Source organism: Culicoides brevitarsis, chromosome 3, assembly GCF_036172545.1.
Source record: "Culicoides brevitarsis isolate CSIRO-B50_1 chromosome 3, AGI_CSIRO_Cbre_v1, whole genome shotgun sequence".
Taxonomy (NCBI): domain Eukaryota; kingdom Metazoa; phylum Arthropoda; class Insecta; order Diptera; family Ceratopogonidae; genus Culicoides; species Culicoides brevitarsis.
The window spans coordinates 33,890,413-34,165,825 of NC_087087.1; the positions used below are offsets into that span (position 1 = coordinate 33,890,413).

General features: G+C 26.4%; 29 protein-coding genes, 1 long non-coding RNA gene and 2 other non-coding genes across 47 annotated transcripts; 18 read left to right on the forward strand and 14 right to left on the reverse strand.

The window, feature by feature from the left end:
* Positions 1-1,213: 1,213 nt before the first annotated feature.
* LOC134835538 (uncharacterized) lies at positions 1,214-4,554 on the reverse strand. Its single transcript, XM_063850417.1, has 5 exons — positions 4,429-4,554; positions 2,834-2,923; positions 2,368-2,712; positions 1,438-1,683; positions 1,214-1,333 (listed from the first exon to the last, which is right to left on the reverse strand). Exons 1-5 carry the CDS (start codon positions 4,552-4,554, stop codon positions 1,214-1,216), a joined length of 927 nt encoding a protein of 308 aa, XP_063706487.1.
* Positions 4,555-9,866: 5,312 nt separating this feature from the next.
* Positions 9,867-12,997, reverse strand: LOC134835539 (uncharacterized). The gene is made up of 11 exons (XM_063850419.1): positions 12,875-12,997; positions 11,674-12,315; positions 11,260-11,352; positions 11,061-11,202; positions 10,969-11,003; positions 10,813-10,879; positions 10,734-10,753; positions 10,619-10,660; positions 10,471-10,560; positions 10,309-10,416; positions 9,867-10,100 (listed from the first exon to the last, which is right to left on the reverse strand). Exons 1-11 carry the CDS (start codon positions 12,995-12,997, stop codon positions 9,867-9,869), a joined length of 1,596 nt encoding a protein of 531 aa, XP_063706489.1.
* A 2,741-nt stretch (positions 12,998-15,738) lies between these two features.
* LOC134835540 (uncharacterized) lies at positions 15,739-28,107 on the forward strand. Its single transcript, XM_063850420.1, has 10 exons — positions 15,739-15,998; positions 16,492-16,661; positions 20,034-20,132; positions 23,458-23,509; positions 23,586-23,926; positions 25,121-25,377; positions 26,115-26,190; positions 26,506-26,661; positions 27,731-27,913; positions 27,974-28,107. The coding sequence occupies exons 2-10, from the start codon at positions 16,542-16,544 to the stop codon at positions 28,037-28,039; spliced, it is 1,350 nt and encodes a 449-aa protein (XP_063706490.1). The 5' UTR covers positions 15,739-15,998; positions 16,492-16,541; the 3' UTR covers positions 28,040-28,107.
* Positions 28,108-29,657: 1,550 nt separating this feature from the next.
* Positions 29,658-32,058, reverse strand: LOC134834631 (vesicle-associated membrane protein 7). Its single transcript, XM_063849367.1, has 5 exons — positions 31,941-32,058; positions 30,784-30,988; positions 30,309-30,424; positions 30,105-30,247; positions 29,658-30,039 (listed from the first exon to the last, which is right to left on the reverse strand). Exons 2-5 carry the CDS (start codon positions 30,985-30,987, stop codon positions 29,840-29,842), a joined length of 663 nt encoding a protein of 220 aa, XP_063705437.1. The 5' UTR covers position 30,988; positions 31,941-32,058; the 3' UTR covers positions 29,658-29,839.
* Positions 32,059-32,973: 915 nt separating this feature from the next.
* Positions 32,974-34,578, forward strand: LOC134834322 (glutamyl-tRNA(Gln) amidotransferase subunit B, mitochondrial). Its single transcript, XM_063848945.1, has one exon. The coding sequence runs from the start codon at positions 33,022-33,024 to the stop codon at positions 34,549-34,551; it is 1,530 nt and encodes a 509-aa protein (XP_063705015.1). The 5' UTR covers positions 32,974-33,021; the 3' UTR covers positions 34,552-34,578.
* Positions 34,579-36,125: 1,547 nt separating this feature from the next.
* Positions 36,126-40,279, forward strand: LOC134835541 (proton channel OtopLc). Its single transcript, XM_063850421.1, has 7 exons — positions 36,126-36,349; positions 36,790-36,924; positions 37,387-37,614; positions 37,675-37,792; positions 37,850-37,949; positions 38,010-38,207; positions 38,686-40,279. Exons 1-7 carry the CDS (start codon positions 36,126-36,128, stop codon positions 39,993-39,995), a joined length of 2,313 nt encoding a protein of 770 aa, XP_063706491.1. The 3' UTR covers positions 39,996-40,279.
* Positions 40,280-42,484: 2,205 nt separating this feature from the next.
* LOC134834080 (proton channel OtopLc) lies at positions 42,485-54,722 on the forward strand. Of its 2 annotated transcripts, XM_063848615.1 has the most exons (10): positions 42,485-42,627; positions 43,324-43,478; positions 44,463-44,602; positions 46,126-46,310; positions 46,376-46,509; positions 48,033-48,135; positions 48,342-49,377; positions 52,183-52,710; positions 54,078-54,177; positions 54,341-54,722. In XM_063848615.1, the coding sequence occupies exons 2-10, from the start codon at positions 43,353-43,355 to the stop codon at positions 54,479-54,481; spliced, it is 2,493 nt and encodes an 830-aa protein (XP_063704685.1). In that variant the 5' UTR covers positions 42,485-42,627; positions 43,324-43,352; the 3' UTR covers positions 54,482-54,722. The 2 variants fall into 2 exon arrangements, with proteins under 2 accessions (XP_063704685.1, XP_063704686.1); XM_063848616.1 differs by lacking the exons at positions 42,485-42,627; positions 43,324-43,478; positions 44,463-44,602 and adding an exon at positions 45,544-45,960.
* Positions 54,723-58,009: 3,287 nt separating this feature from the next.
* Positions 58,010-60,827, reverse strand: LOC134835542 (protein yellow-like). Its single transcript, XM_063850422.1, has 6 exons — positions 60,798-60,827; positions 60,360-60,606; positions 59,256-59,423; positions 59,031-59,198; positions 58,876-58,963; positions 58,010-58,811 (listed from the first exon to the last, which is right to left on the reverse strand). Exons 1-6 carry the CDS (start codon positions 60,825-60,827, stop codon positions 58,010-58,012), a joined length of 1,503 nt encoding a protein of 500 aa, XP_063706492.1.
* A 14,814-nt stretch (positions 60,828-75,641) lies between these two features.
* Positions 75,642-76,490, forward strand: LOC134835543 (achaete-scute complex protein T5-like). The gene has a single exon (XM_063850423.1). It carries the CDS (start codon positions 75,642-75,644, stop codon positions 76,488-76,490), a length of 849 nt encoding a protein of 282 aa, XP_063706493.1.
* A 4,321-nt stretch (positions 76,491-80,811) lies between these two features.
* LOC134835544 (achaete-scute complex protein T8-like) lies at positions 80,812-81,674 on the forward strand. Its single transcript, XM_063850424.1, has one exon. The coding sequence runs from the start codon at positions 80,812-80,814 to the stop codon at positions 81,655-81,657; it is 846 nt and encodes a 281-aa protein (XP_063706494.1). The 3' UTR covers positions 81,658-81,674.
* A 2,268-nt stretch (positions 81,675-83,942) lies between these two features.
* LOC134836045 (cytochrome P450 4g15-like) lies at positions 83,943-86,615 on the forward strand. The gene is given in 5 exon segments (XM_063851171.1): positions 83,943-84,138; positions 84,203-84,257; positions 84,326-84,432; positions 85,295-86,290; positions 86,292-86,615. Coding segments are annotated over 5 exon segments (1,620 nt in total). The 5' UTR covers positions 83,943-84,000.
* Positions 86,616-87,042: 427 nt separating this feature from the next.
* Positions 87,043-94,635, reverse strand: LOC134836044 (uncharacterized). 2 transcript variants are annotated; one of them, XM_063851168.1, is made up of 8 exons: positions 94,542-94,635; positions 92,685-92,901; positions 90,874-91,150; positions 89,348-90,006; positions 88,805-89,282; positions 87,462-87,497; positions 87,242-87,397; positions 87,043-87,183 (listed from the first exon to the last, which is right to left on the reverse strand). In XM_063851168.1, exons 2-8 carry the CDS (start codon positions 92,763-92,765, stop codon positions 87,056-87,058), a joined length of 1,815 nt encoding a protein of 604 aa, XP_063707238.1. In that variant the 5' UTR covers positions 92,766-92,901; positions 94,542-94,635; the 3' UTR covers positions 87,043-87,055. The 2 variants fall into 2 exon arrangements, with proteins under 2 accessions (XP_063707238.1, XP_063707239.1); XM_063851169.1 differs by lacking the exon at positions 94,542-94,635 and adding an exon at positions 93,117-93,132.
* Positions 94,636-95,968: 1,333 nt separating this feature from the next.
* LOC134835545 (mucin-2-like) lies at positions 95,969-100,193 on the reverse strand. Its single transcript, XM_063850425.1, has 3 exons — positions 100,185-100,193; positions 97,970-98,311; positions 95,969-97,915 (listed from the first exon to the last, which is right to left on the reverse strand). The coding sequence occupies exons 1-3, from the start codon at positions 100,191-100,193 to the stop codon at positions 95,969-95,971; spliced, it is 2,298 nt and encodes a 765-aa protein (XP_063706495.1).
* A 3,923-nt stretch (positions 100,194-104,116) lies between these two features.
* On the forward strand, positions 104,117-104,797 carry LOC134833984 (density-regulated protein homolog). Its single transcript, XM_063848493.1, has one exon. It carries the CDS (start codon positions 104,174-104,176, stop codon positions 104,738-104,740), a length of 567 nt encoding a protein of 188 aa, XP_063704563.1. The 5' UTR covers positions 104,117-104,173; the 3' UTR covers positions 104,741-104,797.
* A 34-nt stretch (positions 104,798-104,831) lies between these two features.
* Positions 104,832-106,297, forward strand: LOC134833983 (transmembrane protein 41 homolog). Its single transcript, XM_063848492.1, has 5 exons — positions 104,832-104,984; positions 105,045-105,150; positions 105,273-105,629; positions 105,692-105,801; positions 106,009-106,297. The coding sequence occupies exons 1-5, from the start codon at positions 104,957-104,959 to the stop codon at positions 106,176-106,178; spliced, it is 771 nt and encodes a 256-aa protein (XP_063704562.1). The 5' UTR covers positions 104,832-104,956; the 3' UTR covers positions 106,179-106,297.
* LOC134833982 (uncharacterized) lies at positions 106,241-108,282 on the reverse strand. Its single transcript, XM_063848491.1, has 5 exons — positions 108,103-108,282; positions 107,600-108,044; positions 107,404-107,546; positions 106,924-107,189; positions 106,241-106,450 (listed from the first exon to the last, which is right to left on the reverse strand). Exons 1-5 carry the CDS (start codon positions 108,216-108,218, stop codon positions 106,362-106,364), a joined length of 1,059 nt encoding a protein of 352 aa, XP_063704561.1. The 5' UTR covers positions 108,219-108,282; the 3' UTR covers positions 106,241-106,361.
* A 68-nt stretch (positions 108,283-108,350) lies between these two features.
* On the forward strand, positions 108,351-109,791 carry LOC134833887 (probable RNA 3'-terminal phosphate cyclase-like protein). The gene is made up of 2 exons (XM_063848371.1): positions 108,351-108,566; positions 108,626-109,791. Exons 1-2 carry the CDS (start codon positions 108,429-108,431, stop codon positions 109,634-109,636), a joined length of 1,149 nt encoding a protein of 382 aa, XP_063704441.1. The 5' UTR covers positions 108,351-108,428; the 3' UTR covers positions 109,637-109,791.
* Positions 109,792-110,321: 530 nt separating this feature from the next.
* On the reverse strand, positions 110,322-112,441 carry LOC134836016 (septin-4). Its single transcript, XM_063851127.1, has 5 exons — positions 112,309-112,441; positions 111,922-112,232; positions 111,440-111,870; positions 110,939-111,037; positions 110,322-110,873 (listed from the first exon to the last, which is right to left on the reverse strand). The coding sequence occupies exons 1-5, from the start codon at positions 112,313-112,315 to the stop codon at positions 110,621-110,623; spliced, it is 1,101 nt and encodes a 366-aa protein (XP_063707197.1). The 5' UTR covers positions 112,316-112,441; the 3' UTR covers positions 110,322-110,620.
* A 359-nt stretch (positions 112,442-112,800) lies between these two features.
* On the forward strand, positions 112,801-118,381 carry LOC134834105 (carboxypeptidase M). Of its 2 annotated transcripts, XM_063848651.1 has the most exons (9): positions 112,801-112,891; positions 115,227-115,393; positions 115,473-115,668; positions 115,727-115,801; positions 116,331-116,580; positions 116,655-116,684; positions 116,772-117,213; positions 117,276-117,399; positions 118,166-118,381. In XM_063848651.1, exons 2-9 carry the CDS (start codon positions 115,236-115,238, stop codon positions 118,304-118,306), a joined length of 1,416 nt encoding a protein of 471 aa, XP_063704721.1. In that variant the 5' UTR covers positions 112,801-112,891; positions 115,227-115,235; the 3' UTR covers positions 118,307-118,381. The 2 variants fall into 2 exon arrangements, with proteins under 2 accessions (XP_063704721.1, XP_063704722.1); XM_063848652.1 differs by lacking the exon at positions 116,655-116,684.
* Positions 118,382-120,853: 2,472 nt separating this feature from the next.
* On the reverse strand, positions 120,854-123,818 carry LOC134836018 (transforming growth factor beta-1-induced transcript 1 protein-like). 2 transcript variants are annotated; one of them, XM_063851129.1, is made up of 4 exons: positions 123,702-123,818; positions 123,118-123,324; positions 123,032-123,043; positions 120,854-121,373 (listed from the first exon to the last, which is right to left on the reverse strand). In XM_063851129.1, the coding sequence occupies exons 1-4, from the start codon at positions 123,702-123,704 to the stop codon at positions 121,053-121,055; spliced, it is 543 nt and encodes a 180-aa protein (XP_063707199.1). In that variant the 5' UTR covers positions 123,705-123,818; the 3' UTR covers positions 120,854-121,052. The 2 variants fall into 2 exon arrangements, with proteins under 2 accessions (XP_063707199.1, XP_063707198.1); XM_063851128.1 differs by lacking the exon at positions 123,032-123,043 and having other exon boundaries at positions 123,106-123,324.
* A 1,194-nt stretch (positions 123,819-125,012) lies between these two features.
* Positions 125,013-139,056, forward strand: LOC134835547 (protein xmas). Its single transcript, XM_063850426.1, has 6 exons — positions 125,013-125,117; positions 125,179-125,595; positions 126,344-127,827; positions 133,061-135,242; positions 137,223-137,925; positions 137,989-139,056. The coding sequence occupies exons 1-6, from the start codon at positions 125,071-125,073 to the stop codon at positions 138,994-138,996; spliced, it is 5,841 nt and encodes a 1,946-aa protein (XP_063706496.1). The 5' UTR covers positions 125,013-125,070; the 3' UTR covers positions 138,997-139,056.
* An 861-nt stretch (positions 139,057-139,917) lies between these two features.
* On the reverse strand, positions 139,918-140,991 carry LOC134833974 (coiled-coil-helix-coiled-coil-helix domain-containing protein 10, mitochondrial). The gene is made up of 2 exons (XM_063848484.1): positions 140,799-140,991; positions 139,918-140,413 (listed from the first exon to the last, which is right to left on the reverse strand). Exons 1-2 carry the CDS (start codon positions 140,843-140,845, stop codon positions 140,023-140,025), a joined length of 438 nt encoding a protein of 145 aa, XP_063704554.1. The 5' UTR covers positions 140,846-140,991; the 3' UTR covers positions 139,918-140,022.
* Positions 140,992-148,867: 7,876 nt separating this feature from the next.
* On the forward strand, positions 148,868-150,295 carry LOC134833037 (probable isoaspartyl peptidase/L-asparaginase GA20639). The gene is made up of 3 exons (XM_063847192.1): positions 148,868-148,940; positions 149,002-149,070; positions 149,137-150,295. Exons 1-3 carry the CDS (start codon positions 148,913-148,915, stop codon positions 150,054-150,056), a joined length of 1,017 nt encoding a protein of 338 aa, XP_063703262.1. The 5' UTR covers positions 148,868-148,912; the 3' UTR covers positions 150,057-150,295.
* A 1,270-nt stretch (positions 150,296-151,565) lies between these two features.
* LOC134833036 (breast carcinoma-amplified sequence 3 homolog) lies at positions 151,566-159,862 on the reverse strand. The gene is made up of 7 exons (XM_063847191.1): positions 159,436-159,862; positions 157,151-157,953; positions 155,663-156,622; positions 154,787-155,064; positions 154,561-154,714; positions 154,096-154,254; positions 151,566-153,480 (listed from the first exon to the last, which is right to left on the reverse strand). The coding sequence occupies exons 2-7, from the start codon at positions 157,944-157,946 to the stop codon at positions 152,072-152,074; spliced, it is 3,756 nt and encodes a 1,251-aa protein (XP_063703261.1). The 5' UTR covers positions 157,947-157,953; positions 159,436-159,862; the 3' UTR covers positions 151,566-152,071.
* A 911-nt stretch (positions 159,863-160,773) lies between these two features.
* On the forward strand, positions 160,774-169,684 carry LOC134834065 (rho GTPase-activating protein 190). Of its 3 annotated transcripts, none has more exons than XM_063848594.1 (11): positions 160,774-160,962; positions 161,369-162,659; positions 163,811-164,487; positions 165,108-165,908; positions 165,972-166,400; positions 166,466-166,510; positions 166,597-166,766; positions 167,458-168,006; positions 168,076-168,394; positions 168,898-169,171; positions 169,230-169,684. In XM_063848594.1, the coding sequence occupies exons 2-11, from the start codon at positions 161,383-161,385 to the stop codon at positions 169,426-169,428; spliced, it is 4,740 nt and encodes a 1,579-aa protein (XP_063704664.1). In that variant the 5' UTR covers positions 160,774-160,962; positions 161,369-161,382; the 3' UTR covers positions 169,429-169,684. The 3 variants fall into 3 exon arrangements, with proteins under 3 accessions (XP_063704664.1, XP_063704665.1, XP_063704666.1); XM_063848595.1 differs by having other exon boundaries at positions 161,372-162,659; XM_063848596.1 differs by lacking the exon at positions 166,466-166,510.
* Positions 169,685-194,551: 24,867 nt separating this feature from the next.
* Positions 194,552-194,623, forward strand: Trnam-cau (transfer RNA methionine (anticodon CAU)). Its single transcript has one exon. It is a non-coding gene; the product is annotated as a tRNA-Met (tRNA).
* A 2,496-nt stretch (positions 194,624-197,119) lies between these two features.
* On the reverse strand, positions 197,120-197,246 carry Trnal-caa (transfer RNA leucine (anticodon CAA)). Its single transcript has 2 exons — positions 197,209-197,246; positions 197,120-197,165 (listed from the first exon to the last, which is right to left on the reverse strand). It is a non-coding gene; the product is annotated as a tRNA-Leu (tRNA).
* Positions 197,247-228,416: 31,170 nt separating this feature from the next.
* Positions 228,417-235,649, forward strand: LOC134834378 (zinc finger protein ztf-11). Of its 2 annotated transcripts, XM_063849018.1 has the most exons (8): positions 228,417-229,332; positions 230,074-230,228; positions 230,311-230,539; positions 232,665-232,859; positions 233,544-233,606; positions 233,671-233,900; positions 235,013-235,182; positions 235,365-235,649. In XM_063849018.1, the coding sequence occupies exons 1-8, from the start codon at positions 228,593-228,595 to the stop codon at positions 235,626-235,628; spliced, it is 2,046 nt and encodes a 681-aa protein (XP_063705088.1). In that variant the 5' UTR covers positions 228,417-228,592; the 3' UTR covers positions 235,629-235,649. The 2 variants fall into 2 exon arrangements, with proteins under 2 accessions (XP_063705088.1, XP_063705089.1); XM_063849019.1 differs by lacking the exon at positions 235,013-235,182 and having other exon boundaries at positions 235,365-235,507.
* Positions 235,650-238,377: 2,728 nt separating this feature from the next.
* On the forward strand, positions 238,378-255,855 carry LOC134836091 (disintegrin and metalloproteinase domain-containing protein 11). 6 transcript variants are annotated; one of them, XM_063851281.1, is made up of 19 exons: positions 238,378-238,739; positions 244,195-244,407; positions 244,616-244,666; positions 245,032-245,402; positions 245,460-245,606; positions 245,722-246,024; positions 246,922-247,094; positions 247,157-247,326; positions 247,381-248,029; positions 248,090-248,209; positions 248,927-249,107; positions 249,169-249,319; positions 250,264-250,399; positions 251,935-252,093; positions 252,764-252,828; positions 252,887-252,973; positions 253,028-253,460; positions 254,398-254,709; positions 254,854-255,855. In XM_063851281.1, exons 2-19 carry the CDS (start codon positions 244,338-244,340, stop codon positions 255,212-255,214), a joined length of 3,939 nt encoding a protein of 1,312 aa, XP_063707351.1. In that variant the 5' UTR covers positions 238,378-238,739; positions 244,195-244,337; the 3' UTR covers positions 255,215-255,855. The 6 variants fall into 6 exon arrangements, with proteins under 6 accessions (XP_063707351.1, XP_063707350.1, XP_063707352.1 ...); XM_063851280.1 differs by lacking the exon at positions 238,378-238,739 and adding an exon at positions 242,051-242,516; XM_063851282.1 differs by lacking the exon at positions 238,378-238,739 and adding an exon at positions 242,051-242,516 and having other exon boundaries at positions 244,619-244,666.
* A 2,511-nt stretch (positions 255,856-258,366) lies between these two features.
* Positions 258,367-260,352, reverse strand: LOC134834101 (zinc finger CCCH domain-containing protein 11B-like). Its single transcript, XM_063848647.1, has 2 exons — positions 260,267-260,352; positions 258,367-259,857 (listed from the first exon to the last, which is right to left on the reverse strand). The coding sequence occupies exon 2, from the start codon at positions 259,796-259,798 to the stop codon at positions 259,394-259,396; it is 405 nt and encodes a 134-aa protein (XP_063704717.1). The 5' UTR covers positions 259,799-259,857; positions 260,267-260,352; the 3' UTR covers positions 258,367-259,393.
* A 65-nt stretch (positions 260,353-260,417) lies between these two features.
* On the forward strand, positions 260,418-261,845 carry LOC134835020 (uncharacterized). Its single transcript, XR_010162191.1, has 4 exons — positions 260,418-260,563; positions 260,782-261,069; positions 261,392-261,676; positions 261,740-261,845. It is a non-coding gene; the product is annotated as an uncharacterized LOC134835020 (long non-coding RNA).
* Positions 261,846-262,639: 794 nt separating this feature from the next.
* On the reverse strand, positions 262,640-274,485 carry LOC134836112 (plexin-B). Of its 4 annotated transcripts, none has more exons than XR_010162255.1 (8): positions 274,103-274,485; positions 272,534-273,704; positions 266,500-270,707; positions 265,846-266,026; positions 265,604-265,786; positions 265,034-265,118; positions 264,378-264,467; positions 262,640-262,673 (listed from the first exon to the last, which is right to left on the reverse strand). XR_010162255.1 is itself a non-coding variant. In XM_063851319.1 (8 exons), exons 2-7 carry the CDS (start codon positions 273,689-273,691, stop codon positions 264,588-264,590), a joined length of 5,874 nt encoding a protein of 1,957 aa, XP_063707389.1. In that variant the 5' UTR covers positions 273,692-273,704; positions 274,103-274,485; the 3' UTR covers positions 263,765-264,467; positions 264,561-264,587. The 4 variants fall into 4 exon arrangements, 3 of the variants coding, with proteins under 3 accessions (XP_063707389.1, XP_063707390.1, XP_063707388.1); XM_063851319.1 differs by lacking the exon at positions 262,640-262,673 and adding an exon at positions 264,561-264,646 and having other exon boundaries at positions 263,765-264,467; XM_063851320.1 differs by lacking the exon at positions 262,640-262,673 and having other exon boundaries at positions 263,765-264,467.
* Positions 274,486-275,413: the final 928 nt, after the last annotated feature.

Sequence of the window (275,413 nt, forward strand, 5' to 3'; positions counted from 1 at the left end):
AAAAGCAGTGACCCAAAAGTTTAGTAACCCAAATAATATTCAAATATTTAAAACAAAAAAATATTTATTTTATAAATTTAGTACCTACTGCGTATTAATTAATACCTAATGTACAGAAATGACAGAAATTGCGCTCAAATGTAGTTTCAATTTATTTAAAATTACTTTCATTGACACCCGATATGGGTCGAGCCTTTTTTCGTATGACATAAGCGAGAGATGTAACATTAATAAAATATAAATAAATAACTTAACGATTTAATATATTGACAAAAAATAACGAGATTCGCAGCGTGTCAATGACCGGGAATTATTTTGCATTTTAAACGAGAGGAAAGAAATGTTACAAAAATTCATCAAAGCGTTAATAAGAAAGAAATTCCGAGAAAAAGTTCATTTTTTAATAAAAAATTAAATTGAACTTGAATTAATTTTTTTTTTTAATTTAATGACTTAGAAGTTTACTTTGATATTTTTGATAAAATTTTAATTTTTTTTAAATTTTGACTTATAAAAAAAAAATTAAAAAGAAATTTATGAAAATTAATTATTTTTTTATAAAATTTTTAATTTTTTTTTTTAATTTTTAAAAAGTTTTTAATGTTTTAAAAATTTTTTTAATTTTTTTATAAAATTTTGAATTTTTTTTTATAAAATTTTATAATTTTTTTTTAGAAAAAATTTTTTTTTTTTATTAAAATTTTTCAAATTTTTCAAGAATTTAACAAAAAATATTTTAAAAATTTTATTAAAAAAAAAATTTAATCAAAAAAGAATAATTTTTCTTTTAATTTTCACAAAAAATATTAAATTTTTTTAAAAATTTTATCAAAAAAAAAAAAATTAAAATTTAAAAAAAAACATTAAAATTTTTTAAAAATTTTATAAAAAAAATAATAATAAAACTTTATCAAAAAAAAAATTAAATTAAAATATTTTAAAAATTTTATCAAAAAAATTAAATTTTTGAAGAATTTTTCGCTTTTAATGAATTTTCCGTACATTTCTCATCCTCAAACGCATTTTTTTCATCTTCCTCAATCACATTTTAAACACCTGCGACATTAAACAACTTAAAATCTACATTCTTCTAAAAAAAAAATATAACAGAAAAAATCCTTAAACTTGTTTCTACGACTAGTTTTGTAAATAACCAACAAAAAAAGCATCCGCTACATTTCCGATCCATTTACATCAACCTTGAAAGACTTCTTTAGATATCGTTCGACGATTCTGTGGTTGTCGTTGTTGGCGGCGGATTTTCAATGGTAAGCGATTTCTTGAGTATCGGCTGCAACACAACAAAGAAATCAGCGGTCCGTCGCGCGGAATTCTAAAAAAACAAACAAAAAAATTAAATTTCGTCATAAAATTTGTTCCAATTCATCGAGTTTGCGAGATTAAAAAAGTATCTCAAGGCGGCAAATAATTACTTACCATGATAAAATCTCCCATTAATTTCGAAACGTTTGTTACGAGAGTGAAGGAATTGCCAAAAAGTTCATCAGGAACGACCAACGAGACTTTATTGCGATCAAAATCGGGCGTATCATCAGTTGTTGTCTTGTAAGGTTGTCTCGTAGGACCTCCGCTACTTCCAGAAAAGATGGCTTTTGCTCCGCTGTAAGCGCTACTTGCACCGCTGGCTGCAGCTGCGACCTTCACTGCGTTCGATTTACTTGCCTGAGTGATAATAAATCGAAGTTTAGTTAAAAAAATTAATCATTGAAGCATTCTAGAGCAAAATTTACATAAAAAAAGATAGAAAAGCAAATGAATTTATGTGTGCTGTGCATGAAAAGAGAGAAAAAAAAATTCGAAAAAATCAACCGCGAAAGACAAAGACCCAGAAAAAGCAGTGAAGAAATCTAATTTTTAATTCAGTGATTTTTATTTATTTCAGGTTTTGATGAAAAAAAATGTCAAGGCTCTTTTTTACCTTTTTTTCCGTGTATTTTTTTTTTCGAACACAAAATCTGCGGTCTGATGAATTTTTTCATGTCTCATAAATTTATTTCTCAAGCGATGCGATGATGACGACGATGCAAAATGGAAAAAAAAATTTTTTTTACCAAATCCTATTTTTTTTTTCTTTTATTATATTTTAACATATTCCTTAAATTCTATTAGAAACATCGAATTTATTTACATTATTTCGTATAAATTATTTACAAAAGCTGAGGGGTCCAAAAAATAATAAAAAAAATAATTGAAGAGCATTTTCACAGCCAATTTCAAATAAATATTTAGTTTGAGTGAAAAAAAGGCAGTAGTTGTTGTTGTTGTTTTTTGTGTATAGTACAAAAAATGAGCAAAAAAGGTAAGAAAGTCTTAAAAGTCATCTTCGTCGCTTCCCAACGAATTCGCATCAGCGCCTGCACTTGCGCCTCCTCCGCTCGAGCCCCCGCTTCCGCCTGCCAACAAAGGTCCGCTAAGTCGCAACAAGCTGCTTACGATATTGCCCAAACCGCCGCCGCTTCCGCTTCCATCGCTCGAACCGCCGCCTGAACTTCCGCCCAAAAAGCCGCCACTCAAACTCCCGATTTTGCCCGTAATTGCGGTAATTTTCGGCGTAATTACGCCCGAAATGAGGTCTTGGAAGTTGTTGATCGGCTTGGGACTCTCGATGTTGTGCTGCTTGTTTTTCGCAATGTTTTGCTTGTCCAGCGTATCAATGAATTTCGTTTTCGAGTCAATGAGCGAATTGATTTTCTGAGAGAATTTTCGTGTTTACAAAATGAGTTTTTGTGGGGATGTGATGGAGATGGAACAATGCAAGCACACAAAAATATTGAAATAAAAACACAAAAAATATGAGGGAAAAATATCTTACCCCGAAGACGAATCCGAGAACGGCGTTTTTGCTTTGAAGTACAGGCTCGACTAATTTTCGCTTTTCTCTGTTTAAACCTTCAGCGGTGTCCTTTAAAGAAAAATTTAATTAAAATAAATTAGGAAATAATTTTTTTTTAATTTTTGCTGCAATTTAATTTTTTTATATAATAAAAAAAAATATTTTAATTTTAAAATTACGTAAAAAAATTTAAAAAAAAAATAAAATTAAAATTAATTAATTAAAAATATAGAATTTACAAAAAAAAATTATTTTTTAATATTTTGTCGCAATTTTAATTTTTTAAACATATTTTTTTTAATTTTAAAAAAAAAATTAAAATTTTTTTGTTGCAAAAAATTAAAAAAAAAATTTAATAAAAATGATAATAAAATAAAAAAATTAAAAAAAATAATAAAAAAATTAAAAAAAAAATAATTATTTTGAAATTTTTTCTTATAAAAATCATTTCATCAAATAATAGAAAAATGTATAAAAAATTAAATTTTTTAAAGATTTAAAAAAAATCGTAGATGTCAATTCAAAATTTGACAGTTGAAAATTTGAAACTTGCCTTTTTCTAATTCAAAACTAATTTTATGACATTTTTTTTACAAATTTTAAGAAATTTTCTTTTAAAAAAAATACTTTAATATTTTTTTATAATTTGTCATAAGATTCGAAAAAAATAAAAATTAATGAAATTTGAAATTCGCTTTTTTCTAATTCAAAAACTATTTGTAAACAAATTGTCAAAATTTTTTGAAGTAATTTTGAGCTTTTTAATAAAAATTAGTTAAAGTATTTCATTTTTTACATAGCTTGTGAATTTTATGCATAATTTAATAAAAAATTCAAAAAAAAAAATTAAAAATTTATGAAATTTGTAAATCGCTTTTTTCTAATTCAAAAATAATTTTATGACAAATTTTCACAAATTATGAAGAAATTTTAATTTTTTTAAGAAAAAATTAGTTAAAATACTTCAAATTTTTATATAATTTGTGAATTTTATGCATAATTTGTCAAAAAATTCGAAAAAATTAGAAAAATTTATGAAATTTGTAAATCGCCTCATAGCTAATTCAAGCAAAAATTTAAAACGTAAAATTATTAACCAATTATTTTTATCTTCTTTTCAGATTTTTGCAACAAAACATTGAAAAACATAAACTTAATGGCCTTATTACGAGTTCATGTGAGGAGCAATCAGTCATTCACAGCGCAAAGGTCTAACCTCTAAGCAACAATGCATTTTTCTGCATTGGCACGATCACTGAGTTGTTGCATAAATAATGATCATGGATGAGCATCATAATGAAGACGCGCGCGATTACACAAAAAATTAATATTTTCATAAGTAATTTAACGTAAATTTGTATTCAAGTACAAAATGTGACTTAAAAACTTTTTTTTTTCGACATCCAAGCAGTTAGTGTCGAAAGAAGGCCAACAAGTTTTACATTGTTGTTGTTGTTATTTTATTTTATTATGTCAGTCGTTAATATAAAATTAACAAAAATATTTTTCAAATGTGTGATATTTTTGTCGAATATTCGAAAAAGTGCAGCAAAAAAAATTTTCCATTCACTTACCTCGTTGTTGTTAACGGGACTAATTTCTGCTTCGGCGTCGCTAGTATCGCGTGGCGTTCTGTGCGGGGCTCCGTGGATGATTGTCACACACAAAAGTGCAACAATAAAAATTAAATTTCCTCTCATTTTTTGAATTTTTTGTGAATTTTCCGTTCTGATGATTTTTTTTAAGACAAAAAAGGCGAAAAATAAATAAATATTACTACTAAGTCGAGTACGAAAAATCAACTGTGATGCTCCTCCACTCGACAACACACCAAACTGAGAAATATTTCGCTTTACTTAAAGTTTGCTCGTTACAACATGCGCGCACTCGAGACTCAAAATCAATTTAATGCTATAATATCTCCTGCAAAAACCAAACTATTGCTGATACTTGAAACGCTTTAAAGCCTATATGCGTACGAGAGCGGGCTTCGCGTCGCGTCGTACAGTCATCGGAAAACGAGAGTGGGATTGCATACCCGAAAAAAAGCCAAACACAAAAAAAAAACTAAAAACTGAGAGTGGTTTCGCTTGTATTAGTGCAACATGCAGTTTTTACGTGTGTAAGTGAGAAAAACATGTTTGAGAAAAAAAAACTGGATTTTATTTCGGTTAATAGTATGAAGTCTCATTGTGCCGAATATAATTGTAGCGTACAATTAAATATTATTTAATATAATAATAAAAATATGTAATTGGGAGATGGATGACTTTTTGTTTCATTTTTTTTTATCTTAGAGGCGAATTAAAGAAATTATAACAAGCTTTCACGAGAGCAAAAAATAAAATTGACCTCAAAAGAAACCTCGTTATTGAACGCGATGCTGTAATACAAAGAGACATCGGTTTTAATAATAATGTACCTACTGCAATAAATGCAGTTATTCTTGACCTTTTTAATTATTTAAACATGATATTTATGAAGAAAATGAGATTAGATCACAGAATATATTGAATAGATAAAAAAAGCATAATAATAATGTATTGAAAAAAAATTAAGAGTTATTATTAACATATATAAAAAAAATCTTTTAAGTTAATGCTAATGATCTTTGGCATGTTATTATTCAATCATATTGTTCAAAATATATAATGACGAAAATAATAATAAAAAAATAATTAAAAGATTTAATTAATTAAGATATAATATAAAGATTAGATTAAATCAAATTAATTAATTCGATAAAAAAATATATTAAAAAAATAATTATAAATTAATTATTATTTAAAAAAAATAAAATAAATTAATTTAATATTTTTTATTACAAGATAATTATTTTTCTACAATATTAAAAATATTGTTTCAAAAGCCAAAGATAAAAAATTTATTTTTTTATAAATTTCTTTAATGATAATTTTTATTATTAATATTTAATTTAGGTAAATAATATTTTTTAAAATAAATTCAGAATTTTTCATCCAAGGGTAAAAATATTCAATTTTACTTTTAATTAATTAATTTTACTTAATTTTTACAATTTATTCTATGTAATTTTGAGATGAGTAAATAAATTAAATAATAAAATAGATCAGAAAATAATAAAATTTATTGAATTTAATTAATTTTTTTTTAAATATGACTGAAAGTATATTTGTATTAATTTATTTTTTTTTGTAATTAAATATTTTATAAAAATTTTTAAATAAAATAAAAATTAATTTCATATATTTTTCTTTATTTCAAAATAATTATTTTTTTAACTTTAAAATCCAAAGATTAAAAATTTATTTTTTAATAAATTTTAATTTTTGATCCCCTAATTCAGATTGAAAATTAAAATAATAATTATTTCTTTGATGATTATTTTTATTATTATTTAATTTAACATTTTTTAAAATAAATTCAGAATTTTTCATCCAAAGGCATTATTAATTCAATTAATTAATTTTATCCATTTTAAAATTTTTTATTTAAGATTAATTATTTTTTTTTTAAATTTTCATTATTTTTAAAAAGACAAATAAATAAATTAAATAAGCAAAAAAATACATCATAAAAAAATAAAATTATTAATTAATTAGGTAAAGAATTTTTTTGAAAAATTTTAATTTAAAAAATAATTTTTATATTTATTTATTGTTTTTTATTTTATTTATTTATTAATTTTTTTAAATTAAATATTTCACAATAAATTTTAAAAAAATTTAAAGAAGCTAAAATTTTTTTTTTCAAATCATTCATTCAAAAAAATGAAGAAAATCTTTTGAGAATTTGTCAATTTTCTATCTTTTTAACATAAAATCGTTAAAAAACATAAAAAATATCAAAATTTTAACTAAATATTCAATCCACGAAATTTCCCATTAAAACTTTAAAATAATATGAGACAAAATTTCAAAACAAACGAAGCACTTCAGACGAAAATTTACAATTCAAACCTTTTAATATCTTTAAAACCTTTTAATTATTGGTAAAAAATCACTCAACGAAAGAAAATTGAAATCAACTTATGATCATCAAACATTAATTTAAAGTTTTTATTATTACAGGTGAACATAATTAAACCTAAAATTGCCATAAAATCACCTTTTAAACAATTATGTCTCACTTTTCGTGAGTCATGTGTGCAATAATTACTCTTTTAACCGCAATTGACTCATTAACTCAATTTTTTTACTTTATTTTGTCATAAACGTAGCATTTTTGAACGTCAACTGTGATCTCGATTTGAGGTCAGGGCTTCAAACAGTTACTTTTGAGAAACACACGAAAAAAACTCACAAATTGGCCTCCAATTTTTTTTTTCAGGATGTTAAATTTTTTTTGCTACTTTTGGGCAATAATCGGAGTTCAACTAATATTTAAGGTTAAAATATTTATGCTGAATTAGATAATAATTCATGGATAATGGTAACGATTAAAATATGATTATTATTGAGTTATTCGGGTTGCGACGTGAGTTGATTGCTTTTTTTTCGAACGCAAAGGTTAAATTGTTTCGTGACCTTTATCGAAGAGAAATATTTTGTTTTAATGCGTGCCGACCAAAAAAAAGTAGCCTAGAAAGAGTTTAATTAATATTTTTACTTGCATTGTTATCTCGCGGCGGCGTCGAAATGAAAGTAGCTTGAACTCGTAAACCTTGTTCTAGATACGAGATTTTTGAACTGCGGGAAATTCGTGCAACGCCTAACACTCACTCACAGCTGTTTTTTCGCAATTTTTTTATTCGCACAAGATAACTTTGTAATCACATGTTGAGTTAAAAAAAAAACTTGAAATACCTCTCGTTAAAATTTATTATTAGTCATTCACTTTTTTTTGTGCAATTTCGCTTTTTTCGAGAACAAATTATGTCACTTTTACAAGAAAAAACTTTTTTTTTTCACAAAAACTTCGAAAAAACGTCCGAATTGATATTAGAGTTAATATTCACTGAAATGTTATGTTTTGATATCGCCTTTAGTCAGACTATTATTACATTATACAGATAGTGCACAAACGCACATGCCGTAAAACTTTCGTAGCATTCGTACAAAAAATAAAACGAAACAAAAATTTCTCTCGGAATTAAAACAACAAAAATATTTCAAAAAAAGTATCAACAAAGAAGAGTGAAGGTGTTTACATTTTTTCGAAAAATTCCAATTTCTTGATGACGCGCAATAAAGACGTCAATTGCAAGTAAAGTACTTCCTGATTTTTTTTTCTTGAGCCATATGTTCCAGACCATTCGAGACACCTTTCAGATTTGGACCAGTTTGTAATCTGTTGTTCTGACGCGTTATCCTGTTGCCTTTCTTGTTTCTTGCCAGCAATTGAAGGTTGACAAGTGTTTGAACGCAAAAAGCTGCTTACTTGACTTGACTTAGGGAAGACAAAAAAAAGCATTAAAAACAATTTACTTTGTATTCCGTGTGTAAATATGGTACAGAGTGTTTTTTTTATTTTTTTTTTTAATTTTTAAGCAATAAATTTTGTTTGAATTTTTATAAAAATTTAATTTAATTTTATCTTTTTTTAAATTTTTACTTTTTTTAAATTTTAAATAATTTAATAAATTAAAAATAATTTTTTATAATTTTAATTCTATTGAATTTTCAAGCAAAAAAAATATTTTATTTTTTTTAATGAATTAAAAAATTTTATTCAAATTAAATTTTAATTAACTTTAAAAAAATTAGAAATATATTTTTTTAAATTCTTAAAATTTATTTTTTTAAAAATTAATTAATATTAATTAAAATTTAATTTAATTTTATTTATTTACTTAATTATTTTTTTGAAAAAAATTAAAATAAAATATTTAAAGGTTAAATAATTAAAAATTATTTTTAATAGATTTAAATTAATTCATAAATAAATAAGACTATTTTTTTTTCAAAGTCTTTCAAATTTCCGAATTGAAAAAAAAAAATAATTTATTTTAATTTATTAAATATAATTTCAAATTAATTTAACCATTTAATATTTTTATTTATTTTATTTATTAATTTTGTTCAATTTTTATTTTTATTAAATTTTTAAATTAATTAATTTTATTTAATTTTTAATTCAGATAAAATAATATTTATTAATTATTTTATTTAATTTTCAAATAAAAAATTAATTTAAATTTTAATGAAGATAAATTATTTATTTATTTCGAAAATTTTTTTTTAAATAAAACAAAAATTTTTAATTAATTTATAAATTTTGATTCAATTTAATAATTTTTTTAATTAATTTTTAATTAATTTAATTTTTTAATTAATTTTTTTTCATCAAATTTGTTTTTTTTTAAACAGAAAAAAAATTATTTATTTATTAAAAATTTTAAAAATAATTTTTTATCGTTTTTTTATAAAATAAAAATTTATTTAATTTTTTATTCATTATTGTTAATTATTTTTTTTCACAAAAATTTTTAATTTGTATTTTTTTTTTAATTCTTTAAAGTTGATATAAAAATTTCAAAAATAAAACAAAAACACTCTGTAGGCATGTTGAAAAAAAATAACATTCATTCATGTATATTTTGACGAAGAGAAGAAAAAAAATTGGCATAACGAAAATATATTGCCTTGACTTTCACTTTTCTGTTGCTCTCTGTGGCTTGTCGCTGTGACGACGACGACGTCGACAACGACTGTGGCGTGTCTGCACACTTCAGACAATGCATTTTTGCTATTATACAATAGTTTGTACGGCACACGCAAATGCAGGTCAAAACGTAAGCATAGGCAGCAAAAGCAGTCATTTGAATGTAAAATTAGATACGATGAATAAGGAAATGTACTTTTTTCGATGTCTTCGGACAAACCCTTTGAAATGTTGTCTCATGCCAAATTATTGCGACTTGTGAAATTTTATGCGGATCGTTATGAGAAATTTTTGACATAATTTTTTTATTTACAAAATTTTTAAAATATTACATAAAATATATTTTTTTGAGCAATTCTTAATTTTTTTTTTTAAATTTTAAAATTAATTCCTTTGGTTTAAATTTTATTTTTTTTTTAGATTTTTAGGCTTAATAATAACTGTTAGCTCCTTCAGCAGGCGGTTTCCATCCCGGATCGTGATGATGATGATTAGAAGAGCTCGAACTTCCTTTCGAAATGTCCGATGAAGTGCCCGATAAACCAGCTGAACCTTCACTTGAGCCTCCAATTGATCCAAGAATTGCTTGAACAACGAGATTTACGACGCCAGCAACTGCTGATGAGATTACTTTGCCGATGAAGGAGAAGGAATCAGATCCGTGCTACAAATAAAAAATATTTTTTACCAAAAATTTGACTTAAAAAGGCTAAAAAATTAAGAAAATTCAACTAAAAATTAAAAATTCAGGTAATTTTTAAAGAAAATTTTGCTTCAAATCGAAAATTTTCTCATTGATTTAAAAAAATTTAGTTGAAAAGTCAGAATTTTAAAAATGACATAAATTGTAATTTTTAATCACAAAAACTCACAGAATGATGACTATCGGACCCATCTCGATCATCTCCTGCCTTTCCCAATCCCTCATTCAACCCTTTCGCAAAGTTACTGAAAAAAATATCCGGTCTAATAGGAGCTTCCTGTCAAAAAAAATTAAATTTTTCATCAAAATCCGCGAAAAAAATCAATTTTACTTCATCTTCCGGATCCGCACTCAATTTCGCCAACGTTCCTCCCAAGAAATTTCCGATAAACAGTCCATTATTATCCGCACCGCCGCCTCCCTACAAAAAAATAACTTTTAAAACAAACAAAAAACTCGTCAAAATCGAAACCACTCACGCTAAAACCTTCTAATGCGGCTCCGAGATAATTCGAAAAGACCTTGAATTGAAGAAACATCAAATTTACATCAAATTTTTTAAATTTTTTTTTAACTTTAACACAATTCACTGACCTTTCCAACATTTTCTTCGCCTGTCAATGAAAAAAAAAAATTTTTTTAAGGCATATCGCGTGATTAATGATTGACTTACCTCCCAACAAGCCGCCGATCAATCCTGTTCCTGTGCTAATTAACGATTCGATATCTAGGCCATCGGGCTAAAAAAATTAAAAAGTTTTGAAAAATGAGTCAAGTAACGTTTTGAATGTCACTTTCACATTTATTGTCATTTTTATTGTTTACTTACGCCAAAAATGTTCGTTACAACGCCAGAGACTGCACCTACACGTAAAAATTTAAATTTAATGCTTTTTAATTATTTTTTTGTTGGATTTTTACCTAAAAGAGCGCCAACATCGCTTCCCATATCGCCGCCGCTTAAACTGGCAATGAGTCCGGCAAGACCTCCGGGAGCAGATTCTTCAGAGGACTCTTCGGATTCGTCTTCTTGGCTCTCGACTGTGACTTGGGACTCTTTTTCCTGCGGTTTTTGGCTTTAAATATAATTTTTTTTAATATTTTTTTAATAATTTTTTACCTTTGAAGTTGATTCTTTGGAGTCATTTTCTTCATCTGAAAGTTCATTTCCTTTGAGATCTTGACGTCTTTTGTTGTCTTCCGCTAATTTAAGCTAAAAAAATTTAAAAAAATTATTTTATTTTTTTTTCAATTTTATTTTTTATTTTGTAAAAAAAATAAATAAAATTATTTTTAAAAAAAAATTTTTAAATTAAATTTTTTTTAAAAAAAAAATATTTAAAAAAAAAAAATTAAAAAAATTTTTCACTTTTTTTTTTATTTTTTTTCAAATTTTTTTTTTAATTTTTTTTTATTTTTAAAAAAAATTATTTTTTTTTTTATTTTTTTTTTTAAATTTATATATTAAAAAAAATTAAAAAATTATATTTTTTATTTTTTTTAAATTAAAAATTTCACTTTAAAAAAAACTTACATTAGCTGCAATGAAAGGCCAATTATTGTACGGATTGTACATCAGAGGATACATTGCTGGATTCATGAAAAATGTGCTCGTGTCAATTTGATTCGTTGCCAATATCGATGGTTTTTGATCAATTTTCGTATCTTTATTCGACTTTTTTAAAGTTTTATCCTCGATTTTCTCATCTTTTTTCTTCTCTTCATCCCGTTTTATGACATTTTCAAAGAATTTCATCACAAAATCGCTCATTTTCTCCGTGCTTTGCTTCATTTGGTCCAAATGTGTTTTTACATTTTTCTCTAAATCACTTAAATATTCTCTCAATTCGAAGGAATCTTGCACGTCATATAAATTTGTGCCGTTATTGGTCTTAATTGAAGTATTTTCCGCAGTTACAGTGATATTTGTGTCGTTTTTCGTGATTCCCGTCATGATTACTTTGTACAAAATTTCGAATGCTTTGCGATCTCGGTTCATGGTGTACTCGATTTTTTTAATTTTTTGCTTGTTTTCACTCAAAGGAGTTGTATCCAAATTTGTTTTTACGTCGCTCATCATTTTTTCCAAATTTTCTTTGAGCTTTTGGCCTGTTGAGATGGTGCCCATGAGCATGGCTACTGTTGTTACATTTCGTACGTCGCGGCGATGGATTTTCTGTAAAAAGAAAAATAAAAAAAAAAATAATTTTTAAAAAAAAATTATTAAAAAAAATTTTAAAAAAATAAATTAATAAAAAAATTAAATATTTAAAAAATATTCAAAAATAAAAATCTAAAATTGAATAAAATAATTTGAAAAAAATTAAAAATGTATTTATATTATTTTTTTGATCAATAAAATTATGAAATAAATATTTTAATATTTTTTTTTATTTTTTAATAAATAAAATAAATTTTTAAATGAATTTTTTAATATTAAAAAATTTTAATTTAATTTTTTCAGATTTTTTATAATTTTTTATAAATGAATAAATTTTTTTTTAAATTTTAAATAAAATTAATTAAAAAAAATAAATTTTTAGACAAAATATTAAATTTAAAAAAATAAATGTTTAAACAAAAAATTAAATTTTTTTTTTTCGTTTTTTTTTTTAAATAAAATAAATTTAAATATTATTATTATTTTTCATTATTATAAATTTTTTTTTTTAATTAAAATTCTTTTAAAATTCTTTAATAATTTCTGATATTTTTAGCACTTTTGCAACACTAACACTGTACAAATCCTTGATATTTTCCGCTGGTTTCTTCGACAATTGCTTCCCCTTTCGCAGTTTCGATTGATTTGTTTGCGTGCACAACACAACTAGCAGAAAAAGTGCAAATTTAAATTTCATTTTTGCAGAATTCTAATTGAAAGGCATTAGAAACGAATAAATTTTTGCTGAAGAAGATGCACGAACCGATACGAATAGATGGAAATCGACGATAAAACTGAGGCTAAAATGGGATCCGAGCGTTTTTTTATAACAATTGTGCCCAAGTGAGCATATCATTCGATGATGGACATAATAACAGACTTTTAGATATGTCACAAGTATATCAGTTATGTGATTGATAAGTTATTGTATAACAGGCAGTAGCAAGTAAAGTAGGTAAGTTATTGACATGAAATTTGATTAAAAAGTAAAAAATTAATTTTTCTTCAAAAAAAGTTTTTTTTTAGTGAAAAGTGAAAAAAAAATAAAAAACACGAGAAAAAAAGCGAAATGATTGCTTAAAGACGCATAAAGAATGTCTGCGGTGAGTAATAATTAGTTCGCTGCAACAAGTTGTAATTTCAGACAGATGCATGCAAGCATAACCAATGAAGTGACTCACAATGTTGACGGGTAAAATGCAAGAAAATGTCGCAATCGTAAGTTATTCACGCAGACGACAGTCGTTCTTTCAATTTTTTTTTTCAACATCTCTCAAATGAAATAATTTGTGCGTGTCATTGCAGAGAATAGTTTAGTGAATAGTAACTCAATTAGGTAGACGTCAGAGTAATTATTATTCTTATGATGCCGCAATTGAAAGAACACGAAGATCGTGCCAAGCATCGCGTTTAAATTTTATTCAAGTGACGACGGAATCACATTTCATCGGATGCACGTTGCTTTGAATAATTTTTATTTTTGAGTTGTAGAAGATCGATTGTTGTTCAAAGTATGAAAATTACAATTTTTATTGATTTCTTGAAGGTAAATTATTATTTTATATTTTTTTAGGTTCAAAGTTACAAGGAACTTAAAGCAGAAGTTGAAGTTAAATTTTAACAATTTAAGTAAAAATAATTGATCGGAGTTAAAATATGCGATATTTTTGATGAAAAAAAAAAATTAAAGAGATGAAAATTATTCAAAAACCAAAATCATAATAATTTTACCGAAATTTTTTCGATTTTTTTATTTTATTTTTTTCTATTTTTTTTAATTTATTTTTTTTATTTTATTTTTAATTTATTTTTTTTAACTTTATTTTTTTAATCTATTTTTTTATTAAATTTTTTAAAAATTTTTTTATTTTATTTTATTTTTAAATTTTTTTTATTTATTTTTAGAAATTTCCTCTGAAAAAAAATAAAGAAATGGAATTCAAAATCTTATCAAAATTGATAAAAATTGTCAAAAAAATATAAATTAAATTTTAAATTAAAATAAAAATTGACTTTTGAAAAAAAAAATTAATTCTTAATGCACTTCTGCCCAATTTAAAAAAAAATAACATTTTTATAAAACTTACTTCAAAATTTCTTTTTCTTGCTTTTTCAAATTTTTAATAAAATTTAATTTTTAATTTTATTTTAATTTTTAATTTTATTTTAATTTTTAATTAAAATTTTAATTTAATTTTTTAATTTAAATAATGAATATGTTTTAGACTTTAATTTAAAAATATAAAAAATTATTTTTTCATATAAATTTTTAAAAAATTTCGTTAATTTTGAAGAATATTAACTTATTCATTTAAAAAAAAATATTTTAATTTACTATTTATTTTGATTAATATTGAGTCGAAAAAAATAAAATTTAATTTAAATTACATTTCTTTTAATTAATTTTAATACACAATTTTTTTATATCTTTTCAGACACAATAAAATTTAAATGAAATTTTTTTCTGAACGAAAAAAAATAATTAACTTGCCTTCGATATAAAAAAAATAAATAAAATTAAAATTAATTATTTATTATTATTTCATTAATTAATTATTTTATAATTATTATTATATTTATTAATTAATTATTTAAAACTAATTTTAACTTTAAAAATATTATTTTATTTAAAACATAAAAAAAATATTTATTATTATTTTTTTTATTAGAATAATTTTTACAAAGTTTAGGTCTAAAAATTTAAAAAGTTCACCCAAAAAAATTTTAAAAAACAACATGCTGATATCTAATCAATTACAAAATATCAAATGCCAAAAAATCAAAAAGTGTTACAAAATGTTTATTATTTAACGTTGTAACTCAAACAAAATGAAAGTTTGCCCAAAAAAAAAATCACAAGAATGCCGCCGCGCTCGCGCTATGCTTCAATCAATCAACCACAATTCCGTATAAAAATTTGCCAATACACATCTATTTACCCAAAAACACAAAAAACCAAACATAACATGACACACGAAGCGCATCCTGTATCCTATATGGCTCGATTACAGTAATCACTTTTATTTATTTTTACAACTTTTTTCGAAACAAAAACTTCGTTGCGTGCCATTTGTGTGAATATAAGGCGTACCAACACACAAAAATTAAATTTAATAGTGTGTTGCAGAAAAAACAATTTTTGCCTATGAATTTCGTACGAGAGACACAGATACATTCACAAAAAAAAACATCTCACACAAGTTTTCTTCCCCACTCAGGAAAAACGAACTCACCACAATTCGTGTGTACGAACGCGATTTGCTTCCTCCAAAAAATTCCGAACGAATTTTTCACACCAACACGACGACGACGACGCGACGAATGCTGCTGCAAACAACTCGCTGCTCGAGCTTTACCTACTTCAGTCTTATTTAATCATTCAAAACAGTAAAGTCGACGTCGCTGCACCCAAAAACGCAAACTTGTTTTACAAAAGAAACGATCGCTCTCTTCGGAAGGTCTTCTCGAGCAGAAAAAATAATCATAATAAACATTGTGCATATCATTGTGTGTTAATTAGCTATTCGAAGCATGTCAATGTGAAAAAATAAAAAAATCTAAAAAAAAAATTAAATGACAATTTTAGCAAAATAAATCAAGAATTTTAATGGAATTCAGCTAAAAAAGTGCTAAAGTGCTACGAAAACAGAAAAAATTGATCCCATTCGTTATTTATTTTATATTAACATAGATAGACGGTAAGTGAAGGTCACACTCAAGATTAAATTAAATTTAAATTAGTAAATATTACATCATTTAATTTTTTTTTTGTAATTCGAAAAATCATAAAAAAAATATTATGAAAAAAAAGTTTGTTCAAGACAATTAACTTAATTTTAATTTTTTTTTCAACAATTGTACTTATAAAATATGTGAATTGTGAAAGAAAAAAAAGAAAAAATTAAAATCTTTCTGCTTCAGTGATAAAATATGCAAACTTGAGCAATTTTTTCCTCAAACAAACAAAAAATTATTCGGAAATGGATCAACAAGGTTCCATAAATAATTAATTTAAATCAAAAAAAAAATCGTGTGCATATGTCTTGTGACTCGTTTTGTCACACAAGGCAGTCAAGCGACTTTTTTGTGTCCTTTGAAATTGGGTTGCTACGAACCAAACTTGTTATGTTAAATTTTTCTTTAATTTTTTTGAAAATTCTAATTTTTTTAATTTTTTTTTTGTCTTTTCAGAGGTTCCTCACTAAAACACTTAATTTAAATTATTAACACAAAAAAAAAAAATGAATAGCAAATTATTTGTATTACTATGCGTGCTGTGCGCTGTGGCAGCTGTTCCCGTGCCAGCAGATGAGCAACTTAAATCGATAGAACTGCTAAAAATTCCGCTCAAAGGAGATAAGGTAAGGTTTCGCGCTTGATTTTTTTAGTTGAAATCTTTTGAATTTGTATGAAGTCAAAGGCATGGTTGAGCGGCTTTTTAATAAATTTTAAGAATAGTAGATGCAATTTGTTTGAACCAGTTGAAAAAACGAGTTATATGAAGGGGTTTTTGCAGTAAAACTACTTTCGGAAAGTTAGTTTGCGTTTTAAATCATTTATTTTGTGTGTCAAAATGTTGCAAAGTAATTTTTTTGGTAAAGAACGTTAATGATATATGAAAATTTGAAGGATTTATGTTTAAAACATTTTTTTTTTAATTTTAAAATATATAAAAAATTTAAAAATTATTTTAAAAGTTAAAATTTTAAATTATTCTTTAAATTTATTTGAAATACTTTCAATATTTTCTTTAATTGAAGTCAAAAAACTTAAAATTATAATTTTATAAGAAAATTATTTTTTAATCAAAGAAAATATATTGACAAATAATTATTTTAAAATTAATTAAATTAAATTTTAAAATTTAATTTTAATTAAAAAATTAAATCTAAAAAAAATAATAAAATTGAAAAAAAAAAATTTTTTAAATTATTAAATATTATTATTAAAAATAAGAATTATTAATAAAATTCGCCAAATTTATTATTTTTTTTATTAATTAATTAATTTTAATTTTACAAAAATAAATAAAATAAAATTAATTTGTTAATAAAAAAAATATTTTTTAAATAATAATTTTTAATAAATAAAATAATTAAAATTAAAATATTTTTTAAATAATATTTTTTGTTATAAAAAAAATTAATTAAAATTTATTAAAAAATTTACACTTTAGAGAAATTTTTTTTAAAATTATTTTTAATTTTTTTATGATTTATTATTATTTTCGACAAATTTAATATTTTCCTTCAATAAACTTCAAATTAAAAATTAAAAAAAAAAAAAAAATGAAATAAAAAAAAAATTAAATTCATATATTTCTCAAATTAAGATCAATTTTGTCATTTAAGTATATTTTAACAACAATAAAATTACTTAAATTTTTTTTTAAAAAATATTTTTATGAATAAACTGAAAAAAATCATCGAAAATTTAAATTTTTGACCATTTTCTTGAATAAAAATAAAAATATTGATAAAAATTCCCATAACAATAGGAAAAAACGCCCATAAAACCGATAAAATGTTGTTCAATAAAAGATTAAGGCAATGACAATTTTGATCTTTGGTGACTTTTTTCAAATCAATCTCATTCAATGCCTCTAATAATGGTTTCACTTTTCAAACAAACAACTTCGCATTATTAACTGTTATTACACACGACGTTTTGTTATTGACAACACAATAACTTTTAAATGAGGAGCGACCCTTGTTAACCTTTAAGCTCGTTTTCTTGTGCAACCAAAACGACAATCTTCGCACGATGACTTGATAATTTTTTTTTTCGTATGAAATTTTATGTCAAACCAATTTTTTCGATCTTTTGTGATGTAATCCATTATAATTCGCATTAAAATTATTGTCTTAATGTCTCACTTTCATTTGAAGCCAATCACTTTCAAAACAGCTGAAAAAAACGTGCAATGTCATAATTTGTGCTTGATTACTTTTTTTCCACAATTCAATATTATTTAATCTAATAAACGTCTTAATTTGCGGCAATCAGTGATAATTTCGTCGAAGTGAAACAAATAAAAAAGCCGAAAAAGTGTATTGACATAATTTATGATTGCCCAATGATGTTGAGAGCGGCAAGTAGCCTTCCTTATGTGATGACGTGTGTGCAGATGTCACATGATAATTAATCAATTTTTGTAAGCAATTAACCTTCAAAAGTGTTGACAAAAGATATAAATTTGGTGTTTGTTTGGTTTTTTTATGAAGCGGCTTTGTTGAGACATATGCTTCGTTGGAATTTTTGTGCGGTGAGAAATGATGACATTTCAAGTTTAGTGCAGTTTGCACGTCATTTACGCCCTTGCATTTCTTCATGGGAATTAATGCGTGTGAAATTTTGCGAAAAAAAAATTTAAATAAAAAATTATCACTTTTCTTGATGAGTTGAGTCACGAATTTCTTTGTTTCTTAAAATTTTATTGTGTCTGAAAAGATAAAAAAAAATTATATATTAAAATTTATTTAAAAAAATATTGTTTTAGTTAAAATTTATTATTTTTTGGATCAATTTTTATCAAAATTTATTTAAAATTATTTTATATAATTTTTTTTAAATTAATTTTTTTTTAAATAATTTTTCGTTTTAATTTATTTTAATAAATTTATTAAATTAACGAAAAAATATAAAAATTAAATAAAATAATTTATTTATTAAAAAAAAATTTTAATTAAAAATTAAATATTTTATTTTTTTTATAATTTTTTATTAATATTTTTTTAAATTTTAATAAAATTTTTAAAATAATATGAAATTAAAATTTTTATTTTATTTAATTATTTTTTATAAATGAAACTATTTAATTAATTAAAAATTAATTTTTTTTTTAATTTTTGAAAATAAAATTTATTTTAATTTAATTTTTAAAATTTTTGAAAGAAAATTTAATAAAAATATGTTTTTTAAAAAATTTTTGATTTTTTTCTTAATAAATATTAAAATTAATAAAAATAATTACAATAAATTCGATAAAAATAATAAAAATTTTAAAATTGAAATTGACTTTTTTTAATAAATAAATTAATTTATTTAATTTTTATATTTTTTCGTTAATTTAAAAAAAATATTAAAATAAATAATTTTATTTTCATATTTTTTTTATTTTTTTTAAAAAATATTAAAATTGAAATTAAAATTTTTTTAAATTAATAAATTTAAATTAATTTTTAATTTATAAATAATAAATTAATTTAAAAAAAATTAAATTATTTAAATTAAATATTTTTTTAAATCATTTTTAATTAAATAAAATTAAATTTTATTTTCATATTTTTTTTATTTTATTAAAATTCATAAAAAAATAATAAAAAATTAAAAAAAAATAAAAATTAAACGTTTAATTGATAAAACAGTTAATTAAACGTCCTTCCAAAAAGTCATTAACTTTTTATTTTCGAAAAATCTAGTTCAAATAACTGCATTCACCAAATTTAGACAAACTAACGTCAATTATTTAATTACATTTCATCGATCTTTACTGCCTTCGAAAGGTGATCATGATCATAAAGTTACAATGACCCTAAAGCCATAAATTGCTCACACACAAATTTAGTAGCTACTCTACTAAAAATAAATCAATCAAACTAAGTCATGCATGCAAGTTGTCATTAAAGCGTGCGGGAGGCGAGCGACTTATTTTTCTTCGAGGAAATTTTTTTCTTTTTAATTTTTTGACACCTATCAATCAATTTTTTAAAATATTTCAATTTTTTTTTCAGGAATTAGATATCCTAACGTTAGGCGACGAAGGTACAATAAAAGAGAGAAATAAGCGAACGATCGGCGTCCTTCGTGAACTTTTCCCAGAACTGTCAAAGGTGAGTGAATCATACCCGACAATCACAAAAAAAAAATATTCAATAACTGCATAACTTTTTATACCTAGAAAAAAAATGCTGTTTTTTTTAAACAAATTTACAAATGACCTACTTTTCACCCACTTATTAACTTATTACGTCTCTTACAACGTTATTCCACTTTTTTTTTTGCTGCCTTATAACTTTTTTTTTTGTATATTTTTTTCCATTATGAACACTTTTTGTCTATGATGTGTGCGACATAAACAAGCGGTCATCTTTTTTGCTTGTTGTTGTTTATTATTACGGCGACACTTTTTCGATTCATTTGTTTGCGGTTTTTATTTTTTTGAATTTTTTATGCGTTATGACATTTTTTTCACACAGACAGATAATAATTCTTTGCAAGAAGAGTTTTTTTTGAAAAAAAAAAATAAATTTTATGAAAAAAATTCGTCATACTTGAATGCACAAAGAAAAAAAAAACTTGTACCGAACAAATGAAACTGAAAGTTGTTTTGTGTCCATTTTTAAGGCCAGCGATAATTATTTTAATAAATTTGTAGATAAATCTAGGCAGTTGGCAACCAGTCAACTTTTTGATGGAAACACTTGACTTTAGAATGTACAAATATAGAAAAAAAAATTTTTTCGTATGCAGTACAGAGTGATTTTTATTTTTTTTAATATTTTTTTACTTTTTAAAAGAAGTAAAAAAAAATTTTAAATTAATTTAATTAATTATTTTAAATTAATAAATAAATAAATAATTAATATAAATTATTTTTTTAATAAAATTTTATTTCATTTAAATAAATTAATTATTTTTTTATTTATTAAATTTTATTTATTTTATTAATTTTTTTTAAATTATTAAAATTTCTATTTTTTTAAATATTTTTTTCAAAAAATTTAAATTATTTTCTTTTAAAAAGATAATTTTTATTAATTTTTAAAAATTTAATATTTTATTTAAATAAATTAAATTAATTAATTAAAAATTATTTAAAAAATTTAAAATTTTTAATTTTTTTTAATAATTTTATAACTTAAAAAAATAAAATTATTAATTTTAAATAATTTGCCAAATTGAAATATTTATTTAAAAAAATTTTAAATATTTTTTCTTTTGAAAAAAATAAAAATTTTTAAATAATTAATTAAAAATTAAATTATTTTCTTTAAAAATAATTTTAAAAAAAAATTTTTTAATTATCAAAAAATTTTAAAAAATAAAAAATTCTAATTTTTTTAAAAACACTCTGTCGAAAAAAAATTTTTTTTTGCTCTCTGAGGTGAATTTATTCAATAAATTTGATTTCTTCCGTGTTATCGTAATACCGCGGACCGGTTTTCTCCAATCTTATTTTAGTTATACATACTTATAAATTATTTGAAATGATCTACTTTTTAAGCATTATTTTGTTTAATTGCCATGCAAATTGCATGAAATCCTTATTATTTAATACTCATAAGACTCATTTAAATACAAAAAAAGTAAATTTAATGCATTTTTACACGATTTATTAAAAAATAATTAATAATCAATAAATGACCTTTTTTCGTGACAACAAACATTATAAAATAAACTTCCATGTGCCAATAAAATTTGATTAAATTATAAAAAAAAATATTAACATTAATATGTTAAGCTCGCATATGATACATACGAAAAATATATGCCGTCCGTCAAAATATTATGCAATAAGTTAATCATTCCGGTTTTATTATCTACACATTTTGCGCTGTCTATACAAATACATCCCCCACACAAACACGAACACATGCCACACAATATGATGCGATGCGATAAACTACCGATATTTACACACATTGGAGAGTGCTTAAAAAAAAGAAGAAATAATTTTATTGCAAAACTAATTTTGCATTCACAATAATTACTTGAGCTTGCAGCTTATTGTTTTACAGCGATTTTTTGTAGTGAAAGTATTTTTTTTTTGTTTGTTATTGAATTATAATACAATACCTACATTTTGATGCCGTTTTATGGTAAACCAAAGAAAAAAAATTAAAACGTTTTCGACATGCATTTACTGCTAAATTTTATTGTTTTTATTTATTTTTCGTTGTAATAATTGGTTATTTAATTGTTGGGTTTGCTTTTTTCGGAGCACATGATTTTTACGTGTCCTAATGTCAAAGTCGGCAATTCACATGCATGATTTTCAGTTACACATGAAGTTTTTGAATAATTTGCGATTTACCGGAAAAATTATGCATGTGACATTTTTTCATAAAATTAAATTATTTTTTAAATAATTTTTTATTAATAAATATTTATTTTTAATTATTTAATAATATGAAATTTTAATTCATATAAAATTTGATTTTTTTTTCAATAAAATATTTTTTTTTAAATTAAATATTTTTAATCAATTTTTTATAAATATTTTTAATCAATTTTTTTAAAATTATTAGGTAACTTATTTTTTCTATTTTATTTCATTTATTTTTTGAATTTAATAATTTTTTTAAAATTATTTTTCATTTTTATAATTTATTTAATTTTTTTCCTTATTTTTTTATAAACATTAAAAAAATGAAATTATTATTTTTTCTTATTTTAAACAATTTTCTTATGAATTGTCAAATTCAAATATTTATTTAAAAAAAAAATAAATAAATTATTTTTTTTATTTTGAAAAAAAAATATTTAACTTTTTTATTAATTTGCCTAATTAATTAATTAATTTAATTATTTGTTTCAAATAAATTTTTAAAATTAACTAATTTTTTGATTTAAATTTAAAAAATTGACAATTTATTCATGTAAAAAAAAATTTGAATTCAAATTTTTTGTAAAATTAAAAAAAATAAGAAAAAAAAAACAATTAAATTATAAAAATAAAAAATTAGCAAAAAAATTTGATTAAATTTAATAAATAAATAAATAAAATAAAAAATATTATTAATAATTTAAAAAAAAAATAATTAAAAATTTTTAAAAATTTTATTATACATAAATAATTTTTAATAAAAAAAAATAATTAAAAATTTATTATTTTTTTTTTTAAATTTTATCCATAACCGACAAAAGGCTGAAATAGGACATAAATTTTATTTTTTATTAAATTTTTTGCTTAACATTAGGTCATAAGAAAGCTTTTTAGTATTAAGAATCCACAAAAAAGCCGTAAAAACCGGCAAATTTTCAAATTTTATCATAAATTGCTTAAAATAATTCGTCAAAAAATAACTTCTTACCCATTGTGACTCCAACTCTTAACCGCATTTCATCAAAATCCATCAAAACTCATAAAAAACTCACTCGAGAGGTTCAAAATTACACATAGTGACACATGATATATATAATTTTGTTAAACAGATGATTGAAAAAAAGATTCAGGGAATCGTTAGCGTCCTGTTCCGCACAATAGGTAAGCCCGTTTCTTCATTATCACATAATTTTCGGACACTAACAAACCAAAAAAATCGTTCAAATAAAAACTTAAGGCCCAATTTTGTTACGCGGCGGCGCCGGAGGAGGAGCTGCTGGTCCAACAACAACTTCCAGCTTGGATGACGACTTCAGCGACGAAGATGACGACGACACGAGCAGTTCAAGTTCCAGTTCAACAACGAGCGGCGGAAGGAAAGTAAATGTACAGTTGCCGACATTTGCGCCGTTTGATGATAGCGCCGAAGATGCGAGCGATGATTCGAAAGTAACAACGTCTTCGGATGCTCCGTCGAAAGTGAATTTGCTCGATGGCAGCAATGCAAGCGGCGGCGGATACAATTACGATGCGAAATCTGTGACGTCTGACGATGACTTCAATTTGGTCCGAAAGAGATAAATGACTCGCTTGACTCGCTGGATGGTGAATCAAGGAAAAAATGGGCAGAAAAAACTTTACGAGACAAGAAACGAACGAAAATACTAAAAAAAAAAATTTTTTTTTTAGAGGAAACTAAAGAACATTTATCTTAAGATTAATAAAAAAATAGAAATTAAGACAAAAAATCGGGAAAAATATTTTTTTTTTATTTTTAAACACTTAAAACAGTCCATTATTGTGCATGAAATGTAGAAGTTTTTTTTTCGGGTACTAATTTGGTATTTTTTTTTAATGCACTTTTTTTTCAAAAAAATTTTTTTTTAATTTGTACCCAAATGAAATCCCAGATTTCATAAAAAAAATGACTGAAATTAGTCACAATTCAGTGAAAAGCCATCGTAAAATGGAAAAATTCTTACTAATATTTATAAAAATAAGCTTTTAAGTTAAATGTGGTTTCAGGTTCATTTAAAAAATTATCTATTCTATCGTCTTTTATCTTAAAACTAGCATCTGTAAGGCTAAGCTCATGTTCTATCGAACAATTAATATTAATTTAAAAATGTCCTTCAAATGTCCTTCACACACTACACTCGACTTGTTCATCTTTTTACAATTTTTTTTATTATTTTTTTTTCTCAAGACAATAAGAAGTAAATAATTTCATCACATCCACACGTCAACTTTTAATTGTTATCGAAGCGCAAACATGCCTGCGTGCGTAATTTTATGCAAATTTCGTTACAAATAACTAACATTGTTAATGAAAAAAAAAAATTTTTTTTTTTTGAAATTGTATGTGAAGCAGTTCACACACGAACAAAACACACACACACACACGACACAACAAGCCACACACACGTAATGCTAATTTCATTAGATTTTAAGACTTTTTTTAACATTCAATGGATAAATTATTGCAAAAGAATACGTAAATGCGATGTTTATCATGTAACTTTATATCAAGTTCATGTGATTAAAAATGTTGTCTTTTCGACCTCACACGTTACCGAGTGTCGAAAATTCTTCAAAACTTCTTCTATCGGCGCAGCTTATTTTTCCATCTTCTTCTATCTGTCTGTGTTTGTGTCTTTTTTCTTCTTCTCCTCCTCTTAAATCTATTTCCTACACAAAAAATTTAAAAAATTGCACCTAAAAATTTTACTAACCCATTAACATGATGTTATCAACCACAAAAAAAAAACTTGTTTATTCGATATCCATAAAAAACAGGTGATAGCCAATGAAGGAAACGAAGAAGAGAGTCAAGGTGAAGCTGATGCTGCTGGCAGTCAAATTGATCTGATTCGGGTGGTTCGTGAAACCGCAGCGGCGGAAAATGCGATAGATTCGAAGCCAGAAGCAAGCGAAAATACGGATCAGAAGGCGTCGGAGTCAAAATCTCCCGCAATCGATGACTTGACGCTCGATAGTGCGGAAGATGAGGAGAAGAATCATGATAAGAGGTGAGTTTTTTGCGGTATGTACCGTATACCGTAAGTTAAAATTGTTGAGTTTTTGGTCTTTAAAATATTTGAAAAAGTTTGAAAGTTTGAAAGTGAATTTGATTTTAAAATAAATACCATACCATTAAGAAGAGTTTACGGTATACCATTTAAAGAATTTACGGTATACCTTTAAAATTTGTACCGTATACCATTCAAAAAAATTCTGTACGATAAAAACCTGCAAAATTTTGAAAAAGAAAAATCATAACAAAAAACATTTTTAAGAGAATTTACGGTATACCTTTAAAATTTGTACCGTAACCGTTTAAAAAGCTTCTATACAATAAAAAATTGCAAAATTTTGAAAAAAAATCATAAAATACATTTTGAAGCTCAGCATTTTTAAAATTTCAACTGAAAAAAAATTATTTAAAATTAATGTTTGTACCGCATACCGCTTTTTAGAATATGTACCGTATACCGTAGATTTAAAATTTGGAATTTTAGTATTAAAAATATCGTAGAAAGTTTAAAAATGTAAAAAATTTGAAGAAAATTTTGCTTTTAGAAATTAATACCGAATACCATTAAGAAGAATTTATGGTATACCTTTAAAATTTGTACCGTATACCGTTAAAAAGCTTTTTTACGATAAATAAAGGCAAAATTTTGAAAAAAAATTTCTAAATTTTAATTTAATTTTTGTAACTTTTAAAAAACCAACTTAATAAAAATTTAAATTCATTTTTCAATAGATTTTTGGACTTCAATGGCGGCGGTAGCTCCGGAGGAAGCGGCGGATCAGGCAACTTCTTATTCGACATCATCAGAGTGAGTAAAAGAAATTTTTTTAATTAATATTTTTGTGTGCCTACCCATCATTAGCAAAGTAAAAAACCAGAAAAAAATTAGATAGTTCCGTCTTTTTTTGTATAACAAAATAGCGACTAACACGAAACTAATAAAGATCCTTAACCGAAAAACGACTCCTCAAGACTTTATTAGCGAGCTAACCATCATTTTAACCCAAAACGATAAATTAATTTGTGAATAATTAACACGAGTAACAAGAGTTAATTATTAAGAAAAAAAAACGAAAAAAAAAAATTAAAATCTAGCTAATAAAAAAATAATAATGAAAAATAGAGGACTGCTGATCGAAGTGCACGATTTGCAGGGAGAGTCTATAGAGTAGTGGCAGGAACTGAAAGCCTAGATGACAATTTGCCATCATCTTCTGACCAATTAGATGACAAAACTGCTAGAACAGCTAGAACAAACAGCAATGCGGAATTATCTTTGGTAACACATTATTGACACATTGCTTGTTGATTTAATTAACAAATTTGTTTGAATTGTAATTTTTTTTGTGCGTTAACCAAATATATTAACAACAATGACTATTAACTACATTTGATTGACATTGATTTGAGTTTTTGACATACTTACATGCAAAAAAAAACTAAAATTAAGTAGTTGTAGAGGATTTAGTGACGAGTGCAATTGGATTTGCATAACTGACAAAAATTGCGGTTAAGTGAAAACAGGGTTCGGAAATTACTTCAGACAAAAAATTTTGACTGACTTAAAAATTTGACTTAAAGAATTTTTTAAAAGGATCAATTTAAATTTAATTTAATTTAAAATTATTAATAAATTTAAAAAAATTAATTTAATTTAAAAAAATAAAAATAAATTTAATTTAAAAAAAAAATTGTTAAAAATTAATTATATCTTAAAATTAATTTTTCTAATTTATTTAATTATTTTTTTATTTTTTTTTATTTTTTTATTTATTTATTTTTTTTTTTTTTAAAATTAAAAAAATAAATTGATTAAAATAAAAAAAAATTAATAAATAAAATTTATTAAACTATTGAATTTATTTAATTTAATTTTTTTATTCATTTTTATTTATTTTTTTTTATTTTATTTTTTTGTTAAAAATTAAATAATTTTTTTTTATTAAAATAATAAAAATTAAATTAATTAATTTTGTACTTTTATTTTAAATTATTAATAAAATTAATTTAATAAAAATTTTTAAAAAATTAAAAAAAAAATAATTCTGCACCCTGAGTTCATATGAACTAAAAAAGTTCTAATATCACAATGACAACTAACGATGGCTTTTAATTTTTAACTTTTTAAATATATTATTGGAAAATTATTTTAACTTTAATATAAACAAATATTTATTTTAATTAAATAATAATTTTAATTTACGCATTTTTCTAACAAGAACTATCTAATTGCTTTTTATTTATTATTATTTTGTATGGAGATTGATTTTTTTTATTTATTTTTATTTTATTTTTATTTTTTTTTTTATCGAATTTCTCTAAAAATATTTTTTCCTTCACAAATGCAGCTCGTTTCCGGAAGCAGTGGCACAGAAAAGACTGACGAAGAAGAAAATGCTCCCGATGACGATAGCGACAGTGAAACAGGAAAATCCGGAGATGGATATACCGAAGGAATTCCCGGCCCTGTCACGAGATTGTTCGTTTTGGCAAACAGAGGTCTCTCGAATTTGATCCAAGATTTGATTTTGGTAAGAAATTTTCAAATAAAATAAAAATTAATTTTTTTAATATTTTTTTTTTATTTTTAGCGCGTTGCTCAAACAAGTGAAAGACTCGTCAACTTCAAAGCTCGCCTTATCACGTCACTCATTTAAATTCGCATTTATGTTACCTTCAATATTATGGCTTTTCTCAAAAAAAAAAATCGATACAACAATGCTCAACATAACAAATAATAATAATTTAATTTCTCTAATTTTTTCCTCTATGTAGTTTTTCTATGTTTTCAAAGTTTTTAAAATCTTTTTGGTTTAATTATTTAATTTTTCCATTAACTTTTTTTTCTGGCTATGGTTTTCCATATGTCTTGTGACTAATTTATAGTAGACAAATAATTTTCAATTTCACGCACAAACCGACGACTCCGCTAATAAAGTTTGCCATTTTGTTAAAAAAAAAATAAAATTGAAGAAAAAATGAAGAATTTTCAAAAAAAATCACAAAATGCTCAAGACACTCTTTGTGCCTATCTAAGCTATTTTTACATCAATATTCCTGCTCAAACGATGACTGTGGTGTTATAAATAAACAAAAAAAAAATTGCAAATAAATATGTACAATATTATGTAATTATATTATTATATAAAAAAATATGTTAAAAAATAATTAAGGATGCTTTTCATATATATAGACATGGGTATAAACTTTTTTGTTTGGTAATAAAAAAAAATTATTTATATTTAAAGGTAAAGAAATGTCAAAATTGTTTTAGAAATGGAGTTAGAAATTTTTTTCGATTTAAATGATATGATGAGTTTAGCATGTTCTTTTATATAGATTAAAAAAAAAGAAACAAAAAATTATTATCTTCTTTGTAAATAAATTTTCAATAAAGTGGAAAATTTGTAGTTTTATTTTTTTTTCTTACCTTTGGCTGAAGTTTTAAAATTCTTCGATTTTTTTAATTTTTGGTGAGGTAAGTAAAAATATTTAAAAATTATATTTAAAATGAAAAAAAATAAATTTGACAGAAATTAAAAAAAAAATGAAAATTTAAATAAATAAATTATTTTAATTATAAAAAAATATTAATAGTTAAGTTTTAAAGAAAATTAAATTTTTCAAAGTATTAAGAAATCCAGAAAAAATAATTTTTCAACCTTAATTTGATAAATTTTATAGTTGGAAGTTCTTTCTTAAATAATTTTTGATAAAATTTGCTTCATAACGTTTTTTCGATTGAAAACTAAAAAGCGTTATGAGGCCTATAACGCTTTTTCTCATAAAAACTAAAAACCGTTATGAGGCCTATAACGCATTTTCTAATGAATAAAAATTAAAAGTAAAATTAAAAGATATTTATGAAAAAAATTTTAAGTAATTTTAAAAATTTATAATAATTGAAAAATTATTTTTTTTAAATTTAAAAAAAATAATAGTAAAAAAAATTAAATTTTTAAAATATATTTTAAAAAATTGAAAAAAAAATTAATTTTAATTTTAATAAATTTTATTAAAAAGTAATTTTTTTAATGAATTTCAGTAAGTTAACAAATTAACATGTTTCATTGAAAATATGTTTTTCTTATTAAAACTTTCTCCGCATGACATTTTAAGAAAACCTTGCCCTACAAAAATTGTAACTTTTATCTACAAGACATTTAATTTTTTTTTTAATTAAAATATAATAAATCATGACGAAAATCGATAAATAAATTACAGCAACGAGTTGTATTTTTTTTTTTTTTTTTTTTTTTGAAAAAAAGACAAAAATTGAGAATATATATCATTTATTCATACATGATAATAAAAAAAAAATTATAAGAAAAAAAAAATGAATGTGTTTTTTTTTAAAGAATGGAAATATTACAGATAATTGGTTTACACTTTTTTTTGTATTTTTTAATAATAATTCACTTTTGATCTTTGAAACATTTTCTTTTTACTCGAATTTCTTACTTGTGAACGCAATTAGGCCACAGTAACCCTCCGCAGGAGAACGAAACAATAATGTAAATCACTAAAATTAGAATGCATGCCATGATGAAATACATTTTTACGTTGCGCCAAAACATTGTTCGCGCAAGGGTTCGAGATGTTGTTCGGAATGACACCGCGTTACTTCGCAATTGGTCTGTTTTATTAACGAGGAGTTCTAAAAAAATTTTTTTTTTTATTTAAATTTTGTAAAAAAAATTGAATTAAAAGATGAAATTTTACCTAAATGCTCCCCTCGTGATGTCACAGACTCAATATTTTTCACCATAATGTCTTTCAATTCGTCGATTTGACCGTGAACTTTTGACAAAGCGTCGATATCTTTCGCCTCGGAGTATCGTTTCATCTCGGATGCCAAAACGCGACTACCCGGAAATGAAAAAAAATTAAAATTTCGAAATATTTTGAGATTTTTTGAATGTTTACCTGAACTCGGCGTTCATTCCGTACATGATAGCAGTAGCAACTGTCAATCCATATTCCGCCAAAAAGCGTCTTTTGATGTCGGATAAGAACAAAAATGCTCGTGAACGATCAAATTCCTAAAATTAAAAAAAAAAAATTATAAAAAATTTAAAAATATAAAAAATTAAAAAAAAAATAAAAAAAAAATTTAATAAAAAATTTAAAAAAAAATATTAAAAAAAATAAAAAAAAATTAATGAAAAAAAAAATATATAAAAAATTAAAAAAAAAAAAATTAATAAAAAAATTTAAAAAAAAATAATAAAAAATTTAAAAAAAATTAATAAAAAAATAAAAAAAAAAATTTAAAAAAATGATAAAAAATGAAAAAATTTGAATAAAAAATTAAAAAAAAAATTTAATAAAAAATTTTAATAAAAGATTCATAAAATTTTAATAAAAAATTGACGATAATAGAACAAAAAAAATCACTCACATCATCCGTAATTGCCATATAAATAATTCTGTCTTCACAAATGTAATGTATCAAGTAATTGCCATGTGAATATGTGAGTTTGTGATTTTCCAATTGAATTTTGGCGATGACCTGTTCAGTGACTTCAGCGAAATTTCCAACGCATTCCGCGTATTTTGCCAGAATTGTTGTCTGTCGTGAGATTACGGAGTAGAGGATAGGCATGCTGAAACGAAAAAAAGTAAAAAAAAGAGTTAATTAATGTATTTTTGATTAAAAAGATGATGACTCATGTTTATTCAAGAGTCTAGATTGTCAAGAACGAGGTACGAGATAAGAAATTTCGTCATTTTATTCAAATATTGAACGAAATACGGAGAGAATTTGTAAATTTTTAATATAAAATCGTCATCAAATTAATTTTTGTTTACTTTTTATTCGAGAATTTCAGTAAATTCTTATCAAATTTGATGTCGTTGCACCTTTAGTAAACATTTTGTTGACAAAATTATTCAGAACTCTTCTTTAGAATAATTAATTTTGATCAAAATTTAACTTTAATTTAAAATTTGAACTAAAAACATTACAAAATCCATCAAAATTAATTAAAATATACTTCCGATTTTTGAAAAAACTTCTTTGACTGACATTACAAGGTCAAAATTGTAGAAAGTTGATCCAAAATTGTCCCGTTTAATGCTTAAAATGACATTTATAAGTCATTGAACCTTCCAACTCCAATATTTGTTGATGAATTTCTTCACAAAACTTCAATTTTTCATCATTTTTGTTCTTAAAACGCCCCGAGAAAGACTCAATTCATACAAAAACAACTCGTTTCTGACTTTTCATGACCCGTATCACTCAAATTACGACTTCCATTGATATTTATCGTCGAGTCATCCGACAAAATTCTTCGCAGAACACTGAAACTTAAGCTTTTAATGGCTGCCTCGTGCGATTTCTCTTGGAATTTTCGATATTTGTGAAATTCGATGCCTCTAATTCCATTGCACGACGATTAGAACATTGATAATTAATTGTTACATTGCAATACGGGACAACACAATGAACGAATACGACCACAAAGAAACTTTTTGTTGACATATTTCGGAGTTTTTAGGCTTTCGTGGCTTTCGTTCTCGATGAAATTCGGAAAATATGGGACTTTGACTTACATTACATGTAGATATTTGAGACAAATATTCGCGATGAAAGACTTTTTGTTGTGAATTCAATATTTTTTTGAGAGTTTCTTTTTCACTGTTTCAATGTTATGACGTTTAATGCATTCTGTCAAGGGAACGAACAGGAATTAAATAACGAAAATTCACGAAAAATATTTTTTTTTCAAAATTTTTATAAAATTTAAAAATTTTTAAAAATTTTGTCAAAATATTTTAAGAATTTATTTAAATAAATTTTTTTAAAAAATTAAATTAATTAATAAAAATAATTAAACTTAAATTAAATTCTATTTTAAAATTAAATTTTTAAATTTAAATTTTTTAAAAATTAAATTAATTTTTATTTTAATTAAATTGAAAAAGTAAAATAAAAATTAGAAAATTATTATATTTAATAAAAAAAATATTTAAAATATTAATTAAATAATTATTAAAAATAAATAAAATTAAATAAATAAAAAAAAACATAATAAATATTTTGACAAAATTTATAAAAAAAAAAATATGAAATTAAATTAAAATATTTTCATGAAATTCAGTAAAAATAATTAAAAGCTTTAATAGAATAAATTCGGTATAAAACATTAAAATTAATTAATAAAATAAATAAATAAGATTTTCAAAAAATTAAAATTAAATTAAATTATATTTTAAAATTAAATTAAAAAAAAAATAAATAATTAATTTTTATTTTAATCAAAATAAAAAATTTAATCATAATTATTAAATTCAATAAAAATAATTATTTAAAATATAAATTCATCAATTTTTAAAAATTTTTGAAAATTAAATTAATGAAAATTTTAATAAAATTAAATTTAAATAAAATTAAGAATAAAACTAATTAAAAAAAAAATTAAAATTGAATTTAAAAAAATAATAAATATTCTTGACAAAACATTTAAAAAATTATAATTTTTTTTCGTTAAGAAATATTTGAACATTTCCTTAAAACTGACTTGAAAATGAAACAAATTCAAAGAATGGGAGCTACAAATTTTTGTTTTGATTGCCATATGTTCGTTCAAAAAAATCCAAAAAACTCAAATGAAAAATTAATTTTTAAGTTAAAATGTACAAAAGACTCTTTTCGACAAGTTCCTTAAAAAAATCCCTTGCCGCACACGATTACAAAGGCGTCGTTGGTCTCGAAGTTCATGCACAACTTGCGAGTAAATCGAAACTTTTCTCCGCAGCTCCGAACAAATTCAATGCGCCCGTCAACAGTTGCGTCGACGACTTTGATGCCGCAATTCCGGGAACGTTGCCCGTCCTCAATCGCTTTTGCGTCGAAGCTGCCGTGAAAATTGGACTCGTCATGAATTGCGTCATCAACAACAAATCGACGTTCGATCGAAAACATTATTTTTACGCTGATTTGCCGGCTGGCTACCAAATCACGCAGCAACACAATCCAATCGCCCGCAAAGGTTACATTGAATTTCCGATGGTGAATCGAAAGGAAGTCGTCAAAAAACGCGCGGCACTGCATCAAATTCAACTCGAACAGGACAGCGGGAAGTCGTTGCATGACGATGTCGAGAATAAAGTTTTGATTGACTTGAATCGAGCTGGAGCGCCATTAGTTGAGTTTGTTTTCTGTCCGGATTTGGAGAATGGCGAAGAAGCTGCCGCTTTGGTGAAAGAATTGATTCTTTTGTTGACGACAATCAAAGTTTGTTCGTGCAAAATGGAGGAGGGCGCTTTGAGAGTCGATGCCAATGTCTCGGTTCATCGCAAAGGCGAACCTTTGGGAACGCGTTCGGAAGTCAAAAACATCGGATCCATCTCGGGCATCCATCATGCGGTGAATTACGAGATAAAACGTCAAATTGAGGTCCTAAAAAGCGGCGGAAAAGTCATTAACGAGACACGAACATGGGACGCCGTCAAAAATCGCACGATCCCGATGCGAGACAAAGAAGTCGTTCTCGACTATCGTTTCATGCCTGAACCAAATTTGCTTCCAGTTCATCTCACAACCGAAGAAAAAGACGAAAAAGATGTCGTTTCCATTGCAAAAGTCGCCAAAACCATCCCTGAATTGCCCAGTCAAGCCCGAGAACGTCTCGTCACGGAACATAAATTACCTCCTCTCACCGCTTTACAACTCGTGGATGATCCAAGCTCCTTATCCGCTTTCGAATCAATTCTCCGTGAAAATCCCCGAAGAAATGCTCTTTTAGTCTCAAATGTTCTCGCAAATACCGTTCGAACAATTTGCAACCTGAAAAAGTGCGAAATGGAAGATTTGAATTTAACAAGTTCGCAAATTGGGCAAGTCGTCGATTTGTTAGAACAAAATGTTATTAATCAAAATTTCACGCAAAAAGTGCTGGAAGCCTTAGATGAGGCTGGAGAAATGGAAACAGCGGAGAATGTTGTCGATAAAAATGATTGGAAGCAAATTTTGGATGAAAAAGTCATTGAAAAAGTTTGTCGTGAAGTAGTTGAAAAAAATCCGAAACTCGTGAAAGATTACAAAAAAGGGAAGGAAAAGATGTTTTATGGGTTAGTTGGAATAGTTGCGAAAGAAATGAACGGAAGACTTAATATGGCAAAAGCTACGGATATTTTGAAATCTTTGTTGAAAAAAGATTGAAATTTTTTAATTATAAAAAAAATTAAATAGGAAAAAAATTTAAATAAAAATAGAAAAAAAATTATTAAAAAATAAATAAATAATTTTTTTTTATTAATTTTAATTTAATTTGGAAAAATGATTTTTTAATTAATTAATTTTAATTATTTTTATTTTTAATTAATTCAAAATAATTTTAATTAATTAAATTAATTTTTATTAACGGAAATTCCTTAATTTTTATTTTTTAAAAATTAAAAAAAAATTAAAATAAATATTTTGTTTTTAATTTTCCAAATTTAATTAAATTATTTTTTTTAATTTTTATTTTATTGAAATAAACTCACGAAAATTTAAAAAAATATAAAATAGAAATCAAAAAAAAAAAATTAAATAATTTTTTGATAAAAATTCTGATTTTCAAAAAAAAGAAAAGTTAAAAAATAATTTAAATTAAAAAAAATAATTTATTTAATTTTTGACAAATTTGTTTTTAAAATTCTTTAATTATTTTTTTTTTTATGTTGATTTAATTAACAGAAATTTTAAAATGTTCATTTTAAAAAAATAAAAAAAAATAATTTAATTACTTTTTTACTTAATTTAATTTAATTTTAAATTTTCTACATATTTAAATTAATTTTTTTATGTTAAAATATATTCACGGAAATTCTTAAATATTTATTTAAAAAAATTAAATATTTTTCTTATTAAAAAATTCGCAAAAATCTTCATTTTAATATGTTAAAAAATTTAAAAAAAATAAAAATATAAAAAATTAATTTAAAATAAAATTAAAAAAAATTAAATTAAAAAATAAAATTAAATTAATTAAAATAATTTAAAATAAATATTTAAAAAGTTAATTTTTATTAATTCATTTCTTTAAAAATAAAAATATTTAAATAATTTAAAATATTTTAAGATATTAAAAAAAATTATTTTAAAATTTCAAATTAAATATTTATTTAAAAAAATAAATTAATTTAATTATTTTGAATTAATTGAATAATTTTAACATAACTCAAAAAAAAAAGAAGTAAAAATTCACACGAACTCTACAATAAATTCCATTTCCCCCTTTATTTCATTCAACAATATTTTTCTTCAACATTCAACACTCGCTCTCACAACCTGCTTCAAAACTTGCATCAAACTTCGAACAAAAATTTCATTCAAGCCAAACATTGAGAGAGAAACGAAACTTTTCTTCTCTTTTCATGCTGTCTCTCACGATTCTAAACAACATACCAACATACAAGAAATTTTTTGTTGTTTAGTTTTCTGTGATAGACACCACGAACAAGCCACATACAGGAAAAAAAGAATTATTTTTTATTTTCTATATTTGTGTAGTGCTTTTAACTTCTGTATGAAACCGCAATTCACTTGAATTAAAATCGCTAATTTAGTGCTCCGACAACCATAAAAAGTGCAAAAAGTCAAAAGTTTGCGCTGGAAATGTCATAAAAGTCCCGAAAATAATTTTGCGTCTTACAGAACTGAGTCACGGTAATTCCCCCTTTTCATCTTTTTTGTGTGTTTGGGAAAAATTATACGCATTTCTTTTATTGTTATCTTTGTTTTGTTTGCAGATGGAAGACAGTTCTCCGGATTTGTCGTTGCGATTGCGACGCGGATCCAGCGGGTCTCGCGATAGTTATTACATTGAATTTGCGCAGGGAATCGACTCGGATATCGAGATTGAAGACACGAAGAAGAAATTGGAGCCAAAAGTCGAGGAAGAAGTCAAGTTGGATGAGTCGACGAGCGAAGCAGCGCCAACTTTGCCTCCCGTGCCATCGGATTTGGAAGAAAGGTTTGCATGGCTTCTCTTTCTTTGCGTCAATTTGTGTGCTTGCGACAAAAAGGAAGTGTATCAAGTGTCGAAACATTATTAAAATTCATAAATTCCGTGCACAGAAGTAGATTGAATGTGACATAAGTAGGCAGGCAGACGTTGAAACAATGTTACGGCGGTACGGACGACGAGCAATGATAAAAATGAGAGACGTTAGGGTGATATAATATGATGATAATAGAATAAACTGTAATAAAAATTGTTCATAATGTTAGGTTTGACCAATTTTTCGACATTTATGGAACTTACCCAAATGACGTGTGACGCAAAAGGTCATCCTACTATCCACTTTTAGAGGATTTTTGATTGAAACAGTTGAAATTTTGATTTAGTTCTCCGTCAGAGACCGAAACTCTCAAAACTTCCTTCTCTAAAATTCATTTTTTTTTCATCCGCAGCATGATTATGGAAGATTTGAAGCGAACAGTGCCATCGCCATCATCCAAAGACCCTCTTGCAACTGTAGAATCGTTGAGTCCTGAACGTCGCTCGAACACGTCGAACCTTCATGTGACGATATGTGATACGAAAGTGTAAGTTTTTCGCCTTGAGCAATATTTTTCATCAAAAAAAAAAAATTTTTTTTTTAAATTTGAAAAATTTTTAAATTTTTTTAATTTAAGAATTTTTGTAATTTGTTTTTAAATATTAAAAAAAAAATTTTTAAATTTTTTAGAATTTTTTGTGAATTTTTTTGACATAATTTTATTTAATGAAATATTTAAAAAAAAATTGAATTAAATTAAAATAAAAAAAAATATTTTTTTAATATTTTATTAATTAATTTTATGTCAAATAAATTCATGAAGAATTCAAAAAAATTAAAAAACAAATTTAAAAAAAATTATTTTTAATTTAATTTAATTTTTGATTTAAAAAATTTTTTTAATTTAAAAAAAAATACAAAAATTCTTAAATTTTCGTTTAAAAAAAAAATTCTCTCTATCAAACTCATAAAACTTCAATTTCAATGCTAAAAAATTATTTTTTTACAGAAATTTAGCCACAGACGATATCGAATCCTCATCCAAAGAAGAAGATTCGCCTCCGCCTCCCTTCCATCTACCATCCGGCACGTCAAATACGATGATTTCCGGCACGCAGAACAACAGCATCGTAGCTTTCACGCAACTTCATCCCTCGATTTTGTCGCCATCGAAGCGCCCAACTCGACTTTTGCCCGAAACAAAAAGCGATGACAGCGAAAAACAGCAAATTAGTGCGTGAGTGTCTCCAAAATTGATCGTTTGTGAACTTTTTTTTATGAAATTTGTCTTTTTTAGTGGATCTGCGTTGGCAACAACTATCAGCGCGTTGTACGGCAAACTCCTGGTCGTGCTTGGATTCACTTTTCCCGTTGCCGAGGTCATTTCTACGTACATTCCGCCGTCATTTTATGAAGTAAATTTTTTTTTTGCCAATTTTTTATGACTTTAATTAATAATTTGACGTTCACAGGTTTATTACTTGTATTTGTACATTGGAAGCATGATGTTTCTGTTTTTTATGTATCTCTCGTTGATGTGGGGAGGAGGATCAAAAGTTATTGCATCATCAGGTAATTTGTTGGTTTTTATTTAAAAAAAATAATAAAAATTACCTTTTTTTACGATTTTAGCCATGAATAGTCCGAAGCCGAAGAAACCGAAGCCCGCCAAAGTGAACAAGTCCTCCGATAGCGGAGAAGAATCCGATCACGAAAGTGACACGCCAATTCCGCCGCGAATTCAGATGATGGCACGAAGACCTTCGATAATTGCAGCTTCGCTTAGGACGCAACATTATGGCAGTTTTTACTTGAGAATGGGAGCTGTTGGTGAGTTTTTCATTATTTTTGATCAATTTCAAGCTTAAAAATTATCAAATGGGCTCTCAAAATGAAAATTACGTATTTTTTACGTATTTTTTATTTTTCAATTTTCAAGCTTAAGACCCATCAAAAAGGCATCCAAAGCACTTTTGTATGATTTTTGATCAATTTCAAGCTTAAAAATTATCAAATGGGCTCTCAAAATGAAAATTCCGTATTTTTTACGTATTTTTTATTTTTCAATTTTCAAGCTTGAAATCCATCAAAATATCAGTAATTTTTTAAATTTTATAAAATTTTTAAGAAAAAAAAATTTAAATTTAATGATTTTTTTTTATTTTAATTTTTCAAAAAAAAAAATAAAATAAATAAATTTATAAACAAAAATTAATTAAAAAAATTAAATTAAAAAAAATTAAATTAAAAAAAATTAATAAAAAATTCAAAAATAATTTAAATTAATTACCTTTTTCTGTCTTTTCAGCATTTGGCATTGGCAGCATGATTTACAGCGGCTTAGAATTCGGTCAATATTTCGAACTTGAACGTACGAGCAAGTGTTCCAACATCTTGGTAGCTGTCACGCCGCTCACCCGAATGTTGTTTATCTTCATCCAAATGTATTTCATCTTCTTGAACAATGAGCAAATCAACGTTTACTGCTACCGCGGATATCGTGTGATCGCCCGTTTTGGCTTGCAACACATGATCGGGACGAATCTCAGTGTTTGGTTCAGTGTTTTGGTGCAAGAAACCAAACACACGATTTTGACGTTTTACAATCCGGAGAATCAAACGTTGCGGATTTCGCATCGACTTGGCAACAAAGGCATCATGGTGCCAATTTTGCATGGCGCAACAGCAGCTCATTTGCGGTTTCCGCGAGGTTTGAAGGGACCTCATAACATTTTCGAGTGTCGTCGAACGAATATTATTGGGACTTTGGTACAAGATGCGTCGCCCTTTTTGTTCCCGTGTACGATCGAATATTCGTTAATTTGTGCTGCGATACTTTATGTCATGTGGCGAAATGTTTGTCGACCAATTCCCGCGCCTCGAGTGAAGATTGAAAGTTTGATGCAGAGCAAGAGATCGCCTCATCATTACTCTGTGGATTGCGCTCGAGCTCATAAAGGATTATTTTTAGGGATTCTGATGCTTGTGATGACGATTATCTCATTAATTCTCTTTTTTGTACTGATTTCGAGACCAGATTTTGTCTCATTAGCTGTCACAGAAGTCAATATTTGTGAATTAGTCCTTTATGTGCTCACAACCCTCGCAACTATCGTTGGAATGTGGCAAATTCGTCATTTAGAATACGATTTTTCCCGAAATTTCACTCTTGACGATATCTTGCTCGTGGGCGCCCAAAGCGGATCTTTCCTCTATAGCACATTTACCATCATTTCGGGTCATTTTACGTTGAAAAAGGAAACAATTCTCGTTTTAATCACCGCATTAGTCAGTTTAATCGAGACTGGATGTCAAACGATGTTTATTCTCAATGCGGGACGTCGAAGCGCTCGAACCCCCGAACATATAAGGAAAAAACCCGGGCGAGAAATTGTCACATTTTTACTCGTTTCAAATTTAGCAATGTGGGCTATAAATACTCTCGAAAAGACACGCGCCGAAAGTCACCCGATCCAACTGAATTTTTACGGATTGTGGGCTTGGAGCATTTTAACGCATGTCGCAATGCCATTAGCAATATTCTATCGCTTCCATTCGACCGTTTGCTTGTGCGAAATTTGGAAGCGAGCGTACAAGATTAAGCCAACGTACATGTAAGACATTTAAGTTTTCGAATTAAGTTTCATCCTGTGATCTGTAATCCCAAAATATATTAATCGATGGTTAAACTATAGAGATTTGTTTATAATTTTTTGCATTTGTTAAATTTTTCATTTTTATCTATTTTTGAGTCAAAGTACAAAACTAACGTAACTTTAGTAGTCGAAGTAATTTAAATTTTTCTATGTATAAAAAAATTATAATATTCAAAAAAAAATTTTACCTCAAGAATTAACGTAAAAAAAATATCATATAAGACTGCATATACTCCGAGACTCCTTTTATATATCAAATCATGCCAAAAAAAATTTTTCTAAAATTTGCAATAAAAATTTTTTACACTTTTTGATAAAAAAAAATATTTACATATACAAAAGTATTCCAACCTTTTTTACTAAAATATTTATACAACTCAATTCTTATAATCTACACACATCATACACAAGAATTAAATAATAAGAATACGATAAAATGAATGTAACTGTACTACTACTATTTATTTGGATACCAATAAAAATATAGAAACCATTAGGAATATCGATGTTTTCCTTAGCCGACAACATAATCCAAACATTGCATTGCATCATATTTTAATTATAAGTCTTTGCCACCGACCGCCGAACGAACTCTCTGTGTGAACGACGACGACGATGATGACGAATATATTCTATTAACAAAATATTATCCCTACATGATATGCACAACGCAGAATTCTACGGGACATAATATCATAAGTACACGCATTAAATAAAAGACTGCTTGAATAAATAAACATGAAAGAGAATTAAGTTGAATTAGCAATATGGGGCGAATTGTAATTTGGTATGTAGAAGGAATTATTTAAAAATTCTAAATTATTTCAAAAACTAATTTTTTTAAGAGATTGAAACGGTTTTCAGTATAAAAGGATCATTTAACTTATTATTGACATGGTTGAAAAATATTAAGATTTTTTATGTGATTTTTGCTTTTACTCTTTAATTGTCTTCAGCAAATATAATAAGCTCCCTTAAGTTAATAAGCAAAGTTAATTAGGTTTTTGTACTTGATATCTTTGATTCTGTAGGCTTTGGTTAACTCTTCATTTACAGAGAATGGCATAGTATAGCATAATTCTAAATAACTTTTAAAAGTTTGCGAAATCCATTAGCATTAGAGCTTCTCTTCTATAATATGACGTAGTCTTTTAAAAGAAAAGAACTTATTAAGAAGTCCTATTTTGCTTTTTGTGTTTGATATCATTCATTTGTCGAAGCTTGGTTAATTATTTGCTTATTTAAGTTTGGAATTGTAGGTATCATATATCTTAAAACTGAAATTGGAAGGTTGTTAAAATACTTTTCACAAAACCTCTATTTGTTTCGAGAATGGCGGAGTATAGCATAATTCTAAATAACTTTGAAAGTTTGCGAAATCCATCAAAATCAGAGCTTCTCTCATTTTTTCACGTTTTCTCTTCAAAGGTTTGATAATCTTCAATATCGAAGCAGTCCTTAGATGAGGCCTTAAACACTTAGGCAAAATATATGAAGTTTTTTTATTGTTCTTGACGATTTTAAGATATCATTCGAGTTCTCCCTGATTTTCTTCTCTCATAACTTGTCTCAAAGTATCGGCATCAAAATGGTATAAAGGTATGCCTGTGAGATTTCTTCATCATCACAGCTGAAGTAAAATATTTTGTTGTATAAGCTTAGATGCTTCCTTGTCAGATACCTAAAAAAGAAGACTTGATATAAAAGTTAAAAAAAAAGATAATAAAAATGAAGTTAAAAAAGCTACCTTATGGATTTTTTAAAACATAAAATTTCATCGTTTGTACTGAATTTTGAATTTTGTAAAAAACTTAATAATTAAAAAAAATAAATTAACTTTTATACTCACCCATATTCAATTCCATATCCATCATTCGCCGGCATTTCCATAGTTGATGCAAAACCAATGTTGTCTCCATCGCATAGCCATCGCTATATGAATGAAATTCTCCCTCTTCTTTTATTCAAAGCAAAAATTCGATATTTTACGCTCTTTCGTTTTGTGTACGGCGTCGCTTCTCTCTCTCTCGAATTTATCGTTCTCTTCCATTCTTGCGTTTTTCTCCGCTCAAGCAGTGTTATTTAACATCAACTGCGTAGGTCTGTGTAGTACAACTTCTCGAGTGTTGTGAACTAGATTGTTTACACATTTAGAAAAAGAACAATAATTTAATAATAAAACAAAGACTGAACGCTAAATACTATTTCTAAATTATCACTGAAAAGTAGTTCTTAAACATCCGACTTTCAAACTCGACTGATATACAACCGTAGTAGTCTTAACTGGAAAATAATAAATTTAAATAAATTCTATCAAAAAATATTTAATTGCGTCCATTTTATAAAAGAAAATAAATATTGTGCAGTGAATTTATGCGCATTTAAGAAGCTTGCTGAGGGAAATTCGTCAAATTCAACAGTTTGTGATTTATTGGAAATTTTTAACAAGTGTCTAACTTTAAAATTAAATTTTGTGAATTAACCAAATTATACTAAAGGGACCAAATTTGTATAAAAAATCAATTATTAACAATACATAATTTATATTCGGGGGAAATGGTGCTGAGTGGAAAACATTACAAAGTGATAATAATGTAAGCAACGTAAATAAACAACAAAACTTGTTTGTCTTGTAGTAGAGTAGCATGCACTATTGAAGAATTTTCTTTTGAATGCTTGTCCGTGTTTGGCTTTGGCAGCAAGCAGCAAGTGTACGATAGTTGTCTGCATTGATCTAAAAATCAATTTTGACCCCATTTCAAGTGTTGAAATTAATCGTCGTGTCCCTAAATAAGAAGCTAAAAAATACCTTCGCGAGTTGCTGTTAATTTCTTGTGAAAAAATTTCGAAAAGTTCATTGCAACCGACGAAGTCTTACAAGTTGAAAGCGACTGGATCGGTAAAAAAATAGTGCTGTGGTTTTTTTTGTCTTTATCAAATCAAGCGAAATGTGTTTGAAAGCGATGATGATGTTCAAAATGACCCTCAAACATCGCGATATATTTATTTAGAGAAAAATCTTCATATTGCAAACATGTGCTAATCATTATTTTTATTAGCATTTATTTATATCTTTTTGTCTAAATGCGCTACGGAGATTGAAAACCTTGAAAATAATCATGCGAGATTACTAAATCGGATATTTTCAGAGAAATCTAGTTTTTTTTTCTAATTTTTACTAACCTGCTTTTCCATGTTGTGTTTCGCTTTTTATGGCAATTGGAATTCCAAAAATTAATTAAGTTGTCCTTTAATTGAAGTTCAATGCGAAATTTTTCAATTTTTTTTAGGATGATCCATTATTGATTGTAAACGAGTGATGCAACGTTGCCCATACATAAGCGAGATGAAGGGTAGATTTTTAAACACGAGACAAGAAACTGTAACATTAGACACTTTAGAGCAAGCTAACTTATTGCCAGAAAGTAGACCAGAAAGCAATCAAGTAAGTATTTTTGTTTTCGTGTGATGATAAAAAAAGGAAGTAGCACTTAAAAGGAAGCTTCTAGATAAAAAAATAATTATTAAGTGACATACATTAAAATTGTGTTCGTGACATATATGAAAAAAAAGTAAAATTAAACAGGTGGTTTGACACGCAATTTTTTGATGTAGAAAGTGATGAGAGCAGATGATACAGAATTAAATCTGGACTTTATTTGAACGGGTGTTGAAAAAAAAACTTCTGTTTTCTATCACGAAACGTAAATCTGGCGCTTAAGAGATAAAAAATTTTTGTTTATACCTCAAGGAAATTTTTGGTTGAATTTTTTAAGTGAAAATGTTTTTTGCTTGGTTTGAATTAATTAGAAATAATTGAATTTTTAGAATTAAAAATTTAGCAAAAAATTTAAAAAAAAAATAAAAATTTTTAAAAATCAAAATTAAAATAATTTTAAATTAATTTTGAAATAATAAAATTTTAAAAAAGTAATATTTTTAAAAATTATAAAAAAAAATAAAATTAAAATAATTTGAAAATTTTTCTGAAATAGAAAATAAATTAATAAAAAAATATATTTAAATTAAAACAAATTGAAAACAATTCAAATTAAAAAAAATTATTTTAAAATTTTTAATAAAATTAAAAAATGAAATAAAAAAAAATAATTAAAATAAAAAATTCAAAAAAAAAAAACAAGTAATTCTAAAATTAAAAAAAATAATTAAAAAAATAAATATTTTTAATGAATAAAATAAAAGAAAAAAAAAATAAAAATTAAAATAATTAAATTTATAATAAATAAAATAAAAAAATTAAATTAAATTAAATTAAAAAATATTTTTAAATTAAAATTAATTAAATTTAAAAATTAATTTTTTTTAAAATAAAAAATTTAAAATTTTTGAAAAAAATAATAAATTAAAAAAATTTTTTTTTTTTAAATTAAATTTTAAATTTCTAAAAAATAAAATTTTACTTTTTCAGATGAGTTCTGAAGCATACGGATCACACATCAGTCCCGCGCACCAACGTACACCTTTGGTGCCTCCGGATCTTGGCGAGGACTTTAGTTTAAGTAACGACGAGATTATCGAAATTGATCCGAGAAAACCGAAAAATGCAAAGTAAGTAAATTTTTTCCAACATTAATTTCAGTTCAATGAGCCACAAAAACCTAAATAATTAATTGATTGTAAAAAAAGGACCGCATCTCCTAAAATAAAAATAACGAGATATTAATGAGCTAACATTTTGTCAACGCTCACCCTGGAAATTTTTTAAAAAATATTTTTGGCAAACTTTTCCTAAGCAACAACATGTTGTCCTGTCGTTCGTTGACTTTTTTTCGTACAGAAACGACACCCTTATGCACGTGCTGGTTTTTTCATTGAGGGTTGCAAAAAATCAAAATAAAATAGAATAATCGCAAATAATGGGAGTTTGTGTTGAAAATGCACCCATTTATTGACTTTTGAATTTTTTTTTGCTGTACAATGAAAAAATTGCATGCACGGACTCTCTTTAAAAATTATTCAGCGTGATCAAGAGTACCTATATGCAGTTGTAGAGGTAGGTTGTATGAACGATGATGCTACGTGAAGGAAAAACAGGATATGCGAGGGAGAGACTTGTAGCGCAAGTTAGTCTCAATTAAACGTTCCGTCTGAAAGTGCAAAATTTTTTGAAAAAAAATTATTTTAACATAGTAAGCGGTGTAAAATTTTCGCTGCTAAGCAATAAACAAACCATTTTTCAACGTAAACGAAGCCAAAGTAAAAATAAACAACGACGAATTTTATTGAAGTGAACGAATTTTTTCAATGAAAAAAATATTAAAGCAATTAATTGGAGGAATCTGTGTCGTGTCGACGTAAATATCATCATTAAAGAGGAAAATCTCGACGAAAAGTGTTATACGCGCCGGGTTGTTTGATACAAAAACACGGGACCCCACCCCATAAAAAACACTACCCTTTGCTATTATACGCGCGCTGCTGTCAAAAAGCAGTGAAAAATCGCACTGCGCAGCATCACAATCTTCATTAAGGACAAAACGGAGAAGAGAATGCACCTCCATTGTTCAAAAATAGTAAATATCTAAAAGAAAAAAATTAAAAAAGTGACAAAAAAGAAACATTTACCTCATTTTTGAGTGATTTTTATACAAAAACCCCCGAAAAGTCACAGTTGATGCATTTTTGCATCGCTTAATTTGGAGTCAGGAACCACAAAAGCAATCCAAAACGCACAGAAATCGGTCACGCACAAGCATTTCATCTGAAAAAATAAATCAAATAACATTCAACTTTCACCAGACTATGGTTGGAGAACCAAAATCGGTCTCCGCCGTGGAAAGTGGTGATAATATGGCAACATTACCCGTTTCGAAGGCACATACCAGCTCTGGCGACAGCATTGAGAAGAACAATGCAGCCAACAAGGAGATGGAGCTCAAGAATGTCATGCCGAATCCCTCGCAAAAGTAATTTTTTTCTAAAAATTTTGAATTTTTCCTCATGAAAACCTGAAAAAAAAAGAAAAAAAATCATCTGAGACGTGAAAAAATCTGCGACCTTGCGCACAATTGTCTAAATAATAATTAGAATTTATTGAAATGCTAAAAAATTCCATTACCCTTTTTTTCCAGAACTTCTCTTTTCATTGTCACCAGTTTGGTATACGCGATGATTTTAGTTGTTGTTTGCGTTTCCTATGTCATCAGCGACGTTACGACACATCGAATACCCGAAATTTATTACGAAGGGTTCTTCACGTATTTGTACGGTGCGAGTATACTCTTCTTGTTGTACGTCTTCTGTTTCCTCCTGCAAGGTAAATTTTTGTGATTTTTCTTTGTTAAGATGAATTTTTGAGGAATTTTTGTCGTTTTTGAGTAGAAAGTGCATGTTGCAGCGGCGGAAGTGCTCCAAAGAAACCGAAAGAAAAGAAACCAAAGAAGCAAAAGTCAAAGAAGGGAGATGAAGAAGGAAAGGCAGGAAAAGATGGAAAGGGAAAAGCGAGTCCGTATCAGGTAAGGAAAAATTTTTTCATCGAGGATTAATCTTTAAAATTTATTTTGGGAAGACAAAAAGTGTTTCTATTTTTCATTTTCATTAAAAATTATTTAAAATTTAATTTTGATGCTTCTTTCATGCAAATCATCTCATAACGTTCTCATGAAATTTAAAAAATCTTTTAAAAATTAAAAAAAAATTGAGAAAAAATTTTGAGCAAAATTTAAAACATGAAAAGTTGTCTAAATGTTGTACTAAATTAATTTTTTTATTTTTTAAAAAAATATTTTAAAATTATTTAAAAATTTTCTTTTTTAATTTTAAAAAAAAATGTTACAAAAATTTTTTGAGAAAAAAATTTGAGAAATATTTTTTGCTTAAAAAATTTTAAATTTGTCAGATTTTGAACTAAATTAGGTTAAATAACTTTTTTAAAATTTTTTTTCGTTTTTCTAAAAAATAAATTTTCTAAAAAAAAAAATAAAAAAAAATATTTCAAGATTAACATTCAAACATTTAAGGAGAAAAATTTAAACTGTTCAAAATAAGTTTATTAAAATAGTTTATTAAAAAAATTTAAAAAATATTTAATTTAAAAAAATTAAAAAAAAATATTTAAAAAAAAATTATGCTTGAAAAATGTTAAGTTTGTCAAATTAACTTTATTAAAGGTTCAAAAAAATTTTTTAATTTTTTTTATTTTTATAAAAAATAAATTTGGAAAAAAATTATTTAATGAAGAATATTAAAAAAAAAATTTTTTTTTTAAATTTTTATTTTTAAAATTATTTGAATTGAATAATATAATTAAAAAGTAAATTTAAAATTTACTTTGTGATTAATTATTATTTTAATTTGAAATTTTTTAATATTTCAATTTTTATATTAATATTTTTTTTATTCTAATTTAATTTTTTTTTAATATTAATTAATTAAAATATTTTAATAAATTTTTTTTTTTAATTTTCGATTTTTTAAAACTTTAATTAAAATTTTTTATCAAAAAAAAATTTTCATAAAAATTTAAAATTTCATCTTTAACAAAAAAAAAAAGATCATGAAAAGCTTCTTAATTGCTTCAATTTTTTTATAAATTCTAATTTTAATTTTTTTCATCTAATTTTCATTTTAACCCATTTTTTTTGCTATTTTTATGTGATTCTGTTGGTTCTATTCTTTCGTTGTTGTTGTCATTGTATTAAAAAAAATCATTAAAAAAATACTAAAAGGAGGTGTATCCAAAAAAGAAAAGAGACTTAGTACGTGAGCAGTCGGAACTGCTGCATGAGGTGAGATAATAAATGTCTCTTGACTCATTAAATGCGGTAATAACTAACAAACATCTACTTACTAACCAACATAGTTGAAGTTATGAGAGATAAAACGAGTTTTCTTACTAATTATACTAACGATCCCATTCACTTGTAGTAATTTATTTGACATTTATTTGTTTAGTTTATTATTTTTTAACAACTTTGTTGCTTGTTACGTGCATTGGAAATGTGTTTGACTGACTTTGTGATTTATTGGATCGTTGCAGGAAGACACCGCTGATGTTGAAGCAGCTGTCGTTTCGCCATCGAGACAACGGAAAACTACTCAAGATGCGCACGGAAGTTTCTTTTTGCGAATTGGAGCGATTGGTAAGAATTTTTTCTGAAATTTAAAAAAAAAAAAAAAAAAAAAAAATTTTTTTTTGAAAATTAAAAAAAAAAAAATTTAAAAAAAAAATTTTGAAAAAAAAATTTAAAAAAAAATTTAAAAAAAAAATTTTAAAAAATTATTTTAAAAAAAAAATTAAAAAAAAAATTATTTAAAAAAAAAATTTAAAAAAATTATTTTATTTTAGCATTTGGCGTTGGAACGATGATTTGGACAGGTTTGGAAATCGGAACATTTTTCGAAACGCCCTTGACGTCGCCTTGTCATCAAATCCTGAAAGGCGTAAATCCGTTATTGCAAATGATTTTCACGTTCTTGCAAATGTATTTCATCTTCATGAACTCTCGGGTCATTTTGAACATCCATCGTTTCAAGGTCGTTGCTCGTTTCGGATTGATGCATGTCGTTGCCACGAATCTTTGTGTCTGGATCCGTACTTTGGTCATGGAAACGCTCAAGGAAATCACGAATTACTATCATAATCGCACGAATCCCGAAGATAATGTCTTTTTGGAGCATTTGCGACAAAATATCAAGCAAAACGAGGGACTTATTTTGGGCGAAGAACAACGCACAGTCGCTCCGGACATGGAATGGGAGCCCGTTCAATCGCAACAAAGCTTCAATTTCCAAGATGTAGGCGAAAGTAACCTCTTGCAGAAGATTGTACAGACGACAGTTGGTGCTGTTGAGACTACAACTCGGGAATTTTTCACAAATCCAACAACAACAACAACTACGATGAAGACGACGACAACAACTGTTCCAAGTACGACAACCCGAGCAGCGATCAAGAATGTTTTTGAATTCCTCACGACGCCCTCGACGACTCCATCGACAACAACTACGACAACTACTACGGAGGCAACAACTGAAGCGACGACCATTGCTTCGACGATCGCATCGACTTTGAAGACGACAGCAGCGACTTCTACTGAATTTTTCCGCGAAATGATCGATGATGGCGAAAATTATTTGAATTATCGTAAGAATGCGACAAGTAATTTGGATTCGACTTTTGAGAGTTTGGATGCACTTTTCCCCGAGCCGTTGTTTGCGTTGCCCTCGAGTCATCCGAATGGAACTCACTGCGGAAAAATTAACATTATGGGAACAATTGTGAAGGATTCGTCGCCATATTTGTATCCGTTCATCATTGAATATTCCTTGATTGGCGCCGTCGTTCTCTATGTCATGTGGAAACATATTGGAAGATATCAAAAGTGAGTTGAAAATTTTCAATTAATTTTTTTTTTCTTGATATAATAAAATTATAGGCTTTAATTTATCATTTTTAATCATTTTATAACTCAAAACTGCCAAAAAATTGAAACTGAAAAAAATTTTTTCCTTTGACATAGTTTTGTTTTGAAAACTAAATCAAGAGCAAAAAAACTGTGTCAAAAACTGTGTCAAAGCTATTTTTGTCAAATCTTGCTCCAAATGGATTGAAATTTGTCAGAGGGCTCTAATTTATCATTTTTAATCATTTTATAACTCAAAACTGCCAAAAAATTGAAACTGAAAAAAAATTTTTTCTTTGACATAGTTTTGTTTTAAAAACTAAATCAAGAGCAAAAAAACTGTGTCAAAAACTGTGTCAAAGCAATTTTTGTCAAATCTTGCTCCAAATGGATTGAAATTTGTCAGAGGGCTCTAATTTATCATTTTTAATCATTTTATAACTCAAAACTGCCAAAAAATTGAAACTGAAAAAAAATTTTTTCTTTGACATAGTTTTGTTTTAAAAACTAAATCAAGAGCAAAAAAACTGTGTCAAAAACTGTGTCAAAGCAATTTTTGTCAAATCTTGCTCCAAATGGATTGAAATTTGTCAGAGGGCTCTAATTTATCATTTTTAATCATTTTATAACTCAAAACTGCCAAAAAATTGAAACTGAAAAAAAAATTTTTCTTTGACATAGTTTTGTTTTAAAAACTAAATCAAGAGCAAAAAAACTGTGTCAAAAACTGTGTCAAAGCAATTTTTGTCAAATTTTGCTCCAAATGGATTGAAATTTGTCAGAGGGCTCTAATTTATCATTTTTAATCATTTTATAACTCAAAACTGCCAAAAAATTGAAACTGAAAAAAAATTTTTTCTTTGACATAGTTTTGTTTTAAAAACTAAATCAAGAGCAAAAAAACTGTGTCAAAAACTGTGTCAAAGCAATTTTTGTCAAATTTTGCTCCAGAGGGCTCTAATTTATCATTTTTAATCATTTTATAACTCAAAACTGCCAAAAAATTGAAACTGAAAAAAAAATTTTTTCTTTGACATAGTTTTGTTTTAAAAACTAAATCAAGAGCAAAAAAACTGTGTCAAAAACTGTGTCAAAGCTATTTTTGTCAAATCTTGCTCCAAATGGATCAAATTTTTAATCATTTTATAACTCAAAACTGCCAAAAAATTGAAACTTGCTCAAAAAAACTGTGTCAAAGCAACTTTTGTCAAATCTTGCTCCAAATGGATTGAAATTTGTCAGAGGGCTCTAATTTATCATTTTTAATCATTTTATAACTCAAAACTGCCAAAAAATTGAAACTGAAAAAAAATTTTTCTTTGACATAGTTTTGTTTTAAAAACTAAATCAAGAGCAAAAAAACTGTGTCAAAAACTGTGTCAAAGCTATTTTTGTCAAATTTTGCTCCAAATGGATTGAAATTTGTCATCTAATTTATCATTTTTAATCATTTTATAACTTTTGAAAAAAAACTAAATCAAGAGCAAAAAACTGTGTCAAAAACTGTGTCAAAGCAATTTTTGTCAAATCTTGCTCCAAATGGATTGAAATTTGTCAGAGGGCTCTAATTTATCATTTTTAATCATTTTATAACTCAAAACTGCCATAGTTTTGTCGAAGATAAAAATTCAAAGCAATTTTTGTCAAATCTTGCTCCAAATGGATAAAAATTTGTCAGAAGGCTCTAATTTATCATTTTTAATCATTTTATAACTCAAAACTGAAAAAAAATTTTTTCTTTGACATAGTTTTGTTTTAAAAACTAAATCAAGAGCAAAAAAACTGTGTCAAAAACTGTGTCAAAGCAATTTTTGTCAAATCTTGCTCCAAATGGATTGAAATTTGTCAGAGGGCTCTAATTTATCATTTTTAATCATTTTATAACTCAAAACTGCCAAAAAATTGAAACTGAAAAAAAATTTTTTCTTTGACATAGTTTTGTTTTAAAAACTAAATCAAGAGCAAAAAAACTGTGTCAAAAACTGTGTCAAAGCAATTTTTGTCAAATTTTGCTCCAAATGGATTGAAATTTGTCAGAGGGCTCTAATTTATCATTTTTAATCATTTTATAACTCAAAACTGCCAAAAAATTGAAACTGAAAAAAAATTTTTTCTTTGACATAGTTTTGTCTTAAAAACTAAATCAAGAGCAAAAAAACTGTGTCAAAAACTGTGTCAAAGCAATTTTTGTCAAATTTTGCTCCAAATGGATTGAAATTTGTCAGAGGGCTCTAATTTATCATTTTTAATCATTTTATAACTCAAAACTGCCAAAAAATTGAAACTGAAAAAAAATTTTTTCTTTGACATAGTTTTGTTTTAAAAACTAAATCAAGAGCAAAAAAACTGTGTCAAAAACTGTGTCAAAGCAATTTTTGTCAAATTTTGCTCCAAATGGATTGAAATTTGTCAAAGGGCTCTAATTTATCATTTTTAATCATTTTATAACTCAAAACTGCCAAAAAATTGAAACTGAAAAAAAATTTTCATTTGACATAGTTTTGTTTTAAAAACTAAATCAAGAGCAAAAAAACTGTGTCAAAGCTATTTTTGTCAAATTTTGCTCCAAATGGATTGAAATTTGTCAGAGGGCTCTAATTTATCATTTTTAATCATTTTATAACTCAAAACTGCCAAAAAATTGAAACTGAAAAAAAAAAATTCCTTTGACATAAATAATTCAATCATTTTAAATAAAAAATGAATTTTAAAATAAAAATTTTTTAAAAAGAAAATTAACTCAAATCGATTTATTTACTCACAATTTTTTTTTTATTTTCACAGATCGACAACCGGCGAAGACCTCGAACGTCGTTTGGAAGTAATGCTCAGTCGTCGTGCCGTTGCTCTTGCTCAATCTCAAACTCGTGTCGACTGCGTTGGCGCCTCCAAAGGACTCTTCTTCGGACTTTTATTGCTCGTTGGCTCGCTCATCTGCTTGATCCTGTACTTCGTTCTCGTTCGTCATCCCCAATTGTCCGTTTTGGCAATTCGTTTAGCTGACGTCTCGCACACCGCATTGCTCATTCTCACGATCCTGGCAATTCTCATCGGCTTTTGCCGCGTCTCCTTGCTCAAATTCCGCATCGAAGATCAAAGCAACTTGAACGACATCCTGCTCCGTATCTCGGCATTCGGACTTTTCGTCTATGCCTCCTTCAGTATCATCGCGGGCGCTCTGAATGTGATGGAAAGCGAACCGAATTTGCTGGTTTTGGTCACGCATGGCACGAGCGTTTTGCAAGTTGTGTTGCAGCTGCTTTTCATTTCGGACGTTTCGCGACGACGTGTGCACTTGCCGGAACATGACAGGTAATTATTTCGCAAAATTTTAACTTCGAAAAAGGCACAAAGACTCAGAATTGAATTTCAATCGCGCTACTTTGTCGTTTTTTTTTATAACATTTCCTCTTGCCTATCATTTCGTCACGTACGTGTTCGTTATTTTATTGGCGCATTGCTTGTCGTCAAAAAAGGAGAAGAAACTTTTTTTTGCTGAAATGTGGAAATATTGCGGATATTTAAGTGTCTGTCCTGCATATGCTCATAAAAAGCAAATTTCCATTTTGAGACACTGCAAAAAAAGAAATATTTAGGTTTTTTTCATGAAGAGCTAATCCTCCGGGGGTTTGACGCGATTTGTATAATTAAGTAATTATACAGAGATTTTTTCATGTCATACCGATTTGCCTACTTACACATAAAATTAAATTAACATTGATGTTAATGATAAAAATAGAAAATGATCAACAAGTAGGAAAAAAGTGATAAGATAAAAAAATAATTAATTCATATTAACACCAACAATGTTGATAAATTAATCTTTTAAGTGATTTTATGAAAAAATTACTCATTTTTTTTTTTTTTAATTTTTTAAAAATTTATAATTATAAAAAATTTTTTTTCAAAAATTTTTCATTTTAAATTAATTAAAATTATTATTTTTTTTTTAATTTTAATTAAAATTTTTAAATATTTTATTAAATTTTAAATTTATTTTAAAATTATTTAATTATTTTATTTAATTTAAAAATTTTTGATAAATTTTTAATTAAGATAAAAACATTTTTTTTTAAATTTTAATAATTATTTTAATTTTTTTTTAAATTTTTGATAAAATTTTATTTTAAAAAAAATTAAAATTTTTAATTTTTTTTTCAAAAAATTTTAATTAAAATAAACTGATTTTAAATTATTTTAATTTTTTTTTTCAACAAATTTGAATTAAATTCAATTTAATTTTAAATTATTTTAATTTATTATTTTAATTAAAATTAAATTTATTTAATTTATTAATTTTTATTTTATTCATTAAAAAAATATTTTTATTAAATTTTTTATCAAATTATTCCAATTTTCTTTAAATAAAAATTTTTTTCAAACAAAAAATATAAAAATTTTCAAAATTAAGGAAAAAGACTTCTTAATTTCATAATAAAAAACTAATTTTCCGGCTTGCTAATTAAAAATTTTGATCATGATTTTCTCAAAATATTTCAAATGAAGCAAAATTCAAGTTTCTAAACCAAAAACTAAACATGGCGACTACATCTACAAGACATTTTTGTCACATATTACAAGCCAATTATGGAAAATTACCTCGATTATGGCTAAAGAACCTCCCCTTCAAGTCAAAACTTTGCAAAAATTCGCTCATTTCAAACATTTTTCATTTACAGATCCAAACCGGGCAGACAAATCGTAACATTCTTGTTGATCTGCAACATTTCAATGTTCGTCATTTACACATTGGAGCTGCAAAAGGTGTTTGCCAACCCTGTAAGTATCCGCCTCTCGTCTCGATAATTTTTAATTATTACATGAAAACGCCAATCAATTAAAAAAATGACAATGTTACAATTTTTTGTTTGTTTACATTTCGTATCGGATAATTATAACAATTTTTACTTACTTGTAAATATTTTTTAATTACACATAACAGGTCCAACTTGATTTTTATGGATACATTTGCTGGTGTCTGATTCAACGTGTAACACTTCCATTATGCATTTTTCATCGTTTCCATAGCGCCGTTACTCTAGCCGAGGTATGGAAAACCACATACAAAGCCAGATTAGAGTAAATTGAGAAACATGAGATAATTTCCTATACAACAAAAAAAAATCAACATAAAAAATTAATATTAATAAACGAATAACCAAAAAGTAATGCCAATTCCAAAAAGTAAAAAGTAACCTTATATAGAGATGTTTTAATAAGTAATATTTTTATCAGTAAAACGACCATAAAAAAATAAAATTTAAAAAAAATCCAAAATAGCGAAAAAAAAATCCTCCAAAGCAATTTTCTTCCCGCTATAATGACGGCTAATATACTCAAGATTAATGGAAATAAAAAAAAATGTGTGTTTTTCTCATTGTAGTACTTATCAACATAACAAAAAATATCCAATTGAGTCATAAATAATGTTTTAAGTGTACTATTTAACGTAAACAAAGTAAAATATTAATAATAAAAAAAAACATTAACAGACAAACACACTCACTCTCACGAAAAAATGATAAATATTTAAAATAAATGTCAAATTTTGGAAACCTTCTATAGGTAAGGTAGTGAAAAACTTTTTTACAACAAAAAAAAAACAAATTTCTTAGAAATATAAAAAAATAATAATAAAGAACAACTTTGATGCCACCGTTTTTTGGATACAAACAATAATAACTTAAACAACGGACCACGAATTGTGGCATTTTTCATACGGATTTCATACAAAAAAAGGTAATACGTAGAATTTCGTTTTTATAAAAAAAAAATAATAATAATATAAAACATTATTATTAACGATATCATAAAATTAAATTTTTACTCTTTTATTTGTGATGATTTTTGATGTCTGTTACAAAAAAATATTAATATTAAGATTTGTAATTAAATTAAATTTTAAAATTTTGGATAAAAATATCAAAAAAGTATTAAACTTAAATTATTAATAATTAACAAAAAAAAAATTTAGTCATTTTTTTTAATATATTAATATTTTTATTAATTAATTATTATTGAATTAACTCAAAAAAAAAAGTTATTTAATTTTTATTTATTTATTTTTTTTTTAATTCTATATGAAAATTTATTAATTTATAACCAAATAACACATTTATATATAATAAAATAAATAAAATATATTGAAGTCTCAAAAAAAAAATTAGATACTAAAAAAAATATTCTATCAATATAATAATAAACAAATTTTTGTGGAATGGTCGCGAGCCCAATAAAAATCCTAAAGTTACGCTCAATATATATAAAAACTCAATATGACGTAGAAAAAAAATTATTGATAAAAAAAATCGAAATTTTAAAATTTTTAATAATTTCTATTGTTTTTCACAAAAAAAACAAAAAAAAAATTATTTAATTAAATTATAATAAATATTTATGTAAAACAAAACACCACTGCCACACTTTTTATCAGAGAGAATCTAAAAGTACATATTTAATATTAATAATGATTAATAACGATGATTTAACACATAAAATACAAATCTTTTGCATATAATTAAATTATACAACAATTTCCATAATAATAACTACATTTATATAGTTTATTTATACCACAAAAAAAAAATAAAAAATTTTCAAGTATAATTCCGAAACGAGTTTCTTGTTAACGAAAAAAAAAATGTGGTAAGTATTGTGCTAATAACATGTTTTGCATGTTGTGCGGAAAATGGATAACGACGCGTCGTCATTCAGACGTAACAATCATCAGCTGATAACTAGTTGTTGAAGATCATGTAAAATATTCCACGCCATGCCGACTCTATTATCTTGACATGTTTATAACTCTACTCACCCAACATTTTATACCGAGAGTCGCGTGTCTCTGAAAATTTCTTTGAAATAGTTGTAACATTGCACTGTTATGACAGAAAACTAAGCATTGAAGGCGTTGAACATTAAAGTAAAAGAAAGATTTCAATTGAGAAAGATTTTTGATTTATTTTTCGTTTTAGCGTTGAACAAATATGTTGCGTGTGAATTTCCTACAAAAACCAAATCTGCTAATGGAGAACCTGTCGCGCGAATAAAGAAGACATGGAAAAGCTTTTCCGGTATTTTATTTATTTTTGCGTTATCAAATAAATCGATCTCTTGTTTCCCACATAATAAATGTTTTTTCATGTAACACACATAAAATTAATTAATCATTTATCTTGCAGACAACTTCGAACTAATGAAACTAGTTATTAAAAAAAAAATTATGTGATGCTGAGTGCAAAAAATTTGTTAAATCAAAGAATGTCATATTTTACGCCTTATTAATTTTTGATTTTCAATCATATTTTTTGCGATTCATGTTTGCATGCGACGCCAAAAAATGTGTTTTCCAATTAGTACTAAAGGAGGTTTGTGAAGTTTGTGAATTTTGCACCGGTTACAGGTAAAATTTTTGTAATATTTTTTTTATTTTTCATAAATTTTATTTTTTTTTTCATTTTTTTAGCAAATAAAGTTTATTAAGCTAATTATTTTTCATTAAAATGTTAAAAATAATTATAAAATTTAGGAAACTCAAACCTAAGGAAACATTTAAGAATCAATTGAAGTTGCTGTATGATGGAAATAACTTAAGCCGAATGATTATAATTGAAATATTGACATACAAAACTATTTAAACAATCAAAATTGGGAAAAGGACCAAATACCATTTAAGCAAATCTCAACAAGTTTTCATAAGTTCATAAAAACAAGACTATATAACTCATAACATTGAATGCCCAGACAAAGAATCGTTTTTAACTAACGCCTGTTACTTCAGATTTAATTATGGAATATGACAAAAAGACAAATTCTGCCTCAATTTAATTCAACGCAACATGAAGCTGATCCATATACAAGAAAAAGCAATATAAAGAAGTGAAGAAAATGTATACAAATAAATATTAAAATTGGTAATTTTCCACGAAGCAAAATGAGGTTGTAAAGAACCAGACTAATTACAATAAAATAACAAATCGTTAATTAGGCCTTCATGTCACAAAATACTCACATCGTGTTTCAACTAATTTTAACTAAATTTTATTTTGATAGCTATCACTTAAAAATTGAACATAATTCCAATTAATATGTCTATCACATTCAATTTGACTTTGTAGTATGACAAATACCATTAAGAAACAAGTTAAACGGCACAAGTTTCACAGTGCGTAATTGAAATCTGATATCTTTTTAATAAAGTGCAATTTTTTATCTTCGCAGTCGATTATCAGGAGCATATTCCAATACTTATTGCAATCGCTTAACCACAATTACTTCACTTTTTTTTTTTACAAAATTGAAAAACGAGTTCGGACATTAATTAAAACATATCAATTCGATAATATTTAACTTTTTTTTTCTTTATTGAAATCCCATATATATATAAAAATTTCATAGGTGATACATAAATAAATACGTTTCTAATATGTGACTTACATTTTGTAAAAATGAATGAGAGAAGATGAAAAAACGAAAATAACTCACTTGCGCGCGACAAACATATCAATGGAATGGTAATTAATAATGTGATAAAAAGTAAATTGAATGCAGGAAAAACATAAATTTCTACTAAATAAGAGATAATGATCTCGATGATTAATACTTTTCACGATTATTGTTGGTTACTTTTATACCAACTGGGCTTTGAGTAATCCCCGAGTCCATGGAATTGTTTGAACTCCTTCAAATATGACAATGCGGATGGAGTGTAATGATGATTTGCTTCAAAAGTGACGCCGTTATGCTCATTGAACGCATATGCTTTTGGAATTGTTTGTTTTTGTGCATTGAAAATATGAGACGAAGGACTAACTTTCGTGTAAATTGGGATAGTTGGAATATGTTTTCCCAAATATTTCGGAGTTGTGTCACAAACAGTGCCTTCAACCAACGACTGTAACGATCCCGAGAAAATACGGAAGTTAATGTCGGTATAATCGAGTTCAGCGATCAAGAAGACAGGCATACGATCTGACATAACCCAAACAGTACTTGTTTCGTCAATTTTCACGTCACTTGGGAAAACAAGAGTAACATCGTCTTTATCGATGATATCGTGATTTTCAGGAGCATACGGGAGACTTGAATGCCAACAACCAACCGCATTTTGATCTATCAAGTTGAAAAGTTGTAAACCTTCGTCGTTCATGACACGAGAAGTTGTGTGCCCATCTTCAGCTCTTTCGGGCAAATAGACAAAGTCATGATAACCATCTTCGACTTTCGTTTCGTTACGCAAAATACGAGTACTGACAGCAAATTCACGATGACTTGCCAATGGGCTAAAGTAAAGAACGCGGAATCCGTCTTTTAACATAGGGGACAAAGCCATGCCGAAAATACCTTCTTCACCCCATTGGAAGTTCAAACCGGCGATGTTGAAGTCTCCTCGTAATGGATCAGGGAAGAAGAAGCTGTCAAAGAATAAGAAGTTTTTTAGAAAAAAAAAATTTTTTTTTGAAGGAAAAAAATTTTTACCTATGTTCAAATCGCCAAGATTTATTCTGCTCCCAAGAATAGGCGATCAAACCATATCCAAGTTCATCGGAAAAGTAAGCGAACGTATCTAAACCATAAAAAGCAATCAACATTACCTACTATGTGACATTTACCAAAGCCCATAAAATACAAACCTTCGCAATTTGCACCAATATCAATTGCCGTATTTGCAATAAAAGTATTTGCATTTGTGTCTTCTGGTCGCAACTCGTAACGCCGAAGTCTCCGATTTGTTTGCAAATCAAATACATTAATCGCATACGGACAAACATTCTCCGTCGTATTTCCAATACCAATGGTGCCTTTTAAACAAAAATTTGTAAGTAACTTTTATTTATCTCGGTTTTAGTCTTTTTTACCTGTGTCAAGCACCCACAATCTACCACACTTGTCAGCTTTAATACGGTAGACAGTTGTCAGTCCATTGGCGCAATCGCCCGCAACGTTGTTCTGATACGGAATCAGGGGAATGTTATGTCCCGCCGGATTCTTATCCATGTCGATGTAGTTAAGAGTAGCTGGGATTCCTAAAAAAAATTCGATAATGAAAGGATTATTTGACGCGCACGTGTTCAAAAAAAAAAAAACGCCGCCGACATGAATCATAAACTCTATTCAAATCTCAAATCTGACATGAATTGAATTTTGTGTTCTAAAAAAGTACATTGAATGTCTTTTGTCTCATAGAACCCCCCTACTACATCAGACTTTGTCAATGACTTAGTTAAGCACTTATTATACAAGACAAAAAATTATTCATTATTCATGTTCAGACACGCATTTTTTAATATTAAATTACATTAGAAAGCAAGTTAGTAAGACCTTTATTTTATAATTGGCGATTATTATTATTATTGTTAAGTAGCTGTTGTTAAGTTGGTGTACACTATTATTATTATTTTATGATGACTACACTTCTTGCAGCTACTTATTTATTGGCAAGCGCGCGTTTGATGTAAAAAAAACCCAACGGATGCATTGAACCGCTAAATTTTATTAATGAAATATTTTAGATGTGCACCACGATGAAGGGCGTGATTATTATTTTTATTGTTTTTACAGCTTTTACAACAAAGTTGACGATGGAATTTTTTTTCAGGAAATCTTCAAAAACATAAAATAATTCAACAAGTGAAGGTCTGTCTGCGAATCATATCTAACTGGAACATACTAATGAGCGAAGGGCGCTGATTTAATCACCAAATGACACGATCAAGTCAAAAAAATCTACTTATTCTCAAATAAAATAATTAATCCAAACCAAGCAAAATATTTTAACAAAAATCGCGAAATAACAAAAAAAAAATAATTATGAGTAATTCACTGTTATTAGCACTAATAAGTTTTCGTGTTTCTTTAAATGTAACTTTTTTGCATTATTTTTGCATATTATTTCATTTGTCATACATAATTATTAGTTTATTAAGGCACTTTGCTAATTTTACACTTTCAAAAAATCTTACCATCGCGCCAACGAGGCACCGTCACGAAAAGTCGAGTATCTGAACGTTCGACGCCAACCGGCAATCCGTTACGTGGAATATATGTTCCGCTCGCGAGAGCCTGCATTTTCATCATTTCATTCGGGAACTGCCAATCTAACTCGGTCCATGTGTAACGTTCATCGAGTTTTGTCGTTGCCCCAATAACGGTAAGTGACACCGATAGAAGTGTTAGAGACAAAAATCCGCGCATTTTTTTAATCGCAAACTTGAATTTGTTTTTTTTTTATAAATTTAAATTAATTCAACAAAAAAAAATAAATATTAATACTGTGATTTTTTTTTTGTACTTTTTGCTCAATTTTAAAATAGATACTAACTAAAATCGACTTCATTCGGCGTGTTATATCAATGCAACCCCCTCCCTTCTTCGCTATGCGAGCCAACAAATGGACTTACTTTAGCAGCAACCAACCACAATATACACATGGATTTTAAAGTTACGAATTTTTGCGTATATGATGAATTTATGACATAGAGAGAGAGACTTGTTGCAATGTTTATTTTTGAAGTGCATAAAAGTGCATAAAAAGTGGTTTGGTAAAAAAAATTTTTATAAATACTTGGCGTGTTGTTGTTGTTGCTTTTTTGTCAATCTAGACTAGATTCGATCCTGATTATTCTATAGTGTGGTTTAGACACGCAGAAGTCTTGTTTGTCGTTGTGGTGTCGAACAAGTTACTATTGACTAATTATTAAAATTAAAATTGAGATCGATGATAGCTTGAGTTTCGTGATTTTTTGAAGACATAAATACTTTTGACGGGTGGGCATTGAAAAGGAGTTCTTGTGAAATTATTAACACCTGTTCGGTTCAACGATTTTGTGTCATTTTAAAGAATTAATTAGATTTATTTTATGTTTTTTGGAAAATTTTAAAAAATGTGAAAAATAATAAATTTTTTAAAAAATTATTTTTTTATTTAATTAAAAAAATTAAATTACATTTTTTAATTAAAGAAAAAAATTATTTTTTTTTTAAATTTTAAAAAATTATTTTTTTTTTAAATTTTAAAAATTTAAAAAAAAAAAATTTTATATTTTGAACATTTTTTAATTTTTAATAATTTTTTAAATATTAAACTTAAAATTTAATGTTAAGTTAAAATTAAATTTAGAATTTTAATTCAAAATTATTTAGTTTTTTTTCATTTTAATTTTTTTTAAATATTTTTATATTTAATTAAAATTAAATTAATTTTAATTATTCATTAAAATTAAATTTATTTTACTAATTTTTTTTCTTTAATTTTATAAATTAATGCTTAATAAAAAAAAATAATTTTTTAATAATTTAAAAATTAATTTGAAAATTTTTTACTTACAAAATTTGTTCAAAGTGTCATAAAATTTAATTTTTTGACGTTAAAATATTTTAAAAGCAACTTTGATCCATTTCACATTTAATTAACTATTATGCAACTAATTAAAAACAATTCTTCAACATTAACCGACAACTTCATTAAACTCAGATAAAATCATCTTACTTTTACACAAATAATTTCCTTGTTATCCGACACCCGACTTTCCTCATTTATTAAGACGTTCATTAATTAATTGAAGATTCGATGATAAATTTTTGCCATTCTAAACTCGTTTGTAACTTTTTTCTGAAAAAAAAATAATTTTTGTGTTAAGTATGAAAAATCAACTTTTTTTCTCAAAAATAATTTTTTCATGCAAAGTTGTTTATTATATGTTTAATTTCATGTTCTACGAGCTTCTAAATAAATTTGTCTGTAATTTGAATGCAGTTGATTGCACTTTTTTTAAATGAATGTTTCTAAGCCGTCATTAATTTTAAAATCCAAATTTATTTATTTATTTTTGCGTGAATGATTTATGATCATACTACATCGTTCAGAAAATGCTCAAGGGCTTACAAAATAATTTGTCTAAATTTTAACGAACTAATTTTACTCTTTAATGGTCCTTAACGCAAACTTCAATAATTATTTCAATTAAATAAGATACAATGTTGACTTTTCTCAACGAAATTTGATAAAATTAAAAAAAAAATAAATAAAATTATAATTAAAAAAAATGAATAATAAAAAAATTTAAAATTAAATAAAATAAATAAAAAAAAATAATTATTTATTTATTTTTAATTTTTTTTAATTTTAATTAATTATTTTTTTAATTTTTTTTATTAATTTTTAAAATTATTTTTTTTAATTTGAAATAATTAAAATTTTTAAAAATTAAAATAATTTAAATAAAAAAAAATTTAAAATTAAAAAAAAATAAATTTAAAATATAATAATTTTAAATAAAATTATTTTAAAAATAAATTATAATTAATTATTTTTGATTTATTTTTATTTATTTTAAATTAATTTTTAAATAATTAAAATAAAATATTACAAAAAAATAAATAAAAAATTCAACATAAATACAAAGTTGACACCTTTTCAAAATTAATACAAAAAAAAGTAAGAAAACTGCCCTACCCAGTTAACGTCGCGTCATCTTCCTAAAACACCTGAATGCCATTAATTAATTATGCACAATAAAATAATGCACGCACTAGTTAATGAGAAAAAAATAATTAATTAAATAAATTAATTACCACACAACACAACGACTGAACGCAGCAAGAGGCAAGCAGACAAGCAAGCAACAACGAAACAAGACTTTTTTTAAACATGCATAAGAGTATGGTTAAAATGGTCCACATTCTTTGTAATCATGTTTCTCGAAATGGTTATTTTTTCAATTCCGATAAAAATTCCAACAATAAAAAGAATATCGTTCCTCTATCTCTATTTGACTGACTCGAAATATGTCGCAAGTCGTCGTGTGTCTCCGCCTTTTTCATATTTTTTTTTTTTTTGGCTACTGTAATTTTTTTTTCAACTTCCTCCCTCTTATGATCGCAAACTCGTTCCTGAATATTCGCTCCAAAAAATGAAATTTTGTAATTGTAACATCTGCCAGTCACTTATCTCTCTCGTTTTTTGACTTGTTGCTAAGTAATAAGTAAATTTGTTACACATTTTTTGATAAAAAAAAATCAAATAAACTTTTATTCCCAAAATTATATAAAAATAAATAAAAAATAACGTAAATCACCTAAAATCGAATAAACTTCACATCGTTCGTTTTGTAACGAAAATTGTAATAAAACGTAAATTTCTTCAAAAAAAAAAAAAAAAGTAAAAAAATTTCATGATTTAATTATCCGCAAGACACGTGATCGGAATGCCAAAGCGGTATCAATTTCAAATGTCAATGACAAAGAAATGCATCACACCCAAGCAAAAGCAAGGCACCGCACAAGAAAAAAATGATTGAATTGTACTTTTTTTTATTGCTGCACTTTTAATGCCACATTTGCCGTAATTGGTTGTCGCTGAGTGACAAATTCTGCCTTATCTCTTTTTTTCTTCGACAATTATTACACTGTTATATCTCAATTATTGCATTTCTTGTGCTATATAAAAATTTATGAGGTACAAAAAACGTCTGTACGAGATTGCACTTTTCTATATTTTGATGCAAATTTTGATTAATTGAAAAAAATAAACAAACTTGATGTAAAAACATAATTTTCAGCATAGCTCACATTTTTTTTTTATTTGTGACGAACGGCAAAAAGTATGCAATGAATTTCACTTTTCAATTTTTTTTTATAAAAATTAAATTTCTTTTGTTTTTCAGAGAAAATAGAAAGAAAAGGATAAAAAAGGACAAAGATAAGAAAACGTCACTTAATAAAATTGAAAGATACATCAATTAATGGGCAAGCGATAGTCCTTTCAGGTAATTTGATATTCGGATATTTTTTTAATTTTTTTTTTTTTTTTTTTTTTTTGATAGAAACCCGGATGTTGGTCCTTTTTAATGATTGTAAGGATTTTTTTATGTGACACCTTTGGGTTCTTAATTGAGTTCTAATTGACGATAAGGACCTATTTAATTTTTTTTAAACTTTTTTTTTTAATTCAACAGGCAAAAAGTAACAACAAGGGGAAGTTACGATTTTATGCTTTAATTTGACTGACAGGAAGCTTTTTAGAGATATTAGGAGAGGTAAGTTGATAAAATAATCGAAAAAGTTTTGAATTTCTTTTTTTTATGAAATTTGTAATATAATAAATTTTGACGAAGAAATAAAATTTTAAATTAAAAATAAAATTTTAATTTTTTTTAATGTAAATTTTAACTATTTAAATTCTTTTATTATTTTTAATTTTTTTTCATTAGTTTATTTAATTTAAAAATATTTTTCAAGTTCAAGTTAAATAAATTTTTAAATTAAAATTAAATTAATTAATTTTTAAAAAAATAAAATAAATAAAAATTGACACAAATTCGTAAAAATAACTTATTCAGCTTAAATTTCTCATAACACTTAAAGACGAAAAAAAATAAAAAAATAATTATAAAAAATAAATAAAAAAATATTAATATTTAATCAATTAATTTAAAATAATTGTACTTTTATTTTAAATTAATTAATTATTAATATTTTTTTATTTAATTTTTAATTTTTATTAAATTTTTTTTTTAAATATTTTCACGTCTTTAAGTGTTCTGAAAAATTCACTTTTTTTAATTTTTTATTTCAATTTTAATTTTTCTTCAATAAATTTTAAATTTAATTAATTTATTAAATAAAATTAATTAATTATTAAATTTATTAATTTTTAATTATTTATTAATAAATTGAAAATTTTATTTTTTAAATTAATGTAAAATTAATAAAAAAAAAATAAGTTTGATTTTAAAGCTTAAAAAATTATTTTTATAATTTTTCTGAATTTATTCTAAAATAAAAGTTCTATTTTCAATTTCCAAATGACAATTTCATCATATATAATAATTTTTAAAAAATTATCAAGAAAAAAATTGTTGAACATCTGACACGCGCCTTTCCAGAAACAATCTTTACAACTTCTTAAAATATGTAAATTCAATTTTAAACGAAAGAAAGACTCAAATTACATGTCGTCATTTCAATTCTTACACTTATTCCGTTTTGGCGACAAATCTTCGTCATTTTATTTTTGAAATATTTTTTTAAGACTTAAAAATTGCTCAAACTCAATGATCTTGCAACAAACTGATAAGATAAAACTGTAAAAATCGAAAAAATCCTTTTCTCATTAAAATTTGATGTATCTTTTTGCGGCGCATCCAGACATTTATCGATCATAAAATCAAATCTACTTAACTTTTATTTTTTTTTTGGCTTTAACAAAGCAACTCATCCAAGACATCTGTAACAAATAAAAGTTATTATCACTTAAAGTCCATTTGCCAAAAAATTATTATCTGTCTCGTCTTGCCTCGTAATTTTCGTGTCTGTCGGTGAGTTTTGAGAAACCCTTCAAACCACGAACTATTTAAAGGTATTTCGAGACGTGACGTGGTTTAGTAGCAATTAAGATAAAATTTGAATCATAAACAATTCCTTAAAAATTTAAAGTGCTGAAGATAAAAATTTTTCGTTTTATGGTAATGTCCTGAAATTTATTTGAAAATTTGGCTAAAACCTAATATCGCTCAAACTGCTCGATCGTCATAAACACTCACAGTCGTCGGCAATTATAAGCGTGTTGCATGGCTCGTGTCGCCGTCCAATCAGAAGACTCGAAACGAAACACCTGCACAAAAGTCGAAGAAGAAAAAAAAATATATAAAATTTTTAATAATATGAATTCATCCATGATGAGAGAAGTTATCCCGTATTTTTTGGCTGTTTTAATATGTATCGCGCGCATAACACAAAAATGTTGATGTTTTTCGAAATAAATGCCTGTACGACGTTAAAACAAATGATGTAGTTAAGTCTCGTAATTATGAGTGCCCAGAAAACTGGAGTCGTCGCTCGACATCGAATGATTGATAGAGAGTTTGCTGTCTTTGTCTTAAACTTTTTTAAAACCAAAAAAAAAAAAATCGCCGGTTATCATCATTATCAATCGATCGACTTTCGTTCGTCGTCCTCTTCTTTCGTTTTTTTTTCGTCATAATTGCAAAAATAATACATCATCCACACTCACACTCGTGTAAAGGAATTTTTTGCACCGAAAAAAAAAGTTGAACTTCCTTTTTCTTCTTCGCGTTGAATGAGTGTGTAAAACAAAAGCGAGCAACATTTCGCGATATGTGCACACACAAAAAAAAACTACACTTCAGGTTTTTTTTCTTCGCTTCATCTCTTGGTAATGTTGTATAATGTTGTTGTTGAACACCGAAAAAAGTACCTTGAATTAGCAAGAAAAAATTTGTTTTAGTATATTTTTGATATTTATAATTTATTAAAAAAAAATTTAAAAAAAAAATATAAATTTTTAAAAATTATTATTTTAAAAATTATTTATTTTAATTAAATTTTAATAATTAATTTAATAAAAAAATATTTATTAAAAAATATTTTAATTAATATAATTTTTTTAAATTTTAATTAAATTTAATTAAATTTTAAAAAATTATTTAAAATTTATAATTTTTTTTAAAAATATAGGTAAATTAAAGTTTAAAAAAATATACATTGAAAATTAATTTAAATTAAAAAAATTATTTAATTAAAATTTAAATTTTAATTTTAATTTAAAATTAATTTTAATAAAAAACTTATTTAATAAAATTTATTAAATAAAATTTTTTAAATTTATACATTAATTTTAAAATTTAAAAATTTTATTAATTTAAAAAATTTATTATAAAAATTTTTAAAAAATAATTAAAAATAAATTATATTTAATTTTAAAAAGAAATTATTTATCTAATGGTTTTTTAAAAATAAAATAAAGATTTGAAAATAAAAAAAAAATAAAAATAATAAAATTAAAAATCAATAATTTTATTATTAAAAAAAGAAATAAATAAATTAATTAAAAAAAATAAAAATTAATTAAAAAAAATATGTATCGTATAATTTTCAATTACAAAAAGTTTAAAAAAAATAAAAATAAAAATTAAAAAAAAATTATTTAAAAATTTTTAATAATTTTATTAGGTATAAAAAAAATATTAAATTTTTTGTATTTAAAAAAATATATTTATCGAATAATTTTTTAATTAAAATTTTGTTAAATAAAAAAAAAATATTTTAATTTAGATATAAATATATTTATATCTTTGTGCAAAAAAAAATATTTTTTATTTATTTTTTTTTTAAGGTGAAGTTTCAACTCAAAACATCTCAATAAGGCTCAAAACCAATGTAGCATGTAAAAAATATCAAAAAAGCATATCAACGAAATATAAGAAGAATGAAGAAAGTGAAAAATTAATTAGAATAAATGCACCTGCCATGAACAACGAGTCGTACGTGAGTCGTGCTTCTTATTGCTGCTGCTCGTTGCTTCGTCAAGAGAAAAAAAAAGTATAAACAAAAATGTTTAAAACAAAAGGCCAATGGACAAAAACGTAAATAAAAACGTTCTGCTGCTGTTAGAATTGTCCCACTTTGAAACGTGAGTAAAATCAGAACTTATGAAAATTAAGTCAAGCGCGACATGATCTTATGTGGTCTTCAACTCCATTAGAGCTGTTCTTATCGACGAGACTTATCAAGATTTTGAATCCTTTTTTTTCATTAAATCAGATTTAATATTTTTTTTATTGTTATTATTACTGAATTTCATCAAAAAATTTCATAAAACTCTAAAAAAATGCACCTGGAATGATTATTCTCTTTTTTTTTTTTACCTAAAAAAGAATTTTTAACCCTTTTTCTCAGGCATGTGTAACACAAATAAAGCGTTACGAGCTAAACAGAAGAAGAAAAAGTATCGAAAGATTATTTATAAATTATAATAATAGACACCATATAATAACGTAAAAATGATACATCGTTTAACCAATTTTTATGTATATCAAAAATCAAACAAACTGCATTTTAGTGCGAGCCAACGAGCGCCTGCATACGAAACAACAATACCTTTAACACATCTGCCTGGCTCAACAGATGTATTTTTTTGGTTTGGTTTGTTCGAAAAAGAAACAAGCTTTCAAATACTGATGGCACCGACCATCCAGCAAAAAGAGAAAGATTTCATTGAGATTTTTTTTTTGTGTTTGTGAAAAAAAAGTAGGGGCGTGATCAGGTTTGTTATTATCCTTGCGATTAAGGTGCATCTTTAAGTAAAGTGACCGATGATCGGAAGAAGATTTTTTTTTCACACGCCAACTTTCTTCTTACTTTCCGTTTCGGGAGCGGTCAAGAGGATAAAAATTGGTAATTAGAAGGGAAGGAACCGCAAAATCGATGCGATTGTTTAGCTATTAGAGAGATGAAAAGTGAAGAAAGGAGATTTTTTTTAACTTTTAAGATGACTTAATTTTTGGCAAATGCATTTGTGGTAAAAGTTTTCGTTAAAAGGCAATTTTTTTAATACTGTAATTAAAGAATTAAGGAAAAATATTGCTTTTAGATTTTTTTAATGGAAGGTTTTAAACAATTTCTATTAAATTTTATTATTTTTATAAAAAATTTTTAATTTTTGTCTCTAATTTTTAATTTTTTTATTAAAAAGAGAAAATTTTTATTTAAAACTTTTATTTAAACGTTATTTTGATTTTTGAATGTTTATTTCGTATTTCAAGGAAATATTTTTTTGACACTTAAAGATGTCATAAGATCCAAATGTTATAGAAATTTAATGGAAAAAATAAAAAAAAAATATACAAAAAAAATCTGCAGGTCGAAAAATTATGAAAAAAATGAAATATCCTCTTAAAGCTGTAAAAACAATAAAAGAGATCACAGATTTATAGAAATAAAAATGAAAAAATTTCTGATTTCTTACATATTTGAACCAACTTTTAATAAAAATAAAATAAAAAAAATTTATAAAAAAAATTATTTAAAAAAATGAATGAAAAAAAAAATTTTGAATAAAAAATTAAAAAATTAAACAAAAAAATAATTATTAAAAAAATAAAAAAAATAAATAAAAAATAATTAAAATTTTTAAAAATTGATAAAAAATACATAATTATAATTAATTTAAGAATTAACCTATAATTTTTAGGTAAACAAAAAAGAAATTAAAAAATTTAAGAAATTTATTAAGTTTAAAAAAAATAAAATTAAAATTATTTTTTAAAAAAATTATTTAAAAAAAAAATTGAAAAAAAAATAAAAAATATTTAAAAAATTAAAAAAAAAAAAAAAAATAAAAATATTATTTAAAAATAATAAAAAAAAAATTAATTTGTAAAATTGAAAAAAAATATAAATTTAATTAATAAAAAAATTTAAAAATATAAAATAAAAATTAAAAATGTATTTAAAAAATTAAAAAAAAATAAAAATTCATAATTTAATAAAAACAATATTAAATTATTTTTTAAAAAAATAATTTATTTTAAAAAATAAATTAAAAATTAAAAAAAAAATAATTAATTATTTAAAAAATTTTTAAACAAAAATAAAAATAATAAAAAAATAAAAAAAAGTTTTAAATTGAAATTTTAAAAAAAAATTAAATTTTAAAATCTTTAAAATTTTAAATATGATTGAAAAAAAACCTGTTAAAAAAATAAAATATTAAGGTAAAAATTTAAAACCAATTTAAGAACAATTGTCTCTTTGTCTCCTGAAATATTAAAATTTTATTGTTATTGTTTAAGCGCCTTTTTTATGACCAAACAATTGTTCGTCTTAGACTTCAAGGAACTTACAAAGTTAAGAAAACAAAAAAAAATGACTTTCTTTGAATTTTTTACCACTTTCTCTTCTAAGCTTGTTAAATCGACAAACCACAACACCAAAGCAAATTCTCAGAACTCGACAAAAAGTGTCAACTCAAAGAAAAAGTTCATTATTTTCAAATTTTGTTCAAATTCGTTCCAAGAAAGTAATGTAGATCTAATGAAGTATTGTCTTTAAAGAGAGAGAAGATCCTGCTGTTTAATGTATTTTTGCTACAAAATGTTTAACGTTACATGTTCAAACCCATTTTGTAACAAAGAAATGATTTAGTTTCAATTTTTTTACGTGAAAAAAATACATCTGACGACAAAATCAAGACAATCATTAAGGAACTTGCCGGCACACGCACCTCTTTAAACACACCTGTCTGAGAAAATCGACTGCAGGCAAGCAAACGAAGACGTTTTTTTTTTATCTGCTCGACTTGACGGAAACACTCTACTTTGACAACCAAACAAAAAAAAAAACAGAAATTCGATGCAACTATCGACAGGATTCGTTTTAATTGTGTCCCTTTGGTTTTTTTCTCGTTCCTAAATGTAGTTATTAATAAAGTTGGCAAAAAAAAGAGGAAATCATCTCAAAATCTCAATAAATAAATGGAAATAAATTATTTATTAACAAAAAAAAATGGTTTATTTCTTCCTCCTTTTTACCGGAAACAAATCTTTAAAAAAATTACATACAAAAAAATTGGTACGAAACACATTTTTCATCATCGAACAACAAAAAAATACATTAAATTTACTGCCATGAGCCAAAATTCGAGAAAAGAAGAAAGGCAAAAAAAAATATTGCAATTTTGTGTGTCTTGACGAGGCAGGTAAGAAAGAATCCATCCGCACCAAATACACCTTGACTTCAATAAATTAAAAAAAAAGTATCTTTATGACGACGGCACCCGCACAAAATTTTATGCGTTATGTTTTTTAATGTTGATACGGGCACTGCAAGGCCTCCAAGAAGTGCAATTGACCAAAAAAATGACCATTTACGAACGTTTTGTTCTTGAAACTCGATAACTTTCCAAAAAATAAAAATTTTAAATGCAAACTTGATAAAACTCTCGAACGAACGAATTCAAATGAAAAACTTTTCGTCCAAATATCAAATTGCCACACATGTGCGCAGTCAGTACGCGGCTTACAGCAAAAAAAAACATGAAACGTCTGCTGAAACGAGACATATCAATTGACAGACGAATGTTATGCCAGATTTTTTTTTTCGATATTTTGTGTAAAAAAAAGTAAATTTATGTAAAAAAATACGAACCTTAAATGAGACATTTGGCCTGTAAAAGTTAAAAAGGACATGAAATAGATTATTATAAAGTTGCTTCTGTTTGTTTTTGTTTCTCGTAATTTTTCGATGACCTTTGTGAATGCACTTGGATGAACATTTGGGCAGAGATTACAAGGGAATTATCTGTTGTTTTTTGTCGGAAATTCATTGCTGCAAAAAAAATAAGTTTTTAAATATTTTGTTAAGTAAATAAAAAAAAATATAGAAATTTTTCAGAATTTATTAAATTTTAATAAAATTAAAAAGTTTTTAAACTTTTTAAAATTAGAGCACTCTGATAAATTTTTATCCATTTGGAGCAAGATTTGACAAAAATTTTTTTTTAACTTTGACAAATTTAGTTTTTTTGTCTTTTTTTTCTTGATTTTGAGTTATAAAATGATTAAAAATGACTATGGAGCAAGATCAAAGAAAGTTTTTGAAATTTTTTTCAAGTTTTTAAAACAAAACTATGTCAAAGAAAAATTTTTTTTTAAGTTTCAATTTTTTGGCAGTTTTGAGTTATAAAATGATTAAAAATGATAAATTAGAGCCCTCTGACAAATTTCTATCCATTTGGAGCAAGATTTGACAAAAATTGCTTTGACACAGTTTTTTTGCTCTTGATTTAGTTTTTAAAACAAAACTATGTCAAAGAAAAAATTTTTTTCAGTTTCAATTTTTTGGCAGTTTTGAGTTATAAAATGATTAAAAATGATAAATTAGAGCCTTCTGACAAATTTCTATCCATTTGGAGCAAGATTTGACAAAAATTGCTTTGACACAGTTTTTGACACAGTTTTTTTGCTCTTGATTTAGTTTTTAAAACAAAACTATGTCAAAGAAAAAATTTTTTTTCAGTTTCAATTTTTTGGCAGTTTTGAGTTAAAAAATGATTAAAAATGATAAATTAGAGCCCTCTGACAAATTTTTATCCATTTGGAGCAAGATCTGACAAATTTCAAAGAAAAAATATCCATTTGGATTTTTGAGTTATAAAATGATTAAAAATGATAAATTAGAGCCCTCTGACAAATTTTTATCCAAGATTTGACAAAAATTGCTTTGACACAGTTTTTGACACAGTTTTTTTGCTCTTGATTTAGTTTTTAAAACAAAACTATGTCAAAGAAAAAATTTTTTTTCAGTTTCAATTTTTTGGCAGTTTTGAGTTATAAAATGATTAAAAATGATAAATTAGAGCCCTCTGACAAATTTCTATCCATTTGGAGCAAGATTTGACAAAAATTGCTTTGACACAGTTTTTGACACAGTTTTTTTGCTCTTGATTTAGTTTTTAAAACAAAACTATGTCAAAGAAAAAATTTTTTTTCAGTTTCAATTTTTTGGCAGTTTTGAGTTATAAAATGATTACTAAGTGATAAAATTCTACTAAAAATGGCAATATAAAAAAAAATTGTCAAAATATTCGTGTCCCGATCAAAAAAAAATCAATTCTATGAATTAAACGGAATTTTTTATGTAAAAAAAAAATAAATAATAAATTTTAAAAAATTATATACATATATTTTATTATATATATAAAAATCTAACAAAAAATAATCTGTGAGTCTTTATGTTCGATCATGTCTGTGTACAAAAATTTCAAAAAGGATCGTACACGTGTGCATTTATTCAAGAAAGAAAAAAGTACCTGAGTTTCCTTTTACAAGCACAAAATAAAGTGCATAAATGTGTGTGAAGGTACATAATAATATGTGAGTTGAGTTTCATCTGATCAAAAAACATCTGTCTGTGAACCAAAAAAAAATCGAAATACCAACTTTTACGAAATACAATTAAATTAAAAGGCATCGCATATAAATGTACCCACCCCGGAGTTTTTTCTCGTTCGTCTCCATCTCTATGACAAAAAAAATAAATAAAATTTATTGTCAAAATCCAAGAAATCGAGAGATGAAAGCTTTTTCCCACTGTAATTATTTCGAGCGCCATTTACGTGATCTGATCCTTTCTTTGTTTCACCTTCGATCAAATCACGTGTAAGTGATATTAATCATCACTAATAGATTCTACTAGTTTTCTTTTTTTCTTTCGGTGTTAATAATAACTATCCTAGTTGTTTTTTTTTCTATTTTAATAACACTTTAGCGTCGATTTTCGGTAATAATTTGGGCAATAAATCAATCCGATAAATATATGTTCGTTAAGCAAGGCTCCGGGGCCTTTTAAAAGTTAGTTTTTTAATTTTTCATCATCGTTCCGAGAATTGCGATCGCTCGCGACTCATCGTCGTTCTGAATCGCCGAAATATATGAATCAAAAAATACGAGCCAACTTATAATTATTGCAATATATTATTCTTCCTCTTCTTCATGAAATTTTTGTTTTTGTTTTAAACTCCGAAAAAAAAGTGTAGTAGAAGAAAGAAAACTGCCTGAAACAACGCAGCAGCAACAAAAACAACAACAACAACAACATCGACAGGAACGCTGAAACGTTATAAAGCGAAATAATAATAAAAATTTTAAAAACAAGTTTTTTTCTAATGAAATTATTTATATATTGAATGCGTATAAATTGTACGCCGAAAAAAGTGACCGTCATCAAAATGGTGCATCGTGAATGGCAGAAGGATTTTTATAACTAACGGTTTGGAGGAACCGAATATTATTTTTTATAATTTTTTTATGATTATAAGGCTTAAAAATAATCAAAAATTTTAAATAAAAAAATTTTTTGGAATAAAATTTAATAAAAATTATTTTTTTTTATATATTTTAAGCTTATTTTTTATTTCTATAAAAATTAAATTTTTTTATTAATTTTATTTATTTAATTAATTTTTTAAATTAATTAACCAAAAATTTTTTTTTTAATTATTTTTAAAGTCAAAAAAAATTATTTTTTTTATTTTTAAATTAATTTTAAATTATTATTTATTTTTATTTATTTTTTTTTTTTTTTTTTAGAGATAAAAAAAATTATTTATTTCTATTTTTTTATTTAATTTTTTAAATGAATTAATAAAAATTTTTTGAAATTTTATGATGAAATAAATGTATGTTTAAATTTTAATTTATTAAATTTAAAAAATTTGATTTTTTTTTTATAAAAAAAAAGTTGAGTTAAAATTTAATGAAAAATTAATTATTTAAAAAATTTCAATTTTTAAAAATAATTTTAAGATCATTTTTTTATTTTTCTTTTTATCAAAATTTTAGAAAATTAAATAATTTTTAAATTATTTTTATAATATTTTTTAAATAAAAATTTGTATTAAATATTTAAAAAAAAAATTAAAAATTGAAAATGAAAACAATTAATAATTAAAATTAATTTAATTTTTTTTTATAATTTTTTTAATTCATTTTATTAAATTATTTGTTTAATTAAAAATTTATTTAATAAAATTTAAAAAAGTTTAATTTTTTTTAAATAAAATTAATTTAAAAAAAAAAAAATCAAAGTTGATTTTGGATAAAAAAAATTAGTCAAGTCAAAAAAATTTTTTTTTTCTAATGAAATTTAAAATATTTTTCATTTTTATATTAAAATATTTTGAACAAAAATATTTTTTAAAAAAATTCCTGACAGACTTAAAATAATCTCCATATCTGTCATCATATTTAATAAGAAATTTTTTGATAAAAAAAAACATTAAAAATTATCATTTTCATAAATCTTCATTTTCCAAGCAAAAAAAAAATATAAAAATATCGCAAACCTGATGATCAGATAAATCGACATCATCCAACCTCTGATGGATCATTCAAAAAAAATTCTATACAACATAATCTTTAGTATAGACATCAAATTCTGCTTTCATATCCATTCGTCGTCGTTTTCGTCGTGAAATTCTGTGCATGCGTAAAACGAAGCACGAAGCTCAGCACATTTCTAAAGGATATACACTGAACTTATATGTCACTAAGCCATGCGCCTTACGTCTCAATGGCACGCGTCTTAAGCCCGAAATTTGCCGAATTCACCCGAAAAGTTGCTGTACGCAGGGCAGACAGAATTTTAAAAGTTTTATGTTCGTTTCTTTCACAAAAAAGTTTTTTTTTTGCCTTTTAGCTATGTAGAGTTATGTATGTTGTATTGCAGGTAGACTGATATTTTTTAATAAAAAGGGCCAAACTGTTGAAAATGTTTTCATTTGCTTTTAAACCGTTTTCGTGGCTGCACATGTATCGTCTTCGCTGCACTTTTGTGTGAAAAGGAAAATATTTTATAAAAATTTCTTGGATTTTAGAACTCTAAAAAAATAAAAAAAAAAATTAAAAATTAAAAAAGTGAATAAAAAAAATTAAAAAAGTGACATAATGCCAATGAACACGATGGCTCTGAACCAAAACTACTTGCCAGTGAATCACATAAACGCCAATTTAGGCAAACAGAGACAAATTGCGCCCGTCATGAAGGAGCAAAAGTCAAATTTAATCATGAACACTCAAGTAACTCCCGATGGGAAATACAAGAAAAAGTACAATTACAACAGTTCGACGCCGTATCCGGGTCTCCAGACGCCCTCCGTTGTGCGTCGGAATGCACGTGAAAGGAATCGCGTCAAACAAGTGAATAACGGCTTCGCTAATTTACGTCAACACATCCCGCCGAAAGTAATTTCGTCGCTTTCCAACACCAATGGTCGCGGCGCAAGCAAAAAACTCTCCAAAGTTGATACGTTAAAGCTCGCCGTCGAATATATCAAAAGTCTACAAAATTTGCTCGAAGAAACCGAGCAAAAAAAGAAAAATAATAACAACAACAACACAAAAAGTCAACTTCTTACCCCGCAATCCCTCGGATCAAGTTACTCGAGCAATTTGAGTCAAGCTTCTTCCGTGTCGCCAGCGCCCTCATATGCCTCCGATACGTCGTTCAACACCAGCTCGGGGTATCAAATGATCAAAGCAGAGCCTTATGACAGTTATCAACAATCCGAATCGCCATCGCCTACAATTCCCGGGTATCATCATCATCAAAGTCATCATCACGCGATGAGCTACGACGTCACTCCGCCGCCGCAAGTCTACAAAAAATTCCAATATGACCAATTTTTGCATCATTCGAACCCTCAGACGATGCACACGATGCAAATTCCCTCCGCTTCGAGCTCACCTGAAGACGAAGAGCTACTTGATACCATTGCATGGTGGCAGGAGCAATAATAAATCGCAAGGCAAGTGTTTGAAAAATTTTGAAAATTTAAATTTTTTCTGAGTCAATTTCTTACCTGTACCAAAAAAAAATCCCTCACGTTTATACGCTCTTTATAAAAAAAAATTTCTTTTGTCCTGATATTCTTTATTTTATTTTTCTGTCGTCTTTTGTGTGCATGAACGATCATTCTTTGGACAAGAAGAATAGCAAGACATTAATTTTTATATTTATTTAAAACTTTTTGTGTTGAAAGAAATCAGACTCAGTTGGACCATCCTTCAAAAACTTCATTCACTTTACGAACAAAAAAATCTAATTCTTTGTCTTTTTTATTTTTTTCTTTACAGAATGATCCCGTTGATCGAGAGCCTTGCCAAGAAATGACTGAAATATGCCTTATTTTTCTATCATGTGATCTAGTCAATAACGAAAAATATTTTTTTTTTCATTAAAAAAAAATAAAATATTAAATTAAAGACGATGTTCGTCCCAGTTATTAAAATTATTCCCAGTTAATTAATTTTTAGATATTAATTAAAATAATAAAATAATTATTAAAACAATGAAAAATGGAAGACCAAAAAAAAAAATTTTTTATTATAATTTTTTTTAGATTTAATTTTAGTTATGGCCATTTTAAGAATTAAGTTACTTGCAGTACTTTTAGAGAAATAAATTTATAAAAAAAATTTAAAAAAATATTTTTTTTTTTTTTTTTCATTTAATTTAAATTTACTATTTTATTTTATTATATATTTTTATTTATTTAGGTAATTTTTTTATTTTATTTAATTTTATTTATTTTTTTTTACAAAAACAACAAAAATCAAATTTCAATTTATTTATTTAATTTTAATTAAAAATTTAACTTTTATTTTTTTTTAATTGTAATTTATTTAATTTTATTTATTTTTTTAAATTTTTTTCTTTTTTTTTTAATTTTTATTTTGCATTTTTTTTATTTTTATTTTATTTTGTTTTTTTTTATTTTTTTTTTTTTTTTTTTGTAAAAATAACAAAAATTAAATTTTAATTTATTTGTTTAATTTTTCTTTTAAATTTATTTTTTTAATTAAATTTTTATTTAATTTTAATTATTTTTTTTTATTTTTTTCGATTTTTTTTTCTTTTATTTTTTTTGTAATTGAAAGCCCCTGTAAGTATCTAATCTGCAAATTTTAGCAAATAATAAAACGGAAATAAATTTTTTTAACGGAAAAAACCAACGACAATAAGAACATTATTATAGTAGGCTCTAAGCTTATCAATGTTGACTCTTTTGTGTCATGCATGCCGCGCACACGACAAATTATGATAATTTGTAAGGTAATGAAATACTACTAAGTAGATACTATTTAAGCATGGCACGAGACACAAGAAAGAACGAGAAAGAAAAAAAAAAAGAATTTTAATTTTTTTGTTTAAATTAAAATAAAGTTTCGAAGTCAAAAATAAGTGAGCGATAAGAATTTTCTCTCTTGGTGGTCTGAAGAAGCCCAAAAAATGATAAGTTTAAAAAAAAAATTTGTAATGAAAAAAAAAATTATCATTAAAAATTTATCTGAAGCTTTATCTCGGCTTTGAGGTTTTTTTTTCTTAAATAAAAATCTTGACCTGCAGGCGATCAACTGCATTTATTCAGGATTTTTCATCTTCTTTAATGATCAAAAAAGAAAAAAGATTTAAAAATAACAAAATGCTTCGAGCGTACAAGAAAAAATATAAATTGCGTCTTTTACTTAAAATTTTAAATAAATTTAAGAAAAAACAGTTGCGCAATTCATAAATTCATTGAAAAGTACTTCAAGTGTTAAGAGAAAAAGTGTTAAAAAGGATATCTGTAAGCAATAAAAATATTAATTATTACAAACATGATTTCCTCAAGTAACAAGATCAATCACAAAATATTTTTCAAAAAAAAAATTCTGACAGGGAAAGGATGTCAGAACTCATTAATTTTGAACTACATTTCAAGTTAAATAAAAAAAAGCATGAAAGTTAAAAAAGGATTGATGTTTTAACGGGTTTTATCCTTTTTTGAGATTTAATGTAAAAAGAGGAAACGGTTTGATTGAGAGTTCATTAAGAATGCCGAAAAATCTAATGAAGCATAAAGTTTACAAGGTAAAATTAAGAAAGTTTTGTTCTTGAAAAATTATTTTTTTTAACAAATGAAAGTAAACAAGAGTTTAAAACACAAAGAAAAACATCCGAAAGCCGATTTTTGTGCCATCGGGATTTTTGTTTGTTGTAAAAAAGCCGAAATCTTCTAAAAGTAATGAATACGGAGCGATAAGTATGATACTTAATGACGACTTTAGGGAATATTTTTTCAAAGTAATAAGTCTTTTGTTTGAAATTTTTTTGAAAAAATTTGTAATTTTTGACCTTCAAATTACAAATTTAATAAAAAAAAATAAATTAGTGAATTTAAAAATATTTTTTAAAAGTTTTAAGATATTTTTGATTACTTTAAATTAAGTCTATTGATAAATTTCAGTAAAAAATTAAAATTAAGCAAATCATTTTTAATAAAAAAATTGAAATTAGCTAGAATGTGAATTTTTTTCTAAAATAAATTTTAAACTTTCAAAAAATAATATGTATAATAAAATTTTTAAAAAATATTTTTTTTTAATTAAAATAATTATCACTTTTAATAATATTTTTTTAATATTAAATTTTTAATATTTTTTTAAAAATTTTATTTTTTTTTTTTTAATTTTTATTTTTATTAATATTTATTAAATATTTTTTCTCATTTTTAATTCAACTTATGTCAAAAAATGCAATTTTGCGAATTTATTACTTTTTAAAATATTTTCTTCTATTTTATTAATTCACTTTTTGTTAAATATATTTTGTAAAAAAAATCCATTTCAGAAGCCCTTTGATGATCTTTCTGAAATTTACTAAAAAAGATGTATTAATTAAAAATTTAAAATAACAAGATTTTAATAAAAATAAAAAATTTGAGCAAAAATTAACGATTGTTTATTTATTTTAATTTTTTTATTAATTATTTATTTTTGAATAATTAAATTATAATTTTTTTATTAATTAATTAATTAATTAATTTTATTATTTTAATTTTGAATTTTTATTTTAACTTTTAAGTATATTAAATAAATTCAGCTTTTTTTTAAAAATACCTAACATTAAAGTGAAATTATAATTTTTTAAAAATTGAAAATTCAGGCGAAAATAAATAATTATTATTATTTTTTTTTTTTGAATTATTAAATTAATTTTTTTTTTAAATAAAAAAATAAAAAAAAATTAAAAATATAGGATGTTCTTCACTAAAAACCTCTTAACGAACCAAAAAATCATGAACACTCCTCTCGTTCAAAAATTAGATTTGCTCTTAAAAAAGACACCTTTTGTTTTTTTTTAATATTTTTTTTTCGCAAAAATCATCATCTCAGGTAAATTAAATTTGATTATAAACAATGAAGCGCCTTCTACTTTTATTTTATCATTAGCGCCATAACCATCCCATTTCTCTCACTAATTTTTCTCCTTTGTCATCGTTGTTTATGTTTTTTTGATAAAAATCGCACAAAAACATCTCTTTTCGCTAAAAGGTCGGAAACTTCTTTCGAATCCTTCAAAACTTTTAAATGTCTTTCGAGTGCTTTTCAAATAAAAATCTTTCGTTTGAGCGCCGCACAAATTGCAAGTCATCCAGTTTTCACTTCCAACGTTGGAAAGTGTTGACTTTTTTTTAAGTTTCTTTAAGTTTGATACATTGAAAGAAAAAAAAAATAATTTTTATTGTTCACCCTGTAGATGTGTGTATCCTGCAAATCTACCTGAATCTATTATAATGAAAAATTTTTTCAATAAAAATGAAATAATACCCTGCATTTGTGTGTGTGCGCACATTAATCATCATGCAAGTAAAGGACTTTGCGCACACACACAAAAGTTTGGACAAACAGGATGAGAAAGAAATTCATGCGCGGTAAAATACGAATTTACTACCCCTGCTAATAATTCGACACAAATACATGGAAAAAAGGGACAAATACATGCAAAGTGGATTATTTTAGGGTAGACGACTCAAACTAACGTAAAGGCATTGTGTTTCATTAACACAAAAAATTCACGCATACACTGACGCAATGCGCTTACAATGGGGGGATGCATGTGTAGAGAGAGCGAAATACTCTTTTATTTCATTAAAGTAAGTCATTTTAGAAAGACATTCCGCACGCGCTTAAAACATCTGCCTTATTGTTTCATCCTTTTTTGTGTGTTTTAAATTAATTTTCCGTAAAAAAACGTACTAAAAGCCTTAAAAAGAGAAAAAAATCGTCAAAAATCATGGAAAACCAGCAATTTGTGTGCTTCGAAAACGACACATCCGACGACGGATTCGGCTCAACGAACGAAAACTCCTCGATGGTAAGCAACATGTACTACAGCAGCGACGAGAGACGATCCCTCAAGAGCCTTCCCTTCGGCGAAAACCAAAATTCCGAAAATATCCTCGGAAATGGCGCCAAAAAACGCACCAAAGACGGCAATTCCGGGCGAACCAAAACCCCAATTGCTGAAACTGTGGCCCGTAGAAATGCCCGCGAACGAAATCGCGTGAAACAAGTGAACAACGGATTTTCCGCCTTGCGTCAACATATCCCCGAATCCATTGCCAAGTGCTTCGAAGAAGTTTCCACGAAAAATTCCGCCAAAAAATTGAGTAAAGTTGAGACTTTGAGGATGGCAGTCGAATATATTCGTCAATTGGAATCAATGTTAGGTACAAATTCGACATCCAACGAGTCAAATACAGCAATTCCAGCACCAGAAACGCCTCCGCCCGAGTCATCGAACAGTAGCAACTCCCAATCCGGCTTTTACGAGATCAAACCGACCTTCAAAGGCACCGACACGGAAATTGCCATCATCAATGGACAGCAATACGTTCGAATTCCGGGCACAAATACCTTTCAGCTTATCTCGTTGCAGCAACAAACGCCTACTTTGGTCGCGGAAATGCCGGAAACGAAACCCGATTTGGCTGTTTTGAACGACTTGTGTATGGTGCAAAATTTTAATTCCTCCTCGATGGACAGCGAAATGTTCTTTTCGTCGGAAATTTGCATGGAAGCGATCCAACAGCAGCAGATTCCGATGCCCAATATAAAGGAGGAACCGGAATTCATCTGAAAAAAATAAAATTTTATTAATACTCGATTAGATTTTAAGTAAATTAAAAGAAAAACAATTAAGCACCCAGTGAATTATGCTTAAAAAAATGAAAACGCAACTCCGCCTTGTAATACATGGCAGTTGACACGGATTTATATTTAATTCTTACTTATTTATTTTAGTTTATAGGAATTGTAGTGATATCACAATACATGCAAATAAAGCGCACACGATCGATATTTTCAGCCTTTTTTTCATTCATTCACTTTTTTTTTTGACTCAGAAGAACCGCCCCGATGGAGTTTTTACTTTGATAAGAAGTTTTGAGCGTGTCCATATTTATTTAGAGTTCACGACGCGTGTCATGTTAAGATATATTTATCGAGAATGTAAAATTGTTTACCAAAGGCACCAAGATAACCTTCTCGATAAATAGATTTTTGGTTGAATTTTGATTTAAATTGAACTTTTGTTGGTATTTTTTGGATAAAATTTGGTATTTTATGTTAAATTATTTTTTTATCGCATGAAAATTTTGTTCAGAGGTCAAAATTATTATGATTTTTTTTATTTTTTATGAAAAATTTATTATTTTTTTAGTTTTTCTCTAAATTAGAATTCACTTTTATTGTTTTTTTTTTATTTTTTTTTTAATGTTTGTTTTTTCAAATATTTTGTTAAAGATAAAAGTTAGAATTGTCAATAAAAATTTTATCAGAGGAAGTTTTCTCGACATAAAATATTTTTTTTAATATCATGTTTTGAAAGCAATAAATTTACCTTTCTTACCTCAAAAAGATTTTTTTTATAATTTCTTGAGTTATTTTTTCATCAGAATTTGCATATTTTTGATTAAAATTATTATTTTTTTTCCATTTTTTACCGTCTTGATTTTCATCAAATTTTACAAGAGCTCAAAATAAATAAAAAAAAATAAATTAAATTAAATTTTGTTAATTTTAAAAAATTATTTTTTGTTCACAAATTTACTATTTTTTTAAATTTTAAAAAAATTAATTTAAATTAAAATTTTAAATTTAAATTAATTTGTTGATTTTTATATGAAATGGTTAAAAATGAATATAAATTTAAGATTTTTTTTTTCGATATTTCGCGAAAAAAAAATTATTTTTATTTTTTCACTAAATTAGAGTTCACTTTTATTATTTTTCTTTAAAATTTGTCAAAATTTATATTTTTTAAGGATTTTATTGAAGAAAAAAATCGAAATTGTTTATGAAAATTTTATCAGATGAAATTTCCTTGACTTAAAATAAAATTAAAATTATTTTTATGTATTTTAAAGCAATTAATTTTTCTTACCCAAAAAAAAATTTTTAACAATTCTTCGAATTAATTGATGTCATGAATTTGCCAAATTTAAATTTTTTATGTCAATTTTTTCTAAGTTTAATTTTTTAACTCCATTTTTCATCAAATTTGAAATGAGAGCTCAAATTTAAAAAATTAAATTTTGTTAATTTTTAATTTTAAAAAATTAATTTTTTCAATTCAAAAATCTTAAAACTTTTTTTTCACTTAATAAAATTTAAAAATATTAAAAAATTTGTGTTAAAATTCACTTTGAATGATAAAAAAAATTCAAAGCTCATAAAATTAACAAAACTTACCTCAAAAAAAATATTTTTTTCTTATAATTTACTATCAACTAAACTCCATTTCATTAATAAAAATCTTCTACTCCACAAAAGCTCAAAGTCCATTAAGCGCCTTGGGTGCAATATTACACAATTCTTTCAATTTCAATCATTTCATCAATCAAAACAAGTAAAAAGCTGAAAAATAGTAAATTTATATAGGTTTATGCAAAACAGAAATAATTCTCACCAATTAATCATTAATAGTACATTTAATCGAAAAGTGCATTACACGTTCCATTTGAATATTTTACCACAATTTAGGCCCTTACAACCTTGGAAATAGTTGAAAATTCAATTTCTTTGAATTCCAAACAATAAATCGAAGTCAAGTAAGTTCACTTTTGAATAAAAATTATTTTTTGCAACTTTGTTGAGTTCATTATCAAGGATTTTCGGCAAAATTTTAAATATTTTTTTTTAAATTAAAAATTTTTAACCAAAAATTAATTTTTTCACCAAAACTTTTAGATTTCTTTAAAAAAAATCATCGAAAATTGTCAGAAAACTTGGAGTCGTTGCACGATATTGCACGTCCCTCATGCGTAATATATTCTTATAAATATTAATGTCCTATTATAAACTACTTGAACTTCACTATATAAATTACAATGCACTTTACAAGTGTTTTTCAGTCCGAAATTAGCCTTTCACAGAGCAACAAGTCAAAAATTTGAAAATATTTCCCAAAAAAATCCTACGAATGGCACTCGAAGGAATATTATTGCTGCCATCGGTTTTCTTGCCAATAACTCTCACGGTGACAATTTTGTGTCTAATTCACTACTGGCAAGTGAACCAAAGATCGTACAAACAAGCGTTGCTCATACCGGGACCATATGTAATTACTTGAAGCGACAATTCTTGGAAAAACACAAAATTAAAATTTAATTGTTTTTTTGCAGCCATTACCGCTGATTGGAAATGCGCATTTAATATTGCAAGTCGGATCGAAAACTGGTAAGACAAGTTGCTAAGCAGTCAATCAAAAGGGTTTCATGCAAATTATTTTTTTCTTGTTTTTTTAGATGTTGTGACAAAAGCTTTGGAATACTCGAAAATTTATACGCCAACTGCTCGGGCGTTTTTGGGACATAAAGTTGTCGTTTTTCTTACGCATCCGGATGATATTGAAGTATTTTTTGAAAAATTTTTATGAATTTTTGCTTTTTAATTTTTTTTACGAATAATATGAAATTTCAAAATGTGCATTGGGTTAAAAAAAAATGTGCATTGGGTAAAATTTCAAATTTTATAAAAAATTTTAAAATTTGCATTGGGACAAAAATTCAAATTTAAAATTTTGAAGAAATTCAAAAATGTGTATTGGGACAAAAAAAAATTAAAATGTGCATTGAGAAAAATTTCAAATTTAGAAAAAAAATTTAAAATTTACATTGGGACAAAAACTTAAAATTCAAAAATGTGTATTGGGATAAAAAAATTAAATTTGCATTGGGAAAAATTTCCAATTTAGGAAAAAAATTTAAAATTCACATTGGGAAAAAAATTAAAATTTAAAAATGTGCATTGGGTCAAAAATTAAAAATGAAGTAAAAAATTTTAAAATTTACATTGGGACAAAAACTTAAAATTCAAAAATGTGCATTGGGTCAAAAAAAAAAATAATGTGCATTGGGAAAAATTTCAAATTTAGGAAAAAATTTTAAAATTTACATTGGGACAAAAACTTAAAATTTAAAAATGTGCATTGGGTCAAAAAAATATTTAATGTGCATTGGGAAAAATTTCAAATTTATGAAAAAAATTAAAATTTACTTTTGACAAAAAATCAAAATGTGCAATGGGTTAAAAATAATTTTAAAAAATATTTTGAAATATTCTTATCCAATTAAAAATGTAAAATTTTAAAATTTTTGTGAGAAAAAAAATATTTTTAATTTTTCTTGCTCGAATTCAATAATTTTTTTCAATATTTCAGGTCTAAATTCATAAAAAAATCAAAATTTTAATTTTTTTAATTTAATTTTTTTCAGATAATCCTCAACAGCAACGTTCACTTGGAAAAATCCGAGGAATATCGTTTCTTCGAGCCATGGCTCGGCGACGGGCTTCTCATCAGCAAAGGCGAAAAATGGCGCTCCCATCGCAAGATGATCGCCCCTACCTTCCACACAAACATCCTAAAAAGCTTCGTAAGTTGCTTCTACAAGAACAGCGTCGAAGTCGTCAGTAACTTACGGAAAGAAATCGGCAGGGAATTCGACATTCACGAGTACATGAGCGAAGTAACGACAGACATTTTGCTCGAAACTGCCATGGGATACGACAAATCGCAGGACAAAGGTCGCTCAGGCTTAGATTACGCGATTGCCGTCATGGAAATGTGCGATTTGATCCATTTGCGACATTATAAATTTTGGTATCGCATCCAAGCGTTGTTTAATTTCTTCGGTTATCAGGAGAAGCAGGATAAGGTTCTTGATAAAATTCATGGATTAACGCGGCGGGTGATAAAATCGAAGAAAGAGGTGTTTGCGAAAAATGTTGCTGAAGGAAATGCTCCAAAACCGTCATTTTCGGAGATAATTTCTTTTAAGGCGAATACGGATGATCAAACGATGCGCGATGACATCGATGTCATTGACGAACAGGATGTCGGCGAAAAACGTCGTTTAGCATTTTTGGACCTCATGATCGAATCTGCGCATTACGGGGCCGAAATTACCGACGAAGAGATCAAAAATGAAGTTGACACGATAATGTTCGAAGGGCATGACACAACGGCAGCAGCTTCTTCCTTCGTCTTATGTTTGCTCGGAGCGCATCAGGACATCCAAACAAAAGTTTATGACGAGCTCAAAACCATTTTTGGCAACAACATGCATCGACCAGTGACTTTTAATGATACCGTCGAAATGAAATATCTCGAACGGGTTATCCTTGAATCGCTTCGTTTGTATCCGCCAGTGCCGGCAATCGCCCGAAAAGTCACCGAAGATGTCAAACTTGCAAGTAGCGATGCTGTAATTCCCAGCGGGATCCACAGTTGTCATCGGGACTTATAAGCTACATCGGTCTCCAGAGTACTATAAAAACCCCGATCAGTTCGATCCAGACAACTTTTTGCCCGAAAATACGCAAAATCGGAAATATTTCGCTTTTATTCCGTTCTCGGCGGGGCCTCGAAGCTGCGTGGGACGCAAATATGCGATGTTAAAGTTGAAAGTTTTGCTCTCGACGATCCTTCGGGCGTACCATATCAAGTCAGATGTGAAGGAAAAAGACTACAAACTCATCGCTGATATAATTTTGAAGCGTGCTGATGACTTCCGTATTGAGGTTGAACCGCGATAGGACCCAACGAAGACATGAAATTAAGAAATTTTTTAATTTTTATTTATTTTTATATTTTTCATCAATATTATTGTCACTTTTCTTCCTTTTTCTCACTAACTTGTACTCTTCTTCTTACATAAAATAAGTTATTATTGGATTTCCTGAGTATATTTATTTATAATTTTCTTGAAAATGTGAATAAATTTTTTTTTCTCTCTAAAAAGTGGTAAAAAAATTTAGTTTAATATTTTTTTTAAGTCTCGTCGTGAAGCCTCGTTATAAAATTTTGATTATTTCTCTCAGTTAAAATCTTAAAATTTATTTTTTTGATTTTTTTTTTTTTGTAAATTATCTATTAATACTTTTGACGAAGTCTACTTAATTCTATAAAAAAAATCGTCAATTATTTTTTAAGACAAAAAAAGGCCTACAAGTACATTTTTTCCACATTTTGGTCTTTAAGATTTACTTTGACGGAAACGGTAGAGCAGGAATTCGATGATCCATGCTGTGATACACATGAAAATACAACAAGATTGGGCATGAATGCACAACGGGAAACTGTCAGTCCAATCACGAATGGCGCCTAAAATTAAATTTTTCATTAAAATATCGCAAAAATTTAAGAAAAATGAAAAAATTACCGATTAAAGGTCCAAAAGCGATCACAAAAAGGGCTTTTCCGATCATATGCCATCCAAAAGCGGCAGCAAGACGTTCCAACGGAACACTTTCCGATACGGTAAGTGTAAAATTACTCAACGCGATGCCACGGAAGAAGCCAGAAATCGATAACACAACTGAAATTTAATTAATTTTTTTTTTGTTTGTTAATGTGTTAATTAAATTTTTTTTTTGACATACCTAATAGTCCAGTCCAACTTGTTTGTTCAGCCAATACTGTGAAAAAAAATAAATTTTATTTTTATTATTTATTTGCTGGAATTTTTTTGATAACATTTTTTTATTATTATTTATGATGATGATGAGTTTTGTGTGTCGCGAAGTGAAAAAAAAAATATTGGCGTATCACATGTGTATCAAAAAGTCATAATAAACATTCGCGCTTCCGTTTTAAATGTTTTTAGTAGATGACGAAAGTGTATTTTATGAATATTAATGTTTTGAAGCATTTTTACGTTTTTTATTAATTTTTTAAGAAAATTTTCTTTAAACAAAATATTTTTCAAAATTAAATTAAAAATTTAAGATTTTTTTTAAAATAAATAATTATTTTTTAAAATACAAAATTTAAAAAATCATTTAAAAAATTATAAAAAAAATTTAAAAATTATAAAAAAAAAATTTAGAAATTTTGATAAAATAATTTTCATAAATAATAAAATTTTTGATTTTTTTTTTTAAATTAATAAATATTTTTTCTATATACAAAACTTAATAAAAAATTTCTTAAAAAAATTAAGAAATCAACTTTTTAATTTTTTTTTAATTCTTCATAATTTTTTAGAATACCTAATTAAAATAAATAAATAATATTAATTTTTTTTTATTTAATTTAAAATTTTTGATTTAAAAAATTAATAATAATTTTTTTCAAACACAAACTTAGATATTTTTTTTGAAAATTTTCCTAAAAAAAATTAAAAATACAAAACTTTATTAAAAATTTTATAAAAAATTATAAAAAAACTTGAAATCGACCTTTTGATTTTTTTTTATTTTTTCAAAATTTTTGTAAAAAAAAATTATTTTAAAATTTTTATATATTAAAAAAAAAAAATTCAAAAAATTCAAAACTTCAAAATTTTTAAGATTTTTGATTTTTATGATTAATTTTTTTTTTATTTAGTAAAAAAAAATTTAATAATTTAAAAAAAAATCTTAAAAAACATCAAAGTGAGAAATAAAGACATTTCTTCTCAAAAAAGAGCAAAATTCGCTCATACCTATATAAACAAAATGCGCATAAAAAATTGTCTCGTGCAATCATTTATAGTTTATATGACCCAATGACTCAACCTCAATAAACTTTTCTATTTTAATATTTTCGAATTGATAAATTTTTCTCTTGATTCCAATCTCCAACCGATCGAATTTTTAATTTTTTTTTTTCATGAAAATATTTCAAAAACATCATTTTACGACAATTTTTTCAAAGTAAAAAGATTAGCAGACAACGCATAAAATAATTGCCCTACTATTTACACAGAAATAAAAACAAATTAAAAATAGAGAGCGATACATACGTGAACGAGTAACAGCCACGAAGAAAATCGACGTCATAAAAATAATTCGTTTCGTTATTTTTAATTTATCACACACCGGCGGCACAATTATCCTCGCTAAGATGTCTGTCAAGGCCGAAACGGATAAACACAGCGCGACATCACTTTGCCCAAATCCCAAACTTCGCACGAAGAACGGCGTCACCATTTTAAAATTCATCTCAGCCACGTAAAAAATCGACAATCCAAACAGAAGATTGAGGAATCCTTTGTCTTTGAGGAGATTACAGTCCAAAAGTTCGACGAAACGTTGAAAGAACGAGTCGGGTTTTGCTTCGTCGACAGTCGATCCGAGTTCTTCCAACTTGCCAAGTTCGATCCCTGACATAATTCGCGGCGGCAATTTAGCGAAGGAGGTTCTGTTGTTCGTGAGAAATCCCGCATGGGTGCTCACACGTCGCAAAAATTCGGTTTCTTCTTCGGCTTCTTTGTCGCCGCGCTAAAAAAAATTTTTAAAAAAATTATTTTTTTCGATTTTTGGAAGAAAAAAATGGAAAAACTTACATCCATGTTGATATGAATCATTCCGGAGCCGCTAAAATCGAACGTAGATAACACCGAGAGCACACTTTCCTTTCGTCGACGCACTTCGTTGCTCATACTGACCACAGATGTGATACGCGGAAAGGATGTCATCGAAGTCGGATGATTCTTAAACGAGCTACTGCCATTCAATCCGCTCGAATATTCGTTAATTGCGGATGTAATGCGTGGAAATGTCGGTCTTTTTGCCATAACGCCGGGCGAATTTTGCGATGTGACGTCATGCAGGCGTTTTCCGACACTTTTATTGTTGAACAGCAACGTGTTCATTTCCGGCAGTTCTTCTTCGTCTTCGTTCTCGTCAATTGTCGTGATTTTCGGGATACTTGAGTCTTCTTCAGGAATCGGTTCGAGCAGTTCAATGTCGATTTTTTCCTCTTTCATGTGCCATTTGGCGGGTTGGAGAAGCGTGGCTCCCAAGGCGGCATGAAGAGCTAATGCTCCAATTATTTGTAACGAGCCACGGAATCCGTAAGCTTCGAGGAAAAGTGATATGAGTTGCGGTAGGATGAGCATTCCGAGAGCTGTGCCTGCCATTGAGAGACCAACAGCTTGTCCTCGTTTCTTCGTGAAATAGTGGTTTAAGGCGACAAAGGCCGCGGATGTTGCTAAACCGACACCTGTTGAGAGAGAAAAATGGTAAAAGGTTATTAGAATTTCAGGATTTTATGAAAATTTTTCAAGGTCAAATTTTAAAATGAATTTTTTTCTTATAAAAAATTTTTTTTGAACCCCAAATTCTCAAAAATGAAGAAATTATTAAAAATTTTAGTTGAAAATTATTTTTTTTAAAAAATTTTTATAAAATTTTTTGAAATAAAAAATTATAAAAATAAAAATTTAAAAAATTAACTAAAAATTTAAAAAAAAATTGTCTTAAAAAATAAATTTTGAGAATTTAAATAAAAAAATTATTTTTTTAAAAAAATTTTCAAGTTAAAATATTTTTTTTTGCTAAAAATTAAAAAAAAAAAATTAAAAGTAAAAAAAATAATCAATTTTTAAAAAATTATAAAATTTTCCCAAAATATTTCAAAAATTATTAAAAAATATTAAAAAATTTACTTGAAAATTAATTTTTTATATGAAAATATTAATTAAAAATTTAATTTTGAAAAATATTTCTCAAAAATTATTAAAAACTTCAAAAAAAAAATAAAAATTTTTAATTTTTTTTCTTAAAAATGAAAATTTTTAGCTGAAAGTATCAAAATCTGTTGATTTTAAAAAAAAAATTTTAAAGCATTGACCTCTTTGACAGTTTATTGACACAAAAAATTCTCAAACAAAGAGGTAATTAGGGGATTTCAATTGAAATTGTGAATCATCAAAGCGTAAATTTATCAAAAAATTACAAAAAACTTAATTTTCTTAAATTCAATAGGAATTATTTTCATTAAAATTCATTTTTTTCCTCCAATTAGCTTCAAAATCTGAATTTTATCATTTTTTTTCATTTTTTCATGAAAACTGAACAATTTACTCACCAATTCCATTGATAATACTATAAGTACAAATAATATGCAACATTGTTGTCGCATACGAAGTCAAAATCAGTCCAAGGGCACACAGCAATGATCCTCCAAAGGCCACTTTGCGATATGAAAACTTCTTCAGGAACGGTCCAACAAACAAGCCTGACATGTTCATCATCACATCGAGACCCGAAATGACGATGGCAGCTCCCGCAGTTCCCACATTGAGGTCCGTGAGGATGTCGTTGAAGAGCAATCCGAAGGAAGGTTCAATGCCTCGAGTAGCTAACTAAAAAAAAAAGAAAAAAATAATTAAAATTTAGTCTAAAAAACTGGAATTTCGGGTTTCTTATCACTTCATTTTACAATTATAACATAACATATGTCGTCATTATCTGACTTTTCATGATAATGTGTGGTATTGAAACAATAATGCAGAAACTTGTCACTTAAAATTATATTCTTTGAGCAAACACACAAAACAAACAAAAATAAGTCATTTATCGACAAACTCAATGATAATATAATAAATAATTTACTTGAGGCTGTTACAAATTTATTTTTTGATATTTTTTGTCTTATATTTTTTTTTTGTCAAAATTTTAAATAATTTTTTCTTTGTTTTATTAAAATAAAAATTAAAATAATTTTTAATAAAATAAATTTTTAAATAAATAATTTAAAAAAAAATTTTTGAAAATTAATTTTATTTATTTATTTTAAAAATTAATTAATAATTTAATTTAATTTAAATTAATTTTAATTTTAATTAAAAAAATTAAATTAAATTAAATTTTTAATTATTAAAATTATTTTTTTTTTATTTTTTCGAAAAATCGAAAAATTTTTAAAGAAAAATCCAATTTAAAGCTAATTTTTTAAGTAATAAAAATTAATAATAAAAATAATAATTCTGAATAAAATTATTCAAAAAGCTAAAAATAGCAATTTTCAAAAAAATTAGTTTTTATTATTTTTTTTTTAAATAAAAATTCAACAATTGAAAAAAAAAATTAATAAAATTTGGATTTAATTTATTAATTACCTAAAAAATTATTTTATTTATTAAAATTAAAAAATAATTAATTTAATTTATTAATTTTATTTAAAATTATTATATTTTTAATTTAAAATTATTTTTTTTATTTAATTAAATTAAATTTAATTTTTTGAAAAATATTTCAATAATTTTTCAAGCAAAAATTCGAAATAAAAAAATTTAAAAAATAATTCTGAAAAAAATTAATTAAAAAAGCCAAAAAATGACAATATTTAATTTTTTTCAATTAAATTTATTTTTTTTAATAATTTTTTTATTTTTAAGGGCAAAGGACAAAAAGTAGGAAATAAAATTTGCAGTAGCCTCAAACACTCAAACGCACTTTATACGCGTGACGAAGACGATAAATGCGACGATATGAATAGAACTACTTTTCACGTACACGCAGCTCGGTCAACAATTATTTCGTTGTCATACTAGGTCAACATGCAACTCCTGCATACAACACAGCTGTTTTCTGTGTCGTCGTCGTCATTCGAAGTATTTTTTCGCGTATGTAACCTATTTACACAGCAAAGAGGAAAAAAATTGTCGTTCTGGAAGCGAGAATCATTCAGGCTCATAAAATTATTGCAATATTGATTTCACATCACGAGTTGATTCAAATGAAAAAAAAAATTGGTTTTTGTTGCTAAGATTGAATTTCCAATCAAATTAGTTCTAATTCACACACGAGCCACATTTTTAATTGTTTATTTATTTTTGAACGATTTGTGTCACACTCGAAGCCAAAAAGTGATAATTAAATTATTTTTTTACTTACGTTGATGAGACTGACTCCGAGAGTAGCGATCCAGCCATAGCCGCCATCTGGAGCGATTAATTTCGTGTTTGATTTATCCATTTTTTGTTACGAGTCACTTTGGGATTGATGATTTTTGTGTTTTTGTTTCTCTTTTCCTTCGTGTTTCGTGCTTCACAAAATTCTGTTTCTTCTATTTCTGCGTTTGGGTAACAATGCATCCATTTCTTCTTTATGTCTAAAGTGAATAAATATTTTTTTTATTTCGCTTCTTTGTAAATAGGAACTATTTTTGCTTGATATTTAGACGCTGCTGAGTAATTTTTTGCAATGTTTTATCAATACAAAACATTTCTTAACTCATCAATTGTGTGCTGTGCTGTGTTTTACATTTAATCGCAGAAAGTGTTCAGTACAAACTATACTTGCTGTTATTTAACAAATAAAACTTACCGAAATTACTCACACTACTTTACTGCTATTAAATCAAAAAAAGTGCTGTAGGGTGAACATTTTTTACGAAAAGTTAATAAAATTTTTTTATTAAATCAAATTTAATTTTTAAAAATTTTATTATAAAAATTTTTTTTTAAATTTTGAAAATTTTTAAGAATTTCGAAAAATATTTAAAAAAAAAAAAAAAATTTTTTTAAAGAATTTTTTTTTTAATTTTTTGCTTCAAATAATTTATTTTATTTGAAAATTTCATTAAAATTAATATTTTTTAAAAATTTTAAATTGTTTAAAAAATTTTTGAAAGTCTTCTAAAAATTTTATCATTTTTTTTTATTATACATTTTATTATTTTTTTGAAAATTGTATTTAAATTTTACATAAAAAATAATTAAATTTTAATAAAAAAATAAATAATTTAAAAATAAAATATTAATTAATTTTAAATTAATTTTCAATAAATTTTTGTTAAAATAATTTAAAAAAAAATAAAATTTTAAATTAAATTTTTTTTTTTAAAAAAATTTCGCTAATTAAAAATTTAAAAAAAAAATAAATAAAAATTAATAATTTTATTTAAATTTAAAAATTAATTTTTTAAAAAAAATAAATAAAAAATTAATTTAACTAATTAAATTTTTTATTAAAATAATTTATAAAAATTTCGTAACAAAAATTAAATTTTCATTTAAAAATTCGTCAAAAATTAATTTAATAAAATTAATAAAATTTAATAAAAAATTAAATTAAAAAAATTAAATTTTTAATTTTTAATTAAAATTTTAAAAAAATAATTAAAAAAATTAAAAATACCTTAAAAAAAAATTTTTTTCTTAAATTCTCAAATAAAAATTATCTTTAAAAAAAAAATAAATTGTCTCCCTAACGATATGCTCATATTGCTGCTTTGTTTCGCATATGTTTCATATACAAACACAACACACACATGAACATCTGTCTAAGTATTCGTGAGTTAACCCATTTCGCCCGAAGTCATTTCTACGAACATATTTCCGAACGGAATGTAAATAAAAACAAACAAACCTTCGTACGGAATTTGTTCGATGCATTTTTCGTGTAAACCTGTAAACATTGTGAATTTCTATGCATTTGCTTACGTTTGCCTAATAAAGTCACACAGAGAGTTTCAAATTACGCTGATTTAAATAAAATGAAAAAAATTAAATAAAAAAAATTTGCTTGTAATTTTAGAAGTTGTCTCGAATGATGCGTGAATTATTCTAATGCGAAGTAATTTCAATAAAAATTTAATTTCCTGACTTTTATTTATTTTTTTTTTATTTAAAAGTGCAACGTGTTTTGCGTTTAATTTTTACAGTATTAAATAATCAGTAGACGAAGGTGAATGTCAAGAACATTATTTTTATTTAATTTTAAAAAATTTTTTTTTTAAAGATAACCTACCTTTGAGTTCCAAATAAATGACGAGTGATTCCGATGACGTCAAAAAAAACGAATTAATAGAACACAAAATCTACTTTGATTAAAAATTAATCTATCAAAATCTACTGCAAACTTCGATAAGTCACCTGACAATATCGACAATCAACTTGATAATAATTGTTCAGGTTTTTATTGATCGTAAATTGACACATTTTGTATAGGAGATTAGTAGTTGATCTGAATAGCTTGTATGAGTAGTTTTTGATAAGATTTTTACGATTTTAGGTGAATTTTAGGTACGGAAGAAAAATTAATTATCATTCAATAAAATATTTTTAAGTGGTAAAATTAATGATAATTAACACGATGATACGAAATTAAACATTTTTTTTTAAATTTTCAGAAGGAAGTAAAAATTTTGGAAAAATAGTTAATTTATAAAAAAATTACAAATTAATTAAATTATTACATTAAACTTAAAAATTAATTTAAAAAAAATATAAAAAATAAAAAATTAATTTTTTTTTAAATTAAAAAAAATTATTTTTTTTTATTATTATATTTTTGATCTTGCATATTTTATTTTATTTTTTTTATCTTTTTTTATTTTTTTTTTTTTTTAAAATTTTAATTAAAATAATTTTAAAAAAAATAAATTTTGCATTAAAAGATTTAAAAAAAATTAAATTAAATTTTCATTAAATTTTTAAAAGAATTTAATTTTTGATCTTTCATATTTTATTTATTTTTTTTTAAATTTATTTTTTTAAATTTTTTTTTTTTAAAAATTTTTTTTTCAAAACGTTTAAAAAAATTTTTAATATTCTCAAGATTTGTCAAAAAAAATTTTTTGTTTTAATAATTTCATGTACAAGTTAAATTAAAATGTCACTTTATTTAAAAAAATGAAAATAAATTAAAAAAAAAAATAAATAAAATAAAATAATAAAGATTAAAATCAAGCTTTGATTATTTTATTAAATATTTAAAAATTATTTTATTTAATTTTTTTTTATTTTTAAATTTTTATTCAATTTTTTTATTTTTAAAAATAATTTTTTTTATTATTTTGAATATTTAAAAAATAATGTTTTTAAAAAATATATTTAAAAAAAAATAAAAAAATATTAATAATTTTTTTAGATTTAAAGTCATATTTGAAGAAAAATATTTCATCATTAAAAAAATTAAAATCATTAAATAAAAAATTCTTTATGTGCGAAATTCATTGCATAAATTTATTCTAATTATTCAAAATTTTTCTGAAAAAAAATCTTTACAAAAAAAAATTTTTTTGGATTGTCGCAAAGTTGGATTTATTTTATTTTACAAATTATTCATTAACTTTAACATATCAGTCTAATGTTATTTATAAAATTATTTATTTTTTCTCTCATTCAATATTTCACGTTAAAAGACTCAAAATTTACCTTAAAAAAAAATTCTATCTAAGAAAAGTTCATTCCCCTGCCCGGCGTGGGTCTCTTCTTAAACCGCGGAAATATTTCCGCCGCATCTTCATCGTCATTCGTGATTGTCTCCGGCGTGACAATGTAAATTTTCTCCTTTGTTATCGGAGAAATCGTCAGTTGCGCTTTCTTCCATTGTTCATTGCGATACGAGTAGCTGGAATAGGCTTTGGCTTGTTTGAAGGAGGACTTGAGGCGATCAAGAAGCACCGAATCGACATCGGCGAAAGTTGGTCGATGTCTCGATTTTTGCTGTGTCGACGAGGGTGTCGTCGTCGAAAAGTAATTTTGTGGCGTTACGACAGTAATTTTCGGAAGCAAAGTACTTTCCGTGATGTACTCCACGGGAATTGGTTTGGTATATTTGACCATTTCCAGCGTCGTGGCTGAACCGGGAATTTCGTTAGTTTCGGCAAACTGCTCCTCGGTCCATTTGTTGATGTTTTCCTGGAATGTCACAAAGTCAAATGGCACACTTTCGATTTTGGTCGTCGTTGAAGGGGGTTTTTCGGTTGTCGTCGTCGAGATTTTTGTCGTCATCGTCGTCGATGGAGTCGTTTTTGCAGTTGTCGTCGTCGTTGTACTTGTTGTTGTTGTAATTTCTTCAGTAGTTGTCGTCGTTGGAACCTCCGTTGTCGTCTCGATAGCTTCTTCAGTCGTCATTTCCGTCGTTGTTCCTTCCGTCGTGTCAATTCTTTCGATTTTTTCCTTGTTCAAAAGTTCCTTAATTGACGAAGCCAGAAATTTCGCAATGAATTTCGTCGTTTTTATCGTCGAAGGCGGGGTTGGAGCTGTCGCCGTTACTATCGCACTCTCTTGTGTGTCATGCAAATCTTGGTCTAAACTCCTTTGCGGTGCCCATTCCGAAAATTCTGATGCCGAATCAGTCCCTTGTTGATTTCGCAAGTTCTTTGCTCTGAATGGTTGGGGTCTCTGTTGGGTCGTATACGGGATAATATACCTCAGGGGCTTCACTTCTTTGACTTTTTCTTGTGTAATGATCGAATTTTGCGTGTTTTGACTGTTATTTGTCTCATTATTGTGATACGAAACAATTATCGGGAGCACATTTGTCTCACTTTTGTTGAAATGCATGATGGGAGTGTCCAAAATGCTCGGTTGGCGAGTCGGATCTAAAATGTTTTCGGTTAATTTCCCGCGATAAATGTTCGAAAGTGTTGAAATTTCAACCGGACGAGAGGTAGAAGTTGAAAATTGATAAAAATTCGCTTGAGAAGTCGTCTTAAAGTTGTCGTAATTGTCTTCGATGGTCGTATGTTGAAATTCAAGCACGGGCAAACTCTCGTGAATTTCGACATTTGGTGAATTTTGTGCCGTAGCTACGTTCGGAGAGGTAAATGGCGTCAAAATCGGCGGCATTCTCACATTTAAGCCTTCAATGTACTTCGTCCCATTCGAAAATGTGGGAATAAATGACCCACTATTTGGCGCATTTCGATAAGGATCTTGTAAAAATGGTTTTGCTTCATGCAACGGAGGTATGGGGGTCATACTGAGATTCGGCAACGGGATTGGAGCATAAGGTCTGTTCTCATTTTCGATCGGAAGCACTTGTCGCGGAGGTAGATATTCGGGAGATGTGACACCTCGAAACGGTTCTTGATTCCTAAAAGGACGCTGCGTCGTTGTAAAAGTAAATTTTTCGAAATCTAAAGGTCTTGAGGTTGTTGATGGTCCAAAAAATGACGGAGTTGAGAACGAAATCGATGTTATTGATGTCGAATGGAACGAATTTTGCGACTGATATGATGATGTCGGAGTCGGAGGTTGATACGAAATCACTGAACTTGGCGGCAAATATTGATTTGTCGTCGGCGGAAGAGTTGATGCCAAAAATTTTATAGGCGGTAATGGTCGATTTAGGTCGTTTGGGGTTTGTGGCGTATTTTTCGGGAATATTGGGACCTAAATAAAAAATTAAATTTAAAAATTTAACAAAAAAAAAGTTAAAAATCTTACCCATGGAATTTTGTTACACGGACTGCATGAAGGGTCGTCAACTGCATTTTTGTCTGAATGGAAAGGTTTTGCCGGTTTTTGATAATTTATAATTTTTTCACTTGGAGCGGCGATAATTTTATCTCGTGGAGGTTCATAACTTCGACCGAAAGAGAACATCCAATTTGTGAGACGGTTGAAGAATGAAGGAGGCTCTTCGATGTTTTGATGCGAAGATGATGGTCCGGGAATCGCTCTCGAAGATGCCACGGGAGGAGGAACGAGATAATCTACGGGAGTGTCATCGAAAGGCGTACTCAATGCTGGCAGAATAAGGCACAGTGAGAAGAAAAGAAGCCAATTCTGAAAAAAGAAAAAATAATTATTTTAATAATTAATTAATTATTTATAATTTTATTTATAAAAAATTTTTGAAAATAATTTTTTTTTAACATTAATTAATTTTACATTTAATTTAATTTTTTTAAATTATTTTTTTTATTATTATTATTTTTTTAATTTTATTTTTTTGAAAATAAATAAATTCAAATAGTGACAGAAAATTTTAATAATATAATTTATGAAAACTGAAGACGTTTTTGAATAATTAAAAATAATTGTTCTGTCATTTTAAAAAACAAAATACTAACAATGCTTCAAAATTTCACTTTTCATGAGAAGATGTACTGTTACCCTGAAGCGTCGAAGAGATTTTTCACAGCAACATAGTCATTATCATAAAAACAAATTACAGAGCTCATAAAATATAAGCTTTTGTTTTGATTTTTTTTTAAAAGAATAAATATAATTTTATCTAACAATTTTTTAATTTACCTAAATTTAAAATATTTTGTACCAAAAAAAAATTTTTTTTCTTAAAAATTATGTTTTTGCAAAAAAAAAATCTTTAAAAAAAATAATTTATTATTTAAAAATTAATTAATATTTTTTTTAAATTAATTATTTTAATTTATGAAGTTTTTAAATTTATAATTTTAAAAATCAAAAAAGCAATTTAAAAAAATTAATATTTAAATAAAATAAAAATTTAATAATTATATTTAAAAAAAAATTACAAAAATTAAAATTTTTCGTTAAATAAAAAATTAAATTTTATAAATAAAATAATTAAATTTAAAATAATAAAAAAATTAATATTTAAATAAAAGAAAAAAATTAATAATTTTTTGTATTCAAAAAAGTTTAAAATTAATTTAATTATTTTTTTTTATTTTAATTAAAAAATTTATTTATTATTTAATTTTATTCTAAAACTCAAAAATAAAATTTTATTTTGACAAATTCCTTTAGAAAAGTTTTTTAAATTTATTTAATTACAAAAAAAAAATTAAATGAAAAAACAATACAAAAATTTATTTATTTAATTATTTTTACAAAATCTAAGATGATATTTTACGAGTCTCATTATAATTTATATTTTTTTAATTTTTTTAAATATTTTTCATTTTATTTATTTTTTTGTTTTATGATATAAATATTTTACCTATATATTTAAATAAAAATCATAAAAAAAATTAAACCAAAAAATTTTAATGGTAAAAAAATTAAATTTTCTTGAATAAAAAAATCTGAGTTTAAAAAAAAATATTTTTTTTTAAAAATATTTTTTTTATAAAATTTTTTATTAACTTGAAAAAAAAATCATTTTCGTGACTTACCATTGTAGGATTAATTTATCCGTTACCACAAAAATCTATATTCCAAATAACAAAATTCATATCAACTGGCAACCTTTTTTTTGTGTTAATCCAACTTTTAATTTAATTTATTTATTTTTTTCTATTTTCACTATTTTTGTCTATTTTTTTTTTTTTAATTAAAATTTTTCAAATATTTTTTTTCTTCAATTTCTTATTTTATCAATTTTATCGACGAAACCAGCATTCATCGTCGTGTTGTTGCTGTTTTTGTATTTTTCTGATCATTTCACTTTCGTACACACAAAAATACACAAAATAAAGTCACGAAATTTAATATTATTAAAAGATGTTGCTTGTTGCAATGTAAAATTTATAAGAAAAAAAATAAAAACCGCGCGCCGTAGAGAGCTTCAAATATCACATCCTACGCCAACGAGTGCACAAGACATAATGCGATGAACAATAGTCAACAACATTCCTTCTACATAATAATGACCCATATTCTTCTTCACTTTCCTTTACTTGCCTCGGCGTTCGGTTTGTATGTGCAATATTTGTTTGTTTTGTTTGGATACAGTTCCCATGTTGGCTGCCGTTGATATCAACTTGTTTTCCAACTGCAAAAAGTACAAAAATGTACATGAGCAATTTTTATTTGAATAAATTACATTATTATTAATAAATTTTTTTTTTTTGCATTTAAAACAATATAATAACTTAACATTTGAAAAATTATTCATCATCTTCATCAAATATGGTCTTTATGAATAATTTTTACATGTCTGTTCATTCTTTCATTTTCTTTTCTATTTTAATTTTTTTTTTTTTTTTTTGAATAAAACTCAATGAACTTTGATCATAAAAGGAATTTTCGAGTCCAATCTATTCAAATTTATAAAAAAAAAATTAAAAAAAAAAATCTGACAAGTTCTTTGTGAGATTTTTAAAAGATTTCTTAGAAATCACACATCTTTTGATGTCGAGTCGGTTCATTTTTTCATCCTTTCATTGCTTTCGTCTTCTTTGCTCGGGTTCTAATTACCTTCCTTTTCAATGAATGCATTGTTGTGTTAACCTTGAATAACTCTGAGTCATGTAATAATAATCCTAGGTGTGTCTAATGTGATGATTACCGATCTCGATCCCAAAAATTATTACATAGAAAATTGGTTTGTTATGCATTAATCAAAGTCTTAAATAGCTTACGAAGATTTTTTTGTCTCTCTTTCTTTTTCGAGACATGAAAAAATGAAGATTTTTAGAGCTGATATGATTTTTTTTTGTTTTTGCAGAAGAAATCGATTGTTTTAAGTGCAATTAGATGTAACAAGTATGGATCAGCAGGAGACAGGCTATCAATATGGGATACCTGCGGAGACATGGCGCTTAGAGTGGTAAGACAAAAGATTTAATTGTTGTCTAAAAAATTACTTCTATTGGATTTTTTTATAAAAATTTTTTAAAGTGAATGAAATTTCATAAAATTATTTTTTTTTTGCATTTTTAATTGATTAATTTTGAAACAAAAAGAGTACAAGATTTTAAAGTTTTCTTAAAAATTCTTAAAATTTGTCAAAAAAAAAAAAAATTTTTAAATATTATTTTTTATTAATTTAATATTTTTTTAATAGAAATTCATGAAAAAATAATTTTTTTTTTGTTAAATTTATTTTTTTTTATTTTTCATATTTTAAATTAATTAAATATTTTTTAGGAATTATTCAAAAAAAAAATATTAAAAAAAAAATAAAAAATATTTTAAGTTCAAAAGTGAAAAATTTTTAAATTTTGAGAAGAAAAAAATAAAAATTTAAATAATTATTCATTATTTTCATTTAAAAATAATTCTAATTTAAATATCAAGTCAAGTAAAAATTCAAGACAATTTTTACAACATTTATGTTAAAATTGAATAATTTTTTTTAATAAAAATTCTTTTAAAAATAATTTTAAAATTAAAATTATTAAAAAATAAAAAAAAAATATAAATGAGAGTTTTCAGAAAATTATTTTTTTTTATTTTAAAATATTATTTAAAAAATGAATAAAAAAAATTTGAACAAAAAAAAATATTTTAAAAATTATTATTTTTTATGAATATTAATTAAATATTAATTTGCAAAATTTATAAAAAAAAATTATAAAAAAAATTATTAAAAAAAAATTCTAATAAGAATTTTTATAAATTTAAAAATTAAATTAAAAATATTTAAAAAATATTTAATTAAGTAAAAAATTGTAAAAATAATTCTAATTAAATTAATTTAATAAATTTATTAATTAATAAAAATAATTTTAAAATATTATTTAAATTATTAAATTTAGAAATTATAAAACATTTCAAAAATTTTCCTTAATATATAAATTTTTATTTTATTTTTTATTTTCTAAAATATTTTCAATTAAGCAATTTAAACTAAAACAAGACCTTTTCATACTAAAAAAAATCTAAAAATTAAGCAAAATTTCCCATTTCGTGCCTCAATTCAATTACGAAATTTCTCATAATTGACAATTTTTCGTGTCGCCTAATGTTAAACAACATTATTTATAACTTTTTAAATTATGATCAAATTGTTATGACAATAAAAGCAACATGTCTCTAACATGACATAACAAAATAATTTTCACAAAACAAGAAATATTCGAAAAAATAATATATCGATATTATTAAAAACCAACACAAAACTGCAATACGCAACAAGCGATAACCTGAATACGTGCCTCGAATAAAAGAAAAAAGTCGTAAAAGTCGAAAAATGCGTGGAATCGTCACCTAATCAAGGTAATAATAATAATGAAGTTGACTCCCCTCCGACGCTCTGAAGACCTTTCGCCGCGGCATGGTGCCCTCGAAGGTCGTTTATGAGCCATGAAAGAAAGAAAAGTCGTAAAGATAAAAGAAACTTTGACTTTCTTCCCGCGCCATGCCGCATATCTTCCGAAAATTATTTTATTTTTATTTTTTTTTTTTTAGTTTTACCATGATGATGATATACTTTCGATGATAGCTGTATATTATGTGTAACAACACGCAAAAATATATAAAGTGAACAATTGTGGCATTGTGTTTGGCATGAGAACTTTTGATTTTTTTCATCAAGCCGGAGTGTTAATGTTTCTCAGGGAAAAAGCATCTCTTCGAATAAAAATGATAATTATCGTAAAAATAATAGGTGTTTTCCTTTTGTTGTACTTTTTTATTTTCGTGTGCCTACTAAAATTTTATGTGAAATTGAAAAAAATTGTGTGTAATTATGTACGACCATGAACTTGCGCGCAAAGTCTGAAAGAAAGTGAAACTGGATGAAAACTCTCGGAGTCTTGTCTTGGCGTGTCATTGTTTTCTGTGAATTATTATTCATGTAAATGGCCAAAAAAGTTCCCGTCAGCGTGCATTGACTTCTTCTTCTGATGATTTTTGCGTTATTATCATGGAGATTCTGTAATTTCAGAGACAAAATAATTGAATTTTATTTCAATTGTAAGTGAAGGTAGTTTGAAAGGTGTTTGAATAATTTATTGCCAACTGTTTTATTTTATTTTTACGAAAACAATTATTATTATGAAAATGATGGTAAATGGCTTATTGATCAAGTCTGAAGGGAAAATTTTTGACGTTGTGTAATAAAGACATTTAATTAAATTAAATTAAATTAAGAAAGTCGGAAATTAAATTTAAAAGATTTTTTTATTAAAATTTATTGAAGCATTTTAGGTTTAAAGCTCAAAGTTATTTTTGAACAAATATTTTAATTTATTTGTAAAAATTTATTTTAATTTATTTTTAAAAAATTATTTTAATTTATTTTTAGCTTCATAATTATTTATTTTAATCAATTTTTGACAAATTTTAAGCTTAAGAAGATAAAAAATTAAAAAAAAAATATAAAAAAAAATTAAAAACAATATTAAAAAATATTTTAAGTCCAAAAGTAAAAAAAATTCTTAAAAATTTTTAGAAGAAAAAATTTAAAATATTTTTTGATTTAAAAATGATTTTACTTTAAAGGACAGGTCAAATAAAAATTCAAGACAATTTTTTTTACATGTTAAAAGTGAATACTTTTTTTAATGAACAATTAATTTAATTAAAAAATATGAAAAAAAAAAATAATTTAGATTTTGTGTAAAAACAAAAAAATATAAAAAAAATAATTTTAAATAATAATAAAAAAAAATATATAAATGAGAATTTTCAGAAAATTTATTTTTTTTAATTTTAAAAAATATTTAAATTACTCAAGCTCAAATTTATTTAAAAAAAAATTTTTTGAATTAATTTTTAGCTTCATCATTATTTATTTTAATCAATTTTTAATAAATTTCGAGCTTAAAAACGACCATATTTTGTTTTTTTTTTTTATTTTTTTACGTTTTTTTTTTCAATTTTTAAATTGAGAAATCAGAAAGACATCCAAAGCACTTTTGCATAATTTTTGATCATTTTTAAGCTAAACACGTAAAAAATCGCTTCTGCTAATTCAATTTTTAAATATTTTGAGACGTCAACTCACAGCACATCACCAAAATTTTTCTGTGCTTCGAAGAAAATCTTTAAAAAATGACTGAAGTAGAAATCCCCTTAAAGCTTCAACTGGGTCCTCGCCCTGACGTCACCTACCCCGTCATTGTCACATATTGCGGAAATTGCGGTTTGCCCGTCGAATACTGCGAATTCTATCCGGAATATGCCAAGTGCAAAGTTTGGTTGGAGAAAAATCTCCCGAATGAATTTGAAAAGCTGCAACTCGATGGCGCAGCAACTTCTTCCGGCGCAGGAGCTGATGGCGAAGGCGACGACGACAAAAAACGACAAAAACGCGGCGGCAAAGGAATCATCAAGACGAAGAAAAAGGACGATCTCCCGAAGAAATTGTGTCTGTCTCGTGCTCCGAGAGGCAAGAAAAAGTCCGTAACAGTCGTGGTTGGGCTGGGATCCTTCGGAATTGATTTAAAAGTAGCGGCGAAATATTTCGGAAGCAAATTCGCATGCGGAGCTTCCGTAACGGGAGACGACGAAATTGTCATCCAAGGCGACGTCAAAGACGACTTGTTCGATGTGATTCCGGAAAAATGGCCCGAAATCGACGAAGACTTCATCGAAGATCTGGGAGATCAGAAACGCTAAAAAATTTTGTAAAAAATTAAAAAAAAATAAAAAAATCGAATTTTTATTCAAAACATTCCCCCTGAGTCCGATTCTGTTGCAATTGCTGTCAAACTCAATTAACGTCAAAATCATGACGAACGAAAAAACATCAAGCCAAGAGAGAAACAGACAAAAAAACGACTAAAGGACCAAGAAAAAAGTTTTTTCTACCTTTTGGAAGACTTGATTATCGGCATGGACAAGAAGACTGACGTCAGCAAAGGTAAATCTCGCGGAAAAGCAACTTTTGGCATCGAAACTCATTAAAACATGTCTTTTTCAGACAAAGAAAATTCATCCTTGAGTTTGGTTTTTGTGCTGATTGGAATTTTTTCATTAAGTATCGTAGGCTTAATTTACGTTTACAGCAAATTTCCGCATATTGATGAGTAAGCAAATGATAAAATTTAATTTTAAAAATTTTTTTTAGCTGAAATTTCGTTAAAAATTAAATTTTTTATCGTATCTGAGCGACCTTGACCAAATTATTACGAAATTTTATCTTTTTTAGATCCGAAAAGCAGTTTATAAAAATCCCCTTTAACTTGGAGGATGCCAAAAATCTGGGACGCGTTCTTGACAAGTACAAAGAGCAACATTTTACCGAAGTAATTTTAGGAATAATTCTAGTCTACATTTTCCTGCAAACTTTTGCCATTCCGGGATCGTTATTCCTCTCGATTTTAAGTGGATTTTTGTTTGATTTTTTGACGGCAATTACGCTAATTTGTTGTTGCTCGGCACTTGGAGCGACTTTTTGCTATACTGTCTCGCAATTCCTTGGGAAACGACTAGTCTTGCATTATTTCCCTGATCGCATCGCTGAATGGTCGAAGAAAATTGAGAAACATAAAAGTGATTTATTTAGGTAAAAATTTTAAAAAAATTATTTTTTATGAATTTTTAATGAAATTATTGATTTTTTTGCAGTTACATGTTATTCTTAAGAATGACGCCACTCTTGCCAAATTGGTTTATTAACCTGACAGCACCCGTTTTGGGAGTTCCATTATCGCCATTTGTGTTTGGAACGTTTTTCGGTAAGAAAAAAATTAATTTTTAAAAATTTCATTAAAAATTAATTTTAAAAAATTTCATTAAAAGTTAATTTTTAAAAAATTTCATTAAAAATTAATTTTTAAAAAATTTCATTAAAAATTAATTTTTAAAAAATTTCATTTAAAATTAATTTTTAAAAATTTCATTAAAATTAATTTTTAAAAAATTTCATTAAAAATTTTTTTCAGGTGTTGCTCCGCCATCATTCATCGCAGTCCAAGCTGGAAAGACGCTGTACAAAATGACGAGCTCAAGCGATGCTTTCTCGTTCCAATCGACTGTGATATTGTCAGTTCTATCCGTGCTGTCACTCTCGCCCGTCATCTTCAAGAAGTATTTCAAATCCAAAGTGGACTAAATACAGCTAATTTGTATGAAAAGTACACAAAAAAACGCAAACCTCGACACCGATTTTTAGTTAGAAAAATTAAATCTTTTATTTTAATTTAAAATAATTCAGCAATAAATAGTAAAATTCAAGAATTGACTTTGGTTTTGATTTTTTCTCGGTAATTTTAAATAATTTTTGTCTTCGATGGGCTCAGCAATAAGATCCAACATACGAAATTGACAATTTTGACTGATAATTTGGTACGGAAATTGCATCGTAAAACCACCAATTATAGAAAACTGAAAAGAAATTAATAAAAAAAAATTAATTTTATCAAAAATTAAATAAAGGTCATTAAAAATATGACAAATATTTCCGATTTTATTGATTTTTTGAGAAAATTTTAAAAAAATAAATAAAAAGTTGAATTTTTTTTAAATTTGTTACATTAGTGAACTTTAATTTAAAGAAATTATAAAAATTTATGATTTTTGTGAAAAAAAAATTTAAAGTAAAAATTTTATTTAAAAAAAAAAATATTTAAATTTTTTATATATTTTTTTAAAAAGTAGGTATCGAATTTAAATTTTATTTAAAAAATTTATTTTAATTTTTTAAATATTTTTTTTTTTAAAAAAGTATCGAAGATTCAATATTTCATTAAATATTTTTAAAAAAATTCTTTAAAAATTATTTTAAAAAAATCGGAAAAATTTTTAATATTTGTAATGACCTAAAAAATGAAAAAAAAAACAAAAATTCAAATACTCACGAATATTTTTCTCAGATAAATTAATCGTCAGCTTCTTACAAACGTCGAGACACTTTGAATTTGGCGTCAAAACAACTTTTCGAGATCCAATAATTTGATAAATGAACGACATATCGCAATCTCCATCGGGAATTTTGTACGCAGGCCAATCCCGAGTATCAAAAGTAAGAAATCTCGTGATGCTGATGCTCATTTCTTTGGGTAACTTCTTCGGGCGAGGCAAAACTTTTCTTAAAAGTCGCGCACAATTCATCGTATTGCATTTCCTAAAATAAAATTCATGAAAAAATAAATTTTTAAAGAATTCATTAAAAACTATTTTTTAAAAAATTAAATTAAAAAATAATTTTTAAAAAAATTAAATTAAAAAATAATTTTTAAAAAAATTTCATTTAAAAATAAATTTTTTTAAAAAATTTCATTAAAATTATTTTTTGAAAAATTTCATTAAAAAAATAATTTTTAGGCCAAAAATCTTACCAAATACTGTGATTTTGCTTGTCATTCGTGTTATTATAAAAAGTCAGAAACGTTTGAGCCAAAGACTGAGCAGAAACCGAACTTTCTCGCATCTTCATTACTTGCGAATGGATGTCTTGGAGAGAAATTTCCTCAGAATCCATCTAAAAAAATTTTTTTTTATAAATTTTAGTTCAAAAAAAATTTTAAAACTCACATTCAGCAAAAACGGAAAATTATTATAAACATTTATCAAATGAGCTTGACTCGTCAAATCCATAATATTGATATGTTGACATCCGGTGCAGTCAATTTGGTTCGTTTGGAAGTACGGATTGCTCACGAGACAAGTTTCTTCGTACAAATTCGCCATTTGAGGAAAGACCACAAGTAATGGAATAGCAATTTTCCGTAAAACTCGCATAAATGGATAAATAAAGGTCTGAATTGTGCGAATAAACCACGCCTGACCCTCACTTTTGTACGATTGCAGCACGAGAAGCAGGAAAATTAACAGCAGGAACTTGAAAAATGTTCTTTTGTGATGTCTGAAGAACCGGGAGATGAATTTGCTGCTGATTTTGTAGTAAACCAAGCATTTGTAGGTCCAATAGGAATGCTTGTAATGGAATTGTTGAAGGACATATTGCTTGAAAGTCGCTCTAAAATGAAAATTTGTTTGAGAAATTGAAAATTTTTAAGGAAAATTTTATTTTTTACCCGTTAATGTTACTTCTTTTAGCTGCTTTTTCCAATTTTTTCATGTTTCTGACGTATTTTTGAAGAGCTTCTTCTTTGCTCATGTTACTGAAGTCGAGATCGATGGAGTCTTCCATTTTATTTTTGAAATTTTTGAGAAAAATTTAATTTTTTATGTTTGCATTGTTTATTTACATTGATTTTTTTTAGTCCATAGATGCCATTCGATGTACGAGAGCAGCTGTTTGTCATTTAAAACGTCAAAAATATCAAAACAAAGCAGCGTGGTACAGACTGGAGCTAAAAAATAATTAAAAAATAAAGTTTTTAAGGAATTTTGTTAAAAAATGACAACAGTTGATGGAGTTTTGGAGTATTACGGATGCAATTTCTTCAAACAACGCCTGATTTTGTCAATTTTGAGTGGAAAACCGATCAGAATCAAAAATATTCGACCCGCCGGGAAAGGTTTACAAGAATTTGAGGTAATTTTTTTTACATTTTTAACTTATTTCCATGTAAAAGTTGAATTTTTGTCTTTTAGGTGTCCCTAATTCGCTTAGTAGATAAAATCACGAATGGAACAACGATCGAAATAAGTTCAAACGGGACAGAAATTTATTTTTCCCCCGGATTTTTGGAAGGAGGGCCTGTACAACACGAATGTAATGTTCAACGCGGGATTGGTTACTACCTCGAATTGCTCGTTGCTGTGGGTCCTTTTTGCAAAAATCCTCTAAAAGCTGTTCTCAATGGAGTTACGAACAGTAGCGAGTCTGTCAGTGTTGACACGATCAAAAGTTCAACTCTAAAAGTTTTAAAGCGATTTTTGATCGTCGATGAGGGTCTTGACATCATGATAAACAAACGTGGATTGATGCCTTTGGGCGGCGGTGAAGTTTTTTTCAAGTGTCCCGTGAAAAATAATTTCAAAGCGATTCAAGTGATGAATTTTGGGAAAGTAAAACGCATTCGTGGCATCGTTTACAGCTGCAAAGTCCCGTCTTCCGTGATGAATCGCACTGTTGAAGCAGCAAAAGGCGTCTTGCTCAACTTCATTCCCGACATTTACATTTATACAGATCAAAATAAGGGAAAATCCTCGGGAAAAAGCCCGGGATACGGCATTCAACTCACCGCAGAGACAAATAACGACGTTTTTTATTCCGCCGAAGGAGTTTCCCAAACACTTTCGGACACAAACAAAAATCCGACAGTCCCGGAGGATTTGGGCATCAGCACCGCTCACAAATTGATCGAAGAAATTTTCCGCGGAGGTTGCGTCGATTCGTCGTGTCAATGGATCGTAACGCTTTTCATGGCCTTGAGTCAAAAGGATGTCAGTAAATACGTGACGGGCATGCTGTCGGAATATACGGTAGCGATGTTGCAACATTTGAAGGAATTTTTCGATGTAACGTTCAAAATTGATTATCACAAGGACGATGATGAGATGGATGACGATGAGGAAGAAAATGATGAAAATAGTTCGCCAAAAGTTAGTTTGACTTGCGTTGGGATCGGATACAAAAATACGAATAAACGAATCACTTAAACACATTCGTCTTATTTATTAAGTTAGCTGCGATAGTATATTTTTATAAGTTAACAAGTTTTTTTTTTACTAAAATTCTTTATAACAAAGTCGTTTTTTTTTGCTTTTATCGAAGATTTTTATGTGATTTTGTGAGAAAAATTTAATTTTTTTCGAAAAAAATATTTAAAAAAATAAAAACTTAAGAGACTTAAGCTTAAACTTAAGAAAAAAAAATCTTAAGTTGTTCAAAATTAATTAATAAATTTTTAAAAATTTTTTGACTTAAGTTCATGATTAAGTCAAAAAAAAATTTTTTTTATAAAATATTTTTAATTTTTTTCATTAAAATTAAAACTTTTTCTAATTTTCTTTTAATTTTAATTACAAAAAAAATTATTAATTTTTTTTTAATTTTTTACAAATTAAATTATTTTTAAGTTGTCTTAATTCTTCTTAAGTTGACTTAAGTCTTCTTAAGTTGAATAAACTTAACTTAAGTTTATTATTTTAATTTTTTTTTAAGTAAAAGTTAAAATTTTTATGACTTTTTTAACAAAAAATAATATTTTCAAAAAAAAATTGCTTCAAAAAATTAAAAAATTTAACTCCATGAATATTTTGTCATAAAAAATTAATTTTTTTTTAATTTTTTGAAGTAAATTTTTTTCTTAAAATAAAATTTTTAATAAAAATTTGTCTTAAAAGATGAAAATTTGAAATCTTTTTTTCATAAAAAATTAAAATTAAAAAAAAAATTTAAATTAAAAAAAATTATTTTTTCTCACAAAATCACAAAAAAATCTTTAAACTAAATTATTAGAGCTATATGAGAGTTAGGAAAGAGAGAGCTATGCTTACGATTTTGTGCTACCTAAAAAGTTTTTTACTCTCTATACGTTTAATGCGATTATGAATTATTTTTTTTTAAATTGTTCGTTTTTTGATTCTAAAAATGTTTGGCTATTAATCGATGAGATCGATTTTTCGGTAAGAAGATTGACTTTAGACATCGATAATTGTTTCCTTTTTGAGGTCCGTTAAGTGTGTGGTCTTTAATTTTTCCTGCATTTGTGTCAACATGTCCTGCATTCGTCGAATTTCCTCGTCCTTTTGGAGCAACAAACGATCCGTTTCGGTGATACTTTCGCTTTGGGATGAGATTGAGTCACGTTTAAGCTTGCCACGTTCTTGTCGGAGGCCTTGTTGGGCGATTTGGGAGATGCATTGCGCTCGGAAGTTTTCGTAATGAACGTCTCTGAAGATTTTTTAAAAGGAAAAATTATTTTTTTAACAATTTTTGGGATGAAAAAAGTGACTTACTGTGTGGTATCCTTCAAATCTTGCATGTGAGTCGAAATTAACATTGTGCGTAATTTACAAAAATCACTGTGAGCGGGATTTTCAACGTCAACGACGCCCCTAAAATGAAAAAAATTAAATCAATTAAAATTTTTAATAAAAAAAAAATTAAATTAATTTAAAATTTTTAATAAAAAAAAATTAAATTAATTAAAATTTTTAAGAAAAATTAAAATTTTTAAGAAAAAAAATTGAATTAATTAAAATTATTAAGAAAAAAATTAAATTAATTAAAATTTTTAATAAAAAAATTAAATTAATTAAAATTTTTAATAAAAAAAATTAAATTAATTAAAATTTTTAAAAAAAAATTAAATTAATTAAAATTTTAAATAAAAAAAAAAATTAAATTATTAAAATTTAAAAAAAAAATTTTTAAAATTTTAATAAAAAAATTAAATTAATTAAAATTTTTAATAAAAAAAAACTAAATTAATTAAAATTTAAAAAAAAAATTTTTACCATGGATATTGCCTTCCCCGAACTTTTTTGCCTGCAATATCCAAAATTGTGTTGCTACCAACGACTGCAAACGGTACTGATGCCTTCAATTCCTCATCTTGCCGCTTAAATTCCTCATCTTCATCGGAGTCACAATCCGGAAATTGGTAAGTTTGAATTCCATTCGCCTCCAAATCATTCAAAATATTTTCCTTCAAGACTTTTAGTTCGTTTTGCGTGAGCGTATCTGCTTTGGCGATGACAACCACAATATTCACTTTGCGATGCAAACGTCTCATGAGCTCCAAATCCATTTGGCGCAAACTATGCCCGTATGGCGGGACAAAATACAAACAGCAATGAACTCGATTATCTTGAATATTCCGACGATTTAATCCGCTTTCATCGGCGAAATATTGACGATATTGCTCATCGATGTATGCCGTACAGACCTAAAATTGGAAAAATTTTAATTAAGAAAAAATTAAAAAAAAATTTTTTACCTTCCAACTCTCCTCCGCATTAATGGCGTCACCAAATCCAGGAGTATCCACAATTGACAGTCGCAATTTTACGCCTTTTTCCTCGACATCGAGCGTTTTCTTCTCAACTTTTGTCGTTTTTTCGACCCGATCTTCGACATTTGGGATTACGCGATTTTTGTACAAGTCCGTCAAGAACAAACTATTTATCAAAGTACTTTTGCCCAAGCCTGTTTCGCCAACAACCATCAGGGTAAACTGAAATCCACGCTTTACGGATTTCCGGTAATGCTGCTCAGGTAACGTTGCGAACCCGATGGAGTAATCACGATCTAAACAAAAACAAAAATAATTTTTGGGGTGGTGTCAAAAGCAATAACAAAAGCGAAAAATTGAGTTTTTTCATACCTGCCATGATTTTGATGGGTTTTTACCGAATTTCAGGCCTAATAGAGTTTCTGATGAAATTTTTTCTCGTAATTTTGTATTAAAAAAATTTATTTTTTAATATTTTTGGGAAAAATAAGTTTCCCTGATGTTTTTCCTTGTATAGTTCAGGACAATGGCGTCTCTCTTGTTATCATTTTTCCTGATGGCTATCGCGCATGCGCGAATATAAGGAGGGTCAAATTCGTATGAATGAAATTGTCACCCCTCTAAATGAATAAAATTAATAAAATTCCGATTTATTTCGTTTTGTCACGATAATTAACACAATTCGAACAAAAAAAAATCTAAATAAACAAAGAAAGTAAATTTAGTCACTCATTCATATGTTTATGGGCTACTCATCGCATCTTCAATGGCTATACGAAGAAGTAGGTACCTAACATACATAACAAAAAATACTAACGTTGGCTTTCAATGTTAAGGTGTTATTCAGTTTCTTTTCTTCTTTCACGTTGAACGGTTCAAAAAATTACAAAAAATAAAAAAAAACTTCGGTTTTAGAATTTTAGAATTTCCGTGATCGATTGTGATAAGAAAAGAGGTAAGTTTTAAAGAAAAACGAGTTTTCTTAAAAAAAATTCAAAAATTGAAGAATTAAGTGGGCTAAACAAGTTTATTTACGCACGAGTAGTGACTAAAAAAATACAATTTTGTGTATTTATCGATGATAACGGTAAACATAAGAAGCAGAAAAAAAGCGTTCATGAAAGAAATTCACACGTATTTAAAAAAAAAAAATAAAAAGAACTAACTGTACAAGTGTCATATTTTCACGTAAGACGAGAAGAAGAAGAAAAATGCGGAGTCGCGCGTGTGTGTGCTGCTACACACATGACATTGAGAAGTATTCAAGGAAAAGAAAGATCAATTCTTTTGAGAGGTCAGGGTTAATATGTTTACTGCATAAATACACGACGACGGCATCTCTGTGGAAGAGTGCAAAAAAAATGTTACGTGAGTGTTCGCCAAGAACAAAAAGAAAAGAAACTTTTTATTTTATGACAATGGAATTCGTGGAGTGCCAATGTTTATTTTCAATTTGTTTACTAACGAGTATTCATCATCTCTCTATGTTGGCACGGTGACATAGAATAAATTTCCGGTTTAATTTGCATAAAATGCGAAATTTTTGGCTGAAAATTGTCATTGACTTTGATTCTTATTACAAAATACTATTTTTGAATACAAACTAAAAAAATATATCAAAAGCTTTCTTTTTAATACCCAATTGCGTTGATTTCTTGGAAGTGATAAATTTCTGGAAATAACCGAATGACGAAAAAAACAAAGATTTATATAAAAATGCAAATGAAATTACACGGAAAACCTTAATAGCTTAATGCGTTTGAGTCGATGAATCTGAAAGTAACAACTAACTAAATAAAAAATTGCAATTTAATGCAACCACAAATCACACCCATGATATTGAAAAAAAGTTGAAACTTTCGTTGATTTTTTTTAATGATCGATGAGAGCGCATTTTGTCTAAACTTAAAAGTATTTTTAAAAAATTGATAAAAAAAAATGATTTTAGTATTAATTTATATTCATAGAGCAATTTCAAAGTTAATTGCGAATTGATAAATAAAATTTCAAAGTTAAAATTTATTTAATGCACTTGTTCTCATTGAACCCAAAAGTCATAGAAATCAAGTTCTACCAATTTGTCGTTACGCTATATTTTCATTTTCACATAACTTTCTCAAGTAGTATAATTGTTCATTGTATTTGACCGCTGAATCAATGCTATCATTGATTGTTTTAAGTTTAGCTTCACCGCTAAACACCTTTACTTCTTTAAGGAAATTTTGAATGTAGTTTTAGTTGTTGTCTTCGGTCATCTTGATGCTGCTGCTCTGCTGCTTGAGATAAAATGTTAGTTATCTTTGTTAGTTTTTTCGCAAGGAAACGCGTAACATCCAAGTCAGGTATGTCATCAAAATTGGAAATGAGATGAGATTGTAAGAATTTTTAACTAAAAATTTGAATGTAGTTTTCTTTGTTTTCTTCCATATACTTTTTGATCTAATATAAAACATAAAAATATGTCATGAAAAGATTTTCGATCTTTGCTTGAGCTTAAGACTTTATAACTCCAATACTATTTCTTTTGATAGACCGAAATCGGACAATTTATTATTGTAGAATTTTCGTAGGTTATACTCATTTGAAAGTTTTCGCCAATTTCCATTAAGGCCTTTAACACATTTAATTGAACAAATAACTATCAAGGAACGCTTAAGAACGTTTGGATGAAACTTTACTGCAACTGTCGTTCGTTTTCTTCGTGAGTCAGTTGTCAATTGCTCTTTCTCAGGGTTCATGATCCAGATCGTCTTTTTTGTCAAATTGTTAAGTAAGCTGCTTGATGAAATAAGTTTCTTCTATTTAGGTATCACTAAAATATTTCCTTCCATTTCTTAAGTTCTCATCATCAACTGCAAAATAATATATTTATATATAATTTTTTTTAAGGCACAGACAGACATCGCTTTTCAAGTCGAAAACGCATAATTTTTTTTTTTAGAGAAATTCTCTAAATAGTTACCTGATACTAAAAATATAAACATAGTGTATTATAAATGATATTCGATGAGTGTTGACTAAATAATAATCATACATTAAAAATCGAAGAAAAAATTACTTTCATCTTTTTTTTTCGAACGTATCATTAAACGCGTTGTTAGACGAGTTTTTATTTTTACAAGTACTCGATAAATAGGGTATTAGAGCAAACAAGCACATATACTATGCAAGTTAGTACTTTTTAAAAACTGGTACCGGATATCTGTACTTTTGTTGACAAACAACACTTTTTCTCTCATCCATGTTTTTTTTTTGGATTAAAACTTAATTTCCAGTTTTCATTTTCACAGAGTCGCAAAATGGCTTGCAGCAATATCGTGTCTGCGTTAACACTTGTGCTCTTCGTAGCGGTTTCATGTAACGGCATTGCATTTGAAGGTCATCGCCGATACAGTCCTGATGGCAATGGTCTTGACTTTGTGTATCACACGCACGAGGATATGACGACCTTTCTAAGGTAAAACCTTGTCTTTCGATAGAATTTTGTTTTGTACGAGTTGACCTAATTTCTTTCGTGTTTGTGTTCGTGCGTGTAGAACGATCACTGCCCGATATCCCAACTTGACAGCGTTGTATAGCATCGGCAAATCCGTGCAGAATCGCGATTTGTGGGTACTTGTCGTGTCCTCGTCGCCATACGAACACATGATTGGCAAGCCTGATGTCAAGTATATTGGCGGTATTCATGGAAATGAGCCTGTTGGAAAGGAACTTTTGTTACATTTGATTGAAGTGAGTTTTAAATTTCTTTAATTTTTACGTCTTAATAAAAAAAATGATTTTTTGTCAGTACCTTGTATCAAGTTATGACACCGATCAATACATTAGATGGCTCTTGGATAACACTCGAATTCATATTTTGCCGGTAAGTTTTTTTTTCTTTTAAAAAATTTAATTCAAAAAAAAATTTTTTTTTTAAAATATTAAAAAAATAAATATTTAAAAAAATATTTAAAAAAAAAATTTAAAATTTAAAAAAAAAATTAAAAATTAAAAAAAAAAATTAAAATTTAAAAAAAAATTAAAAATTTAAAAAAAAATATTTTAAAAAATTTAAAAAAAAATAATTTGAAAAAATTCGTAAAAATCTTAAAATTTTAAAAATATTAAAATTTAAAAATTTTTAAAAGATTAAAAAAAATTTTTAAAATTTAAATTAAAAAAAAAATTAAATAATTAAATTTTAATTAAAAAAAAAATTTTTAAAAAAATTTTATTTAAAAAAATTAAATTTAATTTTTTTAAATTTAATTTTTTTTAAATAAAAAATTTTAAAATATTTAAAAAATTTTCAATTTAATTAAAATTTTAACTTAAAAAAAAAATTTTTTAAAATTTTAAAAAAAAAAAAAATTTATTTTTTTTTTAATTTTAAAAAAATTACCTCTTTTTAGTCCTTAAATCCCGATGGATATGCCATTGCCAAAGAAGGAGTTTGTGATGGCGTCAATGGAAGAGCAAATTCCAAAGGATTCGACTTGAATCGTAATTTCCCGGATTATTTCAAGCAAAATCCCAAAAAGCCTCAACCTGAAACGATCGCCATCAAGGAATGGATTCAAAAAATCCAATTTGTTCTTAGCGGTTCATTACATGGCGGAGCCTTGGTTGCGAGCTATCCTTATGATAACACACCAAACTCAAGTAAGTTTTGCTTAAAATTCGTTAAAAAACTAACAATTACTAACAAAATTCAATTTAAAACTTTTAAATCGAAGAAATATGTCGATCCCAAGTTTTGTGTCAGTGTAAGTTTCTGCAAAGAAATTCACAAAATTAACAATTTTTCTTAATTTTTATGAAAAATTTTTAATAAAAACTTAACTTTTTTTTAGTATTCCAAAGTTATCCATCAACCGCAAGTCTCACGCCTGACGACGATGTCTTTAAGCATCTTTCTTCCGTTTACGCTGACAACCATTCCAAGATGTCGCGCGGCGTTTCGTGCAAACAATCGTCTCCCGTCTTCAAAAATGGCATCACAAACGGCGCCAAATGGTATCCTTTGACCGGCGGCATGCAAGATTACAACTACATCTGGTTCGGTTGCATGGAAGTCACTCTCGAGATCAGTTGTTGCAAATTCCCGCCAGCTCATGAACTCGCCAAATATTGGGAAGACAATCATTTGAGCTTGATTAAATTTTTGGCGGAAGTTCATCGCGGCGTTCAAGGTTTTGTCACAGACACCAATGGATATCCCGTGGAAAAAGCCTTGTTGAAAGTCAAGGGACGTGATGTTGGATTCCAAACTACGCGTTACGGAGAGTTTTGGAGGTCAGTTTTAATTTTTAAAAAATATAAAAAATAATTTTTGATAAATTTTTATTTTTTTTTAGAATTTTATTGCCCGGAACTTACAAATTGGAAGTCTTTGCCGATGGATATTTGCCGAAAGAAGTCGATTTTGTTGTGGTTGAACAACATCCAACACAACTTAACATCACAATAACGCCTGGACAGGTAAAGGGAAAGATTAAGATACCAACTCCAGCTAGCCAAACACAATAAAAGAAAATATTAGAGTTAAAAAATATTCGAGAATCAACGAATTTTTGTCCATTTAGAAAAAAATTAGAGAAACAAATTAACAAATTTTAATAATTAGCGAATTTTTCAGTGCAATCATCTTCATGTTAAATTATTTTAAATTTTAATTTTTAAAAAATAATTTATTAAATCAAATTAAAATTTAAAATAATTTATTTTTTTAATTTAAAGAAAATATTTTAAATTATTTTTTTAAATTTATTTTTAATTTAATTTTTTATTTAAATTTTTTTTAATTTTATTTTTTTTTTAAATTTTAGTTTAATTTTTAACTTCTTTTAATTTTTTTTTTAAAAGATAAAAAAAAATAGAAAAAAAAAAAAAATTTCAAAATAATTTTTTTTAAATATTTTTTTAATATTTTTTGTATAAATTTTTTTTAATTTAATTTTTTTAAAATTTTTTAAAAAAATCTAATTTAATTTTTTTAATTATTTTTTTTTTTAATTTTTTAAATTTTTTTTCTGAAAATATTTTTTTTTTAAATTTTTTTTTTTAAAAAAAATTTAATTAATTTTTTAATTTTTTTTATATATTATTTTAAAATTTAATTTTTTTATTATTTTTTTTTTAATTTTTAAAAAATTATTTTTTTTATTTAATTTAATTTTATTTATTTTATTTAATTTGACTTTTTTTTTAATTTATTTTTTTTTAAATTTTTTTTTCATCTCATCAGCGCAATGATGCACAATACCGTCCATCAGAACAAAAACCTCATTATAGGCCTCCATTAGCACCTGTACCTGACAGAGACGAAGGAATTCTTTCTTCACTCTCAAATGGTTTTAACAGTTTTGTCAGTAACGTTTTTGGATAATAATAAAAAAAGAGCAAATATTTTGATTAAAAATAAAATTAATTATAGCTTAATATTATAAATAAAATTCCTAAATTTAGCAAAAAATGAAAAAAATATAATTTATGAATTAAACAAAAAAAAAAGTGAAATTTTATTCAAATATTTAAATTTTTTACGCTTCGTTGATTTTTTAAAAAATTTTTTCACTCACTTGTTGCTCCCCTTTCCTTTAAACATCTGACTTGACAAACAAATAAGTCACATGTTCGTCGTTTCCATGGCAACTGTTGACCAAACAATTCAGTTTCTGTCAATTTTTAGTATTTTTTTAGAAGTTAGAAGTTAGTTTGCGTGAAAAAATGGACGAATTCATGGAAAGATTGATGTTAAGTCGAAGAAATTCGGGCGATAGCTTATGGTCGTCGTATTGCAGCAAAGATAAGGGATCCGTAAAATTAATTTCTCGCAATGGAATTAACACACAAGCAACGAAACCGGCTTTGACTAAAGCAAATATCGTCGAGATGCTTCGTTTTTCCGATAAAAACACTTCTGAAGACAATTTTGGGCGAAAACATGAAGAACCGAAACTCAGTAGTCATCTTTTGAATGAAGGAAATATCGATCTCGGGGAGCTTACAAGACCAAAAAGTTCAGATAAAGTGTCGCAATTGAAGTTAAGTCCTCAAAAAAAGCCTCCGACAGCGAATTTTCCTCCGGGAGAAATTTATCTCGACGAACCGCAAGAAGATGAAGTCGAAAAAAACTCCGACGACGACACAGAAACTCAATATCGAGACACGCCGCATCGATTAAATCGCCCAATACCGATCCTCATTCCCACACTTGATCTTGACATTTCCGAAATGGAGTCTCCGCAACGACCAAAACACAAATCACCCGAGAAAAAAGTCGAAGAAAAGCCTCCGACGCCAATTCCAGAAGCTCCTCCGAAAAATCCTTACTTTGAAATCGCGCCAAAACTCAACGAATTACGGGAAAAAATAATTTTCAGCTTAGAAGACATCAAATCCGCCCTTCTTCCGTGCAATCAAATCATCGAAACGGATGAAATTGAAATTGTCAAGCAGAAAAAAAGGTCTTTGGGCTTCGCAATGCGCTTTTCTCGGAATCATCTTTACCAAATAAGTCGCCTTATCGACGAAATTCGCTTCACAGAAGCGGGAAATATTTTAAATTCGAAAATTTTATCGCTTCACAATTCGATTTTTCAAGCAACGATCAGTTTTTTGAAAGGAACTTCGAATTTTTTGATCGTTTATGCGGGCGATAAGTTACAAGATTTTTTGAATCTCGTCATGAACGCGATGAAAGTTGAAAAATGTTACAATGAAGAAGATGAGGAAGGAAGAAAACATGGCAAGATAATAATTGAATTATGTAATGGCGTGAAAGAGGATTTGAAGAGCTTGGCAAAGTACATAATGGATAAACGTTCTTATGAAATTGCGAAAAAGGAGAAGAAAAAAATTGTAAGTTTTTTTGAAAAAAAAAAAAATTTAATTTCTAAAAAAAGAGAAGAAAATTTAATTAATAATTATTAATTAATTTTAAATTTTATTATTATTTATTTTTTAATTTATATTTTTAAATTAATTTAAAAATTGTCAGAAATATTTTTTTTAAATTTTATTTTTAATTTTTTTAAAATTAAAATTTATTTATTATTTTTTTTAATGAAATTTTTTAATTAATTAAAAATTGTGAAAAACAATTATTTATTTTTATTTTTTAAATTTCTTAAAAAAAGAAAATTTAATTTAAAAAAATTAAATTAATTTTAAATTTTTATTTTATTAAAATTTAATTTATATTAAATTAATTTAAAAATTGTGAGAAATAATTTTTTTAATTTCTGTCTTAATTTTCTATATAATTAAAATTAATTAATTATTTAATTTTTTTTATTAAAATTCATTAAAAAATTAATTCGTTAATTTTAATTTTTATTTTTTTAAATAATTTTAAAATTAGATTTTTTTTTATTAAAATTTATTAATTAAAAATTTAATTATTTTTTTAAATTTTTTAATTATTTAAAAATTAATTTAAAAAAATTTTTTTTTTTAATTTTTGTTTTTTTATTAATATTTATTTTTTTTTTAATTTTTTTATATAAATTTTAATAATTAAAATTTTAACCAAATTATTAATTAATATTTTTATTTTTTTTATATTTTTAATTAATTTAAAAAATGAAATTAATTTAAAAATTAACTTAATTTAATTAATTTAACTTAAAAATTATTTTTATTCAAAAAAAATTTAATTGAAAAATTTTTAAAAATTTTTGAAATTTTTTTAATAATTTTTTTCTTAATAATTTTTTTTTATTTCAGATCAAAAATTTACCTCCAAAACCAAATCCATTGTCAATGTACGGATCATCAAGTCCTATGAAAAAACCAAACCGAAAATGTCCTCCAAAAAATCCTCGAATCGTAAAAAAATTACCAAACAAGCAGCAAAAAACTACCAAACCCGAAAATAAGGAAAACAAAACTCAGGTTCGAATGAAAAATGTAAAATTTATTAGAAAACCGTTAAAAACTTAAAATTTTTTTAGCAGCCAGAAAATGAAGTTGCCGTTAAAATTAAAAATAATGATAAAACTGTCCAAACACAAAATTTGCAGGAAGCATTGCTCGCGATTTTGCGTGAGATGACGAAACAACAGATGCAACAAATATTCCGCCCGGTGTTAGGTGACATTGAGATGTTGCTCAAAAACAACGAGGTAACTTTACTTCTTTTGTTCTATGCATTTGGCGCAAACAGGTTTACTGCCTTCAACGTAGAACGACTCGTCATCGATCGTTTTCTTGCATTTTTTGCACTTGAAGCAATCCGGATGCCATTTAGCTTGCAACGCCGTGATGGCGGACTTCATGATGGGCGCTTTGCATCCGGCGCATTTGTCGGCAACAACTTTCTCGAAGTCAGATTTGCAATAAACGTTTCCGTCGCGCTCAAAGAACGTTTGACCGCCCAAGGGCTTCTTGCAGAGACCGTTGCACACGAAACATTTGCGATGCCATGTCTTCTCCAAAGCTGAAACTGCATTCTGCGAAGAAAAAAAAACAATTTTAGAGAAAAATTCGAGAACAGCTGCTTTGAGTGGGCCCTTTTTTGACGGAAAAACGCATGTAGGCGACTAAATTTCTTCGTTAGTGAAATTTATCTCTCTTTAAATCACCCAAAAAATTGTTTAGATTTGATACGAAGGTCAGTGCCGTACTCCAAGAGGGCCATAAAAGTAAAAAAAAAATTTTTTTTTTGGAAAAAATCCAAATTTACTTGCAATTAACTGCATTTTAGACACGACACGCGAAATGACATGACAGAAGCCTGAACTACTTTTCTCATGTCACTCGTTAAACTACAAAAAACGCGTAAAATTCAAAGTGTTAATGACAAAAATCATGAGAAAAACATTTTTATAAACAATTTTTTCCGCGTCGTAAAATGTAGCGTGTTTTTTTTTTGTTAACACGAAATTGAGTGATTTACGGTTTATGTGCTCAGATAAATTCTCCAAAGCGACTAACTAACTTGTTGATTCCCATTAAAAGTTGAAAAAAAAATTCTAAAAATAATCGAAAGTCACATCTATTGCTGTGTTACTTTTTTTTCGCGTTTCGAATGACCTTCAGAGTTTTTGGCTGTTCTGGAGAAAATAATGTTTGAAATGTAGCGATACCTTCGGCAAAAAAAATTGACATCGCGTGTCTTAAAATAGGTGCTCGTGGATGAAAAGTAAATAGAAATCATATTTTTAGAAGATGGATGTTGGAAAAATCCAGAAATTATACTCTTGTCTCAGGTAATTTCCGGATAAAAAGTGAAATTTTGGAAGGAAATGAATTTTAATTATTATTTTTCTGACTTTGAAATAATTTTGCATTATTAAATTTTAATTTTTTGAGTTCTTTAAAGAAAATTAAAATAAAAATTAATTAAATTTTGAAATTTTTTTTGAAAAAAAAAAATTTTTTTAAATTTTTTGAAAATTTATTTTCTCGAAGTCAATTTTTGTGAAGAAAATTCATTTTTTGAACTAAAAATTTAAAAAAAAAGTGAAAGTCGAAAAAAAAAATTCTTAAGCGGAATTCATTTTTGAGAAAATTATTAAAATTTTGTTACAATTTCAAATAATTATTTTTAAAAAAATTCAATTTTTGACACATTTTTTTTAAAAATTAATTCTTTTGAAGTCAATTTTGGTTAAAAAAAAAAATTGAACCGAAAATTTAATTTTTTAACTTAAAAAATTTTAAACTGTAAAATAATTAAAAAAATTATTGAAAATAATTAAAATTAAAAATAATTAAAATTAATTAAAATAATTAAAATTATTAAAATAATAAAAAATAAATAAGAAAATTTTTTAAAAATTTTAATTAATTTTTATGAATTTTAATAAAAAAATACAAAAATTTTTTAAGCAAAAAAAAAAAATTTTTTTTAAATTTCGTGAGAAAATAATTAAAAATAAATATTTTCATTAAAAATAAATTCTCAAAAATAATTTTTAAAAAGAATTTTTGCCTTTTTTGGGCAATACTAAATTCATACTGAACATTTTTATTCTCTTCAATTCTCAAAAAAGACGTTATTTTGTTTACTTTTGCCAAAACAACCCATTTAAGTATCAGATTAGATCAGATTTTGTGGGCGAACTCATTCACTTTCGTTCTATTTCGTCTAAAAATATCAACTTACCTCCATGATTTTCTGAAAAAAATCAAAAAAAATACATTTTTACTTAAAATTTCAACCACGTGACCAAAAATAACGGAAAATCTTACCTCCTTGCACTTTACGCAGAATGGCACGTACTTGTCCTGATAGCATTTCAGGCAAACCGGCAAGTTTTCCTTCTCTTTGAACGTGGAATCGCCAATGACAACTTTGCAGTCTTTGCATTGGAAGTGAGCATGGCACCAAGTTTTGCCGAGCGCCTTAACGGGTTGCTTGCCCTCTGTGGTTTCCTTGCACGAGAAGCACTTTTCTGGCTGAAAAAATGAAATTTTTTCAAATTAATTCAAAAAAAAATTTTTTTATATTTTTTTAATGCACTATGATGTCAAACAATTGTCTCGCATATGTTTATTGTTGTGATGTTTCGTTTTTTTTTTAAGAAGAATTTTTCCCAAAATAACTCGCTTATTAATTTTATTTTGAATCTTTTATCGCGCGCCCCCATAAAATTCAAATGAGAAAAACATTTTGTAACAATAAATTTTGCTGTATTGACGAGTTGAATGTTGTCATTCGCTATTGTCAAGATTCTTTTGAGTGTAGGTTGTTGCACTTTTTTGAAAAATTAATTTTCTCAAACAGGTGCTTTTGATATAAAATTTCACCTTTGACTCGAAAAAAATTTATTTACCATTTTTTATTTTATTTTTTTTTAGAATCCACAAGACGAAAAATCCACAAACGAACTAATGAAGCGAATTAACGAGTTTTTGTTCTCGCACGATGAGGCAACCGCTCCCGACAGAGTCCAAGAAAATACTGACGACGACAAAAAATTAGGTAATTTTTGTTCCAAACTTGATGTCTTAATTTGTGAGACAGAAATAAATAATTCAACGTACAATTTTTTATCTTCGCAGCGGCGAACGTTCAAAAAACCGAAAATCTTGTGCAGGAAACTTGCGACAAACCGAACAAGTATGACGAATTTTTTTATTGAACTTTTTTATTTTCGTTTGTTTTTTTTTAATTTTTTGCTATCTTATCACAGATATTTGTCATCATCATATCAAACATTGGCGGGTCAAGTGCAAAAAGATAAGCTGGAATTTCTGCAAAGGACGTTGTCGAATCCAATGTATGCCAATGAGGTGTTTGCAGAGCCATGGAAAGTCGTTGCGAACACCGCGGATAATATTTTGACCGAAATGACGGAACAAATTATTAAAGAAGAGATGCTGCAAAATGTCGAGGGATTCGTGAATGAATTTTTAAAAGTTGAAATGTTGTGTAAAGGGGAAGATTTGGAGTGAAAAGTCAAAAATTTTTAGTTTTTTTTTTTGTCAATAAATAAATTTCAGGGTTTTTTAAAAGAAAAATGTAAAAAAACAAATTTTTGAAAATTTTTTATAAAATTGATGAAAATTAGTTCAAAAACTGTTCGAAAAAGGACAAATTTTTATTTTTTTAATGAATTTTTGTTTAAAATACAATTAAAATTATTTATTTTATTTTATTTCATTTTATTTTTTTAATTTAATTTTTAAAATACTTTTTATTTATTTTTATTCTTTTATTTTTATTTTTATTTTTATTTTTATTTTTATTTTTATTTTTATTTTTATTTTTATTTTTTTTTTTATTTTTATTTTTTTATTTTTTTTATATTTTTATTTTTTTTATTTTTATTTTATTTTTTTTATTTTATTTTTATTTTTTTATTTTTATTTTTATTTTTATTTTTATTTTTTTATTTTTATTTTTTTTTTTTTTATTTTTATTTTTATTTTATTTTATTTTATTTTATTTTTATTTTTTTTATTTTTTTTATTTTTATTTTTTTATTTTTATTTTTTTATTTTTATTTATTATTTTATTTTTTTCATAAATCCAACTAAAATTTTCGTCATATTAAAATCAACCGCTATTCAATTTAAAATTTTTCGCCTGTCAAACGATAAACGTCAAAAAATTCATGCGGCAAAAAAACGTAAACAAACGAACATCCCGGTCGAGAATTCTATTTTAATTTAATTTTAAGGCCTTTTAACACCCCAAAAATGGATAAATCCTTCGGAAACCTGGATTACAGTCCGAAATCAATAACGTAAGTTCCTTAAAATATCAAATTTTTTAAAAATTTCATTAAAATTCTTCAAATTTTTTAGCTGCACAAACATCCCCGAAGAATTTCTCGATAAATCTGTGGCAAAAAAGCACTTTGGGCAATTTGGAACTATCAAAAGCTTCTCTTTACGCCCGAAAAATTACTCTTGCTCCGTTGAATTTGAAAATGCCGAAGAAGCTGAAGTCGCAAAAGAAAATGGATACATTTACAATGACCATGAATTCGAAATTGAGTTCACCGAAGAAAGTAGAAGTCCGAGCACTTTTGAAATTGATCCAGATGTTCAAATGGAATTGCATGCGATGAAAGGCGGATCGGTTTTTGGCGGTACAGAACAAATTATGCAACAAAGTCAAAATACGTTCATTAAGAGACCGCTCGTGAAAGCTAAAAATGAAGCTTTAAATGTCGAAATTGAGCAGTTACTGCGACGACAAGCGCATTCCGTGGAGGATAAGTAAGTTTTTTTTTCCAATTTTTTTTTTTTCAAAATTTCACCAAAAATTGCCGTTTTTTGGTCTACTATTTTCATAATTCTTTAAAGAATTTTCAATTTTTTTTTAAATTTTTAGTTTTTATAAATTTTTGTACTGAAAATGATATTTTTACAAAATTTTACTTCTCTAAAACTAATTTTTTGAAAATTTTTTAAAATCAAAAAAAAATACTTTTTTTTGTTTGATGTTTAAAATTCAATTTTAAATATTTTAATTTTTTTTATAAATTAAACATTTAATTTATTTTTTTTTAATAAGTAAAATAATTAATTAAACTTCAAATTTTATTTTTATTTAAAATTTTAAAAAATAATTTTTCTTTAAAAGTTGTTCAAGAAATTTATAAATTTTTTTTTCTTTTAATATTTATATTTTTTTTTTTTTATTCAAAAAAAAAAAAAAACATTCAACAATTTTATTCTATTTTTTATTAAAAAATTGTTTGAAATTAAATTTATTTGTTTAATTTTGTTTTTTTTTTTTATCTCAGTTTTTAACTTTAATTAATTATTTTTTAAATAATTTTGAAAAGTAGAAAAATAAGAGATAAAAGTTTAAAATAAATTAAATATTTCTAAAAAATATTTAAAAAAAATTTTTTTTTTTTGAATAGTTTCTTGAAAAATATTTATTTTCGGACAAAAAGTTCAAAAAAAAAAAAAAAATTGGAATAATTTTTAATTTTTTTCAATAAAATATTTTTTTTAGATATCGCATCTTGGATGCTCGTGACAAATTGATCCGCCAACTGCAACAAAACGAGAAAAAAAGCAAAAATTTGATCGGAACATGTCCCGATATGTGTCCCGAGAAGGAACGTTTGATGCGAATTTTCCAAAATCAAGTCGCCTCGTTCGAATATCAGCCCGGAACGAATCAAATGGATCACAAAATCGCCGTTAAGCAATATTCTCGTAGTTCGGCGGATCAAGAGACGCCTTTACCTCATGAGTTACGCCCAGCAAATGTTTTACGAATGTCAATGAATTATTTGATGTCACGAATTGTCGATTTATCGGAAGATCCCAAGACAAATATCTCGGATTGGTTCCATTTTGTATGGGATCGCATGCGAAGTATTCGTAAAGATATCACGCAACAGGATTTGTGCACTGTCGAAGCAGTTACGCTTGTTGAGCAATGTGCTCGGTTTCATATTCACTCGTCAGCGCGTTTGGTTGCCGAAGATCCGACGGTTTTCGATCAAAAATTGAATACGGAAAATTTGACAAAGTGTCTTCAAACTTTAAAGTACATGTATCGCGATTTGCGACTTCAAGGGGTTTCATGTCCAAATGAGCCAGAATTTCGAGCTTATGTCGTTTTGTTGAATTTGAACGATGGAAACTTTTTGTGGGAGTTTCAACAATTTTCGGATGTCGTACTGAAGTCACCTGAACTGAAATTCGCTTTGAAAGTCTATCAAGCGATCGCAAATAATAATTATGTGAAATTTTTTCAACTTGTTCAAGAGACAACTTACCTCAATGCCTGCATTTTGCTGCGATATTTCACCCAAGTGAGACTAAAAGCTGTCCTGACACTCCTAAAAGCGTATTGCCCGAAAAATCCAAGCAAATTTTCGCTCAAAGAATTTTCGGAAATTCTCGCTTTTGAAGATTTCGAGTCAACTTGCAGCTTTTTAGAGTATCACGGGCTGTCATGCGACGAAGAAGTCCTTTATTTGGACAAACGTAACTTTTATTATCCCGATTTTCCGTTTACGCAAGAACGATCCCTGGATTTGGTCGAAAGTAAACGTCAAATGAGCGTTGGGGAGATCATCAATGGAAGTCCTTATTCGCCCGGGCAAATGGAGAGCTTGGAAAAACATCAATTACAAAATAGTTTTGATGATTTCGGATATTTGAAGAGTAATGTGTTTGATCATGCATTGAAAAGTCGCAGTGAACCCGAAACAGTGTTCAAAGTACCAACAAGAACAGTTTCTCCTCGTCCTCGAAAGTCGACGGAAGCGCCTAAAAGTGAAGTTTCGTCAATTATTGCGCCGACAACGAGTTTTGCTGCTCCAATTATTGCTCCGCCGATTATTGCACCGCCTGTGGAAAAGAAAATTGAGACGTTGCCATCGATATTTTCACTTCCGACACCGCCGCAATCAGGAAGCGGAGATGCGAGTTCAGCAAAAAGTAAAGGTTTTAACTTTTTACAAGCGATTGGATCTGAGTCAGGTAAGAAAATTTTGATAAAATGTCTTTAAAAATGAATTTTAATAGTTTTTTTCCACATTTTAATTTAAATTTATCAGAGGGCTCTAATTTATCATTTTTTATCATTTTATAACTCAAAACTGCCAAAAAATTGAAACTGAAAAAAAATTTTTTCTTTGACATAGTTTTGTTTTAAAAACTAAATCAAGAGCAAAAAAACTGTGTCAAAAACTGTGTCAAAGCTATTTTGTCAAATCTTGCTCCAAATGGATTGAAATTTGTCAGAGGGCTCTAATTTATCATTTTTAATCATTTTTTAACTCAAAACTGCCAAAAAATTGAAACTGAAAAAAATTTGTTTCTTTGACATAGTTTTGTTTTAAAAACTAAATCAAGGGCAAAAAAACTGTGTCAAAAACTGTGTCAAAGCTATTTTTGTCAAATCTTGCTCCAAATGGATTGAAATTTGTCAGAGGGCTCTAATTTATCATTTTTAATCATTTTTTAACTCAAAACTGCCAAAAAATTGAAACTGAAAAAAATTTTTTCTTTGACATAGTTTTGTTTTAAAAACTAAATCAAGAGCAAAAAAACTGTGTCAAAAACTGTGTCAAAGCTATTTTGTCAAATCTTGCTCCAAATGGATTGAAATTTGTCAGAGGGCTCTAATTTATCATTTTTAATCATTTTTTAACTCAAAACTGCCAAAAAATTGAAACTGAAAAAAAATTTTTTCTTTGACATAGTTTTGTTTTAAAAACTAAATCAAGAGCAAAAAAACTGTGTCAAAAACTGTGTCAAAGCTATTTTTGTCAAATCTTGCTCCAAATGGATAGAAATTTGTCAGAGGGCTCTAATTTATCATTTTTAATCATTTTATAACTCAAAACTGCCAAAAAATTGAAACTGAAAAAAAATTTTTTCTTTGACATAGTTTTGTTTTAAAAACTAAATCAAGGGCAAAAAAACTGTGTCAAAAACTGTGTCAAAGCTATTTTTGTCAAATCTTGCTCCAAATGGATTGAAATTTGTCAGAGGGCTCTAATTTATCATTTTTAATCATTTTATTAACTCAAAACTGCCAAAAAATTGAAACCAAAAAATTTTTTTCTTTGACATAGTTAAAAAGAGCAAAAAAACTGTGTCAAAAACTGTGTCAAAGCTATTTTTGTCAAATCTTGCTCCAAATGGATTGAAATTTGAAACTCAAAACTGCCAAAAAATTGAAACTGAAATATTTTTTTTCTTTGACATAGTTTTGTTTTAAAAACTAAATCAAGAGCAAAAAAACTGTGTCAAAAACTGTTCTTGCTCCAAATGGATACAGAGGGCTCTAATTTATCATTTTTAATCATTTTATAACTCAAAACTGCCAAAAAATTGAAACTGAAAAAAAATTTTTTCTTTGACATAGTTTTGTTTTAAAAACTAAATCAAGGGCAAAAAAACTGTGTCAAAAACTGTGTCAAAAACTGTGTCAAAGCAATTTTTGTCAAATCTTGCTCCAAATGGATAATAATTTGTCAGAGGGCTCTAATTTATCATTTTTAATCATTTTTTAACTCAAAACTGCCAAAAAATTGAAACTGAAAAAAATTTTTTTCTTTGACATAGTTTTGTTTTAAAAACTAAATCAAGAGCAAAAAAACTGTGTCAAAAACTGTGTCAAAGCAATTTCAAAGCTATTTTTGTCAAATCTTGCTCCAAATGGATAAAAATTTGTCAGAGGGCTCTAATTTATCATTTTTAATCATTTTATAACTCAAAACTGCCAAAAAATTGAAACTGAAAAAAAATTTTTTCTTTGACATAGTTTTGTTTTAAAAACTAAATCAAGAGCAAAAAAACTGTGTCAAAAACTGTGTCAAATCCATTTTTTTCAAATCTTGCTCCAAATGGATTGAAATTTGTCAGAAGGCTCTAATTTATCATTTTTAATCATTTTTTAACTCAAAACTGCCAAAAAATTGAAACTGAAAAAAATTTTTTTCTTTGACATAGTTTTGTTTTAAAAACTAAATCAAGAGCAAAAAAACTGTGTCAAAAACTGTGTCAAAGCTATTTTTGTCAAATCTTGCTCCAAATGGATTGAAATTTGTCAGAGGGCTCTAATTTATCATTTTTAATCATTTTATTACTCAAAACTGCCAAAAAATTGAAACTGAAAAAAAATTTTTTCTTTGACATAGTTTTGTTTTAAAAACTAAATCAAGAAAAAAACTGTGTCAAAAACTGTGTCAAAAACTGTGTCAAAGCTATTTTTGTCAAATCTTGCTCCAAATGGATTGAAATTTGTCAGAGGGCTCTAATTTATCATTTTTAATCATTTTTTAACTCAAAACTGCCAAAAAATTGAAACTGAAAAAAATTTTTTTCTTTGACATAGTTTTGTTTTAAAAACTAAATCAAGAGCAAAAAAACTGTGTCAAAAACTGTGTCAAAGCTATTTTTGTCAAATCTTGCTCCAAATGGATTGAAATTTGTCAGAGGGGCTCTAATTTATCATTTTTAATCATTTTTTAACTCAAAACTGCCAAAAAATTGAAACTGAAAAAAATTTTTTTCTTTGACATAGTTTTGTTTTAAAAACTAAATCAAGGGCAAAAAAACTGTGTCAAAAACTGTGTCAAAAACTATGTCAAAGCTATTTTTGTCAAATCTTGCTCCAAATGGATTGAAATTTGTCAGAGGGCTCTAATTTATCATTTTTAATCATTTTTTAACTCAAAACTGCCAAAAAATTGAAACTGAAAAAAATTTTTTTCTTTGACATAGTTTTGTTTTAAAAACTAAATCAAGAGCAAAAAAACTGTGTCAAAAACTGTGTCAAAGCTATTTTTGTCAAATCTTGCTCCAAATGGATTGAAATTTGTCAGAGGGCTCTAATTTATCATTTTTAATCATTTTTTAACTCAAAACTGCCGAAAAATTGAACCTGAAAAAATTTTTTTTCTTTGACATAGTTTTGTTTTAAAAACTAAATCAAGGGCAAAAAAACTGTGTCAAAAACTGTGTCAAAAACTATGTCAAAGCCATTTTTGTCAAATCTTGCTCCAAATGGATTGAAATTTGTCAGAGGGCTCTAATTTATCATTTTTAATCATTTTTTAACTCAAAACTGCCAAAAAATTGAAACTGAAAAAAATTTTTTTCTTTGACATAGTTTTGTTTTAAAAACTAAATCAAGAGCAAAAAAACTGTGTCAAAAACTGTGTCAAAGCTATTTTTGTCAAATCTTGCTCCAAATGGATTGAAATTTGTCAGAGGGCTCTAATTTATCATTTTTAATCATTTTTTAACTCAAAACTGCCAAAAAATTGAAACTGAAAAAAATTTTTTTCTTTGACATAGTTTTGTTTTAAAAACTAAATCAAGAGCAAAAAAACTGTGTCAAAAACTGTGTCAAAGCTATTTTTGTCAAATCTTGCTCCAAATGGATAGAAATTTGTCAGAGGGCTCTAATTTATCATTTTTAATCATTTTATAACTCAAAACTGCCAAAAAATTGAAACTGAAAAAATTTTTTTTCTTTGACATAGTTTTGTTTTAAAAACTAAATCAAGAGCAAAAAAACTGTGTCAAAAACTGTGTCAAAGCAAAGCTATTTTTGTCAAATCTTGCTCCAAATGGATTGAAATTTGTCAGAGGGCTCTAATTTATCATTTTTAATCATTTTTTAACTCAAAACTGCCAAAAAATTGAAACTGAAAAAAATTTTTTTCTTTGACATAGTTTTGTTTTAAAAACTAAATCAAGAGCAAAAAAACTGTGTCAAAAACTGTGTCAAAGCTATTTTTGTCAAATCTTGCTCCAAATGGATTGAAATTTGTCAGAGGGCTCTAATTTATCATTTTTAATCATTTTTTAACTCAAAACTGCCAAAAAATTGAAACTGAAAAAAATTTTTTTCTTTGACATAGTTTTGTTTTAAAAACTAAATCAAGAGCAAAAAAACTGTGTCAAAAACTGTGTCTTTTTTGTCAAATCTTTCTCCAAATGGATTGAAATTTGTCAGAGGGCTCTAATTTATCATTTTTAATCATTTTATAACTCAAAACTGCCAAAAAATTGAAACTGAAAAAAAAATTTTTCTTTGACATAGTTTTGTTTTGAAAACTAAATCAAGAGCAAAAAAACTGTGTCAAAAACTGTGTCAAAGCAATTTTTGTCAAATCTTGCTCCAAATGGATAGAAATTTGTCAGAGGGCTCTAATTTATCATTTTTAATCATTTTATAACTCAAAACTGCCAAAAAATTGAAACTGAAAAAAAAATTTTTCTTTGACATAGTTTTGTTTTAAAAACTAAATCAAGAGCAAAAAAACTGTGTCAAAAACTGTGTCAAAGCTATTTTTGTCAAATCTTGCTCCAAATGGATTGAAATTTGTCAGAGGGCTCTAATTTATCATTTTTAATCATTTTTTAACTCAAAACTGCCAAAAAATTGAAACTGAAAAAAATTTTTTTCTTTGACATAGTTTTGTTTTAAAAACTAAATCAAGAGCAAAAAAACTGTGTCAAAAACTGTGTCAAAGCTATTTTTGTCAAATCTTGCTCCAAATGGATTGAAATTTGTCAGAGGGCTCTAATTTATCATTTTTAATCATTTTATAACTCAAAACTGCCAAAAAATTGAAACTGAAAAAAAAATTTTTCTTTGACATAGTTTTGTTTTGAAAACTAAATCAAGAGCAAAAAAACTGTGTCAAAAACTGTGTCAAAGTCAATATTTTTGTCAAATATTGCTCCAAAAGGATAAAATTTGTCAGAGGGCTCTAATTTATCATTTTTAATCATTTTATAACTCAAAACTGCCAAAAAATTGAAACTGAAAAAAATTTTTTTCTTTGACATAGTTTTGTTTTAAAAACTAAATCAAGAGCAAAAAAACTGTGTCAAAAACTGTGTCAAAGCATTTTTGTCAAATCTTGCTCCAAATGGATAAAAATTTGTCAGAGGGCTCTAATTTATCATTTTTAATCATTTTTTAACTCAAAACTGCAAAAAAATTGAAACTGAAAAAAAAATTTTTTCTTTGACATAGTTTTGTTTTAAAAACTAAATCAAGAGCAAAAAAATTGTGTCAAAAACTGTGTCAAAAACTAAAAATCTTGCTCCAAATGGATAAAAATTTATCAGATGGGCTCTAATTTTAATTTTAATTTTAAACATTTGAAAAAAACTATTGAATTTCATTTTTAAAAACCTAAAAATAAAAATTCAAATTTTAAATATTTTTTTTTTCCTTTTTTAGCTCCTAAAACGCCATTTTCACCATTTCAACAACCGATTCAACCTCCAAAAGTCATCTCATTTCCCTCCATCGATTTTAATTCGCCGCCCAAAAAAGTCATCATGCAAGTCGAAAAGACTCCAACTTTGAGTATTGATCGAACAGACTCAAATTTATCAACTTCTTCATCTCTCAACATCTGTTCGCCCTTCACGCCTCTCACTCCAGCAACTTCCATCTCAAGTACAACTCCAAAAACGGACGAAAAAAAGATGAAACAAGTCGATATCGAGTTAAAATTAAAAGAAATTCACGATTCTGCATCAAAACTCACCTCGGATCTCGTTTCTGAAGTAACTTCGGGTCTTCTTCAAGCAACAGCGGAACAAGAAATCGCTCGCAGTAAACGTTTATACGAAGAAATCCCCCGAGAATTGCTCACGACACTTTTGGATGAAGTCCTGGACGAGTCTTTGAAGGAAATTTCCGACACTGAATTGCTCGTCGAACAAATTCTCGAAGCAAGAAAGCTCCGAAGCATTTATAAAGTATTGAAACATTGGATTTTCATCACGCGACGCAACAATTATCGAAAACATCAACTGATGTCGACGCCATTTTACTCCGAACCGTTAAGTGTTGTTGCCAAAGAGTTTGCTCTTCCGTGTCATCGTCGCAGTGCCGAACTTTTTGACCAAACTAATTTCGAAATTCCATCAAAAATTAACAAAATCGACTTTTTCGAGGTAATTTCAAAGGAATTAAAGCCTGAAACTCATAATTATTGGAAAGCTGTCGTTTCGTATCCGGATGAAAAAGAAGATAAAACCGGAAAATTTTCAATTTTAATGGAAAATTGGCTCAAAAATCATTTTTCCATTGATGAAAGCGGCATTTTAACACTTAAGAAGTACGTTAAAAAGCTAAAACGTGACCTGGCATTGTCGTTAGAGACCAAAAAAGGCACTAAAATTGATGCGAAAACAGCAAATGGAGTAATTTTCATCGTAAATCAAGAAAATATCAACAAAAGTATCGATCGATGGCGGAATTTGATGTCAAACGTAGCGAGTCATGTCCCAATTGCCATCGTCGTATGTAATAACAACGAAAAATTATCCGTTTCTGAGGTTGAATCGATGTTAAATGCAAAAAAATGTCAAAATTTCAAAATTTTTTTGCATTCTAACAAGAACACGTTGAAGAATTGCATCGAAGAAGGACTAAAATTCGTCGCTAATAACTCTGCGTTCAACGAATTTCAACTGGAAATGGATCAAACAGCGACTTGTCTCTCCCAATGCCTTGGGGAAGAGTTTTGGTGTCGTGTCATGACTACAATTTACGAAAACGAGGCACTTTTTCTCGCATCTCATAAGGAAAGTGACTTCTTAGTCGATGTTTTTAACAAGGCCCTTGAGCAACTTCAGCTAATTTTGGCAAAATCCTTTTCCGAAGTGATTTTTTTCCCCGAAGAATTACGTCCGTTAGTTGGAAATTCGCAGAAAAAATATCCGATGAGCTTCGAGCAGTTCCCAAAAGCATGGAGTTCATCGCGAAACACCGAAAAATTGAAAAATTTCCTCAAATCTCTTCGTTTGCCGCCTTTTAAACAAACATCAAACAGCGATATTGACACCGTCAAGCAACAAATCGCGTCATACGTGAAGCTCGTCGTTGGTGAAAACACAAAAAACGTTTCTCGTTTGGTTCAATTGGCCCAAATGCAAGTTCTCGAAGTCGAATCTGAGTTTGATGTTGACGCCATTAACGTTTCCTGGATCGACATTATTCGTCTGCTTGCGAATCAAAAGCTTCAAACTGCCATGAAGGAACTTCCCGTGCCCACAGTCGTCTATGATCGCGAAGAAATGCAAGTTTTTCTCACACAACCTTGGTGGCTCACGATGGATGAGGCAAATAAGGATCGTTCAGTGTTGCTTGAAACGTCTTTTAATAGAACGCAATTTTCTACGTCGAGGAAGAGAAAAAGTTTTGATGATATAGATTTGAACTCGGATGAGGTCTCGAAGATTTTGAAGACAGGCGAAGCAACGCTGAAGAAATTTGAGGCACGGAAACCGAAAGAAAAGACAAAAACGAGTAAAGATGAGGTTTTTGAGGTATTTCGAGATGCGGAGAGTTATTTTAAGGAAAATCAACGCAAATGGAAGGAATATGAAGAAAAGTTGTTTGGATCGTAATTCGAATATTTTTTGGTTTTTATGACAAAATGACAATGAAAAAATTGAAAAAAATTAATTGAAGTCTCAAAGGTTGTTTTCTTTAATTTTCGAGAAAATTCTAAATGGTAAGGTTGAATTTTTTTTCAAATAAACCTTCAAAAAATTAAAAAAAAAAATTAAAATAATGGAAATTATTAATTTTCATTGAATTTTTTTTTTTTAAATTTATACCTAATTTCCTTTCATTTTTTTTTTAACATTTTTTAAATGATATTTTAATTTAATTTTTTTTTAAATAAATTTTTCATTAAATTAATTTTTTTTAACGAAAAATAATTAAAATTAAAAATTATAATTTAATAGATTTTTCGTTAAAAAATTTAATTTAATGAAAAATTTATTTAAAAAATTTTTAATTTTTTTTTATTCTGAAGGAAATTATTTTTTTTAATATTTAATTTTTTTTATTTTTTTTAATTTATCATTTTTTTTATTTTAAAATTTAAAATTAAATTTTTAAATTAAAAAATAAAAAATGTTGACCTTTCATTAAAGAATTTTTTTAAATTAATTTTTCGTTAAAAAAAAATAAATTTTAAAGAAAAATTTCATTTAAAAAGTTCAAAAGTCAAAATTTTCTTATTTTTTAAAAATTCAAAGTCGATTTACAAAAATTAGCAAAAGTACAGAAAAATAAGTTAAAATCGATTTTCAAAAAAAAAAATTATTTTTGCTTAATTTAAAGAATTTCTGACATTTTCAATACTCGACAAAAAATTTTCTTCTCGAAAATTAAAAAAAAAAATTATGAGGAAGATTTCTCGATTTTTCGAAAAAAAAAGTCAAGAAAAAAACTTATTTGAACTCTTAAACTCGTATATTTTATTTAATAGTTTATTTTTCTAGAATGCAACATTTCCGCTGATTTAAAAATTTTGGTAATTCTCCTTAATTTAGATGCCATGTTGCGTTTTGCACTGCCTGATAGCCTCGTTGAAGCCCTCGCACAACGACAAATCGGATTGATTTTGGGCGCACGAGAGGAATTGCTTGATTTCCCACGCGCAAGGTCCGGAATTTTCGGCTTGATGTTGGGGAGCATACGATTGTTGTTGTTGTTGGGGCGCAGCTGCAGCTGGAGCATCCGAAGATCCGCCGCTAAATGCTCCCGTTAATGCATGCCCAACTGTGTGTCCTACGGCGGAGCCGATTGCGACGCCGCCCGCTGTCGCTGCCATTTGTGCCATCAATCCGGGTTGCTTGGGAGCTGCTTGCATGGGCGCCATTTGCGATGGAGGCGCTTGATGAACAACTGGCGGAGGAGAAGCAGCTGAAAAAAATTTTATGATGTAACGTCAAGGTGAAAAATTTCAAGGTTTCACAAAAAAAAAAATTGGAAAAATGTCATTTTCTCGTCAATTAATTGAAGTTCAAAGTCCATCGAAGTAATTTCAAATATTTACCAAAATATCCGACTGTTTATCGCGAAATTGTAAATAACTCGTAAACAAGTCTAAGCAATCGTCGTCATCTCGTGCATTGACTCATATTGACACAATTTCGTGATAAACAAATTTATTTTCCGCGAGACAATGACAAAATTTTTCCGTATGTTGTGAAATACTTTTCCCTTTTAATTGCGAGGAAATTTCGAGAAAGTGCGAGAACAATTTTCCGTGCACGTTATATAACATCGTCATTGTCATCCGAAACTTACCGTCTTGCTGCTGGAGGAGGAGATGCTGATCTTCCACGACGAGGCATTTTTGTTTCTTTTACTTTTTTTTCACTTCTTCTCAAAGATTTGAATACTTTTTTTTTAAATTAATTTGAACTTTTTTTTTCTCGTGTGATTTCTGTGAAATTTATCGACTGACTGATGAAATGCTTGATTCTCTTAAAATGAATGAAGAAACGTCAAAAGTCGTATGATGATTCCCTATTGGAAGAAATTCATGATTCTGCATCAAAACTCACCTCGGATCTCGTTTCTGAAGTTGCGAATTGCTCGCGACACTTTTGGATGAAGTCCTGGACGAGTCTTTGAAGGAAATTTCCGACACTGAATTGCTCGTCGAACAAATTCTCGAAGCAAGAAAGCTGCGAAGCATTTATAAAGTATTGAAACATTGGATTTTCATCACGCGACGTAACAATTATCGAAAACATCAACTAATGTCAACGCCATTTTACTCCGAACCTCTAAGTGTTGTTGCCAAAGAGTTTGCTCTTCCGTGTCATCGTCGCAGTGCCGAACCTTTTGACCAAACAAAGTTCGAAATTCCATCAAAAACGAACAAAATCGACTTTTTTGAGGTAATTTCAAAGCAATTAAAGTCAGAAACTCAAAATTATTGGAAAGCTGTCATTTCGTATCCGGATGAAAAAGAAGACAAAACCGGAAAATTCTCAACTTTAATGGAAAATTGGCTCAAAAATCATTTTTCCATTGATGAAAGTGGCATTTTAACACTTAAGAAATACGTGAAAAAGCTAAAACGCGACCTAGCATTATCGTTAGAGACGAAAAAAGGCGCTAAAATTGATGCAAAAACAGCAAATGGAGTAATTTTCATCGTAAATCAAGAAAATCTCAACAAAAGTATCGATCGATGGCGGAATTTGATGTCAAACGTAGCGAGTCATGTCCCAATTGCCATCGTCGTTTGTAATAACAACGAAAAATCATCCGTTTTGGAGGTTGAATCGATGTTAAATGCAAAAAAATGTCAAAATTTCAAAATTTTTTTGCATTCTAACAAGAACACGTTGAAGAATTGCATCGAAGAAGGCCTAAAATTCGCCAATAACTCTGCGTTCAACGAATTTCAACTGGAAATGGATCAAACAGCGACTTGTCTCACCCAATGCCTTGGGGAAGAGTTTTGGTGTCGTGTCATGACTACAATTTACGAAAACGAGGCACTTTTTCTCGCATCTCATAAGGAAAGTGACTTTTTAGTCGACGTTTTTAACAAGGCTCTTGAGCAACTTCAGCTAATTTTGGCAAAATCCTTCTCCGAAGTGATTTTTTTCCCCGAAGAATTACGTCCGTTGGTCGTAAATTTGCAGAAAAAATTTCCTATGAGCTTCGAACAGTTCCCAAAAGCATGGAATTCATCGCGAAACATCGAAAAATTGAAAAATTTCCTCAAATCTCTTCGATTGCCGCCTTTTAAACAAACATCAAATAGCGATATTGACACCGTCAAGCAACAAATCGCGTCATACGTGAAGCTCGTAGTAGGTGAAAACACTAAAAACGTCTCTCGATTGGTTCATTTGGCCCAAATGCAAGTTCTCGAAGTCGAATCTGAGTTTGATGTTGACGCCATTAACGTTTCGTGGATCGACATTATTCGTCTTCTTGCGAATCAAAAGCTTCAAACTGCCATGAAGGAACTTCCCGTGCCCACAGTCGTCTACGATCGTGAAGAAATGCAAGTTTTTCTCACACAACCTTGGTGGCTCACGATGGATGAGGCAAATAAGGATCGTTCAGTGTTGCTGGAAACGTCATTTAACAGAACGCAATTTTCTTCGTCAAGGAAGAGAAAAAGTTTTGATGATATAGATTTGAACTCGGATGAGGTCTCGAAGATTTTGAAGACAGGCGAAGCAACGTTGAAGAAATTTGAGGCACGGAAACCGAAGGAAAAGACAAAAACGAGTAAAGATGAGGTTTTTGAGGTATTTCGAGATGCGGAGAGTTATTTTAAGGAAAATCAAAGAAAATGGAAGGAATATGAAGAAAAGTTGTTTGGATCGTAATTCGAATATTTTTTGGTTTTTATGACAAAATGACAATGAAAAAATTGAAAAAAAAATTGAACTCCTGAAAAAAAAATTTTTTTTAAATAGTTTAGCTTTCTTGAATTTTCGAGAAAATTCTAAATGGTAAGTTTGAATTTTTTTTTTTCGAATAGACCTTCAAAAAATTTTTTAAAAAATTAATGGAAAATTAATAATTTTCATTGAATTTTTTTTTTATAAAATTTATAATTTCCTTTGATTTTTTTATCATTTTTTAAATGATATTTTAATTTAATTTTTTTTTAAATAAATTTTTCATTAAATTAATTTTTTTTAACGAAAAATAATTAAAATTAATCAATTTTTCGTTAAAAAATTTAATTTAATGGAAAATTTATTTAAAAAATTTAATTTTTTTATTTTTATTTTATTTTTAATTTTCTTCTATTTAATTTAATTTAATTTTTTTTTTAAATAAATTTTTCATTAAATTAATTTTTTTAACGAAAAGTAATTAAAATTAATTAATTAATTTAATTTTTTTTATTTTAGTTTTTTTAAATTTATCATTTTTTATTTTAAATAAAAAAAGCCTTTCATTAAAGAAATTTTTTTAAATTAATTTTTCGTTAAAAAAAATAATTTTTAAAGAAAAATCTCATTTAAAAAGTTCAAAAGTCAAAATTTTCTTATTTTAACATTTTAATTTTATTTTAAAAAATTTAAAGTCGATGAACAAAAATTAGTAAAAGTACAGAAAAAAATGGGTTAAAATCAATTTTCAAAGAAAAATTTCTTTAAATGAGGTAAAAAAAAATTTAATTAGGCTTAATTTAAAGAATTTCTGACATTTTTGATACTCGACAAAAAATTTTCTTCTCGAAAAATTAAAAAAAAAATATGAGGAAGATTTTTCGATTTTTTGAAAAAAAAAGTCAAGAAAAGACTTATTTGAACTCTTAAACTCGTATTTTTATTTAATAGTTTATTTTTCTAGAATGCAACATTTCCGCTGATTTAAAAATTTTGGTAATTCTCCTTAATTTAGATGCCATGTTGCGTTTTGCACTGCCTGATAGCCTCGTTGAAGCCCTCGCACAACGTCAAATCGGATTGATTTTGGGCGCACGAGAGGAATTGCTTGATTTCCCACGCGCAAGGTCCGGAATTTTCGGCTTGATGTTGCGGAGCATACGATTGTTGTTGTTGTTGAGGCGCAGCTGCAGCTGGAGCATCCGAAGATCCGCCGCTAAATGCTCCCGTTAATGCATGCCCAACTGTGTGTCCTACTGCGGAGCCAATTGCGACGCCGCCTGCTGTCGCTGCCATTTGTGCCATCAATCCGGGTTGCTTGGGAGCTGCTTGCATGGGCGCCATTTGCGATGGAGGCGCTTGATGAACAACTGGCGGAGGAGAAGCAGCTGCTGGCGGGGCACTGAAAAGAATTTTATGATGTAACGTCAAGGTGAAAAATTTCAAGGTTTCACAAAAAAAAAATGGAAAAATGTCATTTTCTCGTCAATTAATTGAAGTTCAAAGTCCATCGAAGTAATTTCAAATATTTACCAAAATATCCGACTGTTTATCGCGAAATTGTAAATAACTCGTAAACAAGTCTAAGCAATCGTCATCATCTCGTGCATTGACTCATATTGACACAATTTCGTGATAAACAAATTTATTTTCCGCGAGACAATGACAAAATTTTTCCGTATGTTGTGAAATACTTTTCCCTTTTAATTGCGAGGAAATTTCGAGAAAGTGCGAGAACAATTTTCCGTGCACGTTATATAACATCGTCATTGTCATCCGAAACTTACCGTCTTGCTGCTGGAGGAGGAGATGCTGATCTTCCACGACGAGGCATTTTTGTTTCTTTTACTTTTTTCACTTCTTCTCAAAGATTTGAATACTTTTTTTTTAAAAATTAATTTGAACTTTTTTTTTTCTCGTGTGATTTCTGTGAAATTTATCGACTGACTGATGAAATGCTTGATTCTCTTAAAATGAATAAAGAAACGTCAAAAGTCGTATGATGATTCCCTATTGGAACGTTGCCCCATGTGACATGTTTAGCTTACGTCGAAACACTGACGTTACTTAGTTCAAACTTAAAATCAATAAAAAATTCGTTTTTTTTCTCAAGTAACTTTTCAACCAACTTTTGATGGGTTTCAAAGCTTAAAGTTAATAAATATGCATTCTAAAGTTGATTTCCATTGATATCTGATCGATTTTTGATGAAATAAAAAAAGTACGATTTTATCATATGAGGAGCAAAAATCGTACTTTTTTTCTCAAGTCACTTTTCAACCAATTTTTGATGGGTTTTAAAGGTAAAAGTTAATAAATATTCGTTCTAAAGTTGATTTCCTTTGCTATCTGATCGATTTTTGATGAAATAAAAAAAAGTACGATTTTATCATATGAGGAGCAAAAATCGTACTTTTTTTCTCAAGTCATTTTCAACCAATTTTTGATGGGTTTCAAAGCTAAAAGTTAATAAATATTCATTCTAAAGTTGATTTCCATTGCTATCTGATCGATTTTTGATGAAATAAAAAAAAGTACGATTTTATCATATGAGGAGCAAAAATCGTACTTTTTTTCTCAAGTCACTTTTCAACCAACTTTTGATGGGTTTCAAAGCTAAAAGTTAATAAATATTCATTCTAAAGTTGATTTCCATTGCTATCTGATCGATTTTTGATGAAATAAAAAAAAGTACGATTTTATCATATGAGGAGCAAAAATCGTACTTTTTTTCTCAAGTCAATTTTCAACCAACTTTTGATGGGTTTCAAAGCTAAAAGTTAATAAATAATGCATTCTAAAGTTGATTTCCATTGCATTCTAAAGTTGATTTCCATTGCTATCTGATCGATTTTTGATGAAATAAAAAAAAAGTACGATTTTATCATATGAGGAGCAAAAATCGTACTTTTTTTCTCAAGTCACTTTTCAACCAATTTTTGATGGGTTTCAAAGCTAAAAGTTAATAAATATGCATTCTGAAGATGATTTCCATTTATATCTGATCGATTTTTGATCAAATAAAAAAAAGTACGATTTTATCATATGAGGAGCAAAAATCGTACTTTTTTTTCAAGTCAATTTTCAACCAAATTTTGATGGGTTTCAAAGGTAAAAGTTAATAAATATTCATTCTAAAGTTGATTTCCATTGCTATCTGATCGATTTTTGATGAAATAAAAAAAAGTACGATTTTATCATATGAGGAGCAAAAATCGTACTTTTTTTCTCAAGTCAATTTTCAACCAACTTTTGATGGGTTTCAAAGCTAAAAGTTAATAAATATGCATTCTAAAGTTGATTTCCATTGATATCTGATCGATTTTTGATGAAATAAAAAAAAGTACGATTTTATCATATGAGGAGCAAAAATCGTACTTTTTTTCTCAAGTCAATTTTCAACCAACTTTTGATGGGTTTCAAAGCTAAAAGTTAATAAATATTCATTCTAAAGTTGATTTCCATTGATATCTGATCGATTTTTGATGAAATAAAAAAAAGTACGATTTTATCATATGAGGAGCAAAAATCGTACTTTTTTTCTCAAGTCAATTTTCAACCAACTTTTGATGGGTTTCAAAGCTAAAAGTTAATAAATATTCATTCTAAAGTTGATTTCCATTGCTATCTGATCGATTTTTGATGAAATAAAAAAAAAGTACGATTTTATCATATGAGGAGCAAAAATCGTACTTTTTTTCTCAAGTCACTTTTCAACCAACTTTTGATGGGTTTCAAAGCTAAAAGTTAATAAATATGCATTCTAAAGTTGATTTCCATTTATATCTGATCGATTTTTGATGTAATAAAAAAAAGTACGATTTTATCATATGAGGAGCAAAAATCGTACTATTTTCCTCAAGTCAATTTTCAACCAAATTTTGATGGGTTTTAAAGCTAAAAGTTATTAAATATGCATTCTAAAGTTGATTTCCATTGATATTTGATCGATTTTTGATGAAATAAAAAAAAGTACGATTTTATCATATGAGGAGCAAAAATCGTACTTTTTTTCTCAAGTCAATTTTCAACCAACTTTTGATGGGTTTCAAAGCTAAAAGTTAATAAATATGCATTCTAAAGTTGATTTCCATTGATATCTGATCGATTTTTGATGAAATAAAAAAAAGTACGATTTTATCATATGAGGAGCAAAAATCGTACTTTTTTTCTCAAGTCAATTTTCAACCAACTTTTGATGGGTTTTAAAGCTAAAAGTTAATAAATATGCATTCTAAAGTTGATTTCCATTGATATCTGATCGATTTTTGATGAAATAAAAAAAAGTACGATTTTATCATATGAGGAGCAAAAATCGTACTTTTTTTCTCAAGTCAATTTTCAACCAACTTTTGATGGGTTTCAAAGCTAAAATTTAATAAATATTCATTCTAAAGTTGATTTCCATTGCTATCTGATCGATTTTTGATGAAATAAAAAAAAGTACGATTTTATCATATGAGGAGCAAAAATCGTACTTTTTTTCTCAAGTCACTTTTCAACCAACTTTTGATGGGTTTTAAAGCTAAAAGTTAATAAATATGCATTCTAAAGTTGATTTCCATTGATATCTGATCGATTTTTGATGAAATAAAAAAAAAGTACGATTTTATCATATGAGGAGCAAAAATCGTACTTTTTTTTTCAAGTCAATTTTCAACCAACTTTTGATGGGTTTCAAAGCTAAAAGTTAATAAATATGCATTCTAAAGTTGATTTCCATTGATATCTGATCGATTTTTGATGAAATAAAAAAAAGTACGATTTTATCATATGAGGAGCAAAAATCGTACTTTTTTTTTCAAGTCACTTTTCAACCAACTTTTGATGGGTTTCAAAGCTAAAAGTTAATAAATATTCATTCTAAAGTTGATTTCCATTGATATCTGATCGATTTTTGATCAAATAAAAAAAAGTACGATTTTATCATATGAGGAGCAAAAATCGTACTTTTTTTCTCAAGTCAATTTTCAACCAACTTTTGATGGGTTTCAAAGCTAAAAGTTAATAAATATGCATTCTAAAGTTGATTTCCATTGATATCTGATCGATTTTTGATCAAATAAAAAAAAGTACGATTTTATCATATGAGGAGCAAAAATCGTACTTTTTTTTCAAGTCACTTTTCAACCAACTTTTGATGGGTTTTAAAGCTAAAAGTTAATAAATATGCATTCTAAAGTTGATTTCCATTGATATCTGATCGATTTTTGATAAAATAAAAAAAAGTACGATTTTATCATATGAGGAGCAAAAATCGTACTTTTTTTCTCAAGTCAATTTTCAACCAACTTTTGATGGGTTTCAAAGCTAAAAGTTAATAAATATTCATTCTAAAGTTGATTTCCATTGATATCTGATCGATTTTTGATGAAATAAAAAAAAGTACGATTTTATCATATGAGGAGCAAAAATCGTACTTTTTTTCTCAAGTCAATTTTCAACCAACTTTTGATGGGTTTCAAAGCTAAAAGTTAATAAATATGCATTCTAAAGTTGATTTCCATTGATATCTGATCGATTTTTGATGAAATAAAAAAAAGTACGATTTTATCATATGAGGAGCAAAAATCGTACTTTTTTTCTCAAGTCAATTTTCAACCAACTTTTGATGGGTTTCAAAGCTAAAAGTTAATAAATATGCATTCTAAAGTTGATTTCCATTGATATCTGATCGATTTTTGATGAAATAAAAAAAAGTACGATTTTATCATATGAGGAGCAAAAATCGTACTTTTTTTCTCAAGTCAATTTTCAACCAACTTTTGATGGGTTTCAAAGCTAAAAGTTAATAAATATGCATTCTAAAGTTGATTTCCATTGATATCTGATCGATTTTTGATGAAATAAAAAAAAGTACGATTTTATCATATGAGGAGCAAAAATCGTACTTTTTTTTTCAAGTCACTTTTCAACCAACTTTTGATGGGTTTTAAAGCTAAAAGTTAATAAATATGCATTCTAAAGTTGATTTCCATTGATATCTGATCGATTTTTGATGAAATAAAAAAAAAGTACGATTTTATCATATGAGGAGCAAAAATCGTACTTTTTTTTTCAAGTCACTTTTCAACCAACTTTTGATGGGTTTTAAAGCTAAAAGTTAATAAATATGCATTCTAAAGTTGATTTCCATTGATATCTGATCGATTTTTGATGAAATAAAAAAAAGTACGATTTTATCATATGAGGAGCAAAAATCGTACTTTTTTTCTCAAGTCAATTTTCAACCAACTTTTGATGGGTTTCAAAGCTAAAAGTTAATAAATATGCATTCTAAAGTTGATTTCCATTGATATCTGATCGATTTTTGATGAAATAAAAAAAAGTACGATTTTATCATATGAGGAGCAAAAATCGTACTTTTTTTCTCAAGTCAATTTTCAACCAACTTTTGATGGGTTTCAAAGCTAAAAGTTAATAAATATGCATTCTAAAGTTGATTTCCATTGATATCTGATCGATTTTTGATGAAATAAAAAAAAGTACGATTTTATCATATGAGGAGCAAAAATCGTACTTTTTTTCTCAAGTCAATTTTCAACCAACTTTTGATGGGTTTCAAAGCTAAAAGTTAATAAATATGCATTCTAAAGTTGATTTCCATTGATATCTGATCGATTTTTGATGAAATAAAAAAAAGTACGATTTTATCATATGAGGAGCAAAAATCGTACTTTTTTTCTCAAGTCACTTTTCAACCAACTTTTGATGGGTTTCAAAGCTAAAAGTTAATAAATATGCATTCTAAAGTTGATTTCCATTGATATCTGATCGATTTTTGATGAAATAAAAAAAAGTACGATTTTATCATATGAGGAGCAAAAATCGTACTTTTTTTCTCAAGTCAATTTTCAACCAACTTTTGATGGGTTTCAAAGCTAAAAGTTAATAAATATTCATTCTAAAGTTGATTTCCATTGATATCTGATCGATTTTTGATGAAATAAAAAAAAGTACGATTTTATCATATGAGGAGCAAAAATCGTACTTTTTTTCTCAAGTCAATTTTCAACCAACTTTTGATGGGTTTCAAAGCTAAAAGTTAATAAATATTCATTCTAAAGTTGATTTCCATTGATATCTGATCGATTTTTGATGAAATAAAAAAAAAGTACGATTTTATCATATGAGGAGCAAAAATCGTACTTTTTTTCTCAAGTCACTTTTCAACCAACTTTTGATGGGTTTTAAAGCTAAAAGTTAATAAATATGCATTCTAAAGTTGATTTCCATTGATATCTGATCGATTTTTGATGAAATAAAAAAAAGTACGATTTTATCATATGAGGAGCAAAAATCGTACTTTTTTTCTCAAGTCACTTTTCAACCAACTTTTGATGGGTTTCAAAGCTAAAAGTTAATAAATATGCATTCTAAAGTTGATTTCCATTGATATCTGATCGATTTTTGATGAAATAAAAAAAAGTACGATTTTATCATATGAGGAGCAAAAATCGTACTTTTTTTCTCAAGTCACTTTTCAACCAACTTTTGATGGGTTTCAAAGCTAAAAGTTAATAAATATGCATTCTAAAGTTGATTTCCATTGATATCTGATCGATTTTTGATGAAATAAAAAAAAAGTACGATTTTATCATATGAGGAGCAAAAATCGTACTTTTTTTCTCAAGTCACTTTTCAACCAACTTTTGATGGGTTTCAAAGCTAAAAGTTAATAAATATGCATTCTAAAGTTGATTTCCATTGATATCTGATCGATTTTTGATGAAATAAAAAAAAGTACGATTTTATCATATGAGGAGCAAAAATCGTACTTTTTTTCTCAAGTCAATTTTCAACCAACTTTTGATGGGTTTCAAAGCTAAAAGTTAATAAATATGCATTCTAAAGTTGATTTCCATTGATATCTGATCGATTTTTGATGAAATAAAAAAAAGTACGATTTTATCATATGAGGAGCAAAAATCGTACTTTTTTTCTCAAGTCAATTTTCAACCAACTTTTGATGGGTTTCAAAGCTAAAAGTTAATAAATATGCATTCTAAAGTTGATTTCCATTGATATCTGATCGATTTTTGATGAAATAAAAAAAAGTACGATTTTATCATATGAGGAGCAAAAATCGTACTTTTTTTCTCAAGTCAATTTTCAACCAACTTTTGATGGGTTTCAAAGCTAAAAGTTAATAAATATGCATTCTAAAGCTGATTTCCATTGATATCTGATCGATTTTTGATGAAATAAAAAAAAGTACGATTTTATCATATGAGGAGCAAAAATCGTACTTTTTTTCTCAAGTCAATTTTCAACCAACTTTTGATGGGTTTCAAAGCTAAAAGTTAATAAATATGCATTCTAAAGTTGATTTCCATTGATATCTGATCGATTTTTGATGAAATAAAAAAAAGTACGATTTTATCATATGAGGAGCAAAAATCGTACTTTTTTTCTCAAGTCAATTTTCAACCAACTTTTGATGGGTTTCAAAGCTAAAAGTTAATAAATATGCATTCTAAAGTTGATTTCCATTGATATCTGATCGATTTTTGATGAAATAAAAAAAAGTACGATTTTATCATATGAGGAGCAAAAATCGTACTTTTTTTCTCAAGTCAATTTTCAACCAACTTTTGATGGGTTTCAAAGCTAAAAGTTAATAAATATGCATTCTAAAGTTGATTTCCATTGATATCTGATCGATTTTTGATGAAATAAAAAAAAGTACGATTTTATCATATGAGGAGCAAAAATCGTACTTTTTTTCTCAAGTCAATTTTCAACCAACTTTTGATGGGTTTCAAAGCTAAAAGTTAATAAATATGCATTCTAAAGTTGATTTCCATTGATATCTGATCGATTTTTGATGAAATAAAAAAAAGTACGATTTTATCATATGAGGAGCAAAAATCGTACTTTTTTTCTCAAGTCAATTTTCAACCAACTTTTGATGGGTTTCAAAGCTAAAAGTTAATAAATATGCATTCTAAAGTTGATTTCCATTGATATCTGATCGATTTTTGATGAAATAAAAAAAAGTACGATTTTATCATATGAGGAGCAAAAATCGTACTTTTTTTCTCAAGTCAATTTTCAACCAACTTTTGATGGGTTTCAAAGCTAAAAGTTAATAAATATGCATTCTAAAGTTCATTTCCATTGATATCTGATCGATTTTTGATGAAATAAAAAAAAGTACGATTTTATCATATGAGGAGCAAAAATCGTACTTTTTTTCTCAAGTCAATTTTCAACCAACTTTTGATGGGTTTCAAAGCTAAAAGTTAATAAATATGCATTCTAAAGTTGATTTCCATTGATATCTGATCGATTTTTGATGAAATAAAAAAAAGTACGATTTTATCATATGAGGAGCAAAAATCGTACTTTTTTTCTCAAGTCAATTTTCAACCAACTTTTGATGGGTTTCAAAGCTAAAAGTTAATAAATATTCATTCTAAAGTTGATTTCCATTGATATCTGATCGATTTTTGATGAAATAAAAAAAAGTACGATTTTATCATATGAGGAGCAAAAATCGTACTTTTTTTCTCAAATCATATTTTCAATTAAAAAAAATAAGATAATTTTTACGTATTTTTTACGTATTTTTTTACGTATTTTTTACGTATTTTGATACCTTTGAATTTCAAAGCTTTACAACCATCGTTGTTTTTTTCTCAAGTCAAGTTTCAACCAACTTTTGATGGATTTCAAAGCTAAAATTAAATAAATATTCATTCTGAAGATGATTTCTATTTATATTAGGTCAATTTTGTAAAATTCGCCATAATAACGGTCTTTTGACTTTAAACACTTGCTTCAACATATCGAAAGCAGCCTGTATAAAAAAAAACTTATCATTGCAATAATTTTTTTTATTTATTTTTACTTGTTTGTATTCGAAGATAAGTCAGTGTATTGCCGGTCATTGTACAAAATGGAACCTGTTGTCATTGTTCATGGAGGTTTGTTAATTTTTTTTTCTTTTTCAACCGTAAAATGTTCTTTAAAACACTTTAATTGCAGGAGCGGGAGACATTCCAACATCGCGCGTCGAAGGAAAACTCAATGGAGTAAAAAAAGCTGTGAAAACAGGCAAGTTTTTATTTTTTTCTCATCAAATTTGCGTTCAATGACCTCAAAAATTTGTTTTTTTCGAAGGTTACAAGTCTCTTCTTGAATCGGGATCCGTTCTACAAGCCGTCGAAGATGCCGTTAAAGTCATGGAATTGGATGAAAACTTCAATGCGGGTTACGGTTCGGTTCTCACGTGCGACGGAACTGTCGAAATGGAAGCAAGTCTCATGGAAATGCGAAAAAACGCTCTCGGCCCGCCCCAAATCAACGCTGGATGCGTAACTTTAGTCAAAGACATCCATCATCCAATCAGTTTGGCGCGAAAAGTCTTGGAAACTCCTCACAATTTCATCGGCGGCGAACAAGCGAATATTCTCGCGAAAAAACATGGCTTCGAAATCCTCCCGGATGGCGCTTTAATCACAGAATTCGCCAAACTCGCCTTGGAAGAGTGGAAAAACGAATCGGAACGGGGCACAGTTCAATTCGCTCGCACCGAAATCGGCGAAGAAGATCGTTTCGGAGAAGGCGGAACAGTTGGCGCTGTTGCCATTGACAAAGACGGCAATATCGCAGTGGCGACATCAACGGGAGGCATCACAGGAAAGTACCGAGGACGCATCGGAGATACGCCGCTTTTGGGTTGCGGGACATTTTGCAATGAATTTGGGGGCGTTTCGACCACGGGACACGGAGAAACCATCATGAAATCCGTTTTAGCGCACGATATTTTGAAACGAATCGAGTATTTGGGACAGGCACCGCAAAAAGCTTGCGAAGAAGCATGTCGAAATATGACGAAAAATCTCGAAGGCACGGGCGGAGCAATTTGCATCGACAAAAATGGCGAAGTTGGCGTTTATTTCACTTCGAATCGCATGGCATGGGCTTATCAGAAGAAAGATACGATCACTTATGGAATTAATCACAAGTCAGATAAGGCACATGGAATCGATATTTTGAGCGAGAAAGTCGAGGGAAAGGGGATTTTGGGTCTTTTTTAATTGAAAAGTTAATTTTTTGCATAATTTTCTATATTTTCTTCTTATACTCAAGTCATCCAAACGTTAGATAGATATCACATTTTCATTTGAACCATTCTTATATACGTATAAAATGTTATTTTTTTTGCATAAAAAATCTAAATACAATATATAGGAATGCTATAGGTAATATAATATTTAGTTGGGCTGATAAAATAAGAATTAAAAATGTTTTCGATTTCCGTTTCGAAAATTTTTTAATATTAATTTTTAAAATTAAGAAGAAATTTTTTTTTACAAATTTGAAAATTTTCAACTTAAAAAAAAATAAATTTTTCTTAACTCATTTTTACATAAATTATGATTTTTTTGGAAATTTATGATAAATTTAAAATTTATAAAAAAAGATTAAAATTGATTAAAAATTTAAAATTTAAAAAAATTAAAATTAATAAAAAATTTAAAATTCATAAAAATTTTAAAATTCATAAAAAAATTTAAAATTCATAAAAACAATTTAAAAATCATTAAAAAAAATTAAATTCGTAAAAAATTAAAATTGATAAAAAATTTAAAATTGATAAAAAATTTAAAATTGATTAAAAATTTTAAATTCATAAAAAAATTTTAATTGATAAAAAATTTAAAATTCATAAAAAAATTAAATTTGATAAAAAAAAATTAAATTTAAAATTGAATTGAATTCTAAAAAATTTTCTAAAAATTAAGAAAAATAATTCTAAAGCAAATTAGAAAATTTATCAATTTTAAGTTGATAAAAAAATTTAAAATTAAAAAAAAAAATAATTAAATTGTTAAAAAATTCAAAATTGACAAAAAATTTAAAATTTATAAAAAAAATTGTAAAAATTGTAAATTTGGTAAAATTTATAAAATTGATAAAAATTTCAAAATTCATAAAAAAAAATTTAAAAAATTAAGAAAAAAAATTTAAAATTTTTAACTAAAATTGAATTAAATTCTTCAAAATTTTCTAAAAATTAATTAAAAATCGAAAACATTTTTAATTATCATTTTTAACCATTTTAATTGGGATATTCCCCGCTGAAACTTTGGGTTGAATCAAAACTGCCTGAGCTCATGTCACCGTTGTCCAAATTTATGAGGCTGTGTCCTGGAACTGAAAAAAAATTAAATAAATTATTTTTTTTTTTAATTTTTGAAATAAAATTTTTTCACCTTTTTGATCATTTTCATAATTTTTTGCAAAAATTCCTTATTATTTTTTTTTTTTTAAATAAAAAAAATCATTTTTTAAATCTTTTCTTAATTATTCTTATTTATTTTCCTAAAATTATTTTTTTTTAATATCTCGTTTAATCTTACTATAATTTTTTATTAACAGAAAAAACAATGAATAAAAATTTCTAAGAGCTAAATTAAATCGAAGATTTTTTTCTTTCTTCCTATAAATTAATAATAATAATAAAATATCTTTTTTTACAATTTTCTTCATTTTTTAAGTCTTTTTTTTATATACTTTTTGTTCCATTTTTTTAAAGCAATAATAATGATAATAAAAAAATTCGAGCTTTGCAGCTTTTTTTTTTAATAAAAGATAAATATAAATATTTTTTTATGCAGCAGAAATCGAGTTAAAATCAAGGTAGGAGGCAGTTTTTTTTTTGATAGAAACATTTGGACGAAAAAATGAAAGCAGTTTTTGGCCTGAAATGGCAATTTTTAAATTTTTCGACTAATTTTGACTTTCATTCCTTTTTTAAAAATTTTTTCAGTGCATGGAATAAATTTTATCCCTTCTTCTAGTCTTATCCTTGATCCAGTCTGTTTAACTTTTTTATTTACTTAAATCTACAATAATTTAAAATAATTTCGTTAATTTTTTTTCAAAGCTGCTCTTTTGCTCAAAAGAAGCTTTTGCAATTTTTTTTTTAATTTTTTTTTATAAATATTTTTTTTTCTCTCATTGAGAGATTTTCACAATTTTTTTTTTTATAAATACAATCATCAATCAACACCGTCGTCCAAAAAAAAAAATACAAACAAAAAACGCTTTATCTGCGCTTTTTTCGGGATTTTCTCTTGTTATTGTTGTTATTGTTACTCGAAACGTGCGTCGGCGTATTTTGAACGCTACTGACCTCGTTCACGATGCACGACAAATCCGTCGATGGCGTGTCATCGTTCTTCGAATCGTCACTTTTAACGCTATTTTTGATCAGCGGTCTTAGTTCTTCGTCATCTTCTTCATTTTGCTTGATCGCCCGATCACTCAACACTGCAGAATTTTCCTCCGTATTGTCATCGGAGCCGGATGACGTGGTATCGTCAGTAGAACGTGGCGAAACATCATCATTGACGTCAACTAATTCTGTTATTTTGGGACTTTCTTCCGTTTCGAGACTTTTATAGTCGGAATCTTGACTTTCGTGCGGCTCCGTGACGATTTCTTGTTTGTCCGTGTCTTCTTTGAGACTTGAACACATTGCGAAAATGAGTTTTTTGTTGTTAAAATTGCTCCAAACGCCCGGCGGTTCCTCGAATTTCTCCTCGGGCTCGTCAGGCAAGTCATTTTGGGACTTTTCGAAGGAGTCAACGAAGTTCTCTAATGGGTCGAGGGGTTCGAGAGATGGAAATTTCAAGTCTAACGAGAATTTATCGGTAATTGTGTCGATTGGGGCGATGTCTTCAATTGAATCTGATTTTGTATCGAGCAGTATTTCAGTACTTTTTTCTTCATCTTCTTCCAGGGGCTCGATTTCTACTTCGATTTCGGGCTCAATTTCAGGTTCAGGTAAAAATTCTTCGATTTTTTGTTCAACAATCTCTTCAATTTTTGATTTAACTTCAGGTTTTTTGCTGAAAAATTCTTCTGGTTGCTTGAAAAGAGGTTTGGATGAGTGATCAATTACTTCCTCGAACAGTTCCGTGCGTTTTTTCGACTTTTCTTTCTTATTATTGGTACTACTGGCCTTCGTTTCTTTCGATATTTCGCTCGGTTTTGGCTTTTCCACGGGCTTTTCTTCAGGTTCCTTCGGTAATTTGGGTTTTTCTTTCGTTTCCTTCACAATTTGCTTCTTTCCCTCCGCTTTTTTGTTGTTTTTATTGCCGGTCGTCTTCGTTTTGGGCACATTTTCATTGTAAATCGGTACAATTAGCTTCGCATTTTGCAAAATGTTGGTGTTTCGTTCCTTCGTCGCAGGCGGATTTTCCATCGGAGGCGATCCCGCGTTGTTGTTATCATTGATTACCGTTACGAAGGGTCGAAAAAGTGTCTCGTCGCAGTTTTCGTGGGCATGCTGACTCGCCGACGTACTCGTGTTGGCAAACGTAAAGTCGTCGTTTATCGTTGTCACCGTGCCAAGTGGATTGACGATTTTCAGTTGCGTTGCTCGAAATGTCGCCAAATTCTGCGTTGAGCCGTAGCATGACGAGCTTGTCGACGACGACTCTCCTCCTCCTCCTGTGACGATGAGAAAAAGAAAAAAGCCATAGGCAAACTTTAATGGAAGCTTCTTTAGCTATTTTTTACTTTTTTTTTTGTTAGCGAAAGATTAAAAAAAAAATTAGTGAAAAAAATTAACTAACAATAAAAATTTATTAAAAAAAAGGAACAAAAAGTGTGCAAAAAAAATCGAATGGAATACCATGAGGCAAAAAAATGTGTGCTTTATGATACAAAAAAACAACTAAAACATGGTATTTTTGCTATACATAAAAAAATTTTGATTTGCCTATGGCTTTCACTCTTTCTACAGTCGAAAGTCTCAACAGCGAAGTACAATACGTAACGAAACGTGGGGCGATGGCAGTTACTTATTGTACTTTTCCAAATTTTTTTTCGAAATAATAAAGAAATTTCACACAAATATCATGAAAAATGATCAAAAATCAAGCGAATTTGCATGAAATTTTGCATTTCAACGACGTTGAACGATTATTTCTTTGAATTTTTAGCTTGCGATGAATAAAAAAGTCCATTATAGTACAACTCAAACAAAAAAACTCACAATTTTGGGACTTTTCTATGCATCGTTTTACAGAAAAAGGCAAAAATTGAAGAAAAAATTATATTTACCCGGAATATCATGAGAAACCGCAGGAGATTCTCGCATGGCATCTGCTAAGTCTTCCTTAATTTGTGTCTCGCCTTGCACGAAATGAGGATAATCGCCGCCAGATTCGTGATGTTCCAAGGTAAATGCGTCACTCATACGGGGACTTTGCTCTGTGCTGCCTGAAATTCATTTTAAAAAAAAATTTAAATAATTTGAAATTATAAAAAAAAATAAAATTTAAAAAAAAATTTTTGAAATTAGGTATTTAAAAAAAATTTAAAATTATAAAAAAAAAGTTTAAAATTAATAAAAAAAAAAATTATTAAAAAATATTTTAAATTTAAAAAAAAAATTAAATTATTAAAAAAAAATTAAATTATTAAAAAAAAAAATTTAAATTATCAAAAAAAGAAAAAAATTAAATGAATAAAAAAAAATTAAAATTATTGAAAAAAAAAATTGAAAAGTAAAAAAATTAAACTTACTTGAACCCGATTCAATACTGAGCGATTTTCCGGGTATCGGCATGTTAATGGAGTTCGATCTGTTCGTCTTGCCTGTCGGAATTGGCGGTGTACCGATTTCAATTGAATGTTCATCCAAGCCAGAAAGAGATCCTCCGCTTGGAATGGAATATGTCTAAAAAATTTTTTTAATTTAATTTATTTTTTTTTATTTTTGATATTTTTGATAAAAAAAAAACAATTTTACCTTGAATTGAAATTGAGGTCCCATCCAAAGACGTCGATGAGGTCCCGAATGCGTGATAATTTCTACTTGAGAAAGCCATTTGTCGCCTTTGTTGTCGTCGTTTTCGTCAATTTGTGAGCTGCGATTGAGCTTCTCAAAGTCATTCAATAACGGGTTGCTCGAAGGTAATGGCGGAACGACATCCGGGAAACTTTCATTGCGCAACAAAGTCCATTGAGCTTTTGCCTCGACTTGGAGCTCGAACGGGGTTTCATCGGAAATTTTCTCTTTGGGAACGTCTGAAATTAAATTTTTCATTAAATTTTTTGAAAAATGAAAAATTTGATAGTTTTGCTTAAAGTGACTTAAAGTAAAATTTTAAATTAAATTAAAAAAAATTAGAAAATTAAAAAAAAATTAAAAAAAAAATATAAAAAAAAATTAAATTGATGAAACAAAATTTATAAAGTTAAAAAAAAAATTTTTTAAATAATTTTTAATACAAAAATTAAAAAATTTTAAAAGTTTAAAAAAAAATTAAAATTGTGAAAAAAATTTATGAATTGATGATTAAGATTTTTTTGTCAAATTAAAAAAATATATATTAAAAAGAAAACTTTAAAAAAATTTAAAAAATTAAAAAAAAAATTTTTTTTATTGCTGAAATTTTTAAACATGAAAATTTTAATTATAAGAAGTAAATTTAAAATTGAAAAAAAAAATTGCAAAAAAAAATTAAAAATTTTTATGATGATGATAAAATTTTTAAATGAAAATAATAATCTTAATTATTTATTTTACGATTTTGTAAATATTTTTATTTCTCAATTTTAGATTAAAAAAAGGAGAATTTTTTCGATTTCATTAAAAAAATTAAATTTAGAAAAAAAAACTTACTCGAAGCTGGTTTCGTATCGATATCGTATTGCACTAATTGCCCCATGCTCGTCATAATGAACAACGAATCCGCTACTTTGCGTTTTTTCGTCATATTTCCCGTAATTTGGGGAATATTGTTCAGCAAATAACTGCGATCCTTCCCGAAAATCGCCGCAACTTTCAAATGACTTCCATCCAATTCGCTCGCCGAGTAATTTCGTTGTCTCGTTCCCGTTGCTTTGGCCGAAGTCGAACCGCTTCCCGTCGTCGCAACTGCACTCGGTTGCCTAATTTGCGCCAACGGAAGCAAAAATGTCGGGCACGTGTATGGCGGAAGTCTCGGATTCGCATAAGCCGAATGATAGGGCACGCATTGCTGTTCAGAAAAGTTCACGGGACTATTGGAACGTCCTTCGGCAATTAGAATCCCTGCCGATCGATGAAAACGTGACAATTTATTGACGACATGATGTTGCGAATGTGTTCGGAGCCCAATTTCGCCTCCATATGGCGTAATGGCGAACAAGTGAGTTGTTCCGCGTGTCGTTAGAACCGCAACGTAACGCGAATCGAGCGAAAAAACGATATCTTGTACTTTGGCGGTTGTATCGCCGCGATGCAAAGTGTACAAATGATGAACGGCGGCGAGCGCAGAACTGATGGGATGCGGATAAATCCGAAAAATGTGAAAATTGTGACCTTTTTTGTCGGCTGTGAAGAGTAACATGCCCGAAAAGTCAAAAGCCATCGCAACAATGGGATCTTTGTGAGCTACAAAGTGCGCTACGATCGGATCACTGCCGTTAATGGAGATGGGATTGCCTGGACTGTGTTCCTTAATGGGATTTTTGATGTCCAGAACTGTAACGACGCCATATTGAACACTTTCACTTGGATTTCCGCTCGAATTAAACGACATGTTGGATGTTGTCGAGCCTGTTAAGCCCGCAGCAACTTGTCCTCCGAGATCTTTCAAGCCTGAAAATACGAAAAAAAGGTAAAAAAATGCTCTGTGAGCGAAAAAAGGGTGAAATTAATCCCTTTAGAGGTAAATTTCACCCTTTTTTGCCCATAGGAAGATGCGGGAAATGTGAAATAAATAAAAAATTTCAAATTATTTGGATTTTTCTTTGAAATTAAATAAAAAAATTTGAGAAAGTTTCTAAAATATTTTTTTTAAATTTTAATTTAAATTTTTTCTAAAAAAAATAACATTTTTAATTTTTTTTTTTATAAAAAAATTTACATTTAATTTTTTTTTATTTTTAAAAAAATATTTTTATTAAAGAATGTAAAAAAAAATAAAAAAAAAAATTATTCCAATTTGAATTTAAATATTAAAAAAAAAATAAAATTTATTATTTTTTCTTTTTTAAAAAAACATTTTCAATTTAATTTTTTTTTATTTTTGAAAAATATTTTAATTTTTTTAAATTCATCAAATAAATATTTTTTTTAAATTTCCCGCATCTTCTAAAAATTTTCTCGAAAAAAATCAAAACTTACTTTTTCCCAATGTCTTTGCAGCATTAAGTACCGTCGCGGTATAACTGATTTCGCCATCGCCGTTGTATCCGCCGCCACTTTTCTTCGCGATATGCATCGATTTTTCGCTATATGCGATCCAACGAGCTCCCAAAGCTATTGGATTTGGCGTTATTCCGGGACTAACTTGGCAAGTCGTGATCGTTAAACGATCTTCCAACGTCACTAAGTCAAAAACGGCGATTTTTTCCGTGAACGTTAACACAACTGACGTACGATTCGCGAAAATATCAACAACGGGACTCTTGAATTTGATGTTTTTCACTTGATCGCCATCCTTCAACGAGATAAAATTCACACTAAAGTACTGAAATTGTGGATTTGAACCCGCTTCGCATAACGCAATTAATGGCCTCTTGTAGAAATATTGATCAATTTTTTCCTTTGCTGCATCAATTAACGGCGTTGGAAGCACTTTCAAGCACTTTACGAGCCCATGACGCCACGAAAGAACTTCAACAGCTTCGCCATTTGCCGGAATTGACCAAACTTGGATGCCATTTGAGTAGCCGAGAATCAAGAGAATCGAATTTGAGAGCAAATCATCCGCAGAGTGTTCCGTTACGACATCCGACATTTGGCTGCACGTTTCGAAACGGACCCACAAAATTTGCGTTTTCGTGTCGGATGTGTGCGCATTCGATTGCGTGACGTCCGAGATGAAATCCGTGACGCTTTCGATGATCGTGCGATCACTCACGGGCTGCGGCGGCACCACAAGCAACGCGTTCCTCTTCATATCGGCAGACATGATCATCAAGAGGCTAAAAATGGAAGAGAAAGAGAGAAAAGGTGAGAAAAAAAAAGTAAACAAAAAATTATTTAGACAAACAGACGACAAGATAAATTTAATTTTAATTGACTCAAGTGTCGTAATGATGAATTTTTTGAATGGTTTGCACGGGATTGCATCAGAAAATGATCTTTAGATGACTTTTGATCTGTTTTTGAAGAAATTTTTCTTATGAAAGAAAATTAATTTTTAAATTTTTTAAGAAAATTTTTTTAATTTTGAATAAAAAATTATTTTTTGAGGTCAAAAATTGTTCAAAAAAATTAATTTTAAATTTTATTGATCAATTTTTTTCCTCAAGATCCTAAAAATATTCATTAATTAAATTTAATTAATTAAAAAAATTATTTAAAAAAAATTATCTTCTTTTATTTTAAGTTCTTTTTTAATTAAATTTTAATTGAGTTTGAATTTCTAAAATATTTAATTTTAAAAATTATTTTTCAAAAATATAAAAAATATTTTTTTTTTTTTTTTATCAATTTATTTTTTGTTTAATTTAAAAATATAATTAAAAAATTTTAAAATATTTCTAAAATTACTAAAAACTAAATTTCTTATTAATTTTTTTTTTAATTATTAAATTTTTTAATTTATTAAATTTATTTTTATTAAATTTTTCAAGTCATAAAAAAATCAAAAATGCTTTTTAAATAAATTTTAAGCAATTTTTTCCTCAAAAAACTAAAATAAAATAAATTTTTTTTAATTAATTTTATAAATTTAATTTTTTAAAATTTATAAATTTATTTTAAAAATTTTAATTAAAAAAATTGATTTTTTTAAATTTTTCAAGAAACATAAAAAAAAACTTTAAAAATGCTTTTTTAAATAAATTTTAAGCGTTTTTTTTTAAAAAAAAAAAAAATATTTTTTTGTCTTTTCCTTTAATTTAAAGGAATTTTTTTATTTTACTCTATTTTAATAATTTTTTTTTTAAATTTATTAAATTTTAATTTTTTTGAAAATTTTTTAATCAAAAATCATTCGAAAAATTATTTTTTTAACAATTTAAATTAATTTTTATTCTCAAAAAATCTAAAAAATTTAGAAAAATAAAAATTTTAATGAAAAAAATTTTTTTTAAATTTTTACGAGAAGCAATAAATCTCAAGTTCTTTGAACTTCACTTTAAAAAATTTTTACAATCTCAAAAAATGCGAGATAAGCAAAAGTTCAACGAAAACACACCCTCAAAGTGCGAACTACGTATCTGATAAGACATGTCCAAGGTCAAAATCCACAAAATTCGTCATCTTTTTGCCGTTCACCAAGCAAAATGTCTAAATCGTAATACGTAAATTCATCATCAAAACGACAACTTTAGACAACAACAGCACACGAAACACGAAAAAAAGATTGGAAAACAAAAATAATAACACAAATATAAATAAAACATCCGATTGCACTCGTATTCGTCGACATACTAACACACTCAAACATTTTCACTTACTTTGTTTATTTAGTAATGTATTATGCTATTTTTTTTCTATTTCAAAAATATGCAAAGGTCATTGCAAAGTTCTTGAGAATGTTCAGCAATTTTTTCTGCACTTTTCACGTTTGGAATTTCGCTGCTCAGCAACTGGCGAATGCACTGAATCAACAATCAACAACAAAAAAAAATTGAAACGTAAATAAAAAAAACAAAGTAACAGAACTTGTCAGCTGTGCGTCGATAAGTTTCTTTGTTCTGTGGGAGAAAAGAGGAGAAACCACTTTTTTTCGTGCTTTCTGCCACAAATTTGCGAATTTTTCGATAATTTTCCGTTACGCGACGTCCTACACTAACGATTGACGCTTTTTTGCCAATTTTCACGCGAAATTCACGAAAATTCACTTTAATTTACGGACTTTTGATATTTTTATTTTCGTCTTACTTTGAGGTTTGTAACGTAAATATTGGATTTTCACTTGCGGAGGCTCGTGACTTTTATTAATTTTTATTTTCGCCGCTTATTTCCTGTAGCGCCATTAAAAAATCCATTTCCGGAAGAGCGCTTTATAACCGGAAATGCTAAAAATTTATCAATTTCATTCGTCTCAACATTATTTTTCAATGAATTTAAAAAAAAAATTTGTAAAAAAATAAAATTTAATAATTTTTTTTTAATTTAAATTAAAATTTAATTAAATATTTTTTTTAAATTTTTTTTAAAAGGATAAATTTTTTACAAGAATGAAAAATTTTAAGAATTATTTTAAGATACATATTTTCAAAAATTTTAAAAAATAATTTTTAAAATTTTTTTCAGAAAAATATTTTTTCATAATTTTTTGAATAATTTTCATAAAAAATAAAAACTTTTCATTTTTATATGAAAATTAATTTTTAAAAAAAAATTGTGAAAAATAAAATTTTTTAAAATTTTTTTTAGAAAATTATTTTTTCATAATTTTTTTAATTTTTCAAATTTTTTTTTTCTTAAAAATATTTTTTAATAATTTTAATAATTTTTAAAAATTTTTTAAAAAATTTTTTTATCAATATTTTTTTTCATATTTTTAATTTGAAAAATTAAATTTTAAAAATTTTTAAAATTTTTTTTCAATTTTTTTCGTTTTTTTTTTATTTTTCATGCGTCTCAAAATTATTTTTTCATAATTTTCATGTAAAATTGAATTTTAATAATTTTTATTTATTTTTTTCAGATTTTTCAATAAAAATTCATGAAAAATCACAAAAATTTCCAAATAAACACAAACCCAGTATGTCATCAACAAGTTTCAAGCCCAATGCAAAAACCAATTCACATCACACACTACAGCAGCACGTGCACGTACACAAAAACTGACAAAGGGAAAAAAATGATCAATAGTCGGAGCCTAAAAATGACTAACTAATTACCAAAAAAATGCTTTTGCAACGTTCGTTTAGTGTTAATAAGTAAATTAGCCTTTGTACGAGTGTCGTGAAACGTAGTTAACTGCAGTGAAAAGTATCTAAAACAAACGCACAACAAAATCTTTCAAAGCCGAGGTGAGTTTTTTTTTCGTTTCGCTGTCGTTTGAGTTGGCTCGCCCGAAAATTTGCGAGAAAAACAACCGATTTGACGGATTTTCAGCTTTTTGTTTGAGGTTTTGATGGAAAATTTCAAGTTTTTCGATGAATTTTAAGAAAAATGATTAAAATTCACAAGAAAAATTGAAATTTTAGAAAAATCCGGGATTTTGAGGTTTTTGTAAACAATTGAAAGACCGACAAAAGAGAGTTCTGATAAGAAATTTAACGAATCGTCGATAAAAAGTGTGATTTTCGGTTGTTTTTGACCGTAAAATTGTTGCACACCCAATCTCATCCTCATCGAAGTAGTTGTCTAGCTTTTTCTCGTCATCTATTTACTGCGCATATCATTTAAACAAGTGTGTGTATTTTTTTGTTGCAGCAGCAGCCGAAGCTATGAAGCAAATTAACGTCTCCGTCGTGGGACTTTCCGGCGTGGAAAAGGAAAAAGGGCAGCTTGGCGTCGGCAAATCGTGTCTCATCAACCGCTTTGTGCGCGATCGGACCGACGACTACTTCATCGATCACATCTCCGTGTTGTCGCAATCGGATTTCAGTGGGCGCGTCGTCAACAACGATCACTTCCTGTACTGGGGCGACGTGAAAAAAGTCTCCGAGGAGGGTGTCGAATACCAATTTCAGATTATCGAGCAGACCGAATTTGTGGATGATGCGACTTTTCAACCCTTTAAGGTCGGCAAAATGGAACCTTATTACAAGCGATGTGCCGCGACGCGAATTCAGTCGGCGGAAAAGTTGATGTACATTTGCAAAAACCAGCTGGGTATCGAACGGGAGTACGAGCAAGTTGTTTTGCCCGACGGACGTCTCACGATCGACGGCTTTATTTGCGTTTTTGACGTCTCAATTGTGCCGAATCGCTCCGTTGAGCGACAAGTCGAGTATGTGCACAACATCATCATGAATTTACTCAAGACGAAAAAACCCGTCGTGCTTGTGACCACCAAAAATGACGATGCCAATGAAATGTACATCCGTGAGGCTGAAAAATTGTGTCAACGCAAGGAATACAAAAATTCCGTCGTAATGATCGAAACGTCAGCGCATGAAGCCATCAATGTCGACTTGGCATTCATTATGCTCGCACAACTCGTCGACAAATGCAAAAATCGCTCGAAAATCCTCTCGTACGGGGAAGCAGCCCGGGTTCGTAAAGAACTGCTCGATAGTCGCACGGAATACGTGACGATGCTAATTAAAAGTCAAATTACCGATTACCGCACAATTTGGTCCTCGTCAAACAAGAAACTCATGGCGTACAAAGAATGGCAGGATTTCTTGGAGCTTTTTGGGCAGGAAGCGGGACAACGGATTTTTCGACGGCACATCAAAAAGTTGCGCGAAGAACATTCCATCCGGAAGTTGCAGAATTATTTGGATACTTTTGCGAATATCCTGCAAGAAATTATCCCGGATTTGAAGTCGAGTGTCGTTGATACGGATACGGAATGGAATGCGGTGTTGCATTGGCTCCGCAATAACATGGATTTTGATCAGTTTTTCTTTGAAAATGAGAATTTGTCGTGGGCGGACTTGAGTGATGACGAGGAAAATGATGGCAGGATACCGTTTGATGTCTTGCAAACGGAGGAGGCGGAAACGGTGTTCAAGAATCATATCAATATGCTGCAACGGGAACAAAAACGATTAGAGTGAGTATCTTAAAATTTTGAATTCAAAGTTATTCAAGTGATATTTTAAAAAGTGTTTCGGATTTCTTCAATTTTTTTCGAAAATTTCAAGAAAAAATATTTAAAAATCATAAAAAAATTATTTAAAAAAAAATAATTTTATTTTTTGTTTTTATCATTTTTTTTAGTTGAAATTAGATACAAAATTTTCAAAAAAATTTAATTTAATTTAATTTTTTTTAATTTAACAAATTGTTTTTTAAATAATATTTTTTTTGAAAAATTTTAATCTACAAATTTTTTAAATTTTTATATTTTTATTCAAAATTGAAAAAAATCTTAAAAAAATTTTTTTTATTAAATTTTTAATTTTTTGCGATTTAAAACAAAAAAAAAAAATAAAAAATCAAAAAAATAAAAAAAAAAATAAATAATATTTTTTTAAAAATTTTAATCTACAAATTTTATAACTTTTTGTGTCAATTTTTATTCAAAACTGAAAAAAATCTTAAAAAAATTTTTTTTTTTATTAAATTTTAAATTTTTTGCGATTTATAAAACAAAAAAAAAATCAAAAAAAAAAAATAAAAAAAATTTTGAATGATCTAAAATTTTATCCAAAATTAAAAAAAAAAATTTTTAATATTAAATTTTAAATTTTTTGCGATTTTAAACAAAAACAAGAATCCAATATATTTAAAAAATAATTTTTTAAAATATTTTTTCAAAAATTCAAATCTACAAATTTTTCAACTTTTTGTATCAATTTGTATCCGAATTCAACCAAAAATCTTTTAAATTTTTTTAATTTTCAAAATTTAATTTTTTTTTAAATTTATTTAATTTAATTTTTTTTATTAATTTTTATGTTTTTAAGTCAATTTTAGTATGTTTTTGATTTTAAAAGTAAAAAAAAATTTTTTTTATTTTTGAAAAATTTTTTAATATGAATCTTTTTTTAAAATTGCACTTGTCATATCTTAAAAAATCATCTCACTAACAATAACTAACAAATATTTCTCATTCATTTGCTAACTTTCACTCATTAAAGGATGCCTAAAAGGTAATTTTTAACTTTATTTTAACATTTTCACTAATTTTCAGTTAAATTTTTGACACTTTTTAATTAAAATTTAATTCTAATGAATTTTTTCTCTTCAAAAAATTTTCAGATGGAAGAAACAATTCAAAAAACTCCTCGAGGAAACAGGTTACGTCACTCCCGGCAAACAACTCTCCGAAGTTCGTGTCCTTTTCATGGGTCGCGAATGCTTCGAAGCCCTCAGCGAGCACGATTGCCAACAAATTTACGACAACCATCAACGAGAAATCATCGAGACGGCAAAGCACAACTTCCAAGAACTCCTCTTGGAGCACGCCGATCTCTTCTATCACTTCAAAAGCATCGAGCCGTCCGGAACAATTACGCAAAATGACATCAAAGAGATCACGGATGTCTTGCAGGAGGATTTGCGCTACAAATTACTCGATCGCTTGGAACAGGATCGAAAATTGATGCTTTTTCAGCATTTGGGCTTCGTGCATTGCCCGATTAGGGAACATTGCCCGGCCTTTCCGAATTGCATTGATGCGTTAATTGAGAGGATTATCGGTTCGAATAACCAACGACTGGCACCGCATAATCGTTTTCAGCAAAAAGACGGCCAAATGCAACTGAATTTAGTTATAATTGGATTGGATTATGCTTCGAGCGAGTTAATTAGCAAAATTCATAATACGTGTAATGACAATGGCGAATATGTCGTCGATGGGTGTGCGTACACGCTGAATATCGAGACGATAAATCGCGAGAATGATTACTCGTTTGCGTATGAATTTCATTCGAAAGGTGAGAAATTGTTGATTTTTCTAATTAAAAAAAATTATTTTCCAACTTTTCATATATTGTTCTATTTAAAAAGTTGAAAATTCAATAGAAATTTTTTTTCATATTTTTATAATTGAAGTTTTTATTTATTTTATTTATTTTTTTTCTAAAATTGAAAAAAAAAATGATCAAAATTTTTTTTTAATTTTAAAATTCAATTTTGAATAATTAAATTTTCTTTTTTTTCAAGAATTTTTTTGAATTTTTGAAATTTTAAATAATTTTTAAATAATTTTAATTTTTCATTAAAAAAAATTATTTTACGATTTTCATTAAAAAAAAATTTAAATAATTTTTTTTTTATTTTTATTTTAATTTAAAATAATTAAATTTCGTAAAAAAAATATTTTACGATTTTCATTGAAAAAAAAATATTTTAAATAATTTAATTATTTTTTTTATTCTAAGAAGTATAAAATTCAGAAACTTTTGAAAAAAGAAAAAATTAAATAATTTTTTAAAAAAAAATTAATTTTTTTTAAATTAAAAATAATTTTTTATTTTTTTTTTTTTTATTTTTTTTTATTTTTTTAATTCTAAAAATTAAATTTTTTAAATTAATTTTTTTTTTTATTTTTCAGGCGTAATTTGTTCATTTTCGAACCGAACATCCTTCCGCTACGTGAACGAAGTCCTGGACAAGCAAATTTTCAACAATATCGAATTCAAGAACGACATCGACAACTTGCACATCATTTTAGTGAACGACATTGACACAACTGCCGACGAAGTTGACTTGAACGAACTCAATTCGTTACGAGACGAAGCGCAGCAACTTGCCGAGCGACTTGGTTGTTTATACATCGACGGAAATGACTTTACAATTTCCATGACGCAACAAAACGAGCAAAAATTCGTCGAAAGTATCCTTAACAGCATGATCGAGATAATTCCGGATGACGAAATGAAGCTTCGAGACAGTTATGCGGGCGAACAACCCGATATTCGGATAATTTTGTCGATGTTTTGCGGAGATCCGTACAACGTGGAGACGATAATTAGCTCGTTGATGTCGGAGCCGTCTTGCGTGTCGGCAGATGATCGTCATATAACGTTCGAATTGTTCTTGGGCGACTCGAAACGACGGGTTGAAGTGATTTTGTCCTCGTATCACGGAGCAAATTCGTTCAGAGATGAACTGATTCATGGGTTTATTTTGTTGTATTCGACAAAACGGAAGGCTTCACTTGCGACACTCAATGCATTCTCGATGAACATTCCAAATTTACCGATGCAAATGGTGGCTTTGACAGAACCGGGAGGCGTAACGAGCTTTTTCAACAGTGAATTGTGTCAAATTCTCATTACGGAAGGAAATTCTTTGGCGGATAAGTTACGAGCGCACTTTGCAACAGCTTCTGATGAAGAAAATCAATTCAAATGTAAGAATTTTTCATTAATTTTACAAAAAAAATCGATTTTTTAATTTTTTTTCATATTTTTAGTTGCATCTTACGCACCATTCCTCAAAGAAGTATGGGACAAAAAGCCCGAAATTGAACATGCATTCCAACTAGAAGAGCCATTGACCATCGATTCAGGCGAAGGTACGATGGAACATTCCGTACATCATCATCCGCAAGCTCCTGCGCCGCCGCCGCGCTTCGAAAGTTATCTAACAAACGGTTCCTTCAGACAACAATTCGACCGAAGTCAAAATCCGAATGGCGACTCGTCGATGTACCCGAACATGTATAATCTCTACGATAACAGTGACTTAGACAAGGATTCGAGTCTCCATAAGGGCTTTCAGATGTATTCTCCGCCGAATACGCCGCCAGAACCGGCGCCTCCAGATCATTTATTAACTCCCTCCAGCATCTTGCGACAATTGAAGGAAGGTGCATCCCAATCCAGCTTAGAAGAAATCAATTGTAAGTGACTTTTTTGTTTAAAATTTAATAAAATTCTAACAAAATTTGTGAATTTACGCATGCAGCTGACGTTAGTGGATCGAAAGAGTCTCTTAACACATACGATTCAGGTTAATTTACTAACAAACTTTTTTTTTCTCTAAATTTTCTTTAAATTTTTGAAAAAATACTTACCTTCGATTTTGTTGAATTTTAGGTTGGTTAGATGACAGTTTTCTCATTCAGAAGAATCAACAGGCTGAAATCGATGATCGTTGGGGAAATAGAGGAGGTTCACATCGAGCTTTCACAACGCAACCTCGACGCCCAACAAATGAAGCTTTAGCGAAGAAAATTCGACCAAAAGGACCGAGCCAAACGTTGAAAGTAAGTTTTTGAACCAAAAATCTGAAAAAAATAAAAAAAATTAAAAAAAAATATTTAAAAAAATATTAAAAAAAAATATTTTAAAAAATATTTAAAAAAAATACTTAAAAAAAGTATTTAAAAAAAAATATTTTTTAAAAAATATACTTAAAAAAAATTTTAAAAATTAAAAAAAAATTAAAAAAAATATAAAGAAAATAAAAATTAAAAATAAACGAACTAAAAAGTATAAAACAAGTGAATGAAAAACTTTGAACTTATCCTTAAATACAAAAATATCACAATGTAAAAAAAAATCAATTTATCCAAAAATCATCAATCTATCATTTTTTCACTACTTTTTATTTTTTTTCTCACTCAATATTTTTTGTTTTTTTTTTAATTTCTTATTTTATGTTTTTTAGTTCCAATTTTTTTTATTAATATTTTTTAACATTTTTTTTTTTTTTGATAAAAATTTTTGTATAAATTGTATCTATATTTTTAAATTTTTTTTTCAACTATCAAATTTTTTATGAAATTATCTCTTGTTTTATAATTTTTAGTTCGATTTTTTATTTTGATTTTTTTTGCTTTTATTTATTTTTTATTTTTTTTGTGAATTATTTTAAAAGATGAAAACTTGAAAAATTGTAATTTAATTTTTTTATGAAATTATTAAAGTTTATCAAAATTTTTTTTTATATTTTAGCAACCCGGCAAACTGAATCTCAAGAGTTTCGCCATCGTAAACGAAGCGATTGCTCGCATGAACATCGGCGAGTCGACCGTAGATAAGGAAAAACGACATCGATTAGGCAAAAAGACGCAATCGTTGGAAAGTGCACCACTGGCAGCAGCTGAAAACGATTCCGAAGACTACGAGGAAGTCCATTACGAACAAATTAACGAAGCATTCAACGAGCCAAATATGCAACAACACCCCTATCCGCCCGGGCATGATACTCAGAGCAAACTAAAGATCCGTTATCGTCGCGAAAAGGAGCAATCCAAACAAATGTCTGACTCGGAAAGCGATTCAAGTTCCTTGGAGCGTCGAAAACCCGGCGATTTGTTCTCAAAAGTCAATCGAAAGCCCGCAACACACAAGCGGGTAAGGAAAAAGCGAATTGCTGTGCCCGTTCAACCTCCCGTCATTTCGGACCATATGTACCAAAAGCTGCGAAACGACATGAACGATCAAGATAAACAGCTGTACGAAGAAGAGCCAAGTGTTATTGCGTCACCGAGTTCGCCAATGGTAAGAAATTGTCATTTTTCATGTGAGATTTTGTCGATTAATTGATTTTTTTTTGTACGTCAATTGCAGTTTGGCGTCATTCCAAAACTGGGATCAAAGGACAATGAACGCGAAAAATTATTATCTAGTCAAAAGGAGAAGAAAAATTGGTTTAAGGACAGTAGTGATTCGAAGGCGAAGAAGAAGACAGCAAAAGCGGGCAAATTACCGCCTGCCAAAACAGCAGCTGCTACTTTCGCGTCTTTCAAACAAAGTGACAACATGATACCACTTTTCCTCGAACGTTGTGTTCAATTCATCGAAAAAGCCGGGCTCGATTCGGAAGGCATTTATCGTGTGCCCGGCAATCGAGCGCATGTCGAACTTTTATATCATCAATTTGATTCAGGTAAAATTTTTTATTATTTTTTTTCTATGAAAAAATTTAAAAAAAATAATTTTTTCATGTAAAATTCATAAAATTTTCATGTAAAAAATTTTTTCATGTAAAAATTAAAAAAAAAAATAATTTTCTTTTATAAAAAAATTTAAAAAAAATTATTTTTTTATATGAAAAAATTTAAAAAAAATTTTTTTTATATGAAAAAATTTTAAAAAAATTTTTTTATGAAAAAATTAAAATATTTTTTATATCAAAAAATTTAAAAAAAATATTTTTTTATATGAAAAAATTTAAAAAAAATTATTTTTTATATGAAAAAAATTTAAAAAAATTTTTTTTTAATTTAAAATAATTTTTTATCAAAAAATTTAAAAAAAATTGTTTTATGAAAAAATTAAAATATTTTTTATATCAAAAAATTTAAAAAAAATATTTTTTTATATGAAAAAATTTAAAAAAATTATTTTTTATATGAAAAAAATTAAAATAATTTTTTTTTTAAATTTTAGGCGAAGACACAGACATCGAAAAACTTGATATCCCAGTTAATGCAGTAGCGACAGCTCTAAAAGATTTCTTCTCGAAGCGACTTCCTCCGTTATTCGAGCCTGAACTAATGGCAGAACTCGAAGAAATTGCCGGAACACGTAGCTCCATATCGAATATGAATATGGAAGTGAAAGCGGATCGTAGTTGTCGACTCATAGCGTTGCGAGGACTCCTCAGCAGATTACCTGCAGCTAATTTTGCCATATTGAAGTTCATTTTTCAGCATTTCGTGAGGTATGTTTTGCAAAATTTCATCTTAAAAATCAAAAAATTATTTTTTTTCGTGTTTTAGGGTCTCCGAAAACTCCAAACTCAACTCAATGGACAGCAAAAATTTGGCAATTTGTTGGTGGCCTACCTTGTTGCCCATTGAATTCACCGATATGATGCGCTTTGAGTCGATGAGACCGTATTTGGAGGATATCTGCCAAACGATGATCGATCAATATCCCTTCCTTTTTTGTAATAAGGAAGCTTTTGTGATGGTCTGAGACGCATATACTTAATTCTCACATAGATGTTAAATATCTGACAAGTCTACGTTCCATCACACAAAAAAAACACTCACACTGAAGGAGATTGTTCGTTAAGTTTAGTTTTGTTTTTGGCACAAACACTTTTTTGTATCATTTACAAACTAAAACCTAAAAAAAAATATATAAAAACTTATAAATGTAAAATATATATAGATTTGCTGCTTTAAAACAAGTTAAATGCGCTTACTTGTATTGAATGAAAAAAAAAATTATCAAAAAAAGTAAAAACAAAATTTATGTGTCTATTTTTGTAAAGTTCGTATTTAAAAAAAAAAGAAACCAAATCAAAGAATTTTCAAAGACTACGAAAAAAAATAATAATTGGTAGAAAAATGAACAGCTTTTTAAACTTAGATATCAGTCAGCTTCATAAAAATTAAAATAATTGCATTGAACGATCGTCGTATATTTTGTTTAATGTAATAAAATAAAATAAAATAAAAATAATACAAATATATAAATGGGAGCATTTCTTCCAGTTCATATAAATGTAATAAAATAAAAATAAATGTGGCATAACGTATCTCATAAAAAAAATATTAAAAAAAAATTGTGAGATTTTTTTACCAACGCAAAATACATTCCAAGTTAATTTTTTTTGATATTTATAAAAAAAATATTTTTAATTATTTTTTTTTGAATCTCTTAAAATTCTACTCAACCCAAAAAAGTATTTTATTTTTAATTATTTTTCTACTTAAAAAAATTTCTTTGATTTGAAATTGTTCTCTATACTCATACTTATCCCAAAAGTAATAAAAATGGGTACTAAGAATATTAAAAAAAAAATAAAATGATGAATGTCGTATGCGCGTATCCGATGTGATACAAAAAAAATACAATAAAAATAAATAAAATTAAAGTTAATCTCTAAAAAAGTAAAATTTTTATGCCATTCTGAAGTAAAAGTAAGAAAAAAAAATTAAAGCTGTTTTTTGTAACAGGCTGCCATATATTAGGAGTAAAAAAATACGCGAAGATTGAATGAATATTTGGATAAAAAGATAAATAAATAAAAAAAAAAAACGTTTAAAGAAAACTCTTATTAACCAAATAAATAAATAAATTTAAAAAAAAACATAAAATTAAAACGCATTTTTGAGGATGCCCATTTGTTGCAATTGTCATTTTAGTATTAAAACGTGATATGTACAATGTTCGATAAGTATTATTATCATAAACTAAATTGAAATCAATAAAGGTGATTGTAAATGGATAAATTTTTTTTTATTTTTTTGAAGGTTTTTCTATATAAAAGGTAATTTTTTTCAAAATTTAATTTTTCTACTTTTTAACAATTTTTTTAAATTTGATTTCAAAAAAATCTTTTTATTTTTAATAATTTTTTATTTTAATATTTTCTTATTATTTTTCTTTTTCGTAAATTAAATTATTTTTTTATTTATTTGATTTTTTTACAAAAAAAAGGTAATTTTATTTTAAAATTTATTTTTTTTCATATTTTAACATTTTTTTTAAAATCAATTTTTTTTTTATTATTTTTAATAATTTTTTTTTTTCAATATTTTCTTTGAATTATAAAAATTTTCCATTTTTATTAACTTTAAATTTTCGAATTTTATATTAGAATTTTCATAAATTTCTAAAAACTAAAGAGTTAAATTCATAATTTGGTTTGTCCTATTTTTTAATGAAACCAGAAACACTTTTGATATTTGTATCGGCCTATAGCCTCCATATTGGATTTTGGATTGAAAGCGACTTAACACGAGGTTGCTTAAATTTTCACATTTTGAGCATTTTAAAAGCCTTTTTTAATAATTTTCTCAATAGAAATTGGAAGAAAACGGAGGAAATTAACAGGAAATGATGGAGATCAGCGAAAAAAAGGAAAATTCACAACAAAAAAGGAGATATTGATCATGGCAATTTTGACGCTTGAGATGATCGTAAAAATTTTAGGGTAAGTTATCAATTTTGAGAGAATATATTATAATTTGAAACTCTTTGCGGCGATTTTCGTCGTCGTAAAGAGTTTGGAAAATCTTTTTTGTTTTAGGAAATTGAAGCTTTCGGATGGTTTTAGGATGGAAATCAATGTGATCGACGAAATCAACGATGGATCGACAAAAATGGGTAAGTTTTTGAACCTTTTTAGTTTTAAGTCAGAAATTTCTTCGCACTTTTCGTTGTTAGGGTAGTTCATAAGTTTTTTTCAGCTAGATTTAAGTTTAGAGCAGTGTCGCTCTAATAGGGAAAGTTTTTTTCTTAAATTCAGGGAAAGCTTCAATTATTTTTGTAACGAGAATTGTGTTCTCCAATAGTTTTTAAGGGATTCTGCTATAGAGCGTTAGGTAGTTTTTTAAGTTTTCTCAGGGAAAAATACGAAAAGTGCTTATCAGCTCAGGTTAGTTAGGTTCTTTCAAAGATAAAAATGAAGAAAGAACTCTTGGGCAGCATTTTGGAATAATTTTCATCATTTTGCCTTGTCTCATATGCTTTTATCATTAAAAGCTAAACCAATTTTCCATCAAATTTCGACAGAAAGTCCTTCAAAATCTTGAAATGTTCATAAATCTTCCAAAAAAGTATTTTTATTGACACTTCTTTTAACCTTTGAACTCATTCCATTCAAAGATATGAGCATCAAAGGTCACGAAAAATGATGAATTGAACGAAATTTCCTCTCACAAAACCACATAAAATCAATTTTCCGCACAACAAAAGACGCCTTGATAAACTTTATCAATAAAAACAAATAATCCTTAACCTTTGTGTTGCTCACATTTCACTCGCCGCCTCCTCTAATTGGTCACGCCCCCATCATTTATGCCTATTCAAAAATTCCCAAAGGACGTTAAACGTTTTTTCCACACACATTTCTTTCATATCGTTTTATGAAAAGAAATGAAAAAAATATGAGAATCCTTACATTCCGAGAACATACACACAAAAAATGTGTCGAAACATTTTGTTCATTCATAAATTCCGTCAAGTCGGAAACAAAAGATTGAAATGTAAATGATGTTTGTCAACGTGACTGTGCGATGTTTTATTCATTTTCATGGGGATTTTTGGACCAAACATGCGTTTTTCTTCCCTCCTCGTCGGAATTTGACTCCTTGATTTTGCTAATCTAAACCCCATTATAATAATTCGTTTAATGTCACACCAAAAAACGACTGAATAGGCACTTATTAAGACTATAATCACTACTAAACTTGTAATCATTATAAAAGCCAGTGTACTCCATTCATCTTGTGTGTCCTCCTTTAATCTACTGCCGAAAATATCTTTAATTACTTTCTCTCATCAAGATAAATAATCATAATTATACGAAATATTTGACTATTTTTTATTGTGTGCTTTTGTGTCGTTTCAAAGAAAGTGTCGTTTGACGAAATTCCTCGCGCGCGTTTCGAGTAAACACTTTTTCCATCGTCGCTTTGCATCACTGAACGCGAAACTCGAGATGAAGAGGGGGATACACGATTTTTCAATTCGTCACAACATTGAGCATCTTCCGTTTTTTCCCTATCATACGATCAAGAGTAATTATAATTATCTTCTAATAGCGAACTTTCTTCCTCCATTCTCCCGTTTTTGTACGAAGACGACGATAATATTACATTAAAGGCATATATCCTAATATAATAATGACGATAATTGACAAAATCGATACCAGTTAAAATTATAATAATAAGAAGAAAAATGTTTTGACTGATCTTATCACAGAAAAATTTCCTCTTTAATATTTTTCTGTGTTGTGTTGTCTCGAAGAGCCTTTAATTACATCGTTTTATATAATTAAGGGTGAATATTCCCTGTGGAGTTCAATTTAATATGCCTTTAATTTTGAAAGACAATTTTTAAATGAATGTGTGTAATTTACGACTCGAGTGTATTTATTTTTTGAACAAGTTAAAATTTTGCGTAAATACCTTTTTTTTCTCTCCGTTTTTTCGGGAACATTTTTCCGAGACAAGTAAAGAGTAAATAGAACTTTTTTATCATTTTCTATCATCAAGCATCAGGGAACTGAGATGAAAGTGCTTCGAAGGAAAATTTATTTTTTGAATGATATATCGTGGGTTGTTGTGATAGTTTTGCGTTATATTTTTCGTATTTTGTTGCAAAAAGATGCAAACTCAAGATAAGTGGAAAGATTTATAGACTCCCAAAAATTTTGTTATTGAAGCTGCTCGAGACAAGAAATTTAACATGTGCATATTTTTGGTTTCCGATACAAATAAGTTACAAATTTGGAGTAAGAAAAAAAATAATTTTTTTTATTGGAAAAATCTCAAAAGTGATAAATAAGAAATTTTGTTATGTTTAAAAAAATACTAAAAAATTAAAAATTTAATAATATTAAAATAAAATTATTAAAAAAAATATTAAAAAAAAAATAAATTCATTTATAAAAAAATAAAATTTAAAATGAAATTAAATTTAGTTAAAAATAAAATAAAATTGATTTTTTTAAAAATTCATATATTTTTTTTTAATTTTCAATTTTGAAGAAATTTTTCAATTTATGAAAATATTTTTTAAGTTTTTAACTATTTTGAATTAAAAAATTAAATTAAATTAAAAATTATACAAATTAATAAAAAAATATATTTTTAAAAAAATTTAAACTTTAAAATAAAATAAGATCAATAAAAAAAATATTTAAAATAAAATTAAATTTTTATAATTTTTTTTTAATTTTCAAGATATTTTTCAGTTTGAGAAAATATTTTTTGAATTTTTAACTTTTTTAAATATTTTTTGAAAAATTATTTTTTAAAAATTATGTTTTCAAAAAAATTAAATTAAAAAATTTTTTTTTTTTAATTTTTTATGAACAAATTTTGCCTTTTTTTGAAAATTATTCAATAAATTATCTGAGTATTTATGAAGAAAAATTTATTTATTACTAAAAATCGATTCAAATTTAACATTTTGCATCAAATCATCAACATAAATTTTAAAATAATTTAAAAACTCAATTTTTGTAAAAAAATCATTTACCTAATATTTGTATAAAAAATCAATTTTTTTTTAAATGAATAAAAAAAAATGAAAATGTTTCTGAACTAAATTTCCCAACAATCGCTTTCAAATTAATCAACTGTAACGAAAAATTGATAGACTCCGAGGAAAACAATCATTTTTCACGAAAATAAAAAAAATAAAAAAACCATTTCAATAAAAAGCTGAAAATAATTCACTCGCTAACATGTTGTACTACCGAAGATATTACTCGGATGTTTTTCCTGATAAAAAAAGGAAGTTTTAGATTTCGGTTTTATTACGTCGATGCAATATTCTCGTACTCTCGTCGTCGATTGAAAAACAAAAATAAAATAACTTTAGATATCCAATTTTTATCCGGATTTTCCTCGCAAAAAGAGTACAAAGGAATCAAATGTTACTTATTGCTGCGAGAGTCATAATAAAAGGAAAACTGTTCACAAAACATTTAACAATCATATATAAATTTAAAAGGTATTTCATGAAGCGTACTCGTACTTTTACTAGTAGTTGCTATTTTTCGGGATAATAATAATAGTAAAGAACGAAAAGAACACATTTCGCGTTGTATTATTTTAGAAAATTGCTTTGTGTCTTCGTCTTAGACGTCTTTTCTCATGTGAACGAGTAATGCTCATGTAATATAAATGGAATTTGCTTATTACATTATAATAGTTTGGCTTAGCTTGCACAAAAAGCGACATACGGGCGACGTAAATAGGCGAAAAAAGGGATAAAATAGCAAATCAAAGCCGTTGTTATTGATGTTTTTCTCCGTAATAAGGTTTTAATAGCTAATCTCGAACGAAATCCTTACACACTCATAAAACTGAATATTTAATAGAAGGAATAAAATTTAACCTTGCGACTTTTTAACTAACTTACCTAACAAAATACACCCGAAAAACGGATAAAAAGTACAAAGAATGAGTTAGACCGCACTTTAAATCAAACAGAATTTCACTTTTTTTTTGTTGTTTACACAAAATTTCCCCCTTGTACATTGTGCCTTTAAAGTATTTTTGTACTTTTTTTCGGGTTTCGTTGTAAATAAATAGAACGGCAACGAAAATTGAACATTAAATTTTGCGTGTATGAAAAAAAAAATTTTTTTTTCGGCAGTCGGCAACGCACATAATTTTTAAATAAAACATGAAACGAAGATCAACGACAAAAGAATATCTCAAGAGACAAAGCAAGTGATGACAATTTAGGACATTTGGACATGTACATAATGTTGTGTTGATGTTAAAAATATAAGGATGTGTTACAGGGTGACTTTTCGAAATTTTTTCCTTAAAAAAAATTTTTTTTGAATTTTTTTTAAAAATATTAAAAATTAAATTTAAATAATTTTTTTTCTTGGAAAAAAATAAAAAATTAAGAAAAATGTCTTTTGTGACACCCTGTTTTTCACTTCACACATTCCTAAAATTTGATTTTTGTTGACTGTACTTTTCACTGCGTGTCTCCCAATGTGAGGAGTTTGTTAAGGACACTTCACTGTCAAAAGTTGATCCTCTCTGCGATGGCATGGAAATAAACAGCAACCGCGACAACCGACAGTCTGAAGGTTTTTATGGCTTTTTAATGGAGATGAATGGTACAATGAGGGGTTTTTGTGATTGATGAAGCTGAAAAAGCTTACAAATGGGAGTCAATGAAATGAAATTAAGAAGTTAAAGGTCAAAAGTGAGGATAAAAAGATAGGTTTTGGGCTTTATTATGAGTTTTGAAGGTTATTCTAAGTGAATTTCTGCCTTGAATAATTTTAAAAAAATTAAAATTTGACTTTAAATGAAGAAAAATTATTTTTTAAATTTTTTTTAATGATTTTTATGTCAAAATGCGAAATTTGGCACAAATTGTTGATATATTTTTAGTAAAAAGCTTGAAATTTTACATGAAATGAACAAAAATTGCTCTTTTGGAGCTCTTTAATGTCATGTGAGTCATACTGAGAGACAAAATATTTTTAAAAAAATTGAAAATTTCGATTCAACTTAAATTTTTATTATTTCTTGAAATTAAAAAATTAGTTTTATTAATGAAATTCACATTATTTTTGGTAAATTTATAAATATTTTATCAAAAAATTTTCGTTCAGAAGCTTTTTGAAATATTTTAGGTTCAAAAGTTAAATAATTTTTTCAACTCATATCAATTTTCGGTCAAATTTTGATCAAAAACTATTAAAATTTTTAATGTTTTTATTTTAAAAAAATTATTCAAAAATTTTTTTGATAATAAATTTTAAAAAAATTTCATAAAATGTCTCTTTATGAGTAAATTTTCTTAAAATTATCATCTTTTTCGAAAAATATAAAAAAATATAATAGGAAAAATATTTCGAAAAATGAAAAATTTTCACCTACTTGAATTTTTTATTATTTCACGAAGTCAAAAAATTATTTCTAAAAATTAAATTCACATCATTTTTAGTAAAATTTAAAAAAAATCTATAAAAATTTTTTTTAGAAGCTTTAAAAAAAACTTTAGGATCAGAAGTTTAAAAATATAAAAATTTATAATGCTTTTAGTTAAAAAAAAACTTTTTGAATATTTTTTTTTTTGATAAAAAATTCTAAAAAAAATTTCAAAAAATATCTCTTAATGAGAAAATTTTCCCAAAAATCCCCTCTGAAGTGTCATTAATTTGCTCCTTAATAAATATTTCGTGACCAAGGGAGACAATTTCCAACATTGTCCCTTCCTTGACGACTTCCCGGCTTCGTTTTCGAATAAATACACAATGAAGACACTCACACACGTGACATATGACAACAAAAATACGGTTCAGCGAATGTGACCATCATGTCGTGATGAGAGGACAGGCAACGTCGAGAGGAGTTTATATCTGTATTATCATTCATTCATTACATAATCTGTGGGGGAATTTGACACACAAAAGCTCTTAAAAGATTTCTCCTCGTTCACTCTTTTTGGAACGTAAAAAAATAAACAATATATTGGTTTCATTAGTAAAGTTTGAGGAGATTCATAATAAAATACTCAATTAGTTGCCGTTTTTAGACGAATTATTCAAGAGAGAGACACGTGCGATTTTATCTGCTGGATTTATACTATTAGAATCGTCATAATTCAAAAAATATTTTTATTAAATTTGTGTTTTTAATAATAATAATGTCTTGCCGAACACTCCACAAATCATATTTAAAAGGCCGTTCTACAAATTTTTCTCTCACATAGTAACTTTGATTTAATTGATTTATGAAGTTTGTATATTTTTCCACACAAAATTCCCGGTAAGTAGACAAGGGAAATGTGTTTTATTGATTTATGTATTTTTTATAATAATTTATTTGTTTTTCTCTCCTCCGTATTTTTTCCTGTGTTCTCTTTTGTTCTTTTTTATTTTTATTTTTCTATCTGTTCTCGGGCACCTAATCTTATTTACAATGCTAAATGTAAATCACGACACGATGTGATTTCATCTTATAATAATGTCGAATCATAATAATTAAAGTAGCTTTGACAATAATAGTAATAATAATAATAAAAATGCTTATTTAAGATTGCCGATGTAAAAATTTCACCCTCCTTTAAAGAAAAAAAGAAATTTCTCTTTTCCTCTTTTTTTTCCTCTCATTCTGGAATGAAAACAAAAAAAATATATATTCTGTCCAAACCTCCTTTTTAATTAGATCAATGAATGATATTTGTTTTATCTGGGTTGTGCAAAGTGTTTTTTTTACTTTCAAATATGCTAGACTAGATTCCCTTCTTTAATTTCGCTTTTTCGAAAAATAATGCGGAAAACAGATTTTTGCTGAGTCAGGAAGTCTGTCGCTTTGTGCACAGTGCAAAATTTTAAAGAGGTTTAGTCAAGTGTTTATTTTTAAATAACGGAAAAACAAGCAGATGTGCCCTAAAGCTGTCAATGAATGAATCGAAAATTTATCAAATCACTGATTTTCCTTTTCTTGTCTTCTTCTTTGTAACAAAGCTGTTGGCGCGATGAAAATATGTTTTTCTCAAAAGATTTTCTCGGAGACGATGGTCTGTAAATGAGTTGAAAGTCGTTAAAAATTATTATTGAAAGGAAGAGATTTTGTCGTTAGTTTATTGTGAGGTTATCCTTTATTTTTCAGAGGAAGAAGAAAATTTTCTTTTAAATTATTCATTTTGATTTTTTGATTAACTGTTTCAGAATGTTTTATATTAGTTAAAGTACTTTTGCTTGTTAGTGAAATTAAAAAGTTTTTAAAAAATCATTGGATGTACTTTAAAAGGAAATTACCAACTAATTTTTAGATTTAAAGGAATTTTCTATTAATTTTGTTAATTTTTTAACAATAGATGGCGCTTTATTTTTATTAAATAACGATAAAATTAATTTTACGGATAATAAACATACGAAAATATTAAAAATATGTTTTTTGAATGCAAAATTTCAATTTGAATTAATTTTTGTTGCAGTATTTTAAGAGATAATTTTTATATTATCAGCGCCATCTATTGTCTAAAATTATTTTTATAAGAATTTAAATTTAATTAAAAATATTTTTAGAATATATTTAGACCGAAAATTGTTTTAAAAGATAAAAATTCAACTTTTGAAAAATTTTGAAATTATTTTCTCTAAAAAAAAAGTAAAAAATTTTTTTTAAAAGCGCCATCTATTGTCTAAAAAAAATTAAAAGAATTTAAATTTAGTTAAAAATATTTTTACAATATAATGAGACTAAAACTTTTTAAAAAAGGTAAAATTAAGCTTTTAAATTATTTTCTATACAAAAAAGAAGCTAAAATTAAATTTGATTTTTTAACAGCGCCATCTATGGTACAAAAAAATACTTTTTTAAATTTAAAATAAATATTTTCTTCTAAAAATTTTTTAAATTTATTTAATTTTTAATTATTTGTATAATAAAAATGCGCTTTAATTTACATTTTCTAACATCATTAACAAAAAAAAAAATTAAAATAAAAAACGAAAATTAGAATAAAGGCGCTTTGCCCGACTATTCTGCCTTTGTCTACTACTTACTTACTTACTCTCCATCGTTATTCTGTAAGACCAATTTAAAAGTTATTTTAAAGAATTTTTTCCTCAACTTTTATTCATCATGCTTAATTTTTTCCTCTCTTCATTTTTCTTCTTCATCATCTTTAAATACACAAAAAAAAATCGTAAAGAAAATATTTTTCTTACACAATTCCACTGAGCAAATCAAATTGGCGAGCAAGTATTTAAATATCTCCTGCCAATGTAAATTTTTATGTACTTTTTAGCATATTTTTAACTTTAATTTTTATTTTTTTCTGTTGTGTTAAGATACATTTCAATTTAAAAAAAAATGTTTAGCTTTCATGTCGATATTCCGTCGATTTTCCCCCTTTTTCATCATCACATCATTCGAGAACCCTTTATTATGGAATCAATTACGGCTAATGTTTTATTGTCGGAATACACATACGCTACCGAAGCTCGCGTTTTAGTTCAAAGGGGGTGTTTAGAATATTTTACATGCGAAAAAAAGCAGTGAAAAAGATAATAAAAAAAAATTCGACCTTGACATATATCAAAGTTTTTAAATAAATTTTTAATAAAAGTTTGGAGTGAGTGTCGCGTTAATTTTGTTTTGATTTGACAATCAAAATTTGAAACCGCTTGCCGCAAAATATCAACCGCACCATCACCCGTCACACTCAAATTATATTGATATTGATACAAATCAATTTTCGCTCTCTCTTTCTCCGTCACTTTACGGCAATTTCGTATCGTTTTGCATGCCATTATTTCAATTTTTATCGTTCCCGTAAATAAATATACATTTATACATTTTGATGTATTGCCAATGTTTGATAAATGATAAGAAATGAGCGTCATTTACGGAGCTGTTTGTTTTAAAGCACGGCATCTACGGTAGATTTCCGCTTCAAAAACAAACAAAAAAGACGAAAAAGGTACTTTTTGAAGGTTTTTTTGATTGATGTGAGTTGAATCTTAATTTTGAGGGATAATCTTTCGTATTTTTTTGCGTACACATGTGTACCCAGCGACTCAAATGAAGAGATTATAACATGAGGGTATCGTTGAAAGGGTAGAGAAGAGCGGCATGCGGAATGATAATGTTGTTAGAAACAAGGGCGGATTCAGGGGAGGCCCAAAAGGCCCAAAAATTGACAAAAAAAAAAACCGAAAATTGACGATTTTTTATGGATTTGACCTCCCCCCCGCCCCCTTTTCAACTCAAAATGTACTAAAAATTACAAAAAAGGCCCAAAAATTGACAAAAAAAAAATTTTTATTCAGAGCTCCCTGGATCCGCCCTTGGTTGGCAAAGCCCTTATGCAGAGAGAAATGTTGGAGATACGCATCTATTTTTAATACTCAAGAATGGAACGAACTTGATTAATACATTAGGTGATAATGATATTACTTTACATGCGAAATATGTACAAAATCTGCCTGTTTTGTTGTTTTAGGCAGATTCTGACCGACAGACGAAAAAAGGTAAAATCATCACGTAAAATCAGAAACGTGCTGAAAGGTAGAACGAATTAAAGGGAAACCCATAAGGAAACGAAACGAAGGATGATGAGGTTGATGAGCTTTTGTCAATTTTCGACGAAAGATACATAAATTAGCTGTTCATTTTCTGATTCCAGCCTTTTTATTATTATTATTATTTTATATGATGAAAAAGAAAACAAAGGCACACACAGAAAATTTTAAGTAAAAAAGGGAAACGTTGCCGACCAAACAAACAAACACATTAAGGAAAAAGCACTCAACTCAACAAATGTCTTCCTTACGGTCTCACACATGTTTAAATGAAGGAACTTTAATGGAATAAAATCAATAAATTCTATCATATCATAAAACGGTAATGATACCTTACTACTTGCTACAAGTAATAAAATTAATAATCACATGTATCGAGTGTAGAACAACATTTTTTTGTGGTTTATCTATCATTAAACTTAGTGACCACACTTTAAACAAATAATTATGGGGTAGAGAAGGAATCATTGGTAGATGTAAGTAAACAGGAGGAAAAGTACTCTATTGTTGTTGTCGTGTGCTAATTATACTTTTGAAAAATGGAAACATTTAAATTAAATTATAATGTTCATTTTTTAAAAAAAGTTTTTTTTTTCCTGTTGTAAATTGTTTTTTTTTTTTTTGTTAAAGGAAATTTGCGTTTTGTATTTTTTTCTGTTCATTGATTTTTTTGTGTGTTTTCTTAATATGCTTTGTCATGCTATTAGTTCTTGATGTAATAAAGTGCATAAATTAATATTTGAATATAAAATTTCATAGTTTCATGGAATTTAAAAAAAAACTATATAAAAATGATAAAAATAATTAATTAATTCTAAAATAAATTATTGTATAATAAATTATAATTATTTTATAAAAATAAGATATAAAATTATAATTATAATATTAATTAATAATATTATAATATTAATAATATTATTTAATAAAATAAATAAATAATAAAATATAAATTATTTATTTTTAAATTAAAAAAAATATATGAAAAATCAAAATTAAATTACTAATGCTCAAAATTAAGTACATAATGTTAGATATTTGTCTAAAATTTTTTTTCTTGAAAAACAAAAAAAAAAATATAATATTAAAATTATAAAAATTTTTAACAATAGTTGTAATATTAAAATTAATTTTTTTATTTTTACACAAAAAAATTTATTAAGTATAATTTAGTTCTTGTTAATTTATTTTAATTAATATTTTAATTATTTTTTATCACATTTATACAAGAATTTTTTTAGAATTATTAGTATTATTAATTATTATTTTATTAATAAATATTAATTAATAAAATAATTTTTCAAAATAGGGTTTCTTAAGTTCGATTGGTAAAAAATCTCCCATATATGTAAAAATTTTTCCAATAATTTTTTTTTAAAGAAAATATTTTTAAACAGCTTCAATAATTAAAGAAAAAATATGAAATTGATTAACTTTTATCAAAAAATATAACTTTTAGTTGATAATTCGTTATTAAAATAAAAAGTTTTTAATTTTTTTTATTGAAAAATTATTGATATTAAAATAATAAAATTATTAAAAATATTATTATTAAAGTATTAGATTATTAAAAATAATCCTGTAGTTTTTTGTTTTTTTTTTACAAAATTTATTTATTTTATTTTTTAAAGTTTTTACTTTCGGTAGGTTCTTGCCTTTCTAAAATTCTTTAAAAATTAATTGAAAACCAACTTACTTTTTTATTGATCGACACAAAAAATTTAAAAAGTTTATTTTTTTTTAAGGAAACTTGAATTTTGGCATGAAATGAGTAATTTTTCTTACCTAAACAAGGTTAAAGAAAAGAAAAATTGATTTTTTCACAAAGTTGTTCAATGATGATATTGAACTTTTTTTTTCTAAAGAGTTGAATAAAACTGAAAGTTGCAAAAAAAGTTCAACGATTAAAATTTTCTTTGTTCGGTCATTTAAAAAAGTCACTTTTAATACCTTTGATTCTTCGAGATTACGGATTAAAATTTCAAAATAATTCATTTCAAATGGAATCCTTCCAATTTTTCACTTTTAAACACTCGAAAAATCTCTTTCCAGACTCTACTTTTACGGATTCCCAAAATTTTCAGCTTTTCGTGCACTCTCAAAAGTACCAACTTGTACCAAAAACTTTGTAGACATTCTCCTTGTAAAATGTTCGCCTTGAATTTTTATCACAAACCGTTTGATTTTCCTCGTTGCCATGTCGAAACGACAGAAAAAAAAAGAAATTTTAACATTTTCCTTTTGCATTCAATACATTTTCATTAAGGGACAGCTTGACGTAATATGATTAAAAACCTTTATGTATCCGAAGTTTTAATAAATCTAAAATTTTCGGATGTGTTGTGTGTGTGTGCATTTGACAATGTGGGTTAAATTTTGTTAAAATTTCCCCATCTCTCGCTTCTTATGTCTAAATTGACCCCTTTGGTCCTATTATCTTCTCGTTACATCACCCTTTCCTCCTTCGTCGTGCATTTAATTACAAACAGAGACAAGTTTGGTTAAGAATTGTAAATATGAGTGTCGGGTCATTAGTAATACTTTTGCCATTTATTTTAAAGTTTTCGGTTAATCGTTCGTGTCTTAGGCAAATCGATATCGTCAAAGCCAAGAAATTTCGGTAGGTAGGTAGGTAGTTAGTATGAATTAATGAGGTTTCCTTTTAGACGACAAATTCATCCGATTTTAAAACAATTGAGTAATATTAAAAGATTTCCAGACAAAATCTATAGCTATAACTTTTTTTTTGTCCGTCGGTAATTTTTTGCTGTGTAACAAAACGACACGAGTGTAAAGGTATGTGCACAGTGCGAGAAGGCGGTATTCAACAGTTTGAACTACAAATGAAAGGCGAAGGCGCGCGCACTGTTTTTGCGTGTAAAGGGCGTTTCGTGCCGCTACAGCAGCCTGATCGTGTAGCTCTGGGAACTGCAAGCCTCCTTAATTAAATTCTTGTTATTTTTCTTTCAAATGAAAAATACTTATGCACTTCAGTTTTAAATCAAGCACTACATAATTAACGCTTTGTTGTATTTTTTTTTTCATTTTTGCTTGGTTTGGAATTCTTATTTCATCTAAAGCGCAATTTTCATTGCATTGGAGATGTGTCGCAAAGTCATCCATCACTCGTCGTCGGCCTGAAAAGAAATTAAAAAATTTGAAAAATTGTTAAATAAATCAAACAAGTTGTATTAACAGCAATTTACAATGTAAATATATCGGGATTAGCAATCAATTTGCCATCAGAGCAAAATATTGGAAGAGACGGAGAAAAAATTAACCACAACAGAACAACACCGAATATTTTATCGCAAGACAAATTACTGAACCATTAATCAATTTTTCCTGTGGCTTAATTATTGTACGCAATATTTTTTCCATCCGAACGTTATTCATCATCATTTTTATATGACCTGACAAATTCATATTCGCAAAAAAAAAAAATTAGAACTCTATATTTTTTTTTGCACTCCCGCAGAAAAACTTACGTAATATGACGAAGACATTTTCTCCACAGAGAATTATTATTAATAATATTGGTTTGTGTGCTTGCGTTTGTGTGAATTTGATTGACGGGTAATTTAGCCGTCTTTTATGATTTATTAATTAAACAAAAGAAAAAACTGCACTTTTTTCTCTTTTTCTCTGAATCAACTCAGGGGAGCATATTTCGGGGCAAATTACACAAAAAAAAAGGAAAAAGGGAAAAATATATTTTAAGAAGGTGTTTGGGAAGTCGTTTACAAATCAATTTAGGCATCTCACGTTTCTCTGCGAACATAGCGGTACAAGGCACAGCCACACTTTGTTTTTAATTAAGTTCGGAGACAAGAGAGATATTTATGGTTAATTAGATTTTAATCACAAACAATTAATATCCAAAGAAGGAAAATGCGAAATATGTGCGACATAACGAGTCGTGAGAAGAAAATGTAATGTATTGAAATTTAATGCAACCAAGAGGATTTTTTGTGTTAGAAAAATTGTGGATTTATGGAGTGATTAAAAATATATTTAAAGATTTTCATGGAAAAAAATTTTCATTTTCTTAAATTGGATACCTATAAAGTAAAAAAGTTAAAAATTAAAAAAAAAATTATAAATAAATAAATTTAATTAAATTAAATTAAAATAAATTCTAAAAATTTTCTAAAATTAAAAATTTACTTAAAAAACAATTTTTTGGTTAAAATTAAAAAATTCTTAAAATTAAATTGAAAAAAAAATTTTTTTGAATAAAAATTTAATTGGGTAGCTAAAATTTTCTCGAAAAATATTTATTTTTACGATTTTTATATTTTTTAATTTTTAAATTATGAAGATTTTAATAAACAAAAAAAAATAATTTAGAAAAATTATAAATATTTTTTTTATAAATTAAAAATAAATTAAAAATATCAAATTAAATTGATAAATTGAAGTTCTTGAAGTCCTTAAATTAAATTTTTCAAAAAAAAATTTTTTTTAAAAAAAGTAAAAAATATTTTTAAATTTTCATTCAAAATTGAAAAATAATTTTTTCAAAAAAAAATTTTAAATTTTCATAATAAAAAATATAAAAAGTTTGTAATTTTTAAAAAAATTAAAAAATTTAATTTTTTTATTTCACTTTTAAGTTAAACAATTCAATGAGAATTTAATTAAAAATTAAATTTTCATGAAAATGTTCTTTAAAATATATTTTTAATCTTTTAAGTTTGAACATCTGCAATTTTTTTGATTTTCAATGGATTTTTTATATTTTAAAACGTAAAAAATTGATAATTTTTTTTCGTAAAATTTTTTACTCATTTAAAAATTTTCGCTCATTTTAAAAAAATTTTTTCAAAATGTACAAAATTAATTTTTTTTTTAAATTTTTTTGTAAAAATTTCACACTAATTTTCCATAAAACCTCAAACAAATTATTTTTCAATTCAAAATCAAAAGAAAAAAAATTTTTACATAATCTCTAACGATATAATAATTTTTCACACACAAAAATCATAAAACAGCAAAACTTTTTTTTACAAATTTAAAATTCGACACTCACCTTCGGTTTTTCATCCGAAATTCAAGTCAGCATCACTTACAATCATCAACAAAAGACCACAAACCCATTGTTTAGACATTTCTATGCAAATATCTCCTGATGAGATGAAGGGAATAAATTTTCTCCATGTATCTACTTAAAAATCCTCCTTGCCGAAAAAAAAGAAACTTCTCATAAAATTTGTAACATTTTTCAATAAACTACAGCACCACAGATTGTCAGATAATGTTTATGGCTGCGAAAAATCAACCGCATGAAATATGAATACATTAACTTGTCCCGAATATTTGATTTTTCAAGAAAAATAAATAAAATTCCATCTTTCGCTGCTCGCTCAGGGACGAAGTGCAACATATGAGGCGAAGGAAAAAAATCTGAAAAAAAATTTAGGACACGTCAGACAAATAAATTCTTGAATATTATAAATTATTATCGTATGCTCAATATGTGACACTTGTGATATGAATATTGAAATTGAAAAGGATCAAAATATTCGGAAATCCACAAGGGAAATCCTATTCACCATCGCCCGATAAGGAGATATTATTATTATTATTTTTAAAAGGCAAACATTCGACGTCTTGAAAATTGAAAAGAAAAATGGGATGTTGACCTAAGCATTTTTCCTTAAAAGAATCGAACGGGGTAAACGTCATTTTGCATTCCATTGACGATATGTTTGTTGACCAGTGAGTCGTGCCATGTATTTTTCTCTATTTTTTTTTACATGCATAATCCCGAGAGTTGGGATAATTTGTCAAAATTTATTGATACGTTGTTACAAAGTGACAGTCTGTGTTATAAATATATTTTTTTCTTCGTGTCTCTGGTCTTATGCAAAAAAGGGGACATTTGTCCTCTTTGTGAATACGAAATGCCTTCCTTTTGGCAAGCTATGCGGGAGTCAACTAAGTAACAGAACAAATAATGCAAATATCTAGACTTATTTTTTCGGAGACAATTTTATGTGTTTATTTATCAGTGAAGGCAGATATGTCCGTTTTTTGTTATTTTATCATCTCGTCATCGTCTATTGTGTGCGAAAAATGCGAGAAATTCATGTTTTTCAACTTTAAAAATTTTTAAGAGACATGTTAGAAATTTTAAAAAAATATTTTTGAAAAATTTTCAGACAAATGTTTTAAAAATTGAGATTTTTTTCTTTTTAAATTTTGAAATTTTTAGCGAAAATATTTATCAACTTTTTCGTTTTCTTTATAAAAAAAATTTGTTCGTTTTTCAAATTTTTTTTAAAAAAAATTCTTCAAAAGTTTCAATTTTTTATTCAAATAAAATTATCTCCCAATTTTTTTAAGAATTTCTACTTCATAAAATTATTTTTTATTAATATTTTTTTCTTAATATTAATTTTTTATTTAATATTTTTAAAAAATTTCTGATTTTTTAAAAATAAAATTTTTTAAAATAAAATGTATTTCCTTTAAAAAATTCATTGACAATTTAAATTATTTTTTTTAAATTTTCTTCTAAAAATTAAAAAATTAAATTTTTTTTAAAACAATAAAAAAAATTCTTAAAAAATTTAAATTTTAATTTCTTTCTAAAAAAAAATTTTTTTAAAAAATTTAAAAAAATAAATTAATTTTTTTTCTTTAATAAAAAATTTTAAAAAAAAAATTAAAAAAATTCTTTTAAAATTAAATTTAAAATTTTAAAAACTTTAAATAAAAAAACTTAAAAAAAAAATAAAATTTCTTCTTTAAAAAATTTCTTGAAAAATTAATTTTTTTTTCACAGAATTTTCAATTTTTATCTAAAAAAATATAAATAAAAATATTTTTCCTTTAAAAAAATTCCTTGAAAATTTAAATTTACTTTTTCCTGAAAATTCTCAATTTTCTTACCATGCCTTGTAGCATAATTTTCCTACTGCGAGATGTATATTTCTTCATATCTTGGCTTTGTGGTTCCTTCTTTCTTTCGTGGTTTCGTCACCCCAAGAACTCTTTTTTTTCCCTGAAACGAAAAACACAGCAAAATATTTAAAGCTGTTTGTTCGTTCGCATGAACTTTAAACCCCGAGACATTATAAACTCGTTTAACATCTTCTTAGACTTAAAACCTCATAAAATACGAGAAATATTGCCTTGAAACAGCTTCTCGTCTCTGTCTCTTTTGGAAAATGCGAATTTAAATAACACTGTCTGAGTGTGCTGTTTTTTTTTCTAAACACAAGACAAAGCTGAGGAAACTAATGCACGAAAAATATTTTTAACACTATCATTCAAATGACGTGTAACACCTGCTATGCTTATGATTTCTCGATTTTTCTCTTTGAATATTAGATGTTTATGAGAAAACGGAGAAAATATAAAAATTACATATACATCAGCATAAAATTTGAAATTTATGCGTTTCTTCAGCTTGTATTTTTACATATGAACCCGTCACCCTGCTGTTTGGAAATTACTCCGTGCTGAAAAAAAAATCGAATTGAATAACAATATCAGACTGTGACAACCGCCTTTTCGTCATCAAGCGAATTTTTATTATTATTGTTATTATTCACTCGCGAGAGCATCGCACCGCGTAATTTTGTTCATTTATTTAAATAAAAAATTCAAAAAAAAAAAAAAAATATTTGTAAAATCTCGAAGAATGTGGTGCTAATGCCAACAACGACGATGCTAATATTGATCTCAAGAGAGTACTAGAAGAGCATAATATTGTTAAAATTTATGTAGATTAGCGCAAGACTCGGGGTGTGTGCCTATGTGACTCGCCGAGCAAAGCGTAAAAATGTATCGTTAATTTTTTTTAATAATGAAGCAAATTTACACCACATCCTGTCAGCCGCTTCTCCATGAAGTCATTAAATTTTTATGCTAGTTAAACATGGTCTGTATTTAGTAAATTAGATTTTACCTGCGTGAAAAAGTAACATGTATAATTTTTATTACTGCTCCTCTTCTTCTATGCAGAAGAAAATTACTTGCCCTCGAGTTTGTTTATGGACTATAATCTAGTAGCGTGTTCTTTGCTTCCCAAAAAAAGAGGAAAAAAAAACTAAAGTACACGTACTTTAAATTTGTTCTTTTTTTACGGCGCTTTTTTTTAAAGTGTTTCAAGCGACAAGGGGGGAATTGATGCCGTTTGCATGAATATTTTAAATTTTTCTTGCGAAAGGAAACCTTTGGACATGACATAAGTGTGTTAATCTTGGTGTAAATTGAAAGGAGAGAGGAAAGAATTTTTTTTTGTCTTTTTTGTGTTCTTTTTAAATATTATTATGCGCTAAATATATCGCTTAAGTAGAGTACTTGTTCAAAAGCTTTGATATTTTATTTTTTTGGGATCTGTTTTGATAACAAATTGGCCACTTATGGAACTTGTGAAGAGTGTTCTTACACGGAAATTGTTAACTGAGGTGTGTTTAATGAGCGGTTCTTGACATTTTTTCATGAAATTTACGATTCTGAGGCTAAAATTTAATTTTTTGTGGTTAGTTATTTAATTTGTATAAGCAAGTTTGCTAAAAAAATAATTTTTGTGTTTTAAAATTTAATACGTTTTCAAGTTTTTAATTAAATTTATTTAATTAAAATAAAATAAATTAATTAATTTGAAATTTATTAATTTTTAAAAATTTATTTAAAATTTTTAATATTTTTTTTAAACTCGATTTAAAAAAAAAATAATTTTTCATATTTAAATTTAATATTTTTTCAAAGTTTTTAATAAAATTTAATTTTTTAATTTAATTTCAAATTAAAAAAAATAATATTTAATTTTTCATTTAAATTAAAATTTAATTTTTTAAATTTTTAAATATTAAAAAAATTTTTTAAATTTAATAAATTAAAATAAAATAAATTTATTAACTTTGAAAAATTCATTTAAAATTTTAAAAAAATTTTTAAATTCGATTAAAAACAAAAATAATTTTTTAAAAAAATTTAATTAAATTTATTTAATTAAAATAAATGTCAAATTAAATTAAATATTAAAATAAAATAAATTAATTAATTTAAAATTTATTATTTAAAAAAAATCATTTTAAATTTTTAAAATTCGATTAATAAAAAAAAATTATATTGAAATTTAATATTTTTCAAATTTTTTTTATTAAATTTAATTAAAATCAAATTTAAAATTGAATCAATTAATTAATTTAAAATTTAAGAAATAAAAAAAAAACTTAAATTTTTAATATTTTTTTAAAAATTCGATTTTTAGTTGAAATTTGATAAAAATATAATTTTGCTTGGTTTGAATTAATTGGAATAAATTGATTAAATTTCAATTTTAAGAAAACTTACCTTTCCTAATTGATTCAAACGAAGAAAATTTTGACCAAAAATAAGTTTTTTTTTTTAAATTTTCCATTTCTCATCTCTTTTGACGCTCAGAAGTTAATATTTAAGTCCTTATCTTGTACCAAATCTGCAAAAAAAAAAAGATAAAAATCACGAAAACGAAGACACTTCATCATTTTTCATTAAACTTTTTATTGCAATTGAACATGATACTCACTTCAGAACTCTCTTTTGCACTGCTTTGAAGATGAAATTACCCCTTTACATTAATTTACAACTTGTTTCTCCGAGTAACATCGAATCTCATTTTCTCATGTTGTACAGAAAAATTGCCCTTTGGATAAAATTGAAGTTTCTCAACGAACGTCTGTGAAATTTAATATCTTCATAGTTTGATCTTTTGCCGAACCAACCAACGGACCAAACTCAAACTCCGGTAAAAGTAATGAAACTTGCTAATAATAAGTTGATAGAAGCAAACATAAACCACCAATATCCAATATAAATATCGAATAATCCAATATAAACCTCAACCTACTTTCTTTCTGTTTAATTTCTTCGTTCGAAGCATTCGATGTCGAAATTAGACAAAAAACAAACATAAACATGTCTCGTGTGCTGTGAAAATCCTTTTTTCCGTAATTCGAACCGCACATGAGGAAAAACTTGCAAAATTAGTTTTCTTCGTCTCGAAATTTTCTAAAGTCAAATACAAAAACCTTGAATTTCATTACATAACCGCAACATTAAAATATCTTCTTCTGTTGCGTGGATGGGAGTGCGAAGACATTCATTAATCTTCCGTTAGAACAATATTTTTGCGAGGAATTGACGTCAATTAGATTCACGTGACCTTTCGTGTTGAGTAAAACGTGTTTTGTTTGTCAGCACATGTTTCAAATCATAATTTTATCGGATAATAACGGATCAGAGCAATCATCAAGATGACAGAATTTTTCCTGATGCCACTTTTCTGATGAGACGAAGGCATGCATCTTATGAGATTACATCACATTAGTGATATTATTAAAGTTTGAACGACAAAATGTTACTAATCTCTTTCATATTTCGGGGACGTGATAAGCATTTGCTTAGACGTCGTGTCGTTGTCGTCGTCAAAAATTGCATTAATGTTGGCAAAGAAATAAATATTAACCGAAATTATAATAATTTTGTGACAGCAGTCTGATTATCTGGCACATAAATCTTTTATCAGGGAAAAATGCTCGTTGGCGTCTTCGGTGCGCGCTTTAAGACAACAAAAACGCACGACGACGAAGCACTTCCCATTAGAGTAATTAAAATGCCATCGAAAGACGTAAATGTGTATAATAAATGTTTATGTTTCTCTAAAGATAAGCGTGCCTGAGTCACATTGTGTACAATTATTATATTAAATACTGAGCTTACTTACCCCGTCTTTTGCGACACATTCAACTCTTGGCAGGAATTGTGAAGAAATGACGTTTCGCCCTTACTTTTCTTGAATTTGACATCAAAGGATTCGAATTTTCCATTTTTGAGAGATTTTTTGACTTTCTTTAAAATATTTCATTTACAAAAGTTAAAGCTACGAAAAAAAAAAATAAATAAAAAAATAAATAAAAAGTTTAAAATATAAATTTATAAAAATTAAAAAAAAATAATTGATAAAAAAATTGAAAAAATTATAAAAAATTTAAATTTATTAATTTTATCAACGTAATTTTAATTTAATTTTATTAATTTAATGTTAAAAATTTATAAATAAAAATTAAAAAAAAAATCAAAAATTTTAAATAATTTTTTTAATCAAGCTTGCTACTACAAATTTATTAATTTTATTAAATCTATAAATAAAAAATAAAAAATGTTAATTTAAATTTTTATATTCATATTTTTACTTTAAATTAATTAAAATAAAATTTAAATAAAAATTAAAAAATATAAAAAAAAATTAATAATTTTTTTTTTATGAAAATTCATCATATATAAGACTCGAATAAATTAATAAAATAAAAAAGTTAATAAAATTTTTTTTTTTTTTTAAATATTTTTTTCAATTTTTTTCTTGCAAGCAAACAAATATTAAAAATTAAATTTTATAATATTTTAAACGTAAATTTTATTTTTTATAAAGTTAAAAAAATTAAATTGATTAAAAAATTGAAAAAAAAATAAAATTTTAATACATTAAATTATTTAATTAGCAAAATTGCTCCTGATAATTAAATAAAAATTAAATTTTTAAAATTTCTTTATAATAAATTTTTAACGAAAATTTCATTATTGGCTTGAAATTTAAATAAAAAAATCAAAATTTTTTGAACAATTTTTTTTATATATTTTTTTCTTGAAAAATAAGAAAAAAAGTAGGTACTTAAAAAACGAAAAATTTTAAAAATTAAAAAAATTAAAAAAAAAATTCAAAATTTTATCAAATTTTAATAAAAATTTCATTATAAAATTCAAATAAACTCCAAATTTTAATTTAAAAAAAAATAATTTTTTCTGAATAATTTTTTTTCTAAAATATACAAAAAAAAATATACTATTTTAACGTCTCGCATAATTTTTCATGATGCAAAATGTAATTTTTCTACTTTATCGATACACAGCAGTTTTAACGAGATATCTCCTAATAAAAATTACACAACAACACCCAGACTTTAATTCAAGGACTTGTACCTTAAAAATGCGAATAAATCCCTTTTTACTTCTTCTTCGATGTCGTTGTTGTCGTCTTTTGCTCCTACACACACACCGTTTAATTTCATGGGAGGAGGGTTAAGTCTCTGCGGAGTAGTTTCAGCATATTTTCTTATAAATACACAAAATATTTTACCTTCGGAAAATTTTGCCTATTGATTTTATTTTAACTTATGTATTTGCGGTTTTCGCCTAAGTAAAAGCTGGTAAATGCAAAATAAAATAGGATCATTAAGGAGTTCTTCCTTGTTGTTGTTGTTATTTTATTCTAAACTAACAGAAAAAGTTTATTGTGTGTGTTTACTGACTCGAAAGAGAGCAATGACACATAATTGACACATACCCTCACACACATGGAAATTTTCATCATTTTTCTTCGTGTTTTGAAAGAATCTAATTAGCACACTTCATCCCCCGTGCGAAGACTTGACTTGAGAGAAAATGACTTCTTTTGTTGTGATTTGGTGCTCTAAATTTATTTTTAGCTCGAGAGGGTGCGAAAAGCCGCAACACTAATGATTTATTACTTATTATTGTTTGAATATTCGATGGCTTCATTATTAAGTGCAATATTTGGTTGTTGGTTCGAAAGAAAAGTTTGCGGAATAACATTAAAGACTTTGTCGGGAAATTTTTGTGAAAAGAGTGTGAAAATATGGAGGAAGAGGAGGAAAAATTGAGAAAGTTGGGTTTTTGTTTTTATTTATTAAAGTTAAAAGTTGTAAAAAACTTTCAAACTTCAATGAAGGGCACTGTAACTTTTTTCTTTGTTCAACGAATTTATTCGACGAAAAATTAATATTTTTAAAGGTGAAAATTCGTTTTTTGTTTGAAGCTTGAAAAAGTGAAAATTTTGAGGAAGTTTAAATAATTTTTCCTTCAGACATATTATTTTATATTTTAATCTTGAAATTTTAAATTCTTCAGAAGATTTTTTCTTTTTCACAAAAAAAAAAATCAATTTTTAATTAATTTTTTATAAATTTTTGGATTTTAATTTTCAAACTTAAAATATTTAAATAAATTTATTAATAAACTTTTTTTTAAATAAATTTCGCATAATTTTTTGGATTTTAATCTTTAACCTTAAAATTCTTCAGAAAATTTTAAAAAATTTCTTTTCCACAAAAAATTAATTTTTTAATTAATTTCACAAAAAATTATAGATTTTAATCTTAAAATTCTTTAATAAATTTTTTTTTAAATTTTTTTAAGATTTTTTTTCACAAAAAAAAAATTTGCAAAATTTTTTTGGATTTTAATCTTTAAACTTAAAATTCTTTAATAAATATTTTATTTAAATTTTTTATTTTTTTTTAATGCTAAAATTTATTTTTTTTAAGTTTTAAATAACGAATAATTTTTTATTAAATTAATTTTAAAAAATCTTATCACTTTTGACCTTCAAATTAAAGTAAATTAAAAATTTAAAATATTTTGTCACAAAAATTCACAAAAAATAATTTCTCTTGATAAGAAATTTCATATTTTTGCACTTCCCATAAATTATATAATTTAAACTTATCTTCCAATTCCATTCGTAACGAACAGCGTCTACCAATGCATATAACTGCCTCGATAGTTCAGTGGCAGAACGTTAGTCTCATAATCTAAAGGTCCTCAGTTCGATCCTGAGTCGGGGCAGATTTTTTTTGCCTTTAAAATCTTTAATTCTCATAAATTCCAAAAAGGAGACAAAATACGATCCCAACCCACAAATGGATATATTTAGGCAACCACAACGAGAATCCCTTTTAATTCCTAACCTTCGGTTTCCATTTCGCATTGTTTCAGGTAATTTTAAAGTCTGCAACAAAAAAAAATAATTTTTAGATGAAAGAAAATTTTCTTTTTTTGTCCCAGAAAAATTTAAATGGCATGCTTTAGATCAGATATCATGCTCCATCCTGTTACATATTTTAATAAAAACGATTATTTTATTCATTTTCCCTTTTTTTTGTGTTCCGTATTTTTTGATAGAGTCAAATGAGCGGCACACAAAAGCAATTTACACGACGTCCAAGCTGATCCAATCTTCCTTAAATAGAAAATAAATTAGAATGCAAAATCTAATCTCTTTGGGTATACGTCGTTCCTCGTGCTACATGCAAAAAAAAAGTAAATCTTAAAATTTATATTACAAAAATAATAATAATAACATAAAATACCCACATTTTTGTTTTTTCGCTTATAATAATGTTTTTAAATTAAAATAAAAAAATATTCCCTTATATTTTTCTGTTTTTCTCGTTCGTTCGTTCCTCTTGCATAGATTATCATATATTTACGAACAAACAAGTATGCTTATTTATGTAGTATCTGTCGCGCGCGTATATGCTGAAGTGGTTTTAATGTACTCACTTTATAGCGTCAGGTGCGTGAATAATTTCATTGTTTAAGTTCTTAGAAATTAACATAAACATATTTCGAGAAATATTTTCCATTATCAGTTAAATTTTATTTGTTTTCTCTGCTCGACATACTTAAATCCCGATATTTTGTATATTTTTAAAACAAATGTGGTTTTTTTAAAACGCTAAGAGCTTTAAAATTATACGAGAGTCTCTTGAAAATTGAAAATTGCTCGCAGTCGCGTGTTATTAAAAACAAAAAAAAAACTATGCCTGTCTGTCAGTAACGAAATTTACGAGCAAAAATTTCGTGTTTTGACGCGCGAACGAAGCACCCTTTAATATATGTAAATACTTATAATGCAAACTCCTTGTACATCAAAATTTATTCTAATTAGAGTTCCTCCGTAACGAACATGACTTTTCACTGAACAGAGGATTTTTCGCTTTTCCACACATACTTAAGGCATCAGACAGCAAAAAAAGAAGAAAAATTATTCTTATTAAGGCACAAAAATAAAATAAAATACATGCCTACATGTGTATCGAATGTAATTAGGTAAGCTAAATGGGGAATCATCATGATGTTCCGACACAATAACATGCCGCCTTATTATTACCATATAATAGATTTTTGTCTCTCTCTCGAATCGTCGTCGTCGTTGGGTAAAATTTGAATCTAATACACGAGCTTGTCTTGTCTTCTTGGTGAGGATGGAAAAGTTTTTGCCCCCTTTTGCCAGTGTTATTATTATTTCGGTTTTTCGGCGAACTACTTGTAGGTGCCGCACAATGATATAAACTGCTCCAAACTCGAAATGTGCAACCGAGTTAAGCAATTCTATGTGTCTAATCAAAATTATTATAGAAAAATTCTGATACAGGGGAGAACTATAATTTTTGACTGTGAGATTTTTAATTGAAAATTTAACAAAAATAAATTCTTGAAATTTTTTTTTTTATTTTCAAATAATTTCTGAAAACTCAAATTTTTAATTTAAAATAAAAAAAATCATTTAAGGTAATTTTTTGAAAAAACTTCAAATTTAAAATTAATTGATTAATTAAAAAATTTTAATAAGCAATTAAAAAAATTTACGTAAAAAAATATTTTCATGGAAACTATTGCGAAAATTTCTTGAAAAAATTTTCATTTTCAAGAAAATAAATTTTAAGTTAAGAAATTTTTTTTTTATTTCTTTAAGAAAAAAAATATTTTTAGGTAATTTTTGCTTAATATAATTATTTTTTAAAAGTTTGAAAAATCATGAAATATATTTTTTAACTTTTTTTTTGTAATTCTTTAATATTTAATTATTAATATGAAGCATCTTCTAGTTTTAAAATTTTCTTACATTTTATGTTGATATTTGACTTTTTAAAATCAAAAATTTAAATTTTAATTTTTTTTAAATAAAAAATACAATTTAAAAATTTTTTAAAAAAAAAATTTTAATTTTAAATTTTTTTTTAAATAAAAAAATTAAATTTTAAAAAATTTTTAAATAAAAAAATTAAATTTTAAAAATTTTTTAAATAAAAAAAATTTTTTTAAAAATTAAAAAAAAAAAAATTTTTTTAAAAATTAAAAAAAAAAAATTTTTTTTTAAAATTTTTTAAATAAAAAAAAAATTTTTTAAATTTTTTTAATAAAAAATCAAAAACTATTCATTAAAAAATTATTCATTTTAATCCAAACCAAGCATATAAAATTAATTTTCATCAAAATATCAAACAAAAATTTCACATTTTATTAAAATTATTTAAAAAATTTCATTAAAAAAAATTGTGTCAGGTGTGGGATTCGAACCCACGCCTCCAGATGGAGACTAGAATGCTCAGATAATCGCCCAAATTCGCATTTCGGGCAAGTTTTCACTTGAGTCTAGCATCTTAGACCGCTCGATCAACCTGACATGCCAAACTTTCTTCATTAATTCACATCAACACACACAAAAAAATTTAAAAATAGACACTTGTTGATAATTTTTGTTCGTTATCATCTCAAAAAAATACCCTGTACTGTCTCAGCTATAAATGAAATTATGGTTTCGCAATATTTGTTTTCTTCGTAAATATTCTTTGCACTTAATAAATGAATATATGGGCACCATGATTTTGCAAGCGAGCGAAACTAAAGAGAGAGAGACAATTTCACGACAATACCGAAAATTTATAACGAACGTATCCTTTTATTTTTCCCGAAAAATATTTTATTGTGTTATTTTGGTGCTCGCACATGCATTTAGTATTTGGGAAAAGTTACTCCCGAGAAATGGGAAATTATTTGTATTTTGTCTTTGTCTAATAATAAAAGTTAATGTTCCCATATAGAAAATTGTCTTCACGCTTCGTTGTTCAGCGTAAAAAGACATCGTCTTGGGTACCAATCGGAGGATTTATGGCCGATGGACAATTATAATAATATTTTTTTTTCTCTCCTCTGTCTAATGACGGAACTTTTGTCTTGCGACGACGATGGCGACAAAGTTAAAGTTTTGCCGAGATTTTCGCAAATGCTCATTTAAACATGCATAAATTTCGTAACCGAAAAACCTTCTACTCATCATATTCTCGTTTTTTAATAAATTTGCATTTAATGAGAAGGTAATTTATAAAATTGAATCCTTGACAACCAACTTGCGCCGTACCCCCATTTGCAAAATAATAATTATTAGCAAGCAGTTGGTCTTCTGTTCCTTTTTTTATGATTAGGTCGTTCCAATTTTTTTCTTTATTTTTGCCCATGCCCCATTTTAAAAGTCAAAATGGGGCAAAATAAAAAAAAAAGTTAAAAATTTCATCAAAATTTACCGTTTTTTTTTCTTTTTCATATTTTTTCAAGAAATTTAATTTTTTTTTTAAATATTTTCAAATTTTAAGAATTTTTTTATTCAAAAACGAATTTTCTTCTCAAAAAAATTTTTTTTTAAAAATTTTTTGACATTTTTTTAACGATTTTTTTTTTGTTTAAATTTTTAACTTGAAATACTTTGAGATTAATTTAAAATTATCAAATCTCAATATTTTTGCCATAAAAACAACTAAAATATTAATTAAGGACCAAAAATTGTTAAAATTTTGTATGAAAAAGTTATTCAAATTTTTTTTTATTTTGCCCCATTTTGAAAAAGAAAATCTTTTTGGACAAAAAAATCGAAAAAAAAATTTGGAGTGGCCTTAAACACATTTTATGCTGCTACAACACATAAAATAATGTATAATTTGGTGCTGGAAGAGAGCAAAAATGTACAAATTTTAACACACTATAAACGTGTACGCCGCACGTTGTTATTAGTCGAGAAGGCAGTCGTCAAGAAGAAGCCAAAAACTTATAAATAAAGTAATTTTAATATGAGTCACGAACGTTTGAGGGATTTTTGAATGGATTTTTAAAGGGACGTGACTGGCATTCGAAACGCTGCAAAATCTTTACGGGGTTTCATTTATTGCCTTCAAAAGACACAAACAGGTCGTTTCGTTGTAATGCGTCGCAAAAAACATAATGAAGCTGTTGCCAATGCCTAAAAAACTTGCGGGAGGATGAGACGTTAAATGATAAAAATCTACAAATTTTTTTTTACGACAACAACAAGTCCTTTGAAATAAATCAAAAAATCATTGCTGAGAGTGATATATGTGTTTACGATTAGTATCTTATCGGAAAAAAGGGCACTAAAACGCTTAAACTTCAAAAGGAAAACTAAATGCCCACAACTCGTGTTTCGTCCTCGTCATCGTTGTCGGAATCAACAAAATAAAACTAACTAAGTCGTCGTCGTCCTCGATGTAAGTAAATACGTGACTTGTATCTATTAACAACATCAAATGTGTTATTTGGAAGGAAAACACACATAAAAAGGCGTTTCTTTCTTATCGCCCTTTCATACATAAAAATAAGCGATCAAATTTATGTGAGAAAATATTTTTTTTGTTCAAGTTAATGTTACTTTCTTTCGTGTTTTTGTTGTTTTTTGGATTAACGTTTTGATGAGTTTTGTCTGTCTGTGCTTCCAATAAATGGAAAATTTTTGATTTTAAAAAATTTATATTAAAAAAAAATTTTTTTTAAATTTGAAAAAAATTAAAAAACACATTTTCATGAGAAAATTTTTTACAAAAATTTCGTTTGAATTTAATTTTTTAAAAAAAATTATAAAAAAATAATAAAAAATATTTTTAAAAAATAATATTAAAGAAAAAAATAATAAAATTAAAAAATAAAATTTTTAAGAATTTTTTTTTTAATTTTTTATATTTTTTATTTTTTATTTCTTTTATTTTTAATTATTTTGTTTTATTTTCTGTAAAATAATTAAAACGATTTTAATATATTTTGTCATATTTCACTGTTTATACGAAAAAATTTTAATTTTTAATTTTTTAATTAATTTATTTCAAAATATAATATCAAAATATCTGAAATACAAAAAAAAAATATTAAAAAAAAAATTAAAAATATTTCTCAATTTTAAGGGAATTTAAAATTTTTAAAAAAGTTAATTCTAAAGATTTTTTTTTAAATTTTAATTTTTTTATTATTTTTTTCTTATTATTTGAAACTATCTAACTTATGACATATTCGTAATATTTCACTGTTTAGGAAAAAAAAATAATTTTAAATAAATTAAATTAATTAATTTTTAAACTTAATTCATTTACAAAAAAAAAAAAATATTAAAAAAAAGTTTGTTCTTTAATTTATTAAAATTAATTTTTAATTAATTAATTTTTTTTATTAAAATAAAATATTAGATTTTGTAACTGTTTAAAATTATTTATATTTGGAATATTTGAAAATTTTCCTTAATTTTTAAAATATTATTCTTAGAAGTTAATTTATGAATTAATTTAAAATAAATTAATTTTTGATTCAAAAATATTATTAAATCAAAAAAATTAACTTTTAATAAAATTAATTTTTTAATTAATTAATAATATTAATTTAATTTAATTTATTTTTTTTAAATTGAATTTTTTAAATAAATTTTAATAATTTTAATTTTTGCTTTAAAATTGATTTAAATAAAATTTTATGTTAAATTTCCTCAAATTCATTAAATAAATCGATTTTATTTTTTTTAATTTTTTTTTTTTGAATTCCTCCCTTCTACCATAAAAGAAAATTACAATTAATGAAACACTCTCCTGTCGCTTGCCATTTCCCGTTCGGATAACTTTCTTTTTTTTTGTTTTAACGATATCTTTTGGAGATGATAAAGGGGCTATATTGATTATTTGTTCTTATAAGTATACCCCATAAAACTACTACAGAATTTTTATTACAAAATAAAAGGGGGTCAGACAATGTCTCCCACTCTATACTTTATGTACTTACTTTGTCAAGAGGCACCAAATTAAAGTTACTGATTTCGACCAATATCTTCGAGAAGAGAAAAAACAAAAAAAAATCTCCCTTTAAATATAAAAATCACAGTCAGGTACTTTTCGATAAATTTATTTTTTTCCGAATTAATGAATGTCATATCCAGAAGAGTGGCTTAGTTAGTCAAGTCGAGCAGCAGCAGCAGCGAAAATCCCTTATTTAATAAAAATCTCGCGCCTAGACGTCTCTTTTTCAATTAAAATAATTAACGCGATCATAATTTTTTTTTCAGCTGCGACAGTAAGGAATAAGGATATAAATAAATTTTCCACACACATTTTATAAAATGCCAAAAATTTTTACCGAACATATTTTATTAATGAAAAAAAAAAGATTTTTATATAGAAAAAAAATATAAAATATAAAATGAAGAAAAAACCCTACGTTAAATTTTATTATGCAATCTGAAGGAAACCACACGCAGCGCAGGGACCTACCTCGACTGTCGGTTTTTGAACGGTTTCATTTGATTGTTTTCCTCCGCAAAAAGACTCGTTACTCGCATATTTTTCGATATTAAATAGCGGCACAACAAAAGGCACTCTCTCTCCTTTGCGCTGTACTTAAAACAAAGGCAACGAACATCGGGAAAAAAGGGAACGTCAACAATATTGAAATATGTTTAATAACAAAAAATGCAATTAAATTATATGAGATCTTATGTAAAGGCATGTTTTTTTTGTTGTTTTTGTTAATATTTTAAAGATGCGAGTACAAAAAAATTAATACAAAACAACTTTTCTCCCTTGCGAAACGTCAATTGCTCTTTTGAAATGTACTTTTTGTATGCTTTTTATTGAAATTTTAAAGTTGTCTGTCATCATGTCACACTCTTAGTTACGTACTGAAAATTCAGATGGCGCTGTAGCTCTTTATCGCATTGGGTCAAAGTTTCAGAATTTGCATCAGGTCAAAGTTTCAGAATTTGCATTGGGTAAAAGTTTCAGAATTTGCATTAGGTCAAAGTTTCAGAATGTGCATTGGGTCAAAGTTTCAGAATGTGCATTGGGTCAAAAATTTCGAATAAAAAAACTTTATAAAGGTTTCAAGAAACTTCATTAAACAAAAATGAATAAATTAAAAAAAATATTTTAAAAATATGCTTTTTTCTTATAAAAGAGGGTCCTAAAAAGTGAAAAATAAAAGAAAATTTCGCAAAATTAAAGCAAAAGAAAAAAGCATGAGAGGCCGAAATTTTATAAATAAATGTTAATTTTCTGAGAAAAAATTATTGGTTCTATTTTGTTTCTGTTGCTTGAATTTTGCGAAATTTTCTTTTATTTTTTACTTTTTAGTGCCCTCTTTTATCATAAAAGCATATTTTTAAAAATTTTTTATGACTTTTTTTTTGTTTTATTCATTTTGTTTTGTTCTATTGTGAAAATCAATCATTCTTCCGTGTGCTACGAAGCAGAATCTTTTCTTTTTTTGTGCAAACTTAATTAAGCCATTATAGAAAAATCTTCATAAATTTCCGTGTGAGTTAATAAACAACGAGCAAAGTGTGGGAATTCGACTCCCGTTGTGTCCCTTAATGAAGACGATGATAATTTTTTAAGCTCTCAAAGTTAATTTTTATTGATGTGAGAGTTTTTCTCCCGTCTTTTTGTTATTTTTTTCGGGCTGTAATTGACTACTGAGCTCCAATCTCTTCACTTTTTATTATTATGATCGCTCATAAAGCAAACAAAATCCTACCCTCATTGTGTTTCGTAATGTTATTATTACGGTCAATCGATTCTTACCCACCGATTTATGAATTGATACCATCTCTCGTCTGAAATTCCTTCAGAAAAATGAGGATAATAACAACAAACAGTGGTTTTTTACCGTTTTGTAACATAATGGCGAACGTAATGTGCGGTTATTATTCTTATCTTCTGTGCGGATTTTCCATTTCAAGAATTTTAAAAAGAGCGGCATATTTGCGAAGTCGTCGACTGGAACAGCTTTCGATGTGGTTCAAATGACTTCATTAAGAGTTTTACGGTCTTCTGAGTTGATTGTGGCTTTTCGTTGAATTAAACGGGGTGCAAGAAAAAAAAATGCGTCTCAAAGGCGATTTTTTCGGAATCAGAGAATTACGAAGATGGATCGACATGAAATATTGCTTTGGGGACTTGGTCCGTGATGTTGTTGTGTTATGCAAACTTGCGTCTTAAATCATGAGGAAAAATGTGTGTGATTAAAGATGTGTTGTGAGTTGCAAAGAAAATATGTGGGAAATATTTGATATGAAATTTCTTTTTAAATTGAATTCTGAAGACAAAGGAAGATGAATGCTGGTATTTGTTGTACACACGAGTAGTTTTTGAAGAGATAAAATGTATGTTGGTATTTTAAAATTTTTGGTTGGTTTGGGAAAATTGACAATTTTGAGGAAGAATTTTATGAAAAAATTTCTTTTTTAACAATGATTTTTTTAAAAAAAGATTTTTAAAAAATATTTCAAAATTTGTAAAAATGTGAAAAAAAATAATTTTCTTTTAAAAATAAAATTTTTTGATTTTTTTTAAATTAATTAAATTTTTAATTTTAAAAAAAAAATTTTTTAATTAATTTTTTTAATTATTTTTTTTATAACTTTTTTTTTTAATTTTTTTTTTAAAAAAATTATTTTTTTTAAAATTTTTTTGATTTTTTTTAAATAATAAAAATTTTTGATTTTCATAAAAAAATTTTGGACCTGTTAACTTCGTTCTACCATACAAAGTTTTATTTTTGAATTAATTATCGCCTAAAAGTATGCAATTTTTAATACATTTTAAAAATTGAAATTTTTAAGCAATTTTTTCGAATGTCATGAACTTCAAAAGTGAGGTTAGAAATTTTTTTCAAAAATTTTTCACTTTTTCGTTTTGAACTTTTGAAAAATTTTTATTTTTAAATTAATAAACGCCTGAAAGTATGCAATTTTTAATACATTTAATTTTTTTTTTGTGAGAATTTCTTCAAAAATTTTATTATTTGAGAAAATTTTAAGCCCTTCTTCAAAAAATTACCTTGAAAACTTAAAATTCTCAAAAAATCTTTAAAATTATTTATCAAAAATTTTTCAAAAATTAAATTTTTCTTAAAAAAAATAAAATTAAATTTTACAATTTTTATCAAAAAAAAAAAAAAAAAAAAAATAAAAAAAAAATTAATTAATTAAAATTTTAAAATTTTTCTTTAAAAAATTAAATAATTAGAAAAATTAAATTTTTTCTTAAATTTTTATTTACATTACAGAAACTAAAATTTTTAGTCTCACTTTTGATACTTTTTCCAAACAAAAAAAATTCAATAAAATTACCTCAAACCACAATTTTCGCATTAAAACTTGAAAGCAATCCCCATTGTCTGACAAAAAAGCATTCGCACGTCTTAAATTCAATTTCTCCCGTCTTTAATTCCTCTTTATAAATGGATTACCAGTCATTGGTTTTTAGCAACATGCCGCAACAACAGACGTGAGAAACAAACTGTTCTGCCATGAAAATCACTGAAGATGTCAAGGAATGTTGTCTGCCATTGACTGCATGCAACAACAACGAAACAATCAAGACGAAGAAATATAACCCGTTTTCTTGTTTATCTTTCTTTATCTTCCTGCCATCTGTAGCGGCAAAAAACGAAATAAAAGCCGGAAAAATTTACATGGAAATGGAAAGAATCGTAATTTAAAACTTGCCACATCAACACCGAAATTTGTCATTTCGAAGGTGTTCTTCTGCTTGTTTTCGTTGCTAACAAGATTTTGCACTCTGTGCGGAGGAAAAAAAATAAACGATTATAATCGAAGAAAACGAGCAAGATAAGAGCGTATTAAAATCCAATCCTTTTTCCTCTGGTTAACGCAGATCGCTTACATACATATTAGTCCCCGGAGGGCAATAAAAATAATTGTGTCGATTTATTTTTGTCTTTCTCTCATATAAAATTTATTTATTTCTTTTACGCGACAAAAGAATACCAAAAGATAAGCCGTAACTATCTGACATCCAATGGCGAAGAGATATAGACACAAAAAGGTATTCAGCATTCCGATTAGATGTTTTTATAACATGAGAAAAGTTTTGTGTCATAGTTCATGTTTGTTTACTTTGCCATCGATGCGAGACCGAGACTCACAGAAAGCAAGGGTTAGTAAACAATTTTTAATATAATTAAAATCCGAACAAAAAAAAAACGGGAGAAAAAAAGGAGATATTTCCAAATTAAATTTTGAAGAATATCTGTTGATGTCATTCCGTCGTCATTTTAAATGAGTTCAAGTTCAAAAACATACCATCGTCATCATGTAGGCAAAAAATTTCCTTAAATCATTATCAACATCTTCTGTTTTTTCCCCGTTCACGTTCGGCAAAAACGTATTTTTGGGGGAGATATGCTTTTTTTCGTTACCGCATTTTAAATTTATTTTGAAAATTGTGAAAATTTGTTCTTTATGTCGTCTATCCGCTAAATTAGTTTATTAAAAATATAAAAAAATTTAAGATTTTTACAAATTTTTTATGGAAAATTAACGAAAACTAACAAAAATTTCGGAAAAACTATTAAAATGTTAATATTTTAATTTTTTTTTGGGCAATGTGAATGTAAAAAAATAGATACAATTTAAAAAAAATCAGAAAATTTATAAAAGTTAAAAAATTTTTTTAATTATTTTATGAAACTATCAACGTGAATTGTTAAAATAATCATATTGAAAATTTTTAATTTAATTTTTTTAAATAATTAAATTTGTTTAAAAATTTCAGTTTTTAATTTTATATAGTCAATTTATTTTTCAATTAAATTTTTTTTCATTAATTTTTTTTTTATTTTAATTATTTTTTTTTATTTTTTAAATTAAAATTATTTTTTTTTTTAATTTTTTTTAATTTTTTTTTTTTTTTTAATTTTTTAAATTGATATTATTTTTTTAAGCTCTTTTGATATTTTCACTAATTTTTTCATTTTTTTTCTAAATTTTATCTTTTTTTTAAATTTTTTAAATTAAAATAATTTTTTAAAATTTTACAAATTAATAATTTTAAATTTTTTAAAATATTTTTTTTAATTAATTTTTTTTTCTTATTTTTTTTTTAATTTGTTAATTTTTTTACGAAAATATTTAAAATTCCATACTTTCAAGATCTAAAATTTTAAATAAAAAATGTTAACTCATGAAAAATCAAAAATATCAACTTAAAAAATACGCTCAAGTCACCCCTTAATGAATTTTCGTACATTTTTGCTACTGAAGCACTAACTACTAATGCCATTGCTGCTCCTTGTGCCACTTGCCAAAGAATTTTACATTAGATGGAATCATCCAAATGTATTTTGCATATTTTATTATTTATATATTCATAGATAAAACCCTTTCTAATCACATGTACGAGAGAAAAATATACGGGTCGACACACGCGCGCGTACTGCGCTTCTTAAATCTTTAATGCGACAAAAGGGGTACTTATAATGACTGATTTTTACATATATTTATGTATTATAGATTTTCATCATCATCAGCAGCATCATAGACGACGTCTATCCTTTTTATGTTTGATGGCAACAAGGAAACAACAGTTCGCTCTTTAATTTTTCCTGGTTAACTTTTTATCCCGTAATGAAATGTTTTTTAAGAGTATAAAAAGTCTATTATATAAAATTAAAATTTTGATTAAGTTTTCTTGTTGAACGGAGAGAGAAAGAACTTTTTTTTTGTGTGTTGTAAAATTTATATTTCCATCCGACGACGATAACTTGGAGCTATAACGTCGTCTATATTTTATGTACTTTGCAAATGTTAAGGAAGTCCATTGTTATCGAATCACCCACTGCGTGTTAATAACATTCGAACAAATCGAATGGACGTCAATTCAAAATATACTTCCTTTTTGCAACAACAAAGCCAACAACGACGACGATGACGATGACGATGATGATGATAAATAAAATATGCGAAAAACGAAAGAGAGAGAAAGATGTCTCGAGGCACTTTCGGGACCCGTATGAATTTTACATATGTGGAAACAAGTAGAAAAAAAAGTTTTAAATTTTTTTATTATTATTATTGCGAAATAATGTCACAGAGAGTCTGATGGATTCGATGTAAATATTTGTGTTATTGGACAAAATTAACTTAATTTGTTGAATATTGTGTCGATATGACGACGAAGGAATTTTCTCTTGGATTTTCAATTTAAACGCAAATGTGGGTAAAAAGTACATCGTACGAGCACAGGAAAAAAAAGAGGGGCCCATTTAATCCGAGAAAGAGAGTGTCTGTTGAAAAACATTGATTTTATATATTTTTTTATTATTGCATTGTTACGAGATTTATGAAGAAGTTACTTGACGGTAGACGGCTTGAGTGGGTTTTAAAGATTTAATCACATGGATCGATTGGTAGAAACAAGTGATTTTTGTTGTTTCAATAGATTTTGGGGATTTCAAACAAATTTTATTTTTTTAAGATTTATGCGTTTTGATATATCATTAAAACATCAGTTTAAACCATAAAAATAATTAATTTAAGGTTTAAAAAAAATTTTTTTTTTTTCAGTTTCAATTTTTTGGCAGTTTTGAGTTATAAAATGATTTAAAATGATAAATTAGAGCCCTCTGACAAATTTTTATCCATTTGGAGCAAGATTTGACAAAAATAGCTTTGACACAGTTTTTGACACAGTTTTTTTGCTCTTGATTTAGTTTTTGAGACAAAACTATGTCAAAGAAAAAAATTTTTTTCAGTTTCAATTTTTTGGCAGTTTTGAGTTATAAAATGATTAAAAATAATAAATTAGAGCCCTCTGACAAATTTCAATCCATTTGGAGCAAGATTTGACAAAAATAGCTTTGACACAGTTTTTGACACAGTTTTTTTGCTCTTGATTTAGTTTTTAAAACAAAACTATGTCAAAGAAAAAATTTTTTTTCAGTTTCAATTTTTTGGCAGTTTTGAGTTAAAAAATGATTAAAAATGATAAATTAGAGCCCTTGGACAAATTTCTATCCATTTGGAGCAAGATTTGACAAAAATAGCTTTGACACAGTTTTTGACACAGTTTTTTTGCTCTTGATTTAGTTTTTAAAACAAAACTATGTCAAAGAAAAAATTTTTTTTCAGTTTCAATTTTTTGGCAGTTTTGAGTTATAAAATGATTAAAAATGATAAATTAGAGCCCTCTGACAAATTTTTATCCATTTGGAGCAAGATTTGACAAAAATTGCTTTGACACAGTTTTTGACACAGTTTTTTTGCTCTTGATTTAGTTTTTAAGACAAAACTATGTCAAAGAAAAAATTTTTTTTTCAGTTTCAATTTTTTGGCAGTTTTGAGTTATAAAATGATTAAAAATGATAAATTAGAGCCCTCTGACAAATTTCAATCCATTTGGAGCAAGATTTGACAAAAATTGCTTTGACACAGTTTTTGACACAGTTTTTTTGCTCTTGATTTAGTTTTTAAAACAAAACTATGTCAAAGAAAAAATTTTTTTTCAGTTTCAATTTTTTGGCAGTTTTGAGTTAAAAAATGATTAAAAATGATAAATTAGAGCCCTTGGACAAATTTCTATCCATTTGGAGCAAGATTTGACAAAAATAGCTTTGACACAGTTTTTGACACAGTTTTTTTGCTCTTGATTTAGTTTTTAAGACAAAACTATGTCAAAGAAAAAATTTTTTTTCAGTTTCAATTTTTTGGCAGTTTTGAGTTATAAAATGATTAAAAATGATAAATTAGAGCCCTCTGACAAATTTCTATCCATTTGGAGCAAGATTTGACAAAAATAGCTTTGACACAGTTTTTGACACAGTTTTTTTGCTCTTGATTTAGTTTTTAAAACAAAACTATGTCAAAGAAAAAATTTTTTTTCAGTTTCAATTTTTTGGCAGTTTTGAGTTATAAAATGATTAAAAATGATAAATTAGAGCCCTCTGACAAATTTTTATCCATTTGGAGCAAGATTTGACAAAAATTGCTTTGACACAGTTTTTGACACAGTTTTTTTGCTCTTGATTTAGTTTTTAAAACAAAACTATGTCAAAGAAAAAATTTTTTTTCAGTTTCAATTTTTTGGCAGTTTTGAGTTATAAAATGATTAAAAATGATAAATTAGAGCCCTCTGACAAATTTCGATCCATTTGGAGCAAGATTTGACAAAAATTTTTGACACAGTTTTTGACACAGTTTTTTTGCTCTTGATTTAGTTTTTAAAACAAAACTATGTCAAAGAAAAATTTTTTTTTTTCAGTTTCAATTTTTTGGCAGTTTTGAGTTATAAAATGATTAAAAATGATAAATTAGAGCCCTCTGACAAATTTCAATCCATTTGGAGCAAGATTTGACAAAAATTGCTTTGACACAGTTTTTGACACAGTTTTTTTGCTCTTGATTTAGTTTTTAAAACAAAACTATGTCAAAGGAAAAAATTTTTTCAGTTTCAATTTTTTGGCAGTTTTGAGTTCTAAAATGATTAAAAATGATAAATTAGAGCCCTCTGACAAATTTTCATCCATTTGGAGTAAGATTTGACAAAAATTTCTAATTTTTTGGCAATTTTTTTAGAGCCCTCTGACAAATTTTCATCCATTTGGAGTAAGATTTGACAAAAATTGCTTTGACACAGTTTTTTTGCTCTTGATTTAGTTTTCAAAACAAAACTATGTCAAAGGAAAAAAATTTCTTCAGTTTCAATTTTTTGGCAGTTTTGAGTTATAAAATGATTAAAAATGATAAATTAGAGCCCTCTGACAATTTTTTTTAAAAATTCTCTAATTTTTTACTTTTTTTTTTATTTTTCAATTTTCTTAAGAACCATCAACAATCCAAAGATCTTTTTCGTAATTTTTTTTATAATTTTTAATCTTGAAAAAAATTCAATGAAATTTTCAGACCGAAAAAAAAATTTTTCAAAAAAAAAATAATTTTCGTTACAAAAGTGTAAATTTCTTTTCCAAATGATTAAACCCGACAAAACGAAATTTCTTCATAAACTCACACGTCAATATGTTCGAAAAGTTAATCACGCGTCATTAAAGCATAAACCGCCCTTCTCATTGTTGCCCCATAATAAAAACGGGAACAAATTCTTCCTCACATGTCGGTAACACGTCGAAATATATCAATCACTGCAATCTAAAAGCAAACTTTTTTGGAAAATTCTTTGTGAGTTAATTTACAGTTTGTGCACAACAATAAGCTGGTAGGACGAAGAACAGGTGACAGTGCATGTAATAAAATAATTCCCGGGTAAGAAGTTCAAAATGACATGTTACGAGAATATGGGGGAAGACCGAAAATAGTGTTCGGGTGCAAAACTCATGAAAAGTGAATGATTTGCAATAATTCCATGACAAACAACAATAATAAAAGTAAAAACACATTTTAAAGGCACAACGACGGTTTTCGGGTTTGGGGTAGATACATTCTGTGTGCTAAAGTTCAAAACTTTATTAATAATATAAAGTTTGAATTTTATGTGCCAAATTTACAACAAAAACTTTTCAAAATTTCCCAGACTAGACCTAGTTTCTCCAGACGTTAAAAGAATTAACATAATTTCAGTTGTATGAGGTCATGGTTAATATCTTTTTCTTTATAGTGTACGCCGAAGCTATGGGACTGCTGCATATGTGTTTAATGAATATATACATTAATTATAAATTTTCGCAGTAACTTCCTAGACTTTAATAAGTCTGACAACTTTTTTCCATTCTCTCTCAAAAAAAAATTTTTTTTTCTCCCTCGTACGGTACTTTGGAAACTTTTTAACGTGTACCTTTGTACGTGAAAACAGCGCAAAATTAGTTGGTTGTTATGAAAACTTTAAAGTTTAGTAATAAATTTTGCCTGTGTTACAATTTACGCTAAAAATACAGATATAAATAAACAGCAAGACTGCGCAAGCCTCTTTTTGTTATAACAAAAGCAGAGAAAAAAACTTGGATTTTAGCAATTATTCTTCATGTATATTGGGTGTGACTCGGTTTGTAGCAATAAATGCGCTTATTGGGAAAGTTAGGAAACGCCCTTCTTCTCTCACATAGCTGCGACTTGCGACTTTTATAGCTTCTGTGTGCTTTTCCGTCGCAAAACAGCCGCCATCTTAGTCTCTCGTTAGATAGCTAAATTGCACGAACAAAAAAAACTTCTTTTTACGGAAATACGAAAATTTTCGCATCAAGGAAAAAATTCTTATTTTTGTAGTTAAGACACGAATTTCCAAGGATTAAGGATTTTCTCGAGCAATAATAATTATAAATGTGATTCACGAAGGTTACTTAACGAAAAATATATAAGAAATTTCTGCTGATTAAACATTTCTCGGGCGAAAAATTTCTCGACACAAGCAAGATTTTCTCAGTAAACATTTGAGTTTTAAATAATATTTAATAATAATTTTTGTATGGAAAATTCCAATTTTAAAAAGCAAACAATGAGATTTGTTAAGAAAACATTCAGTCCGCGGAAAAATTCATGTATTTGCATAAAACAAAAGGGTGAAGGAGGAATTATATGTCATCCATAAACCACGGGAAAATTTTTAAAATTAAATGATTTATGGTCCAAAAAATAAATTTAAAGATTTGAAATTCAAATTTACTTTTTTTTGTACAATTTAGATAATGAAAATGCGAAAAATATGAATTCTCAAGAAATTTTCAATTTTTTTTTTAAATTAATTTTTTTTTATTAAACTTTTATTTAGACCCTCAATTAATATTTATTAATTTTTTTGTAGAAAAATAACTTTTTTATCGTCTGTTTTTTGTCAATTTTTTTTTATTTTTAATATTTGGTCAAAACCTTCAATATTAATTTTTGATATTTTTTTTTAATTGTAAAAGTTAATAAAAAAAATTAAATAATTTATTTTATAAATTAATAATTTTTAATTTTAAATTAAAAAAATATATAATTTTAAAAAATAATTAATAAAAAAATTAATAAAAAAAAATTAAAAAATTTGGTAAAAAAAATTTAAACATGAAAATGATAATTTTTTAAATTTTCTTCTGATTTTTTGACAATTTTTAATTTTTTTGGGCCTTCAAAAAATTTTTTTTTAATTTTTAGTCAAAACTTAAATTTTTGTTTAAAACTTCAAATGTTGAATTTTTATAATTTCTTAAAATTTAATTAATTTAAAAATATAAAAATTAGCTTTAAATTAAAAAAAAAAATAATAAAAAAATAATTAATTATTTTAAAATAAATAAAAACATAAAAATTTAATGAATTTAGTAATAAAAATTTAAAAAGAAAATTATTATTTTTTTTTCTTCTTATTTTTTAATAATTTTAGAATTAATTAAATTTTAAATAAAATAAAATATTAAATTTATTTTTCTTATTCATATCTAAAAAAAAAAAAAAATAAAACTTGAAATAAAATAAAAAAAATAATAATTTTTTACAAGAAATTTTATTAAATTTTAATTAACATTCTTCATTTTTTCCTTATTTTCTAAAAAAAAAAAAAAATTAATTTAGGTTCTCAAAAAAATGAATTTCTCATAAAAATCAAACAAACAATTCCTCAGAGAGAAATTAGCCCCAAAAAATTTCCATTATGAAGCCATTTCCCTACCAAATCCATCAAAATCTTGTCTAAAAATACATCAAAATAAATAATTAGATGCGAAAAATTCCCTCATAACCATAATAATACCATTAAACAAATCAAAATTCCCTCCGTTCGTCATACCAGCTGTCTCCCAGACGACTTCCAAATTTTACGACCAAAACCTTTTTTTAGCTTACCTTCATCATTTTTCAAGTAATTAACAGCATATGCATTGAATCCATCCAATGAAGCCCATAAAACATCGCTTTCCATAAGATTAAAATTTCTTTGTCTTTTTTCTCTTTAATGACTTTTTCCTTTAAAAAACGGATTTTTATGTAATCTTCAAAAAAGAGTTAAAAGTGTCTCGTAATAAAACTGAGCAATAAAAAAAGGATTTTCTCATGTGAAGTCGCTCCAAAAACAGTCTGTCTGTGGAATCATGTAGAAAAATGACGATTTCGCACCACATGAGCGAGATTTATGAGCGAAGGAAGAAAAAAAGGATTGAGGGGAATAAAAGGTGAACGAACACACTCATGATTCCAATAAATTCAATTTAACGCTAATTTAACTCCCTTTACATCGTCATCATTGTTTTTCAACCCGTTTTCTCGATATCATCGCAATTCAATTGAATTTCCTTTTTATGCAAAGCAATGTTGACACAGACAATCAAATTGTTTGTTTTAGATACTTTTCGGTCTGAAATGGACACAAAAAGGCGAATTTTCAATGAAGCCACGTTTCAAAGGGTTTTTTAAAGAAAAAAGCGCTCACGTCTCAAAAAGTCATAAATTCCAAGCTTTTCATTAAATCCTTTTTAATAATAACCAGACCTTTATAAATCATTTTTTGCAAGTCGCACGCCGTTAAAAAACATGCCGGAAAATGCGCTACAATTGTTCTCCGCTCTAAACGACAATTTTATTATTACTTTCTAATCCTCAACGACAATTTTCAGATACTTAAATGTCTATTCACTTACAAGCCGTTTTTTAACTCCGACAACCCCTGCAAAAAAAATCTTCGCCAAGGGAGAACGGAAAATTTCTTCTTTTAAATTCTTTTGGACCAGATTTCTTCCTTTTTTGCTTCGTTTCTTTAAAAAATATATCGCACGCGGCGACATAACCATAATTCAACGTAAATTATAGTTGTTTTGGTCCGACATGTATATTTACTACCTTATGTGCTCCTTAAATAAATCTTGACTTTTTTGCTGCTTTTCTAAAAAATGAACATCGCCGTCTGTACAAGGAGGAACAAAAATATGATTATGAAAAATTTTTTCTTTAAATTATTAATTGTATTCATCCCGAGGACGTTTTTCTGGTCTTGATAACTTATTAGATGCGCAAACATAAACGTGAAATATTGTAATTTTAACAAGATTTAACAAGACAAGACGCTTTAAAAATATTTTCTGTACTGCGACGTAAATAGGAATGCGGAGGAATTTGTGTTTGTTTTCGCTTTTTTTTTCTTGTGGTGTTGTGGTTTATTATTTTATTTTATTTTTTCCATGGGAATTGGTTGTTTGGAAGGTAAATATTTTATAATCGTGAGAGTCGAGGAATCAAATATTTTTTTTTTGATTGAAGTCATTTTTTGGGGCATGAGGAAAATTTTATTTAGGTAAAAAATTTTGACAGTCTTATTTTATTTTGGATTTTAATTTTTATTTACTTAGATTTATTTTTTTTTAAGTTATGAAAAATTATATTTTATATATCAAAAAAATTGATGTTCAAAAAAAATTTTTTTTTTAAATTTCAGGAAATATTTTTTGAGTTATTTATATTAATTAATAAGAATTTTTATTAAATTTTAATAAAATTAAATTTTGGTTATATTAAATTGAAAAAATCATTGTTGACTTCTTTAAATTTTTAAAAAATAATTTTAAATTTTTCTTGAAAAAATTGTGTGACTTAATGAATTAATTATTTTTTGTTAATTTTTAATAATTATTTTTTTTTTAATTTTTAATTTTTTTAATTAAATTTTTTATTTTTTTTTTAATTTACTTTAATTTTAAATTAAATTTAAAAAAAATTGATTCACACGATGAAAATTTTCATAAAATACAAATATGATAAATTTTGTCTTATTTTTTAAAAAAAATATTATTTTATTTTTTTATTTCTTAATAATTTATTAAAAATTAAAAAAAATAAATTAATTAAATAAAAAATTAATAAAAAATAATTAAATTAATAAAAAAAATCTTTTTAACAATTAAAATCTAACTTTTTTTCATTTTAGTTAATTTTTAAAATTAAAAAAAATTATTTTTTCTAAAAAATTATGTTCAAAAACAATTTCTTAAGTACTAAATTTTCAAATGATATCATATGAAATTTAAAATAAAATTAAAAAAATTTTTGTCAAAAGCAATAAAATCCAAAACTACCTAAAATCTGACCCTCTTTTGATATCTCTTGACAACAAACTTGACTTTTTCATATCATATATTGAGACGTCAATTTCCCAAAAGCCCGTTTGTAATTACAATTCAATGTAACTTTTCAAAAAAATCTCCCAAAAATTTCCCCATTAATCCACTTTATTCCTCTTTTTATGTGAGAACAAGCACACATCGAGTGAATAAAAAAGGTCTTAATATGGATTAACTTCTGTCAATTCTCATAAAATAAAATAAAAAAACGTCAACTCATTTCAATTACTTCCATGTATCATCCAACACACAACACATATCATCATCATCACGCACATTTTTTGTTCTCTTTCGAATCAACCACTCTGCGACTGCCTTTTTTTATGACACGGATTGTTTAGATAATATTTATTAAACGGATATGTGATTATGATTGTGTAAAATCAACAGGTTACATTTTTTCCTTTTATTTTTTTTTCTTTTCTCTCTTCTTTTATTATGAATACGAGGAACAGATGGGGGAAGAATCAAGCCTCTTAAAATATACATGTCCGTAAAATGAATATAAAAAAGGAGATATGTATCTCACTGCCTCGAAAATTACTTTATATGCATGTTGAGTATTTTTTTTCTTTCTTTTCTTTTTTTTTCGTTACATCACGTAAGAATCGTGTCGTATGAAGATGATGATGATACGATATGACTAACAACATTCAATCACTTTTTCGGTTTTATTTTATTTATTTTTTTTTTCGTAAGGCCGCTCCAAATTTTTTTTTTAATTTTTATCCCATTCAAAGTCGAAAATCCAATGGTATTAAAATACAAAAAAAAAAGTTAAAAATTTCATCAAAATTGACCGTGTTTATGTGTTTTTTAATATTTATTTCAAGAAATTCCCTGAAATTAAAAAAAAAATAATTTTTAAGAATATTTGTAATGAAAATCGTTTTTTAACATCAAAAAAAAAAAAAAAAATAATAATAAAATAAATTTAAAAAATTTTTTTCCACATTTTTTTATGATTTTTTTTTTGTTTCAATAAAAATTTAAAATTTAATTTTTGTAATTTAATTAAATTTATTTTTTGTTTAAATTTAATTTAATTTTTAAATTAAAATACTCTTTGTTCAAGTTTTATATTATCAAATATCAGACACCTTAAAATCAACTAAAATATTGATTATTGAGAAAAAACTGTTTAAATGTTGTCATTTTGTATGAAAAAGTATTTCAAAATTTTTTTTTTATATTTTTTTTGTTTTGAAATAAAGTTCTTGGGACGTATAGTTCAAAAAAATAAAAACAAAAAATATATTTTTAAAAAATTCCTTGAAAAAAATAAAAAAAGGTCAATTTTGATGAAATTTTTAACTTTTTTTTTTAATTTTTTCCTATTGGATTTTCGGTTTTTGAAATGGGACATGGGACAAAAAATTCGAAATAAATTTGGAGCGGCCTAAAAAAAGCGAAAAACGTAAGAAAAGAAAATTGAATAATAATAAAAATAACAACAACAGAGGAAGAAGACGAAAATTATGAAAATTGGATTAAAATTTGTATTTTTTTTTCTTTATTTCATTATTATCTCATAAGAAGTGAACATAATTATAATTTTTCACTGATTTAATTCTCCTTTTAATTTTTTTTTAATAATAATTTCTAACACTTTATTTTTTTGTAGCGAGTGCGAACATTACTTCCAGGAAAATAAACAATTTTAATTACTACAGGATTATTATGATGAACAAAAAAAAGCAAAAAAAAAACGACACTCGACGTGTTGTTGCTGCCAGTGTTAAAATAATACTGTTCGTATGAAAGGCGGCTCCCTCGGTTATTTTGGGGATGCATTTACGATAGACGTCCCTGCGCACGCCGCACCAACTTTTGTGTGTGTGTAAAAAAGAAAATAAATTTTTTGGGGATGTACATCGCTCGTCGTACATGACTCAGTCTGGCCCCTTTTTGGCTCGCATGGATAGAAAAGTTATTTCTTCTTTCTGGCGGCTGCATATTTAATGTCTATCTACGTCGTGTCGTGTGTGTTGTTACATTGACGCCCTACACGTTGCACACACACACGGAACTTGGGAAAAGATGAAAATCGTTTGGAAAAATCATACGCACGCCGCCGTACCGAGACACTTTTGTACTTTCTCGTCGTTTAAATCGAAGCATTTCGTAAAACTTTACGCAAAGTTTGATGCCAGTTCGCTACAAACTTAGTACAGGTGGAGACGAGTTTAATTTTTGTCTTATTGATTGTAGAAGGAAAAAAAAGGGAACTCTCTCTACACTACAAAAGAAACAACATATATAAAACCCAACTTTTGCTTAAAAACATATAACATTTATAATTATATATTTAAAAAGTTTCGCGAAAGTATTTTCAAGTTTTAGTCTGTGTGTATTATTTCGCCTGTTCACTTAACTTAAAACTGATGATCAAAATATTTCAAACTTTGTTTTGAAAACTTTTTGAAAATTTACTTCTCTTTCTTTCTCGTGATTATTATTATTACTTAATATAATCACTTTTGATGGAAATACGGAATATATTGTGTGAAAGTGTACATTATACATGAAATTCTAAAAAAAAGTTAAAAACTTATATACACAAAAATTTAAAAAAAATTATAAAGACACAAAATAAAAAAAAACTTTTATAAAAAAAAATTAATAAAAAAAAATCGAAAATAATTCAACAGTGAATGTGAAAAATGTAAGTGATTTTTTTTAATTTTTTTTTTAATTCATCATCTTACGTGTTACATTTCTGGACGTTTGAATGAGATTCTCCATGGAGAAATATTTTTTTCCTTTAATGCTTTATATTGCATTAATTTTATTAAATATTAACAATAAATAAAAAAAAAATATTTTTTTTTCTTATTTTTTTTATTAATCGGTTATATTAATAAATAAACAAGTGCTCATTCATCATAACTTAATAAAATAAATAAATAAAAAATAAATTATAATCCCCACGTAATATTTATCATCATCTACTAACTCTTGACTCCTTACATTTCCTTGAACAAAAAAAAAACAACTTGACGATAATGTCATCAAAGTATCCTTTTATTATTTATCTCCTTGAGTTTAGTTTTCTCCCTAAATAAACATCGCGCTATTTGTACCGTTCAAGGGGTCAGCAAGAAAAAAAATAATATATTGATTCTAAGCAAACATTTTTTATATTTTAGTTCACTTATGGGTTATTGTTATGTTATGTCGTCTCTTGTTGGTGAAAGCAAAATAAAAAAAAAACATCCAATAAAATTGTAATAAATACAATTTAATGTGAATATTTTGAATTCATGATACGGTTCAGTGACGAGGTCGGAGATGACAAATATATCCTCGATAAAAAGTCTAAAAAGTTTTTCGACGATGTGTGGACAAATATATGCCATAAATTGAATTAAATAAAAAAAATATATCGAAAAGTGAATAATTTTGTTTCCGCTCCTCGTCGCAGGACATCGGAATTACGTTCGATTGGAATTTTATAGTTTTCTTTTGAAATTTTGCAGACTCTTTGTGAAAAGTTGTTTGCTGTGTCGCTGTTTGTTTGGACAAAAGTGATTTTTTTAAAAGGAATAAATTTTTCTTTAAAGGAAATGTTGAATTTTTTGTGACAAGAAATTTTTGAGATTTTTCATGAAATTTAAGAAAAAGGCAATTTTTTTATTTTTATTTTAATTTATTTCCAAAAGTTGATTCAATAATTTTAATAAAAGAAGAAAAAATGTTTTTTCTATAAAATAAATATTTTTATAATTTTTCGATGAATTCGTTAAAAGAGATAATTTTTTAAGCAAAAATATTTTTTTCAAATTATTAAAATTTTTTTTCATACAAAAACCTTTAAAAAATTTGATAAATGAGAATTTTTGAATAAAAGTTTTCAACTATTTAAAGTTCGATTAAATCAATTTTTGATTTTTTTTGGATTAAATTTTAAGAAATTTAAGTTTTTTTTACCAAAACTGAAACTTTGAATGAAAGTTTTCGAATTTTTAAAGTAAAAGATAATAAATTTTGGCATAAAAGTAAAGAAATGGAAGGAAATAAACAAAAAATCAGTTAAATACATTTCATTCAATGATCCTTTTTAATAGAAAATGATAAAATTTTCTGAATTTATTTATTTTTTCCTAAAATTTTGAGTTAAATTTAGAGTTTTGACTTGAAATGAGCATAAAAAATTTTTTTTGTTACAAAATTTTTAATAAATAATTTTTTTGTAAAAACTAAAAACTAATTTTTAAATCGAAAATTAAAATAAAATTGATGTTGGCAAAAAATTAAACTAAATTTTCTATAGGTATTATTTATCATTTTTGACATTTTTAGTAATTTTTTTAAATTTTTATGAATTTTGACTTGAAGAGATATAAAAATTTATTTTTTTAAGTTAAGATTTTTTTTGGTACAAATTTTCAAAAAATTTATTGAAAGTTAAAAAATATTTATTAAGAAATTAAAATTATTTATTTATTTAATAATTATTTTATTAAATTTTATTTTTATTAGAAAAATTATTAATTAAACTTTATTTTTATTAAAAAAAAAAAAAATTTATTAAATTTAAAAAATAATTTTTTTCTTACAAAATTTGAAATTAAAAAAATTATTTAAAATTATTTTCTAAATTATACATAAAAATTTTTGTAAAAATTACAAATTTATGTCAAAATATTTATGAAACAAAAAAATAAAAAAAAAAATCTTAAGAAACCATAAATTTCCTTTCAAATCAATTTTATTTGACAAAATCTCAAAGTTTAGTTTTCAACTTTTTGTCACTCAAAATCTTGCATATGTCAATGAAACAAAAATTCATCATCTTAAACTAAAACTTTCAAACAAAATACCAAATAAATGTCTTCAATAAAGTGCAAAGTATTTAACCCAAAATTCACATGACATAAAAAGATTACACAGACGATCCCATCAAGAGCTTACGACTTTTGTTTAACTTTCCTATCATTACTCGAATTATTCATAAAAATATTAAATTTCATGTGTCGGTATCAACAGATTGCTCGGACAAGGCAAACACCGAAAATTTCCCCGAAAAAAGGGATGTTAAACGATTCGGAATAAAAAAAAAAATTTTATCACATTTTTATTTAATTTTTCTCTGTTTGATATTTTTTCACATAATAAGGAGGCGGAATAATGACCTTCGCGACGCACGTGCTAATGTGTCGTCATTCACCTTTTATTCAAATTTAAACGAAATTTAACCGCTTTCGTTCGTGATTAAGTGATTTAAGTTACTTCATTATGCAGAACGCAATAAAAACGTAAATTGCATCGTCGAAACCGAACAAATGTTTTTACAAGGAAAAAATTAAAAAAAAAAAAAACGAGTACCACTGAACTCTTATCGCAAGTTATCGATAAAACAAATTATTTTTTCCGGATTGTTAATTGAGTGAATGCATTTTTATATAAATTAATTAAACAAATATACCTCTAGTCTAATTTTTTGATTTAAATAACGAAAATAAAAAAAAATTCTTCAGCATTGATATGAAAAATGTTGTTTGCCGCTTCGTCACGCTATGCAATTAAATTTTTCAAAGTAGACTAGGACATTTTGCGCGCGCGATGAGTACAGCATGGGACGAACGTGTGTTCTAACTTTGTTTTAATTTTCTTCAGATTTCCTTTTATTATTATTATTTTTGTATTTTTTGTGAAAAAGCAAATCAACTACAACATTACTACTGCTAAATTATATGAAAAATTCGTTATAATAGAATTAAAAAAAAATCGTACCCTTTGGATGTTATTTATATTGCTATTAAAGGGCAATAAAATTGCGTGTCGTCACGTCAGCATGTGTCAGTACTAATTTTACCCGTAAATTTCTCATTGTCACGATGCATGCATGTGACGACGACGACGATGCGAGACGTGCTACGAGGAGATTAGTACCGAAAATACCATGTGAGACACACATTTTGGGATCGCAAAATAGAATTATGTCGGAAAAAAAAGAAAACACAAAAGCTAAATAGGTTTCTAATCAATTATTGAAGCAAAGCTGGAGTGCAGGAGGAAAATCACACGATAAATTTTCCTCAAAATGTCTAAATTTATGACCGTGCCAAGTGATAAAGAGAATAATGGAGATGTGATTTTTTCTGTCACAACATTAAAGATTTATGGGAGTTTTACTCGAGGATAGTTGAGATTTAGTTTTTTTTTGTTTTAAGGTGACAAAATTTTTTTCAAACTCAAAAATGACAATTTTTGAAGAAAAAAATAAATTTTAGAAAGTAAAAATTTAAAAAGTTAGAAACGTCATTTTTTGAAGAGTTTAAAAATTTTTTTATAAAAATTTTTGAAAAAAAATTGTAAAATTAAAAATTTTTTTATTTCAATGAAAATTGAAAAAAAATTACGAATTCAAAAAAAATCGGAAATGTCAATTTAAAATTTGACAGTTGAGAGTTTTGAGTCACGTGATATTTTTTTTTTATAAAAAACCAAAATTTTAAATTTTTTTGAGTAACGATTTGTGAACAAAAAATTAAGAAATTAAAATTTTAAACAAATATTTTATATAAAAATTTTCGAAACGTCAATTTAAATTTTAACACTTGAAAATTCTTGATCACTTGATAATTTTTGTTATAAATTTAAAAAAAATTTAATGAAAATGAAAAAAAGCAAATGTTGTAGTTGATTTGCTTTTTCACTTTTTTGCTTTTGTCAATTTAAAATTTGACAGTTGAGAGTTTTGAGTCACGTGATATTTTTTTTTTATAAAAAACCAAAATTTTAAATTTTTTTGAGTAACGATTTGTGAACAAAAAATTAAGAAAATTAAAATTTTAGAACAAATATTTTATATAAAAATTTTCGAAACGTCAATTTAAATTTTAACACTTGAAAATTCTTGATCACTTGATAATTTTTGTTATAAATTTAAAAAAAATTTAATGAAAATGAAAAAATATTCTATTCAATCTGTTTTAAATTATTAAATTATTAATTATTAAAAAAAAAAATTATTGACAAAAAATATGAAAATTTAATAAAAATGACAAGTTTCGAATAAAAATTTGTAAAATGTCAATTCAAAATTTGTCAGTTACGTCACGTGATCAATTTTTTATGAAAAATTTAAGAAAAATAATTTAACAGCTTTCTATCTATTAATTTTAAATGCTTGGTTTGGATTAACTGAAATAAATTTTAAGAACCAAATATGTTTTTTTTACCTAAAAATGACAAAAATACGAAAAATTAATGAAAAAATTTAATTTTTAATTTTTTTTTAAATTTATTTAATTTTTTTTTTACTCACCTTTGTTCGAAGCTCCAAATAGAGGCTCATTCACGACAATTCCCTTCGTCATTTTTTTTATTTCTCAATTTTTAGTTTTTCTCGTGTGATTGATTAACTTTTGCCCACAAAAAACACATTTGTTAATCAAACCATGAAACCCTGTAAATTTTCAGAAACGCGCGCAATGTTGAAACATCTCAGAGCTTGCGACAATGGCTTTGGGGGCAAAAAAGACATCGTCTCATTCCCGAACATGAAGCGTCCATTTTCGGTCGAAACGCCCGACGAATCGAGCAAAAAATTCAAGAAAAGTCCCAAAATCCAATGTTACGAAGAAGCTGACGACGAAACATTGATACGAGAAACGCAGGCAGCTCTGAAAAATCTTTCGGGAAATGTCTCGGATACGCGAAGTACGTTGTACAAATCGAACGATAACGAAGAGGATTACCCGCATCTGTTTGACGTGAAGGAAAGTTCGTATCAGGACTACGAGATCAGCTCGAATTACAATGAAATGCCGGGAAAAAAGCGGATTTTTGATCAGATGCAACAAAAAATGTCGACAACATCGGCTTTTAAGCCACTTTTGGGCGATTCGAAGAAGATGGAGTATCGCGGCTTTGATGCCGGCGAGTTTTTCGAACATCAGATGTACAATAAGCCGATCGATTCGCCCGATTCGAAGCAGTATACGACGCTCCAACCGGCGGGAATTGGCTCGCGAGCTGCCTCAGTGCTGAAAGACATTTGCCGGGACGGGATTTTGTCGGTTTCCGCTGTGGGATCTTCCGTCGCAGATGGCGTAACGTCAACGACAGCCAACGATGGGCAGCATGAGAAAGAAAATTTTAAAGGTAATAATAAGCTCATCCCCTATTAAGTGTTGTTTTTTATGAAATTTCATTTTTTTCATGAGTTTTTTATTGTTTTACTTCGACGAATCACATTAAAACGTCCAGGAATCGCTTTAACTCGTAATTTAATCGTTTTTTAACTCTCTTTCTCTCGCAATAATGCATTGACAACGTCCAGAACGCTCGATTTACACAACAAACAGACACACAATACAATTACTTTTAACGAGAGCCACAACTGTTGCATGCAAATTTTATCTTTTCTCTTGTTAATATGTCATAATTTATGTTTTTAACGTTAATTTCTCTATTATTTCCCGTCGTATGCCAAAAATATTCATGCAGTCAATTGATTTAATTGTTTAATGTTTACCCTGTCTCCGTTTTCTCTGTGCCTCGTTTCAGATACGAACAAATGCCCGACACCTTATTGCACTGGACAAGGTCATATTACTGGTTTATACACGCATCATAGAAGGTAATTTGCATAAATTTTGATATATATCTCTGTGCGACCAATTATCATATTGTTAAATATTTGCATAGCTCTCTGCATTTCCTGTGTGTGAAAACAACGAGCTCTTCAAGGAAAATTAGTTATGCGTAGTTACGGTGCGTGAGTTTTATGTGAATTTTCCCATATCTCCCCCTACCGAAGATCGTGACGATATGAAAAACATTTTTTTTTTTTCGTTTTTCATAAATACACATAAATGGAGTGCACACGCGATAAAATTTATGAAGTTGTGAAAATTAAAATGCGATCAAATAGAAAATTGTGATAAATGAGATAAGCTCGAGTAAATTCAAAGGAAATTTTAAACAGGGATTTTTGTGACTTTTAGCGTGATTTAGGAGACTGTGTGTTTCGGGAGAAAAGACGTTAAAAAGTTATTGGAGCGTCTCGTAATGAAGTTACATAAATAAAGTGCGGAATGGAGGTGTGACAAGAAGATTATGAGATATTTATATTTTTTAAATGGAAAAAAATAATGAAAAATGATAATATATAGTGAATTTTTTTAATTTTTATGAATAATTTTTATTTTTTGCTAATTTAAAAAAAATATTTTTAATTTAAAATTAATTATTTAATAATAAATTAAATATTTATTTATTTTATTAATTAATTTATTTTTACATCAAATAATTTTTAATTTAATTTAAATTTAACATAAATTCTTATTTTTATGGCGATTTTTTTTTATTTATTTTCATTTATTCACTAATTTTTTTTAATAAATTTTTAAATAAAATATTAAATTAATTATTTATTTATTTAATTGATTTACTACTAATTATTTAATTTATTTAAAAAAATTATTTTTATTATATTTTTTTAAATCTTATTTTATTAAAAATAATAATAAAATAAATCATAAAAACTTTTTTTATTTTTTAAATAAATTTTTAAATAAAATATTTAAATTTTTATTTATTTGAATTGATAAATTATTATTATTTTTTTATTTATTTTTATTATTTTTATTTATTTTTTTTTATTAAAAAATAATTTTTATTTCTATTTATTTTTTTTAAAGTTTTTTTTAATAATTATTATTTTTTTTTTTGAAATTTATAAAATTTTATAAAGTATAAAAAATCTGCTGAAATTCAATAATTTATTCTCAGATTTAAAATCATTTCAACTTTCGTTAAAAAAAATAATTTTTCAAACGAAATTTTCATTAAAAATGTGAAATTTTTCAATATTCGGATTTAAAATAAATATTTGGATAAAAAAATGTTAATTTTTGTTAATTTATTCAAAAAAATACTTGAATATATTTAATTTGGATTATCTTAAGAAAATTTCTCGTACAAACATTTTTTTTCACGTATAAATTATATCGACTCGTCTGAAATTTATATCGCAAAACTTTAAAAAATTCCCATTAACTTTGTTGGAAAACTTTTTTAAACCGAAAATCGTACAATGAACTTGACAAAAAGTTTCCAACTTTTTTTTGCGTCGAATTATAAACCTCAAAAATCAATATTAAACATAATTTTCACATAAAAAAAACTTCTTAATTAAATAAAAAACAAAAATCTTCTATTTACCTTCGTGTTGATTGATGAGAAAAATCAATTTGTTCTCGTGGTCAAGTATTTGTCTAAACCTCTAAGTGAGGTTAAATCCGCCATAATTGTTGTAATAAATCTTCTTCCGCTCCGTGACTTTAAAAACCTGCAAAGGAAATTTTATCATCAAACAATCAAAAAAGCGAAAAAGAGACGAAAGTCCCTCTTCTCGTTTTTTGACATCTCATTTGCATTTATTAATTCAATTAGTTTTCGAGCATTTGTTGAATTGAAAAGGATTAACAAATGAAATCACTTACGAGAGAATGATTTTTGAAATTCAAGAAAAACTACTTGACAAGAGTCGTTTGAGGCGAAATAATTAAAAATCAATTTTTATGAAAGTAATTTTTGGAATTCTTTTGGTTTTTTTCTAAGAAAATTAAGTAGAAGAAATTTGAGGCAAAATTTTATGTTTGATTTAAGTTTTTATCAAAAAAAAATTATGAAAAAAAAATAATAAAAAAAAATTAAATTAAAATTTTAAATAAAAAAAAAAAAATGAAAAATTGTTTAATTTAAAATTATTTAAAAATAAAAAAAAATTTTTAAAATTATTAATAATAAAAAATTTTTTTTAATAAAATAAAATAATAAAATAGATTAAATAAAAAAAAAATTATAAAATATAAAAAATAATAAAATATATGAAAAAAAATTAGAATTGACACAAAAATTAATCATCTCATTAATACATCTTAATTAAATTTAAAATTTTTTGAAGCGAAATAAAATTAAATATATTTTTTTATATGTATTTATATTTAATGTAAAAATAAAATAAAATTAATTTAAAGATATTTTAATTATATTCAATAAAATAAATTTAATTATTATTTTATTGAAATTATTTAAAATTAAATTAAATTATTTAATTATTAAATTAATTTTTAAATACTTTCTATGAAAATTCGAAAGATTTGACTCAAAATTCACAAAATTATTTTTTTTTGCTTATTTTTTTGTAATTTTCTAATGTTTGTATATTTTCAAGTTAGATTTTAAAAAAAATATTTATCTCTAAATCGAAGCAATTTCCATCTTTTTGTTCAAATTCTTCCTTTATTTTCCTCCATCAACCGTTGAAAAAGACAATTTTGCCACTAAAACACCTAATTATCATTGTAAGAAGTCAAAACTCTGTCTTCGCCGTTTTTTGTTCAGTTGTTCGCCCTTTCATCGCATGACATTAGAAACGATGTTTAGAAAAAGCGGCAACAACTCCCATGAATCTGTAATGCAAACAAACGTGTTAATATTTATTATCCAAATTTTACAATTGTTCAAACAAGAACGAGATTTGTCCTCATCTTTGTGGTTTTGGTTTTTGTTTGCGAGCGACTGAGACGACTGCGACCTTTTGTCATCTTAAAGTTTTAACGGCGTGTTCCGGCCTGTGCGACAATATCTTCACATATGTGCGGATCGAAGGGATGAATAATAAATTTACATTTTATCCGAAAATCTGACAGTTTTATGGCAAAAACATTGATTCCAGCGCGCTCTTTATCAACATTTCAATTAAATTTTGGCAAGATGACTCGAGATCACTTCATTAAAATTATTACTTTTTTACCGAAAATCAAAGTTTTAAATATCAAAGAAAGTAATTGACTCTTTTTTTCTTGTCTTTGCAGCATATCTGGTTGCCCAAAACGAGATAAAACTACGACAGAATGTAAGTACCTCCCTCGTGTTCAAAATTTTCTCGTCGTGTACGTTCACTTAGCGGGGTGTAGAGAACAGGAATTTTACCGTCGGCACAATTATGAAACACGAAAAAGATGTTAATGTACATGAAAAGTTTTTTCTTTTTAATTTCTTTCGAATTTAAAATCCTCTCGCCCCGCTACAATTAAGCAAAATACTGCCAGAAGTGTCGGAAAATTTTTATCAAAATTATTTTTTTTTTATTTTTTTTATGAATTGGCAAAAATAAAAAAGTATTGGCATTGCACGAAACGATTCTAAAGTGCCCGACACTCGGTTGTAACGGCAGAGGTCACGTAAATCCGAGTCGAAATTCGCACCGGAGTTTGTCGGGATGTCCTCGTGCTGCGAACAAACTCGCGAATCTTTTTACTGACGACGAAAAGTTTGCAGGTTCGTACATGTACATTAACTTCTTTCTCGTTTTGTAGTTGAAATTTCTGTTGGAGACACAAAAAAAAAATTAAATTCAATGGAAATAAAAAAAAGTTTAAGGAGCTCTTTTTTTAAAAATGTCACCTCATCATCGCTTTTGTGGAGTGTTTTTCATTCTAACAGCTTTCAAGAGCTCTTCACGTCTTAATATTCCTTTGTGCGTGTGTTGACATTTCGCGCGAATATTATTTTAATAGATCCTTTATATTCATTCAGTCACTGAAGGGTATGTCAGTCTGTTGGAACCGATTAAAAGGCTTTTCTGTAACAGATAGAAGGTTCATTTGTTCTACAGGTCATGCTTATTTTGCTTCATTTAGGTCCCATTTGTGGAATCGAGCCATGATCCCAATGCAAAAAAAATTTTCCCCATATAAGAGTTCGAAATTATAACAAAAAATAAACGGAAAATTCAAAATTAAACCGAGTCCCAGTGCAAAATTCAAAAATCTAATGATGCAGAAATGTTTGTCTCGTCGAGACGCACAACATTGCCATACATCACTTTTGTCCTGTGATGCTCTAAAATGGATTTTCCATACAAATGACACCTGAAAAAAATAAAAAAAAATTATTTAAAAAAAATATATTAAAAAAAATATATTAAAAAAATATATTAAAAAAATATATTTAAAAAAAAATATATTAAAAAATATATTTTAAAAAATTTTAAAATATATTTTTTAATATATTTTTTTTAATATATTTTTTTTAATATATTTTTTTAATATATTTTTTTAATATATTTTTTTAATATATTTTTTTTAATATATTTTTTTAATATATTTTTTTATATATTTTTTTATTATATTTTTATAATATATTTTTTTAAATATATATTTTTTTTTCTTCACTCTCAAGTCATCTCTTTCATTTTTACGCAAATTTAAGCCTTTTTTAATCACATTAAAGCATAAAACCACTTTAAAGATCAAATTTGCACGAGGAAAAATGTCCGTTTTTGTGCGACGTGTTCAAATTCAAACAAAGAAGGGGTTAATTTTTGCCCGAGGACACTTCGGGATGTTAAAAATTTGCCACTGTACATGTCCTTTTTGTAAAAAAAAAGTTGAATGTTGATGGAAAACATCAAAAAAATGGAAGACGAACCCTTTTCACAAAATTTTTGTGTCTCTAACTTTGGAATTTCCGACGGACAATAATTTTTTTCTTTAATTATAAATCTTATCAAGCGCGGAGTAATTGACATAATTTTTATTAGTTGGTGATTTTAATCAAAAATTAGCGTCCTCGTATACGACAACGACAACAACAACAACAGAGACGACAAACACCCCCAGCGAACGAAATCAAGGGTTCTCATTCGAACAAAACAAACAAAGGATCGATAATAAAATCAAATCAAGTCAAGACGACGCTCCGAATTTGCGACAAACAACAAAAACTTTGCGAAATATCAAAAGTGAGGGAAGCGATTTGGAGGAGATTAGGGATAATAATGAGATAAATAGCAGATCCGGTTCGCATAAACAACAACAGCAGCAAAAAAACTCGAGTAGTTCCGAAACGAAGATGACAACTGGCGCATTATCGACGACACCGAATTTCATCCGACCCATTGAAGTGAACTCGCTTAATTCGGAGAACCAGGAAAACGTCTCGTCGAACATCACGACGCCCGTCAGCAGCGAAAACGGCTTTAATCGCTTGAACGACATCCGATTTACGACTTTGGGCGACGATCATATTGTCAATCGCAACGGCTTGCAGTACGCCAACGACATCCATCGCAATGAATATGAGACGGGAAGTCATCGAAATTACGAGCCGGTAGCTACTTCGACCGCTTTCGAACGTTACGACCCCAATTACACGCTGAATCGCACGTCACTTTATCCGTACAATCAACCGACGCTAACTGACGACGCGTTACAAAAATTCAACTTGGAATCGCAGCAGCAGCAACAATCGCAGCAACAACCGCAACAACTCAAGACAGAAAACGAAGAAAATTCCGGACCTTTGTATCCGCGTCCTTTGTACCATTTTGATCCCGCAAACCCGGCAAATCCGACAAACGGGTTCTCCGCGATTAATTTATCCGTTAAAATTGCATCGGCACAGGCGCCATATCGTAGCCCGTCGTCGCCATCGCCCTCAGTTCCCGTTATTGACCTTTCCACAAGCAATATTACGTCGTCAACATCCTTTCATCGGTCGAGCAGAAGTCCTGTATCAAGTACACAAAGTGCCCAAGTTCCCAGCTCGACGGCGCAGACCCTCGATTTGAGTCTCAGTCGCATTTCACATCGGTAAGTAATTTCAATTTTTTGCTAAAAATACAAAATTTTTAATTTTTTTTATGAAAAAAAAAAATTGAGTTGAATATTTTTCAAAATTCATCAAATTTTATACTGAAATTTGCTCTTTAATTAAAAAATATTATTAAAAAAAATTTTCAATCAAAAAATTTGATGAATTCTGTATGGGTTTTATATTAAAATCATAAATTTAAAATTATTTTTAATTAAAAAAAATAATAATTTTTATAAATACTTATGTAATTTATAAAGTTAAAAATTTATTTTTTAAATATTTAATATTTTTTTTTGATTAATAATTTTTTAATAATTTTATAAATAAAATTTTAGTAATAAAAATATATAAAAAAAAATAATAATAAATTTTATAAGAAAAAATTTAGTTCAATTTAAATAACAATTTTTAAATTTTTATTAATAAATAAAATAAAAAAAATAATTAATAAAAATTTAAAAATTATTATTTAAAATAAACTAAATTTAATTTATTCTAATTTTTTTATTATTAATTTTTTTTATTTTTTTTTAAATTTTGTTAATTAAAAAAAATTATTTTAACTTTACAAACCTAATCTATAAAAATTATTATTTTTAATTTAATTTAATTTTAAAATAATTAAAATGAATTTATATTTTATTTTCTTTGTAAAAAAATAAAAATATGAATTAAAAAAAATATTTAAAATTTATAAAAATAATTTTTTAATAAAAATTTTTTTTTACCTTTTTTAGTTCATCCCAATCAGAGCCCGTTGACTTTAGCGGTCAAACACGTGGTTTGGGTTACAGCTTAATTGGCTCAAATATCGCTTCGACGCCCTACAGCAGAGAATCCACGCCAGATAGCGGCGGTTCACACTACATGGACAACTACCGAGATCCAAACAGTGAGTCAAAAATAAAAAAAAAAATCGACTTTTAAATCCACTTCACATGATAAATTCAATCAATCAATCTCCATTTAAATAGGCTACAGTCCCCATCCCGGTTACGGCATGATTGTGCAATCAGAATATACAAATGGATATGCCACATATGGTCCGACACCTTATCAATGCGGAACACCCTATCACAACTCAATTGGACCATCAGCATATCCATCATCCGTTTCGAGTCCATATTCAACAAGTTCATCATGCTATGCCATGCCGCCGCCGCATCATTTTTCACAGGCGGACAAGTTGTTATCAAAGGACGTGTAAGTAGATTTATTTTTGTAGTACATATTTAGCTAATAGTGTGTGTTTGTGTGTGAAAAATTATTTATTTGCGGATTTTGTGGGGTTTTGAGTCTGTCGTGAAGATATTTTGGAAAAAATTTCTTTCCATAATTTTTAATTTTTCAATTTAAATAAATTTAAGGAAATTTTTAGGATTAAATTTCGTAAAAAAATCAAAAATGTCTTAAAAAAAAAATATTTTGATTTTTTTTTTACGTGGTTTGGGTTACAGCTTAATTGGCTCAAATACCGATATCCAAACAGTAAGTTAAAAAAAAATCGACTTTTAAATCCACTTCACATGATAAATTCAATCAATCAATCTCCATTTAATAGGCTACAGTCCCCATCCCGGTTACGGCATGATTGTTCAATCAGAATATACAAATGGATATGCCACATATGGTCCGACACCTTATCAATGCGGAACACCCTATCACAACTCAATTGGACCATCAGCATATCCATCATCCGTTTCGAGTCCATATTCAACAAGTTCATCAATTTAAAAATTTATTAAAATTCACAATAATTTATACAATTTTTTTGAAAAGTGTTCTTCAAAGATAATAATTTTTGTAAATTTTTCATTAAAAAAAATAATTTTTTCAAGTCCAATTCTTCAATTGTTGCAGAATTTAAAAATCTCAGATTTAAAAAAAAAAATTTGAGGAAAATTTAAATACTTTTACAAACATTTAAAAAAATTAAGGAATAATGAACAATTTTAAATAAATTCTAAAAATTTTAATTAAATATTTTTTCTTAAATTAATTATTTAATTAAATTATTTTTTTAAATTTATTAACTTTTTTTATTTTTAAATCTGAAAAAACTAAACATTTTTTTTATTTAATTTTTAAGTTGATATTTTTTTAATTAAATTAAATATCAATTTTTTGTTGAACTATTTTTTTTTACTTTGACGCTAAATTAATTTTAATAATTTTTTTCTAATTTTAAAAAAATAAATTCTAAAAAAAATGAGGAAAATATTAAAAATTTTAAAAATTATTAAAAAAAAAATTTTTTTTAAGTAATTTGAAGAAAATCAACATTTTACATAAATTTCTAAAGAAAATTTAAAATTTGACCCAAAAATACACTTTCATCTCAAAAAATTCCTTTGCTTAACCGTAGCTCCTCATAATTTATTATGACAACACGACATTGATGATGATAAGAAAAGATGTTTTTGCGATGCACAAACACACACCGCACAACACATAAAAACCGCAAAACATCAAATGATACAAAAGAGGAACTAAACGGCTCCCAAAGCCAAGTCATGTAGAATAGAAGCAAAAACCACGACCCTCTTATTAAGTTCATTTAGAATAGACCTCATCATGCAAGTGCGAGATGTATAAAAATTTTCTTTTTGCCGCCAGTCTCGAATCATTCATTAAAATTACCACACGAACCCATCCCACGTCGAGTTGCGCCGCTCGTCTTATATTAAAGTTTTATATTTGAATAAATAGATCCTTTTCTTCGGGTCCGTTGCCGCACGAACAACACATAATATTTTCAACGTGGATTATAATATCGATTAATTTTATAAAATTTTCATTATAAAATGGATTTTCTTTCTCGCTTGTGTGTGTGTGTCGTGAATTTTTGGAAAAATATAACCAAATTACCATGGATTAGCTTTAAGAAGTATATTAAGCGTCTGTGTGTACCTTTTTACTTACGAGTGGAGTGGCGCGCGTTAACAATATATATTTATATCAAAAATATATTTCATGTGCGTACCATCTGTGATTATGGACGACTGTGTATGTAAATCACAACCCTCATAATAATGAACAATGTGCAAAATAATTTAAAGAATAGATGCTCGTATTGGATCTTAAAAATTATTTAGGGTTAGGGAATTTTAAATTTAAATTGCGTACGACGAGGAAAGCCTAGAGGAGACAATAAAAAATGAGAAAGGAAGAAAAGACGCAAAGAAAAACGATTTTTGTGTTTTTACATTAACAACAATGCGAATTCGTTCCATTACGATTCACACCACGACTCGACACGACGATTGATGATGAAAGAGAAGGATTTAAAAACCGTATTTAAAAAGGCTTTTCATACTAATTTTTGCAGATTATCGGGATGTATTCGCGGTGATAGGCCTCCGATGAATTCGCATTCGCAAGAGTTGAAATGCCCGACGCCGGGTTGTGATGGCTCGGGACACGTTACAGGGAATTATTCGTCACATCGCAGCTTGTCGGGATGCCCGCGTGCTAACAAGCCCAAGACTAAGCCGCGCGATGGGCAGGATTCGGAACCTTTGAGGTAAGAAAATTGAAAAAAAAAAAAAATATTAATTAATTATTATTTAATTAAATAATTTGTTTGAAATTTTTATTATTTTTTAAAAAAATATTTAAAAAATAAATATTTAATTATTTTTTAATTGTTTTTAAATAATTTAATTTTAATTAAAAAAAATTATTTGCTACCTATTATTTAAGTTTAAATTCAATTAAAAAAATTATAATAAAATAAATTAATATTTATCATTGTTATTAATTATTTTAATTATAATTTATTTTTTTAAAAATTTATTATTTTTTTTTTTAAATTAATTATTTTATTAATTTAATTATTTTAAATTAATTAAGCTATTTTTATTTATTTATTTAGAATTTATTTTTCAATAATTTTATTATTTTTTAATTTTGAAAAAAATTATTAATTTTATTTATAATTTTAAGTAAATAATTTTTTTCAACTATTTTTTTTATTTTAAAATTTATTTTGATTAAATTAATTTATTTTTTTAATTTTGACTATTTTTTTTTCAATTTTATTTTACAAATAAATTTTTTTATTATTCAAATTAATTTTTGAAATTTCTCAATTAATATTTATTTTTAATTTTGTTGTCAATTTTTTATCAAACTTATTTTTTCTCTACCGTTAAAATATATTTTTAAAATTTTTAACAAATAATTAATTAAATTTTTACCTTCACAGATGCCCAATTCCCGGATGTGATGGCTCAGGTCATTCAACAGGGAAGTTTTTATCGCATCGCAGGTGAGTTTCAATCAAAATTATCAATTTTTCGCATCAAAAAATTGCAACAAAACCCTTTTCACAGTGCATCCGGTTGCCCAATAGCGAATCGCAATAAAATGCGAGCCTTAGAGAATGGAGGCACACTCGAACAACAGCAGCAGCAGCAACAACACAAAACTCCCGTATCCGCAGCGTCGACGATAAAATTTGACGGTATCAATTGCCCAACGCCCGGATGCGATGGAACGGGACACATCAATGGCACCTTTCTGACGCATCGCTCATTAAGCGGGTGTCCAATGGCAACGCAAGGTAATTAAAAACCATGATTGACAAAATTTCTTTTATTCCTAAATATTTACAATAAAAGGATTACAGGTGTAACATTTGATGCTTAGTCAATTATATTGTTATTATTGTCTTTTAATGAAAAGTCTGAAATTTTAAACATGTTCGTACGAACGTTTTGTTTTGCACATTCACAAAGAGAGAGTACTCGAGTTACCAACGAACACGAATTTACTGACAAGAAAGTTTTTCTTTAAAAGAAATAAGAGGAGGATTACATTGACCAAGTTCTTAACAAACTTTTACGTAAACTGTCATTTTGTGAGAAAAACAAACAATTTTCTTCTTGGAAATTAAAAAAAATAATTTTATATGAGAAAAATTAGAAAAATCGATTTTATGTAACAAAAATTTATTTATTTAATTTTTTTTTTATTAATTATATTTTATTTAATTTATATCGAGAATTTTAAAAATGAAAATATTAAAAAAAAATTTTTTTAAAAAAATAAAAAAAAATAATTGGCATTTTTTTCATTTAAAAAATTAATAAAAAAATAATTAAGTTTTAAATTAATTTAAAAAAAATATATTTCAAATAATTTTTTTTATAAAAAAAATTAATTTTTAAAAATAATTTAAAATTTGTTAATTTTTTTTTAATTAAATTTTTTCATTTTTTAAAAAAAATCAATTTATAAAAAAAAATTCATAATTTTTTTTTTAAAATAAAAATAATTAAGTTTAAAATTAATTATTTTTTTTAAAAATTTTAAATAATTTTTTTTCAATTAATTTCTTTTAAACATAATAATTTTTTTTATGACTTGAAAATTTTTCATTTAAAAATAATTTAAAAATTTCTAAAAAATGAGTTAAAAAATAAGTTTTAAATAATTAAATTTTTAATTTAAAAAATAAAATAAATTTAATTTTTAATTTATTTTTTAAATTATTTTTTAAATATTTCTCACAAAATGACAGAAAATAAAATTATTTTGTTGGTAACTTCAAGTACACTTAATACAAAAGAATTAGAGGCAGAGATTTTTATTGTAAATATTTAAAAAAAAGTCAGCATCACAAAAAAAAAACAAACAAACAAAAAGTCGAGCTTACAAATTTTTGTTTTCCAGGTATGGAAATCATGGTATCGAATACAAACTCCGGGAATGGTGATGAATTAATGTCACTTGAAGCGGAAATTACCGAGCTTCAACGTGAAAACGCCCGTGTAGAGTCACAAATGTTACGCCTGAAATCTGATATAAACGCAATGGAATCGCACTTAAATCAGGGTGAAAGGGTACGTAAGATAAGGTTGGTTGAGAAAGTTGGGAAGTAATAAAAAATAAAAAAAAAATATTTATATTCTTCTTTGCTTTTACACCCATAAATGATTTTGTTCTTTTATGGGTTCAATCATACAAAAAAAAAATTGAGCAAAAAAAAATTATTTTTTTTTATTTTTTTTTTTTTGTTTTGCAGGAAACACCAATAGCTGCAAGGAATAACAACCCGAATAATCATTACTATGAGAATTTAAGAAACAATGTGATAACTCTCCTTGAACACGTGCGAATCCCAAACGAGAATAATCAAAAGTCCAGTTCGGAGCCGTTTGACAGCTACATCTCGAAATTGCAGTCATTTTGCACCACAGACACATATCGACCCGAGGAAATTCGACCTATTTACGAAACGATGCGTGCTTCGCTGTCAGAAGTCACGGTCCTTCCCACTCCCATCTAAGACGACATGCCGCTGTAAATAACTCTCTCTCGCTCGTAATTAGTTCCAAAAAATGTTTGCTACTTTTTATCGTCTTTTTAACAAATTTTGTCATAGCAACTACGTCAAGCATGGAAAAAGGGTGCAAAATGATCAAATATTACACAAAAAGTATCGTTGAATTATGGAGTCTGACGACTTCACCCGCACTCACACACATAGTTTGAAATACCCGAAAAATTAAAGTTTTATGGTTTATCAAAATAATACAAAAGACGACACGACACAACATAACAACAAGGGGACTGCTTAGATATAACATAATACATATAACATAAAATGCTTTTTGCTTAGAAAATTAGATGAGAGAAAACATTCTTGTGTCTGAAAAAAACCATACATACGATATATACAGGAAAAAATTTTTAGAATTGATTATTATTAAAATTTTTAGATAATAAGGATTCCCGTAGTTTAGTTTGCGTTTAGTCAATTTTTGTACAGATTTAATGGCATGTGACATGCCGCATGCCAGACATTACACACTTTCACATAAAATGTATAAATTAACTAAAAATTGTTGTCATAACTAATTAACAGAAAAAATTTCTTGATGCAAACTTTTAAGCAAGACCGGCGAAAATGGCAAAGAAATTTGTATCTCAAAAAAATAATATATTAAAAATATTTATAAATGTGCCATGTGTCAATATCTTAAACATAAAAAAAATAATTAACGAGCAAAGCTCAAAAATAAAAATTATTTGTAGTTGTACTGCGAAATTCCTAAATATAACAAAAAAAAACTAGCTAGGCCCGTTTCAGGTCATCATCATAAAAAAAAAACATTTAAAGCAGCCTATACATGTGCAATCTTTTGAACTTTGTTACTCCGCCAGACAAGGGAAATGATGGGTGAACAAGTTATACGTATAATTATTAAATTGTAAGAAGGATAAAAAAAAATAAAAGTTCAAGTTGTTAGATTTTAGGAACCTTATAAATTATGTAATAATGATTATTATTATAATTATCTTATTTATAAAAAAAACTAATGATATTATTATTAAAGATAAAAAAAAAACAAATAAATAAAAAATGAACATTATTCTACTATTTAACTGTATAACTAACTATAAATGGTTCAATTCAATGTAGCTAAATGATATCGGATTAAATAACACAATAAAAAAAAGGATGAAATATAATGGGAGTTTTTATTTTTAATTGAATTTAAGGCAGTTTTTGAATCATTTGGGCTAAAAAAGGTAAGATTGACTTTTAAAATTTTTTTTTTTTGAATTTAATAATTTTGGCTCAAACATTTTTCTTCTATAAAATATGATTTTTTTTATTTAAAATATTTTTTTTTAATTTTAATTTATTTTAATATTTTTATAATAGTTTCTAAAAAATTTAGAAAAATTTGGATTCTGGATGATACATTAAAAAATTTAAAAATTTATTTTGAAAGATATATTTTTGTTAACGATCATATTAATATAATATACTTCTTTATGTGTATAATATTATATATTAAAAATATTATTATAATTTACATAATGATTTATTATATTATATCCTATTTTATTATAATATTAAATAATTTTGTATAATATTATATTATAATTTATAAAGACAAAAACAAGTCTTAACTTTACGAAAAATATTTTTTTTATTTAAAATATTTTTGAATATTGTTAAAAAAAATTTAAATTCTTAAGAATTTTTTATATTTTCAAAAATATTTATTAAAAAATAAAAAATCAAGAAAATATTTTTTTTAAGCTTTAGCTTTTTGAAATTACGAGCGAGAAAAAAAGTTTAAAAAAACTTTGTAAACATTCTAAAATATATTTTTATATATAGTTTAAATTTATTAAAATATTTTATTATACTTTATTATATTATAATATATAACATTAACAATAATATATAATGTATATAATAATAACATATTAATATAATATAATATTATGTATTATATAGATAATAAGAAAAATCTCCTACTTACGAAAAATTTAATATTTCAAAGTTTCAAAATACATCAGAATTTTGTAAAAGAAATATTTTGCTAAAAAAAAGTTCAAAATATTGATTCTTGTTGAAAGATTAAAAATTTTAAGATTAAAAAAAAATTTTTTAAGTCTTACCTTATAAAAATTTTGAAAATATATTTAAAATAATTATAATTAAAATTAAAAATATATTTTGCTTGAAAAATAAAATAAAAAACATTTCATAATATAAACTTAAATATTAAGTTTAATAAAATATCATATAATAAAAATACCTTTATATTAATATTTGCAAAAGGATTCGAAATACATATGATGATTTGGTACATTAGAATTTCGTAAAATAATTTTTAAAATAATATTTTTTAATAATTTTGTTAAAAATATTAATTTTTGTTAAAAAATTTAAATTTAATTTTTCTCATACCTTAAGAAACAAAACTAAAAAAAAAATAAAATATATAAACCTAATTTTTTTTTTATAATTTCAGTAAAATTCAACGTCAAACACATTCAAGGACACAAAAAGGACTTTCTAACGCGCACAACTCCATCTACCGTACAACACATCACACCAACACAAAAAAGCTCCTTTTCGCCTTTTGATAAAAATAAATCGATCCTATACTGATGCTGTGGTTTTGACGACAACAACGACGACGACGACGACATGATGTACGAATGCGCAGTGGATGCAGATTTCACTCGATATTTTCCACAAAGAAAGTCCAGGAGAAACTCTTTAGCTACGCGGATAAGAAAAATAACTTTTTGATGTATAATTTAAGCGTAAAATATCACTAAAAATTCCGTAAATTTGCTTTAAAAGTGAAAAATCGTGTGTGTGAAAATGCAAAGAACCCAGTGAAACGAGTGACGAAAGAAGAAGCGAAAAAAATGGACTTCTTCCGATGATGATATGAGAAGCAAAAAAAAAATTATTACTGAGATATGGTTGTCTGCTTGATTAAGTTACAGACAAGTTATTGTGCCATTCCGAAGAAAAAGATTCTTTTTGCATTTGTTCTGTTGTTCGGTGTCATTAGTGAATACTTATGTTTAGTCAATGCCAAAAAGGATTACCAAACTTCCAATTTGGGCGTGAATAAGAGAGGCAAGTAATATTTTTTTTCTTATCAAAAAGCTTTTTTTTCGTCTTGTGAGTGTCTTGTGTGGGTTTTGTACGAGCAACTATTTTTTTGGTTGTTTTTCATGAATTATTTATATTAAAAATGTTTCAAGAAACATCTCTGCGTGCGGAAAAACATTGAAAAATATGATAATTCATAATTTCCATTAAGCACGAGCTTCGTTGTGGGCGAGAAAAATTTTTTTTCCTAAAATTCCAATTTCGAAAACCTGAAAAGTTCACAAATAATTGAATTATCAACGAAAAAAAAAATTATGGATAACTTACAAAAAATTTTTTTTTTCAAATTCCTAAAATTTTTTACGAATAAAATTTAATTTTTAAAATTTTAATTTTTATTTAATTTTTTTTATTAATTTCTTAATAAAATAAAAATAAATTTTATACAAAAAAAAATACAAAATTTTTATTTTTAATTTTTATATAAAAAATAATTAAATAATTTTTTAATTAAAAAAATTAAAAATTAAAATTTTGTTTTTTTATTCGTAAAAAAATTTTGAGGAATTTAAAAAATATTTTTTTTGTGATTTAAAAAAGATTTTTCGAAATAAAAAATTTGTATGGAAAATTTATTGGGAAAATCCTTCGACATGACACGCAGCAACAGCAAACGAACAAATTGCCTGCAGCTGAAAGTTTGCCAATTATAATTTTGTCAACTGTTTGAAAAATAAATACATTCCGTGTGACGATAGATGAAGGAAAAAAATAAACAAGCTGAATCCTGATCAGAATGTAATTTGTTGTTGTTGTACATTTATTCACGTATTAGATAGATGTGTGGCTGTTACCTCCCACTCATAAACTTTCCATAACACAAATTTATTCACAAAATGAAAATATTTTAAATTTGTATTTTTAAACAAATATTTTGTGTTTTTTGCCCCGTTTTGGCACACAAAATGCTTTTACAGAACGCTCCAAGGATAAAATGAACAGTTTTTCGAGTGTGTTGATAAGCTAATAAATAAACACACGTTTTTCGTAATTTTATTTCATTTTTTTCTGCAAAAAAAAAAATAAAATAAAATAAATCAGAATGTAATGCATGATGCAGCCTTTTTATTACTTTATCATAAAATATAAAGAGAATTTCAAAGATGTGTAATCTCTACTTGAATATTTATGACGCTTCAATAGGAGACTTTAGCAATAAATTTTCAATACACGTAGAGAAATTTCTCAGCTATTCGTTGAACATTTTTTTTTGCTGTTTGGTTACGAACCGATTGGCATCATTTTTTTTATTCAATTATCTTTTACGCAAAATAAAAATTACTTATTCAAGTGTGATGAATTAATAAACAGTTTTTATAAATTAATTATTTCAGTTTTTGCGAGAAAAATAATTGAAGGACGAAAATTGACATTTTTGTGAATGTGCTAAATTTTTATGAATTAATTTTAAATTATGCGATGTTAAAGTTAGTCAAGTTAACAAGATGAAAAAAGTAAAAATGTTAAAATTTAAATAATTTTTTTTAGCGTTGAAAATTTACTTAAGCTTTCAAAATTTAATTTGAGTTAAAAAATTAAAAAATTTAATTTTAATTTTATATAAACAAAAAATTCAAATTTAAGCTTTTTTGGGTTTTAATAATTTAAAAATTTATTTGTAGTCTTTATTTTTAATCAATCAATTCAATTACTATTTTTGACACCTGAGACCTAAAATATTAAAAATAATAAAATTAATAAGAATCGCAAAAATTTTGTCAAAATATTTTTTTTTAAAATTTATACTATAATTTAGAAGTATTTAAGTATTATTTATAATTATTTTAATTGAAATTTAAAAAAATTAATTTTAAAACAAAAATTTGTCAAAATTTTTTTAAATTATTTTTTTATTAAAATTTTAAAAAATATTATTTTTTTAATTTGGAAATTTTAAGATGATTTTACAAAATTTTTTATTACTACATTTTTTTAATGAGTTTTAAAAATTTTGTGAGATTTTTTGAAAATTGATCTTGAATCTCTAATTATTTTTATATTTATTTTAAATATATTTTTGTATTTTTTTTTTATTTTATCAAGACAAAATTTGTATGAAAATTAAAATTTATTATTTTTTTATAATTCAAAATATGTTGATTTATTTTAAAAAATAAATTTTTATAATTTTAATTAAATTAAATGATTTTTTAAAATTATATTTTACAAAAAAAAAAAAATGAAATTAAAAATTTATTTAATTTATTTATTAATTTTTATGATACTTTTTTATATTTTGAAAAATGTAAAAAAAATTAAATAAAAAAAATATATTTTTACAATTTTTTTTTTTAAATTTAAGATAAAAAAAAATTAAATTTCATGAAATTTTTTCTCTGCGTAAATTCAATTTCCAATCTACATTCAATTGAAATATTCAAAACGTTTTAAATTCTCTTCGACAGCATTCTACAACTCGAACAATGAGATCCGTTTCTCCTTCTTTAAAACCCATTGTGTCGTTTGATATTGATAAAAGGATTACAGGGACTTATACAAGAGACTTCAACACATATCGACTCGACAAAAAATGAAAAGCCAGAAATGTGCAATAAGGCATTCTTACACAAACAGTTGACCTTAATTAAAATTTGTCCGACAACCAGTCGATCGGTAAACACGACGAAGCCTTATGTCCGAGAGAGAGATGGATCAAAACATACATTAATTAACTTTTATCATCGTCGTCTAGCAAAACCTCGCCGATGGGCTCAACCTTGTCTCATCTGTGTTGCTTTTCAATATTTGCCTATTCGGAGCTTTAAAATCGTTCCGCGCATCTCTTTGATCCTCTTCGTGTAAATTTATGGTTTTTTGTTTTCGCCCCAAAATTATGTCGCACCATGGAGATCGAGAAGTTTTTAATCAAAAATTAATTAAAACCTTTTTTGTGCCTCAACAACGTCAAGAATGAAGAAAAAAAAAACTAAAACCAAAAATATCAATTAACTATTTCCACGAAAAAAGCGTGCGTGTAACAAACAACACGAAAAACTTTACTCGCGAATTCTCACACACACGAAATTTCCGAAAGTGCGAGAGACCACTCACACATGCAAAGAAAATTTTCTTGCTCGCACACTCAGCAACAACAAAAAAATCCCTGAAAACGGTGCTCACAACCCTGGGAAACATATGAAAATTGCATATCGCCGCAGCGCGCAGGCGCCAAATTACCTTTTCTACGGCATTCCGGAGAGCGAGTGTTTATCGTTACGTTTTTATGGGTAATCTCTGGTGACTCTCGCAAATGATTATCAGTTGGGTGCGACACACGAGAACTTGTACTTTTATATAATAAACAGCTAGGCTAGTAGTTCACAAAATAAATTCAAATAAAAAAATCTGTTTTAAAAATTTTTAGAAAAAATCCCGCTGCAACTTCCAATCACGACAGAAACAAGTGAAAAATTATCGCAAACCCACGAAAAAACCCCGTGAAAGAAAAAAGAAGAAAAAAAAAATGATGAAAATTTCTCATCGACGAATTGTTGAATGAAAAATTATTGATTTTTATCTAATACCGCCTAAGTATTCTTTAATACGATAAATATTACCAAGTGAATGAAAATGGCTGAAGTGGAAACAATAAACTTATGATCTTAACTGGATCGTGTGTGGAAATTTATACATTTAACAAAACCCCGAAAAATAAAAAAAATACAAAAAAAATTACAAAGAGTGAAAATATGATATAAGACCGTCTACAAGTTATCACTGTCTAAAAATGGCTGACGTTGTGTAAGTGCATTATGTGAAAAAAAAAAGTTTTATTCCTTTTTTCGTATCTCTAAAAAAAATAAAGTTTTATTTTTTTGAAGTAAAAATTGAAAAATAAAAAAAAAAATTAATAAAAAAATTCTGTGCAAATTTCGATAAATATTTAATATTTTACTAAAAATGTCTATCAAAATATCAACAATCACGAAAGAAAACAATATTGGCGGATCTAATAAATAATTTTCCGTTTTTTGTACGATTTTTGGCAACAATACATGAAAAGTTTCAAAAAAAATGTATCACAATGTGAGATAGAAAAAATTTGAAATGTAATTAGAAAATGGACTGAAGCGTATTTTCTAACACAAGAATTAAATATTTTAAAAATTTTAATAATTTTTTTTAAAAATTATTTTAATTATTAATATTGTTTTTAAAATAATTTTTCTTTCAAAAATCAAAAAAAGTAAGTTTTTAAAATTTTTACAAATTTAAATTCAAATTGAAGAATTAAAATTCAATTTTAAAGTTAAATTACTCAAATTAAAATTTAAAAAAAAATGTTAAAAATATTAAATTTTAAAATTTAGACAATTTCGAAATGAATAATTAATTAAAATTAAAAAAAAAATATTTTAATATCATTAATTTATAACAAAATAGTTCAAAACTGATGAAAAAACTTGAAATGTTGAAATTTGTTTTAAAAATATTTTTAATAATTTTTTTTTTTTTCAAATAATTTTCTAAAAATTTTTTTACGAAAATTTAGTTAAAAAAATTAAAAATTTATCAAATAATTCAAACTATAATTAAAATTAATAGAATTGATTTTAAAACAATTTTTTTTTAAATTAAAAAAATATATTTTTTAAATTTTTCATTTTTTTTTTCAAATTGAATTCAAATTCCGTTAAATAATAAAATTAAAAAAAAATTGATAAAGAAATTCAATTTTTAATTTTGAATTAAAATTTGAAAAAAAAAATTAAATTATAAATTTTTCAGAAAAAAAAATAATTAAATAAAATAAAAATAATAAAATAAATAATTAAAAAATTTAAAAGTTATTAAAACAATTTTTGAAAAAATTATAACAATTAAAAAATAAATAATTTAAATAAAAAAATAATAAATTCATAACAAAATTTTTTGACTTTATTAAGAAAATTAAATTAGAAAAATAAAAAATTATATTTTTTATAAAAAATGCTTGGCTTGGATTTACAAAAAATTCTTGTTAAGTCAAAATCTGAAAAAAAAATTTTTATTTAATTTTAAAAAACAAGATGAAACAGACCGACATGCCATCAACACAAAATGTTTCCTCTCGCAAATGCCTTTGGAAAAAATAAATGTGAAAACTGCGCATGCCATCAGCAATTGACACACAAATTTTCTGCTGAGCATCAATCTGATGCTATTGTTCCTCTACTTTCTACATTTCTCTACGCACTCCTTGAATGTTCGTTCTCCCGTATGTTCATCTTAATTTTTTGGCGTGCTCCAAAGTTTGCGTGTGTTTGTGTGAGCCACTCAAAAAAAAAATGAAAAGGAGAGATTTTGTTGTTAATCTGGAGTTTAATCCTTGACCCTTTTTTCATCGTCTACCGTTTTCGTGTTATCCTAAAAAAAAAGTTTAAATAATTCATGAGTTTTTAATTGAAATAATTAATTTTTATTTTTTTTTCTTACACAGGTAAGCCTCGTGGACAAGACGACATATCTTTTAATCAACTCACCACTCAATAAAAGATGATTTTAGTTACATGACATATATGTGATACTGATACTATTATATTAGAGAGTAATTAAAGCTTACATGAAAGAAATAGTTGTAATATGAAATCGCTGAACACTTTTAGAATATTGCTAGCATCATTTCTATTTGTAATTACCGAACAAATTGGAGGTAATTTCACAAAAAATTACGTTTTAAGCCATTTTTTCATGAATTGCGGTGCGTTTTAGAATTCCTACGCTTTACCTGTAGCATTTGACTTGGGAAAGCGTTTGGATTCTGAAACGCAAGACAATTTTTTTAACCAACAATGTTCAAAAAAATCAAAAATTTCCGTGAAAAATGAAAAAACTTGAGATTTATGAGACCTTTTTTTCAGAAGCCGACTACACGCTTGACGATTCATTCTGGAATGATGACAGTCCGGCAGGTAAATTTCAAATTTTTCATTCAAAAAATTATTGTTTAATAATTAAAGTTGATAGAATTGCTTTAAAAAATTTTTTCTTTAAAAAATTAAATTAAAATTAAATTTTTAAAATTTTTTCAATTAATTTTATTTTTAATTTTTTAAGAAAAACTTTTTTTTAATATTTTAAGAAAAAAATTTTTTTTTTAAATTTTTAAAATTAAAAAAAAAATTTTTTTTTTAATTTTTTAAAAAAAAAAAATTTTTTACCTCTTGAAATTTTTTTAAAAGTATTTTTCATAATTTTATCAAATAATTTTCTAAAAAAAAATAAAAACATAAAAAAATAATTAAAATTAAAAATTATTATTTTTTGTTGATTTCAGGTGAAGTTGAGCGCCTTCTCAAGGAATATCGCCAAAATCAAGAGCTCGTAAGGCGAATTGGAAGTCATTACTATCAAATAATCTATCCAGTCCAGTTGCGCCATCATGAAAAGATGGGAATATCGACGCGCGAAATCAACGCCCAACGTCAATCGCCGCAACGCGGATACGATTCCAATTATCCCGGCAGCAGCGGGGGCGGAGGACGAGGTCGATCGCGTACTGGCAAACACTTTCATCGTACTTCACTTCTAATTAAAGCGTTTAATCACAAGTTTCGACTCGATTTGGAGCTAAATACGCAACTTTTAGCGCCAAATATCCAACAAAAGCACTTTTTGCCCAGCGGATATCCGCAAGACTCGCACAGAGTAAGTCCCTTTTCGTCATTTTGAGATTTTGAAATTTATTTCACGTCATTTTTCAAGGAAATTGAGCATTGCTACTACCATGGCACGGTAAAAGACTATCCGGGAGCCAGTGCGGCATTCCATACGTGCAATGGAGTCAGCGGCGTGATTCATGTCGGAAACGAGACATTTGTTATACATCCATTTTATGGGGGAGATCTGTCGGTACGTTCCTCTTTTTTGCTCCAATAATCATTTGAATATGCAAATATTTGTTGTATGTTCACAACTTTTACACATAAACCCCATTTAATCGAAAAAATTATTTTTTTTTCTGTAGAAACATCCTCACGTCATTTTCGAAGCACGAACCAAGTCAAATAAGGGATGTGCGAACAGCGGGAACTTAAATTGGCATATGAAGCCTCCGCCGAGAAATAGGAAAAATTTGCCCGGATTGGTAGAGCATTTGGAGCAGTTAGATCCGAATGGCGCGGGAAGATATCGACGCGATGTGAGGGAAGCGACGAAATATATCGAGACGGCAATCGTTATCGATAAAGCCATGTTCGATAAGAGAAATGGCAGTACGCGCGCCGAAGTTGTGCATGATGCCATTCAAGTAGCGAATATTGCGGATTTGGTAAGTAATATTTTAATATTATTTATTTTTAAATTTTTTTGTCTCTATAATTCAAAAAAAGAATTCAAAAAAAAAAAAGAAAAAAAAAATTAAAATTAAAAAAAAAATTCTAAAGTTAAAAATTTTTTTAAAATATCAAAAAATTGAAAAAAAAATATTAATTTTTTTTTAATTATTTCAAATTAATTTAAAACTTTAAAATATTCAAATTTAATTTAAATCACAAAAATAATATAAAAATTTTAATTAAAAAATTAATTAAAATTTAAAAAATTTTAAAATATTTTTTTTTTAATTGTTCTGATTATTTTTATTTAATTTTAAAATAATAAAAAAAAAATTTAAATTTAATTTATATGGTAAAAATATATTTTTTAAATAATTTATTAATTTTTTAATTAATTTTAATTATTTATATTGTTCAAATTTAAAATCTTATTAAAAAAATAAAAAAAAAATTGAAATTCATTGTTTAAATAATTTAATTTTTTTTAAAATGGCTCTAATTATTATAAAAAAATTAAAATAATAGAAAAAAAATTTAAATTTAATTTGAATTGCAAAAATTAATTTTTTAAAAAAATTTCTAACTAGTTTAATTTAATTAAAAAAAAAATATTAAAATAATTAAGAAAATTATTTAAAATTATTAATTTAAATCGTAAAAATATATATATTTTTTAAATAATTTATCAATTTTTTAATTAATTAATTAATTTTTTTTATTTAATCTTAAAATTATTTTTTCAATTATTCTACATTAATTTTAATTAAATAAATATTTCAATTTTAATTTATAAAATTTTAATCGAAAAAAATTTTTTTTTTTATTATTCATTAAAATAAACTTGAAACAAAATAAAAATAAAATTACTGAATAAATTTTTTATATTTTAGTACTTCCGCACATTGAACACTCGCGTCTCCGTCGTGTATATCGAAACATGGCAAGGTCAGAATCAAGCCCATATCGATGGCGGAAAGGACATTAGCAAAGCGATATCGAGCTTCAATGACTACACGTCACGAAAATTGTTCAAAATTGACAAAGATACGACGCAGTTGTTGACGTAAGTTCCTGTTTTTCTACAATTTCATTAAAAAAATTATTAAAAATACATTTTTTTTTCAGCGGAGAGACCTTTTCCGGCGGCGAAGCGGGCATGAGTGTGCCTGAAACGGTTTGTACAGCAAAAGCTGTTGGCATAAGTGTCGATATTAATACTTACGAACCGCATTTACTCGCGGGAACGATGGCCCATATGATAGGACACAACATCGGGATGGGCCATGATGATAATCGTAAGAAATAAATTTTTTTTTTAAAGAAATTTTTTCAAAAAATAAATTTTTTAGGTGAGGAATGTTTCTGTCGCGATTGGCATGGTTGCATTATGGCGCAACAAATTGTCGGTTTGGAGAATGTTCAGCCGTACAAATTTTCGGAATGTAGTCGCTCGGATTACATCGATGCCCTTCGAATCGGGCATGGCTTGTGTTTGCTCAATAAGCCGAATGAGCTCGAAGTGCGTCGCAATTGCGGCAACGGCATCGTTGAAGATGGCGAAGAATGCGATTGTGGCTCTTTTGATCAATGCGCTTCCGATATGTGTTGCGATCCGATCACGTGCAAGCTGAAAAAGGAATCCGAATGCGCGACGGGTGCTTGTTGCGAACGATGTCAACTCAAACCGGCGGGCGTTGTGTGTCGCAAAGAGACCAACGAATGTGATTTGCCCGAAACTTGCACGGGAGACAGCGGAATTTGCCCGCCTGATGTCTACAAGAAGAACGGAAACCCCTGCGGAAGCAACGTGACGGGAACGCAAAACGGATATTGCTTCAATGGCGTTTGTCCAACGCTGACGCAGCAATGCGAACGAATTTGGGGATATGGCGCCGCGTCAGCTGATAAACAATGCTTCGAACAGTTTAATTCCAAAGGCTCTATTAATGGTCATTGCGGGACCGATCAGTCGGGCAATTATGTTAAATGTGAACCAGAGTAAGGAATTTTTGGAGGAAATTTTAAAGGAAAATTTTTTAAAAATTAATTTTTTTGCAGAAATGTTCAATGTGGCTCTCTACAATGTAGAGATGGAGATAAGCAACCAGTTAGTGAGAGAAGTGATTTGTTATTTTCACGAACAATAATCTCAATTAAGGGATCCGAATATGAGTGCAAGTGAGTATTCATTTTTTATTTATTCTAAAAACTTTAAAATTTTTTTTTATTTAAAAAACTTTATAATTTTAATTTTTTTCTGAATTTTTTGCCATTTATATATTTTAATTTATCTTAGAGACTAATTTAATTTGATGTTTTATTTTAAATTTAGTTTTTCAAAAAAAAATTGAAAATTTGTAAAAATAAAAAATAAATAAAATAAATAAATAAATAAAAATAAATTAATTTAACAATAAAAATTTAAAAATTAATAATTTTTCTTTATTTTTTCAATTTTTTGCAAAATTTTTATATTATTTGTTTTAATATAAATTAGTTTAATTTTTTAATTTAATTTCTAAAAATTAAAAAAAAAATAATACCTATTTTAAATTATTTATTTTTTAAAATATTTTGTTTTAAAAAAAATCATAAATATTTTATTTTTCAAGAAATATTTATTTAATTAAAGTTATCGATAAAAAAAGTAAAAATAATAAAAATAAAATAAAATAATTTAATTTACATTTTTAAAAATTATAATTATTTTAAAAAATATTTGTTCATGACAAATTATAAAAAAAATTATTTTTTTTTTAAAGTAAAATTTTTTACCTTTAAAAAATTATTTTTCAATTTTTTAGTAAAAAAATATTTTTTTAAATTTTTCCGTAAAAATTGAAATAATTTCAATTTTTTGCTCATTTAATAATTAAATTATTTTTTTAATTACAGAGCAACAAGCGGCGTCAACGCCGAAGGATCTGACATTCCAAATCATGGCCTCGTACGTGACGGAACTCCGTGTGGCGATAATTTAGTTTGTATTAATCAAACTTGCGTAAGCATCTTTCCACATATTGATCAAACCAAGTGCCCTACAAACCAAATAAATACTGAATGTTCTGGACATGGTGTAAGTATTTCATCAAAATTCATTTTTTTTAAACAAAATTTCTCAAAAAAAAATTTTTCAGGTATGTACAAATGTGAATCGATGTTATTGCTCATCTGGCTGGGGAGGTCCTGATTGCTCAATATCAGTTCCTATAACGACAACACCAACAACTACAAGCGAAATTATCCCAACACAAAGCCATAACATGGAAAAGATCGAGAAAACTTATGGTATGTTCTCTAATTTTCCCTTTTTTTTTGCATTTTTTCCTGTTCTTTCACAATCATTTGCTCACAAAAAATAAAAAAAAAATAATTAAAAAAAAATCGCCATTCATTAAAACTTAAAACCTAAAAAATAAATATATGGCAATGGTAAATAAATAAATAAACTTCATAAAAAATATAAAAATGACGAAAAATAAACGCAATAATATTTGCAGAGGAGAAAAGTGACAAATTCAGCACGTTACAAATGGTAATAACATTAGTTGTAATTGTAAAATGCGTCTTCATTAGTTTCGCTGCCATGGCCGTTTGTTACAGGTAACTTTACAACGCGAAACGCAAAATATGAAAACAATGTTTGTAAATATTGATGTCGTGTCTGTCATAAAAAAAATAATAAAAAATTTTTTATCATTGATTATATTAACATTAATGATGTAAAATATATAAAAATGTATATAAGAGGAGCAATACTGCATGATGGCTCCCAACTTATATATTTATAACGTATATATATTTGTAAAGCACGTAATCAGGACAGCTTAATATATATCGTGACTTGTCGTTGCAAAATGAGTCGTCTCCCAAAAAAAAGTGAATGTGTTACTAAAAAAAATTAAATTAATAAAAAAATAATTTTCTTGTAAATAAAATTATTTTAAAAAAATGTTAAATTTTATTATAAATATTTATTAATATTATTAATTAATAACTTTTGTGTAAATATTTCTTGTGTATAATTTTTTTCTACAAAATCTCCTAAAAACTCGAGAAATAATTTTTTATAAATTTTTTTAAATAATCAATTTCGACCGAAAATTCATCACGACGAAAAAAAAATAAATAATTGGTAAACATAGTATGTTACCATTGTCATATATGATGCGTATGAAAAAAAAAGTAGAGAAAAAAAATTATAAATTAAAATATTCGTACCTATCACGCAGAAAACTATCACGGTTCAAACACTGTATTTTTGGTTGGAATCCTCATGTCTGTTGTTGGGGGTGTCTTTATAACATTTGCATTAATGGCACTCTGTTACCGTTCTGTTGTTGTACAGAGATTTACAATATGTCTAAGGTTAGTTTAATTTACTCTCAACTACATCACTAACTAGCTCCTATAATTTATTTTTATCATAAAAAAAATTAGCTTAAAAAATTAAATTAAAAATTAATCAAAAATAGTGCCATAAACGTAGAGCTCATTAAAAAAATTTTATCAAAAAAAAAAGTGCTTGCTAGATTTTTTCTTTTTTAATTTTTACTTTTAAACACTTTCAACATCCATCAACATGTTAATTTTCCGGAGCATTTTTATATTAGAAAAAAAAATTAATTAATTAATACAAAAAAAAAACTCAAAGCGAAAAGTTGCATGAAAAAGTTTTTTTGGTGAACAACATTTTAATATTTATAATAAAAATTTGTTATGAAAACAATAAAAAAAATACAAAAGCACGAGTTTTTTATAATTTACGTTTGATTGACACCCGTTTGAACAAACACCTCGCAAAAACTACACAAAACTAACAAAAAAAAATATTTTAACAAAAAACTTTTCAAAATTGATAAACTTTTCAGACGATAATTATTATTTTTTTCTGGAAATAAAATAAAATTTGATAATTAATAAAAGTTTATATTTTTAATGAATTTAACAAAAATTATTTTATTTTATTTTTGAAAAAAAGTTATTTATTATTTATTTTTGAAAATAAAAATATTTATTTTTATTTTTGAAAAAAAAAATATTTATTTTATTTTTGAAAAAAAAAATATTTGATTTATTTTTTAATTTTTATTTATTTATTTTTATTTGTGAAAAAAAAAATATTTATTTTTATTTTAAAAAAAAAAATTTATTTTTATTTTTGAAAAAAAAAAATTAATTTTATGTTTGAAAAAAAAAATATTTATTTTATTTTTTTACAAAAAAATTATTAATTTTATTTTTGAAAAACGAACATGTAAAAATACAAATTTAGACGCATGATTTATTTCAGTTGATAAATATTAAAAAATATTAGTTCAAAAAATTTATCTTTAGGAATTCTTCAAATAAAAAATATTTCGACAACAAAAATTTCTGATGATAAAAAAAATTTCAGAATTTATGAAAAAAAAATTAAGAAAATTTTGACCAACAAATGCATTTCATAGCCATAAAAAAATATAAATTATTCGAAAAACGTCAAAAACTTCATTGAAGACGAAAATCAAACGATTTATTGAAAAATTCTTCAAAAATAAAAAAAAAACAAAAAATGTACATAAAAGCTTCAACTTTCTCTCTCTCTCTCTTCTATCTCACCTTTTCTTTAATTGTCTATCATTGTCAGTCACACAATATTTATTTATTTTTAATTTTTTTAAAAATTAATTTTAATTAAAAAAATACTAACAATCACATTTGTTGCACATGTATTGTTGTTAGCATGCTTTTTAAATTTTTTTTACAAAATTTTTAATATTTAAAAAAAAATATATAAAAAAAAATTTTTCGCTTCTCAAATTTTTTTAAATTAAAAAAAAGCTGTTGCTATAAAAAAAATAGTTAAATTTATATTTTTCCCATATATTTTATTATTTTCACGATAATTTAAAAACCAAAAGAAGAAAAAGCACTCGACTGAAATACGATCCGCCATACATAAAAAAGCCAATTGCCAAGTATCCAGGGCAAACAGCTTTAGCTAACCATCGTAATGCCGAAGAAGTGTCTTTAGATGGTTCCAACAAACTGGTGTATGGAAATATCGCCCCGTATAATAGGTGAGTTGACATGATTTTTTATTATTTTTAATTTTTTTTTTATATTTTTTTATGGAAAAAAATTTTTTAATTTTTTTTTATTATTTAAAAAAAAAATTCATGTGATCATTAATTGTGTTCTTCCTAAACATTAAAAAAACTCAATACAATGCATTTATTGGTCAAAATTAACAATATTTTCAATGCGTGCGACACACTTCAGATGCAAATTTGTATTAAATAACTAAAAAAAATTAAAAAGTAACACAAAAAATCTGAATTTTGTATGATTTTCGATTGTTGATTGCGTGCTGACGATGAAAAAAAATATTTTTGGGACGACTCAACTACTTTTTTGATATGTGCACATGTTTGAAATGAATTTCGATTGTAACAGTGAAAGGTAACTAAGTATAATAATCATAATTTTAGATGGAATGCTTTATAATACGAAAACTTTGTTATAGTTATTTAATCAAATATAGATGTAAATGTGTCAAAATAGTTATAAAATAGTTGAAAATGTTATTAATTTTGCTAATCCAAGGCTTGTATTGTAATTTATTTTTTTTTATTTTATTTTTTTGCATCTTCAGTAGAAATCATATATAATTTTGTATCGTGTTTCAATTTTAAGACCCTTGAACGAAGATTTATTAAGGAATTATTTATTTTTTTTCGTTTATCGCAGGGATCCTAATGTACAAATGAGGAGAATGACCGAAACAGGCAGCGAAGATGATCCAACGCCAGCTGGTTTGTTACTTTTAATATTTTTTTATGAAAATATGCTCAAAAATTTTATTTTAAATAGGAAATGCCACAGTTTCTGATGTTGAAAGGACTCTCAAGAGCTTGAATGGGTATCATGAGGATATTTTAGAAGCTCTTAAGGCTGCTGGTAATTTAAAATTTCTTTAATTTTTGAATAAATTTTCAACTTTTTAATTTTTAGCTGCTCAACGAAGTTCGGGCAACACGCCATCCGGCAGCATAAGCGAAGAAATGATTCGAAAAACGTTGCAAGATTGCAATGTGACGTATGCTGAGCCGAAAAGAACAAGTTCGAAAAATAGTTCGCGCGAAAATGTGTGTGATAACATACCGCAACACATGCTGATGGATGGCTCGCAAGCGTCAACGTTGCTGCGACAACATTCGCATCATCAAGCGTTGCAATCGCAAATTGCGGGTCAAGATGACGAAGATACGCCTTCCGTGGGCCCGTTACGCATCCGAAATCTCGAAGATCTGATACGACAGTTGGAACAGCACTCGTCGCGTCACATGAGCCCGAATGGGTCTGAAGATATTCGGATGTCGGAAACGGAAGCCGATCGACATTATAGGATAGATAGTTCGGCTGCGTGTAGCGAGTCGTCGCATGAGTAAGTTTAAAATATTTTAAAAAAATTAAAAAACAAAAAAAATTAAATTAAAAAAAATCTAAAAAATTTTTTTTTAATTTTTTATGGAATTTACGACTTATAGAATTTTTGAAAAAATTTAAAATTTTGAAAAATCAGAAATAAATAATTAATTTTAAATAATTAATTAAATAATCTTATTTTTTCAAATTGAGTTAAAGCTTTAAATTAAAAAATTAAAAAATTTAATTAAAAAAAAATATTTTAAAAATTTAAGTTTTTTCTCAACGATTTTATATTTTAGAAGTAATTTTTTTTAATTTTTTTTTCATTTTATATTTTAAATTAAAAATAAAAAAAAATATCAATATATTAATTTTAAAAAAATCATAAATAAAAAAAAGTAAAATTTTTTTTATGAAAGTTACAAAAAAAAATCATTCAAAAAATTTAAAAAAAAATATTAAATTTTTAATATTTTAGAAGTTGTAATTTAAATTTTTAAATTTTTTGATACATTTTTTTAATTTTTATATTTTTAAAAATTAAATTAATAATAAAAATAATTCAGTTTAAATTTAAATTAAATGAAAATTAAAAAAAAATAAAAAATTTAAAGGTATCAAAAAAAAATAAAAATAGGTACTAAAAAAACAATTAAAAAAAAAAAAAAAAAAAAAATTTTTTTAATTATTTTTATATTTTAGAAGTTTTAAATTAAATTTTTCTATTTTTTTACCAAATTAATAATTTTTTGATTTTTTTTTAAATTTTTTATTTATTTATTTTTTTGAAGTTTAAAAAAATAATAATAAATATTTTTAAAAAAAAAAAAAAAAAAAAAAAATAAATAAAAAAAAATCAAAAATTTTTATGAAAATTAAAAAAAAAATAATTTAAAAAAAAATAATTTTTTAAGTAAATTTTTTAATTTTAAAATTTTTAATTTCCTTTTCAGTTCCAATCAGCAATTAGCGCAACAACAAAAGACTGCTACAATCCTACCAACATTTGGTAGTCGTTGTCGTCCGCAAGAGGAAAATCGCTTCGTGTACGGGCGTTATCGCCATCCTCCCGCAAATCGCCATCAACCGCATTCGCCGCACTCGTTCGCACATCATTCGCACGCGCATCACGGCCATACTCACACCGGGCATTCCTCGCATCACTCGTCGCATACGCATTTGCATCAAGACGAAGACGGCATTTACGAGACTGCCGAATCGCACGGCAACTTTGACGGCAATCGCGACACTCCCGAAAGTGAGAGGTAAGTTTTGAATTTTTCTTTATAGGCCACTTGATCTCGCTTTATTTAGTGTAGTTTAGTCTCTTTTTGCTTTGAAAGTCCCCTTTTTCCCTTGTTAGTTGATCAAATTGGCCAAAATAATTGAAAAAAAAAAATATTTTTTAGCGATGAATTATTTCAAGCTCAACGACAATTAGCCCGATGGGCTAGTGAGGATGTCGTGTCGGTCGTCGTAATGGATCCGAATGTCGTTAATAGCGGTGTCATGCAACAAATGGGCACGAATCCAAATGCCGGACCAAATATGCATCATGCGGATAACAACATCACGACGCCGCTCAACATCAATACCGCAATGGGGCACAAAGGACGCGATTATTACCCCTCGCCGGCATCCACGGAAACGGAAAGCAGCGAAAATGTCATGCAAATGCCGCCGCCGCGACGCGACACCATGCTAGAATATCAAAATGGCGGACAGGGCGTGCTCGAGACGTCAGAGGGATACCCGGAATACAAACACTGATAATAATTTGAGGGATATTAGATATCCCAACAGCAACTTCTCTCTGTCATCACTTCACTAACAAAAATTTCTAAAGCATTTTCGTTTCATTTGACTTCATTTTAACACGAGAAAAAGAAAATTAGTGAATTTTGTACACTGTGAAAATATTAAAAAAATGGAAAATCGAACGTTTTTACACGATGAAGCAAGGAATGAATCCAAATGAAACATTTATGACGCTATGTTTAGAGATTAAATAAATTTATATTATATGTCGAATACATACTGTTGTGAAAAATTTATATTTAGACTATAACATTAAAAGTAAAGTAATAAATTAATTAACAAAAATGAGAAAAAAACGGAAACTACTTACCTGTCGCGACGCAGCTCAATGTAGATAGAGATATTTTCACTTTTTGATTCAAAACACTCACACTTGACACAAAAACACACATTTACTTATGAAAACCCACTTTTTTCTACAACATCTTATCTACACCAAAAATTACATCATTGAGCATAACAATCTTATAAACTTTTAGAATTTATTTCAAATTTTTAAATATTTACATTTTTAATGATAAGATGAAATGCGCAAATTAAACTGCCGCTCCGTTTTTTTGTTAAAAAAAATATTTTTATTGCATGATGTTACATTAAGACACTGCCTAAAAAAAAATAAAAGGAAATTGAATTTCGCATTTAATTGTTTTTTTTTAAATTAAATTTAAATTATTAAGTTGTTATTGTTAAAAATTAATTAAATTATATTTATAAAAAATTTAAAAAAAAACTCCTGTGACAATTTTTGTTCATTTTTAATATAAATAATGTATACATAGATAAACAAAGTGTTCTGCATTATATTAACATGAGAAAAAAAATAGATTAACGAAATGAACCATGTATAGAATTAATTAACGAAACAAAAAAAAATTTAAGGAAAAATGTATTGTACATATAAATATATATTAACAAAAGAACGCTAAAATTAACAAAAAAAAAAAAAAAAACAAAAGTGAAGATTTTGCTTTCATCTAAATCAAATATTTGGGGATTTGATTATGAAGGCAAATTCAAACTTTTACTCTCGTTTAAGTCTAAAAAAAATCTACACAGTCCACATAACATACATACGACACTGATTTGATTGATGAAATTGGTTTTTCTGCACACTTGATAAATAATGTTTTAATAATGGGATTCTTTCCAATATATAATTATATATTTAAACAAAAAAAAACTAATAATACACAATCAATAGATTTTTTTGAATTATATATGATAAACTTATATATGATGAGGATTGTTGTTCTATTTTATAAAAAAATAAATTTATGAATTGTTTTTTATTAAAAAAAATATTTAATTAAAAAAACTAATTTACATTAAAATAAATTTTTAATGAAAAAAATAATATTTAATTTTGAGCTTCCAAAATAAATTAGTTAAAAAATATAATATTTTATTTTGAAAAATTAAATTATTAAAATTTTTAAAATTAATTTAATAATTAAAATATATATTTTATTTAAATAAAATAAACTTTAAATAAAAATGAATTTTTTAAAAAAATAATTATGTAATTTTTTTTATTGAAAAAAAAAAAATTAAATTGTAAAATTTATTAATAAAAATTTTAATGATAAATTAAATTAAAAAAAAAATTGTTTTAAATAATTTTTATTAAATTTTACTCAAGAATAAAATATTTAGTTATGTTATGTTAAAAGAAAAAATAAAATTTTTTTAATTAATTAAATAATTAATTTTTTTTTATAAAATAGAACATAATTCATAACTTTTCTGTAACATATCTAACATATATATGATGAAAACAAAGAAGAAAAAAAAAGTATTTCGAGTCCCACATTTTTTTCCATGTCAATCAGTATTATAAAAACAACCAAAAGTAACAACCGAGGTATTATTAGAAGAAGACACAAAAACAAATAATTTGCTCAAATCAAACTTAATAAAAGAAAAAAATATAATAATTTTCGAACCAACGTAAAGACGATAAGTGACGGCTTGATTCCAAGAATCAGCAAAATTCGTCTTTGCACCAAAAATTGTCTTTTTAATCCTCGTTGAAGAAGATAAGAACATAAAAAATTAAAATAACGAAGAATTTAAAGAATTTTTATTAGATATATATTAAAGAAAAAAGGAATAACAACAACAACAACAACATTACTCAAACAAGAACAAAAAAAAATTATAAAAAAAACATTGTAAAAAGTCAATTTTATATAGCATACTTTTTATAGGGTAGAAAAAAAAAATGATAAAAATTTTCATGAAACAAAAATCAAACACAATATTGCAATAATAATTAAAAATAAAAAAACGTCACGTGCGCATGGAAAGAAGTTATTAAAAAAACTGGATAAAGCTCACAATTTATGTTAAAAAAAAACATTAAAAATAAAAGTAACAAAACAATATAACACACCAAACATGAACAACAGCTTTTACTATTTTACGCTGTTATATGCATATTTAATAAACAAAAAAATAAGTAAAACAGTAAAAAAAACAGAAATTATGATAAATTTGAAAAAATGTTTGAATGTGATGAAAAAAAAATGAATAAAGTAATAAACAAAAAAAAAAAAACATTAACAAATGAGACGTATAGAAAATTTGTTAACATAACAAGATTTCATACATAATAAAAATAAATTCGTTGGAAAAAATTTTTTTTTACTTGCTTCCTGAAATTTTTCGGTAAGTACTTTAATGATTAAATAAAAAAATTCAAACCAAAACTTCAAATCAAAATTTTTTCCCAAATTTTTTTCGCGAAAAACATCGAGCAAGTTATAACTAACATTTTTCTCCATTAAACATATGCTCTGAGACGTATAGTTTTCGAAATTATTTTTCACGAACAAATTTTGTAGGGCAAAGTTAATATAAATTTTATAATAAGAGGATATTGAGTGAAAATTTTTTAAATTTTTTTTTCGCGTTAAACATTCCTTAAATCATAACTGACATTTTTCTCCATGAAACATATGCTCTGAGACATATAGTTTTCGAGATTACCTCTCACGAACAAATTTTGTAGGGCAAATTCAATATAAAAATTTTAAAAATTAAAATTTAATAAAACACAGAATTAAGGTGATTCCAAATAACATTTTTTACTAAGACAATAATAATTTTAATAAAAATCAAACAATTTTCTTCTATTTATGTACTTCAACTTTTTTTCTTTGATAATTTTGAAACAATATATCAATCATATATATTTAGTTTAGTCCAAATATTTTTTCGAAATTATTGTTAAAATTTAAATTCTTTTATTTTTTATTATTCATATAATTTTTGTTTCTTTAATTAATTAATAATATATTAATTTTTCTCTGAATTTTCCGTTTTTTTGTTATACATAATAATATATTAATAAACAGGACGCACATTAAAATAATAATCAATATTATTTATAAGGCAAAAAATAAAATTTAAAATTAATAAATAAATAATCCCCGAAATCTCCAAAATATAATTTTTGTAAATATTTTAAATAAAAATAAAATTGATTATTTTTTTTATAACAAAGATTATATAGAAAGAATATATATTATTATTAATAATATGTTTGTAATAATTTTAATAATAATAATTATGATAAGAGCAAAGCTTCACCCACATAAATTAATATTTTTTTTTAATTAAATTTATTTATTAGTACATTTTTTTATTTATTATTATATTTTTATTTAATTTGATTGATACCTATTTTTATTTGTTTTCTGTATAGTTTATCGTTATAGAGCGCGAAATTTCTTCAGTTGCGGTTCGACTTCATTTTTTTATTTATTTTTTTGTTATACAAATATATTATTATTATTATAATTCTAATGTGAGAAGGTTTTTTTTTCTATATGTTTGTTTCTCGTTACATTTTTTTTAAGTTTAATTATATTAAATGTAAATTTTTCATCTATTTTTGTTTCGAAAAAAAAAATCGTTTGACCAAATTTTTTTTTTGATCTCCTTTCAAAGAAGTTCGGTCAATTTTTGTGTTTTTTAATGTTTATGTGTGTGTTTGTATAAATTTTATATATATTGAATAATATATATGAATTATAATAATTAATTAATTAATTAAAAATTGATTAATTTTCATTGCTGCTGCAGGCATAGTACTCTTTTTTTAACTGCGGGTGACGCAACGACATCTCTTTACAAGATTTGCTGAACGAGACGGTAGTCAACGACAACGGGCGACATCTGGATCGGGACATTGGGTTTACGGGCTGCTGCTGGAACTTGCATTGCCGTTGCCGCAGTAGCTGCGCCCGCCGTCAAATTTGGGAGTGCCGCACGATTTTTGTGCTGAAAGACACAATGCAATTTTCGGCAGCCTCCGCGATCTTCCCAATAGCAGGGGGTTTGGTTGCGTTTACGTTCGATCTTCATGTGACGCAACGGGCATTGACGATTGAAACAGGACTTTTCGACCCATAACTTGCAGGTTTCTTCGTGCCCGAGCGCCGCTGGTTCGTGACGATATTCGCAAGCGTTGCCCTTGTTGCACGTCGAGTAGTAGAAAAAGTAGCAATCATGCAAGTTTTTCGGTAATTCCATGATGATGATGACTTTTTTGATGACGATGACGACGAAAGATGTCTGTTGCCTGCTGCAAGCTGCGATAAGAACGAGAAGAAAAATTAGAAAGAATTTTTTGGCTACGTGCAACTTGCATACACACATGCACCCCATTTCACACATTTTTATCTAAAATCAATATTTACTCGAATGTCGAAGTGACCTTTATTGATTTCAACGAAAGTTGCCACAACTCATCGTCTCGGTTTTTTTTTCGAACTTTTACTTTAATATTTTATTGCATTCACCATTTTTTTCCAACTCAATACAAATCTCGTACGTTTCCGTAGAAATCTCTGCAAACTGTCAAACTGGCACAATTTTTTTTTTCACTTTCATTTCTTTCAAAAGTTCGGATTTTTTGTTAAAAACTCAATTCAAACGATGATTCGCAAAAGCACGAGAAAAATTTTGATGCGATTTTGAGATTTTGAGGAAGGGACTTACCTAATGGAATTTGAGATGAAAAAAAATAAAGTGCTGGCGGATAATTTTTTTCTCCGTACCAGCAATGTTTGACACTTTCGATTCGACGGGCTGTCATGCGAGTGAAAAAGAACCCAAGACAAAATGTTTTGTGAATGAATTTTGAAGTGAACTCGTAATATTTGTAAACAAAAAATTTTTAAAAATAATTTTAAAAGGAGATTTTTTGAGTAATTTTGGTTAAAATTTTAATTTTTACAAGTTTGTGAGGAAGTTAAATTTACTAAATTATTAAAAAATCTTTAAATTTGATCAAAAGTGAGTAAATAATAAGCTAATTTTGCTTTAAAATCGGGATTTGTATTGAGATTCTGCTTCTTAATTTTTTTTTATTTTTTTTTAGCCTGTTTTTTTTTATTTTGGCTAAAAATGTTAAAAATTAACTTTAAAAATCTAAAAATATTAAAAAATTGTTAAATTTTTTTTTTATTTTTTCAAAATTTTTAAATTTTTCTTTACTTACTGTAATTTTTCAGCCTAACATGTCTTCGAAGTCATAAAAAATGTTTCAAATTCAATATCAGATTGTATCAGAAGAAGCACTTGAACATCCCATTCACGAGGAAATAGTTTACGAGGAGCTTGACGATGATATTCAAGATGTCCCAATTTCTGTAGTAGAAGTTCCTGCTGAAATTCCTGTAATTGTTCCTTGCCTTTCTGATGTACAAACTTCCGAAAATGTGGTTGAAGAGGCTTCGGAAGAAGAAAATTCAGATCAAGATTTCTTCAAAAAAAATTTTGATGGCAAAAAATTAGTTGTTGTAAGTTGAAACTTTGTAAAAAAAAACCTCAAAATGTTAAAAAATTAAAAAATTAATTTAATTTAAATTTTTATTTATTTATTTTTAATTTTTTTTTTTAATTTCATTTATTTTAATTTTTTTATTTAATTTATTTTTTTTGAATTTAATTTATTCTTAATTTTTCATTTAATTTATTTTTATTTATTTTATTTTTTTATTTTAATTAATTTATTTTAAATTCGTAAAAAATCTTTAAAAAAATCTTAAAAAATCTTAAATTTAAAAATTAAAAAAAAAATTGATTTTTACTAAAATTTTTAAATTTTGTTTAATTTTTTAGAGCTTAACGGATTTCAGAAAAAATGATCATCGTTGTTTTATTTGCAAGGCGAAATTCTCATCAAAATATAATTGTGTGAAGCATATAACTTACGTTCATCTAATCGACGTGCAAAGACCAAAACACAAATGCAATGAAAAAGGCTGCGATTTATCTTTCGATTTTATAAGTCACTTGAAGGAACATCAAAGAAAATGTCACGATTTTAGAATCCAGTGCGAAAAATGTGAAAAGTCTTTTATGCATAAAAAACATTTGAATTGGCACGTGAAGAAGAGACATAAAGTAAGATTTTTAAAATAATTAATTTTTTAAAATAAAAATTAATTATTTTTTTTATTTTTTTAGTGACTGGATCGAGATTTGAGTTGAGTTGAATTTAAAAAAAATTTATGATTAACTTAAAAAATTGTAAAAAAATTGAAATAAAAATAAATTAAAAAAAATAAATAAATAATTTCAAAATTACTTTTTTTATTAAATTTAATTAATTTTTTTTTTATTTTATTAATTTATTTTAATTAAAATAAAATAAATTCAAATAAAATTTTAATGAACTAAAAAAAATTAATTAAATTTAATATTAAATATTTTTGTATTAAATTTACTATTTAATTTTTATTTTTTAAATAAAATATTATTTTTTTAAATTAAAATTAAAAAAATAAATTAAAAATAAAATTTTAATAAATTTAAAAAAAATCTTACCCTTTAAAAAACATCAGAATTAAATAAAACAATTTTTTTTTCACATTGCATTTTTTTTTATTTTTATATTTTTCAATATTATTAATAACGACTCTCTCCTAAACTTATCATCATTATATCTGATATATGCCTGGAATTTACTTAATTTTCTCGTAATTGTTTTTTTTGTCATATATATTTTTTTATTATATTTATAAATACACTCTTACACGTCTAACTGCTTTTTTTTATTATTCATTTCTTTTGTCAAACAAAATCTTTAAAAATTTTTTCCATCAATAATATCAAAAATTTCATTAAAATTACAAAAAATGCATAAAAATCTGATTTTTTTTTTTAAATATCTTAAATTTTATCTTAACATACATGACGTAAAAAAAGAGTAAATTAAGGATTTAAAAGCGACGTATATTTTATTATTTTTTAATTATTATTGGCGAGACGATAAATGGCCTCTTGTTTAATATTTATTTTTTTTATTATTTAACATTAACACCAAATAATTCATTTATGTTATGCACTTTTAATAATAAAAGCTGTTGTTCTTCCTTTTTTGTACAAAATATGTTTATTCCTAATTATTATTAATAATAATTATATACGTTTAAAATGTGTTTTCTCGAATTTTTATTACTGGGGTGTTTTTTTTTGTAAATGCACTTATTTTCAGTATTATTTTCTATTATTATCATTTTTTATAATAATAATAATTATACAAATACACATTTAATAATTAATTATTTTTTGAATACCGTTTGTAAGTACATTTAAACCTGACACATTAATAGCAGTTGATATTTTATGGTTTGTGTATAAAAAAATAATTAAACTGGGTGTGTTTTGACTTAAAAATTATTCCAAAAAATTAAATTCTTAAAATATTGAGAAAATCACACACGCATTTTCAGATCCTATGTTTCTATGTGTATTATTGTATATTGTTTAATGTTCATTATTATATATAAAATATAGTAATGTAGAGTATGCAGTAAAAAAATTCCTTAAAAATTATCCTGTTTTATTATTTTTTATGAATTATTTTATTTTATTGTATTTTGTATTTAAAATTAATAATTAATAAAGTATGTAAAAATCACTGGGAGAAATTCGTTAAAATTGTTAAAAATTGTAATTAAAAAATATGATTGTGAAATATTTGTTCAGTCAGAGAAAGCTTAAAAATTATAAGCTTTCATCATTTTTTAATGTGGCGAACAAAATTAACTTTTTCTATATTATATGTATATAATTTGTTAATTATATAATATATTAACATATAATAATAATAATACAATATATATGTATAAAATTTGTATATGTTTAGTATATTACATGCATATAATATACAAATAATATACATTTAATATACATTATTTATTATAATATATATTAATATAATAATATATAATATATATCATATATATTATTTTAATATTATATAATTAACAAATTATATATGTATATAATATAGAAAAAAATAATTTTATCCGCAGCTTAAAGAAAAATAAATAAAAATTATCACTTTTGAGAACATTAAGGAAGTGTAAAAGGAGGAAAAATCCTCTAAAAAGGTACAAAAAGTAGGAAAACTTGAGCTGCAAGGCAAAATAATGTTACAAAAATAATCTCGTTGTTTCCAGGAACAATAATATTAATATAAAAATTATGCGTAAAAAGTCTATTTTTATCATGGCAGTTTAAAAAATTATTTAAAATTAAAAAAAAAAATAATTTTTTGATTTTTTTTTGTCATGTCGGTCAAAATAATTATTATTATTCTAATTAAATGCCGTTTAAGTCTAAAATTTTACTCTAACTTCTAATTTAATTAATTAATTAATTAATTATTATGTCGCTTAAAATATGTTTTTAATTAATTTAATTATTTTTAGACCTGTATTTCTGAGTCATTTGACGCTTCACGAGTCGAGATTATGTTTTAATATAAAATAGACACGCACACGATTTTCCATTCCATTTTGTTAAAATTTTTTTCCTATTTACATTGCAACATTTTTTTGTATTTTTTCGCTTCTAATTCACTGGTTTTTGTTTATTTTATATTCGATATATAAAAAATACTGCATTTTTTGCGAAAAAAAAAATCGAACATCAAACTTTTTATCACGAAGGGATTGAGCAGGGAAGAATTTTGAAATTTTTTCAAGGATCTGAAAGACCTTCATGGGTAGAAAATTTTTCTACGAACCATTTTTCGTGATTTTTTGTTTGATGTTCGATTTATTTTTTTTTTTAAATGTCGTCTAATACTTTTTACCTTAAGATAATATTTTTTACTGTATTTCCTAAAGGCTCTGGCTATTTGAGTGTTTCAGCTACCCCACGGGATCTTCTCACATATCAGTACCTATTTATGAGATTTTCGGAATTTTTATAATTTTTTTCGTTTTTGAACTAATGGCTAAGTGCAAATTAAATTAAAACTAAAGAAACTACGTACAAATTTTGATTTTTTTTTTGCCAGATTTTAACAGTCCATTATATTTGACTGATAGTGATAATACCCAAGAGATTTATAAATGTGGTCTAAAATAAAATAATAAATGAAAAAAAAAAAAATTGAAAAAAGTGTCGAAAACATAAAAAAATTGATTTGTGAGTGAGGTGAGTTTTGTTAGTAAATTTTGATTTTTTTAAATTTTTTTTTTCGATTTTTTTTTTAGAAGAATTTGCTGAATCCAACTTTGTCATTATCGAAATTGTCTAAAATGTTATGCACATAATTGCCGCCATCACCATCACCTATGTCATAATCTTCCGAATTTGGGTTAGTATTAAGAGTGTTAGTATTTGGGGTAGTTCCATGCAATATACGATTATTATCGTAGAACGATTCTAAGGAGGATGAATGATTAAAAGTGTTAGGATTTTGTCGGGCATCGACAACAACGTTATTTGGTAACGCATCCTCACCTTCTAATGTGCACGCGACATTTTCCAGTTTGTGTGACAAGTGCATCTTTTTGCAGTTGTGATCCATGTCCAGTTGATCCAAGATCTAAAAAAAATTCATTTAATTTTTTTATTTATTTTTTTTTTATTTTTTCAATTAAAATTTTTTGTATTTTTAAATAAAAAAAAATTATTTTAAAGTTTTATTATTTTTTTAATTAAAATTAAATTTTTAAATAAAAAACTTTAAATATTTTAAAAAAATTTTAAGATTTTTTTAATGAAGTTTGATTGTTAAAATAAAATTTATTTTTTTTTTAAATAAATTTTTGATTTTTTTTCTAAATTTTTTAACTTTTTTCTAAGTTTTTAAAATTTTAATTTAAAAAAAAAATATTTTATTTTTTTTAAATTTATTTTTAATTCTCAAAAAATTTTTAATCTTTGAAAATTTTTTTTTAGATTTTTTATTGAAGTTATAATTGTCAAAATTTTATGTTTTAAGAATTTTTTTATTTTTATGAATAAATTTTTAATTAATTTTAATTAAATTTAATAATTTTTTTAAAATAATTTTTCAAAAAATTTTACCTGATCTCGATATTTCGTCACGTAGATGTACAACTCTTTAAGAGCAACCATCGTGTCAAATTCCTCATTTTGTCGCATTGATAATTGATTCATGGCAGTACACATTTCCTGATCGCTTATTTGCGGTTGTTGCTGAATCTCGGCATAGAAACGAGCAACCATTTCGCGGTATTGTGGAATGTCCTAAAATTAAAAAAAATTTTTTGAAAAATTTTTCGTTTAAAATGAAAAAAAAATCTTACCTTGGCAAAGAGCAACTTATTGGAAGGCGAGTCTTTGCCCAAACGATGTTCAGTCGTGGAACATGCATCCATGAAGGTTTGTGCAATTACACTTAAACTAGCGTCAACGGTGGTTGTTTTGTTAATATCAAATATAAAGTCGGGATTTTTGATGAAATTGACCCAAAATCGAAGCGGAAGACTGAAAAAGAAAAAAATAAAAATATTAGATTTAAAAAATTTTTTTTTCAATTCCCTCAAAAATTAAAAAATAAAAATAATTTTCTTAAAAATAAAAATAATAATTTCAAAAAACAAAATTGAATTATTTTTTTGAAAAAATAGAAAGAATTTATTAATATTACAAAAAAAAAAAAAAAAATAAAATTTCTTCTAAAGTAAAATTTTTCTTTAAATAAAAAAAAAATAGAAAAATTTCTTGAAAAATAAAAAAAAATTAAGAATCAAATTTTAAAATTTTTTAATTAATAATTTTAATGAATTTTTAAATAAATTTTTTAAATAAAATTTTTTAAATTTAATTTTTTTAATTAAATTTTTTAATAAAATTTTTTAATAAAATTTTTTAAATTAATTTTTTAAATTAATTTTTTTTTTTTAAATAAAATTTTTTAATAAAATTTTTTAAATTAATTTTTTTAATAAAATTTTTACCTATTCGATTTCCATGCATGCACAACATCAGGATCTGTAATCCCATATCTTCGTGCCGCGTCATCCAACAAATCAAACAGCCATTTAACGGAAGGCGGCAATTCATCGTTCGCCGTCAGAATCGTCGCAAAGAAATCATCAACAAACTTCTGAATCGTCCCCTTCGTCGCCAGCAATCGCGTCAAGAAAATCTCCGGAATCGCCTTGTGCGTGCGTTCCGTCGAACTGCCCATCGCACTACTCCTAAAATGATGATGATGCTCATCGGTATGCGGCCGCACCAAATGATAAATCCTCATCTGATGCGCCATCGTATTCAAATGCGCGGGATCCATGTCCCCATTGATAATCAGTTGCGACGACGTGTTACTAATGTAATAACAATTGGGATAAATTTGCTTGTTATTATACGCATATGCCTCATTTTGCTTGGCAATAAGTGACATCACAGCAGATTCCTTGACGCCATAATGCGCCAAGGTGTTCAGTCGTTTCCATCCATTGATGGTTTTCGTGGTTAAATCTTCGTCTTGCAACGTTAGATGCCCGCCGCGCCCATGACGCCATTCCAGATCGACATCTTGCACTGCAGGACGCATCGAGAACGGCGTATTTTTGAACAGGGCATCCAGAATTTTCGCTTTAACTTGCGAAATCGAATCGACATCCAAGACGCGACATTGGATCTTTTCATCCAAGTCATCTTGGAGGATGTGCAACGTCACGTAACTATGTTCGATTTGTTCGCGCAAAAGTCTTTCCTCGGAAAGGGAATATCGCGCATCGTGAGTTATCACATCGACAAGTCCCTTTTCAATCTGATGTTTGATCGCCTTAAAGAGCAAAAATAAACTCGAACCAGCATATTCCTTCAAATAATCGTACATACAAATCGCCATATAGTTCGTCAACATTTTCTCGACGACACTTTCCGTACGTCGAAGCATCAGCTGCGGATGTTTCGACGTCACGGATTTGTCAATTAATCTCAAAAGCAATGCTTGAAGGATATCTGTGGCGTATTCCATCTTATTCATGAGCACAATCATCAAAAGTGAGGCGACATTGACCTTATCTCGAATATTGAAAGTTTTTTGTTGTTCCAAAGTCTCGATAAAAGACAACAAAAAGTACTTATTGTTAATTAGCTGTTCGAATTGTAACATTGCTTGGTCATAATTCGTCCTTGGAGCGTTCATTCGTATCTTGGGAGTATTTAAAATGGGATGATCCGTCACTCCGGGGAAGAAAACTTTCATAATATAGTTGACATGATCCAACGTTGGTATGCCACTGTTCTCAATATCCGCTGCCAAGTCTGTCATATCGGTCTGAAGTTCCGCAAAGGCTTGTTTACACTCCATCCGAACGTTACTTTCCAACGTATCCATTTGAATCTGAATCCGTCGATACTCTCGTTCAGCTTGGGTACTTTTTCTCCGGTACAGGATCAACACAATTGTCAAAATAACCACGATCGCTAATGAAGCCACTACCACAAAGACAAAAACAGCTTGTGTCGAAGTCAAAGTCTTATTCAAGTCATACCGCAAATGCCCAATTGGGTATCTCAAACTTCTACCAACTCTCACAACGACAAGAGGCAATCCCGTGCTTTGAACGACGCCATTTTCATCTGTCGCTTCAGGTTGTTCCTTTGGAGGCGTACAAACAAGTTGCGACAGGGCCAAACTCGTGACGTTACACGGCATCATACCAATTGTTACATTAACATCCGACTCATCCGAAGCGACATTCAGGTTTTCGCCCTCAATTACAAGCGTGTCGCCCTTATAAGACTTTTCCGAATCATCAAAAGAGTAATAAACAGGATCCTCGACATAAACAAGAGTACTTCGTAAATTCTCAAAATGCTTGTTAAGGTCCTTTACGGACTTGACATTGTCCATTATGAAGCTAATTTGGAATCCGAGCTGTTTTTCACGCATTTTCAGGGCAGCTACTTCTACATTTGTGGTTAAGCCTGAGGTCATGGATGACGTTGAGTAGTCCAGAGTTGTGTAAGCATCCGTTGGAACAGTATTCCCTCGATTTTTCATCTTATTTTTGTCATTTACGTACTCATAAAATTTCGCATTAACCGGCGGGGAAGGACATTCCATCTGATTTGGGTTAATAACGAAGCAAGTAGATTTATTTACGGCAACATCATCTATTAAAACTTCAATTTCCGGCTTTTGAATGGAATCGAGATTACTTCCGTGCACTGTTATCATTCGTCCGCCGCCTATAAAGCTCTTCAGGGGTTTAATTTGATGGATTTTCGGGTCCACGGTGTAATTGTAGATGCTACAATCCGAATAAACGTAAGGATTTGGGCTGCAAGAAAAGGTTCGATTTGCTCCGTCGATCATTAAAGTCAGAGTTCGGATTTTTTCGGGGGATTCCGAGCCAGAAGTTACACACGTTAAACGACTATTTGACGCTTGGGTGACATTAATTTCACAAACATAGTGATCCAGGAATGCTTTGATGTTGGAACCGATGTTAAGGAATTTTCCGATGATTGAAAGTTTTGTGCCCCCGCTTTTGGGTCCCATTGTCGGATAAAGTCCCTCAAGTTTAATGTCCTTATACTGAAATTGCACCGATGATTCTGTGTAACCAGCTTCATTGCCAACTTTCACGGAAGCGGTCATTTCGCGAGATACGGGACCCGTGCGACACTCAATTTTGACGGAAATTTCGTAATTGACCAGTTCGCAAGGTACGTCGCCAACACGGATTTTGCCACGAACATCTTCTTCTCGAATCCCTAAATTGCTGCCTTCGATAGTGATTAACGTTCCTCCTTCAATGGGTCCACTCAGAGGTTTAATCATGTCAATTCGGGGTCGCGGACACTCATTGGCGCTGCCATGAATGCAACTTTCGTTGTAAACACATTGATTATTGCACCACGTGCATTGGTACTTTTTATCTCGAGTCACGCATAAACTGCAATCCGCATGTTCGCGATGCGATCCTAAAATGTCACATTTGTACAAAGTAATTGACGTGCTGTCTATAAAATGATTTCGATTCCAATGGACTTCGACACGTGCTTCACTTTCGCTTGCTGCGGTTTCGTACGAATATGGGGTTCGTTCACACACGACAAATTTATTGTTTTCCACACGTGCCGGCAAAATCATTTTCGCGCCTTCGATCTCGACATTGCACAAAAATCCACTGTGCGCGTTTTGAGGTCTTGGCAAATTTTCGACCTCGAGTCGAATTTCCTTCGCTACTTTATTTGGAAGTAAAATTGGAGCGGCGTTATGTTTGAAATGGGGGCAATAACTTTCGTCGCTGATGACACTGCCCGTATTTCGACACATGGTCACATTATGAACGCATTTGTTGTCGTAAATGCACCAATTGCATCCCCATTGACTCTGGACGCAGCTTCGGCACGAATCGTGTCGCGAACAATCGTAAAACGAAAAGTTCCTCGACACAAAATCCTTGTTAGTCTCACTGCTGCGAACACTCAAAGGGACTGACACGTGATCTTTGCCCGGTTCGATCATTGGACGACGAATTAATGGCGGTGTTTGACACATTAAACCGTTATCGGTGACATTTGCATCGATTGGATCGGAATTTCCAAAGACACACCGATATTTGGCGTTCTGTGGAAGTTCAGGCAGCGTTCGGATAATGAGCTGAACTGTCGTTTGTTGACTTATGGGAATGCGATCCGGTAATGTCATCTCGAAATCGATGCATTGTTGACCTGTGCTTAGGGATAACCATCGAGATGCACTTTGATCACGATGACAAGCACTCCGGACGGTACATCGTTTCTCCAAGGAACACCATCCGCAGAAGGGATCTCGTGATTCGAGGCAACTTGTGCAGTTTGTGTAGATGTTGCAATGTTGGATGAGCATTTTTGTGATGGATTTTGTCGAAAGTACGTACAAAGAGTCTTGTTTTGGGGATAAAAGGGTGTCAGGTAAGATGGCATTTCCTTCGTCGACTAAAATTTTCTCGTATTCGCCGGGAAGAGGTCCCGAAAGAAGAACTTTTTTGATCCAACCGTCGGAGGTACCGAGAAAGGCGAGTGTATGAGGACCTGCTTGTGTGACTGTGACGGAAGTAATCGATTCGTTTCTCCATGTGAAGAGAGAATCAGCTACCAAAGGCGACACTCCGCTGATTTTCAAGCCAGCATTGCAAAAGTTGTAAATGTTTCCAGTTGACTGAAATTTAAAAAAAAAATAGTTTAAGAAAATTTTTTAAAAATAATTGAATAGTTTTGTTAGAAATTTAATTTTTTTTTTTCAAAACTGTGTCAAAGCCATTTTGTTAAATTTTACTCCAAATGCATAAAAATTTATCAGAGGGGCTCTAATTTATCATTTTTAATCATTTTGCAACTCAAAACTGCCAAAAAATTGAAACTGAAATTTTTTTTTTCTTTGACATAGTTTTGTTTTAAAAACTAAATCAAGAGCAAAAAAAACTGTGTCAAAAACTGTGTCAAAGCTATTTTTGTCAAATCTTGCTCCAAATGGATAAAAATTTATCAGAGGGCTCTAATTTATCATATTTAATCATTTTATAACTCAAAACTGCCAAAAAATTGAAACTGAAAAAAAAAATTTTCTTTGACATAGTTTTGTTTTGAAAACTAAATCAAGAGAAAAACTAAATCAAAAACTGTGTCAAAAACTGTGTCAAAGCAATTTTTGTCAAATCTTGCTCCAAATGGATAAAAATTTATCAGAGGGGCTCTAATTTATCATTTTTAATCATTTTATAACTCAAAACTGCCAAAAAATTGAAACTGAAAAAAAAAATTTTCTTTGACATAGTTTTGATTTGAAAACTAAATCAAGAGCAAAAAAACTGTCAAAAACTGTGTCAAAGCTATTTTTGTCAAATCTTGCTCCAAATGGATAAAAATTTATCAGAGGGCTCTAATTTATCATTTTTAATCATTTTATAACTCAAAACTGCCAAAAAATTGAAACTGAAAAAAAAATTCCTTTGACATAGTTTTGTTTTGAAAACTAAATCAAGAGCAAAAAAACTATGTCAAAAACTGTGTCAAAGAGTCAAAAACTGTGTTTCAAAAAAGAGCAAAAAAACTGTGTCTATGTCCATTTTTGTCAAATCTTGCTCCAAATGGATAAAAATTTATCAGAGGGCTCTAATTTATCATTTTTAATCATTTTATAACTCAAAACAGCAAAAAAATTGAAACTGAAAAAAAATTTTTTCCTTTGAGTTTTGTTCTTGAAAATAAAAATTTAAGAGGGTTCTAATTTATCATTTTTAATCATTTTATAACTCAAAACTGCCAAAAAATTGAAAAAAAAAAATTTTTTCTAGTTTTGTTTTAAAAACAAAAAAAACTGTGTCAAAGCAATTTTTGTCAAATCTTGCTCCAAATGGATAAAAATTTATCAGAGGGCTCTAATTTATCATTTTTAATCATTTTATAACTCAAAACTGCCAAAAAATTGAAACTGAAAAAAAAAATTTTCTTTGACATAGTTTTGTTTTAAAAACTAAAGAGCAAAAAAACTGTCAAAAACTGTGATCAAAATAGCATACAAAAGTTGCTTTTTCCTTTGACATAGTTTTGTTTTAAAAACTAAATCAAGAGCAAAAAAACTATGTGGAAATGCCTGAATTTTATCAGAGAGGCCCATTTGATAATTTTTAAGCTTGAAATTGATCAAAATGCATACAAAAGTGCTTTGGATGCCTTTCTGATGGTTCTTAAGCTTGAAAATTGAAAAATAAAAAATACGTAAAAAATACGTAATTTTCATTTTAAGACCCCATTTGATAATTTTTAAGCCTGGAAATGATCAAAAAGCATACAAAAGTGCTTTGGATGCCTTTCTGATGGTTCGTAAGGTTGAAAATTGAAAAATAAAAAATACGTAAAAAATACGTAATTTTCATTTTGAGAGCCCATTTGATAATTTTTAAGCTTGAAATTCATCAAAAATTATAAAAATTTTAATTAATTTCAACAAAACTCTTCGATTTGAAAAATAAAATCAAAACTTACCCCCGTCGAAGGACACTTTCCATCCATAATAGGTCCCGAAATGTATCCCAAATTCCTGTCTTTGATCGTGCCATTGAAGCACAAATGAATATTTTCCGAGAACGCTTCGTCAATATCTTTCAACGTGTACACGCACATTGCCGTGCTATTTTGCGGCTCATTTGTTATCTCACGCGATGGCGAAAAGACGGCAACAAGTACCATATCGTCGCGTTTCACGCCCATCTGTTGCGCCAGTTTTTGCCCAGCAACGGTAATTTTGGCATCCCGCAGGATATTAAAGTCTTTTCGTTCCTCGTCGATGCACGACAACGTAATTTCCGTGTAACTGTCGTAATTCGGGTCATTCACGCACAAACGTGCCAGTCTTGTAACATATCCCGCTTCCTCGGCGAGATGAGATTTCTTCTGAACCATCAGAAAATACGCATAATCGCTCGCATTGAAGCCGTAAACGTAGTTGACGAGAAAATGATCGCGATATTTCACGTCGATGTTCACGAGAGACTCTTGGAAACTGTACGACGCGAATTCGAGATCGTCTAATTTGCGTGATGCAATTGCTGGGACGTCATGTCGATAATCGCCAACATTCGTAAATGTTGCTCCGACGTATAAAACGTCTTCCTTTTTCCACGCCGTGTAGCGCGAGGGCCCAATAAAGGCAAAAGTCGTGGAATTTTCGTCATTTGCGGCAACGGCACGCGAAATATACGTGGAAGCGTCGGGAAATTTGGCTAAACTAAATACTTCACAGGCACCTTGATGCACGCTACCACACGCGATGAGCGAATCGCCCACGTGATCAATCACTAAAATCTTATTGTAGTTGTTTGTTTCGACGGCATCGATGTCATCGACGGATGAGCAACCGCTCGCATGGCACGACGGACTGTCAATTTTTGGCCCGGTTATGAATTCCTTCACAATTTGCAACGATTGCTGATGCATCTGGAAGATGCGGTTCGTGGCGCCCACATACAGCACATTTCGCCGATAATCGTAGGCCAAGTGTGAGAAAAAGGTGTTATTTGTGAGCGTATATTGCGCAACAATGTCACTGTTATTGGAGCTCTTGGCTGTTTGCGGATTCGGCGACACGAAATTACTCGTCGCCGTGATGAAGACGATTATTATGCAAGATACGAGAAAGGACATTTTTACGCTATGCCTGCAAATAAAAGGAAAAACAACAATAAATAATCACTTGACGTCGTCCCTCTTCTTGTTCTTCTTCATTCATCGTCGACGACATCGTCGCATCATCAAATCAAGTGACAAAAAGTGCCATTATGAGCAGACATTCGCGTATGTCTATCGACACACAGCCAGAGGCGCATCCAATAAAATAGGGGAGATAGGATTAACTTCCCTAACTTACTTTAGAATTTTTTTAAAAATATCACGAAATTACAAAAATCCAAAATTAATTCGAAAAAATTTTCAAAAATAACTTTGTGATGCGCCTCTGCCTTTTTTTTTTAATAAAAGACGACGATGAACAAGAAGACGAAGAATTGCATTGTATTATGTACACTAATCAATAAATGTAGAACACAGTGCTCTTACCGTCATTTATCTCACTCGAAATTCTGTCTCAATAGTGATCAGATTCCATCATTTCGTGTCATGAGCATTGCCAACTCGCACAAAATCCGTTGTTTTTCCGTAATTTTACAGGTTTTTAGCCAATTTGGGCACTAATTAATCACAAATTCTTGTATGGTTTTTTTTTATTGTATTGTATTGTGTGTCGATGATGATGGCCAATCCCCTCAGTCAACTTTTTATTTTACGCGTTTTTATATTAAATTTTTATCTGTACGTCTTGTTTTTATCGTCAATCGGTGCGCGAAGGTTTTGTAAAGTGATTCGCACACAAATTTCTCTCAGATTTTAGCACTTTTTTCGTTTAATTTATCATTTAATTTTAATAAACTACTTCGGAAGGATTTCTGTCGAGACGAATAAAAGTGATAATTAGAATTTGTTTAATGCTAATTCGAATAAATGGAATCTTGAATTAGTGTCAAGGTAAATCTGTTGAATTAGAAGGCGGCAAATTTTTAGATCTTTAGTGATCTCTAAAGATCATTTAAAAATTTTGAAAAATTTCGAAGATTTCTTGAAAATTTTGAAAAATTATAAAATTTATGAAATTTTTTAACAATGTTTATTTTTAATTAATTTTTTTATCATGACATGTATTTTTATAATATTTAGGCTATTTAACATTAAAAAAAAACTCACAAAATATTTCGAAGATTTTTTGAAAATTTTGAAAATTTATAAAATTTTCGAAATTTTTTAACAATGCTTATTTTTAATTAAATTTTTATCATTTAAGTATTTTTATGATATTTAGGTTATTTAACATAAAACTCACATAAAATTTTTAAACTTAAAACAAAAAAAAATAAAATTTGATTTCTTATGAGTATCTAAAACATTTAGTTTCTCTTTGCCTGTAAGACCCAGATTAAAATTTTATAATATGACACAAACCACATGCTTTTTGAATTTTAGGAAGATCATCTTCTTGGACGGCGTCGTTTTGTTCGTTGTCCGGCGAGCAATCCTCTTTTTCCTTAAAGCTCTTTATAATGTTGTACACAACACAGTTGCTGAGGACATATTTTTCTGCATTTTGGGGCTCTGATTCGATCACGCCAAGCAAAAATCTAAATTTGTTGGCAAGACTCTTAAAAGCTTGTTCCACAACGACCCGCGCTCCCGAGAACTTTTTGTTAAAATTTATTTTTTCCGGATCCAAAACTTCCCCTCCGTAGGGCTTCATCACGAAACGAGACTGAGCGAACGCTGCGTTTCCTATGAAAAAATACGTCAGTTGCTTTGCAGCATCTCGTTCAATATGCTGCT

Bases quoted from the DNA above. Each gene is read 5' to 3' on its own strand.
- LOC134835539 (XM_063850419.1), bottom strand. From the start codon at position 12,997: ATGAAATTTAAATTTGCACTTTTTCTGCTAGTTGTGTTGTGCACGCAA. The intron at 11,353-11,673 runs GTAAGTTTTTTT...AAATTTTTTTAG, and splicing joins GGCCTTTCATTGCAGCTAAT to CTTAAATTAGCGGAAGACAA. The intron at 10,101-10,308 runs GTGAGTTTTTGT...TTTTATTTGTAG, and splicing joins GGTCCGATAGTCATCATTCT to CACGGATCTGATTCCTTCTC.
- LOC134835547 (XM_063850426.1), top strand. From the start codon at position 125,071: ATGGATAAATCCTTCGGAAACCTGGATTACAGTCCGAAATCAATAAC. The intron at 135,243-137,222 runs ATTCGAATATTT...TCGTTTCTGAAG, and splicing joins GAAAAGTTGTTTGGATCGTA to TTGCGAATTGCTCGCGACAC. The intron at 137,926-137,988 runs GTTGAATCGATG...CATTCTAACAAG, and splicing joins AAAAATCATCCGTTTTGGAG to AACACGTTGAAGAATTGCAT.
- LOC134834105 (XM_063848651.1), top strand. From the start codon at position 115,236: ATGGCTTGCAGCAATATCGTGTCTGCGTTAACACTTGTGCTCTTCGTA. The intron at 115,394-115,472 runs GTAAAACCTTGT...TCGTGCGTGTAG, and splicing joins GATATGACGACCTTTCTAAG to AACGATCACTGCCCGATATC. The intron at 116,685-116,771 runs GTAAGTTTCTGC...ACTTTTTTTTAG, and splicing joins ATCCCAAGTTTTGTGTCAGT to TATTCCAAAGTTATCCATCA.
- LOC134834378 (XM_063849018.1), top strand. From the start codon at position 228,593: ATGACAACTGGCGCATTATCGACGACACCGAATTTCATCCGACCCATT. The intron at 230,540-232,664 runs GTAAGTAGATTT...TAATTTTTGCAG, and splicing joins AAGTTGTTATCAAAGGACGT to ATTATCGGGATGTATTCGCG. The intron at 233,901-235,012 runs GTAATTAAAAAC...TTTGTTTTCCAG, and splicing joins GTGTCCAATGGCAACGCAAG to GTATGGAAATCATGGTATCG.
- LOC134835545 (XM_063850425.1), bottom strand. The intron at 97,916-97,969 runs GTAAGATTTTTA...TTTTTTATTTAG, and splicing joins CGTGTAACAAAATTCCATGG to GTCCCAATATTCCCGAAAAA.
- LOC134833984 (XM_063848493.1), top strand. From the start codon at position 104,174: ATGACTGAAGTAGAAATCCCCTTAAAGCTTCAACTGGGTCCTCGCCCT.
- LOC134833983 (XM_063848492.1), top strand. From the start codon at position 104,957: ATGGACAAGAAGACTGACGTCAGCAAAG. The intron at 104,985-105,044 runs GTAAATCTCGCG...TGTCTTTTTCAG, and splicing joins GAAGACTGACGTCAGCAAAG to ACAAAGAAAATTCATCCTTG. The intron at 105,802-106,008 runs GTAAGAAAAAAA...AATTTTTTTCAG, and splicing joins TGTGTTTGGAACGTTTTTCG to GTGTTGCTCCGCCATCATTC.
- LOC134835542 (XM_063850422.1), bottom strand. From the start codon at position 60,827: ATGTGTATATTGTGGTTGGTTGCTGCTAAA. The intron at 59,424-60,359 runs GTAAGATTTTTT...AATTTTTTTTAG, and splicing joins GGTGCCTCGTTGGCGCGATG to GAATCCCAGCTACTCTTAAC. The intron at 58,812-58,875 runs GTAAAAATTTTT...ATTCTTTGACAG, and splicing joins TCTTGGCGATTTGAACATAG to CTTCTTCTTCCCTGATCCAT.
- LOC134833974 (XM_063848484.1), bottom strand. From the start codon at position 140,845: ATGCCTCGTCGTGGAAGATCAGCATCTCCTCCTCCAGCAGCAAGACG. The intron at 140,414-140,798 runs GTAAGTTTCGGA...AATTCTTTTCAG, and splicing joins CCTCCTCCAGCAGCAAGACG to TGCCCCGCCAGCAGCTGCTT.
- LOC134836044 (XM_063851168.1), bottom strand. From the start codon at position 92,765: ATGGATAAATCAAACACGAAATTAATCGCTCCAGATGGCGGCTATGGC. The intron at 91,151-92,684 runs GTAAGTAAAAAA...TTTTTTTTTTAG, and splicing joins TCGGAGTCAGTCTCATCAAC to TTAGCTACTCGAGGCATTGA. The intron at 87,498-88,804 runs GTATGTATCGCT...TTTTTTTCACAG, and splicing joins CGTGGCTGTTACTCGTTCAC to TATTGGCTGAACAAACAAGT.
- LOC134836112 (XM_063851318.1), bottom strand. From the start codon at position 273,691: ATGTCCTTTCTCGTATCTTGCATAATAATCGTCTTCATCACGGCGACG. The intron at 270,708-272,533 runs GTAAGTTTTGAT...TTTAAATTTCAG, and splicing joins GAAAGTGTCCTTCGACGGGG to TCAACTGGAAACATTTACAA. The intron at 265,119-265,603 runs GTAAAATTTTTT...AATTTTTTTTAG, and splicing joins TGACGAAATATCGAGATCAG to ATCTTGGATCAACTGGACAT.
- LOC134836091 (XM_063851281.1), top strand. From the start codon at position 244,338: ATGAAATCGCTGAACACTTTTAGAATATTGCTAGCATCATTTCTATTT. The intron at 247,327-247,380 runs GTAAGAAATAAA...TAAATTTTTTAG, and splicing joins GATGGGCCATGATGATAATC to GTGAGGAATGTTTCTGTCGC. The intron at 254,710-254,853 runs GTAAGTTTTGAA...AATATTTTTTAG, and splicing joins GACACTCCCGAAAGTGAGAG to CGATGAATTATTTCAAGCTC.
- LOC134833982 (XM_063848491.1), bottom strand. From the start codon at position 108,218: ATGGAAGACTCCATCGATCTCGACTTCAGTAACATGAGCAAAGAAGAA. The intron at 108,045-108,102 runs GTAAAAAATAAA...TTTTCATTTTAG, and splicing joins AAAAGAAGTAACATTAACGG to AGCGACTTTCAAGCAATATG. The intron at 106,451-106,923 runs GTGAGTATTTGA...ATTTCTTTTCAG, and splicing joins TTTATCTGAGAAAAATATTC to TTTTCTATAATTGGTGGTTT.
- LOC134834322 (XM_063848945.1), top strand. From the start codon at position 33,022: ATGTACAAAAGACTCTTTTCGACAAGTTCCTTAAAAAAATCCCTTGCC.
- LOC134836016 (XM_063851127.1), bottom strand. The intron at 111,871-111,921 runs GTAAAAAATTTT...TTCCAATTTTAG, and splicing joins ATGCGGAGGAGAGTTGGAAG to GTCTGTACGGCATACATCGA. The intron at 111,038-111,439 runs GTAAAAATTTTT...TTTTCATTTTAG, and splicing joins CGGGGAAGGCAATATCCATG to GGGCGTCGTTGACGTTGAAA.
- LOC134834065 (XM_063848594.1), top strand. From the start codon at position 161,383: ATGAAGCAAATTAACGTCTCCGTCGTGGGACTTTCCGGCGTGGAAAAG. The intron at 164,488-165,107 runs GTGAGAAATTGT...TTTATTTTTCAG, and splicing joins GTATGAATTTCATTCGAAAG to GCGTAATTTGTTCATTTTCG. The intron at 165,909-165,971 runs GTAAGAATTTTT...TCATATTTTTAG, and splicing joins TGAAGAAAATCAATTCAAAT to TTGCATCTTACGCACCATTC.
- LOC134835544 (XM_063850424.1), top strand. From the start codon at position 80,812: ATGGAAAACCAGCAATTTGTGTGCTTCGAAAACGACACATCCGACGAC.
- LOC134834101 (XM_063848647.1), bottom strand. From the start codon at position 259,798: ATGGAATTACCGAAAAACTTGCATGATTGCTACTTTTTCTACTACTCG.
- LOC134835538 (XM_063850417.1), bottom strand. From the start codon at position 4,554: ATGAGAGGAAATTTAATTTTTATTGTTGCACTTTTGTGTGTGACAATC. The intron at 1,684-2,367 runs GCGAATTCGTTG...ATTATCACTCAG, and splicing joins GCGCAAGTGCAGGCGCTGAT to GCAAGTAAATCGAACGCAGT. The intron at 1,334-1,437 runs GTAAGTAATTAT...TTGTTTTTTTAG, and splicing joins TAATGGGAGATTTTATCATG to AATTCCGCGCGACGGACCGC.
- LOC134835540 (XM_063850420.1), top strand. From the start codon at position 16,542: ATGAATAGCAAATTATTTGTATTACTATGCGTGCTGTGCGCTGTGGCA. The intron at 23,510-23,585 runs GTAAGCCCGTTT...TAAAAACTTAAG, and splicing joins CGTCCTGTTCCGCACAATAG to GCCCAATTTTGTTACGCGGC. The intron at 26,662-27,730 runs GTAACACATTAT...TCACAAATGCAG, and splicing joins GCAATGCGGAATTATCTTTG to CTCGTTTCCGGAAGCAGTGG.
- LOC134834080 (XM_063848615.1), top strand. From the start codon at position 43,353: ATGCAACGTTGCCCATACATAAGCGAGATGAAGGGTAGATTTTTAAAC. The intron at 43,479-44,462 runs GTAAGTATTTTT...TTACTTTTTCAG, and splicing joins GTAGACCAGAAAGCAATCAA to ATGAGTTCTGAAGCATACGG. The intron at 49,378-52,182 runs GTGAGTTGAAAA...TTATTTTCACAG, and splicing joins CATATTGGAAGATATCAAAA to ATCGACAACCGGCGAAGACC.
- LOC134833887 (XM_063848371.1), top strand. From the start codon at position 108,429: ATGACAACAGTTGATGGAGTTTTGGAGTATTACGGATGCAATTTCTTC. The intron at 108,567-108,625 runs GTAATTTTTTTT...TTTGTCTTTTAG, and splicing joins AAGGTTTACAAGAATTTGAG to GTGTCCCTAATTCGCTTAGT.
- LOC134834631 (XM_063849367.1), bottom strand. From the start codon at position 30,987: ATGCCTATCCTCTACTCCGTAATCTCACGACAGACAACAATTCTGGCA. The intron at 30,425-30,783 runs GTGAGTGATTTT...TTTTAATTTTAG, and splicing joins ATATGGCAATTACGGATGAT to GAATTTGATCGTTCACGAGC. The intron at 30,040-30,104 runs GTAAAATTTCAT...AAATTTTTTTAG, and splicing joins ATCACGAGGGGAGCATTTAG to AACTCCTCGTTAATAAAACA.
- LOC134835543 (XM_063850423.1), top strand. From the start codon at position 75,642: ATGCCAATGAACACGATGGCTCTGAACCAAAACTACTTGCCAGTGAAT.
- LOC134833037 (XM_063847192.1), top strand. From the start codon at position 148,913: ATGGAACCTGTTGTCATTGTTCATGGAG. The intron at 148,941-149,001 runs GTTTGTTAATTT...CTTTAATTGCAG, and splicing joins TGTTGTCATTGTTCATGGAG to GAGCGGGAGACATTCCAACA. The intron at 149,071-149,136 runs GCAAGTTTTTAT...TTTTTTTCGAAG, and splicing joins AAAAAAAGCTGTGAAAACAG to GTTACAAGTCTCTTCTTGAA.
- LOC134833036 (XM_063847191.1), bottom strand. From the start codon at position 157,946: ATGATCATGTCTGCCGATATGAAGAGGAACGCGTTGCTTGTGGTGCCG. The intron at 156,623-157,150 runs GTAAGTTTTGAT...TCGTATTTTCAG, and splicing joins TGCAAAGACATTGGGAAAAA to GCTTGAAAGATCTCGGAGGA. The intron at 154,715-154,786 runs GTAAAATTGTTT...AAAATTTTTTAG, and splicing joins GACCTCAATTTCAATTCAAG to ACATATTCCATTCCAAGCGG.
- LOC134835541 (XM_063850421.1), top strand. From the start codon at position 36,126: ATGGAAGACAGTTCTCCGGATTTGTCGTTGCGATTGCGACGCGGATCC. The intron at 36,350-36,789 runs GTTTGCATGGCT...TTTCATCCGCAG, and splicing joins CCATCGGATTTGGAAGAAAG to CATGATTATGGAAGATTTGA. The intron at 37,950-38,009 runs GTAATTTGTTGG...TTACGATTTTAG, and splicing joins AAAAGTTATTGCATCATCAG to CCATGAATAGTCCGAAGCCG.